The following is a 288,358-nucleotide window of genomic DNA, read 5'->3' as shown; positions in this document are numbered from 1 at the left end:
AAAACCGATGATTCAACAGGAATAATAATCATGAATCAAAGATGTGCTGTGTTTACATTACCGTCCCACGAAATCAACCACACTTTGTCTTTTATGCTGACTCTACATTCTTTACCCAGCATTCCTTTCTCCTCCTGCCGCCGTTCCCCATATTGTCTTTTAGTAGATACCATCAGTACCAGTGAAACGATGACGGCTTGTATCCACCTTGGTCAGTTTAGGTTATATACAAGTCTTTTATCTCTGTACCACAGGAAACATGCTTAGAAAATCAAAACCTGTGTATTACCTTTAAGTTTCCCAAGCGCTTGCTATCTGCAGCTCGTCCTTATCCAAGTTCTTTTTAAGTCTACAGAGGGAGCAAGTGTTGACAGAGGAGTCTAGTTTTGAATCTAGACTCTGCCTTTGTGTTGTCATTGTGCTTTTATTCAGTGGCAGTAGTGACACCATAGTTCCTTGGCCCCATCATGTTACTGCCCTGGACTCCCATATGAATAATGGATGACGTGTCTAAGAGTTATTATAGGAATACTCTACAGTTTGACCCACGCAGAGCCGGACCCCTACAGGCATGTTGACATAAATGGTTAAAAGTGTCCGAAACATGAATGTTAACTGTAATACTTTGACCTACAGACATAAAAGTATAGGGGAATCGTCAGCTTTTCTGTCTTAAAGTTGTGGATTTTCACTCTGGATAGATAGGACTCAGAGAGCCGCCATTTATCTAGTGGATTCGTGGCTACTAGCACTCTCGACTCACAGCAAGAAGGTTCCAGGTTGACTCCCAGGCTGAGCTTTTCTGACTTTCCAGGTCTTTTCCTGTGCCTGGGTAGGTTTCTTTGGGTAGGGCTCTCAGGTTTCTCCTGTCAACCTAAAGCATGCATCATATGTAATATCCTCCAGCTAAGGTAGTCCAGACCATCCATCTCAAAATCTGGAGATCTCTCCTGTTCCTGACAAGTTCCACCAACAGCATTGAAGGATGGGACAAATGCAAGGGACAAATGATCCTAGGGGGACAGCTTTTAGCCATGTTATAATGTTGTTACCTCATCAAAAACATGCCTGGAGTTGTGTTTTGTTTCATTCACACTAGTAACCCTTTATTATTAGTCTGTCTACATCCCCAAAGCTCAAAATGCTCTGTTCCTTCCTGTGATGTCTCCTTTTACCCTTCGCTCTGTAGAGATTAGAAATTGCAGGGCTGAAATTATCTAAATTATTCTAATGAAGGTATACGGTGTTTAAAAACACAACCTGTATTACCACATGATAGAATGTTTTCTGTCTGAGAGAAAAAAAATCATCCTAAATGTGCAGGGTTTGTGTGTGAATGAAACAAAACACAACTCCAGGTATGTATGTGATGAAGAAATAACAGTATAACATAGATCAGAGAACACTGCATATGGGCCCTTTAACGTTTTTTTCAGAAATTAAATTGCATATGTAAGAGTCAGTGCGGTTTGGATAAAGGCAAAGTTTGATGGCTGAATCTCTGGAAGGGAGAATCTCCAAAATGGCCGCTCTTGTGCAAGGCTATTGACCAGAATACACACATTGTCATTCCATTGGCCATATACGTTGTACTATATTTGATAAGTGGTCATAACAAATAACATTATGCTCACTGAAAATAGTCACTGATAATGCCCGAAAGACAATCTGTATTCAATTTGTATTCTTTTAATGGGATTTAGGACAGTGATATTTCCCATAGAGAGAACCAATAGTAACACAATAGACATGCATACTTGTCCTCGAGGAATCATAGTAGCAGCAGTTTCCACTCTAGCACCAGGCGCCCCTTATGTGTGAAATCGTTTTTGTAAAAGGATAGCACATTATGCAGTGGCTGTCAAGACAAATTCTGCCTGGTTTCATCTTTTTAGAAGCCTTTGTTCTGTTATCGCTCTGCTGTCTGTCAGAGCGTCATCGTCGACTGTGATATTTTGCTTAAACTCTATTGAATTATCCAGGGATTAGTGTGAGAGGAGGAGAAGAGGAGACTAAAACCAACTCATTTGTGCCTATTGATTACTGATGTTTTAATTAAAAGTTGTGTTCAAAATCAAATTGGAAGTATTAGTACGAATCTTTACTATGCTTGTGTTCAATGCAGATACCTTGATAAATGGCACAGGCTAACAAGGCTATAAAATGCTAGTTATATTTTTTCCTGATCTTGTCTCTCCTTATCCTAAAAGTTTTGTTGTTTGTAGCTGAATATCTTCCTGATAATCCTGATACGGGATAGATGGTTATCGGTCTAACTAAACAGTTGTCGTATGTAACAGTGAGCATATAGTCTGACTCGTTGCTGTTCCCTTCATCACTGTGGCTGGCAAAAAAACTGTTTACAATTGTAGTCCCAGATGGTCCTGCTTGACACCTGTTATCTAGAGTAAGCTAATGGATTATGTGTAATATCTCTGCACCTGTGTTGGTGATTAAAACAGTAAAGATAGGATCTTTTTGTTAGCCTTTCTGTGGTTTATCAAAGCCGTACAGGTGGAGAGGTTGTGTTGCTAGATTCAAATCTCAAACTAGTGGATGCTTATCTTGAAAATCTATACCAGGCCTTGTTGTATAATGAATGCTTTTTCACTGAGGACAGGAACTGGAAACATTTAAAACATTTCTATTGTGGTAATGGTATAAAGAATGCATGATATGGACTGTAGGTATGTAACTTTGGTAACTTTGAAGAATTTTGGTTACAAATATTTGCAACATGTCTCTATAATCAAATGTATGTATTGTAATTTAGCAAATTCACATATGTAATGCACTACTCCAATCGTCCCACCCCAGATAAAGAGGAACAGAATAGACATAACAGTTATGAACAATTCTTCAGATTGACCTTATTACATCCTGGGCAAAACATTGCGCTCTCCAGTAATAAAGCTATACTCAGTTGCATAATGACAACACGTCCTACACACAAATTTCCAAAATCAGAATTTTATTTTAGCGGGCAGAGGACTGCCAATGTCAGATCCATATCTTATCTGTCAGTTTGATGTTCAGTAGCCTCTCCCTCTCTCTCTCCTACTCTCTCTTTCACTCCCTCCCACTCTCCCTGTGTCTTTCTCTCTCTCCCCCTCTCTCTCGCTCTCCCTCACACATACATAGACATGGTGGTATGATTGACGCACTGCATGGCTGATTCAGTTACAGCTGTATGTAATGAAATGAGCATTAGACAAACACACATGTGCAGGTGCTCTTCTCTCTCTGCCACCCCCCTCCCCCCATCTCTGGTCTTCTCTCTCTCCCTCTCTCTCTCTACCTCTCTCTCCCCCCTCCTGTCTCTCTCTCCCTCTGTCACACATACGTAGACAGTGAAACAGTGAAATGAGCATTAGACAAACACACATGTGCAGGTGCTCTGTCTAATTCAGACACGTCACATGTTCCACGCTGCTTCGTCTCACACACACACATTGCTGAGATTGCTTTGCCTGACATGTTCCGCATGACATTAAACCTCTCTATCTCCACTGAGACGAGCAGGAAAGGCCACCAAAGTTACAGGTCATATCTGTGGAGTGGTGACCCTGTTCACAGTAAGAATGTATTAATAATGCCATATATATCCCCCCACTGGAAAAGTGAAATTATGTACTTTTGTGTGTATATATATTATAATATTGGGGATGAACAATATATCTGTTTTACGAAATATATATTTTTTTAATTTAAAATTGAAAAAAAATCCATCCGTCATTGGTGGTTTCTAAAGAAAGTAAATGAGCAACAATGTTACATATATTTACAAAATCATCACAAAATGTACAAAATGATTTTTATTGTATCTGAGAAAATATGTTTAATTTGTGCAAAAGTTAAATGTTAATTTGTGAACTTAACTTTTCAACTTGCTCCAGTTTCAGTGATTTGGCAAAACAAAAAGAAAATCTTGCAAGAAAGAAATTGAAACAGTTGCCTTTGTTTGCTCTTTCTACCAGAAACGTGTCTTTTGTTATTGTTGTGTTCTCAGACGTGTGAACCTTCACCCAGAGCAGATGCTGTTTGTTCCCAAATGAACTTCGATTTGACTTATCCCAGATGTGACTTGCATAAAAACAGATGCAACACAATTTCTCCTGCATTTGAGTGAAATCTTAATGGACAATAACTGTAGTTGAGTGAAGGAAAATTATAGTTCAAAAGTAGTCTATTGACAAAATGTAGCCTTTTGGAACATAAGGCTGCCATTTTGTGCAGTTAGCTCTTTTGAATGTGCTCTCATCAAATATCATTAGAGGCAAGATATAACTGTATGATAATAGTGTGCCCCAGAGAAGGACAAGTTGCTGAATTTTCTTGTACTTTTAGTTTAATATTAAAAATAAAATCATAGGCGTCCAAAGCAGTTTGTCAAACCACAGTTACCAAAGAAAGTTGACACTTAGATGGCACCTTTGAATGGAAAAGCTGTTTTAACAGCTTTATTTTGGGAACACTGACTGTCTGTGCTTTGAATTAGATTATAAATAACAACAATGGTGATTATGCATGGTCTGCTTTATATCAACAAAGACCCGCAAAGGTGTTTTTCACAATAAAGCTGTTACATTTGTGTCTTTTTTGACATCTAATGGTGCAGAAATGGTCCATCTCCTCACTGTCAGACCTGTTTTACTTGGCAACCTTTAACTCCCAATAGGAAGTGTGCATGGGCATGCTTCCGGCTCCATCAACTTTGGCTCCAATTCACTTTACATTAGAATATTGTGGCCCCTCTCTCTGCAACTGCTGCTGTGAAACTCATCATTTTGGTCTTATAATGTTTGTATTAACCCGCTCTATATGATCGTGTTGTTTTTATTTTATATGAGCATTAATAAGAGAAAAAAAATGCTGCCTTCTATTCTGTAACTTCAACCTTCTAGTTTTCCTCATATTACTTTAATTAATCCCAGCCTTAGTACTACTACTTACTAAGAGTGAAATCAAAGAGAAAATGCTATCATGAGCAGTCTGCATTTGAACAAGGGCAGTGAGGCTGTGTTGCGGAGGTCAGGTGGGAGCAGATCAGAGAGGTAAGGATGAGCAAGATTGTGAGTGGCCTTGAAAGCATAGAGGAGCCAGAGCAGTTGTTGAAGGACACGGCTGATGTGATGGGAAGACGGGGTTCTGTTATCAGAGTAGTAGAGTGTCATGGGTAATCTGATCTTTTTCTAATTCTTCACATCTGTGCTGGTTTTGGAAAATGCAAAAAGTGAAAACTGATGTTTTAAAGGACCTATATTACACAAAATGGATTCTAGTGAGCTTTAAGATGTGCTATGGTGTTGTTACCTCATTAAAAACATGCCTGTAGTTGTGTTTTGTTTCATTCATACATTTGAGTAACCTTTTATTATTAGTCTGTCTACATCTTCCACAAGACGGAAATGCTCTGTTCCACCCTGTGATATCATGTAGGGGTAGTTTTCAAGTTAACAGGTCCTTTTAGCTCTACTTCAGTAGCGATTGGCAATTCCAGGTCTGAAATTATCCAAATTATTCTAGTGAAGGTGTATGGAGTTTAAAAAACTCAGTGCACTTCCTGTATTACCATATGACATCACAAGCTGAAACAGTGCTTTCAGTTTGAGAGAAGAACTCAGCCTAAATATGCAGGATTTGTGTGTTAAATGTGTGAATGAAACAAAACACAACTCCAGGTCTGTTTTTGATGAGGAAATTACATTATAACATATATCAGAAAATAGTGTAATATGCACCCTTTAAAGACAGATATGAAAAACATGGGAAAACATCAAAGATTAAAATAGTTATTTTAAAATTCATTGTACTTTGTCAGTTCCTCTAAAAATCTATTGATTTATTGGCGTGACACATTTGAGCAGCTGTTTTAGATCAGACTTTCTCTTGGGCGTATAATCACACACCAACAATAACCCAAACAGATGTTATTGAGTTATCTGGAATGGTGGAAGGTAATGAAATACAAGTAGTAAAGTACTGTATGTCTTTAGGTATTTTAAAGTGAATTTTACAGTGGATACTTTTTACTTTCACTTCACTACATTTGAGAGCAGTATCTGTACTTCCTACTACTAAGAAGTAAAAAGTACTTTTCATATGATTGGAGGTGTTATTTTTTTCCATGTTTGTGGTAACATCCTGACCAAAAATTTCAAGTTCAAACTTCAGCTTTGAGCAAACAAAAATAAATACACAAAATTTATGAGAAACATTAAGAAATTAATTTGTATTGCTACTGTTATATGTATAAGTTGTGTGAAATACGTTTTGCTCTTAAAGTACATTTTTAAAGTTACTTTTTTAAAGTTACTTTTTACTTACATACTTTTACTTTTTTTTTCATGTGATTCTTTTACTTTTACTTGAGTAACTTTTTTACCTCTGTGTCTGTACTTTTGCTTAAGTAACAAAACTGAGTACTTCATAGACCACTGGTTATGTGTTTTTTGTAGTATCTGAGTTGTACTGCTGATGTAAATGTACCCAGTGTCTCCTTTCTCATTGCCAGTCTGGACCCTGGCCGATCTGGTGTGGACAGCTCATTGTTATGCTACTGTTATATTTGAGGCTGTGGTCCAGTGCTTCTCCGTAAACCCAGCCTAAAATCCCAGACAGGCAGCCCTCTGCACAACTTCGAAATTATCCGCTGGACTGTTGCCTTCTGGGTATCTTTGAACAGGGTGATGTGCTTAGACAGGCCTCTGTGTGTGTGGCTCCGTCGCTACGGGAGATGGGTCGAATAGTGAGGTAATTTTGTTTTTGACACATCAAAATTAAGGTGTCACTTCCCCTGCCTGGAGATGAAATTGCTACTGTAACATTGTACGATTTGAGGAAATGAATAGGATCAAGCGAGGGGTGAAAGGTGGGCTCTAGAAATGGTGGATCAAAGGAAGAAATGGCCAGTATTTCATGTCTTTCCAGTTGTTTAAATAAGATTAGAGATGAGTTCATCTTGTTAAAAGCCAAAATATCCAAACTTAAACTCTTATGTTTTTCAATATGCCTGTTTCCTATTTTTGGTTGTTTGTGCGTGCTGTTTGTATGTGTTGTAAACCAACTTACTAGAATAGCTGGAAATACATCTTTTTAGTGTAATATTTATTTTGTCTGTGTTTTTGGTTAAAAAGCAGCAGAACAAGCAGCCATCTCACCTCTCTCAACATGTTCCTTAACAAATAACCTTTTTTGTATGTGACATACAGTGGTCCCTCCCTATATCGCTTGTTTGTGGCTGATGTCTTTCTACTTTTTTCAGGTAATGACATTGCTTTGTCACTGGAGCGTAGTCTCTGATTGGTTGACACTGTGTGTCAAATGCCAAAAAGTTCAGCTTTTTCAACTTTTGGACTCGCGAACAGAGCTTCTGATGCCTGGACACTCAAGACGCGCCGCATCAACACCAGCTTGAAAACGCGTTGCAGAAACGTAGAGCGGCCAAGATGCGCATCCACTAGAAATTTTGCATGTAAACTCGACGCCTCAGTGTGAACGCACCATAAGGGACGTGCCGTGTCTCCTGTACAATACAGAATGCGTTCAGCCAAATTTACATCAATGTTCGATATTAGCAGTGTGATTCTGAAGTGCTGTGTGTTTGCAAGTTTTCTCCCTGACAAAACCCACAATGTTGATGAAACATTCTGCACTGACAAAGGCACTTGTACATGTGCCCAAAAGGCCGAGGAAGATGCTAACCATTGCAGAAAAAGTTGGACTTCTGGACATGCTGAGGGAAGGTAGAAGTTATGCAGTTTAGAGCGCCATTACGGAATAAATTAATCTTCGGTTCGTCAGATAAAGAAGGATTAAAATAACATAAGAACAACAGCAGCAATAAGTTTTAATAAGGATACATATGAAGTGTGTGGTGGGGGTTTTACAGCCTTAAAATATATATAATAATTAAAAAAAAAAAAAAACTTTCTGCTTCGTGGATTTTGCCTATTGCGGGTTATTTTTGGAACGTACCCCCCGCAATAAACGAGGGAACACTGCATTTTGTCAGTTGCTCAGTCAGTAGCTGTGACATTAGCTCGGTTGGTAGAGATCATTGGTCAGATCCAGTGACCCACAGGTTGGCGGTGCCATTCCAGCTCTCACAGATCAATGCTGTCGTTGTGTCCTTGGGCAAGACACTTAACCCACATTGCCCAAAGTGTCTGCTTACACTGGTGTATGAATGTGTGTGTGAATCTTTCTTCATGTTAAGAGCCTTGATTGTCTTGAAGGTGAAAAAGCGCTATATAAAAATGTGACCATTTACCTGATGAAATAATGTACTTGTGAAAAAAATTATGTAAGAGTAAGTATTTTTTGTTTGATAGCTGCATTCCGTTACCAGGCTGAAGCAGACCTTTTCCATCAGTTGCCTGTTCTCTCCCAGTATTTTGCTGTTCTCCTCCTCCTCCACCTCTTCCTCTCCTCTCAGCTCCTCCTCCACAGAGCTCCTTTCTTCCTTCTTCTGCCTTCATATGATCCATCCTCACCTCCAGCCTATAGTCATATTATCTTCCAAACTTGTGCTCTCTTTCTCCTTGTGCATCACCTGCTCTATAGTGCTACTATAGTGACTGCCTCCTTTTCTTGGACGACTTTCTTAAGTTCTTTGATAGTATTCATAAACATCATCCATTTGCATGTTTCTGATTATTTTTTCATCTTCCATCTTCTCTATATACAGTCTATGGTCCTGACTATGTGCTGTCATTCAGAATGCATAGCCGCTGTTTGTGTTGTTTGGACATATCAAGGTAACCACAAAAGAAAGGCCATGAGGGAGATAAAACCATCAGAATGAAGACTAATTATTTATTTTCTGTTTTGCAACGTGCGTGTGAACTTCATTAAAAATGTTTGTATACTTTAAAATGCAGCTTTCATTTATACCAGCCACAGATGCCACCAGGTTTTGTTACAAGTCCTCAGACAAGGCTTATGAACTCTTTCAGGTGAACCTCCTACATATTAATTTACATTCAAACAATACAGCCATATATTCACTGAAGGTCTTATGAAGGACACCAAACAAATGTTATTCAAGAAAAAAAAAATCTGAGAGTGCTTTACACGGCACATTAACTATAAAATCTAAATAATTCAGCAATTCAAAACTATTTATAAAAGATAATGATGCTTCACACAAGTTTGGAGGAGTTCAGTATAAACAAGATGAAGGTTTAGAGTTGTAGAAGTTCAACTTAGTTTTTTCCTTGTGTCAACTAAGATTTACTCAAAAAAATGAACGATAATTGTAAAATAAAGAAATAATAAAAATAAATAATAAAAAATTCTTAAGATACCCCACCTGCAGCTTTAAAGACACAACTTCCACACCAGCCAAATTGTATAGTGCATTAAGAAGCCTTTGATGTTTTCAGTGTCATTTTTGCGTTTTGTGCAATTTTAGTAAAAAAATTCTAAAACTGGCTCTGTGCATAACAGTAGCCAGCTACTTCCAATCAGAGGGACAATCTGTTCCCCGGCGTAATGTAATGTGAGGTTTTTGCCTAGTGGCACTAAAATCAATAAATCCAGATCAGACAGTGGACAGAGGGCTGAGGATGGATGTCACTGACAACCTGCTAAATGCTTTACAAATGTGAGGAAAACATCACCGGAGGACACTTCTGCTTTAGAAAGGTAAGTCTGTGTGTCAGGGCCAATGCTAATGCTGATTTCTACTGGAATGTTAAATGTAATATAACCACAAAAGTTTAGTTTGTTGCAAGAATGACCCGATTATTTTTATGCATAGATTATGTCAGTCAGCGGCGTTTAAATATTTACTAGCATTAGCTTTAGCACCAACACAAGTTTTCCTCACATTTGTAAGTGTTTAGTCAGTGGCATTCACCTGCAGATCCCTGTTCACTGACTGATCTGGATTTAATGATTTTAGTGCGACTCTACAAAACACTAATAAGGATTACATTACACCGGAAATGGTCACGCAGACTGTCCCTGTGAGTGGAACTGGCCGGCTACTGGTCTGCACAGAGCCAATTAAATTAATATAAATGAGTAAATGTGCCTGTCCAATGAGTTAAACTGTACCAAAACATCTTGGTAACTGCTTTTGTAACCGTTGTTTGATAATAATAATTCTGTATTGCATTATGTTATTTATTTCATTTGGAAACAGAACTCCAAATGTGGCCAGTTTTTGTACATATCACACTCTCTGTCCATTAATTGATGAAAAAATCTTGTAACGTGATACTGCATACCTTTGGCACCTTCAGATGCATTCAGTTGCTCTCAGTTGAAACAGTCAGCGTAAGGTTATGTCATCCTCTCCTCTGCTTGTTTACCACCAGTTGAGTCAGTGATCCCTAAAAGGTTTTTGGGCAGACCCTGAGCTGGATGTCCTGTTACAGGCAGGTTGACAGGGAGAGACAGACCATGGCTCACACTTGGAGCAGTGTTGCATACATTTCCACTGGACCAGAACACTAACAACAGCAAAAATGTCTTATTTTTTCAGCCAATTTAAGTTTTTTTTGTTTGTTTGTTTTTTATTATTATTATTCTGACAAAAATGAATTGATGGATTGATTGTGTGGGTGGCATCTTTTTTCTAAAATAAATAAATACAGGCTAACTGTTTTCAACTGAGCAAACTACCATACAAGTGATTTCATTATTATTAAGGTCACAATAATAAGAATGACAGTTTAGAAGTCTGTATAATCCTTCTGTCATCCAGATTGAATCCATAGTAAAAGCCAAAGTTAAATCTGTCAACTGAACAAAAAATTGTTGGACTGAAGAGATTTTGCTGCTCATCCAAGCCGCTTCTTCATTTCTGAGTAGATTGCTGGTGGACACTGCCTTATATCTATCTGCAGGGAGGAGCTAACTGCACAGAAAAGTGTGAACAGTTATGGTTTACAGTCTCAGCCTAAATGACCTTACATTCAGTCTGAATGGGCCTAATGGCTCACTCTATTGTTCTCTTTGTTTTCTTTGTCCACTTTGGGTCTGAGGATAGACTTATATATTGAGGACAGGTGATGTCAATCCTGTCAATGTCTTTCCTAACAAAAATAGCTTCTTTAAGCTATTTTTGTCAGGAAACACAATTTGCCTCATTAGAAGCTAAATTAAGTGCATCCAGTTCAATATTTATTCCAAAAAGTGGACCATAAAGTAAATGTTATTTATTTGTCTGTTTATGCCACAATCACAGGACTTATAAGTTTTGTACTGTGGCATTTGTACAACGTCCAGTCCAACAATAAAGACTATTGTGATTGCCATTATCTTACAGGAGTTGGTGGAAGCAAAATGTTAACAGCTCGGTTCATGAGCAGAGGAGCTCCAAACCCCCATGAGTTTGCTCAGAGTCACATCTCAGCAGCTCAGCACAGGCCTGTGTTTGGTACATGTCGTGCTGTCAATTGGATCTGCTGCTGTCAGAGGCTCCTGTGGCGATGCTCTGAGTGACATGGTACATTAACACTCCTCTCTCTCTTTATCTCTCTCAATCTCTCTCTCTCGTTCCATCTCCTTTGCTATCTTTTTTTTCTCTTTCTTGCCTTGGCCCTCCACTCCTCTCTCCTTCTCTCCCTCTCTCTTTTCTCGCTTTCCCTCTCCTTCTCTCTTTTTTCTTTTTCTCTCTCCCTCTCACCTTGTCTCTCCCCCTCTCTCTCCTTCTCTCTTTCTCTCCCTCTCTCTCACTCCCTCACTTCTTCTCTTTGTCCTCCCTTTCTGTTGCTCTCTGTGTGTCTCCTTCCCTCCTTCTCGCTCTCTCTGTCCCCCTCTCGCTCTCTCACCTTGTCTCATTCTCTCTCTCTCTCCCTCTCTCTCTCCCTCCCTCACTTCTTCTCTTTCTCCTTCTCTCTCTTTGTCCTCCCTTTCTGTCTCTCTCTGTTTGACTCTTTCTCTCTCTCTGTCTCTTTCTGTCTTCACCCGCTATCTCTCTATCTCTCACTGTCTCCTCTGTCTCGCTCCCCTTCTCTTTCTCTCTACACCCACTCTCCACCCCCCATGTGAAACCAGATGGATAGCTCCCTCTCGCTGGGATATGTCCTCTTCCATACACCATAGGACCGTAGCGCTGCAGGTGAGGACCACAACACAGTCGTAAAAGCGTTCCTCTCCTCCCCATCGCGTTGGTGTGTGTGATATGTCTCCGAGGTGCATTTTTCCCCGTAATGTTTGCGAGACAGTCATTGTAAATCATGATGCGAAGTGGAAAAGATTATAAAGTGACACTTGGGAGGTATTGATTAGCTGAATAGGCTCCTCTTTCCTCTTCTGCTCCTCCATTCTTTTTCCGTTGCCGACCTATCGCCAATTCTTCATCCAAACAGAGTCGGCACCACTGACCCTCTGCACTACATCTTCTTAAAATCTGCCAATAATCTTTCCATCTGAAATATGTTCAACAGGGTATAAGGGAATCTGTGGCATTTGTCAAACTGCTGCTCTGGCTGTTGGGAATTGCATCCTTTGCAGATCTCTCATTGGTGCTCACAACCATCATTTATACAGAGAGTCAAAGAGGCCCCGATTTACCTCGACCACATGACTTCAAATAAATGGGCTCCAATGTGCATTATTAATAGTGCAATGATTTACTATTCTGTCTGTGTCTCAGAATGTAGAAAAATAGCTTCCTAATAGTATCCACTGACCTGAACAAGAAATGTGCTGCTAAACTATGACGGCTGGCTATTAAGATATAATTGTGTAGCATAATATAGTTTAAATACTGTGTCACAAGTGAGTGTGTGTCACAAGCTCTTGTGTTTTTTATTGTTCTGCTTCATGACATTATTTTAGACATCCAAAATCTAATGCATTGATTATGGTTAAAGGTGCACTGTGTACTTTTTCTGGTGGAGGGATCAACACCTGCTTGTCATCACGGAGTGTAGTCGAGTGTGCAGTATGGTAAACTCTTTGATCTCCATGGAGACAAGAAGGGCAAGTTACACGTCTGATAGTACGCATGCGTGTGTTTCAGTGTATCGGGCAATAAAGAAACATCTGGAATTGAACAGATGTAAGATAAATCAGTCTATACTTGCAGGTAAAGCAATAACATCTTCATGGAGACAAACAAGCAGCAGATCCCCTGAAAGTAACATAGTGCACCTTTTTAAAAACATCTGTGAAAAAAAATGATTAGATTTTGCAGTGGGTCAGTTCTAACTTTATCCACAAGAGACAATAAATAATAAAGTTAACAATAGTACCTTTGAAAGTGAAAAACTAGGCTTTTGTCCAGAAATAATGAATCTCGGCGCAGGCTGTGCAATTAATAAAGTTTTAATCAGACTGAGATCCAATCGTTTCAAATTATCAGTGATAAAATAGTAGATGTTCAATGGACAAGTCTATCAGCATATCCTCACAATTCAGCATTTGAGGGAAGATATTGGGCTATTTTTTGTTAAATGGCACTGATAAAAGTTTGGCTTGTTTTTATTTAAGGAATCATCCATCCATTTTGTTCCACTTATCTGTGACTGGGTCGCGGGGCCAGCAGTCTAAGCAGGGACTACCAGACTTCTCTCACCCCAGACACGTTGTCCAGCTCCTCCAGTGGGACCCCAAGGTGTTCTGAGGCCAGCCGAGAGACATAGTCCCTCCAGCGTGTCCTGGGTCTTCCCCAGGGTCTCTTCCTGGTGGGACATGCCCAGAACACCTCCCTAGGAAGGCGTCCAGGAGGCATCCTGAGCAGATGCCCGAGCCACCTCAGCTGGCTCCTCTCAAAGTGTAGGGGCAGCGGCTCTACTCCAAGCTCCCCCTGTGTGACTGAGCTCCTCGCCCTATCTCTAAGGGTGCGCCCAGCCACCCTGCAGAGGAAACCCATTTCGGCCGCTTGTATCCACGACCTTGTCCTTTCGGTCATTACCCACAGCTCATGACCATAGGTGAAGGTAGGAACATAGATTGACTGGTAAATCGAGAGCTTCGCCTTCCAGCTCAGCTCCTTCTTCACCATAACGGACCGATACAGCGACCACATCACTGCAGACCACTGCTCAATGATTCACACTTTGATTCCAGGTTCGATGGATTTTTCATGTAGAGCCATTGTCTTTGCTTTGGCTTGAAAAGGTCAGAAATACCTTTACATTTTATGCAATTAACCAGCTCCTACCATACACGTATTAAGTGTTAAGACTCTCAAATGTCACTTATTCTTGTGTCACTCCCACTATAAATCTCATTATTAGAAAATAGACCCAGTATGTCTGCTTCACTCAGCTCTATGTGGGTGCACCACCAGGTTTGTGTGAAAATGAATGGCTGTAGGTCACAGTGTGTATGTAACAGTGAATGAGATAGTAGGTCCACATGGTTAGTTACTTTTTCCTCTGTAATTCCTCTCGTGATGGTGAAAGACTACATGTGGTCTATAGGTATTCACACACTTGTGCATGCATTCATGTAGCCACAGTGATGGATAAAAACAAGGCTTCCTTTGGGACATGCTCAGGCAAACAGAAGGCTCTAATCATTTGCCAAAGGTCATGTTAATTACACTCTCTGCACCCACACGCACTTCATCACATCAGGGCTCAACTTCTGAAGAGAACTTATGTGCAATGGTTTTCATACTTAAAACTTTGAAGTTCTACTCTGATCTGCAGGATACAGGACAAAAATAAAAGTTGATGCGATTGCTGAAAACACAAAAAATGTCCTTGTAAAATTGTTCTTATTTTGATTTGTTGCCATAATTTTCTAATATTTCTTTGAATTTTCTAATATTTCTTTGAATTTGCTTGTACTGAGACCCCAAGGTTTTGGTTTTTTTTTTGTTTTTTTTTGTTTTTTTGTAATTTGTGTTTTTTTGTTCACACAGATTCAAGGTGAAATTTGTCATCTCTGTTTTGGCCACTTTAAGGTTGCATACTGTTGAAACCAGAAGTTTACATACACTATATAAAAAATGCATGTGCTTTTTTTTTCACTGTCTGACATGAAATCAGACTAAACTTTTGCTGTTTTAGGTCAGTTGAATGTGGTCAATAAACCTATCAGAACTTTCCAACTTGGGTTTTCCCAAATTATCAGAATCAAAAGACTTTTATTGCCATCGTTTTTTAACAGAGTTCACAAACTAGGAACTTACTTCGCTGAAGTGCAACATAAAACACACTGAATAAATACAAATACAAATAAGGGCATGTGCAAAGTAAAAAAAAGATGTGGTTAAAATAAAATAAAATAAAATACTGAGAGGTAGAAAATATATACAACAACAGCATCAGAACAACAGTGCAAACATGACTTATTAAAGTGACCGGTATTATAAAGTGTCCAGTTTTGTGCAAATATTATAAAATGTTCATGAGACAAACAGCAGAGGGGAAGAAACTGTTCTTATGACGAGAGGTTCTGGTCCCAATGGACCGTAGCCTCCTGCCAGAGGGAAGTGGCTCAAATAGTCCATGTCCAGGATGAGAAGTGTCAGCTGCTATACGGCCTGCTCGCCCCCGAGTCCTGGAGACGTACAGGTCCTGTAGAGATGGAAGGCTGCAGCCAATCACCTTCTCAGCAGAGCGCACAATGTGCTGCAGTCTCTGTCTGTCCCTGGCAGTGGCCCCAGCGAACCACACAGTGATGGAGGAGATGAGGATGGACTCAATGATGGCCGTGTAAAACTGCACCATCATCTGGACCGGCAACTTGCCTTTCCTCAGCTGCCGCAGGTAGAACATCCTGTGCTGGGCTTTCTTGATGAGGGAGCTGATGGTCAGCTCCCACTTGAGATCCTCGGCTCTAGGACACCAGCCGGTCCACCTCCCTCCTGTAGGCAGACTCATCGCTGTCCGAGATGAGTCCAATGAGGGTGGTGTCATCCGCAAACTACACCGGTTTGACGGAGTCGTGGCTGGAGGTGCAGCCGTTGGTGTACAGGGAGAAGAGCAGGGGAGAAAGTACACAGCCCTATGGAGATCTTGTGCTGACAGTCCGAGTGTCCGAGATATTTTTCCCCAGCCGCACGCGCTGTCTCCTGTCCATCAGGAAGTCAGTGATCCACCTGCAGGTGGAGTCAGGCACGTTGAGTTGAGCGAGCTTGTCCTGGAGCAGAGCAGGGAGGATGGTGTTGAATGCAGAGCTGAAGTCCACAAACAGGATCCTGGCGTAGGTTCCCGGGGAGTCCAGATGCTGGAGGATGAAGTCAAGGGCCAGGTTATGAGGGTTTTGCTTCCTGAAAGTAGTCACGTCTTGCTCCAAAACTGTGAGGGCAGTGGGGGAGAAGGAGGGGTCTGAGGTGGGTTTAGCTGTAATGTCCATGGTAGTGAGGGAGGAGGGGGAGGGGTGTGAGACCTCAAACTACGCATTAAAGGTTTTTTACTTTTCTGATAGTTGTTTGTTGTCCATGGCTGGAGGGGCTTTGGGCATAGTAATCGTACTATATGTAATGAAAAGTTGTCAAAAAAGAAAAAAAAAATTCTCTCATTATTCTGGCATTTAGCAAATAGGAATAATTTTGGTAATCCTAATTGACCTAAAACAGGAAAAGTTTTGTCTAATTTCATCTTACACAGTGAGAAAAAAAAGCATATGTGTCTTTTTTTCATACTGTATGTATAGTCTGGTTTTCGACTCTACATTTCACTTTCCTTTGCATTTGACCCATCCTTAACCAGTGCCTCTGGGTAAAATGACATGGCATAAAAACACATTACCACCACAGATTGCCTTCTGCCTCATCTCTGAAACACCCGCCGGCAGGGATCAGGATTTGTGGACCGCACATTTCTACTTTAAGTTTGTATTAATCTCAAACTTAACCTGGAAATCCATGTGCATAACTTTTTGTAACCACTTTATAGATGAGATCCGAGATAGTCTCATGTTTGCTGGCTGTTGTATGGCAACAGCTTGGCCTTGTAGTTGTTGACTTTATTGTCCCAGAATATTTTGTTTTTTCCTTGTGACCCATCATTCATACTGCCTACACTGGGAACACCTCTTTATGATCTTTAGTCAGGAGTACCAACTGGAAAATTACTACTGTTCATGTTTTTATCCTCTCACATCCTGTCAGGTATGTACTAGGGATGGTTCACTAGTTCACTCTGGGCTAATGCATTTTCAGTATTGTATGACCTTCATCTTGTGTTCTTCTGTATATTATTTGAAGCTATTTTGTACTTGAACTCCTTGAATTTCTATTAAACTTATAGAGAAAGTTGTTGAAACTTATAGGCTGAGCTATAATATCCAGGACCTTGGACTAGTATCCCCAATGTCACCGCAGCACTTCTTATGCACATTTGTATGCCAGACTTTATTTAACTCTCTTCAGATAACACCCCAAAGGCTTATGTGTTTTTGATTGTGTTAAATCTGAAGGCCACAGCTAAAAAATGTTATTTCCCTGCTCCTCAGGCTGTGTTTTTATCCCTCCTCGTTCCTTAAATGTTCTCCGCTGAATCATCAATGTCATTAACAGAGTCTTTAAAAGTCTGAAATTGTGCCTTAAGTTTAGCTCTCACCCGCAGAGCTCAGTGAACAACAACTACATCGATGTAGAGTTTATTCAGCCGTGATCCTCACAACTGGAACTTCTGGCTTTTCACTGTGGAAAAGTGTTTCACATTTGGCATATGGACACCAGCCATTTATCAGTTTTATTTACTGTGTAGAACGTGCTGTGTAACTGGTGAAGGGTCAGCCACCTGCTCGCTCTGCTTGGAAAGTTCAACAGCACGGCATTAATGGCCGTAGTAGCTCAGTTGGTAGAGCGTTTGTTCATTGATCCAAAGGTTGGTGGTTCAAATCTCACTATCAACTGTTGATGATTTGGTTCCATACTGTGTAACGTTCTAGGCAAAACAGGTAGTAACATGCCCCCTCTATAAAAGTTAGTGCAGCTTTAACTGTATTTTGCACACTTTCCTAAAACTTTTGCCCTTTGCTTGTTATATAAACATTTTGGTTGGAGTAAGCCGGAGAGTCTTAAGCAGATGCAGACCTGGCGCACTGCCAGAAATAGACCTGGGAATATAAAGGCATCAGTCAGATTGATGTTTTCTGTACTGTATGATGGGCTCTTTTTGCATTACCTGTCTGAGAAAAATATAGTCCCATAGAGGCTAGAGGAATCATCCCAAACCTTTCTCCATCACTTTGTGGTTTAAAACAGCACAAAATTGGCATGTTAAATTCAGACTGGGAGACTGGCAGATGGATGAAAGCTACATTTTTTCATCATGTAGAAAGACGTATTTCTCATAGGCTCCATAGTGGTCAATTTGTTAGTTTGACATTAATTCATGTTTACAAATATTTTCATGGTATGGCTTTTTATAGTTACCCTTACGTACCCTTAAAGTTACCCTTACATAATGGATTTGCTATAAGCACATGTAATTTACTTACTGTTTGCAATGGGGTTCATACAGTGCCAAAGATTGAGAAGAAGATTCTCTCTTACTTCCTTATCTCACAGAAACTTCCTTGACAAGTCACATTTTTTTTCACTTAATATTTCATCCAAATCTTCTATTGCTAGCTTGTAAGCTAGCAGATCACCAAAAAAATGACAAAAATCACAACCAGAATGAATTTAAGGATTGCTTGGGCGGGCTAGTGATGAGACAAAAATACCTTGGAGCTGAGCAATGCCACGTTTTTTCTTTCCAAATAGCACCTTCTTGTGAAATTCTCTAAATCCATGTTCAACTTTTGCTTTCGAACTTTCGGCGACAGACTCTTTGCAAGCTGTTCCCTCTGAAAGCACATTTGGTAAACATGGGCGGCCTGTGTTTGGACAAGTGTAAGCCGTTTGTTACACAGCCCTGTTTTGGTTTGGGCTTGTTTGTCTTTGAGCACCCATTTTCCCCAGAGCCTCGGCTCTCCCCTCTCTCTCACTCACTCTGTACTCTTTGTTCAGTCTGATCCCGTGTTGTTTTTCTCAGTGGGAAATGCAATATTGTCAGTGTGCCTTAAGGCGGCGTGGAGCTAATGCAGTTACTATTGTCTTTTTGCTAACATCCACCCACATGCCCTATCTTTTCATCTCATTCCGTCCCCGTCCCCTCTTGTCTCCCAGGCTGCTCTCTCACCCTTTACACAATTAAAGGAGAAGGACTTGTAGCTTTATTTTACTTTGCCAACCTGTTCCTGGCATCTCATGTATTACGCCAATTTGTTATTTAAAAAATGTAGTGAGTCTGTTTGAGTCACCTGGTGGATTCATTTTAAAAGCAAAGCGGGCAACGTGAAATGATTTTTTGTGGTGCTAGGAGGTCATTTTCAGAGTGATGAAAGGTGAGAGGATGGGGAATGACAGGGAGAGGTACCATTTAAAATACTATTCCCACTTTACCTCACCATCAAACCAAGTGTCATGGTGACATATATGTCTAATTTATTCTTTTATTTAAAATGGTGCAATGTATTGAGCGGTACTGCATTAAAAGCACATGTGATGTCATTTATACAGTATAGAATGTAAACTTTTGTAGCCATCGGGTTAGTTTTCTTAATGGTGTTTTTATGACTCTGTTATATGATGGCTGTGACTTCTTCAGGGCTTCACTGGATCGTTTGAATGTCTGTTTTCTAATAGATGAGAATAGTAAAAAAAACCCATTATATTTGTACCAGGAAATGTGTGCAACCTTGTGCAAAATAAAACCCCTGAATACAATCCTAGCTTAATAATCATAGATTTCAGCTTCCATTATGAGTACTTTTGACCATTCAAAAATTCATGTCTTCTTTTTAGATAATTTAATGTGTCCTTGTTTAAAGACAAAAGGTTTTTACCTTTTATGTTTCGTTGAGCATCAGACTGCTGTGACATATCACTTATCAGCTGATCTTCAGGGTGTGGCCAGTCTGCCAGACTATTGTTGGAAATGGGATAGATTAATTTGTATGGGATAAAGTTTTTGTGCTAATGCTAACACAATAGACACGCCCAAGTGCTTCATGGGCCTGTCCGCTCATATTTGATTCTTTAACCTGAATATAGATCGGGACCGAAGTGATCTGTCAGGTTTTTGGGCCAAGACTATTTGAATTTGGTCGATTTTGGCAGCACAGTCGGAGTTCTCTGTGTATGTGAATGTAGTGAGTATCGAGAGCTACAACTTGAGAGTAAGGTTTATATTGTTTGTGACAATGGACGGAGCCTGTGGACCACAGGTTCAGTAATAACTTAAATGTACATTTTACTATGCATTTTATTGATTATAAATGTTGTATGTTTTAACTGTGTACTGGAAACTCCCTTGTAAAAGAAATGCAATCTCAATGGGACTTCCTGATAAAATGAAATAAAAAATAAATAAATAATGACCAGACTCCATGCTTGTAGCATTATTTGCATGACTGTAACTCCATTTGTCATGGTGGCTGTCTTGTCTTTCCAGTGAGCACATAAATCACACATTTAACCATGCTCGGACAGAAACAGAGGTCTGTGGGATGGGCTGCTTTCCTGCTCCGCCTGGACTCTGATTGATTCATTTATGGCCTGGGCTCACCTCAGCACCTCTCACTTCCTCCTCCTCATTACCATATCTGTCCTTGTAGTGCTCCAGCGTGGACCAGCGGAGCAAGTGATAACCCAGGAGGCAAGCCACACACACAGCACCCAAACGCAGATGGACTTTGGTGAATTTTGATGGGTTCCTTATCCGTGTGGGCATTATCAATGGGCATAGACCACCAGAGCATGTGATAGGAGGCAGAGTATAGGCTGGAGGAGGGGAAGCATTGACTGAAATAGAGACACTGCGTGTAGTGAAATGTGATTGCCATAAGGTCTTGAAGAGAAGAGTGAATTAAGAAAACATCAAAATGGCAGCAGTAGAACAAGCATACTCCTTTATATTACTGGAAGAGGAAGATTAGAGCGATGAAAAGAATATAATGGACAGAGCTTTAATAAAAAAAATAGTCATAAGAAAAGAGCAACAGGAAACCTCACAGGCTGTTTTTTTTTTTTTTTTTTATCACCTTGCATTAAAGGTGCACAATGTTACTTTTATGGGGGAGAGCCGATACTATGGAAATGTGATTACTTTGTCTGGAATGTTCGACAGTACAACAACTGCCAGAGCTGTTCCTACTCCTACTTCTGTAAAGCTGCAAACTGTGATTGGTGAGCGGTTCCCCATGGTCAGTGAGACTACAGTGAGTTCATGGGTGGAAAATAAGTCAGTTTGCTGTCCGGGCTGGGTCGCAGATTGTAGAAGACTGAATACTGTATACTGGGCCTCGATACCCTGAGGGCCCTGGGCTGCATAATTCACATCCACGCCATTCAAATGCCCAAAAAACTTCTCCAAACTAGTTGCCCCATGTATCAGTCAGTGCCTAAACTACAATGCATTGTTTGAGCCTGTTGTTGCCCACCCTTCTCCATCTCAAAGACACATAGACAGCCTCCACACCTTCACAAGGGGGAAGCGTTGGAGATGATGAGAGAGATCTAGCATAGGAACTATAATGGGCTGGATGAATCAGAACAAGAGCAGTTCCGGCAGTTGCTGTTTGAGTTTAAAGACAGCTTCTCCATATCAGAGGATGATGTGGGCCGGAATGACCTCATCAAGCACAGCATTAACACTGGGGACGCACCACCCATCCAAATGAGATCACGGTGGCTTCCGCTAACAAGACACACAGCTGCAGACAAGGCTCTGCAGGAAATGCAAAAGGCAGGACTTACTAAGCTCTCAAAAAGCTCCTGGGCTGCTCCTGTGATAATGGTCAGAAAGAAACAGAAAATCATGTGCCGCTTTTGTGTGGATTTTTGGCCTCTCAATAATGTGACCAAGAAGGATCCTTACCTACTTCCACATGTTGATGAGGCCCTGGATTCTGTGGCACGGCCTTCATGGCTTTCTTCTCCAGACCTATGCAACAGTTACTGGCAGGTCCTCCTTGCTCCAAATGCCTGTCCAAAGACCGCTTTCATCAACTCTCAAGGGACTATGGCAGTTTAATGTTCTCCCTTTTGGTCTTTGCAATGCAACCTTTGAGAGACTAATGGATAAAGTTCTGACTGGCATTTCCAGTCAGGAAAGCAGCACTGGGGTACATGAAGACTACTTTGCATCTGCATTGTGTTCCCTCAGGATGGTGGTGTCTTATTATCAGAAATTTATGAATTGCTTCTGCATCATGCCTTTTCCACCTTCTAAAAAAGGTGAGTCTTTTGTGTGGTCAGAGGAGTGGCACACTGCATTTGAGACATTGCAGAATACCCTTGTGAATGCCCCTGCCCTCTCACTTCCAGATCCTAACCTCCCCTTCATCCTCGACACTGAGGCCAGCAGTGTCGGATCAGGTGCTTTCCCAGTCAACTTCAGCCCTATAGTGGCTCATGTCTTTAAGTAGCCAGAGGGCCAGCTGGCACAACGGATTGAGGAGCTGCAGGCCTATGACTTCACAGTGGTGCATAGACCAGGGGCACACCAAGGTAACACAGATGGCTTTTCTCACTGACCCTGCTTCACTGTCATGACTTTCATTACTGTACAAAAAAGGATATTTAGAAAAACATGGAGCTACAGCGGGCAGATAAGTGTGCAACTGTTGGTTTGGATGGACCGGCTTATCATGGACTAGTGTACATGAATACAGCTGAGTGGGCCAGTCAACACGACTTGGATAGTGAGATCAGCCTGGTACTCACATGGATTGCAAACTGGCAACAGCCAAACTGAATTGATACCGCCGCCCTCTCCCAAGATACTAAGGGATTTTGGTCGATATGGGAGGCCTTGCCCCTATGTGACGGGGTGTTACAAAGATGGTGGAATGATGGATTACGTTGTGCTGTAATCGGCCCCTTATAAGAAAGGGTGTGAGAACCTCACAAGAACAGATCTCACACATTGTCTCTGACTTCACAACACCTAATGTTGTAAACACCTGTAGTTCCCCCAGTTACAACGTTGCTCCTCCCTCTGACAGTCCATGTTCCCCTGCTCAGGCCCCATCACCCTGTCCCCTGAGAGGTAAGGATGTTTTGTGTTCATTTCAGAGTTGACACCTTTTGTTGTTTTTGCAACTGTTTATGTGTTGTTGTTAATTTAACAGCTTTTGTATGTGACACTTGGTTGCTATGGCGATGTGAGGTTCTGTTCATCGGCTACTGCTTGATAGGCTGGCTCTGCTGAATTGAGACTGCTGTTGTTTTGCTCTTGTTTTGTCATGGGTTACGGATTATAGTAGCGCTTGTATTCAAAAAATAAATGACGTGTGTGGGTTTCCTCACACCAGAACGTTACAGTACTATTAAACTTATCCAACGTGCTCTTATTCAATTGCAGTTTTTTAATTTTTCCAAAATATCTATAAAACATACATTCTTATTATGAGTGGACTTGCCAATTCACAGAGCTGACTTGTAAGTTGGCCTTTTGGCGTCTTTCTCTAAGGAGATGAACAAGCAATGCCATACTGTGTAAAATCCAATGCAAATAAATAAAATCCCCTTGGAGACAATAGGTGGCAGGCCCCCCACCATAAAAGTTCCATAGTGCACCTTTAGTGTAACTGAAAAAAAGTAAAGTAATTGATTTTAAAATAAATATTATAAATATTAAGTATATGTAATATGGTATGGTATGCTTTGTCTGTATGTAGGCCTTTATAACACCAGTAAATTCCTGATTTGAATTCAAATCTGGAAATTATCACTAAAATACAGGCCCAGAGCATTCACAGTTGCATTTTACTCTTGACAGTCTATTTGCATATGTTAGATTTAGTCTGTGAAACTGGCTTTAAAATATCATATAGAGAAGTTCTTTTGCAAGTCATGAATAGCAATCAGATAGATTCTTGGGAGTGAATTACAAAAACATTGAGATTGCAGGAGCAGAAAGAGCATCCTTTTTCCTTTTATTACATCTCATGGGAGGCACAGTGGCAGGTGAGGAACAGAACAATCGAGCCGAGCACTTGTGTGAGTTGTGTAGGTCGGAAATGGACTGTAAAATCAGGTTATGTTGAGGCATAAACACCAGCCATATGCATAAAGTGGCAAGAGGGCCTATAGAGAGAAGCCCTTATCCTACACTCTCATTTTTACATTTGATAATGACACAGAGCAGACACATGGACACAGTTAAAGTGTATTCATTTCACTGAAACATATTTAACATTCTGGAACAAAAAAAAAACAACAAAAAATGTTGCCTTTTTTCTCCAGCTTTGGTAAATGGTCACATATTTATCTAGAGCTTTTCAAGCTTCAAGACATCAAGGAACCACTCACCCATTCACACACACATTCATACACCAGTGTACGTAGACACTGGGGACGAGGTGGATTAAGCGTCTTGCCCAAGGACACAATGACAGTATTCATATGTGGAAGCTAAAATTGAACCTGTGGATCAATAGATCGGACTGTTCTACCAATGATGTTTTATGTCAAGAGCAGGGCCTGAACTGCCAACCTTTGGATCACTGAACAAACACGTTACCAAATGAGCTACTGTCAGTTTTATAAGTTTATAATTGTATTTCCTGATTTGACAGGCAGCAGCAATACAAAGAGATTAAACTTTTATCAAGAAACCATTCTGTAAATAAGAACCAAATTGCATAATAGTTCTGATTAAACTATTAAAAATACATCACATTTTTATTTTGTTAAATTAAGTTTTAAATGCCTTTAAATGCCTTCCTTCCATCAAAATAGTCATTGCATATTAGATGGGATTTTCAATGATGATGACATAAGTATTTTGTTTTAGAACTCACCACTACTTCCTGTATTTTTGTACTTTTCTTCTCAACTTTTTTCCTCCAAATTGCCACTTAACTGATGTCAAACTATGATAAATATTTGCTGCCGGTACTATCCCACAAAACCAAGTAATAACCTGCCACATGCAGTTGAAATAACACTTTGTAGTTTTGGGCCTAAAAAGGCTTCTCATGAGGCAACTTTTCCACACTGCGCTGCTTTAGTTGTGGAGAAAATGTAGCCCCTGGTGCTCTCCATGGTGCTGAATCAGTAACAAAGGTGAAATAGGAGTGAAATCCCTCTTCTGTGTTCAATCTGAGGAGCGGCGAGTTTGATGGCACGCTATGAAAGGATCGTTTGAACACCGTAGGAGTAAATATTGTTTGAGAAAATATAATGTGTTTTGAGTTATTACCAGTGTGGGAAAGGAAATGAGCCTCAGTTGCCTGAGTTTGACAAAATGTCCAATATAAATCAAACTGGAAGAAATAAAATAGAGTAGGTCTATGGTCACTGATCTTGTCTCATATATATAGTTGAAATTAAGAATATGTATTTTGATTGGAGAAGTGTGGACTAGTTTAGATGCTTTTTCATTTTCATTTTCTGCAGCTGTCTGTGGAGTATTTTTCTACTTGGTGATTATCTCCCACCATGACTGTTTGCTGAATGCCTTTCTCCCCATTTTCCGCCACTGCTGTCTTGTTTAATAAAGCTTTCTTGCCCAGAAAATTCCATTTTAACTCTTGAAGTACCACAACTTCCTCTACACACATATCCTCTCCATTTTAAAATAAAAGCTATCCCTGTAATTTAGATCTGTACAAACATGTCCTGAAATGTGATTCTTGTATTAGTTTGTCAGCTCATATTTCAGTCTTTTTGTTGGTTTAAACATTTGGCCATGTTTAAAATCTTAAGAAAATGCCATTTTAACTCAAGGCTTTTTTTTCATCACAAAATACCCAAGATAAAAAATACACACATGCAAAAAAAGAAAAAAATACATTTACAAGCAGTTTTTGTATTAATATTTTTAATTGCATTTTAACATTTTACAACACACACAAATACACACATCTCCTGCCACGTACCCCTCCCACACAGATGGGCTTTGGGTAAGCACGTTTTTTACAGACGTTTCTATCTTTTGAATGGTCAGTGTAAAAGGCGTTCTTGTAAATTCAGTTTCTACTAACTGGTACCTCTGTCAGTATCCATGCTGTTAGGGCTGAACCGTATCGCTCCTGTTGACTTGCTTTATTTGCAGATCACAGTGCAAATGGCTGAATGAATAACCTCTAACATGAGCTCTTGATAGTGTAAGCTGATTTGGGTTGGAAAGCGCTGCTGTGCCACCCACCCACACAGTCAGACCAGGTTGTTGGTTGTAGTGTATGCAGCCTTCTGTTCACTCAGTGTGTTCCAGTGTTGTCCTGTAAGGGGCGGAGGGGGGAGGCATGTGTGGCTATAATATCTCAGGTACAGTGTAGAGAGTATTCATAAACAGGCACCGAGTTATTAATCAGAAAATGGTATATAACATTGTCTGGATTTTACTACTGGATATGAATTATTTTTGAGTTTTAGATGACGTCACAACATTCTATTGCCCTATAATGTTTAATAGAGATATTAAACCTTGGGTAAGTAACTTTATTCTCAAAGAAATTCTTTGGAAACCTTATGTTCTCTTCATAGATTATGCTGTAAAAGGAGCACTTTGTGACATTCAGACTAACGTGCGCTCTCTGCATGTACTTGTAAACCACTTTATAAATCTCAAAACTGTTATAAAGAGACTGATTCAGTGTCTAAGTTCGTTTTACTCATAAACTGTATAAAGAAGCGGACAAAAGGAGCATCACCCGTAGTGTTTGGCTCCATTGAAATGAAGCTCATCAAGGTTAGCAGTTGTAGGGGTGAATTTAGAGTCAAGTTGCAAGTATCATAGCAACCAAAGAGCCAATCCAGAGTGAGGCTGTTGAAGGTAACGCCCCTTCCCACCTGACCGCTCCCTGCTAAACCAGCACTTCGCAACACTGTCAATCAAACCTGCTGCTAATCCTGGTGGGAGCGATCTTGGAGAAAGAAGATATTTGATTTGTCTGTTATTAATGTTCATATCTTCAGGTACAGACACAATAGTGAAAAAAAACAAAAAAAAAACAGGATCATGTAGAGTGGGGTAATGCAAACATAACACCAAAATAACAAGCATGACAGCAGCATTTACGGAGAGATGGATGACAGTTTTCTTGCTGCTCTTGTGTTGTGCATTCGACCAATAATCAGTGCATGTCGATTATCAATGTGGCAAAGAGTTTTAGAGAGCTAGGCATGAGTAAGAGTTTAATTCCTACTTCCTCCTTCCGTGGTTTGAAAATTGGGTGAAGATGGTGGGGATCATTTGTGAATTTTCCTTTTTGATGTTGTCCCTCGTGTGACATCATGAATTTTGGATGTGCCTTTTAGAGCTGCGAGATTAATTACAATAAAACTGAAATCAAAATTTGAATGAATGCTATTAGCAAATCGCAAAGGCTGCAGTTTTTTAAGTACCAGAACTTCCTCCACAAACAAATTATCCTCCTAGTCTGAATAAAAAACTGCTTACCCTGTAGTTTCGATCTGCACAAACATGTTCTAAAATGTGATTCTTGTTTTAGTTTGTCAGCTCATATTTCAGGATTTTTGTCAGTTAAAAAAATCTGACCATGTTTCAAACAGATTCCTGTTATTAAAACATAAATTGCAAATCTAATCACAATCCTAATAAAAATAACCTTTTCACATGTCCCATCATTTCTCAGAATAGATTTGTTTTTAATCCTAGGTTAATAATAATAATAATTCAGATGAATGCCTTTTATACAGCAGCACACAGTTACTACTGCGAAATGTGCACTGACTTGAAAATTCTCTATAGAAGAACACAAGCCTATACCCCATTTACTACCAAATTAAATCGGTTTATTTTGTCATATCCCGCTGCACTGAAGCTGCTGTGCCTCTTGAATGACCCTATGCAAAGACGCTACAGATTAATTTCTCTCCTTGGCTAACTCGCTGACAGCTCTGTGACAAAGTAACTTAAGCAAAGCGGTGGCCCTGGACTCACACTGTTGGCAGCACTATTGTTGTGAGTTCAATACATCTTCACATAGAACGCAACCTCGATCCTTTCATGGCCCAAATATCATTATGTTTGGCTGCGCTCACATTGGATTAGCGAGCGTGTTCAGGGTAATGTATGCAGGCCTGTTTCGTAGAGGTGAACGGAACCATACAGTTTACAGTACAGAGGTTTTGAACAGTAAAACATTAAAATTACGATGACAAAAATATTTTAGTTGGCAAAATGGTATCGTCATGGTAACTGTAGTACTAACCCAACTTGATTAGGCAACTCCCTTTTCCATTCACAGTTCTCCAGAGCAAACTTTTTTTTAAATTTTTTTTATTTATTTTATTTTTTTTATAACAGATGCCCTTCCTGACTCACAAGCAGTTTGTACTTTCCATTTAAGAACCCTTTTTAAATAGAATTGTTGTACTGACATATTTGGTGTGTATTGGCTGTACATCTTTCCTTTGTCATGCAAAAATGTTGTTCTACTATAGCGCACAGTAGCAAAATGCATACAATAATTTAATCTATACGGGTAGGCTTGGCACAATGCAGGTCTTATAGGGACAGAACGTGGCGATATTTTTTTTTTTTTTTTTTTGCTGCGCTGGCTCCTTCAGTACCTTATAGTAGTGTGAAATATGCATTAGGTAGCTGTATAAAGCGCTTTTGAACACAAAGAAATGCACATAGTAACAATTTTGCACCATAGAGAGCTCTTCCACGCTCTGAATGCGGATGTCCCAGGACTGCCTCGAGGTGTGCTTCTCTGGGGGGGATCAGCTGCGGTCTTTGCCCAATTGCAAACGCTATATGAACTCCCTGTGGACCCCAGCCTTCACATGCTTAACGCAGTCACAAGAATCAAAAGCATTTCCATCTCTTTATCTGAGCTACATACCACCAAGAGACCATTTTAAAAGCTGGGTTTCAACTTTGTAAGATCAGTCAGGATACGCCACTGCAGTGTCAATTCCAATCCCTGATTCTGTTGTCATTATGATGTATTCCTTTGTTCTAGAACAAAATGTCACCGCACAAGGCAAGCGCATAGTGGGATGGTGAGATACTGGGGTGTGATTTTTCATTGGTGCGCCGGACTTTCTCAGCTGTCTTTAATATTAATAGGGTGGTACTCAAATAAACAGCTCTGATAATGCACTCAGATCAGATAGACAAATTTAGATGTGTAGATGATGTATGGTTGTGTACAGGCGCTTTGGTTAATCGTAAGTAGTGGGTATATCTCCAGCCCCTCTACTGGTGGTTTTCAGATCTATAATGCGATGGTGTCATACTCACAGATGGGGGCTGAAACTGATTTTCCTATTGATTACACTGAAATATCTAAAAGGTTAGTTCACAAATGCTGAAACTAAAGATTTCTATGAGTGACTAGACCAATTAACTTCCTATATTACAACAAAAAACAGCATTTCAACAATTATTCATCATCTTATTCTGCCTTAATAAAAATAAAATGGAACTAATGATTGCCCAAGGTGCCTCAGATGAAGATATGTAAGCAGTAAAATGCAGTGGAAGTAATGATGAAAGTAACAGTGTACTAATTAAAGGTCTCATATTACACAACATTGATTCTTGTGATCTTTAAGCCATGTTGAAATGCTGTTACCTCATCAAAAACATACCCGGAGTTGCGTTTTGTTTCATTCACACATGTTTGAGTAATCTTGGTTTATTAGTCTGTCTACATCTCCAAAGCTCAAAATGCTTCGTTCCAACTTGTGATGTCATGGAGTGGTAGTTTTCAAGTTAACAGCTACGTTTAGTGGAGGAGAGTGTTTTCTGTTTGATAGAAGGACTAAATATGCAGGGTTTGTGCGTTAAATGTATAAATGAAACAAAACACAACTCTAGGTGTGTTTGTGATGAGAAAACAACAGTAACATAGATCAGAAAATAGTGTAATATGGGCCCTTTAAAGTGTGTTGTGTCTGATTGAAGAGATGCTAAACAAAATAAAATTTGGTCCTTAATTTTCTTCTTATTTTTGTATGGAATAGTTGTTGTACATATGGCTCAGTTGGTATAGTGTTTGTCCACTGATCTGGAGGTGGCAATTCAAATCCCGCTCCCAACATAACCAAAGTGGGAAAAGCTCACCCACAATTCTCAGTTTGATAACAACTCCCACAGGTGCAGACTGTTGGTGTGTCCCTGGAGAAGACACTTAACCCACTGTGTCCCTAGTGTCTGTGTATACTGGTGTGTGAATCTGTGAGTGGTTACTTGGTGTAAAGTGCTTTGAGGTAAAAAGAGCTGGCTATTTAACATAAGAACTTAGTACAGAATATAAATATACATCTTGCAATATTAAAAATCCTAAAATTACCCCAAATAAAATCATAATCACAATACCTGGGCCCTATAGGCACTAAACCATTGACATTTTATATAATTTTAAAAGGGATCTGTAGAAAGTCATTGGGCTAGCTTGTTTTGTGGTTCTGTTTTATCCTCAAGTGCAAAACAGTTGTTGCTTTTAAGCTCTGATGTGTTCATGTGGAGTCATCATTTTGTTTCCTGCTGTTTTGATGGATACAGAATAGTCCAATATGAATTTGCTTCCTGGACCACAGTTCAGCCAACTCTATCCCCCAAATGCATCTTCATCCCACAACTTTGCCCTCCTCTCGGTGTCATTTTTCTATATGGCCTTTATCCAAAAACGCAGCTGGAGAAGCCAAAGCACAGATTGGGGTTTTGGGTAATTATAAATGTTGGCGAGGCTGCAGCCAACCAGGCGGACATGACAATGAGTCATTATGTTTTCTATATGAATCCTGGAAATGCTGTAGCAGTGAAGTCGAAATCTTTGCAACAATCTTGTGCTTCAAGGGCATTTGTTCCCAGTTGTGTTCTCCACTCTCCGACTCGATAATACATCTCTATCAGACAACAACTGCAGACTGCACTGCTACAAAAACATTTATTTACTGAAGAAATGCTTTTACATAGATGGACTTTGATATTTACAAAAAGAGCCCAGTTATGAGAAAGAACAAGACAGGGTGATCGTGGTGTAATTTTCTAAAATGGATCAAACTAAAATTCAAATTTGAAGCTGGATCATAAATAAGTAAATTTTCCTCCCAGCGTAGGTATTTTGTAAAAGCAGCACTTTGTTACAAGATTAGACCTCTCTGCTCTATCTGCATCAAATTAGAATACAACATTTTATCATTTGTAAAACTGGAAGAATGAATTTGGAATTTTGTTTAGGAATGAGAGCAGGATGGCTGTGTGAAGTCAACAGTTGAAATAGTTGGAAGACCTTAGGGTTTCTGGTTTGTGTTCCTCATCTGTGAGATCAGATATTGTTTTGTATAATGATATTTATTATTTTCTTTGTTGCCTGTTATTTGTATTGAAGAATTATAAGAAGAATTTATCAGTTCTTATGAATTTGTTGTCATTTCAAAGGGGCGCTATGTAAGATTTAGGCTGATGGTCCAAAACAATCTTCACTCCATGGAGATGTAGCTTTACCTGGAATGTTCCACGAAGTTGCACAAAACTCAGAAATCTCCATGGAGACAAGCATGTGACTCCAGCAGTGTGTTTTGCCCATAAAAACACTTGTAATTGAATAACATGAAAAATAAGTTTATAGCATACTGCAGCACATTTTAGTCAAATCAATAACATTTTCACAAGACAGATCATATCAGAAAAGTTACTTAGTGCAGCTTTAAAATGATGTTATGACGACTGAAATAGTTCAAAAAGAAGTGCTGGAGTGACCGTTGGCTGCTGTGGAGGTGGGCATGTGTTTCTATGGAGAATAGATTGTGTGGTCAGTGTCCTGCCTGCAGTGAGAGGGAGACAGATGAGGAGAGCTGAGGAGGAAGGACAGGAACATGAAGATATATTTTTATCACACATTCACGTCTGTGGGTAGAAGTGGTATGGAGTCTTCCATAGAGCCACAGCAGCCTGGGATCATTCAACCATAATGTGTTCTGTTAATGGTCAGGTGCATAAATGATGCAGGCATTACTCCGTCAAGTATCTCGTAAAAACATGGGTTAATAACTGCATAATGTTAAATACTAATTAGCTGTTTACAGTTTTATTCAAGTGGGGTTCTAATTAAAAGTAATGTATGCTTGTGTTGTGACACCCACATTTGGACATAAATATTACTGTAGTGGTAAACCTTGAGCAGTGAATTTAATAATGCAAAATGTCATGACAATGAAACTATAAAATGAAATAATGTTGTTGTCATTCATCTATCACATTTTGAATGTGTTAGTACTTTGTGAGCCAGGAGCACAAACTGTAGAATCTAATAGTAAGCAGCATACGAGCACTTGGAGAGCCATAACTGTTTTAAAGTTGGTGAATCGTAGTATTTTTTTTTGCTTGACATTGAAATATCTCCTTTACTAAGGGATGGAGGAGCAGTGGATGTTGTTGGTCTCAGGGAATGCCCAGCTTGTCACGCCTTGTCAAACACAGCGAGGAGGTCACCTGCCCAGAGGAGGCACATCTGAGTGTGGGGTCACTGCTGAAAGCCATCTGCTCCCGGCAGGACGCCAATGAATGTCAGAGGAGGAGGAGAAGTAAAACTATGAGTGCTTCACTGTTCTGTGCATCCTGCTGTTTTGAAACTACAGAGAGAAGAGAACTGTCCAACAGAGGAGAGGGGTCCTATAAAGGCACTGTGTGACGGGGGAGAGGGGTCCTATAAAAGCACTGTGTGACGGGGGAGAGGGGTCTTATAAAGGCACTGTCCAACAGGGGAGACGGGGCTTATAAACCCACTGTCCCAGGGCTATCAGACAGAGCCCTTTGATTCATGTTTGCTCCTGTTCCGCACCGAGTCATATTTTCACTGCTAAACAAGATCAGGTGAGGTTGTTTGATAATATGATAGAAAATGTATTTTATAAAGTAACTTAAAACTTAATTTATTATTGTGGCAAGTACACTCAAGCCTTAAAGATATCTCTAATGAAAGCCGAAACACAGCATTCAGATATATCATACAACACCTAAAATGCTGATAGGTCATTCTGACATTTTGAGGTGGGTTTCCAATAATTAAATCTGTTTTTTTGTTGTTGTTTTTTTATGAGTCAAATGATGAATTACAGTTTGTTTTTATTTTGACTTGTTGTTCCCATGTAAATACAAGGATTTTATGAGACATCTGAACCGGCGCATTTTACACGGCCTCAAATATTCGGCCTTGGGTTTCACTATAACCTGCTCCATAAACTGAGCCTGCGACAGTACATTTTATATTCCAGCCTGTACTATATTTAACCTTTCCAGTCATCTTTTTCCCACCTCTTTTCTCATCCCACTGAATACTCTGAGGTGAAGGGTTAAAATGAAAATCAGGACTCCCCGCTCAGCCACTGTCCCATCATTACAGGCTCAATCCAGCTCTTAACTTGCCAGTGCACACAGACAAATGGTGACTAGTGTTATACAGTGGTCAATATATTCTAGAGTCTGTTATGAATTTCTGAATTACAAATGAAATTGCTTTGTGTGTTGTCCATTACTGAATGTACCCTGTGCTTTCAGTAATAGCGAGGCCAGAGTGCAGCTTGTTTAATGCTGTTTACATCAGCCAGTGTACTTAAGAGGGCTAAATAGGCTTCACATGCAGAAAGGTTTTTTCTGTCTTTTAAATATAATGACTTACAGCCAGTTTGACATAGAACAAGTCAAATGCAATGTAACCATAATGTACAGATGGGAAATTGAACATCTAATTTTTATGTAAGATGTAATAGGCAGTAAGCAATGTTCTGTCCTGAGTGCTTGGATTTTAGCTGGAGTATTTTTGAAGTTCAGATCCAGTTGTGATGTGTTAGTGGCTGGGTCAGAAAAACACCAAAACTTGTGGTTTGTTTAGTCTGCAGTGAACAGTATCCATTAAATGTGAACCTGCAACATAATTTGGCTACGGAACAGTAAATAAGATCTTGGAGAAGTAAGAATAAGAATGTTAATGCAAAACCATGTATTTTTTTTTTTTTTTTGTTCCACAGGAAAATTATAGGGCCATAATACTCAAGACTTCCCCAACATGCATGTGTAAGCTCACAATTAGTACATACATAATTATAGGCTGTATAAAGAACTGGACTAAGTGAGTGTGACGTCACCCATAGTGTAGTGTCAAATGAAGCTCATCGAGGCTAGCAGTTATAAGGGCAAATATGAAGCCAAGTTATATACCGTGAGATCATAGCAACACTTAGCACTTACCAACGCTGTCATTTAAACCTGTTGAGGGGGATACTCTTGAGTCACATGACTTGCTGACAAGATGGCGGCTTAGCATTTTCGCTCATCTCCCTCGGTTCTCATTTTTGATTCAAAATACTTCCTAAAGTGAGAGTTTGACAGATTAAATTCAAGGTCTACTCTATCCAAAACAAACAATGCAAACAATCTGAGGAGGTTCCCAACAAACTACCTATGGTGAATCGGATAAACTTGCAAATCTGATTAAGGTATGGCAACTTCGGTATGGCAACTTTGAAGTCCATCTAGAGAAGATAGAAGCAGAAATGACAAATATCACAAAGGATATAAAAAAAAGACGGATCAAAAAGAACTCTCTACCAAAGTTGAAAATGTGTCCAAAAAAAACCTACAAATTGACAAGTACAACACCCTTGAAGAGGCAAGTCCTCTCCAAGAAGATAGGAGTAGGAGAGATTGTGTACAAATCCAAAAATCTACCGGAATCACAAGGAGGAACCAACCCAATGTCCTACATCTGTGCCACTTTGCCCAAATGGTTTTCTTCTCTTGCTGACGAGAGGATTGTGATAAAGCGGACCCACAGAAATGGTTCCAAACTTTCATCATGAAATTTCTTTGCTTCACAGACCGTGACAAGATCCTCAAAGCTGCACAAGAATCTCCAGTGATGATGAATGAGAAAAGCATCCACTTTACTGCAGACCACAGTAACTTTACTATGAAATCAAGGCGTGCATTCTCTGGAGTCATGGAAGAAGCCAAAAAACAAGGATTTAACCCATTCCTCCTTTATCCGGCAAAACTGAAACTATCTAAAAGATCCGAGTCCCTTTTCTTCACAAACACTAAATATGGGGAGAAATACTTGGCCCCTAACAACTACTACAGGGCAATGGAAGTGAATCAAACCTGTTGCTAATGCTAACGGGAATGACCTCAGGGAAAGAAGGCGCCTCATTTGTCTGTTAATAATGTTCCTATCTTGATTTACGGACACAATAGTGAAATAAAAATACCAGGATCATGTAGAGTGGGTTAATACAAACATTTAAAGACCAAAATGATGAGTCTGACAGCAGCAGTTAGAAAGAGAGCGACAACAGTTTTACAATAAAAAGTGAACTGGAGCCAGAGTCGATGGAGCCAAAAGCACGCCCATGCTTACTGATTATTCAGAATGTAGCGGCTAGCAGTTTAGCTATGTAGATTTATATATCCAGTCTATGTCCATAATACACAAAACATCAGATATTGCTTTGCCTGAAATATTCCACAAAGGCCATTAAACTTATCTTTCTCCACAGAGACAATCAACCTATAGTATTTAGTTTTTCAAGGTATTTGTTTAGATACACCTGTAACTGAGCCTATGAAAGACATATTACCATACTGTGGAACATTCCAGACAAAACAAAAACATATCCATGGAGACACCAGACAGCTTACACAGTGTCACTTTAAATATTAGCTCATCTGTAGTGCATTGTTGATTGTTGCGTAGAGGATTCCATATTAGTAATGTTGCTGCATGCCTATAATTCTTGCTTAAAGTCTGATTTTTACTGTCTTAAAAAAGTGCAAAACAGAACTGGTTCATTTTAAACGGTTTGCAGTGGTCCAAAGATGTTCCTCAGTTACCAGCTTTGCTCAAATACATGGGGAAAAATTGGATACAGGAGAAGTTGAGGGTTGAGTAAAGCGAGGACTTAGGTCACAAAAAGTGCGACAGTATCAGACAGATGGAGCGAAAAAGGGCAGAGAGGCAGAGAGTGTTTCTGATTATAGGAGAAGAAAGATGGCGGTGGTGACATATTAGTGTAATCAGGCTGCAGTGCTGTGTGGTGTAGGGGGAAAGGGGATCATTGGCCCAGGCTGTCGACACTCAGCACGATGGATGTCTGCTCTTCCTCATCTCGCCTCTTTCTCTCAGTCTGATACATTTTGATGGGCGCCAAAAAAAGAAAAGAGATAGATCCAAGTCACAAATTGCCAACATTTCGAGGATGCCCAAGTCTGTTATTGTCGGGAGAAACACGTGAAACTGTCTCTGCAGAAAGAGTGTGTGTTGATCATAGATGATCTTGTAGAGAATGATGACTGCAAAAAGCTTTCTCTTAAACAGCTGCACAGTACATATTAGTAAAAATGAATAGTGTAAGGTTTTAGTTTCTAGTTATGGATGCCATTTTGAGGATTTTTTTACTGTTTAAAAGATAAAATACTTTTATTTGAACATGGGGCAAGAATGCATGGCCATACCTGTGTGCTGATGAAAGACATTTACTGACTGTTGGTTGTACCTCTTAAAGTCATAGAGTTCTTTACATTAATAAATAATGAGTTTTTATGTTGTATGTGATGTGTCTGTTAATCCCTCAGTCGTCCAGGTTTGATCCATAGTAAACGCCTAAAGTAAAATCTGTGAACTGGACAAAAAGTTGTAGGAGTGAAGACATTTGGCAGCTCATCCAAGCCGCTTCTTCAGTTCTGGTCAGATTGCTGGTGGACACTGCCTTATAGCTATTGAAGGGAGGAGTTAACTACACTGAAACTGGAAACAACTGTCTACAGTTTCTGTATGTAGGCTAGGTGTATTGAGCTACACGAAGTGTGCACTGGGCCTGAGTCATAATTAGCATATTCATTCAACTCTTAATGGGTGCTTACACACCTATTGTAACACCTAACTGTAAACAATAGCTGTTTTCAGTGTCAGTGTAGTTAGATCCTCCTTTCAGATAGATATAAGGCAGTGTCCACCAGCAATCTAACCAGAACTGAAGAAGCGGCTTTGATGAGCAGTGAAACGTCTTCACTCCTACAACTTTTTTGTTGACAGATTTTACTTTTGACTTTTACTTTGTATGTGATTTGATATTTTGCATATAGATGCAAAATATCAAAGGCTATATGATTTTAAACTGCAGTTCAATAGCTTGCATCTCCCAACTCAAACACACAATTCATTATTGGTTATGTTCGTATAAGCATACATAGCAATGTATTTGTTGTATACTTTTGCCTGGTTGTGTAATTTTAGACATGGATTGCCACTACGTTTCTCCTAAGAACCTGTTTCTTCCGACAGCAGAGGTTGGAGTGTCTCGATAACTAGATAACTCCAATATTTTATGTGTAATTTGACAGTTCAGCTTAGTTCACGTGGGACTGTAGTCATAAATCACACTCTATCTCTGAGATGTCCCCACTTTGATAGAGCTGTACGTGTGTGTGTGTGTGTGTGTGTGTGTGCTCGCTCTTTACCAGAAGTGTACTGCAGCTGTGCACCACCTGGCCCTCTGATAGGACTAACCCAATAAAGAGCTGTGACAGTGACCGGCAGTGGGCGGCCCCGTCTGGCCCCAGCTCCCAACACTCCCACTGGTTTTGGGAGCTGTGTGGTCCTATCAGACAAGATGAAGAGCTATATATGAGACATCTGTTAAGTTTCAAAATATCCAAAACTAGGTTGGGAGAGAGCATGTACCCTGCCTGTACCAGAAGAAGTCATGTAATGGCTATGCTATAAACAGGTCCAGTTCTGTGAAGTAAAAACATGAAACACAGGAAGTGTGTGTTACATAATACATTCTAAACACCTGAGAGCTACTGGCAGACACCCGCCTACAGACGCACGCAAAAGATCCACCATTTCAAAGCATTGTGTGGGAAATAAGACAGTCACAAATGATGTTACCTGCTGCCTGTGCGTGTGTGTGAGTGTGTGCCTGTGTGTGCAATATATTAGATCTGTTTCCAGGACAAACAGAGAGATCAGGAGATATAGAGGAAAAGCCTGTGGCCATAGTTTTATCTGAGACCGGACTGCGCTACTCTGTCTCCTGCTGAGACCCTATGGACCCGTGTTTGTGCTCTGCTATATTTATATTCTTGTGAGGACTTGAGTAATATCCCAGTGGGTATGAAGAGTATAGGTCTTTAAAGTGATTTGGAGATTGATTCTGAGGATGAGGCATCCATCCACCCACTATAAATACTACATATTGATTTTGACACCATATGGACTGCTGTTGGAATTTAATTATAAGTTATTGCACATTGACACATGAATAAAGCCATTGCATTCTGTACAGATAAAACATTCTGTAAAGAATATTGTATAGATTAGAAAGCAGAGCTACAGTGTATGAAGGAGGTGTTTTTTTTTTTTTTTATTCATAAGACGCTTCTTGCTTTTGAAGTAAACCATAAACCTTCACAGATTTTTTTCTGATCATGTTTAACCTCAAACTACTTCCATTGTGAAGTCCATTACTTATTGCTATATCATAGCTTCAAACTACTTTGCTTTTCAATGTGCCCACAGATGCATTCTATGCATTCCCTCTCATGCCGATAAAGGCTTTGAGGTAATTCCAAGACCCATGCATTATATGAAGATAGGTTTACAGATAAAATAATTTTGTATTCTATTTATACCACCTGCTTCGTTCCTTCCCTTCCTACTTCTCATTCCTTCTGTCTTTCAGGTATGAGGAGGTCATCTCCTGAGAAGCCCCTAAATGGCCTTTGATTATCACTCTGTCTCTGCCATGATCATCATCTACTCCATAATCAGTCTATGTTTACACTGTGTTTTGAGGTCGTGGACCTTACTAGTGGACTGAAGATACACCACAGGAAAGATTAAATCTAAGGTGTCCAAAGTGTTTCAAAAATGCTTGAAATGTTTTCAGGACCTTTAACTTACTTCTTTGTGATGCTTAAAGTGGCTATATCCAATTTCATCTGTGTAATTGAGCAAAATGTGTTTTACCAGCACAGATATATTATATAAGCAGCTCTCAATTATAGTGTGTTTTATCCTTTGAGAATCAGGAAGTGTGTTGTTAGCATGATAGTTACTGTGACAGCAAAACTTCGATCTTGCATCTGAATGTTGTGGAATGGGCTTATAAACTCATCGTGGTGAATAATTAGGATGCTACAAATGCATAAAATGCATAAATGTATATTTGATAACTTTGCACCTTTACACACTGTCTTTGAAGACTGGTACACCACTTTTAATTTAAGCTTTAGATTTTTCTTATCCTTGCACAGAGCTGATGTTGTTATTAGATAAAATTGTAAATCCAAGAAGTGCTGCGCCTAATATTCTTGTGAGTTTAGTTTAAATAGCAACAAGCTGCTGGCACTATAGGAGCACTTTAATGCAACAGTAACTTTTTTCTGGCAATACAGTGACTTATTTATAAACAAATTTGAGACATGGCTCAGTACACATTGCATTATGCAGTAAGCTTTTAGCCTGGCACAGAATAAATGTGGTAATTAAACCCAAAGAAAACATCAGCCAATGTGGAATGAAAGTATGCAGTTGCATGTTCATTAGATTTAACTGACAGAATATGGTACATTAACATCCGTCACCGGCACCAGGCACAACAAATAATAATACATATAAACATTAGTAAAGGTGCACTATGTAACTTTTCTGTAGGGAGTCCATCACCATAGAGATGTCATTGCTTTGCCTGGAATGTTCCACGGCATTCAATTGCAGTTGTTTTTATTGCTCAGTATCATTGCTTCTTCACATATCTGACCTGTGACCTGACCTGCTAGAATCACCTTGGCGACAGATGTGTTAGACATACACTGGAACATTTTAGGCAAAGCAATAACATCTCCATGAAGGAAACAGATGGCAGACTCAAACCTTATAGCTGACTGTTGTAAGTGTATGCTTTACGTCAATACAGACTACACATAGAAAAATCTCCCAGCTGTAAGTCAATAGCAGAAAAGACATGTGCTGGATTGATGTGGTTCTGTGGACAGAGCATTGGAAAGCATTAATGAAGCTAAGAGTCCCCTCTCCTCTGTCCTCTGCTTGGCAATAAGTCTATGGCCCGAGCCGGCAGCATTACATAATCAAAAGTCATCTCATATTGATTGGGGTATTTCGGTGATTGGTTTAGACTAGGCTTAGTTCGATTTTTCGTGGTGTGTTTTACATGCTAGCACAAATAGAAGCACAGATCTAGCAGATAGTATTCATCAGTATAGAGAGCGCTTACAGCATCTCAAAGACAAGCAGCGTACTGAATTATAGATGTATTCGTTTTTATCATTTGTTGTGTAAGGAATGGTGGTAATCCCAGCTAGATACTACATGTGGAACACAGCCGATCTATGGAGTTTGACAAAATACTTTGTATACAAAGCAATTAATTAAAGTAAATTAATCTCCAGCAGTGCCAGTTTATTCGTTACTGTTATAAAAATACATATTAAGTAGGTCTACAATCAACTACACTAGAAGAACAAGCTTGAAGGGGCATAACTTTCCTGGTGGAGACTTGGCAGCTGCTTGTCGCTATGGAGATGTCGTATTTTTATTTATTTTTTATTGATAAGATTCAAGAAGATATGGACTGGTTACTAGAATAGTAGATCTAGATAGAATATATAGGGCTTTTTCTCATTTTAAGTCATCTTATTTCTAGACTTGTCAATGTAGTCAGTATAAGTACCACTTAATTCAAGCTATTTCAATGAATGTATCGCTTTCAGATTTGTGGAAGAAAATAACTAAAACTAATCTTAATACTTTTTGAGGTTTTATTCCCACCTCTGCCTTCTCATCCTTGCCCATGTAACTCCAGTCTAAGTATTTTGCAGCATGTAAAGAGACACTGGTGCATGACATAACTGGGATTTCTGCCACCATCAACACGAGGAACGTCGACATGGCAACCCGTTCTTATGGCAACCGGCTCAGTGCGTCTTTTCCATTTAATTACTCGTCCAAAAGCTTCAGTCATGGTCTATAGCATTTTCACACTGTTCTTTTTTGTGTGATTTACATTAAAAAAAATGGCTTACTGAAATAGCAATAACACGTCTCCCTCCTGCTGTGCCAGTCCATTGTACTGAAGCTCACAGATATACGTCCTGACTCCCTCCCCCTAACATACAGTATGCTAATCTTCAAAATTAAGATATTCCCCATTGTGCTGAATAATTCAACAATACACATGGGTAACTGGTAACCTTCTTAATTCTGCTGTACTATCAAGGATACTGCAATTCACCAACATGGAAGTAATGGGTGCTGTTGTGAGGCAATGAGGCTGGAGCTGTCCGTGGTTCTGAAAGGCTGCTCCGTTCACAAGTTAAATTATGCTGTTTAAATTAAATAGCATCTAAACATCATAGGTTGTAGTTCAAGGTACATTAAGAAGTACATCTGAAAGTGAAACAGATTTTGTAACTCATGGATATGCATTATATATCAGTATTACACAACTAAGCGTTTACAAATAACTGCCCATAGACCAAGTTAAATGCCCATAGACCAGGGGTACGGTTGGGTATATTGGCAGCTTTCTGTCATTCTAACCTGGGGCGGCTGTGAAAATGTAATATTGTTTACATTTTACAGTTTGATACAAGTAAAAAACGTTGTTATTGTATAGCTGCTAATTAATTCAAGAGTGCTTAATTTAGTCTAATACATTCAAAGCGTTGCTCTGTTCCCAAAGAAACAGCAGTGAAGGTCAGAGCAGGTGCAGAACATCAAAGTGGTTTTATTTGTATGAAAACACAATTAACAAAGGCCATTCGCACTCGGTACAGTAGCCTCTATTATAGTGCTACCATTTTTATATTTATATTTTTACCAACTGTGAAAAGAAATATTTTTGTAAAAGCTCCTTGTTTGTCTGTGGCATTTTCTGAAATGCTCCCTGAAGTATCATGGGTCTCAATTTCTGAGTCAAACAAACATGATCTTTCCTTATTCATTAAAAAAAAAAAAAAAGAAAGAGATAGGGGGCAGAATAGTGAAAGAAAGGGAAAGAGCATGGGGGAAGAGAGGGAAATGAGAGAAGAAAGAGGAGAGAAGAGTGAGAGGTTTGAGCATAAACGGTTGAGAAGCCTGTAGTACATACACATTTAATACAGTTTGTACATTACAGTTGAACATAAAATGGGCAGATATCTCTAATAAATGAAGTCTTTGGACAAACCAAGGCCCCTTCCCTTCTCCAAGTCCAATCAATATGTTACTGTAGATGCTCCATTGATTGCTGTGGCTATACTCAATCTTCAATCAGTCAATCTGAGAATACGTGAAACTAATTACTAAAGCTAAGTATGTGAAAGGCCCACCTCTGGATTGTGACTCTCACATGTGTATGGTCTGTGACTGCTTGTCTCTGGTTTATTCATGTAGTATGGTAATAGATATGTTACCAAGGCCCGATGAGGTTTTCAATAATTTAGGTAGTTCTAATTGCATGGGTCTGTATTGTAACTGTGTAAAAAAGCTCTTCTTTTTTTTTCCTTAGCTCTCAGTGAGTTTGTGGTGAATGAATAACGACCCGTGTGTGGTGCTGTGAGAGGCTTGTCAAGCTTCTGAGGCGCAATACAAATGTGTGCTATTATTATTTTCTGAAAGAACAACATTTCTCTGGTTCTTTAATTGTTTTTAAATAGAACTGGGAATTTAGTTTGGTCAAATGTACAAGCATATTAGCAGTCCACTATATCACAAACTTAAAGGTGCAATATTTAAGTTTACTAATAGAGAGTCCGCTACCTGCTTGTCTCCATGGAGATGTTATTGCTTTTCCATGTTGCACAGTACAGCATTAAACTTGTTTCCATGGAGATGAGGTGATGCCATCAGGCCATGTTACAGATGAGATCTGAGGAGAGATAAGGCCACTTTTTATTGACCAAAACAACCAGACTTTAATAAAAGCAAAATAGATAAGTGGTTTGCCCAACCACTCCACGTGTGTTTTGTGGCTCTGGAGAAGGTATCCGACCATGGCCCTCGTTGTGCCCTTTGGGGGGTGCTTCAGGTGCTTGCTAAGGGCCGTCTGGTCTCTGTATGACCAGAATAGGAGCTGTGTTCGCATTGCCGGCAGTAAGTCAGAGCTGTTCCGAGTGCATGTTGGACTGGGCTGCCCTTTTTCATCGGTTCAGTTCATCATATTTATGGACAGAATTTCTAGGTGCAACCAGAGGCTGGAGGGGGTCCGGTTCAGGAACCACAGGATCTCATCTTTGCTGTTTGCAGATGATGTTGTCCTGATGGCTTCATCGAGCCAGGACCTGCAGCAGACGCTGGGGCGGTTTGCAGCTGAGTTGGGATGAGAATCAGCTCTTCCAAATACAAGGCCAAGTGGACAAGTTTGAGTATCTCGGGGTCAGGGAAGGATGGAGTGTGAGATTGACAGGCGGATTGGTACAGTGTCTGCAGTGATGAGGTTGCTTTATTAGTCTGTTGTGGTAAAGAAGGAGCTGAGCCGAAAGCTCTCGATTTACCGATCAATCTACATTCCTACCCTCACCTTTGGTCATAAGTTTCCTTCGCAGGGTGGCTGGGCATGCCCTTACAGATAGGGTGAGGAGCTTGCAGTAGAGCCGCTGCTCCTCCATGTCGAGAGGATGCTCGGGCATCTGTTCAGGATGCCTCCTGGACACTTCCCTTATGTATATATGTGTATGTGTGTGTGTGAGGAATGTACATTCTACACTTAAGTAATTTTCTTCTGAGATTCATGATGTTTCCAAGAAGCAAACAAGAAAGTGTGATTTCTCATGTGAAACCCACATTTTTTTGCACCTTAAGAATGATGATTCTCCCTCAGCTGGTTTGTACCTGTGACACATGTGCACGGAGCTCTATTCATAAAGCCTGTGACTCCTGGACTGTGAAAAAATAAGTTTGACTTCCAGTCTGGCTCCTGAAATATATTCCAGTGAAAGAATATTATGCTTAACTTTTTATAAGACTATTTTCAAGACAAATGTCCCAAGGCCATCTGGTTCAGTTTACTGCAGGGAACCAGCCCATTACCTGGGCCAAAATGGTGGGCCTTTACTCATGAACTTAGTTTGGCAGTTAAGTAAGTAACCATTTATGACAAGCTACTGAATACTTAACTTTGTAATAGCAGGGATGAAAGGTGAAATACCCAACTTCATTCTTGTAAATGTGTAAATGTATTTATTTTTTTCCATACTGTAATTCATCTTGTGACAAAATTGGACCACTTTGTGTCCTCTGCAGTTAAGAAAGTGTTTTATTGATCACCAACCCAGAAGTAAGAGTCATAAGTGTCACAACTATTGACTGAGCATTGGCAGCCCACCCCCGCAACACTTCTACACATGAAGAAAGCTGAAAATTCATGCAATATTGACAATGTAACAAAGGGTTTGTGGAAGCTAGAAACTGGATAGATTGAAATGAAATACCTTCATCTTTTCACTGTTTGAAGTCGGGTAATGGTGGCAGCTCGATGGAGTTTCTCCCATTGTCTGGGTGGGTTTCCTCTAAGAGCTCAAACATGGAAACATGCACCCTATGTACAATCCTCCAACTAAGGTGGTCCTGACCAAGACTAGCTCAAGATGTGGAGATGAGTCTCCAGGCACTGCCCACGGCTCTGGACAGGTTGCCCCAGCTGCAGGTGTCTCAGTTGTTCCCTTTGGGGACGATAAAGTGTAACCTTTACCTTCATGCAGCTGTACATAATTGCACTCTTTAACAACTCTATGACTGTGATTTTCTCAGAAAAAGTCCTTACAGTTTAAATGTAATCGTGATCATTTGTCCTTCAAGAGCTTAAGAATAAAGTAGTACAAGAACTGAGAAAAGCACAAGCTTCATATTATACTAACCCTAGGCAACACAAAGGGCAACAATAATTTCCTCTGGAATCTAAATCATCTGACGAATGAAACAGCTAAGCCTGAAGGGAATATGAAAAAAGTACAAAAAACATGCCACTATGGCTGACGAATGTAAGACTTATTTTGTGTGATAAGCAACATTTTGAGACTACTGAATATGGGACTGGATCACCTCAGGTGCTGATTCTTTTATAAAACAGGTGAATGAGACACAAGTCACTCAAATTATTTCTAAATGGTCTAATTCCAATCAAATGATATGGATAATATGAATTGTTGTGTATTAATTAAACCTTTGACACACCTGGCAATTTATCTAGAGGAAAATGTAAACTTCCCCCTTGCTTGGACGAAACCAGTGACTGGCACAATCCAGCAGCCAATGTCACTTTTACCTGTACTTTCTAAAGTGACTGAAAAGCAGTTTGGTTTTAAATCAAGGTACTCAACTGAAATTGCAAATTGTGAATGAGTGAGGAGAATGAGTGAGGGGAATGAATGAGTGTTGAAAATCTATCATCTCTATAGATGAATAATGTTCCAGTGTACTTTGGACTGTGTCTTGCATTATGTATTGTAGTGTAGAAAAGCTCAGCCAGGAATGGGAGTTGAAAATACTTTTCTGCAAGTTCTGTTTTGTAACCATGTCTCATTGCTTTGTCCCGGCCAAATAAATAAATATATGGAGAAAATGCCTCTATATTTTGGTATTTATAAGCTTACAATGCTGTAAATACAAATAATGTATCTTTATTAACTATAGATAACTCATTACATCAGAGTAGACTTGTTGCTGTGAGCTTCTATTTGTGATTAAACTTTTCTTTAGTGAGAATTTTACCGTGATAAGCTGCAGTATTTGTAGTAATTGGATGTGTTGGTGATTATTGAGGTCGAGCAATTGTGCAAATAGCGTTTTTATGATCGCGCGTTCAAGTCAGTGTTTAAGGGATTTATTTTTAGTGTATCTAACCTTCATCGAGTTTAGAAGACATCTTCATTTTGACAAAGCACAAAAAATAATGCAAGATTGATCATACATATACACACACACACACACACACACACACACACACACACACACACATATATATATATATTTATTATTATTATTTTTTATTTTTTATTTTAGACCATTGCAGCAGCTCTTTGATGATAAAAGCTTAAGGTGCTGCAGGTCCAAGGGCTATTTGCCCTCCCATAAACCTGCTCAAAATGAGATGATATCAATAAGTTATGGGTTTGGACTTTCCTTTTTTGCAGAGTCATGGAGGACGTTGATCATTCGGACAAAGGGCAGTGTTTAAATCTTCCTCCTCTCCTCTTCCTCCCCTGACCTGACCTGTCTTTTCTCATGAGCTTGGAACCAGTTGCATCATCATCTGTCTACGCTCATGGGTGTGGCAAGAGGGAACAAGAGAAATGACTTCATGGTTTTGTTGGTGAATGTATATTTTGGTACATAAAGATGAACTATGTAACTTTTCTGCCATCTGTTTGTCTCAGTGAAGATCCTGGATTCTTGGAATGTTCCACAGTTTGGTATTAAATGTATCTTTCTTGCATTAATTCATTTTTTATTGGGAAAAAGAGTTTCTCATCTCTCAGTTTAATGCCATACTAAGGAGCATCCCAGACAAAGCAATTCCATTCTTAGAGACAAGCAGGTGACATACATGCCTCCACTAGAAAAGCTACACCTTTAACCTGAGTGGCGGAAGAACATTTTAACCTCCTGAGACCCGAGCTCTTGTATGACAGGCTTTATTAATTTCTCTTTGTTATTTGGGCTGACTGGGACCTGATGAGTCTAAATACAAAGAATTATCTTTTTACATTATGTAGTTTCTGAGAAAAAATTATGCAAATCAAATGTCCTCATATGTGGACATTTTACTTATTTTGATAAAACATTTAAATAATGATTTGCAAAAAGTATTTATTAAGACCCTGAAAACAGCAACATTTGTCCTGAATCTAAAAACAAAATGAGAAACAACAATTGTGCCTTGGAACAATGTGTCTCATGTGAAGAGCTGCTGACAGGAGCAGGAAGAAAAACAAAAAAAATTCAATAAAATATTCTAAAAATTCTAAACTGTTAAAAATGAATATATATAATATATTTACATTGTTGCTGTTATTGTATGCTGTTATTCATCATCTAATAATTTGCACTGTGGCCTAGACAAACCAAAAACGTGTTGTCCACATATGAGGATGCCAGTTATTTTTTTCTCCAGAGAAATTATATTTTTTTTAACATAAGCAAAAAAGATCAAACCTATTATGCAAAATCGACTTTTTAGAGGTTTTACAGTTGTTTCCCTTCACCATTTACTCACATGAACTTGTATTTGGAGTGATTTGTGCATGTTTGAGCAATCTTTAATTGATAATTAAGATAGACACTATATTGCAGATCCATCCCTGATTTCAATGCCACCTGCATACACTCACTTTTTTTTTTTTTTTTTAAATCAGTGATACACAGGATTTGGCAGGATTGTGTTTAATTTTGGTCAAATGAAGAAAAATGCACTGTTTTCTAGTGGGATCTCCAGCTACTCCATAGAAGACACAGACTCTCCAATGTGATGATGTTTACAGCACTGCAGTTTTCTGGTTGTTTTAGATTATATAGAATATTGCAATTTAAGTTGTTTAAATTATAGCATAATGATCCACACGTGTCATAGATTATATCTATATAGCACACACAAGCACAATAGGTCTTCTTTATAGCATGTGTCCAGCAACCCAAAGGTTAGAGGCTCAATCCCAGCTCTGACCAGTGTGTAATTTCTGTTATGTTCTTTAGCAAGACACGCGCCTCAACTTTGCATGACTGTGCTGTGTAAGTGATTTGGAGTGGCCATAAGTGCGGTTGAATAATGGTCAATTAATTTGTACAAATCTGATTATTTACTTTACTATAATACACAGAATAGATCCCTCACCAACCTTTATTAATTACAAGCTTACAGACTTGATATAGGTTGAAAATAGTGATAGAGATTTTTCATAAAAGTATTAGTTCCTGATGTGTTTTTAGTTGCAGCATATTCTTTGTACTTCGCTGATCAAGTCAATAGCCAGTACTTAGCTTGGTACTGTCTGCTGGTCATTTCTCCTCTTTTTAAAGGCTTGTTCATTGTCCAGTAAATCTGCAGACAAGATGTTTACTGTTATTAGCGCTAGTAAAGCTTTTATGAGGTTAATGGCCAGAGAGTCTACAAAATATGAAAAAGCAATAGTCTTATATGGGATCAATCTTCATAGTAGTTTACAGCCAATTGTATCGTTCGATCATCTCCTTCATTCGTCAGAGGTTATTGTTGAGTCTTCTCCACTCAATATGGTTTTATGAGGTTTAGCATCACAATTAGTACTGACATGAGTGTAATTATAATTAAACACAATTTCAATAGTATTGAATATAAATGACTATTTACTTCTCTCAACAACACACAGTAATATACATGTTTTGTTTATTTGCTGTTTATCAAATGGAGGCATTATTCTAGCAGGTTCAAAGCACTGGTCATCACATATAACATATTTGTTGCCTTACAAAAGTTGCCCAGGTAATGGTTGTATTGATACTGGATAAACAAAAACAGAAGACATTTTACTGAAAAACAAACTACAATGAATATTTATTGCTGTGGTGACTCCAACTTCTTTGATAGTTTATTTATTTAAATTCTATGGAAATAGAAAGTTAAAACCATACTTCAGAGCATTCTCATGGAAAACTAGATAAGTTTTATTAGGTGGTGGGCCAACAGCATCTATCTGCTTTTGTGAAACCATAGTAGAATATATTTTACTCAACACCCGCTTTGTCGATACTCAAGATTATTGCACATTTTCACAAAATTCACACTTTGATCTTTTACATTTTTCAGGCAAATGCTATGGCCATGAACCAGTAGTATCCCTGAGGTTTTGAGCGCGAACAGTGAGCATCACCACACAACTGTTCACTCATAAGACAAACAAACAGCAACTGGAAATCAACTTTATGAAAATAATTCCAGTGTTAGAAGACGGTGAACATTTGCAGACAACAAAGCCATAATCTTTTGCGTCAACATAACACCGCCACCACACAGCTGTATGTTTATAAATTAGTTTAAGATTTCCTAAAATCTTAAACTGATTTAACTAACTAATTAACTCAAATGACTACATCTACTCAAACACTCATTATTCTGTTGAACTTCTGTTGAACTAAAAAGAAGAAAACTTCTTTTGTGGAAGTTTTTGGTCTTGGTTAGTATGTTAGTAAAGTTGCTGTAAAAGCAGGTAGAGTGCAGAGATATTATAATAGACTCATGGTAGAGACAAGCAATGTTTTTTTGAGACAGTATGAGTCTCAAAAAACTGTGACTGCACCACTACAACTCCCCAGCTTTATAACTCACCCCACAGAGCACACTCATGGTTGGCAGCACGACAAAAGTTGAATAGTCGGCAGGCAAATATTTCCAGATGTGCTATTAGTTGATAGTAGAGGATACATTCACACACTGAGGTAGCTGTCCGCTATCTTTGCCTCAAAAAGTGTCAGAGAAAAGTTGCCTATTACCAAAAGATTTAGATTCCCTGATAAATGTAGATCATGTGTACAGAAAACACCTCCCTCAGTGGAGATCTATCCACTGCATGAAAAGACTGTTGGCCCACTGTGACTGTATGCCACAGTATGGAATATAGTAGGCAAAAGAGCAACATTTCCATGGAGACTAATGGAGGAGGCCCCCCTCCTGGCCCAATAAGTGAGGTTTGTGGAGACGCAAGCTCGATCAGAGTAAGGACACGTTTTATACGTTTTCTGTATAGAAAACATAATCAAAATGAAAAAAAACAACAACATGCTTTTATATTAGTCTATTTTATTGCCAAAAGGTTACATACTGTGGCTTTAAGTAACACATAAAATAACCTGTATTTGATGCAAATACGCCAATATCAGTTTAGTAAAGTTTATTTTGTAAAGTGCACTCATTGCAAACAACTAACTAATAAAGTGACTAATTGTGACCATAACATGATCATTTGCTCATGTTAGTGCAGTAATGAGAACGCCTGTTCTCTCAGATGTGGCTATTCATCACTACAAACTCAGCTCAGCTTTTAATTATGGTCATTTGTACTTGTACACCATTCATCACGAGTCTCTCTCAGCACAAAGCAGTCTGCTACTGCTGCATATTTCTGTATGCTCTTTGTAAAACGCTGTCGTTGACTTTTCAGTAGCTTTGGTTAATTCAAAGTGCTATTGTTATATACAAGAAATAAATACAATACTTACTTCAAACTTGCAGTATTTTATGAGATGAAGCATTCAGGATGCCACACTTACTCTTCTGGCTCGCCTGTACCAATCATGGCGCCATTTTGCGAGCAGAGGAGGACAGGAACATTTACAACAGCGTTTTACTGCTCTTCATCACTGAATCATGACTACAAGGTCCCACATACTCTGCAGCTGCTACCTGATATGCTGTTTGTCAATACACTGGCTATGATTTAAGGGTTGGAAAATGACCCTTAAAATATGAAAAATCTCTTTTCTTTTCTAAAAATAAAAATGACTAAACTGTGGCCATAAATGTAAGCAAAACATGTTTATATCTAATCTTTAGGGGAGACAGAGCAACATTTAAGCAAATACTGTGAAAAAATATTTACTAAACCTAAAGGGGTTCACAGTAAATTAGTAAATACTTCACTATGTATAATGTTTTAGAGTTACTTGTTGATATGTTGTTGATTGATCACTTGAAATGATGGAAGCCCTTGTGTTTGCAGGTATTCAACACCGAAAAATCTGAAATCTGTCTCTCTAATCATTAGCTCTGAACAGACACATGGTGTTCAGTACGTACAACACAACAGTTAGAGCAGTGTGTACTACACTGAAAGAAAGAACCATATACAATTTTTGAATAGACTTACTTCAAGGTCCATCTACATCCCAGGGTGACAGTAGCTCAGTTAGATCCACTGATTCTCAGGTGGGCGGTGTGATTCCAGCTCCCACAGATTAATGCTGTTGTTGACACTTAACCCCTCACCCAGTGTCTGCATAGACTGGTGTATAAATGGGTGAGTGGTTCCTTGATGTAAAGCACTTTGAGTGCCTTGAAAGTGGAAAAGTGCAATATGAAAATGTAACCATTTGCCAGCAACACTGCAATACCTTTTGCTCCTGTAACTGCCCTATGTACAGTTGAATTTTCCCTCCGTGGGTTTTGGGGTGAGAGTTCCTGAGGGAGGAGCTTCACTTTTCTTAGCGTTATTAAAACATGCAGATCTAACATCAGCCACAATTAACCGTTTGTAAGACTTGAACAAGCTTGACAGATAAATAAGTCATGTTATTGCTGTGAAATGTGTGTTCACAGCAGAGAGCATGAGTAAGTCTTTGTCAGAATCACACCATTTAACAATCGCTCACAAAGTCAAGTAACAAGTTTGTGTCTCAGAGGAGATGCACAAGACTCACTGGGTAATGAGTCCAATTTTCAGCTTTTGTACAAAGAGCTGCTACACATGCTCATGATGTAGCTATATGTGCCCTTGTGTACTAGATGTGTTTATTAATTATTTTGGATAAAGTGTTGGAGGGAACTAGAGAGAAGTGCCTAATATGTTTTAATGGAATGGGTTTGTCCACTCGCATTTAAAAATCAATATAGTCTAAAGGTCATAGCCTTTTCTTCATAAAGTGTGTATTAAATGCTCTAACATTACTGTCATAAGTCAGTCTTCTGCAGTTCTGACAGGTAGGTCACTTATATCTGTCTGAAGGAGCTAATTATTACTGAAATTAACATATCCGAGTTGTTTCATCTCATTTAGTTTTTACATGAGCTTATTGTTGCACAGTGTAACACAAGGAACACATTTTAAAATGAACACTAAGACAACCAAAAGCTTATTTAAGCCTGTTCCCTTTCACATGGAACAACTGGTAGAAAACAGCTGACTGTTGCATCCAATTCCATACAAAGCAAGAGAGCCACATTTAATACCCCCTTGGATACAAAAAAGAAAAAAAAAAAAAGTAAACAGATAAACCCATACCCAGTCCCATACACATAAGGTGTGCGTGTGCCTGTTTATAAGTGGAAGTATGATCAGTTAGTCAGTGAGACGCTTATAATCAAAATTACATCAGTCCGTTACCCTCCACTCAGGGCATAATACAGTACTGCAGTACTTTCTGTTTGTGCCTCCATTTAAAATGCTCAAGGGAGGTACTACTTTTAATTTCCTCATCAAGTCCGTTCCATTGGTCAACTCCTCATCTGGTAATAAACATTTTCTAAGTGGTTGTACGAAAACATTAAACTGATAATTTTACCGTGTAGATTACGTTTAATTTCTTTATTGCTCAACATTTGCTGAATTTTACAAGGGAGCCTTATACATGATTTGCAGTGGTTTCAATTTTTTAAAGTCTTCCAAGTTTTAATGCTTGTGTTTTCAGAGACCGTGGGTTTGTGTGGCCCCTATATCCTACATTATGTGTTATTCGTTTTGCTCTTTCCTACAGAATAAAGAGAGACAAGTATTTCCCAAGACTTTTTTATTGCCAAATTTACATTAATTTATTTACTTGTTTGTTTGTTTTGTTTTGTTTTGTGTTTTGTTTGTTTGTTTGTTTGTTTGCTTTCCATTGAACCAGTCCTTTAGTTTTCCAATTTTTGTGGTTACCTCACCAACTGGTGCACTTTATTTCCACTGCATAGGATAGTAGTATAATCGCGAAAATAGAACCAATTTAAGTTTTCCAGACAGATTACATAAATCCTTCATCTACAAGAGAAACAGTAATGGTCCCAACACTGATCCCTGAGGGACCCCACAGTTTATGTGTTTTGATGCAGATCTGTGCTCATCTAATTGGACAAACTGCTGTCTATCAGTGATGTAGTGGATTTCCTCTTATACCACAGATAATAATTTATTAATGAGTATATTATGTTGTATCAAAGACTTTTTTTATGTCAGTAAAAATTGCAATGGAATATTGTTTATTTTTTAGATTGTGGTAACTTCTTCTACCAAATGTATAAAGGCAACTGCAGTTGATGAGTTACTCCTTAATAATAAAATAATAATACTCCTTTTATTAGCTAAGTCTATTGAACTACTCAAAGTGTGAGTTGTCATGAGTCACATTTTACGTGACCGGGGAGCTTGAATGTTCTTCATTCACTCTTGTAAAAACAACAACTTTGGCCAGTTAACAGAATTCAATCTTCTTTTCCTGTTATTTCCTTCAATCCTCCACTGCTGCATTAAGCTTGAGAAATACACAGAACTACAAATATACTAGTAGGTTACTAAAGTTCCTTGGGCAATGATTAAAACAAGTGCTATTGTTGGTCACCTAGAGGCAATTTCCTTCATCTCAGTGACCACCCATTGGCTCATGGAGGGAAACACTTTGATTTTACTCTTAATTAGCCTGCAGAGTGGATATTGCCTCAGCTCAAGTGGGGCCTCTGTGAACCCCAATAAGCAATGGTCCAATAACAGCTGAAACACAGGGCTGATGGAGGACGGAGCTGCTGACACAGTGGAACTATGCAGTACAAAGCCACCGCCGTGGAAAGTAATTACTCTACTTTGACTGCATCAAAAGTCTAGCAGTTCCTCTAAGTTGTAATAATTCTAGATCAAGGTAGTCCCTAGAACATGCACAATAGACAAAGTCCACCAATTAAGTTCTGACCAAGCCTACCTCAGGAGCTGGAGATGGGTCCCACATGATGTCCTGATGCTCTTGAGGTTGCTCTTGAGGTTGAAGGATGGGTCAAATACAGAGGACAAATGCGGAGACAATCAAATTTAATCTTACTCAACTTCTGATAAATATGTTGTGGACAATGGTGTGTTCCTCACTATTGATTTTGTGTTGTCAGAAAAGTACAAATGTATTTCTACGACGTGCCAATTCCAACATTGAATGCATTATCACACATGTTTATGCTTGCATAACTGATTAGTGGTGATAAATGGTTTATATAGCTCTTTTCCACATTCAAGGAAACACTCACCTATTTACACACACATTCATACACTAGTGTACACAGACACGGGGGGCAAGTTAGGTTAAGTGTCTTGTTAAGTGTTCATCTGTGGGCGAGTGGAGCTGGCCTCTCTCCCAATGATGTTTGCGTCGAGAGCAGGATTCGAACCGCCAACCTTTGGATCAGTGAACAAACACTTTACCAACTGTTTGGAAAGAAAACATCTCTATTATTCATAGCTTGTATAGTTTTGCTGGCTAATGTCTATTCTGGTCTCTTCTGTTTGCAGTCTCTGCTCGTAGCTGTGTTGATCAGTCTTTAATCCACTCAGTAACCCCACATGTTCTTGCTGACTCCCTCTACACCTCCTGGATGCGATGGATGCACTTATTGCCCTTATTCATCATGAGCGATCACCCGTCCTCAGCTTCGTTTGTTTGTGCAAACTGCAGCGCTGGGACAAGAAGAGGATTTTAGAGCCACTATGGTGAGAGGAGCACACACCCGGGACAGTAATAGCAGTAATAGGGAACAGTCTGAGGGAGGAAAGATAGCGGGACATTGGCTCGCACTTGTATCTAACTTAGACAATTACCATTATTCTATTTCAAATTATGTTATGTCTTTTATTTTGTTTTCTCTTCTAATTAAACCAATGATTAGTTTAACTTTGAACTTTGGCTGAGACAAACATACTAACTTTGCCATTATTTACATGTTGCTACCCCCAAATACAGTACGTGTAGTGAGATATAATTTCTAACATGCATAAAATTGTGATTTTACTGTTGGGAGGTGCAGTAAACTCGGGAAGTTTGGCATAGATTTCAGAACTCCAAAATGGATTGAAAATGAGACCCAGAGGATTATAACCACACATTTTTTTTATTTATTTATTTTAACAAGAGCATTATTATTATTATTATTATTATTATTATTATTATTATTATTATTGTGCAACATTTTATTTGGATTTTCATAATTCCAAAGGGTAAACTCACTCCCACTCTCAGTTTGAACCATTTTAAACCTTGTTAATGTCTTTCTGTGATTAGGGATTGAGTTCTCACATTGTCATATAAATAAACAGTAAAAGAGCCAGTCTTTTGAACAGCTCTTTGAAGAGAATGGATCCGAAAGATTCAGATCCCACAAAGGACCCAAAAGTCCCATTACTAATCACAGCACAGCACCCCAATTCAAAAATGTATAAATGTGTGGGCCTCTAGTGCAAATTGTATGTATTCTTATGAAAATGAAACATGCATTTGTATATTTCTTAGTTTTCCTTTTGAGCTGATTTGACTTGAGTACAGCTTAAACAATGGATGTACATTGACTGATCAGATGGCTGAGTGTTTTATCCTCTTCGTGTGTGTACGCGCTCTGCTACACTCTCTTAGATTCTGTTAGAACAGAATGGTGCTGGAGGATGTAGTTCAGTGGGGGAGACTCACACATCTGCTGCGTCAGCTGCAACTTTCCATTAAGACTTCACTGTGGTCAGTGGAGTGAGCCAGCCCCGCCGCACAGCCAAAAATGGACAAGGCTATTTCAAAAAGGGCAGTTTATCTGTTTTCTGTCTTTTTAGTGCAAAAGTTCTACTCAATCTCATCTCTTTTGTCTTTTTAAAAACAAATCCATGTCTTTCAATACACAAGACAGACTTTTAATTTACAATTAACAAAAATGTCAAATTTCTTCCTCAAAATCTTCACTCTACTTGAAAACCGCATGCTTTTAGTGACAGAGACTCAATTTGAAATGAATGAAACTTGAGCTCCATTAGAGAAGTATGAAAAACATTTAATTATAGCTGTCTGTGTAATCTCTCAGTCGACCAGGTATGAGCCATAGTAATACAAAAAATTCAAATCTGTTGACTGGACAAAAAGTTGTTGAAGTGAAGACGTTTGGCTGCTCATCCAAGCCGCTTCTTCAGTTCTGGTTAGATTACAGGTGGACACTGCCTTATATCTGTCTGGAGGAGTTAACTACACTGAAACTAACACACCTATTGTTTACAATTTCTGTTTGTTGGTTAGGTCTGATGAGCTGCACTAAGTGTGAACTGTGCCTGAGTCATATTTTGCATAATCATTCATGCTCTCACACCTATTAGCATAGTTGCTAGCCCTATTATTTTCTTTGTTTAGATTAGGTCCATCAGCATTGAGAACTGAACTGAACCAGAATTGAAGGATGAGCAGCAAAAACATCTCACATCTACATTTTGTCCAGTTGACAGATTTGAAATTTTCTTTTACTATTTAATTATAGCATTGAACTGGCATAAACAGTAAAAAATATTAAATCTCACATGGGTACTAGTGATTTTATTTTTGAATACCCGTCCATTACTGTGATGGGTCTGTTACTACAGTGATAAACTACCATCTCCTTGGGCAAAATGCAAATGAGATCACCTAAAGCACTTTCTCTCTAATAATGCATTTGAAATTCAACTTAAATGTATTAGCCACATGTGAATTTATTTTATAGAATGTAAAATATTTGAGTGACAGGTGGATGTAGTGAGGAACGAGAGCCCGGAGGAGTCCATTGTTATGCTGGCGGTGAGGCTGATAAATCATTCAGACTGGCTTGAAAAAGTGACTGTTATGAGAGAATCCATTATAGAAAAGCCCCATTTCCACCACTGTCCCATTCCTCACATGGCAAATATAAAGTGTGCAGATAAGAACAACATTTATTAATAATGTTCACTGAAGAGTATGGCCTTGAGCATCAATACTAAAATGTAATTGAAAAGTAGCCATTGAAACTAAGCCCCTTTAAACTTCACTAATATTGATGTCCTGAGATTAGTTTTAGTGAGGCTTTTAAATTCACAAAATGACATTTATTTTTTTGAGGTTTATGTGAAAAATAAGATTCTAGTGACCTTGTCGCAAAGGATCTGTCGTTCGCTATTAGCATGATTGATGGTTTTAAAGTGGTTTTCCTGACATCATTCAGAGCGTACTTGTAGACCATACCGCCGTGCTGTCAATCAAATCCTAAACCCAAAAGGCCATTTAAGAAAGCTGCTTTTGCTTCTGAATGTTTTAAATCTTTTTTTGTTTCTGTGGCATTTCAGAGCAGAGCAAGTGGCTAGACTCATTTGTGAAACTCTAAATCATGAGGTCATTGAAAAACAGGATGAGACAATAATATATGATCAGATTGGATGTTTTGTATGTGCCTTGTGCTGGGAGTGTAGTGGTCCATAATGAAGGCAAGCAGGTTAGTTGTAAACAGTCCAGTGGTGATAGACCAGATGTGAGCTGATGAATGGATCTCCGAGGGCGTTAGTGAAGGACAGTCTGTCTCCACTTGTAACAATGGGCAGAGATTTAAAACCTGTCTGGATTAGGTATTTCTGCTAAGTCTTTACAGCATATGGGAGTTTCATCTACTTGAAGCCAACATATTAGGAGTCCAATATAATCATTTCTCAAGCCAATTTCTTAAACCAGGCCTTAAAGTTTTCAAAACATCATTAATCTTTTAGAAATCTGGAGTGTGCACAGAGCACAGTCGAATAGCTAATCAGATGTTTGTACTTGGACGCAAGGTGGGAGATATATGGAAAACTGGAGAATATGGCAATTATAGGTTTGGACATCTGTAAAATTTGAATATTGAGTATATCATGAACACATAAAACTACTGAAAATGACCTAAAAAAGAGACAGAAATGTCAAGTGTAATCTCCCAAATAAGTGTTTAAAGTGATATTTCTGCCCTTTTGTGGTTCAGTTTGTGGTCCATTTGTGTTTTGTGTTTGACTTGAATTTGGACAAGACATTTACAGGCACATTTTAGCACATTCCTGATGCATTGTGAGATATTCATTGTTGTCAGTATTGCCAGAGCCAGATGTAACCTTCAGGGGGCCCTAAGCAAAATTTGGCTTGAAGGTCCTCGCCACTTCAGTGCCACTCGGGCTATTGATTATTATTCCAAAACATGATGCACACAGCTGTCATTGTCTGCAATAAATGTGTCTGTAAAACACACATCAGCAGAAATCAAGTGAAGCACAAAGAGGCTGGGAACACCACTAGCCACAACCAATTGGCAATGGTACTTTGGATCCTTTTGATGAACCAGAGCCAGAACCAGAGAATTTGGAATATTATACATGTTTTCTGTATTCTAGTGAATTTTAATGTGCTCTAGCTGGCTCAAGTGTGATAACATGTGTGTTTATGTGGTAATGACACACTAGACTCATGCTCTGGGATGTTCTACAAATGAATACTTCAACATAGCACTTTGATTTGGTCATTTTAAATGCCATAGGCTCTTTATAATAGTGATTTGGACCTACTGTATACGCTGCCACTTTCACTTTAGTTTCACTTCATGATCATGTTATCTGTGTTCAATAAATGCAGGAAAACTTCAGATAAACACATAAATAATTAGCAGGTGATTAAACGTATTAATATGTTCAGCTCATTAATTGTGCACGGCTCATTCACGGCTCGTTCACGGCTCATTCACGGCTCATTCACTCATCCAGCAAAGGCAAAGAAGCTTCCTTTATTATCAGCAGTAACTCACTGCAGACTAAAGTAGCTGAATTCTTGACATGAGACAAAGACAACAAACAAATGTGTGGCAAACTTACATTATGCTGTCCTATCCTAGTGTATTTGTGGTCTTGGTGGAAGGGCGGGGTGTCAAAGCATGGCATACTGCGACGTATTGTACAAACACGTTAAGCCACACTGAAAAGCAAACCAGGGCCCATTTTGTCATAACTAAGTAAATGGAGATTGACAGACAGCCATGACTGATAAAACTATTGGGACTCAGGAGGCGGGGCCTTTCACAGCTGCAGGGCCCCATGCAACTTCCATAGTCCGCGTATAGGAAGATCCAACTCTGAATATTGCCAACCCCTGTGACCAATTTATTGTTACGATCAGTATAGTAGCTAGACCTAATCTGTCAGTTACGCCTTGTGTAATGTTTAGGCAAGGTGAGTGAGTCAAAGCTAGCTCTGACATGTGATGAAGGATTGAGCTGTGAAGATGGGGCTTCACTGAGAGCACACAGGAAGTGAGGAGAACAAGGGAGGAGAGTGTGAAGAGTGTGATCTTATAGGGTCTTTTGTTGTAGCAGCATTACAGTGCCACTCATAGGTCTGGCATATATAAATCTACAGTATAAGTCTTTTTTGTACCTTTTTGGAGGTCAGGTAAAAGTCTGAAACAGTGCAGCAGGATTTGGACAGGTGTTACTAACGAGAAGCTGTTAGTGCTCGTTAGTGTTCATTAGACTGCTCCTGTACACCTGCTGTTCTCTCTGTCAAACTCGGACTGGATGACACTCACTGTTTTACAGATTTTATTTTATTTTATGTTCAAACAAGATTTATACCTCATGTAGAAAGGTTGTAATAAACATACTATAAACACTATAAACACTATCTCGATACCAACAAGTTGCATTTATATTTCCCTATTTGGGAGGTGCCTTAGCCCCTCGTTCACTTTTTCTATGAAACTTCTGCTTTGTTTATTATGCACTGGCTAAGCTGTGGTGTGTCTTGAAGTTTCATTTGAAAGTTGAAAGCACTGGCAGGGTTAGTTTGGTTTGGAGAGACTTCTTCTGTCTAGATAAAGAGGATCTGTTTGACAAACTTTTCCACGTTTTTTTGGGGGGTTAATATGACCTGACATGGGGAGGCTGCATTGAGGTTGTGAGCCCGTTCCTCCTGTATATTTGATGCATTCTGATTCATTTTGGACAGACTAACCTGTTAAAACACTTTATATTTTTCTGGCACCCTACCTGGATTGCTATTTTGATGATGTATGTAAAGCCTATCAGTAGTATTTTCTTACTTTGTGTTGCAACCATAGACTGCACAAAGAAGTGGACTAAGTGAGAGTGACGTCACCCATAGCATTTGAGTCCAGTAAAAACAAAGCTCATCAAGGCTCACAGTTACAGGGGCCAATTTGGGGCCGAGTTCTGACCGCGAGCATTATAGCAACCAAAGAGCCAATCCAGAGCGAGGTTGTTGAAGGCAATGCCGCTTTACTGCCCACACCATTAGTTTAGCAAGGAGAGGAGGCTTAGCAACACTGTCAATCAAACCTGCTGCTAATACTAGCAGGAGCAACCTTAAGGAAATAAGGCACCTGATTTGTCTGTTATTAAAGTTCATATCTTGATTTATGGACAAAATAGCTAAATAAAAACACCAGGATCACACTGAGCAGGTTAATACAAACATTTTAAGACCAAAATGACATGTCTGACAGCAGCAGTTACAGAGAGAGGGGTGACAATTTTTCATAGTAAAGTGAATTGGAGCCAAAGTTGATGGAGCTGGAAGCATGCCCATGATCACTTCCTATTCCTGGAACGTGTCGACTAGCACGTTAGCTTTGTCCGTTTATATATACAGTTGATGGCTGTAAAATTGAACTTTTGCTATTGTGGGACGAATAAAGGTTATCTTATATTATCCTAATACAAGCTAAATTTTGTTACAATATCCAGCAGCTCTTTGGACTGACCAGACTATGTCCATCTGGCTCTATTAAACCCTTTATTTTATTTGCCTTCTGACTCTGTAGTAAACTCCACATGCATTCTCTGAATAGCTTGTCCTCCTTCAGTCTGTGCTGTCAGGAGCTCACACAGAGGAGCTGTCCTCTGAATGATAGCCAGGGTCTCACAGGAGCAGCCGACAGGAGCAGCTGACAGGTGCACCCGCCAGGTGCAGTCCAGGAACAGAGACAATAAGCTGCAATAAACTGCTCTGTCAAAATCACATCACGTCTATATAGACAGTCAAACTATATGTGACACCTCCCATCTAAACCAAAGAAGATAGCAGACTATTTTTATAAGATGCCATTAAAAGTGTTTTATTCTTTAAATTCCTTCATTTCCATATATCTTAGTGTATTTATTCATTCATATCCATCATAGGAGAATGTTGAATACGTTCTCATTTTGTCTCAGTGAAATCAAGATCTAGATGGCATTACCTGAGTATCTACTGCAGTGTTAAGTTTCACACATAAGAACATGTACATACACAATCTGGTAATATAACCTAATAATGTAGGTGTATTATTGTATATTTGTAAATTGGTACAGTATATAATAGTGCACTTTGTAACTATTCTGGTCAAGGATTTGCCACCTGTTTGTTTCCATGGAGATGTTATTTTGCCTGGAAAGTTCCAAAGTATGGCATGAAACTTCCCTATCTCCATTGAGACAAGCAAGTGACACAAGGGCAATTTACAGGTCAGATCTGTGGAGAGGTAAGCCCATTCACACTAAGAATGCATGTATTTCAATGCTAAGCAAAACATGTATATGGTGATTCTTTAAATGAATTAGTTATTATTGTTTTAAGGATAATTAAATTAAATTGGGGGCCTACCATTTTGCAGTAAAACATTGTATGTTTGGCCATTGTACTTTCTGCTCATGAACTGGAAACAACACTCATAATATCCAATACTAGAAGTAGATTCTACAAGCCCTAACCCTGAAGTCCAAGTTATTCTACCCTTTGGTCCTCTCTTCTGCCCCAGTAATTACTCTCATAGTGAAGCCTCCTGCAGTCAGTGCTGTGTTAACTTTTAGTGCACTCTAAAAGACACACGCACATACAAGCTGGTCCTTATATAACTGCCCATTCTTTTTGTTCTGGGTCAGAGTTAAGGTCATTTATTTGCAAGTTTTTGTTTTAGAAGTTATTTTGAAAGAAAGGAAGAAAGAAAGAAAGAAAGAAAGACTGGCCAGAATTGTATGAAAACATTTTTACAGGGGTTGTACCTTGATCTGAACAGAATACTAGTCCCATTTTGAAAACATGGTGACATTTTAGTCACACAGTCTATTAACACCAGCAGCCCTTCAATGTTCCAATGTTCTGTCAATGTTCGACTCAAACTTCAGTAAACTGGAACTGCCACTCTTCAGCAACTCTGACAACTCTGACTGAAACATAAAATAGAAATAAAAAATATATTCTATAAATGTTAATATTGTAGATGGGTTCCAAAAAGTCCAAGTAGTGAAAATATTTTAATGATTCTTTGCCATTTTACATCTCATCTATTCAAGTGATTTGCAGGTTTAGATTAAAGCTCCTTCAACCACCATAGCATTTAACAGCTAGCAGCTATCATAACAATGGCATTACTTATTCAACAAAATATCATAAGATGAAATTTAAATCTGCCAACTGGACAAATCATTGTAGGTGAAGAGGTTTCGCTGCTCATCCAAGCCGCTTCATAATTTCTGATCAGACCGCTGGTGGATACTGCCTTATTTAACAAAATGCAGATATCAGCAGTAACAGTAGCAGTAGTTCTCATATTGGTTAATAATTGTTTGTTAGGACATCTTTAAACTTTTACATTTGCTTATTTCCATAACTAGTTCCCTTCTATTGGGCTGTAAAAAAATGCTTTCTTCCTATATGCCTATAAAAAAGCCTTCACGGAACAGAACAGAAAGTGCAAACATTTGAGAGGACACGTTTGTTCATTTCCCCGAGCCCCTACAGCCGTCGCTATCATTATCCTGCTCCCTTTATCCTGCTGTTCGCAACCACCAAATTTAAAGAATAAATTGGCCATTTTTAGATAAAACTAGCACAGAGCTGAGCGCCCAAATGATGATGTGACTCGAGCTAAATATGTTTGCTCTTTGGTTAATGAGCCAATTTAACTGGAATGTAGCTTTTGTTTATTGACTTAAGAGAAAATGGCCAATATTATCCCATTATTTTATTAGTTTAGATGACAAGTTGCTACATGGTGAAAGTTGCATAGAGTGCCCTGATTTGTCCCCGTCATAATTATCTGCTTTGAACTTATACAAACAAATTTTTCCTGGTAGAGAACAGTAATTTTAGGTGCTATTAGATGCAGATGCAGTTGCCAGTAAGAACATTATCCATCCATTTTTACTGCAACTAATTGGAGGAGAAAATTACATGTTCTCTCTGACATTCTGTTGCCTGGTTTAGCAGCCAGTTCCCTATAGTAAGCCTGCTCCCAACAAAACAACAAAGTTAAAGTCTAACGAGGGCTTTTAAGGGTGTTTACCAAAGAAAGGTGCATTAGTGATTATCAAGCATGACATGAATGCTCTTTCCAAGTAAAAAAAAATATTCTTAAATCTACTAAAAGAAATAAATTGTTCTTTTGTTGACTAAAAGTTAGAATTGTGTCTATACACACAATTTCAAACAATCAGCTTTAGTGAAATTCCTTGCTGGCTATCTTGCCTTGTCTGGAATGTTTCACACTGTGGGTGAGAGTGGCTTACTTGACTGAGTGTTTGTTCACTGATCCAGAAGTTGGAGGTTCAATTCCCACTCTCGAGATGTTGAATGGTCAGATCCATTGACCCATAGGTTGGCAGAGCAATTCCAGGTCCCACAGATGAATGCTGTCGTTGTGTTCTTGGGCAAGACACTTAGCCCTCTTCGCCCCCTGTGTCTGCGTACACTGGTGTCTGAATGTGTGTGTGAATGGGTGAGTGGTTCCTTGATGTAAAGCGCTTTGAGCCTTGAAAGTGGAAAAATGCTGTAAAAAAAAAAATATGACCATCCATATGGCATTACACTCTTTTCTTGTTTTTATTGCTTTAAAAGAAAGAAAAAAAAACATTTATTCAGACTGCCTGCTTGTGTCCTTGGCGTTAGACACATTTAATGTCACACTGTGGAACATTCTTGGCAAAACACATCTCCATGGAGACAAGTAGATGAGAAAAGTTACATAATGCACTTTTAAACTTCTTAGATAATTTTTGCTTTGTTCGTGTTTGTGCCTTGAGGATATTCCTCTGAGCTGCATCTTTCTTTACTGAAGTACACACATATATCTGTCTCCTCATATCCTCTGTCTGTGCTGTGACAAACAATTAAGTAAATATGAAGTGGTAGGCCTGTGTTTTTCTAACTCAAACTCTGAGGAAAAGATGCTGCTCTTTGAAGCAGAAAGAGCTAGAGTCAATAACGCTCCATTGGAGTTGCTCGATCGCAAATGTGGCCTCGATGTTCATCATTCTGCCTTTAGACACTGATTTATCCCAAGTTTCATCCTCATTAATCTACCTCCTGTGGTCCTCATCAAACTGGTAATGTTACAATTATATTTAGGGCAACCAATTGCTTGTTTTGTGGGTCTTGGTTAGAATCTGGAATGCCTGTGAAAAAAAATGTATTGAGTTAATGTTTGTTTTCACTATATCAGATTATATGAATGTGTTTTTACTGTCTAATGGTCTCATCCATGTTTATTTTTATTTTTCTGGTGTTGCTCACTTCGGTAGATCACCATCCGCACTGTGAACTACAGGAAGCCAGATGTGACACTCCTCCTTTGAGCTTTGACAAAGATTGTGCCTAATGAGATTTTGAGTAAACAACAATAAAGCATCACCCAGAGACATGGCTCACACCAAAGCAGACGCGTAACAGCATGAAGAACAGATCAACCAGATGTCAGTTAGCATTATGCTACAGCAGGGGTTTCAAACTCATGGTAATCATGGAACCTCCGGAAAAATCCACACTGGTTTGGGATTTGTTTTTTTTCTCTAAACCATTTGGGGTATGCACTGATCATTTTTTATTTTTTTCTGAGCATGAGGATTCTCTTGGGGTAAATGAGCAGCATCTATGTGGGCACATTTGGTCTCAGTCCAAACTAGGGGTGGGCAAAATGCCAAAGAAACTAACACAAAAAAGCATCACAATTTTCTTCGAGTCGGATCACAATTTGGATTTGATTACAGTACAAGAGGTAAATAGTCATCTTTGTGTTCTGGGAGTTACTTACTTCACTCTGATTGGTTAATTCGACCTCAGGAAGGTTGATCAATAAGAGAAGTGGATTGGTAAAACTATTTAAGCATAGACTTGCCTTAAAACAGAGCTATTGAGCAAAATTGACTTTTGAGAGCTTTTACCATGTTATATTGTTTCCTTCTTATTTACCATCTCAAAGTTGTTTTCACCGACACTGCCATATGCCCACTGCTCAGTACTTGCTTTGTTCTTCAGTTTTATTTTCTTAATGATACGCATAGTATTCTGCAAGGTCGTGTAGTCATTTTGGTACATTTTGACTCGCTCGTGCGATGTGCAGCTATCGGCTATTTTTCATCTGTAGTCCCTCGACAGATGTTAGGTGTCACTTCTACATAACATAAAATCACATTACAAAGTTAAAATTCATCATTCTAAAAAGTACATTTTAGAAAGACAACTCAAGATATGAACATTAATAAGAGACAAATCAAGTGCCCGTTCCCTGCTAAACCAGTTGAAAGGATGTTACCTTCAACAGCCTTACTCCAGATTGGCTCTCTGGTTGCTATGATACTCACGGTCAGAATTCTTAATATGGAACTTGGACCAACGCTATGGGTGACGTCACACTCACTTAGTCCACTTCTATATACGATCTATGATGTAAACAAAATGGCTAATGTTTTAACCGTTGGCCAAAGTAATGTTGACCTTATGTTTGTTCACACCAGTTATGATTCATTCATTTTGTCCGTTCACGGAGTTTGTTGTGGTTGTGCTACAGTATGTTACTTCATACTCGAGCAATAGTATATCTAGTGACTGATTTAATGCGATTTTACGAGTCAAAATGTAAAAATGTGTGTGCATAAATAGGTGGCAGTTCATGGCTATAGATACAGTATGATTGGTCTTTTTTTCTCAGTGGAACACATATAGAAATTGTTGTCCATCAGGTATAAAAATCGTACTGAAGTCTTTGTAGACATGTTTGTGGAGCTTTGTCATTCTTTCTGCTCTGAGCCAGAGGAGCAGTGCTATTCATCTTGTTCTCGGGACGTCCTACATCAGCCCTCTGTCCCCATCCCCCTCACTCACACAAGGGCCCAGTCAGGTTAAGTGTTTTCACAAATGGACAGTCACAAACGGTGATCGATGACAGGCAGCGCAGTGTGAAAAGTGAAAGAATCCTCGGACGCTACCCAAAGACTTTCCTGAACTATAGTTTAAATACTTGAAAGTTTTCATTCAATTTCATTCATTTTATTGGATTTCTGGTTTTGTTTTGGGTGATAATGTTCCCATACTCATTACCCAGGAGATGGTTTGTTCTTGTTCAAGATGTCAGCATATTTATCAATGCCTTTCTCATTATTAATCATTTGCCAGCGTGGGTTTTGTACTAAAGGATACTAATTGGCTTTCTGGGCTGCAAGACTGAGCAGCGGAAATGAAAACATTTTTGTGATTCTCAAGTCTTCACAAAAAGCTGGCACTGACTGTACTTGCAATAGACATTTGTGGTGAAGTAGTAAACATATGCTTGAACTGAAGTGGATATACAAGTGCAAGTAAAACTCATTGGGATCTGATAAAGGCAGAGAATAGTGGGCATCAGTGTTGTCAGTATCCCTCCTCAGAGCAGTCATAGAGCACCAACCCTACCTCTCACAAACTTTTTGGCACATCGCTCGTATTCTCATCCATAAATTTTGGATATGTGCACCAATTTAGAACAGCTTTTTTCAGATGGCAAAGTGAAGAGTTGAGTTGCTAATGCTAGGATTTATTATGCACTTCTTTTACATTTACAAGACTATGTTCATGGTACCCAACCTTTAAGCTTTTTTTGTTTTGTTTTTTTAAATGTTTATTGAGATTTTTCATTTTCATTTAACAACATGAACAAAGAACAAATGAGGCACATAGAAATAATAACAGTAAAGGTGGTATGAAACAAAAACAAAGTTGTATTAGTAATTAAAATAGCAAAGAGGGGGCCAAACCAAAAAGTAATTAAATATAAATAAATAATACAAAATAATTAAACATTATCATTTACCCAGTCATCAACAGATATGTTGTTATTTGCAAGAAAATTGCAGAATATTGTCCATATTTCCTAAAACATGTTTTTTGTAGAATACCTTATCTTTTCCAATGCCAGATAAAAAAGTCATTCCTTTCAATGATTGAGTACAAGGAATATCTGCTTACCACGATGCAGCTATACAACATTTGGCTTCCAGAAAACAAATATTCAGGAAAGGTTTTTGCTTTTTAGACAAATCTACTGGATGAATATTCACCAGACACATTTCAGGATTAAAATTAATAGGGACCCACAATTTTACTAACATTGTTCAAAGAATTACCCCAAAATGACAATATGAGGGGACATTCCCACATACAATGAAACAGTGTGCCTTTGTGATCTTTACAGTTCAAGCACATGTCCAGTATACTGGGATTAAATTGGTTTAGTTTAACAGGCGTTATGTACCATCTACTTGTCCATTTATATTGCAACAGCTTTGAGTTTGTATTTATGGACTGAGTCTGAGCTAATTTGACATGCCTTTATCCATTCCTCATCTGTTATGTCCTCTTGGAAATCTGCTTTCCAAGCTCTTCAAAACTGCAGAGATGATTCTTTAGATTTAATCACAAAAAGAGTAAATAGCAATGAAATCTGTCCATTTGAAAAAATGTTTAAACATTTTAAAGTATATTCTTCAAGAGTGGATAGAGGGGGATTGTTTTTTGTTTAGAAAAAATGAAACTTCTAAGTTGTAAATATTTAAAGAAGAGTTTTTTTGGGAACGTTATATTTGGATTTTAGCTCTTCGAAAGGCATGAGCATCTTTTTGTCATCATATAAGCCTGCTATTTTACCTTTACCCTGCGCTGCCCAGATTTTAAACCCAGAGTCTGCTCTACTGGGAACAAATTTGTCATTACCAAAGATAGGAGAGAATTGAGAGAGTTCAGTACTTTCCTCCAAATATGCCGAAGAAGTGTGCCAAACCGACAATGTATTCCGAAGAAAAGGGTTTCTAGGGCTCTTATGTAATTTTCGGTTTATTTGCTGAGTACATATATAAATTTGGAGGAATATTAATCAAATGTGTTTCAATTGAAACCCAAGCCAGTGGGGCATTTTTTGAAAATAAAACATGCCTTCTCTTATTTTAGTTGCCCAATAATCCCACTCTAGATTTGGTCATTTCAAGCCAACTCTGTCATATGGTAAATACAGAAGGGAGAGTCCGAGCCTGGGATGTTTATTGTTCCACACAAAATTTGAAAACAGATTCCTAAGAGTATTAAAGAACGATGTGGCGAAGCAAGGGGGATAGATTGAAATAGATATAAATATTTTGGTAAAATTGACATTTTTAATATACATATTCAATTAATCATTGAGATTGCTAAATTGTTCTATCTGTTTATCAACTGAGTAACCCTTTCTGTTAGGTCATTGTAATTTTTTGGAACAATTTAATCAATGTCAGGTGTAATTTTAACCCCAAGATAAGTAAAACCATGAACCTATCGCCTATTGTAATACCTTTTAGTTTGGAGTGATTACGAATCGCCATTGCAAGTTGCTCGATTCCCAGAGTAAATAATAACAGAGAAAGGGGGTAACCCTGTCTTGTACCTCTATGCAACTTAAAAGGTGTGGATAATTGTCCATTTGTGAGTACCACAGCCTGAGGGTCAGCATACAGTAATTTAATCCAAGAGAGAAATGACTTTTTTAGGCCAAATCTTTGAAGAACTTCAAAAAGAAACTGCCATTCCACCTTATCAAAGGCCTTCTCATCCATCCAAGGATAGAATAATGTTATCTGTGCAGCCAGAACTCTCAAATATGATGTTAAGCGCTTGTCTAATATTGTGAAAGCCATGCCGCTCCTGAACAAACCCGTTCTGATCAGGATGTATCGGTTGAGGTAACAATTTGTCAAGACCCATAGTGGAGGTCTTGCCTGGCTTTAATAATAATGTAATCACCGCCGTATTCAGCGAAGGTGGAAGGGATCCATTAAGTAGAGACTCTATATACATTTCAACCAAACCTTTAAGTTGAGATAAGTTTGAAATTTGGTTAAAATAAACAACCGGAACCAAGTACAATTAAAGTACAATTAAAAGTCACATACCTAATTTTTATATATCTGAAAAACAAGTAGTTAATTTTAAACAGTTTGAAATGCAGTCAAAGTTATTCCTCACTTCGGCATTCTGAGCATCCTAATTATTCACCATAATGAGTTCATAAGCACTTTTCACAACTTTCAAGAGTAGAGTGGAGTTTTGTTGTCATGGTAAAGATAACAACCACTACCATCCAAACGCACACCTCTGATTGTGATTCTCCAACTATAACACACTTTATAAGTAGATGCAGACAGCAAACAGCAGACACATTTTGACCTTAAGGGTGGCTTATACAATATATCTGCACTGGGGCAAGACCCATTTTGCTCCAATACATGGGAACAAATTGGGTCAGGGCCTTTCCTCAACTGAATCCAAAGTCTGTGTTGTATTACTGAGATTTGCACTTTTTGTCCCTAAACACCAGCAACTCATCTAACCTAACCCAACACTTTATGTTTAAAGACTAAATTGTTGCACCTAGCATTATGTTGTTTAGCGCAGTTTGTTTCGATGCTCTGTGACCTCTTTACCAAAGTTGTAGATTTAGATCCCTCCAAGAGCCAAACCAATTTGCTCTTCTTTCACAACACAAACACTTCACATTCTCACAGAGCAGTAATCTTCATTAAGGGCAGCACAGGGACAGGATCCTCGTCTCTTTTCTCAACACAAACAGAACTTATTCATGGTCACATTTTAGTTACATTTTCTTTTTGGGTAGTGCTGCTAACTGCCTCTGTAGATATATTAATTATGTATTTTTTTCTTAAATGTTCCACAATATGGCTTATTCAGATCTATCTATTTATTCGTTTAGAGGCATTAAAATAAATAAATATTTATTTATTTATTTATTTTAATTACTTGGTTTTATGGGGTCAACTGCTTGTCTCCCTGGAGACTGATGTTGCTGATAGAAGTTTAATGCCATACTGTGGAACATTCCAAGCAGAGCAATAACATCTCAATGGAGGTAAGCAGACATGGTGGCCCCGCCTCTAGAAAAGTTACATAATGCACTTTTTTATTTTTAAGATTTTAGATTTTACTTCACAATACACATTGCAACAATTTATCTTTAATTTATGTCCAAACTGTAAAATATAATCTGCTTACAAATGCAGTAAACACTGCCCATTGTATATTTAGTCACTAACACTAATAGGTCTGTAAATCTAATTCATTGTTGACAAATAAGGTTTTATTGGGTTACAAGCCTTTTTCTGTCATAACCTTTTTTTCTTGTTCTTGTTCATAATGTTGTCAAGGTTATAAAGCAATTAAATGACTCCTTACCCAATAAAACAGCTGCGTCATTAGTGAAGAGGACAGCACCCCTGAGTCTTATTGAATTTACAGGGTTGTTCTTTCATTACAAGCTGTTACAGCCTCACTGGGAATTAACAGCGCTGTTCATGTCTTAATATCATACGCCCCATTCATTCTGTGTCTCTGCAATGTCTGGCAACAGCACTATATTTTATCACTCTCCAACCAGGAGGATTTCAGCCAACTGCTGATTTGACCTGTGACTGTATACATTCCCTCCCCTATTATCAGCTAATAGTTAATATGTGATCTTATTTAACTTATTTTAAACTATTCACAGATAAGGCATAGCATTTTTAACTTCCCAGTGCCATACAACAACCGAGACCCTTCTACTGAAGCATTTACAGCCATACAGAGCAGAGACTCTTCTTACTCATTGGTGGTGAGGTCCTCTGTAGCCACAGCTGCCCTGGGGTAGACTGATAAAAGTGAGGCTGCCAATATGTACCATCAGCCCCTAGACATAGTGTCTTGTCCAAGGACATAGTGGCAGTTTGATCCTCAATTGTTCCCTGTTTCTTTCCAGTTTCCATTCCTATTTACAAAATGTTAATTGATATGTTAACTAATACAGTGCAGCCTATTTCATATAATTACAAAGGCCATTGTAATGAAGGTTGGTCATAATGTATAATGCATTTTCGCAGTTAAGTCACTTGCCATGTTTTTCTCTTTGTTTACATTATAACCACACTTCACTTGCACTGTGCTTCTTGAGGAGAGAGGTGGGACACAAAACAAGAACACAACAAGTTACAGGAATAAGCCTATAAGCGCTCCCACCAGCAAACAATGTGTTTTTAGATGTCATAAGATGAACGATGTGCCTATAAGGGACGCAATGGCACACACAGGATACAAGAGTGTGGTGTGTGAGTGCGAGAGAGAGATATGAGGAGGTGGACAGTGATGGATGCATACACTTAACACGTGAGCAAAAATTACATGTTTACACAAGTGACAGGCAGCAGGATCTAGTGCTCAAACATCATTAATGGACTATGACATCAGCTGGAGATGATGGTCTCTACGATGTGTACGGGGTAATATACGATAATGTTTATGATAAGTGTGTGTGGAAAATTAACATATGTTGTGTTTTATGTAAATCACGGAACCTCCTGCCTATAGGCTTCATAAAAGTCTCATGTTCCCTAATGTGCTTAGATCATCCTATATAAACATGGGTGTGTGACTATAATATATTTTCATTTAGTCAATATCTGCCACTAAGATGCAAAGACTATTTAAGGTGAGAGAGGGACATGAATAGACAGGGAACACTGCCTCATAATAACAAGATCCTAGGTTCGATTGTTGTGGGGGGGTTAACATCTCATAACAGCTCAAGTGACTTATTGTAAATGGGAAAATGCACAGATAAGCCATTATATGATAACCTCTTTTTATTATTATGACACTGGTAATTATGTGAAATATAGCCTTACTTTATTACTGAATATTGGTTGGTACATTTTTATGAGGGACAAACTGCTATTGTGTTCTTGGGCAAGACACTTCACTCACCTTTCCTGTGTAAATGCTTATTTGTGGTGATGATGACTTCAAGTGCAGAATGGAAAAGATGCAATATTAACAGCAGTTTTTTAAAGAAATGTACTGTATGTAAGCACTCTTTATTCAGCCGCATGCCTGGATGTTGTGATCTTGGTTGTTTTCTGCTACAGCCTAAACGTTAATTAAAATCCTTCAAACAAAACAACATGCCACAAATTTCTATAATATAATTCTATAAAGTGAATTGTGGCCCTATAGATTCCTCTGTGAATGTGCCTCGCAGCTACACTTTAGAGACATGCCCATTCATCAGACACTGCATTACATCGCAGATATCCCTGTCATTGTAAAGTAATATTCTTTCGATATTGCCCTGGGCTGGATCTGTGTTCATTTACTCTTCTCCCAAAGCACAGAAATTGAAAATCACTGGCGCTTTCCACCTGAATTAAGTGAAAAACGGCTCCTTTTTGATCACAGAATAAATTATTAACAACACTGAAGTAAGAAAGAGCCTTCTCGGGGTATTTCTCAGTTTAACCACTGACAGATGATGCAATTCCCTGCAAATGTTGTTTTTATGACCTGCTTCAATCACACCTAGAACACTATATAAGACTATACACTGAACAGCAGAAAACATTTAACCATTTGGTCCAGTTGTGAACCTATTATGTATAGAGTTTGAATGTTGTATGACTAAAATGTTCTTTTCTGTGTTATTTTTTGTTTTGTTTTGTTTTGAAGTGCAAGTTATTATGTAACGAATAAAAAAAAATCTGCCCCTCACAGCTCTCAATTTACCAGACAAAATGTGTTTGATCGCAAGGGTTACAGCATTTTTTACATGCCCACTGCACAACCTTAAACTATCACCCTAGCTCCACTTGATAAGCACCAGTGCTTTAAAATATATTCATGACCTTAAAGCGCCATTACAGATCTCAATGTGGCCAGTCGCTCAGCCTCTGGACTCCCACACTAAATAAGTGTCATTTGTTGTGCTTTTCTCTGGTGTCAGCACTTTATGTAAGGACAAGGCATTGATCTTTATCCCCTAAGTTGTTACTTTAAACTTAACAATTCACACAATCTGACTGGTTTTGTTATAGGCTGCTTATATATCTATGCTCTACATCAGCAGTAACCAAACTTTGCTACCAGCCACATTATTATGTACTCAGAATTGCATTTTGTTTTGTCACTAATATTTCTGTAATGGTGCTTTATCTAATATATGTAGATCACTGTGTGTATAGGCCACATAAAGCTGAATATACTGCACTATCAATTACCTGTACACACTTGGGAATTGTGCTAAGTCTCCTCTGCTGATTCGTGAGCTAATAAATGCCCATCTGTGCCCATCACTCACAAACCATATTCATGCTTAGGCAAGGTAAAGTGTTTTGCTCAATGGCAAAAAGGCAGTATCACAGATTAAAGATTGTGTTTATGAGAGGACTGCTCTGCCACCTGTGCTCGAATCTATTAATTCAGTTCTTATGGTTTGTTTGAACTTTGGTTCAAATGGTTGGAAATAATTTATCTCTAGACCTCTATCCCTCTCCTTTGTAGTGTGCGTTCACTCTTCAAAATTCTTACTACACTGGGACTGAACTTGGACTTTACCAGGACTATATCAGGACTAGAATAGGACAAGCCACATCTCTATCAGGACTAAACTGGACTCAAAACAGGAGAAGTGTGAATGGCTGCAATTAATCAAATTTAAATTACAGTTATGATGATCAGTTACATAAATTGCGTGGTTCATGTGTGTTTCCTTGAGTGGAAATGCTGCTCATGGACTGAATCGGTTTCTGTGAGATCCTGTTTCATTTCATCTGTTTGTTCTGTACTAATGCTTGTTTGCTGCGGTTTGTAGTTTGTACTTAGGAGCCAAGTTTCTTCTACGGGGAGGCAGCCAAAGTCACATCACCTTCAATCAGACAAATTGTTCTTTTATGATTGTTCACGTACCGCATTTGGTCACTTCCAAATGTCCTCAATAAACTTGAGCAGAATGACATGGCATTATATCTGACCAATGACAAGTATCACTGACCAATAGAGTGGCTGACAGCTATAACTCGATTTCATTTGAATTATACGTCTTTGAGGAGGTCGTTACATGGGACAAAACATTTCTTAATATTTTATTGCAGCAATAAATCAAACAAGAAGATTATATTCTGATTTGGCAGGTGATATGTTTCCAGCTAAATCCAAAAATATGGATTGTAGTGTGTTGCATCAGGATGGCCATTTGCTCAAAATAATCAGTGAAATTGCATATAATTGATTGTCCCTCTACAACAATATTAAAACTAGACTGTTATCTTCAAATACTGCACATATTTTGCACAGAAATCATCCCCTTGGAATGATATTGTTTTGTTTTGATATTCTGGGTATGACCTTTCATATAGAGCAACATGGACTCTGGAAATGGGTTTTTGCTCATATAAAAATAAAACAAAACCACACCCTACAAAATCTTGATAATCTTAAACGTATAGTTGAGTTCAAATGACGTCACAACATTCTGTAATCGCTGTAGTTTCAAATTGAGCTGAATGAGTTTGTTGACCTGGTTGGTTGTTAATATCTCTGTAATCAACAAAAAACATCAAATAGAATCTTATAATTAGGGCATGAAACACTCGATATCTCTCTGAGTCATTTCGCAGCCCGCACTCTCTCCTCTCTCTGCCGTAGGATCTGTGTCAGCCCTCTGTAATGCATCAGTTGAACACATTGACCTTTTTTACTCAATCAAAGCTGTGCTCCTCTGCTCTTCTATGCTTCCTGCTCCTTTGCCTCTGCCTTCCTCTGCCACATTCAAAGCCAAAGTGCCACTTCAGAAAGCGCCCCGTACTCCAGGATTAATATTTTACACGGACTGGAGTTTCGCTGCCAGTTCTGTCTCTCTACACACAACAGCTATGGAGAGAGCTGCTGGAGAAAGTGGGTCAGAGGGGAGGCGGCTTGGGTTTCTCTTATAGATTGTAAAAGAGATGCTCAAAAGCTGTTTATATTTGGGGGGGTTTCCCGAACATAAACTATACAGATTTTTTGTAATTGCCACTTAAAGAGCCCATATTACACAATTTTCTGATTTACGTTATAATGTTGTTTCCTGGAGTTGGAGTTGTGTTTTGTTTCAGTCACATATTTAATATATAAACCCTGCAAATTTAGACTGAATACTCAAATTTGTTCCTCCATAGCGTAAGCTCCAAATGCTTTTACTGACAAAGGGTTGGTTATAGACCTCTCCATTAAAAAGACCCAAGCTGATCATAATTAAAAATGACTGAGTCTCCATCTCAATTAATTTATATTACACAAAGGGGAGTGAACATTGTCTGCCAATTACATACATAGACAGAAATGTAATTGGTGCAAAATGAAAAGTTCAGACTCTCAAAATTGTAAATGCAAAATAGACCTCTGATTCAGGGAGGCGCCATTACCAACTTGGAACTGGTACTGGCTCCAGTCCAAAAGTGCTGGATCCAGTATTGGTTCCAGGTTGTGTCTATAAATTGATGTAATGAGACTATTTACTGGCTGATGTTGGCACAGAATGTCCCATAGTGTTTTGTCAGTGCAGCTTGTTAAAGGAAGAATAAAAATCTGTTGTGATAAGGAAATAAAAACATTGTCACTATGCACTGGTAACAGTTGATGGTTGATATCAGTTGATGATTAAGGCCAAAGTATCTATATCAAAACTGCAATCTGATTTGCTGTGTATTGCAATATCCTGTGTAGCATGCATAGACTGTATGAAGAAGTGGACTAGTGTGGTGTCACCCACAGCATTTGGCTCCAGTCCAATGAAGCTCGTCGAGGCTAGCAGTTATAGGAGCGAGTTTGGAGCAGAGTTCCATATTTGGAATTCTGACCGTGAGTATCATAGCAACTAAGGAGCTAATCCGGAGCAAGACTGTTGAAGGTAACGGCCCTTCCCACCCACAGCACTGGTTTAGCAGAGAGGGGGGGTTAGCAATGCTGCCAATCAAACCTGTTGCTAACACTAAGGCTCCTCACTGGTCTGATATTAACGTTCATATCTTAAATTATGGACTAAATAGTCAAATAAAAACACCAGGATCATGCAGCATGGATTAATTAACATTTTAAAACCAAAATAACAAGCCTGACAGCAGTTACAGTGACAGGGTTTTTTTTCAATGGAAATAGAATTAGTTGATGGAGCCGGAAGTGCGGACATGATCACTTCCTATTGGGAACATGGCAGCTAGCAGGTTAGCTATGTTCATTTATATATACGGTCTATGGTTCCATGATTGATCACTTAATTTGATCCAAGAAAATGTGTAGTATTGACATGTTGTAGGCAGTTACAGAGTCACCAGAGATTGCACCTAGGTCAAATATAACAGAGGGCAAAATATACATCCTCCCTCAATATGCTGCTTCACAATGGAGAGCAGATGTCTTTTATTGCAGGACCATATGACGACAAACAGATGATCGCGTCACTTATAGATATATACTGTCCACAAGGTCCACCGAGATGCATTCACTGCACAAACACAGATAACCTCAGCAGATGCAAAGAGCATTACACAAATGGACAAAAGGCCACAAAGCCAGTGTGACCACGAGACACACCTTAAAGGAGTAAGACTTGCATAATGAAATACTATTGAAGTCAAGGTATCGTTGGCTGCAGCAGACAAGGTTGTTTGCTGTAATTGAAAGAGATTAAATTAAACTTGCATTCAGAACTAGAAATAGGTAAGACAGTGTGGTGGTGCTTCTGCTTGTTAGGGTTTGGTACTTTTGAACTTTATGGAAATGAAATCCATGTCATTTCGATGTTCAGTCTAAAAATCTGGTGTCACTTTATAATTATGCCTCAAAGGTGCTGTCGCTGATTAAAAACATGTAAAACTAGTTCATTTTAAATGGTTTGCAATGGTCCAAAGTTATTCTGCACTTTCTAAGCATCCTAATGATTCAACACAATTAATTTATAAGTGCTTTTTACAGCTTTCAGCGACCAGTGCAAAGTTTTTAGTAATTCTAATCACAACTAGCATGCAAATTGTGCACTTCCTGATTCTCGTACCAGAAAACGCTTTATAATTAGATGTAAGTAGTACACAGCAAATTTATTTTGACTTTGAAAGCTGCTTATACAATGTCACATTTTGCTCAAATATATGGGAAAAATCAAGTACAGGTCTTTTAATTAACTCATGAAGCATGAACAAAGACTTAATTCATTATGAACAAATAGTGTAAAAGCCTCTTAAGTGTCGCTCTTAAAAGGGCCAGTTGCTTTACTTTTTCTTAATGAAATCGTTTTTATCCACACTCTGTCAAGCTCTATCAAGGGGACTATCAAGCTCATGGAAATGTAAAACAGGAAGGAAAAGCTCTAACCCGTTTATTTTCAAATCAACTATTCTGCGAAGAATCAGGACCAGTTTGTACTCCAAACCCACAAATAATAACCCTAAAACACAACATTTTAATATGACTTTAATCTTATTTTATTCTGCCTTTAATAGTCCCTAAATCTCATTTTTAGTGATATATGCTTCAGCTTTGACACAGCAATTGTCAAAACCCAATAAATAATCAATCTAGTGTCTATATGGGACGATTCCTTCAGACACCAGCTGTGCCTAATCTTATATTTACCAAAAAAAAAAAAAAAAAATCTAGGCAGAATTTAAATCTGATTTTCCTCTGTGCATAGTTTGTTCCCACTTAACGAGAGCAGATCAGACATCAGAGTCTCAGCTTCACAAAGAGCCATTTCTCTGTACTCCAACTGGGGCATTTTAGTCAGGCGTTTTAAGAAAAATAGGCCAGCCCAGAACTGTAATGATTCGGGTTTGTTAACTACATATTTGAGGGGTTAGGAGAGGGTTAGGTGTTACTAAACCCGTTAATGCTAATATAAAGTGTAGTTAGCAAAACACCCAATATGTATATGACAAAGAAAAAAGTTTTCCAGTCCTTTTGGTACCTTCTTTTATTCCCACACCTCTTTTACATTTGAATCAGCATCTGTCTATTGTACTTTCCCCTATAGAGCTGCAGCCTGTACTATATCCTGCGCTGGCTCTGTGCCGTGGTCCATCTTGATCTGTCTCTATATCATCCATCATTCACATCCACAAACTGTATGACTGAAGCAGGTGAGCGTAAGGTGTGGACTCAGCACAAATAATATTGAAGACTACAATGCACAAAAGCAACTCTATCTCTGCTTGTAAGAGCCGATGACAGAATAGTTTTGGTCCCGTATATTGTTCAGAGCATTTTTGAATTCCACAGTACGAACAGTGTGTATTGAATGATGTACTGCATTTAAAAGAGTAGGAGATAGAGTAAGAGTGCTTTTGTCCTTTTGGGGTGCATTCACACTCGCACACATCAAAACTGGGACTAAACTGGGACTAAACACGGAACTAAAACTGGACTAGACCAGGACTAAACTAGGATTAGAAAAGGACCAACCCAAATCTATAATGACTTAAACTCAAACCAAGACTAAACAAGAACAAGTTCTTTATGTCTTTCTTCTGGAGAGGCTGATATCGCTCAATATATGAAAGCTTGAACAATATTTTTTAGGGTCAGTATTTATTCTGTGTACATTTTCTTTGCAGTTCTGGAATGTTTTTGGTTAAAGCTGACTAAATGATCAGATTTAAGCCATAAAAGTTTGAATGAATAACTTGTATGACTCATTACAGATGAAAACTAAGTACTAGAGTGTTTCATTCTGATGTTTATGTGTTGCAGCTCATGATTTAGTAACAATATTGCACATTTAGAATAGTTTTTGTGTTTTCAATTTGCTCTTGGGTTATCATTTACTTCAGCAATATATCACAATTCAAAATTTGTTATCGTGACAGGTCGACCTTTGACATGACTGAAAACAAGATGTCTACGTGCAAAGCCAAATCTGTCAATTTTCAACAACAACTAGCATGCTAACAGTGCACGTCCTGATTCTCAAACAGTAAAAGGCTTTATAGATACAGACAGCATACAGCAGTTTTATTTTGTCAAAACAAGCTGCTTTTACAACGTGTCTGTACTGGGACAAAATTTTGCTTAGTACATGGAAAAAACACAGCCACAATTGTATTAATAATTAGAATTACTGATACCATGAACAAACAAGAGAGAAATCTATAATTCACTTGTATTCATTCACATTGTGTAATAATAGTGTGTCTGCCTGTCTTTGTGAAATCAAATGGCTAGTCTCACTCTGACTATCTGACAAACTGAAAGATGGATGCACCACATAATTGTGACAACTCTTAATAGCTAGCTCAATAAACCTTGTTATTATTTTAGTATTTTAAGCAGTGGTTTTGTAGAGTAAAAAACAAAAACTGACAAGGATTTAGCATTCACAGGGGATAAAAAGCATAAATAGACAAACCACATAAATATGTTCAAGTGTGCAGATGTGTGTCAGTCAAAACCACTCAAATTCATCTGGCCCTTGGAGATCATAACACGGGGACTTTTTCATCCAACGCCAGTGCACCAGGCTGTCAACATGTTTATTTCAATCCCCACTGGTTCAAATACATTTTTAAATTTTACTGCGTACGTCTTCTCTTGGCAAAATACATCCAGAATAAACAACAGGCACTGCCAACCTTACATCTCCAAGGCTGGTTTATTGCTTTAGTTTTCAAAATCCATTATATTGTTTCATAAACTCCATGCATCTTCTTTGGCTATCACAGATAAGCTGGGTGCAGACTCCATCTCTATACCAAGTGTTGAAACTGGCCAGGCAGGACAGATGGCCTGTGGGAGTATCCATGGCTTGCATAGGGCCAGTGTAACAAGGAACAGAGTTAATTTAGTCCACAAATCCATGCTATGTAATTGCATTATAGAGCGAAGTACAGTGCGCTGCTAATCATAAAAATGCAAATGCTATTGTAATATAAAACTGCATAACTTAATGATGAGCAAGGGCAATTTTACACTCCTACAATGCACCAGTACTGTCAGTTTCCTCCTGTATTATAAGAAATATGCATGTTAATAAATGGCACTAGGCACTCAATAAGACATGAAGTGCTGAGTCACAGAAATCATGCTATTATAATGGGGAGTGGGTGTAGAGAGCGAGGGGCCCGTGGAGCGGATCACAGGAGGGCCTGCGCTGGTCTGAATGATTTAAAATACTTTTTATGGAAGAATCAAAGCTGGCAGCTCCATACTGGTTTTTATGCACTTGACTGGCAACATTAAATAGGTAATGAAGTTGTTAAATTTATGTATCTGGTCAGGGAGATAAAATTGTACTTGACTTGTAAAATGAGGAGTGGTATTTGTCATTTTTCAGATTTGTATGTAAAAAACTAAGGGATTTATCATGTATTTTGGTGTAAATCTGGATCAATGCTCATGTGATTATATCACACATTTGGCCCTGTACCACATTTTTTTTCGCAAAATGTGTCTTGCTCCAGTACAGATATATTGTATAAGCAGTTAGAGGTCAAAATAAGTTTGCTGTGTAGTGTCTGCATCTTTGTAAAGCGTTTTACCCTGTGATAATTAGGATAGTATGGTAGCTGTGAAATGTGCTCATAAACTCATTGCAGAGAATAATTATGTTGCTCTGAATACATAAAGTGAGGAGTAACCATTGCAAACCATTGAATATGGGCTAGGTCTTTTTTAATGTTTTAATGAAAGTAAAAATCAGGCACAGCGCCCTTAAGCAAATGAGTCTTGAAGGGGAAAAATATATCAACACTTTGGAAAAACATGGTTTACTAAGTTGTGCATAAAAAGATCAGCCAGTAGAAGTAATAATAGTAGCAGAAGTAGTAGCAGTAGTAGTAGTAGAACAACGTAACTAACAGTGGTTAATCCGAGGGAAAAAACTAGATATATTAATTATCTCCATTTACCACCAATTATAATGACCTCCATTTACCACCTGAACCTTTTTGGTAACTAATGATATATTCACCTGTATTTTCAGACTTCATAACTTACTCCCGTACCTTTTGTTCCTGCTCAATGATGAGGCAGCATCCAATCTCTCCCTTTTGTCCCCTTACCTTTGGCTCAACAAAACACTAGTAACAAGTGTGTCAAATGATGAAGCTGGGTCAAAGACTATAATTTTTATTTTGTAGATTTTTGTACATAAAAAAATACTCCATTATCAGCGCCCCCTAGTGTGAGATAATCCATTGTATCATCTGTAAGTATTGTGCAGAGTCATGTCTCAGCACATTGTTCATTCCTGTCAGAGCTTTTGTCTTGTGGCAGTTACACAGTTTAATCAGGGCATGTCCCTAAATGAATGATTCACTGTGACAACCCAAATCTGATGGGACAGGCCTGTGTGAGCAGCATTTGATCTTGTCCTGTTATTTAGCTGAGGGTAGATGTTAATAAAGGCTCCTGTTGTCCCATTTGAACATGTGCCGCTTTAATTTGCTTTCAGTCGCCCCATGAGCAGATAACTGAATTAGCTGCAGGTTGTGTCCTTCACCCACAGCATTACCTCCGCCCCATTTCCCCAATGACAAGGCAGAGAATTGTACATTTTTACTGAGGAACTAGCCATCACAAACCACACGTTAAAGGGGCCGTACAATGTAAAAATAAACTTTTTATTGTTGTTGTTGTACTTTGATTCATGCATGTTTGGGTAATACTACATCCAAACCTGGAGTTCTCAGAAAAATTGTGTTTTTACCTACCTTATCTCAAAAAGTAGGTTCAACAAAGTAACATAGTCCTGTGTAATTTTTTTAAAACATGTAAAGAAAAATCTGCTGAGTGAATGGACCTGTGTCTATTATTAAATCATTTTAGATCTATATTGGGTTTTACATTGAACAAAATGTAAAATGATATGTTGTAATTAATACTAAAAAGATTCACATTGTTCTAACAGCCTTATTTGACGTATAGCAATTACTATCAAGTGCATATGCAAATGGTTAACTGTTCTAGATTGAGAATATACATGCCTGGTGTGTGTTATGTATAGTGAAGGTCCCCTCCTGTTGGCCTCCGTCACTCTCTTAAACATTGTTTGGTTTGTTCCAGACATTCTTCTTCTTAAGCCTTGACCTTTGACCACAAACACAAACACAGAAACTTCTAATAAGTTCTATAACAGAACTATCCACATGAAGTCTTTCTCTGAGTCCAGTATATGTCATTTTGATGCAGCCCATGTTAGCTTATAGAGAGAATAAACTGCCCTGGAGTGTTGCAATTTCCCTGTTTTGGTTCAACAACTTTCTTGATTAGAACAAGCAGTGGTTTCCATTTGTGTAGCTGGAAAACGCAAAAAATAGACGACAAATATTAATCTGAAGGACAGCAGCTGTTTGGTCCACTTCTCTGAACAGGCAGGTTACAAGTCACGAAACAGATGTTGTTTGCCCAAGGACTGAATTAGACACAGGCAAAGTGAGTTAAAGTGAAGCAGTCAGATTCGGACTTTAATAAGGCGTGTTGGAGGTTTTACATAAAGATGAGACTGTATCCTGTTTGCTCGTCTCAGATAACTGTGCGTTTTGATTTTTGGATGTGCCAGTTCTGCACAGTCTGGACCTGACAGCTGTCAGACGGTGTGTCATATTTGATTTGGGATGTTGCCTCATAAATACTGCACAGCTTTTAAACTTGGTGCCCTAAACCTCACCAAAATCAAAATGTTTGCATCTTCATATTTTATATCAGTGACCCATGATCTTTGAGGCAGTAAATATTACTTTTTATTCACAAGTTTACCTAGATTATAATGCAAAGCCTGTCACCTTACAAAACATCACTGGAAATAGGCAAATGAAAAATCATTTACATATGTTTTGTTCAATCTGAATGCCATATGTGAGGTGCATTGTGGGTAGGTCCAATGGGGACACTGTGAAAGGTCATACTGGGATACGTTGTGTCATTGCATTGTGTAAGTTTAGCATGGCATTGTCTATATCCATGTAGACAGGCAGGTGTTACTGGTCAGATCTGTGGAGAGGTGAGCCTGCTCACAGTATGAATTGTTGGCATGTATGTATGACATGTTTTTCAAGGTATTTTTGAGCACATATGTTTTTTGTGTGTGTATATTTTGCCTTTGTGTGATGAAGATGGAATTTACCCACACATGGCTATATATATTTTACATATTTACATGCATAATGCTCATTAATGTGCTGTCCCTTTACAAACAAATGAAATAAGAATTTTTATTTTTACTTACAGTAGCTCATTAGTAAAAGTTGACACAGATTGTTAATGGAAACAGTGTTTGTACAGTCTGCAGTGCGGCTTTCAAAAATAAGCCCAATTAAACAGTATGACCTTTATCACCACAAAGTCTAGTTGACAAGTGCAATCATTAATTTTTCCATAATCAACTATTCAAGTATTTCAGTGTTTTTACAGAACAAACATGATACTAAAACAACAACTGTACAAATGCATATGTTTACTTGAATAGGATTGACCTCTTCATATTGTTTCCATTTTCTTGTTTTTCCCTCTTTGCCATAATGTGGATGTATAAATGAATGTAAACACGTTCTCCTCACAGTCTGCTGTCCACCCACTATGTGACATTTCAGAATATATATTTACTGCTGTGCATTAAATAAAAAATGCCATTTCCTCAGCAACCGGGCATCTAAATGATTATTTCCATTGGCGGCATCAAGGGAGGACTGATGGAGTTTTGAAAGACCTTTAAAAAGCCTGTGCATGCCAGTTCAGCAGAGGAGTAAAGATAGATGAATACTCTGGAGCTGGAACAGATTTGGGGCACTACAAGTTTCTGAGCAGCAGAACACAAGATTTATATCTTCTTTGAATTTACCATTGCTCTCTCCAGTTCTGATAAAATAAACTTTAAAGGACCTGTGCCTGATTTTGCCTCGATGTATTTTAGCAAGTACAGATATATTCAAAGTAAGTCTACAGTGTACTGTCTGCATCTAATTATATAGTGTTTCACTGTCTGATAATCAGGAAGTGCACTGTATGCTAGTTGTTATTAGCTTTTCTGTTACAGCTAAACTTTGTTCCGACCTGTGAAAGCTGCAAAAAACTGCCTAAACTCATCACTGTGAATAATTAAGGTAAATGTTGATGTAAATGTAAATGTTTAAAATTAATTAGTTCTGTTTTTCATGTTTTAAGACAGTAAAAATCAGCTCCGGCAACATGCAGTGCCAGAACATAAATTTAAAACTTTGTAAATCATAATTTTTGAAGTTCTCATTAGTTATTAATGTGTTGGATGTTTATATATAGTCACTTATATGACCCCAGACGCGTCCTCCAGCTCCTCCAGTGGGACCCCAAGGCCTTACCCAAAGCCCATGACTGCAGGTGAGAGCAGGAACATAGATTGACCGATAAATCGAGAGCTTTGCCTTTAGACTCAGTTCGTGAACCAAACCCTTACTTGAGTTACTTGAACTCCTCCACCTGAGGCAGGGACTATATTTATATAGTTCATTTTATAAGTGCACCGTTCCCAGAGAGCCGTAGTAACAATAAAAATGATAAAAGTAATAGAACGATTTAATCTTACTAGTCCTAAAACTACAATAAAATTAAATAAACCCCTTTAACACTCTAAATAATAATAATAAAAAAATAATACATATAATGAAACACAATTTACTCAGTGTTAAAAGCCAGAGAATAAAAGTCTGTGTAAAGATATACAATGTTTTTTAAACAGTGTTCAAGAATTAGCTTCCTTGTCCTACTGAGCCAGTGTTTGATAGTTTTGAATGATTATTTGTTTGTAAATCTGAAGCCATTTTTCATGTCATTATACTTTTTATAAATTGGTAAAACTCAGTTTAAACTTTTTGTCACCAAGTGAATTATATTAGTTTATTATATTCTATCTGCTTGAACATCTCCCAAATAATACTGAAATAAAGGCATTGTCTTTCATGGTAAACTTAGATTCACCCCCACACATCGTCCTCCTCTATGAACAAAAGCTCGTCATTTTCTCCAAACTGCACTCCCTCCATCTGAGCCCTGTCCTCCCAGTGTCGCCTCACTGATCCTGTCTTTGTTTATGAAGCACCTGCAGCTCATGACAACTCAACACACGCCTTTCATTTGGAGAGTTAAGTCACTGCCATGGAATGCTCAGATGAACAGAGATGTATGGCACTGCACACACGGGACATGGGCTATCATTAAAGCTGCAGATGTAGGTTTCCAAAGGACAATTGAGGTAAAACGTGCCAGTGGGGCCAAGTAAACTCCAGCAGTTTTCTGTAGCTATAATGGATCGTTTTAATATTGCACACATGGTTTTAAAAAAGATCTATTGTGCTTGTGTCTGCTATATAGTTATAATTTATAACACCCATCGATCATAATATTATAATTTGGATATTTTACATCACAATATTTATCTAAAGCTACTTAATAAATTAGAAAACCGTGGCGACTGACAACAAAGTAGCTGTCGGCCCATCTTATGGATAGCTGCAGATCAAGGTGATGTTTTTTTCCTTTGTACCAAAATGCATTTGTAGCACCATCGAATCCTATGTGTATCACCAATTACAAAAATCAAATTGGAGAAGGAAGAAAGTACAAAGCAGTGGCTGTATATCGTTGGTGGTTAAAACGAGGGTTGATCACAAAATGGCTTGAAAATAAGCAAGTAAAGATTGCTTAGACGTGCACAAATCACTCCCAATACAACTTGAGGAGAGTAAATGGTGAGGGGAAAATAACTATAACATGGTTAAAAGCTCTGAAAAACCCATTTTGCAGAATAAGTCCACTTTAAACAGAAATAAGTAAATATTGTGAAAGACTAGAGTTCTTTGATGTGTGTGTGGTTGTTGTGGTAATATCAGAATAGTCTGCTAAAGGAAAAGTTTAACCATTTCTGCAGGAGGTTAAAATATTTGCTTCAATGAAAGTCGTGCATGTTATAGTGCACATTCTATGAAAAGACACATGTGGTTGTAATCCCTCATTCAGGACTGGGCCATGGTGTCAAAGGTTTCAAAGGTCGCTCCCTGGACCTAACTGAAGATTGCTTTCGAAAGATGGCTGAAACATCTTGTCAAAATGATTTTTGATACCATCATATGAAAAGCATTAGTAGAAGAAGTGGAAGTAGCAAAAGTCTTTGTCTATGTATGAATCCAGTGTGTTGTGTGAGTGGTTGGTGGTGGTCAGAGGGACTGATGGCACAGATCGGCAGGCTCACTTCTATCACTCTGCCCCAGGGCAGCTGTGGCAACAAAAGTATTACAGGCATTAAGTATGGAGAGAGAGAACTTGGGAGAGATTTGTCAAACTGTAAAACACAATTCAAATCAAGTCTGTATTTAATGATTAGTAATACTATTAGTGTTAGTCATACAGCCCAACCTGCAGTCATAATATACAGCACCTGTAAGAATTACTATGAGTATGCTCATTAAAATACAACATATTTGTAAAACATGAGCGTGCCTGCTGGTTCTTTCTGGCCCATAGGTGAAAGGAATCATTTAAATAAGCAAAAACATCATTTCAGGTAAATCCCAAAAGGATGATGTAAATTAAAAATCACTCTGCTTAAATTAGATTCTATTACCTTGTGATTTCTCACTCACAGATCTAATCAGCATAAATAAAGTAGATATATATAAGGTAATTAAAACCATAACCGTACCTTATTATTTTTGATCCATTTCATCTTCCTCTTGAGAATACAAATCTATAAATCATTTACATAGTGGTAGTTAGAGCTCCATAATAGCAGTAACAGGCAACATCTCTTAAACCTGCTTGTCTCCCAATGCTAAAGAGCTACAAAAGCTACAAGATCACACTAAGCATTTGCTTCTGCACTGACCCCTTGTGGTTGGAAATAGATATTGTTTTTTGGACCGTATAGTGATTGTGTGACCGCACCTGATGCTCTGATCCACAACAGAGGAGGACATGGTGGATATAAACTCATATAACGGGGTTTAAGGGCTGCTTTGCCTTCTCCTGAACATCTCTCTCTATTACGCAGTTATTACACAGTGGATCATTATATTGATCTCATTTGGCCCCGCCCACTTTTGCACTTTCTTTGTGATGGCACCTCAGTTAAACGGGAATCACATTCATTTCAAAGGAAAATTTGAAAAAAGGTTTTGCCATTTAAATCTGATATAAAGTAGGTTGATTTCTGTAAAACGTTCTATGTTCATGTGACCAACAAGTCAACACTGAACCAATTCTCTGTGAGACTTTAAAACAGCTCGGTGGTCTCTAGATCTCATTTGCTGTCAAAATTGACAGCCGCACGCAAAATAATACAACCTGAACAATGATGGCGGATTGCACGGCAACTACCGGAATAAGGTGAATAGCAGGGTGGGACTGTTAAGTGTGACATTACAGGTCCAGCTATTCTGCGCTCCACAAATATCACATTGTCAATGATCATAATGAGATTTTATGATTTAATCGATATGTCTGCAGCCGAATATCTATTTTATTACACCGTGGGGAGACTAAAATCTGTCTGAACACTGACATCATGTGGACCATCCTCATGTATGGGGACACAAGTCAGGTCCCCATGGTGTAAATCCTTAGATCAACAACATGATTTTCAGATATGGATTTAAATAGGTTAAAGTTACGGTTTAGGTTAAGATTAAGGAAGGATGGTAGGTTAGAATCAGTCTCCAGGAAATGAATGCAAGTGGGTGTTATGTCCCAGAGCATGGAAACCCAGCATGTGTATGTGCACGTTAGTGCACTGGCACAAAATTTTGTTAATATTTGTTGAAAAATGTTGTTGTAGTTTCATGCCATTGTATTACTTAACAGCCTCACCGTGTATGTCACTTCATTTGAACTTGACATACAGCATGTATCTGTACAGAAACATATTGGAAAACTCCCAGCAGACCCTTCAAAAATAGGAGGGTCTGTATGCCATCTCTGGAGTGAACACCAAACAATCATATATATTCTGACAGATTTATCTTTGTGTGAATACTATGTGAACAAAAATGTGTTACAAATTGCCAATTACTTGAAGCACTCTGACACTGGCTGATCTCCTCATTATATGGCACACTCACCAGGACCACACACAAGCTGTCCAACACTATGGTGAAACTTGGGATATTTATATTTGACGTAATTTGTTATTTGTGTCAGTCTGGTTTAATATAGGATACTGGAGGGAGAATATAACTGGACACATTCTTTCTTGTAAAACAGTGTTGTCAAAAAAGTTCAAGTTTTTTATTTCAAAAGAAGGTTTGAATACTACTATTGAATCATATTTCTCTTGACCAACTTGAGTAACATCTATTGTTTTACTTGTAAAATGTATGATATCTCCCCGTATTTTTTATACAGATTGATATCAGTCCAGTCCCCACATCTTCCATTGCATCTGAAGCCCGGTCAAACGTGCAGTCAGAGCCATTTTTTTCAGTGACATATGTGAAACAAAGGAGCTCATTGGTCACCTATAAATGTATCTCACCTCGGATTAAAAGAGTTCAGTGTTTTTGATGTTTAATTAAAAAATCTGCAATGTTATTTTTTACCTTTATTCATCATGCCTGTCCTTGATTGGCTAATTCACCTGTCAATCACTCTGAAAACAGGGAGATTACCTGACCAGACTCTTTGTAAAGTATTGAAGAAGTGTGTATTCTAGATGACCATCAGTGCCATATGTACTATTACCCGTCCCTCTAAAGGTAATTTTAGTATAGTATTCAATTTTATACTGCTCTAATCTGTCCTATACACAATGTTCCATGCACTGCTTTACAATTACCAACACGTCTATATTATTTTCAAACTTTGATAGATATAATTACATTCTTTTCCCACTCGCACAAAACTGCCAACTTTATACTACACTCTCATCCGCCCAAAGTGATAATTAAACCTGCTTCTATCTCTGTCGATCATTCACCAAACCGCTCATTTCTATAGTCTTCTGTCTGTACATACAAAGACGTACCTCACGGGAATAAAAGTGTAAGACGAGTTTGCTTTGAAAATTAGCATCTCTTATTGAATGAAATGAAGCGAGGCTGGAGTTGGGAGAGAGGAGGAAAAGGTCAGCAGTCTGGGGATGTTTAATGAATATCGAATCTTCTCCGGCAACATCACTGAGTCTCAGCTCCCTGTGTGAGCAAACAAACACTAATATGAGAGTGTCCTATCAGGGGAGAGCAAACTTACTGCTGTTGTAGTACGGAAGATGCTTAAATTGTAATCTGTTTTATTTTTTGCCAATATTTCTTCACATAGGAAGGAAGACAGATCAACACTGTGCCATTTGATTCAAATTTGTGTCCAGTTGCCCATAGTAACATCTGGTTATATACTGTTACGTGTTTCTTATCCTTTCAAAATGTTTATTACAACTAAATATCTCCAACTTTACCTTTACCAATTTATTACAATTTGGCATTTTTACTTGCTTGTCCACATTATTGCCTTGCCTAGAATGTTCCACAGTATGGCATTAAACTTGGATACAATCAGGTGGTGCCACTAGTCCAAGTTACAAGCCAGATCTGTGGAGACAAGTTTAATGTCATACTGTGGAAATAGTTGATCCGATACTACAGAACATGCCAGGCAATAACCGGAGATGAACAAGAGGTGAACCCCACAACAGAAAAGTTACACAGTGTATCTTTAAACAAATCAGACTTAAGATCATTATGGTTATTGGGTTATTGCTGGTCTGTTAGGAATAAATTCCACCTTTAACAATAGTGGTCCAACAATAGTGGGTCAAGGGCTAAGGGTGATTTGATTTTTTTTTTTCTTTATTGTTCTTTTACCCTTATCACTCTCAAGAATATGCAAAAAATAACAATGTTTGTGCCATTGTTAAGCCTGGATAGATGGACGGGCATTTTGTTTTAAAATCTTTCTAAAACTAACACCAAATCTCAACAGTGAAGACAGTTATTTAAGGCTTATAAACATGGAGGAGGCTTGCATTCCTGCCAAGCTTAGTTGCTATTTTCAAAGTTTTGCTCATCTGTTCGACAACTGAGAAACATTTGCGTTGCCTGGATGCACAAGGCTGAGCATGATGTTAACGTTGGCCTTGGTCTTTTACGTCAAGAAGAAGCTAAATGTGTCAGCTTCTGTAATGATGCATGCGAGGGATGGTTATGTATGACTGCTAGTGTGAAGGAAGAATTAGGTTTGGCTAGGCTCAGTCACAGTGGGTGAATGGCACTACCTGAGCATCACATTCCTATTAAGATGCATTGCCTTTCCAAATAGGTTCACACATGGGTCCATACATGAGAAAGGTGACATGTGACAGTGAGTGTGTGTTATCGACATAAAAATGCAAAATAAGCCAACAGAAGTCATTAGTTATTAGGACAAATTGCCAGTAACTTGATATTTGAATACATTTGAAATATATATTTTTGTTGTAAATTTTAAATCCTTAAGAATGTTTTGGAGGATTTTGGACAAGAAAATATATTGGCTGAATGCGACTTTGGATTTCATTGCCTAAGTAGGGAGGTTGTCGGAGTGTGCGACAGAGCTTACGGGGTACTTGAGGCAAAAAAGTCAGGAATGATTGCACATTATGGCTGTATGGTGTGCAAACAATTTAGTAAACTTTACGAGTTAAAGAGGGTGTATTATGCAAAGTAGACTTTGAGCTTTCAAACATGCCTGAAGAGGTTTTACATGTCATCCATCCATGTTTTACTAATTTTATGATCTCTCCCCCATTCTAACCCTCCTGACAGTTAGCTGTAAGATTCTGTAAGATACAACATCCATGCTCCCACATGACGATTCTTTATAAATATACAAAAACATGATACAAATTGCACAAAACAACTTCACAAACCTGATGCTATGTGCAGTAGTTTCATTAGCGGGATGCATACTGATTGTGTTGTAATAGCATTATGAAGGGTGTCCAGCGGAGTTACAATGGTCCAGGGGAGGGCTAGAAGACATGAGGAGGTCCCTGGATGGAAGACTGTGTCCAGCGGAGCTGCAACGGTCCAGGAGAGGGAAAGAAGACACAAGGAGGTCCCCAGCGGAGCTGTAATGGTCCTCTGCGGTAAGGTGTGCTCAGTGTAGCGTTTGGTCTCACCCCAAGTCTGCTTGATCCATGTTGGCCAGATCGTTCTGTCGTAAAGAATGGTGGATCAAAGATACAGACACGGGGTACAGGTTTAACAGAATTTATTGCAAACAGGAGGATGAGCTGGTAGTAGGTAGCTGGATCGGAGGCGGAGGTGCACGGTGGGTTCAAGAAATGGGATGACAGAGGACACATTGATGAGAAAACTGGAGGATGACATGGAGGATGATGCGTAGAAACACAGGAAACTGTCACGACGACCTGGCCTCCTCTGTAACAATCTTCAGCCCCTTTATACTCCAGAGGTGGAGGCTTGATTGCAGATCAGTTGCAGGTGTGTAGTGGGTGGTGCCAGAGTCCAGTCTGCCCAGCTCCAGGTAAGGACAAAGAAGGGAGGGGGGAAAATCGCACAGAATACACACACACACAAAAAAAAAAAAAAAAATCCTGACAATATTATGTGTGGGCATTAGTTTATAGCCCATAGAAGTAAAATACCCCCTCTCTAATAAACCTGGAATTACGTTGTTTTTTTTTTGCCAGTAATAGAGAAAGAAGTGGGAAGCTGTTTCATTAAGAGCATATTTGATACCATTGAGGTACAAAGTAATAGTTCTTGCAAAGCACAACCATAAAATAAAATTGAAATCTGAACTGGAAAAAAGTTTTGAAGGAAAAAAAGACATCCCCTGAATCATAGAACATAAGTACACTTGTGGGTGTGAGCTGTCATTGCGGGACAGGCAGAACAGTCTTTGCAGTTTCAGTCTTTATTCTATATTTCTGTGAATAGTAAACCATATTGAATCTCTCAAAAATGTATAACTTACACTGAATACATCTGGTGAATGCACAAGATCTGATATTGCTGAGACTTGAAATAGAACCTCAAAACCCATTACAGTGAGGAAGAGAAATAAATTAAAAATAAACTATTGAACAAAGTTGTGAGTTATCATTAATAATGCATTACATTTTCTAAACAACTGCCAGTAAAACTTTTGGAAAACCGCTACACGATGACCTCATGAAACTTTTCCAGTCCTGACCAGTGATGCGATAAATAGGTGAGAGGAAAGTTATGTTTGAGCCCATATTTTAATGTGCGGTCTGCCCCTGTTGTTCCCTGCGGTTAAATTAGGCGAGTAATAAGATGATCGAAGCGGCTTTATTGCGATCACTTACTCTTAATGAGTGTGTTTGTTCAGCGGTCAGTGATTGAATACAGGCTTTATTTCATTAAAGGGCAGAGTGCCAGAGATACCCACAGGACGCCCAACCTGCAAACGCATCTCATACGTTCTCCATTGTGTGTCTCATTGTCTCTTGTCTAGTTTATGCTATTTGTGGTTTTCAGATACTAGAATGTGAGGTGATGGGCTACTCAGCTGGGAGAGTGTTAATCCACTGATCTGAAGGTTGTTGGTTCAAATCCCAATGTGGTTCCTTGATGTAAAGCTCCTTGAAGGTGGAAAAGCGCTGTATAAAAATGTGACCGTTTCCCATGATGCCATACTTCCAAATAGAGGACAAGAGACAGTTTTCCTTATTGACAACATTGTACTTTCATAGCAAATATTTTACCTAATTGTTTCTATCATAGACCACACCCTAGAAAATGCTATATTGCAGCAAAATTATCACCATTTTAACAATATTAGTACATTTTTAGCCTATAAAATGATGTGATCTGAAACCCGGCAATATCATTATTACTGCAACACATGAAGAAGTACTATATTTTGACTAGCATTTATGAACGTTCAGAAATCTGAGATCACATGTTGTTGGTTTGCCACCGTTTTGACCTTGGAAACAGAGACTATGGAGAAAAGAAAGTGACTCCACCTGGCTAAGTCACAGGTCAAATCTGTGGAAAGGCACTCAAAGTAAGAATGCATCTAATACCGTAAATTTCGGATTATAAGCCGCTACTTTTTTTCCACGCTTTGAACCCTGCGGCTTTTACAGCAGTGCGGCTTATATATGGAATTTTACTGGATAACGGCCCCTGGGGGGCGCTCTCTAGCTGTAAACGTAAAAGTGAGACAGACGTGGGGAAAGATTCTGCTCTGAAGAATTCACTAGTTTTGATTTTGAACGATCATTTTGCGCATCATGAAATGGATATGATGCAGTTTTTAAGATAAAGAAACAGAAAGGAAACAGAGCAGGGGTCGGCCTTTAACACGCAAAGAGCCATTTGGACCCACTTTCCACATAAAATAAAACACTGGGAGCCGCAAATACTTTTTGACATCTAAAATGAAGATAACACTGTATAATAACAATAATGTAACGGAATAATGTAGGTTTTACTTTCACGGACAAGCCTTCTACACGTGGCAGATAAATATGGCAAAAACAACTTAAGTGCATTAAAAAAATACAACTCACCAAACCGCTGCATCATGCATCGCGCTGATTATGTGATTATGTCTACTCTACTCCGCAGTTTCTTTAAAAAAACAACAACAAAAAAACTCGTAGCGTATCGTTTAATCCCAGGTGCTTATTCTCCATGTGCCTAAGCAGTTTTGAAGGTTTCATTGCCGTATTTGCTTTTCCCGTATGTTACGCAGAGCGGACTCTGTGCGTGAGAGTCACCTGTAGCGACAAACCCAGATTTTAAGTAGGCATTGTCTGTTAAATTTATCTTTCTTTTTCTTGGAGGTCGTAGTCTCCTCTTCTGGCTCCTCAGTTGTCCTTTTCCCCTTTGTTAAAAAGATCTCCAAAGACTTTTGTTTTGGCTCATTTTCACTCGCTTGTGGCTCTACTTTTGTGCGTCGTGTCTGATGTGTTATACGTGATACGTCACCGCGGAGACAAGAGCAGATAATATACTTGCTACTACATCAAATAGATTTCTGTGGCGATTTCCAGCAGGATTTTCATGATTCATCTACGGACGAGCTTATTAGTGTGTCATTAGGGACGGGCCAAAGTTACTCCTGACCCCTGTGCGCACAGCGTCTGAAAATCAGGGCTCTTTACGCAGGACTGTGAGCTGTGTCTGTGTTAGTTCCCAAGCCACGCAGAGCCGCAGTATAAGGCTGAAAGAGGCGCATACGGCTCCGGAGCCGCGAGTTGCCGACCCCTGAAATAGAGCCACTGCACGTGAGCTCGACATCAATGAATCCAACTTGGTCAATGTAAAAAGACGACAAAAGTTTTCAGAGGAAATAAAAGCAGATTTTCCGTGTTGGTGCAGCTTTATTTTCTAAACCTGCAGATGTGTTCATCCCGTGTTGTTGTCGTGTTGGTTCCAATTTTCAGGCACAGTTTAAAAAAAGCGTGTCGGTGCACCGTCTTTCTGTGTAAATATCTCATGTTACAATATGAAAACCTGCGGCTTTTATTCAGGTGCGGCTTATATATGTACAAAATTGATTTTCTCTTCAAATTTAGCTGGTGCGGCTTATATCAAGGTGCGCTCTGTAGTCCGAAATTTACGGTAATAGTAAATAAATAAATCCAAGTTAACTTTAAAGCTGACTGTGAAATATTAGAGGCAAAGCGACCATATCTATCTAAGAGACAAGCAGGTTGAGGAGAAAATTTACATAGTGTACCTTTAATACTTTGCCTATATATACATCTAAACCCAGGCTACAATAACGCTAAAAATAAAAAATGCCCTCATGTGAAATTAGAAACCGATGCCGCATCCACAGCTGCTTGGGGCCACGCCATGAAATCCAGCATCAGATTTAGTCTACTTTATTGTTTAGTTTCACATTCCCTTGGGCTTAAAATCCATCTTTACAACACATTCAGTTCATTTATGACCTTTGACACCTCAATAACACCTCATTGATTTTATCTGCAAACAAATTACCTAGTTTGGAACCGCAGTGCGTTTTCAGTCAGGCCATATTCACGCCACCTCCTGATATGTGCGTTATTGTAGCTACTTGTGACAGATGTGATTGGAAAATATTGGGAGCCCAAAATATTGCTGCCCTTTTAAAATGAAACACGTCTCCTGTCCTTTCAGATTGTTCAACAAGGCTTCATCTCACAATGTAATTTTTGCAAGTCATTTGTGCTTGTCCTAGAGCCTGAAAGAAAGTGAAAGAAAGCGAAAAAGAAGTTGGGCTTGACTTTGGCTACAACTCTGAATTAAAACATCAAGTGTGTAATAACTTCACATAAATGAGTGTCATTCAAATTTCCACAGATCTAATTTCACATCTACATCTTTATGATCATCAGTTGGAAACCCATCTGGAGTATTTCATTAATTTATATTTCTCTCTGATTATTTAAAATGTAATTAACAATGGAAGTGCTATACTCCAACTAAATCATGGATCTTTTATGCCATTCTGTGGAATATTATAGGCAAAGGAATTAAATCTCCATGGACACAGTTACCGTGACATGAACTCCACCAAGCCAAGTTACAGGTCAGATTTGTGGAGAGGCAAGCCTGCTGACAGTGAATGCAGTGAATTTTAAAGGTTTTAAGTGCATTAAAAGCACCCATAATAAAATAAATACTTTTTTTTTGTTTTGTTTCATTTATACATTTATTTTTGGCTGAAATCTTACACAGTGTGGCTTTGCATAGCTATTGATGTCTGTGTAATCCCTCAGTCATTCAGATCCATAGTAAAAGTCAAAGTTAAATCTGTCAACTGGACAAAGCGTGGTAGGAGTAAAGACGTTTCGCTGCTCATCCAAGCCGCTTCTTCAGTTCTGTTCAGAACTCCTCCTACAATATTTTGTCCAGTTGACAGATAGCTATTGATGCCAATTCATTTGTTTCATTGATGAAAAATTATGGTCATTGTCATAGAAATTAACTTTTCAAATCAACACATTTTCAATGCCAAAACAAAACCATGCCATGTGACTGAGATGAAAAAAAAAAGAAGTTGACCAAATAATGATCACAAAATAAAGGCAGACAAACGACAGATAATGCCAAGCAGCCATTCAGACATATTCTCCTTTTATTCACGGGGCTCTTTATTAGATTTGCATTGATACATAGGAGTAAAGGGTAATGTGCAGACTGGTTAACTGACCTTCCACTGTTCACGCTGATTGAACCCAGCTTCCCCTGAATAGGATTTATTGACAAATGTCACAGGACAAGAGTGCACTGTGCAGCTGCAGCTTAATGTTTTTTGTTTACTCGCCATCTGTCTCATTTCACTTTCTCTCACTTTTTAATTTGATAGAAAACAATTTATTTGAGTCAATTTTGGTCTATTGGCATGAGTGCTGTGTAAACAAATTCACCACAGCAGTCTGAATGATGGGTCACTAATAAAAAGTCCTTATTCTGTCTCCTGCCCAATTAAATTAGCTTGGCCGGCCGGATTTGTTTTGGATTATATTGATTTTAATAAATAGGAAGTTGGCTCAATATCACTCTCCAACTATCAAGAACCCATCGAAGTATAACAGCGTGCACTGTAAACTTTTAATATATAAAAGACTTTAAGCTTTGATCCTCAAAAATTACATTTTCACTCCTGAAAGGTTACTATTTTGTTTCTTGTTTTATAAAATGTCAATTCAGATAACAAGAAAGGTTTCTGTCCTATATGCTGCACAACAAGAATCTGTTAAAGAACATTTTTGTGTTTAATTTTATATAAAAATGAATAAAGGTACCAATACATAAAAGGTTTAACTTTTAAGTTTGTCATGCCAGCTGATTCATTCCAAATCTGACACATAGCTACCAAAACAAAGATCAAAGATTCTCTTTCATCCACTTTTTGGAGCTCATTGTTCACATTATATTACATATTCAACAACTAGATATGCATTTACACACATCAGTTAACCATCTGACTCAAAAGTGGGACACAGGTTTGTTAGGACATATACCACTCTCGCGATTTTGTCTGGAGTAGTGCGCCCTGCATCATCTCTTGACAGAAAACGAATGGGCAAAGAACCATGTAATACTGTATACTTGGAACGCACCTGCCCTACTACCCTCTTAACAGTTGTATGGACTGCTGCTAGGTGTGGTTTATGATCCAGTCCAATGGGACCCAGATGATGTTTGCTTCCAAGCTTCCCACAGTACATCCCAATGCAGTTCAGAACTGTGAAGCCCTGATCAGCAAAAATTAAGTCTTTGGGTAAAAGGTTATCCAAAAAGCCACAGTTTGCTGTAATGTGTTCATTTATGGTTCGTCCTCTCCAGCCATTAGAAATTAAAGAGATCACACCTTGTGGACCTATCAAGTATTTTATGCTGTGGTCGGATTTATATTGAGAATATCTCTGTGTCCCTGCTTTCACATTATTAGATTTATCCATCATTATCTCACAACATACAACTATTGACACCCAACATTCAAAGGATGTTCTCAGACACATAGCCATAGCAGTCTGAATATTCTCTATTTTGGGCCAGAACACACACAAGCACCAAGATATCATTCAGGATATCTATAACATTTATGAAACCTCTGGAAATAGTAGAACTATGATCATCACACAGATAAGATAAAAATGAAACTGGTAAGTTAACTCAGAGTCTCATTAATGTAATGATCATCTATTGGAGACATGTCAGATGTAACATGTCTTACCAAGTTCAAACACTGCCATAAGCACTTGACAGTGGTGTAGTCCTGTGTCTTGAGCTTGTCTTCATTTCCTAAGAGAATGGAGTTAAGGTTCTCTTTCATTTCAAGTGTGTCACTCTGGAGAATCTGACAGCCAGGTTTCAGTGATTGTACTGTATGTGTTCTTCTGAGATCAGGTCTGTTTGGCACATTGCTTCGAGATGTGATATGCCATTATCAAACAAACCATGCTTTCACCCTCAGTGGGCTGTGTCATCTGATAGATTCAGCAGCGCTGTGGTGGCCTCACTCATGACCGATATCTGCATCCGCTCCCTCTTCGCTCTCCAGGAAGTCTTGGTGATATGTACAAAAACAGAAGGCACATAATCAGGTGACGAGGGGTCATCACTCAGTCAACAACAGCCTTACAAATCAATTTATAACAAAGCAATCAGAGCAAATTCACGGCGGTAAAAATGTATATAAAATGGCGAAACCTTCTATTGTTGAGATGTATTTGCTTTTTTGTAATATAGATATTTTGGGGCTATATCTTGAGGCTCTCAGTCAATATATTTCTCCTCCCTGGCTCTTGTTTTTTGTTAGACACGTGACAAAAATGCCACCTCCTGCCATATTGAATCTAGTCTCCAATGTAAACAAATGTCAACTCCAAAGGAAATCTTTAATCACACAGCCTCTGTGTAACTATGAAAAGGTGTCTTTTGTTACACCTCTGGTTGGTATCCATCTAGTCAACAAAGCTATTATTTGACAGAAAGGGCTATGGCCAGAATGTGCCATGAAATATGCACATTTTTGCAAACCACATATCTATTTTATCTTACCATATAGCGAGTTTAACGTATGTTACAAAGCTTATTTATGTTTTAGAAGAAACCAATTTACAAGCCTTGCGTACTGGCGCGTGGATTGTTTCTATTTGTCCAGATTTGCTGCCCTTGTTGCCGGGTAACGGCGCACAAAGGCATGTTCGGATTTGTAGTTTTTTATGAACACGTAAACCGTTTGTAAAACCTCCTGAGCACTGAATTCACACTACAATCCCCAGAATGCAAGGCAAGAAAGTTTCCGCCCCTTTAATCACATGACTGCTACTTCCACTTCCACATACCGCTGCCAGACAAAACAACAGCTAACCTTGCTGCTGCACCTTTTTGTGTTACTTTTTGTACGTTTTATTCATCTTTTATTTCATTGTTGATGTATTAAAATGAAGCTGGGCTGTTTAGTTTCTCTTGTCTGCCTCGGTGTTGGCGCAATGGCGAGTAAATATTCCCGGGACATGAATGAGCCCAAACCGACTAACAGTGATGGGAAAACTGTGGAATTCAGGATAGCAAAGCTCAACCAGGTGTGGGAGAAAGCTCAGAGGGTACGTACAAAATTAAGAACAAAGTGAAATGCACCATTTCTACGGATTCTGCTTTGATGCCATCTTACACATAGCTACTGAATATTTTAATCACCTTCTTGGCCATAACTTTTCTAAAAGGGCACATTCGTTTCTCCCTTTCATTCATAAAGAGGACTACAATAAATGTGTGTGTGCATATGTCATATCAGCAAGCATCTCCTTGCAGTTGTGCCGTTCAAAGCCTAAAGAATATGTAGGAATTTTTTTTTTTTTGCATGCATGCATGCAAAAAATAAAAATAAAATGGATCAGGATACAACTGTATTTTGAGTTTGCATTCACCACTTAACATGTTGTTTTGCAGATGCAGTTGTCCCCAGGGCGACAGGCTGAGCTGCATAGTGACCTGAAGATCCAGGAGAAAGATGAGCTGCAGTGGAAGAAGCTCAAAGTTGAGGGAATGGATGAGAACGGAGAGAAGGAAGCACAGCTCCGGCGCAACTTTAACGGTAATGTTTTTCTCAAGGACAGTCATGAAAGAATAATTCAGACAAAGTGATAAAATCCTCCAGATAATCCAAAGAAGCAGGCGTCTTTTTGCCATTGATAAAAGCATGACAATACAGTTTTTATATGAACTTAATCATGAGCAATAATAAATAAAGAAGACAAGGAACAGCTATTTGCTGAAAATGTCTTGTCTATATTAAGTAAATTGTAGAATTATTAATCCAACTAGCAATTTGTGTTTAAAAACTATTTTTCAAAATGCATTTTATTAAATGTATTATTAATTGCTAAATTAATAAATATGTTGTGAAATTTTGTTTCATATGTACAATAAAATAAACACAAATATTAAATTTTTTAAAATTGCTTTAAATTTACAGTTTAGAAAATAAACTCATAAATTTTATGTTTGATACATCATTTAAATGTTCTTTTACTAATTGCTAGATAAAGCAGTGATCCTGAAAGTCTCTATAATAAAACGCTTAAGAAATCACATGAAATGCCACATGTACAGAGTGAATTAACACACTACCAAGTGCTGTTGATGTCTGGTAAATAATATCAAGTATCTCTCTGGGCTGTGTGCCCACCAGTTCTTAGAAATGGTGTATTTTTAAGCATACTCTTGTTCTCTATATAGGATGTATGCATTCCCATATGATGAGTTTGCATATTGATTACACAAAGGATACAAGAGTATGCTGTTTTTGCACTAATCGAATCCAAGGATGCTGGTTTGGTTTTAGTATAATAGTAATTTTTGTACTTATGTTAACCTACGTAACAAATCCACTGTGCTGCAGACACACTGTGCATACACTTTTAAATTGTACTTTCTGTGTCACTTAAGGTCAATACGATTGCCTTCACCTAATAATACTACACATATACAGAGAAAGACTTTAGCACAATAAGCTTCAAGTTACAAATCTTTTACATAGAAAAAGTCCTTCAGTCAGCGGGCCAAGGTTAATAAGTGACACAGAGGAGTTATTAACATTTAAATAGTGCTGAATCAGGTCCATAAAGAAAAGTTAGTCAGGCAGTTAGAAAGTCAGGAGGTTAAAACTCTTGAAAGTACTGTGTTTCTTTAAATAGTGGTGCCATTTAAATATGCATTGCCAACAATTTCTGATTATGTTTTTCCCCCATTTCTCTGTAGTAAACATTGCTAAAGCTCATTAAATGTGTCTTGTTTTTGTTTTTTCGTTGTGAGACTGTGGGTTGCTTTGGAGTTAATGGTCTGATGCTGTACTAGATTCTGTAGTTAATACGGTTGTGATGTCTCTTTTGCACAGTGATTCTGGCCAAGTATGGGATGGACGGGAAACGGGACGCTCGGACCATGGAGAGTAACTCCCTCAAGGACCACGACATCAAAGAGGGAGACCAATTTGACGATCCCAGACTCGACAAACTCTGGAATAAGGTGTGAGCTGTTTCATCCGAGTGAAGGGGAAAAGATTTGGGGTTTTTTTGGGTTATAGGCAAAAATATTAATGGATTTTGGATGTTATAGTTACATTTCTTTCAACTTTAAAGGTGCGTTATGTAACTTTTCTGGTGCTTGTCTCTATGGAAATTTAATATTGCTTTACCTGGAATGCTTAAAATTATTTATCTTGCAGTTATTCATGTACAACCTGATCTGACCTGTAACTATAGACTGTATATATAAATGGACATAGCTAATCTGCTACCGCCACAGTCCAAATAGGAAGTGATCATGGGCGCACTTCCGGTGGTATTTTTATTTTGCTTTTTTATGTAAATCAAGATATGAACCTTGGTTGCTATGATACTCGCGATCGGAATTCCTAACATGGAACTGGGCTCCAAATTGGCTCCTATAACTGCTCTAGCTTCAATGAGTTTCATTTGACTGGATCCGAACGCTCTGGGTGACGTCGCACTCACTTAGTCCACTTCTTTATACAGTTTATGTCTATAAATTGGCCTGGTGGCATCCCCTACTTCCCTCCGTGGAGCTAGATAATTTAAATGCCACACCTTGGAACATTCCAGGCAAAGCAATAACATCAACATAGAGACAGGCAGATGGTGGACCCTCCACCACAAAAGCTACATAGTACACATAGTGTTCTAAAGGCTTAAAGGCTTAAAGGCTTAAAAAGAATCTACATTTTCTTCCTGCATAAATGTTATCAAAACAATATATAAATATGCATTTATATTTGTTCATTTATATTTATTCATAGTTTTCATAATGATGAATAATGTGGACCGTTATCTGTGTAAACCCTGTCTTCCAGGTCTGATCCATAGCAAAAGATTAACTTTAAATCTGTCAACTGGACAAATCACTGTCGGAGTGAAGCCGCTTCACTGCTCATCCAAGCCGCTTCAGTTCTGGTCAGGATGCTGGTGGCCACTGCCTTATATCTATCTGAGGGGAGGGGCTAACCACACTGAAACTGTAAACAGCTATTGTCTCCAATTTCAGCTGAAACTACCCTATTCAGCCCTTAACGACCCTGCTATTGTTCTCATTGTTCTCATTGCTACCCAGAACAGCCCCCCTCCCCTCAGATAGATATAAGGCAGTGGTCACCAGCGTGCTGAGCAGAACTGAAGAAGCAGCTTGGATGAGCAGTGAAATGTCTTCACTCCTACAATGATTTGTCCAGTTGACAGATTTAAACTTCGTCTTTTACAGTGTGGACCGTTGCCATAGCAAAGTAGTATATTTTGTCAGTAAAAATTCCTTAAATTTACACCCATAACTGAAACCCATGAATTAAGAATGCAACTGACAAACGGCATTAATTTATTTAATTTACATCTTTTCGGCCACCAGAAGTACAATCACACCATACATTCTTTTGTCAGAGTACCCTTGATCTCTTACCACCTAAAACATAATGAGTGCAAATGAGTATTACATGTATTTATTGTTTGAAATAAATGTTATGTAATGCCAACATGTTTTTCATGACATATTGTTTCATAACTATATCTTCTTGAAAAATGTACTTTTGTCCAGGCCCAGAGCTCAGGGAAGTTTTCCAGTGAGGAGCTGCTGAGTCTAAAGAGAGAGTTTCAACATCACAAAGACAAAATCCACGAGTACAACATCCTTATGGACACTATGAGCCGGACCGAAGGTGAGCCCTGTAACTACTGCATTTAAACACATTATTATAGGCATATTTCTACTTCTGCTTTTTCATAGCTCCAATTTTGTCAGATACCAACCATTGACTATTTTTGCTCTAAAAGGAAATGTATTCATTTGAGACATTTCCCTTTCTTTTCTTGTGCTGCCACTCACACACCACAAACTGTTTAATTTAAATTATTCACTTAAATTGGTGGGACAGCTGAGAAATACAGGATTTAGTGTTTTTTACAGTGATGTCTTCTCTGTATTTCTGAAGTTTGTCATACTGTTTTCAGAGCATGACACAGGTGGCAGAATTAGACCGCTCGTCCTGCTTAGTGCTGTGTGAGTGGCAGGTCTTGTCACATCTCGCTGAGCTGTGAGTTTGCGGTCACGCTGACAGACACAAGTAGACGCTGGGCAGATGTTCGCTGCCGCAACCTTTTTTGTCATGTGATGTTTTTGCCTTCAGAAGCAGCCGGTATTTTTCTGGTTGTTGAGTGGATTTAAAATTTAAGCCAATCTCATGTCACCTCGAGGGGCAGAGTCCGTGCACTGCTCCATCTTCTTCATTTCTTCTTTTCGGCTCTTCGTCTTTGATCCAAATGTCAGCTGTTCTTTCATTCGCTGTGGCTGTGTCCGACTGGCTTTTATCTCACAGCCCACTCCGTACTTTCTCATGTAGCCTAGGAAAATCACTGTCATGTTGTTATCTCCCAGGAGCTGTTTTACTTCAATAATGGAAGCAGCAAAGCAAACAGCACTCCTTTGACATAGATACAGTAGCAGTATTGGAGCACAATACAAACATGTAATTACTGAATAATAGCAACGCACTCTGCGATAACTTTCTTTTTCTTCTAATTTTCATACTCAATGCTGGGGCAGGAATGTAATCTTTAGAGGCTGGGATACACATTATATTGTGCCTATTGTACATATTATACTAAACCCAGCTGTGGGACGAAGCCGAAGCACCCAGAGACCACCCAACAAAGTATCAAGTAACAAGTATCTTAAAGGTACACTCTGCAACTTTTCTGGGGGCTGCCACCTGCCACTGTGAAACAGAGTAATTGCTTTGGAACAGTGACAAGGCAATCTGCTGGGAGACCAATGAAGTGGAAGACCCTCCATCAGAAAAGTTACATAGTGCAGCTTTAAGTACAACTGCAGAGGTAATAATATACATCAGAAGGGCCCAGTAACAATAAAATAACAAGATTGCTCTATTCTCTTTACTTTTTCTTTATGATACATGCCTTAATTGAATTTTTTGGAAGGGACCATGTACAGTTGGAACATAAATATTGCTATTTGATGCATTGTACCAGAGTTGGCCTTAGGCTAATTTGCATCTGTAAATCCGACTTAGCTGAAGTCCTCCTTTTCTGCCTTTTTTTCCTCTCCTGTTAAATTATGCCCTCTGCCTCTCACTGTCTGGCCTTGTCTCATTTTTTATGTCCCATTGATCTCATGCAATCCCTATAACCTGCTGTGACTCCTCCCCCGCTGTCCTGACGTGAACCTTTTTATTTCTCCAGAGATTCATAAAAACGTGATCTCTCCACTTGAGGGCGACACCAAGGAGCATGTGCTGCATCAGAAACACACAGACCTGAAGAAGAAGATGAAGGACCTGAACCAGGGCTTTGAGAGGCTCCAAAAGATCAGCCATGAAGGCTTCACCGAGGACAGTGGTGAGGGCAAACACATGGGGACACCGCATACATCAGTACACTATTTATATCTGCTAATGTGTTGCATTCACATGATGTAACTTTTTCTAGAAAGCCTATAGTTTAAAATTTAGGTTAGGACAGGTTAGAATTCTATGGAGGAGTTTGCAGATGTTTTGAACTGGTTCATGGTCAGTCTCTCTATATTTACTTTCCATGAAACACAAAGTTCAATATTTTTTCTCTTGTCATAAGTTGAAATGACTTTTATCCTTGTCCTACCACTATTTGATTTCTTTTAAAAATTTAAAATTGTAAAAATGTAAATTTCTTTTACACTGGGTTATTATGCAAATAATATTTTTCTCTGATTTTGCCAAATTGTCAATATAAATGACAGTCATCATAAACAAAAGTCTTCAATTTGAATGTTACTGTACAAACCTCCCAATGATAACAGTATTTTTTCAAAAATAAAAAACATAAAATGCACTGTTCCAAATTATTATGCACAACAGAGTTTCAAACCATGTATGTATTTGTACCTTCCTCATTGTGCCTTCGTCTACACAAATTTGTGTAGTCTTTGAATCAGCTACAGATCTCAATAATACGATGATCACACTTAATTTTTTGAGAAATATCTAATGTTTTCATACCTTGCCCAAGGTATTCAACTATTTCACGCTTTTCGGCACCAGAGAGATCCTTTTTCTTTCCTATACATACATTCATACATTAGCATGTTAGATAATCTTTTTCTTTGTCTATATTCTCTTCTCTTCTGATGCTATCCCTGTCTCCTTTTCACCTGATTGCTGCAGAGTTTCGAGAGCCTCGTGTAATCGAACTGTGGGAGGCTGCCAAGAGATCCAACCTCACCCAGGACGAGCTGGACTCTCTCAAGGTAATGCTCCTGCCCCAGACACCTCCATTCACATTTTCTTTAAACAGGTTGGGAATGACTATAACCAATGTGCATAAGACTATGTAAAAGAAACTTGCTAGAATCTTGATATATAGTACTTAATTGAAACACTATGCTGTAAAGTGGTTATTTTATTACTCCCTTTTTGGTAGCATGCAATTACCTACTACAATTACATCATATATTTAAACCCATTCCTATACAGTCTTGTTATGTATTTACTCTTTAATCTGAGTGAACAGGCTGTACAAGTGAGGATCAGACGTAGTTGTAATTTATGCATTGCCACTTATAAAGAAGTAGGTATTCCCTTCTCTCAGGCTTCTTTCACCTTTTGTCCCATCAGTTGAGAATTGCAGTGAACAACTCCACTTAAAATGCAATTTCTGAGCTATATACTGTGAGTAGATAGAATCAGGTGTTAGATGAAAAACATCTAGTCCCACTCATTTTGACATTTTCCATCTTGTTACCTCTCAAAATGACAGTTATTGAAGCAAACTAAATCCATATCTTTTCACACTTTCTAATACACTTTTCCACGCTGTAAAAGGAGGAACTGCGGCATTTTGAGACGAAAGTGGAGAAGCACAACCATTACCAGGAGCAGCTGGAGTTGTCCCATCAGAAACTGCGACATGTGGAGAGTTTGGGAGACAAAGAGCACATCAAGAGGAACCAAGAAAAGTACAACACGCTCGCTGAGAAAACCAGAGAAATTGGCTACAAGGTGAGTGGAAACTATACAGTGTATGGTGGAAGCACAGCCCATGTACAAGGCTCAATAATGGGCTTTATACATCAGGGCTGGACAGTCATGTAATCTGTGTTTTACTGGGTTATACAACTACATTCTCTATATCCAATCAATTGAAATACTGCATGATCTTTACACGGTCAGGAAATGAACAAAGTAAGTTGATTAAGATACCGGTCACTCTTGTTCTGGTTTGGCCCTGCTTTGATCTCAGTTTAGTTCAGATGGACACTTGTTTTGGTCCTGATGTAGGATGTCCTGGTACAGTCTTGGTAAGGGTTCACTTTCCAGGTTTAAATTCAGATATAGTCCTGTTTTAGTTCTAGTTTTGATGTGTTGCGTGAGTTCAGCCTTAATTTCAGTTAGTGTCATGGATCATCTTTTGCATCTTTTGAAAAATCAACATCAAAATTGATAAACAAAACTAACTTTATTGATCCATAAGGGAAATGACTGAAAATAATTGTTAGTGAAACTTGAAAACGGATCATTTACAATATTGATCACAGGATACTGTTGTGTTTGTAAATCCCATTATTTTGTCTTTGGTTTCAGATGAAGAAACACATGCAGGACTTGACCAACAAAATCTCTCAGCAAGGACTCCAGCACAATGAGCTGTGAGAGGCTGGGCTTGTGCTAAAATAATAATACTGAAAAACTTTGACCAATCCACACGCTGCCTACAGTAGGTACTTCATTCCTCATTCAGCTGCTGTAAACTGTATGCACATCACATCAAATTTGTTTATACTTTTCTAGAATGATCCCAAGTATTATTGATCAGAACCATGAATAAATGTGATTGTTAAACAGACTTTATTAATGAAATTATATGGATGGATTTTCTAAGATTTTAGCGAAATAACATGTCCGGTTCTCATGATTTTTGCTAGTGGTGTGTCAGGTGAATATTATATGGTGAAAGAACAAAACTCTTTAATAGTTCAGTAAATTAAACTGTTTTCATAGCATTTACATTATGTTTAACTATATCTGGGTTTTAGACGACATCACAACATTTTATTGACCCCCTCTGTTATTACGACATCACCAATTAATGAAAGCCCATGGTTGTAAATGATTTCACTGTGTTTTTAAATACCACCAAATATTTTAATACTGTGCATGCATTTGTACATGATTAGTACACTAGCCCACAAATTGCCATCTTTCATTCCCAGTCCCACATTCCAATGTTTAAACCTTTGTATGGTCTTTGTTTATGGAGTGACAGTCTCTTGGTGAAGCCTTCAGAGAAATGAAGATGTAACAATTGTGCAGTGAATCGGTGTGGGAGGTCAATGATGGTGCGTCGGTGGTGAATGACGCACCAGGGCTGAAATAATAATACTTTTCCCAGATTATTACTGACACATTAACACTGGGGCTGCCTGTCCTGTCAGCCTAAAACAGACAGCTCTGTGTGACTATGGCAGAAGATACCACACCAGAAAGATATATCGCAAACAAATCAAAATGTACTGCAAATCACAAATACAATTATATGAATAACTTCCTCTGCAAACAACTAAATATCTTGTCTTTTTCCATAAAAAACCTGCTAAGCCAGTAGTTTAAACCTCATGAAATGCTTATCTTAATGTTCATTGATTTTTTGTTATTATATATATATATATATATATATATATTTATAGTTCAGCCTTGCTCAAAAGGAGTTACTGATATTAAATTAAAAGAGGAGCAGGAAAAGTGACACTATGAAACTGAAAAACCACAGCAGCTGTATTTTAATAAACAGTTTAAAAATATAGATAATTTATGTATTCATTTCAGTAATAAAAGCAAGCTTGGATTATATGTACAAACTAATACAGTCTCTGTCATTTCAACTCCAATACAGTAGCAGCTTTCAATATATTTGAGTTATACAAGCACATAGATAGGTCAATAGTTTAAACATATAATTTAACCTGAATAAACAATCATTCATATAAATAAAAACCAGGCTAGTATGTACACACATGGATATTACAGTTCTTGTATTAATTTCAACTTTCGACACACACACACACACACCCCACTGTGAACTGACTCCATAAAAATAAATAACCGTTGGATATTTATTGGCCTATTTGTCTGGATGATTTCAAAACGGTGTGAAAAATGAGTCCGTAGAGTTTTATTCTTCACTTCCTGCCCCCTCCAGTTCAGCCTCAGACATCGATTATAGTCATGACTGATGCTACTATGTTGGAAACTACTCTCTCATTTCCTCCTCTGACCGCACAGGTTTTGATAAATGGCGTTTTGCACCAAGGTATGACTCAACGTTTCTTATTTCAATCGAATGTTTTGAAGTGGAGTGATGGCCGAGTAAGCAGGGACTCTTAACATCAGTTGTAAGGTACTGGGAGCCGCCAAAGGGTCAGATTTGTGCCAACATTTGAGATGAATGATTAATGTTTATGATCTGAGGATGGTTATACTAGGTGAAAATTTCTCACAGCCAAGTAAAAGTAATATAGCCCAAAGGCTTGATGCAATATAAATGGATAGTTTGCATTGATCAGGAAAACATGACCACTGACAGGTGAAAAGGAAAATGTACAGTAGTATCTGCTATTATCAGTCAGGTATCAAAGCAAACTAAACCTTGGTCTGAAAAAAGAATTTAATAAAAGAAATTATCGAAGGACAGAATGAACCTCATTGGATCTGAGAAAAAAATGGTGTTAAAATCTGATATAAAGTAGGTTGATTTGTGTAAAATATTCATGAGACCAACAAGTCAACACTGCCCTGACGCTCTGGGAGGCTTTATAAGTGCTCTGTAGTCCGGAATAAGGTAAATAGGTTAATGGATTATTTTTTCAGGTAGTTTAGTTTGTTAGTTTAGTTTGTTTTCATACCTGGAAGTTTCGACTGCTCATTAGTGGTCTTCCTCAGAGTGGTCACGAGATGTTGCTGTTAAGTCTCCAGTCAGCTGATTTAGGTTTTGGCATTGTCTTCCTACATGAACACTCTGAGGAAGAGCGCTAGTGAACAGTCGAAACTGTCAGATGTTAAAACAAACTAAACTTTGGTTTGGAAAAAGAAACTGTTAAAATAAATTTGCAGAAGACCAGATGAACCTCACTGGACTGAATAGAATATAAGTGGTCATCTTTGGGAGTAATATTTAATGTTTTAGAAGCAGTACAAAAGGAGTTTAATAAGTTTGACTATGGCATCATGACTCAAAGAGTTTAATTTAACATTTTTGATTGATTATCTTAATTAAAAAAACTGACTGTTGGGACTTATGGCCAGCTCCCTTCTAATATGGATTATAAATCTGTAAGAATTTCTGGTTTAAAGAAAAGTAATTACAAAATTCATTGAAAGTCATTGATCAAGGAGGGTGGGAAGGCTGCGTTTGAGTCAATTGTACAATTATTGATACTGGACTTTTTCTTTCATTTTCGGCTAAAAAAATGCAAATGGTCATAATGTTTGGCCTGAGAGATGTTTGGTGAACTACCAGCAGCAAACATTTTATACAAGCTTAACCTAAGAGAATACAAAAGACTGAAAGAGCTTACCAAGACACGTCATAGTCAAGCAGCTACTGTTTTTCTATATTGAACAAACTGATAAGAATTGTGAGTGCTTTTGTTTTGAAGACACACTGAAGTTTAAGCTGCAGAGTGAGGATAGTATAAATAGGAATGGATGAGTCATGGAAGTCTCTGTGCCACTCAAACAAGTGGGGGTGAGGCAGGAGGGGTCACTGTGGGGTCCCAGGTTTTCTGCTCTGAGTCAGTCTGTCCCACGGTCTCCCCCCTCCACCCTGAACGGACTCTGCCCCTCTCTGAGCCGTCTCCATGGGACTGGGGTTGAGGTGGGCAGTAGCACTGGTGGAGCCCTCTAGAGGTGGAGGAACTAAATAAAGAAAATGAACATGGTGTCACCTCACAGCACTGATAATAAATGTCTGCTGTTGATCGTTATAAAATTAATTAAATGCTTGAATTCTGGTTAGAAGAAATTTTAAATCTGAAAATTCTAATGTGTTTCATTTTTGCATTGTAATTGACCTAATCTTTGTTGTTTATAAATAAATGGATACAATTATAATGGTCCCATTTTTATATAGCATTTCCACCTTCAAGACACTTATTTTAAAACGATAAAGAGTTCTGTGTTCAACGTGTGGCTGAAACTTTCTGATCATCGTGAACAAACCTAACGTGTACATTCGAGGCTAATTTACTGGATATATTAGCAAAATATGAATTTACCAATTAAAATAAATGATAATGGCCTCTCTAAAAGCAACAGTCTTCCATATTTGAATAACTTTGCAGACAGTGGCATTGTTGTGAAAATAAATGACAGTTTAAATACATTTTTGTAAAGTAAATAACTAAACAGATAAAATGTAATCTTACCTCTATGAGCGACTTGCAGATTGGGTATCGCAGCAGGACTGGAGCACAGGAGGTCTCTGTTGGCTAACATAGAGCTAAAGGGAAGGTTGACATAATGAACTGTGTTATGGAGGTACAGGCTGGGGTCCAGGAAGGTGGAGGCTTTACTGTCGGGTCGAAAAATACCTGAAAAAAAATACAATGCAAAAACATAAATGACATCAAATATGCTACAAATATATTAAGCAGAAGTTAGAGAGCACTTCAGGGATGCATTGGTTTATTATAAGTCAAACTGGCTTGGTGCTATTTGGAGATGGTGCAGGGAATTTAAATAAAAGTTACTATTTGCCAAAGGTGGAAAAATGAGCAGGGACTCCTAGACACTCCAATAACCTATAATATTTGAAAACAGCTAGGGAAAAAAATATATTAAATACTTTCCGCTGAAAAAAAATAATCAGTACATTTTGAAGCTTTATTGGATCTCAAAATCTACACAAAATACTTATACTTTTTATTCTTTAGGTACCTTTTTAAATGGGAACTTTAATACTTGACTTTTTTTTTTCTCTGGTATTTGTACTTTTTAGTAACAAAATTGAGTACTTTATCCACCACAGATTTGAACACACGAGATTCATCATCTGTATATATTACAGTATAATTTACTCATTTTACTTGTTACTGTAAATTCCTGAAGCCCCCAAACATCTCACAGCACTTTAGACCACACAATTTCCAACAAGCACATAGACTGAGAAAAGTCTGGTCTAACTAGTTCTCTGGAGAAATGAGATGATAAACAGGCAACGTCACAGTTCTGATGGTCGTAGAATGAGTTGTACTGAGTGAAAGACCCAAACCTGGAGGTAGTTTTGAAGTTACAGGAATGGAAAGGGCCATGAATAAGTAGATCATAGGAGCATGCTAGATTTTTTTTTTTAAGGGAGCGCTAATTCATTGACCTGGACAAGAGGGTATACATTGGAAGGAAAGTAAGAAAAGTAAAACCTAGAGGAGCACTATAATATAGATTTATGGCTGTAGGGAAGTTATTTGGTGGATCAGATGGTGTAGATAATTGTATACAGTCAAAAGTAAACAAAATGTATGCCCAAATGACAAAACTAATTTAAAAACGCTGCATACATACTTACCACAGGCTGTTACGGGCCGGGTGGGCACAGCGAGAGGAGCAGGTGGTGGAGAAGAGGGCATAGAAAGTTTGAGTCCTGCCAACATATTGCCTAGAGCCCCATAGTTCTGTTCATCTGTCAAATGTATAAATAGTCACAATTTGTACAAACATTGCAATGAATCATTAGGAAAACAAACCTGGTTTAGATATGTGTGTGGTTCGCTCTGGTGCTGACTTCTCAACCTGCAAAATTGTTCATAAAGTCAATTTTTATACCTATTTCATGCTTCTGTGCATTGGAAATACTACCCCCCCAGAGAGCTCAGAGGTGCAGACCACCTGCCCTTCATGAAGTAATACAGGCAGAAAACCCACCTTTCTCGAGGAAGTGATTCCGACCGCGCGCCACTGCTCCGAGGTGATGTAATTGTCCGAAGCGTGACCACACTGGTGAAGAGAGAGGAGAGGTCACAACAGGTTAAATACTCAGCACCTTAAGTGATGATATTCACATAATTACTCTTGTCTGAGTCATAAAACCTGTACACTCAACACATGGCATGTTTTGGACTGTTTGTATAGACCAGAAAACGAGTATTCATTTACTAAATTAGTTGACCATAATTTTAGAAAATCAGTCAATTAACTTGTTGCAGCGCTTTTGTTCACAATAACACCATATTTATTTTACTTGTTCTGCATTTTTTATTCTAGTTTTCACAGTTGTGCATCACTTTGGTCATCTTTTGTAGTTGTAAAGCGCTATAGAAATAAAATGTGATTGACTGTATCTTTATAACACTGCCAAATCCTTTATAAGTGGGTATTTCTAAACATCTAAACAAGCCAAAACAATGCAGGCTTAGAATTATGAACCTATTTTGTTTGTGTCTCTGGTTAATATAAGAACCTAACAGCCAGTTAGACCCAGCTTTCTCCACATTGTCTCAGTCGACGGGTGAATTTTAGGACACTGATCTGCTGACCCAGGGACTAGACTCGTGTTTTGACAAGAGACAAGAATTTCAGTCTGTTGCATCATTTTTTCTCATTAACACCGACTTGTACTTGTGGCCTCTACGACATTACAAATACTAGTAGTAGCAGTAGTAGCACTACTATAATGACAGTAATAGTAGTGAATCGAAAAAATAACAAAATACAAAAACAACTTATTGAACTGTTGAAACGATTAAAATCTGTGCCGCTCTTATGGCTATGCAATTAATCAAATTTTAATCTGATTTTAATCATTTCTAATGGTCAATGATCAACTTCAATTCAAATCAATTTATTTGTAGTCATTGTCACAGAAGAACAACGAAATTGCGTTTGGAGCATCCCAACTGGAGCGTCCCATAAACTTGAGCCTTTTTAATCAAGAGCTAAACCTAAAAACAGGTGGTCTGCAGCATTCAGACTCTGAAGGAAGAAACTTGAGTATTTTTTGTGTTAAATGCAATGAGTCTGCTTTGTTTATGTTTTGTAATAAGACAAAATAAAATTGAATTCAAAATTGTGTTTGCTCAGTCATGGATCATTTTTTGTACAATCGCCCTGCTCTATATTTATATTTTATTAGGACATTTATTGTGTATACATTTTCTTTGCCCTGTTGGGAAATTTTGAGTTGTATTTTGGCTATATGATGAGATTAATGCTGTATAAGGTTGAATAAATAACTTCTATGACTCATTATAGATACAAACGAAATACTTAAGTGTTTCATTTTGCTGTTTATTTATAACAGCTCATGATTTTTAACAATAATGTAGATTTAAAATAGTTTTTGTGGGTTAAATCTGCTGTCAATGGCATAAATTAGTTTCAGTATCATTGTTTATCATCTATATTTTCTTCATCAATATATCGTATATCAAAATTTGTTATTGTGAACATATAATAGATCCTTCACCAGCATTCACAATATATCAGAAACTCAATTAGAACCAGTTCAAACATGCAATTCCAAGGGTTTTGAGCATTAAAAACGTCAAAACAGCTATGACAACACATTAGTGCTCGGTGGCAACACAATACTTGGTGAAGACTTTGACTCATGTTAATAGCATTTCTTTTGTATCTGTGTTTTAGAGGCAGGTCACACACTGAGCTGAGAGCCAATCAGATTTCCTGTCAGCACTTTACTCTAAGTATCTGATTATGGCCAATGATCTGAAGATAATAGCTCATTTGAAGTTTTAAGTGTCTGTGACTTGCATTCCCTCTATTTGTACTTATTAAGAGCACTGCATGAAATTGTTCTGCCTCTTTAACTTTCAGTTTTCAAAAATAGTCTAAATTAGCATTTTGTAAGGCTCCACAGTTATAATGGCTAGTTATAATGATAAATAACACGGCACACTGTATTGTAAAAAGCTAGATAATTGTTGCTTTTGCCTATTAAAGAAAAACAAACTCTGCAGTAAAAATGATGGGGTAAACGTTACAGTTGCAAACACACAGAACGATCGTGCTACAATTATGTAAAATAACTCGGTATAAGACTGGGTGATATTATCTAACATAACAGGCTGCAGCTACACATTTTAGACTGGGTTTGAGCCCAGGTTAGTTCTGGTAGTTTTAGTCCTAGTTTAGTTCTGGTAGTTCTAGTTCTGGTTTAGTTCTGGTAGTTTTAGTCCTAGTTTAATTCTGGTAGTTCTAGTTCTGGTTTAGTTCTGGTAGTTCTAGTTCTGGTTTAGTTCTGGTAGTTTTAGTCCTAGTTTAGTTCTGGTAGTTCTAGTTCTGGTTTAGTTCTGGTAGTTTTAGTCCTAGTTTAGTTCTGGTAGTTCTAGTTCTGGTTTAGTTCTGGTAGTTTTAGTCCTAGTTTAATTCTGGTAGTTCTAGTTCTGGTTTAGTTCTGGTAGTTCTAGTTCTGGTTTAGTTCTGGTAGTTTTAGTCCTAGTTTAGTTCTGGTAGTTCTAGTTCTGGTTTAGTTCTGGTAGTTTTAGTCCTAGTTTAGTTCTGGTAGTTCTAGTCCTGGTTTAGTTCTGGTAGTTTTAGTCCTAGTTTAGTTCTGGTAGTTCTAGTCCTGGTTTAGTTCTGGTAGTTTTAGTCCTAGTTTAGTTCTGGTAGTTCTAGTTCTGGTTTAGTTCTTGTAGTTTTAGTCCTAGTTTAATTCTGGTAGTTTTAGTCCTCGTTTAGTTCTGGTAGTTTTAGTCCTAGTAGTTTTAGTCCTAGTTTAGTTCTGGTAGTTCTAGTCCTGGTTTAGTTCTGGTAGTTTTAGTCCTAGTTTAGTTCTGGTAGTTCTAGTTCTGGTTTAGTTCTTGTAGTTTTAGTCCTAGTTTAATTCTGGTAGTTTTAGTCCTCGTTTAGTTCTGGTAGTTTTAGTCCTAGTAGTTTTAGTCCTAGTTTAGTTCTGGTAGTTCTAGTCCTGGTTTAGTTCTGGTAGTTTTAGTCCTAGTTTAGTTCTGGTAGTTCTAGTTCTGGTTTAGTTCTGGTAGTTCTAGTCCTGGTTTAGTTCTGGTAGTTCTAGTCCTCGTTTAGTTCTGGTAGTTTTAGTCCTAGTTTAGTTCTGGTAGTTTTAGTCCTGATTTAGTTCTGGTAGTTGTTGTCCTGGTTTAGTTCTGGAAGTTCTAGTCCTGCTTTAGTCCCAGTTTAGTCCTAATTTTAATATGGACTACATACAAAAAAATCAAGTTTCAGTCAAGCTTTAGTCCAAAAAGTCTCTAGTCTCTTGTTACATGACCAAAAATGTCATAATAATTTAGAGGTGAACACACGGAATACTCAAATGAAATTGGTATTCTGTAAGAACTCTAACATTGCCAACATGGTAAGGGATTTTAATGTTTAATGTGAGCCCCTTGCCTGCCTGTGGACTTAAGCGAGCTTATTACAACAGATAAGTAGAGCTCATTTACTGGGGCAAAAAACTGTGAAAAGTTTAATAAGAGCAAGGACATTAGAGTCTTTGGGGTAAGGTTAAGGCTGGTGTGATTTGCTAATCATTTGCAAATACGCTTGCTCCACTGTTCCACTGTGAGCTGAATATTAAATGCAAATTGTAGTAAAAGTTCCTGGAAAGATAGAAAGTAATAGTTCAGCAATAAAAATATGAAAAAGTTAAGTGGGCTCCAATCATAGACTTTCTCAAATAGGACACTTATACCTCTCTTTGATCTGCTTTTGAGTTTTTTTTTGTTTTGTACTTATGCAACACTGTGTGAAAGTCGGGTCTCATGACATTCTATTGATGTGAACTGCCTTTTTCTCTGTAGCAATAAAAGTAAAAAAAAAGAAAAAGAAAATGTGCCTCTTAAGCTACTCTCTATAGGATGATATATTTGTTTTGCTTATTGAGAGTTTTACCTGTGTTTTTCCGTTGAATAAGCAAGCTGCAACTGACTGTGGTCTATTTGTAGATTGTCGCTCACTGACCCCTGAGTTGGAGCGCTGATTTATAACTTTTGGTGGGCCTCCACTCCACCAAAAATCCTCAGTATTCGAAGTGTCCCGGCCCAGTTCAGAGGGGGTGTTAGGGGTGTCCCGAAGAGATAACAAGCTTTTAGGGGTGTCATAGCGTAGTTTTAGCATGCTAGGTATATGGTATTCATCACTGTGTCTCTGTGATATACGAGTGCTACACCTGGAGGAGGGGCAGGTGGAAGGGGTGGAGTCTGGGACAGGTGTGACAGGGGTGGGTGCAGCCTCTGTGGGAGGAGGGGGTGGCGTGAGGGGTGCAGCAGCTAAAGGTTGAGGCAAAGCTAAACTGGGCTCAGATCCAAACTCTTCCCCTCCTTGGGCAACGGTGGCATCCAGACTTCCTGTATATGACGAGAAGCTGCCTGATAATTGGCTGCTCGCTGCGATGCCGATTCCACTGTCCAATGAGCTTTGCCGCCCGCTGTCATGGAGACCACGAGAGTGAAGCTGAGCCGAAGACGGGCGTGGCCCTGCATTTCCTGTTGCCGCAGCGTACAAGCGATCATCTGAAGCTGTCAGTGCTTTCAATGTAGAACTACTGGATGCTGTATCATTGGCGGAGTGAAGCCTGGATAGGGACTCGGGCCAAAGGGGAAGTCTTGGTCCGTAGCTGGCCTCTGATTGGCTGGAGGAGGAGCTGGAGATACTGCTGTGGTCATCTCCAGCAACAGATGTACTACAGCTAAAAGTGGAGGCTAAAAAAGATGTTGAAAATGTATTACCAGAGATTTATTACCAAAGAAGCAAGGATACATGAGCCAACAGTACAATAAAAACGCTGTAAACACAATGCTGGAGGACGAAAATGCAAATCACGTCGGTAATTTGCTTCAGGTGCAAAATACTACAACCTTTACAAAGTCATTTTCAATCAACGACTCTAATCTGTTATGGATCAAGTCTCGGGCAAATTTTACTACACAGGGCATAATTCATAGAAGATTTGGTGTCAGCAAGTTAAGCTTCCAAGACTCCTGATGTGGGACTACACTAACAAGCCTAAAATAAACAGCGCTGCCCCATCTAGTGTTCCAGCTGCCTTCTGCTGCAATGTTTTTCTGTAAAAGGTGCACTCTGTAACCTTTCTGAAAATCGCTCCACCACTTGCTTGTCTTCTTGGAGATGTTAATGCTTGCCTAGTTGTTAATGTTCCACACTATGGCATTAAACTTGTCTTCATCATTTATCATTTATGTAAATATAGGTGTTTTTAAAGCTGAAAAAACATTGAGAAACATGCAATCGTACTGTGAGCGGACTTGCCTCTCCCCAGATCTAACCTGTAACCTGTGTCAGATGGCATCTCCTGCTTGTCTCCAGGGAGACAGGTGAGTTTAATACCATACTGTGGAACATTCCAGACAAAGCAATCACATCTCTATGAATGCAAGCTGCTCCACAAAAGTTACACAGTGTACTTTTTAAAATTTGTCTGTGTACTGCTGTGTGATATGATACAAAAGCAGAGTTATTTACCTGTGCTGCTGGCCAGGCTGCAGTTGGACAACCTGCTGAGTCTCTTCTCCAGATCTGATGTTTCCTGGAGGATTCGTTCTTCTGCCGAAACTGGATTAGCATCAGCTTTATTACAAAAGAAGGAGCAAGCATGTTGTTTTCAATATAGTTTCTACAATTAGTTTTGCAACTTTTTACTGGCACAAGAGCATAATTTGTCTTAATCTTAACCCTGAAAATCACATTTATTTTGGAAATATAGCCCCTCGATTGCAGTGAACAGATGTAGAATTTGTAAGGCAGCAACATAAGTTAATCAGTGCTTTAAATGAAAAGTAATGGGCCTTTAGATGGAATGTATCATTTGAAATAGTGTTTATCATACACATTTTTAAAGTAAAATATATACTCATCAGTGTGACGGTTACATTGACAAATTAAATCTTTAGCCACAAGGGGTCAGAGCAGACGTTATTTTCTTTCTCCACACTGGACAGATAAAGAGGGTAGTATCAGGGAGGGCATATAACAAAGGCTACAGTTCACATATGTCCTGGTTTAGTCTGAGTTTAAGCCTGATTTTGTCCTGGTGAAGGCTTGGCTTGGTCCTGTTCTAGTCCTGGTTTAGTCCCAGTCCTAAATTTGATGTGAAGTGCATGTGTGAACAAAATCTTATTCCAAATTCCTTCTGGCAACTCTAAGGTACGAAGGTTTAGCTCTTGTCACCCAAAATGGAGAGGAAAATATGTGTATGTTTATCTTACAATGTTCAAATATCCTTGAACTAACTTGCAAATCTCTTTATGGGAATTTACAACTTCAAAGTTTATTAAAGCCAGAATTTGAAAAAAAAGCCAAACAAACAAAACAGCCCCAATTTTCAAATTTAGAGCAAACTATTAATACTCTTAGCAGGAGGAGTGTGAGGGGAGGGCAGTGGGTCGGTGTGTGTAAGTGTCAACAACCTGAGCCAGAATCTGGGCACCAACTAATGCTAACACGTGGTGCCAACTTTCTTCACTACGCTATGTGAACTGTCAGCTAACGTTGCTACTTGGCGCTAATTATAGTAGTTTCACAGCAGCAGTGTGTCGAGGGGTGACAAAGGGCCCCACAGTCTCCAGTTTAGGCTCTAGGACAGTGTTTACATGGATACTAACACAGATTTTAAAAGTTCATGCTGCAATATGTGAAATTGTTACATTATATACTTGCACATTAGAGATAGAGCGAGATATAGAGTCACCCTTAAATCTCCAGCAGAAGCCGATATTTTGTTTTGACTGTCCTGCTGCCAAAGGAATACAGAGAAAGTTTAATTTCAACACTTTTTTATTGCAAGGAATAACTGCACTGTAAGTGTTTGTGGTAAAAAAAAAAAAAAAAAAAGGGGTTGTGGATGGGTTTGTAGTAAAATTTGAGTGAATTTATACATAAATAAATACATAAATTTACCCAAAAATATCGGCAGAGCTTATCGGTTGCTTTGGCTTTAAAATAATCGGTATTGGCAAAGTAATATAAGAATCACACTTCATGTTTGTCCAAATCTAAACTACAGGTTAGTAGTCTTTATGCAGAATAAGAAGGCTATTTTGTTGTTTGGGAAGGAAATAGTACTTCAAAAACTGCAGCCTTTGCAATTTGCTACATCACGTCCATTCAAATTGGGGTTTCTGTTCTTGCAGCCTTATTTCATATTTATTACATTTTTTCCCCAGTTTTGATCAGTATTGATACAAGTTCAATTTGTGGGCATTTTTATTTATTTTTGACCCCAAGTACTAGTTACTTGTATTTCTCTTTGCCCCCTCTTATATATTTACCCCCACACAACAGTCCCATATAGTACAACACAATAGTAGACATTATGTAGGGAGCTGTCACTTCCTCCTGGTGATCTACACTAGTTTGCCTCACTTCACCTGTCCCTAGTCCTTCTGTCTACATGTTTATGCTTTTCAGATGCCAGTTAAATTAGTTTTATGTTACAACAGTCACAAGTCCCAGACAAAGCCCTGACCCCACAGTCCAGTGCTGACCCCTGGGCTGTTTCCGTGACACCAAACATGTTTCGCTATAGAAACATGCCACTTCTAGTCTTTAAGTCATTCAGTCACGCAACACAGCGTTCTTGGGCATGTTTAAGTTAATTTTAGACAGAAATATATACTTTCAAGGGGTGTAAAGGTCAAAGGTTGTTGATTTTGTGAGTGATTGTGATTTTACCTGGATTGGCAGGACGTAAACCTTGTGGGGTCCTATTCAGGCCGATGCCTCTCACGATACAGTCAACCAGGAGACTGATCTGCTCCCCTTCTGAGCACGACAAATAGAACACTCCGGACCCTAGGGAGAGACAAATTAAATATTAATAATAATTCATACTTCATTTGAAAAAAAAAAAAGTGTGTGTGTGTGTGTATATATATATATATATATATATATATATATATATATATATATATATATATATATATATATATACAAAAACCAGTCACTACATTACCACATGGTAATGTAGTGACTGTCTCTAAAAAAAGAGCATTTTTAAATCATTGTGACCAGGGTTCATGGCGCTTTTGCTTTCTCACAAACCAGTATTCTTTTATTCAACACCCATATCACTGCAAACGTAAATTTTTACCAGAAGCAATATTTGTGCAAAATTGTACGTTGCCCCACCCTACGTAAATAAATAAACGCAAGGTTAAAGCTTGAGGTTGAAATGTGTAATAGGTTTGAAAATGAAAAACATTCGCCTGAATAGTATTTTGAGGTCAAATGAGACACGGTCCACAAGGCTGTAAAAAGCTTTTGAGTGAAGAGTTAGCATTTCTGTATTAAGGTTACAAGCTTTCAGAGTATATTATGCTCACACCACAGAAAGCCATGATCATCAAGATACATCAAACCTGTGTATATTGAAAAGAAAACTGTTTAAATACTAAGAAGTAACTACTTATATTTACAACATGTCAATGAGATAAGCTCAAATTGTTCCAATCCGTGATCAACAAAGAGTCAGGAACAGAGGTGGGCCATTGAATTATCAAAATATTATTCATGTTAATGTTTATTATATTAATTTGCATATTGGGTATATTGTTTACAATCAGAAATGAAATAAACCTATAATCTGCAATAAGGGTAAGTGATATCTTAAAGGTAATTTTATAGTTCTTTCACATCTGTCTGGTAGTTACATTTAAATACACATTTCTGATTACCATTATTTGAATCGACACTGCAAAAATACGAAGATATACATTTTTTACTGGATACTGCAAAAAATATTTAGCCCCATCCCTACACAGAAAAAGCATCTGGTGTAAAATCCTATACCAAATCCAAAAAACATTTTATAATAATTGCTGTGAAGATGTAAAACTGACACTAGAAAAGCAAATCACTACACCAACACTGCAAATAAACCAATAAAAGCAGATAACTGGACTAATATGAAACTATACACTCATTTGAACATGCACACCTACTGGAATGAAATTTGACTTTTCTTGAATAGTTTTAGGATCTATATCAGGTTGTTATTTATCATTGTGCTAACCAGTCAGTATTGAATATAGACCCTTTTCTTTAGCATCAAAATGGAGGTTCACATTTTACTATCATGACACTGGCAGATACAGTATCATGTTGTTTGCTAGTTGCCTGACCTCATTACACTTTTACACTAATACTAATTTTAGTCACAACTAATCTCCCTTGAGCCAAATGTTGGCTACTGTCTTGGTGAAACTTCATCCTTATTTGGCAAAGATTTGTGAATTCCAATAGTGCACAAATTTGATCCAAAAGACTCTGGTCCGGTTTACTACAGCTGGCACAAACTGATATTCAGCTAACTCAAAAACATCAAGAGAATATTTCCTTTTTACAGCACATGGAAAGTTGCTGACGTATTCAAAATAGCGTTTAGGGAGATCAGAGGAGTTGACAGCCATCCAAACAGTTCAGTGGATCCTTATTACGGTGTCTGCACGTGTCCCTCTGTGTGGGGGCCTGATAATCCTCCAAATATCTGACCCACTACAGCACAGGCCTTGATCCAAACAGAATGTGACCCCATTTTTATAAACTGAATGAAAGCGAATGCACTGGCTTTGTATTGTTGCTCACAATTGCATATTGTTATTTTTCAAGGTTTTTTGGAAAATAGAAAAAGAATTGCCTTAATCGAGAAACTGACTTGAGTAGTTTATGTGTATTTTGTTAAAAAAATGTTAAAAAAAATCTTTCTGATTGGTCAGTGCACAGATGCTGCACAGTCTGGAAAGTAGTAGTAGTAGCGGCGATAGGCTTTTGAAAATCTCCCATGAACAAATAAGTGGCTATAGGATGTGGTCATGGGGCTTGTGCCAAAATTAACTGTATGGATAGTGTTAAAGGATTTGTAGGGTCACTTTGGATTAAGCTTGTTGTTACCGTATCATCCAATTGTTCACAGTGAAAAAAAGTGTACCACTCCAAAATGTATATTGTGCATAATGATGGGGTCACATACAGTGTGCTCTCTCTATCAGACCCAGGCCCAAATAAATGGAATAGTTTGCGCTGACAAAATCTGAACCAAATCATCGAAACAGATGATTTTCTATGGTGGCCTCTCAAGAGAATATTCAAGGGTTATGTTGTAAATAGTAATGTATATGCTTACAGAATGTCAGTCTGGGTAAATTAATCTGAATGCTCCACTTGTGTAAGAAGAGGAATGCGTTCCCATATTCTCAGAATACAAACAAACATGTACAAACGTAAACCTACACTCACAGTTCAGTCATGCAAGAAATGCAAGAAGACATCTTATTTGTGCATCTCCTCCCTCTAATGGAAGCTGAATGCTGAGAATCAATTTCATTACACGGCCATGAAGGAGGGTCTTTTTTACTGATCTCAAAATACAATAGAGGAAATATTCCCCTGGGGGACATTTGAATTGAACAAATAAAACACATCACATATAAGTGTGTGTCCCTTAAAATTATATGTTCAGTACATTTAACTGAATGACTGGAGCAAATGTGTCAGATTTATATTCGCAGTTTGGGATGTGGTCCCCTCTTCCTCACTCACTACAGTAAAAGTGGACATAACCTGGGCCGGCTGTACTGACAAAGGCCATGTGATGGGCTAAGTGAGCACTGAGGTTGGGGTATTAATAGTTGCTCATGAGAACAGTGAAATCAGAGCCTGAGGAGCTCCGTTTCTCCAGAGGGGCCTGAGGGCTGCACACACATCACTATATGTCTAACCAATAGGCATAGAAAGTATTGTAGTAACACAAACAACGTATACATCTTTTATTTTGCCCAACATGTCTCGAAAAGTGTCCATGACATCACTAAACAATATGGGGCGACTTTAGTTCAGTAGGTAGAGTGGGTCCAAAGGTTGGCGGTTCAAATCCTGCTCTCGGCATAAAACATCATTGCTGTTGTTGTGTCCTTGGGGAAGACACCTAACCCCTCTCACCCCCAGTGTCTGCGTACCCTGGTGTATGAATGTGTGTGTGTGAATGGGTGAGGGTTTCTTTGATGTAAAGAGCTTTGAATGCTTTGAAGATAGAAAAGCGCTATATATATATATTAAAAAAAAAATCATACTGCGCAAAGGACCTTACAATATACACAATATACGTGACATGATGTTTTTTCCAATGGGATATGCGATTTTTTTCTTTTCCTTTAGAGGATGGTAGTAGAAAGACAGGGCATGTTATAGTCTGTTGAATGCAGAGAGCAGCTGTGATGAACAATAATATGAAGATGAACTGACATTTTTAAGTTATATGTATATATGTTAAGTTATATGTATATACAGTAATAAGCTAATGCACATACACACTGTACTATAATAATGAAGGGGTCAGGAGGTCCAAAGCAGTATCTTATATCTAACTGCATGTGTTGTCTCCACACCCATCACCAGACTGCCTGCCATTCTTTACATAGAAAGCAACTTCAACTAGACTCGAACAAAAATGCATTAGAGTCATTTATAGACAGTAATCCAACAGCTGTGTAATAATGCCATGATACATAATCTACCAGCAGAGCACCAACTCATAACATCTATTAAAATGCTATAACGTTCAATGGACACTTATACGACCACTTTGGGCACTCAACAGGTAAAATAAAATCTGAATGCATAAAGTTAAAACAGCTGCTCCTCTTAATGCTCTGAATGGGTGGATGCTGAGAGGGTAGTGTTAGAGGGTGATAGGTTTATTAAATTAAATTGTTATATTTAGCGACTTTAACCAATATTTCTTTATAATCAGTGCAGTAGGTATTGTTACTCACAGTAGCCACAGCGAGTCCCCCCCTCAAACACAAATCCATTGGGTACGGCTCCATATCGTCTGAGGGCAGAGAGTTTCCAGTGTCCTGTGACCACGGGAGGTAGACCTGAAGTGAGGACCAGAAGGCTGTTGCACAGGTGAAGCGAGGCGGGCCCGGTCTCCAGTTTAGACCCCGGCTCCACACTCACACTAAACCTGTGGACTGGAGAGAAGGAGGGCAAGTTTATGTAACAATATGCAAGAGTAAACGGGGCAGTGTGTTACATTTTACAGAACATGCAATACATTCCATATTTGTTCTCCAACTTGGGGAATAATTTAAATGAATTATACTCCATAACTTCATTACTTTTTTAAGGGAGTAAAAAGTCTGTTACTTAGCCATAGTAATTAAATGGCAGATTGGTGTTAAAACCATGGTACACTATATTGTCCCTATAAGAAAATGTGTCCTTGCATTTGATAAATCTGACCCAATTCTTCTGCCTTGACATTTTATGGAGTAACATGTTAAGAAATTAGAATGTTTGAGGAGATAGAACATTATTTTTTATATTTTTTTATATATGCCAAATACATAAGATAGATAATGCCAGTTATTTGGTACGTGAGAAGTTATATGGATGTCTCCCTTTTACTTTAAGTTCAGTAATGTTATTTTTATGCAACCGTATTTTCAGTTGAACACAATATTTAGCTACTATCCTCTGAGTGTAATTAATATCCAGATCATAAATCACACATAAATAAAGTGACAGGGTGTGTGTAACATTTGGTCCATGTGAGAGTCACATAGGGACAGTTGGTGACGATGATGAAGCGTTTCTGAGCTGGAGCGGCTGCACTTTGTCATCTGTCACTGTGGCACATGCAGCAGCTGTGCATCAGTTCAACACTTAGATAATAAACACGGGACGTACAGGACCAGGACTCTACTGTACATGTGTTTATATGTGGTGTATGACTTGGTTTCTATAGGCCAGTCGTGTTTAATACAGATAAGGGAAGCTAAAATGTGTTAATTGTTAAAATGCAGATTTGTGGAATAGAGCAATAAGACAGTACTGTAATAAGTTCTTGAGTGTAGTCATAAAAACAATAATCAGGCTCAACATTTGCGAATTACCTTTGAGATATTTCTCGTGAGAATACCATGTAATCAGTTAATACTTGCTTCTGATGCCATCAACATTCCCTGGGGGTGTGATGCTAACTGTAGACACTGCTCCGTCTGAAGCTCTGTTATTCAAGTTAGACTTTAATCTGAGCTTCATTTTAACACAATCTGACCAGAAAGAACTAATTTAGCTGGAACTATAATAGGTGAGGTGAATTATGCTGTTAAACACGTCTCACACACATGAAAGTAGAGTCACAAGCTAGCATTAGCCAACAGTTTTTCAGTTAGTGACTCTTATCATTTTTCTTGAAACAAATGCATGAACGCTCAGATTGATCACAGGCTCCTGCTAATGTGTTGTTTAAATCCATTTTGTATTTTTTCTTGAGAATTGGAAAACTTTTTTGACAGTGTACACTAATACATGCCCTGTGTCTCCATGATAACCGCTGAACATTCCACCATAGAGATACATGTAGAACACCCCCAGTGTGATGTCACTACAAAGTATCAATAGGGAAATTAATTCTTACCCGACACATGGGAGCATCATATTCTGGAATCTAAAACTACCAATTATCGCTGTGAGCTGTCCCATTACCAAGAGTGGTATCTAAACTTTATTTTATACAGTTTTAAAGGTGGAGGGTCTAAGATGGCTTGTCTCCATGGAGATGTTGTTGGATTTTCTCCTGGAATGTTCCACAGTATGGCAAAAAACAAATCCATCAAAAGACATACAAGCAGGTGATGCCATGCTGAGGCAAAGCAAAAACTCTCTCCATTGTCGTGGACCCGCAACCAGAAAAATTACACAGTGCACCTTTACGAAATCTCCCAAATAGAGTCATTTGAATGTAAGTAAAGAAAACTTAATAATAGTGAAGCATAGTGTTGTAATATTTGAGTCAATTTTGTATTTTTGTTAAAGGTACACTACGTAACGCCACCTGCAGATGTTATTGCTTTGCCAAGATAAGATTGGTCTATCTCTATGGAGACAAGCGGGCGGTACCTTGATGCCCTGTAATTTAATAAATATGGCAAACAGTATAGCATTAAAAGTTTAATGCAATATTGTAAAAAATCCTACACAAAACATCTCTTTGGAGACAAGCAGATATCAGGCCCCCAGCAGAAAGTTACAGTGTGCCTTAAAATTTAGTCTTTTCAAGGTTTCTATGCGCAAAAAAATCATTCAAGCATAAAAAAACGAAAGCAAGTTTATAATCTTTTATGCAAATTTTAGGTTCTAATCTCAGAAACCATCATTTGTATTTATGTATGTAAGTTATTAGGAAAAACATTTACAATGCCATCATATGTTATAATGTCATTATGTGGATGCAGTGAAGATGAAGTGTTATAATAGTATAATCAGACCTTCTCCGAGGTGGAAGCATATGCGAGCGTCCCAGGCCAGCAGTGCTTCTCTGCTGCTGAAGCCCAGGACCAGAGTGTGGGACAGGCACAGGACAGACAGACTGTAGGACACGCCATCAAACCCAGGGCCTGGCTCTACTCCACAGATGCCCTGAGGAAACACAAGACACTGCCATGGTGACAAATGCCACAGTGAAGTGCAGATCAAGAAGTGATGGGCATCCGGTCACCCGTAATAACAAGGACACAAGTCAAGTGACAATGATTATGAAATATATGTCCAAGGAAAGCTTACAATGAGCTCCATCCACTCCCAAGACACTACAGAAAGGATTTAGTGTTCCCTGAGGAATGAGAACAGAACCATGAATTGCTGTGGATTATAGCGTCCCACCAATCAACAGGGGAGGCACCACTTTGCTTCACCAGTGGACTAAGTGTAAGCCTGATTACGTTTGTGTCCGTTTAGCCAAAGTAACTTATATGAAAATGAAAAAAAACCCAAAACAGGCATTTGTGTTGTTGTTAGGGATGGAACAAAACACAAAAACAAAAAACACAAATCCCACCAGATGAGACAAGATATGGTCCGTGGGAGAGACTGGATTTTGATTGATTATCAATAATAAATGCATAAATATTGTGGTCATATTTTTTTTTATTAAACATTTTTATACCCCACCATACCCCAATAATTAGTACAATTATTATTTCAGACGTTTAACATAATGTAACCTATAATGGTGACAGATTGGTGGCAAATTTGTTGAATTGTTGATAGGCCTGTCACGACAAATAGTTATAGTTCAATATAAGAAAGCTGGAACAATACTTTTTATGGTCAGTATTTCTTATGTGTACATTGTCATTGCACCACTGGGACATTTTTGGTTATTTTTTGCCTATACAATAATATTTAAGCCATAAAAGGTTGAATTAATAACTTTTAAAACTCATTACAAATGCAAACTATGTACTAAAGTGTTTGATTCAGCTGTTTATTGATGCAACTCATGATTTTTTAACATTACTGCAGATTTAGAATATTTTTTGTGGTTTAAATCTTGGGTTATTGTGTCAGTGGCATAGATTTGTGTTAATATTATCGTCTATTTTACATCAGACATATATCATCTATGTAAAATCTATTATTGTGACAAGCCTATTTATTGATTTTTATTTTTTTTTTTAATCACAAGATAGTTCAATCTTGGAATGAGAAATCTTGTTGCATTTTGATTTCAGGGGATCTCATCATATTCTTGCTCATCAATAATAATAATAATCACTAATTCATCTCCTTCAGTTCCAGCAATTATGAAATTTAGCAGTGACGTCCTCTGAGACATATTTTATACTTAACAAACAGCGATAAGCCAATGATTTATTTTAATACATCTTCATTATTGTTCTTGTGACTCATTAAACACAGCCCCACTCTATACAACAAACATACCTCTAGTGTTAAACTCTCCTTCTGACCAATCCCCTTCTTTCCTTTCTTCTTCTCCTTTTTATACGCCAACAGGAACAGACAATCTGCAGCAGAGACACACAACACAGACACAACAAGCTCAAAAAGTGTCAGGCTTAAAAGTCAATTACAGTGATTATTAATAGAACGCAAACTAACTGTAGTGTTGTAATCCCGACTGCGTGCCTACGAACGTTATCACACAGCTGTCAAAACAAACTTTAAAACAATGAGTTGATCCACTGCAGCAGCTGATCAAAATCCAATCGTAACAACAGACAGGTGATCAATTAGAGCCACAGCAAGTGTTTAAGACGAGGTTTGAACACGCCTACAGTGGAACAATTTGAAGCACAATCGTTTACATTAAGACAATTTCTTTGCAGTTTTATCTCAAACTTATATTTTATACTTTACATTTTTCCAGTCTAGCATTTTAAATTAATTGAGCAATACTGGACGAACAACGTTGAGGTTAGAGTTGCCATTCCTGTCTGGAGAAAGATCAAAATGCTTGTCACTTGTCAGCTGCAAATAGAAATCATCCATTCACCAAATGTTTAAAAGCTAAAGGTGTAACATGTTTATTGTCTATTCACTGGTCTCACCTTGTGCAAGATATTCAGGGATTGCCTACCTAATAACAGCCTAGTTAAGTAAGTTTTCATCTCAATTATCACAGTAAATTCTCAATTCTGATGAAGTGAGTGATGAAGTCAAAATGAGTACGTGCACATGACCCATAAGGCTTAAAAGCTGCTGTTGTTTAGAGACAAACTTACTTTTTCTTAGACTTCGGCAATGTCACTTGTTGGAAACTGTTCAAATAATTAAAACCTGTCACTGAGCTGGCAACAAAATCCTGTGTGAATTAATATCCTGACTATGGTTCAAGGAGGCGCGCGAGATTTTGCTAAACCAGTCCAATCCATCACTACTGCAAAACATCGCGAGGAGTGAGCATGGTACAGACTTAAGTTTCACAAGTTTGAAAACTGCTGATTCACATTTGGCAACACACAAGGTCAGTTAAGTATCCCTTTAATATTAGTGACACTGGAACTCAGCCTGAAACTTATTCCAAACTATACTGAAAAGAAATAAAATAAAATAGGCAGTGTGCAATCTGTCAAAGGATGGTACTTACCTGCAACTGGAGAGGGCTTTCGGAGCACAACCCAACGCGTCTTCCACTGTGAAAAAAGAGAAGAAACAGTAAACATGCTCGGTCTGAATTGCAGAATAAACTCGTGGGTAGGTATAAAACTGATAAACCCATAAACAAACCTTTTTTCCATCTCTAAACTTTACTTGTCCCTCCGCGACAACTGTATCCGTCATCTTCAGTCATGGTTCCGAGCAGCTGAGTGCACTGTCCCTGGTGAGCCGGACCCAAACCACAGACAGCGGGGAGAGGGAGGGGCCAGGGCCACGGTTCAAAATAGCCTCTTGCTGCCCCCCGGCCCCTCCGCCAGACTGCACTCTCTCCAGCCCCCTATCCAGCCCCCACTCATCATTACCAAGTTAGTGCAGTTGTCATCGTGTGTCAAGTGCGTATTGTTTACAACGTGGCCAATGTCAATTAAACAGCCCACGGATTCTTCCCGCTGCTGGCCTGCCTAACACTTGAAATTGGCACTAATCTGGTGTTAAACTGGGCTGGTTTATGTGGCTTTATGCTAATAAGACAGGTCTCAACTCTGATTGTAGAAAGCCCCTTTAAGCTGTTGACGTTTGCTCAAAAATAATCACTTCAGATGGAAAGAATTAGCAAATAATCTATTCTACAGTGACATAATTAGGTTTTGAACTTGCCGCCTTATATAAGAGATCTATTTCTACATGTTTAAATTGGTGACTAAAGAAAGTGGGATCTTAAATTTGGATTCGCTGAGCTCTTATAGGGAAGCTACACTGATGGATGCCAACAATGTGAGGTACACAAAAACACATTTTATTAGACTCTGTATATTAAAAACTTTACAAGGTGCATTACCATGTGTTTAGATATTTGTGCCTTGAAGCGTTTTAGTGACCTTAATACTGCATTCATTGTCCCAGGGTACACCTTACACTGTTACACTGATTTGCCTCTACTGCGTGTGTAACTATGCCACACACTTGAGTAGTACCGCTGCTCTGTCTTCCTAATAGCATCCTCTGAGGGTGCAAAGTAGAGCAGCTGCAGCAGTGAAAGACACATACCCTTAACTTTAAACAAATGTGGCTTTGAGTGTTGCCCGGTCTACATGCCCTTTGACCTCTTTGGGGTCTGGATGTCTCTTGGCTTGGACCATGGAGGGCATGTCTGAAGTCTGGTACACCGCTGACCTCATCCTGCTTCCACGCCCCCTTAGTTCCATAGCCACACCCTCCCACTTCCTATCCAGCTCGGAATCCCGCTGGTAGCATCGAAGGTCCCGGGACCCCCTTCGCGTTGGCTTGAGTTTGTCTTCAGGGTCAGATGAGTTCCCTATCCTGTCCAAATCCAAGGCCCTTTTTGAGGCATGAGATCTAGATGAGGGGGACTTGGACTTGCGACGAGAGCGGACAGGTGCACGGGACGGAGAGGGTGGAGCGGGTTTGTAGGATGCAGCTCTTCGGTCAGGAACCTCATAATCTCCACTGTCTCTGCTGCTTCCTTTCCAGCGGTCTCTGTCTTTGCCTAAATGAAAAAGTCCTGCTTATATATTGATATAACAAACCAGACAGAGAGAAAAGGAAAGTTGCACAGCAGTCAGTGGCACCTCAAACATGCAAAACAAAACAAAAAAGTAGGGCTCCAACATATTTCGAAAAAACTAACACCTTCAATACTGTAATGACTCTATAAGCGATTAATTTTAAATGTTATGTCTCAGGCAGTACATTTTTAACAAATTATGATAAAACTACTTCATAGAGAATGACTTGCCATGATGTAGTTTGTAATATATTGAAAAATCTTTTCCATTTTTATTGTTCTAGCCTCATCCTTACGTAGATATTCTGTTGCAAAAGAATCTACTGTTGGTGGTTTTTAGTGGAGACATTTGGATAATTAGCGGAGTGAGTTATCTCGACTGGCAGCTGGAGGTACCCTTACTGAGACCTGCTGGATCTAAACGGATAAGAGCTCAGACCAGGTCTGTGTCTCATTTCACTTTTTCTTGCCAAATACTCCTTCATTCCCCTCCCTGTTTCTGTAGGAAATGGGTAAGGAAGTCCCGGCCACAAAGGAGACACAATGGATGTTTTCCGAATTTCCAGGATTCTCAGCTTCAAAATCATTTTGGAGAGAACCATGTCATGAGTGTGGTGCTCCAATTGTCCCCAAAGCCCTCACATCCTCTGCGCTCGACTCCTCTGTTTGGCTCGTTTACCAAGGATGCACCTGTGGATCCTTGGCCACATCAGAGCACTTGAAATTGCCCACAATGCACTGCAACTTTCATTTTTGTGAACTTTAAAATTGATTTTAATAAAATGGCTGCCACATTGTAAAAAAAACAAAAACAAAAAAACCCTAAATATTGTAGTCACATCACTACAGATAACACTATTATCAGATCAATTTAATTCAGATCAGGACAAATGCAGCAAAGTGAGCAAAATGTTATTTCAGAAGGAGCTTCAGGATAAAATGAGCATCCGAAGATGTTTTAGGCTGTGCATCTACTTAATGATCAGCCTAAATAACTTGTTAATAGATTCACTTGGCCTTCAATAATAATGTTTTAATGACTGTTGACACAGTGAATACTTTTCATTTGTAGAAGCATTGATTTCTTATTAAAACTCGCGTTTTACCATGTTTGATGACACGACACAGGGCGTCCCTCTGGAGCATGTTCCACATGGGCCCCAAGCGGTGTGCTACAAAATGGTCTACTGACAGCTGAAAGAAATTCATAACTTTTTTGTTTCTAAATATTTTTATTTTATTTTTTCTGAACATTTAGAACTACCCTTCCGACATTAATATGAGCAAATTGTACAGTGGTACTTTGAGTCACATGGGTCAAATTCAGAAACCCAGCGGTGTTACTGTCGACATTTTAATACCAGAGATTCCCCCAGCATAAATGCCATTAAGTAATAAGACGTTTTCAAAGACGGGGCGGTTTGTGATCTCCTGACACCTGACTAGTCCTGATTTCTTCCTGTGGGGCTATCGTAAAGAAAAGGTGTTTGTGAATAAACCTCAGACAATAAACAACTTAAAACGTAATATCGAGGATCAAATAAGAGCCATAAACCTCGAAATACTTTCAAATGTTATGCAGAGTGTGTTGGATCAGGCTGTTCAGTGCGAAACCAAAAATGGTGAACACTTAAAAAACATTAAACATTTAAAAAATTTGGTAATTTTTATTTCCCCTTGTTTAAGCAGTGATAAGTTAAAGTGTAAGTGAACAATTATAACCGAATATATTGATGGAATAACATCCATTGATGGAATAACATTCAGTATATTCAGGTAGTCAGCGGACCTCATTCTTTGAGCACAGACTGTTGCTGAACCTGGAGTAATTATCCAGTAAGAGGCTTGTACCCATTTGCTTAGTTAAATCCAGGTGGCGACTTTTTTTTGGCCAGCCATTGTATGTATATGACGGTGAACCAACCGGACATTGTGGGGGTGGATAAACAACAGAGCAAAGCCGTTGTGGTGGACATTGCAGTACCAAGTGATGGGAACATCAGGAAAAAAGAACATGAGAAACTAGGCTCAAAGAAGACCTGGAGAAGGCCTGGAAAGTGAAGGCATCAGTGGTGCCCGTGGTCATCGGAGCACTCGGAGCAGTGATCCCCAAACTGGCGGATCCCAGGAAAAACATCAGACATCTCAGCCCAAAAAAAGTGCAGTACAAGGAACAGCAAAGATTTAGCACAGAACCCTCAAGCTCCCAGGCCTCTGGTAGAGGACCAGAGGATGAAAAAGGGATGAGATCACCCACAGAGGGTGAGTCCTTTGCTGCTGCCCCTGTACTTGTGCTGTTGCAACAATACAAACTCTTCACTGTGAGACAAATACAGTTTGATTATTTGATCTGATGTCTGCCTCCTGAATCCTCACTCATGTTTCCTCCGTGGTTTTCTTCTCTTGCCTCATTTGAGTTTTGGGACACTACTAATATGGCAAATTTCATTGGCAGCTGAAAATGGGAGGATCAAGCAAAGGAATCAAGGAGAAGGCAGTGAAAAAAGAGTTGAGACGCGGCCCGGCTGAGATTGTGCTCTAGTATCTCTGCCTCACTGAACCACAGCGCAGAGGCATGTGACCCATTCATGCAGGCTGCTGCCATCTACTGGCAATGACAAATATATCAGAAAAGGATATGCTTTAGTTTTGAAATTTTCCTTTCAAAGATATTATATAAGATAGTAAATTATAATTTTTTGCACCGTTTTATTTAGAACAGTCAAGACATTTTCATTATTGTGTTCTCTGTAACTGTATTATGAAACACTGTATGTTGATACTTGCAAGTGCCTTAAAAATGCAAGCACATTTTTTTGTATCAAAATGTTATCTACGTTGATGCTAGGTATTTCTTTGAATGCATAAATGTGTTCCTCATCAGCTCTCCCTTTGATACTTCCTCTCTTCATTTCACCACCAGCAGATGGTGCCATTTGAAATAAAAGAGTCTAATTGGACTGGAGCTCAAGGGAGCAATTACTGTTTGGCTCTAATGTGGATAGGCTCTGGGAAAAGGTCTATAGAGCTGAATTAATTTTATAGTTTATAGTAAGTGGATTTGCCTGGATTGATTGAAAAAGGTTAGGGTTTAATATAGTATTAATATACTTTTTGTGTAGAGCACTAAGACCTCTTTAAGACTTTATCTTTATTAGTTCGCTTGTGTTGGCACTCTCTTGCTGTCTGTTTTGGCACAAGCTTGTTCTGATTTTCTGATCTGGCTTTCAGACAGTCACTGTGGTTGTGATTCCTCTCTTAAGTCTATAATCTTCTCAAATAACAATATTTCCACACTCAAAGTTTCAGCAAAGTGATAGAGGACATCTGTCAGAGAGTCCCTGCATTTCCCAATAGAATTACTGTGTTGATGGGAAGAAGCGTGTTTTGTTTGAGCAGTTTTAAAGGGACCAGCATGACAAAGCTTGTCTAACAAGGCATGGAGCCGAGGGGAACCCATGCATAACTAATGCCCCAGGACCCCAAAAGCTTTTGTACCCTCAAACAAAAGTGTTGTCCTGCTGTATCTAGGGACACAAACAGGGAAAGATGGAGAAAGCAATGCAGTAACGTCAGATTATCCCAGGATGCACTTGTTTTTTATTCTATCTTGATGACTCCAGAATATTAATCTGCACGGATAGTCATATTTTCTGCCTGTTAGCAGAGAAGTGCTGCAGGCCACAGTGAGACATGTAAACACATGACAAACAGCCAGAGAACAGAACAAATCCGAGATTGTTTTTGTCTAAGAAAAGAAACGGAGGCCGCTCACATGAGGCTCCATGGAGAGTTCAACCTCTAACAACCATTTATTAGATCTATTTACAAACAGTACAGGAAACTCAACGGAGAAGAGGCATTTTGAAACACAGCTCAATGCAGTTCAACAATAACTACTCTTGTATGGTTGACTATATACAAATTTAATACTTTTATTTAACAGAAAGTAAAAGGTATAAATTACCACTTTACTTAAAATATAGAACATGATAAAAGATAAGATAAACCTTTACAAAGTGATGCAAGTCCCCTTTTCCAGCTAAGAGTGTTATTGAATCGAGTGAATGTATTGCATGATGTAGTGCAATAAAAATACCTATGAAACTAACTAGACTGATTTAAACATTCGCATTGGAGTGGCAAGTATGAGTTAGCACTAAATGTACACCGCATTTATGAACTATGACACGAGGTGATCGGACAGAAGATGCTCTGTGCTCTCATCTTTAAAGTAGGTCCAAGATGGCGTGTGCGCTGGAGCTGCAATTATTTATTACTTTAATGACTAGCCAAAAGATGATTTCAATTGGAGATGTTTTAATACATTTTTAACAGTTTAAATGAATTAGCCAACAAAGGATGTCTTGATAGTTCAAAATTATAGATAAAAAATATTTTTCATCAAATGTACTAAATTCTGTTCAATAATGGAGCAATCTTTGTGATAAAACTAGCTTTTCATGCAGGTGGCATAGTGATCCGATAAGTTGTTGCAGCCCTAATGTACAAATATGCACTAAAAAGAGTATATGGCCTATAATGTAGTGTTCCTATGACTTTGAATAATGTTTCGATTGTAAGGAAACATTCCTAAAAACATAGCCACTCACTAACAATAATAATAAACTCCAAGATTAAATACAAAAACGTGATGGACCAGTCAAGTGTAATATTTCACTCGTAGCTGACTAAAGTGCATTGTGAAAGATGTCCTCTGGTGAAAGGGCGGTTGGCACAAACTCGTCCTTGAGGTCTATATTACCACAAAGAAAATCCACAGCTCAGAAGTTCACACAGATGCACACCACACAGTAAAGTTCAGCCCAATGCATCCACTAGAAACTTGATTATTTTCACTGTTTTATGATAGAAAAACTTCCTTTACTCCTGTATTTAATTACAGTAGTTCTATAGTAAATTTGTTTGCAGAAATATGTGCACAAAGGGTTTTGGTAATCACACTGGTCAATAAAGGTTTTAAGCTCAGGATGCATACTGGGCAGTTCAGACCTTATTAGAGATCTGATTTGAAAGTGACATCTCAAAAAGACTTTAGGCCAGAGTCAGGAGGAGAACACAGAGGTGAAGAGCACTTCACAGGGTCACACAGCAGAAGTACCTGAGCTGGGCCTAGTGTCCTGTGCTTGGTGTGGAGGGCGCGAGGGGGGTTTGCACTTTAAGGCGGAGGGAGTGACATAGTTGAGGTTAGGGCTGTTTATGTCCCCTTCTCCCACTAAAGTCAGGTCAGACAGGGTGTCCTCCTCCAGCATCTGCACAGACTCCCCCCTGTGAGAGTCCATCAGCAGAGCTGAGTGCCTCTGATTGCCCTGGGGTTTGTGGATGGGCGAGATGTTGCCGGGGAACAGGGGAGGAGCTCTGCCTCTCCTCCCTCCCCCACTGTCGTTGCCCAGCGCAGAGTCAAGGCTCTGGGACTGATGGCTTGCATTGAGCAAGTGCGTTCCCCCTCCACCTTTGTCGCTGCCATTGGCCTTATTGCCCCGGCGGCCACTGCTGGGGAAGCTGCCGTTGTTGGGGTGATGGGAGTTAGGGGTGGAGCTACTGGGCTCCGTTGGCGACAGGCGCAGGAAGTCAGGGAGCTGCAAGTCGCTCTTGTTTAGCAGGCCTCGCTGGTCGTCTGCTCGGTTACTCTGAGCTTTGGATATGAGGTCGAAGAACTCTGGAGACGCACATGCACCAAAAAAAAACAAAAACAGTGTGCACACACAATATTTGGGTTAAATACTTGAAATGACATTATAACAGTATGGAGTCACTATTTGAGGAAACATGCAGAGAAAGTTAGTCAAGGCAAAGCTACATTCACTGTGAGTGTGCTACACGTAGCTAGCTTTGGAAGCAATTGCAGTATAGGGGTAAAGGTTAGTGAGTTACAGCAACACAGCTACAGAAACTACACAACACAATAGAATAGAGCTCGTTCAGTGGTTACCTTCAGCTTCATCTATATTAATCTTTTTCTGTTTTCTTTTCTCCGGAGCCTTAAGGAGAGAGACAGAGTGGTTGGGTAAAGGCTGGCTGCTTGTATCAGAGCTTGGCCGAGGTTTGCCGTTCTCCCCATGGGAATGGGCTGAACCGGCTTTCCCTGAAGGCCTGTCCTCCTCCTGAGGGCCACAAGGAGAGCGAAGGGGGCATTAGAGCCCTGGAAGTCACCAAGTTTCAAGTACGGCAAATGTGATGACAACATGGCCACAGCACATATGAGGCTTTGTTTTAGAACATATTCAAAACATAGTGGTATGACTTCAAAGACAGTGAGGATGTTCTATTGAGACAAATGTCCAATCAGCAACACACACTACACCACTAACAGATTAGACCAACTACCAGCTAGAACCAGTCATACTGGAAGATCACACAACTAAAGTACAATCTATAAACTACTGACTAACTCCTAACACCAGGTTCAGGTTCATGTTGAGTTTTAGAGGAGAATTTGTGATGAAAGATCAGGAGGACAAATGCAATCGGCCAATAGTGAGACAGACACAGAGTCATGTGGCATCACATACAGTGCACATACTGTTACAAACAGTTGCAGCATGACAGACGTTACACCTGAACAGGTTCAAACAAACATAAACGTGGTGGACTGAGGACAGCGGGAAAGACACTTAGTGGCGTGGCATCGTAAACAGGAAGTGGAGACATTTGTTGTTATGGAACATTCCAGTGCAAGACAATAACAAAAACAGAGTTGGAGGAGGTCTTACTGTTGTTGATTGATTTCTGCTTGTTGAGGCAGAGGCATGGCTCTTAGAAGGCCCTACTTTCTGCTTATCTGCAGAAAACATACAAGTGAAGAGAATGGACAAATGCAAAAATCCCTCACAGTTCTCTGATCAATATGGTTATTATATGTATTACCTTTCCCAAGAAATTGATCAGCTACATCTAATACCACCCGTAGTCCATCCAGGTTGGATATAGGAAGACCTAAATCTAACGGCTCTGACTCCCCACTCTGTATCACAGACAGAAACAGGTAAAATGTGGACTTTTCACAAAAGTACTGTTTTGTACACATTAATATGGAGATCCATACATACAATATGTGCAACTAAGTCTGAGAGGTGCAGGCCATATTTGGCTACCACAGGCCGGAGGACCTCAGTCACTGGTTTTGTGGGCTTTGCCTTTAATCCCACTGAACGGTTAATGGGGACTAAATCAAGTCTGTTGTTAAGAGCAAAACAATATTAATTTTTGGCAGCACAATATCAGTTGTTTTAATAGTTCAGCTCAACAGTCAGTCTGACATTACCTAAAAAGAGTGCGTTTCTCTAAGCGGAGGTCTCGAGAACACAGGGTCATACAATCTTGATCCAAAACCAGTGGCTGCAAGGAGAAAAACACAAGTTCTACAAATCGCTACAGTTGGCTGCATGTGTTTGAATGTAACTGTAATTGAATTAACTGTTCCCCATATTGCAATTTTACAAAAAGGGTGCACTTTTATTCACCTTTTCTCCTCCAACCAGAAAGAGGTCTATAGCTGCCAGGTTGATGCAGAGCTTTTCACAGAGTCCCAGCATCAGATCTCTGATGGACACTCCAGACCTCAGGGGCACAGAGCAACATGAGCCGTCGGGCAGGCTTATATTACACTGCCTCAAGGGGGCACTGCTGCCTCCTCGCTCTGCACCACGAGACACATCCACCTAACCATCACAACAGTGAAGGCAACAAGTAGAGCTTTTAGAACATGCTGTATCAATTACTATTGCAATTTCAGTCGATTCTATTATATACTGCTAAGATATGTTTTGAATTGTTTGGCCAAACCTCATTTTTTCCTGATCCAGATGTCCCAAGCTCTAAACTTGTTCCCGATGAAAGAGAGCCCTGAGATTCTCGACGTCCATTGCTACCAGAATAATCTGAAAGAGTAAAGTCAGTCGGCTGCACACATGACACAATAACAGTTATGTTTATGGCTATTAGACTCACTGTAGTTGAAATCGGCCAGCTCCCGTTTCTTTGGGCCTTTTCCAAAGCTCCTGTTGCGTGACCAGGAGAAGAACATGCCTTTCTTCCTGTCTGCTCCATCATCACGACTGTCCTCGTTCAGAGAGCGGCCTGACTTGCTCTTTTTATCCTCCTGTAACACCAGATAACCAAATTAGTATGTGCAAACCCAGATACACATACACACTAACAAACTGTGTTGCTAACTTAGTTACAGCTCAAACAGAAGCACATTATATTCAGTTATTAACCATAAAAATGTAATTTACTGAATCTAACTAACATACTCAGATTCCCACAGAGGGAAGGAAGTACCTTCTTGGGAGTGGAGAGATTGGAGCGGTCCGATCCTGTGGTGCTGTGCTTTGATGTCGGGCTGCTGGGGATGTGATAGGGGTCTGGTAAGGGCCTGCCCTCCACCTCCGCTAGCATACACTCCTGATAGAGCAAGGACTTCAGGAACCGGGTGTAGCTGTCAAACTTCATTAGATTAAATATCTAAAGGGGAGAAAACAAATTATATGAAGTCAAAAATATTGTCTATGGCAAAAAAATACACACATTATTGGTTTTAAAAATACTTGAAGTAAAGACCATGTGTAGTTTTGACCTAAGACATGAATGAGTGTTTTGTGAGCACAAGTCACAAGTAAATATGTTTAATATGAGACATACCAAGTCTGGTGGATATACTTGAGCCTTGTGACACTTATCAGAGTTTAAACATCTGAGCTCAGCAGACAAATCAATAGCCCTTTTAGAAACTTTCCCTCTTTGCAACAGACTAATCTACTCACTTCCGTGAAGCTAGACAGCTCGACAGCAGGCTGACCTGTGAGTGCTAAATCTTATTATAATTTAATGGCAGTGCTATTGATGCACTTTTATGTGCCCTAATAGTTTCCTGCTGGAAACAGTTCCTCACATGAGAGCTTGTCTTGCACATCCTCTGTTTATAGTTGTTGTTTGACAAAGGCTACAGATGATAGATGTATTATATGTAGAAGACCTGCAGTTGTTGCTCCTTGAACATATCGGGGCGCGGGGCGTTGAGAATATCATCAGCAAGCTGAGCCTGACTGTCTATGTTCACCGGAGTCGTGGCTTTACTCGACAGGAAGCTGTTGTAGATCTCCCGTGCACGCTGAGACAGCTGTAAGAAACACAGGGCTTGTGTTTGACCAAACAAGTGTTATGGACCAAACTAAGAGGAGCAGCTAGTGTTTATAGTGGTACCTGCTTCTTGTCATTCTCAGGGACATGACTGAAGAACTCACAGGCCTGCCAGAACAAGATGTTCTCCTCACTAAACTCCTTCTTGAGGAACTCCTGCAATCCGTGAGAGATCAAGGTTAGACAATAAACAGAGTTAATGTGCTGACAGGTGTACAGTGGCAGTACCGAAAAGTATCGCACTCCCACAGGGTCCTGCAGCAGTCTCTCAAAGCACACGGCCCAGCTTGCCACTCTGCGGTCGGTGTGGCGGCGGTGGCTCTGGACGCTGGGCAGACTGGCATTACTGTTCAGACTGTTGTCACTGCTGCAGCCCTGCAGCTCTACACTGTTCAGCTCTGCACACCAAACATAGTCATGGTTTAATCATTGATCTGTGCATTGTGTGAGTGACAGAGCATAAATCCACCCGTAATGAATAAAAAATATGGCTCATCTGTACCATCCAAATTAAAATGATGCATAATGACACCTCTGGCCCAGCTGAATTCATGTCCCTTCTCCTAACCAACTATTTTAAAAAACAGCAATAATGGTTGCACAAATTACAGGCAACGTTGCTTTTTGTGATGGTACATAATGAAATCTGATCATGACACTCATAATTGTAATTCGGGTCTTAATACAATTGAAGTGGTTCCACACAGAAATAAACCTCCATAGTAAGTGTCGGTATAAATTAGGAAGAGCAGTAACATTTTATAGTTAAAACGTTGATGAAACCCCAGGCATCTTTATAACTGTATATATAACTGTTTTCTGCAAAAATAGTCTTTCTGTGTGAAAGATCCCAGTATTCAAACTTGAACACTTTCAGAGCTACATGACCAGGCCTGGAGGAAAACTGAAAATAACTCCAATGATGAGGCTGGAGGACACTTGAACTAAAGTGGGCTGCTTAGAGGAGATAACGGTGAATACAAGGACATCCAGAGGCAGAGTGCTGATCAGGTGCCCTGCCACAGTATAATCCTGTAAATATACTGATCTGTCCTCAGCTACTGTCATAAGTGATTTCACACTGAAAACGTGATAACTAATGGGCATTTTCAGTTAGCTGGTCATGCATTCATATTTTTTTTTCAGTTATGGATCATTCAGCTCATAATGGCTCATAATGCAGTCTTTGTTATTAAGTAAACTTTAAGATTTTTTTTTTATTGAATGCACAATTTCAGTACTTTTACCTCCTTATCATTGCCCTATCTCAGACACTAAGAAGGGTTGGGGCTGGTTGGACGGGAGACCACTGGGAATACCAGGTGCCACTGAATAAGTAGTGGCATTATTGTCACAGTGTCCTTAAGCAAGACACTTGATCCACCTTGTCAGTATAAATATGGTGCACGTGAGTTTTGTTGGTGGTCGGTAGAGCCGATGGCGCAGGTCGGCAGCCTAACTTAACACCGTTCAGTGTGGCATGAATGAATAATGCACAAAACTGAAAAGTGACTTTTTGTGTCTGGAAAAGCACTAAGACTAAAGCATGATTATTATTCTAATAATAATTTGAAGAAGTACCTTGTGTAATGCAGGTTTTTAACATTTTAAAATATGAAATATAACGGGGAAACCAGTAAACACAATGAATATTTTTGGTGAGGACACAACATTATATGAAATGGTTAAAAAGCTTTGAAAATGTGGCACATATTTCTATTCACACTATCACTCTCACATTCCTCTGTTAAATAATGTATCACGTAATCCTGGCTAAACCTACTCATACATACAAACAAAGCAAACAAGCCTTCCTTTAGCTTAAAGGTGACAATACATCAAAGCTTTGTTAGCTTCCATAGCACTTAAATTCTCTAGCAACAACTGTCGGCCCATATACATTTTACAATATAAACCACACAAGCCAAAAATTTAAATATATATATTTTTAAAATCGTACATATATAGGGTGCACCCGAATATAAGCCGCATGTTACAAATATGTTGTAACATGACATATTTACACAGAAAGACACAGAGGGTTTTTTAAATTTAAGACACACTATTTTTTCAAACTGTGCCTGAAAATCAGTAATACGGCACGAGCACGCCATCAACACGGGATGAACATACCTGCATGTTTATAATAAAACAGCACCAACTCAGGCCATCAGTTTTTGTCGTCTTTTTACATTGATTAAGTTCTTCCCACTGCTGCCTCCAACGTCGATTCATTGATGCTAAACTTACATGCAGTGGCTCTATTTCCTTCTTTGATGCCAGATCCATTGCCTTTAACTTAAAAGCTGCATCATAGGCATTTCTTTGTGTATTTTCCATGTTCAGGGTGTTTGCATGATGCCCAAATTACAGTTCAAAATCAAAACTAGTGTATTCTGCTGCGCATAATCTTTCCCCATGTCTGTCTCACTTTTGCGTTTACTGCTAGAGAGTGCCCCCCAGTGGCCATTAGCCAGTAAAAATCTATGAATTAGCCACACCGTTGTATAGGCCGCGGGGAGCAAAGCATGGGAAAAATGTTGTGGCTTATAGTCCGAAATGTACGGTACATTAAAGTGATGAAATGACAATATATCAAAAATATACTCTATAAGATGTTTAAACGCCTTACACAGACCCAAGGCCACTGTAGTTCCCGAAAGCCATCAGCAGCCTTTCAACAAACCATAACTGGCCTTAACAAAGAATATAGTTGCACTATGTAGTGGCAAATTAATTCTTGTTTAGGTTATTCATTGATATATATAAACAAACAAACAACCAAAAAATTATATATATATATATATATATATGTATGTATGTGTGTGTGTGCGTGTGTGTGTGTGTGTGTGTGTGTGTGGGTGTGGGGGTGTGTGTGTATGTGTGTGGGGGTGTGTGCGTGTGTGTGTCTAAAACCAGGTCCTACAATAAACTTGGGAGAAAGGATAGGAACAATCATCAAAATTAAAGTCAGTCCATCATTTAAACTCACTTCTATCTCACCTGGGTAAAGCTGGTAAGAGCCCGAATGATGCCAGCGAGGCAGGTAACGCATCCTGAGGGCCCCAAGTCCCTCCATAATCCATACTCAAACTCCAGAAGCATCACATAGAAAACCATACAGACTAACAAGCATTAGAAAGACACACGACAAACACAGACAGACAAAGAGATTTGGAAGAATGCTGAACAAGAGCAGGGTCACAACATGCAGTAACAGAGAGGTAAGTGATCCACGCGCATAAGCCACGGGACAGTGAATAATTTAGAAGGAGAAGGAGGAGGTAGCTACACCAACATACACCTGTATACAAACTGCAGTATTCATGACAGAGGAAGGCCACTACTAATGAGATGCCAAGACCCCTGCGTCGTCAGAGAAACAAATCCATAACTGCTAACATAGATTGTAGAGCTGTTGTTTCACAAGCGCATTATGACCAGAATAGATGGTATAAATAGACAGTGCTATAGGGAGCAGTATATCGCTGTGTTGTTGGCAAATGTAATGTTGCTCCCTTTAAAGGCGTACTTCTGAAGAGGGTTTCGCTCTCTCTCAATAAAGGAGTTATTGCTTTGCACAAAATGTTTCACAGCATGGCATTTGACATATGTGGCTTATTTTATTCAAGTGTGTTTTGTTTTTTATCATAAAAAATGCCTTGAAAAGTGAGAGCAAGGTTTGCCTCTCCACTTGGCCTAGTAGCTTCATCTGCTTGTCTCCAAAGGAATACACACATAAGCTTAATGCCATGCCATAGAACATTCTAGCCAAAGTCATAACATCTGCATGGAGACAGTATACTCTCCAACAGAAAACATTACATAGTTCACCTTTAAAAGAAATTAAATTTAAAAATGTTTGTTGAGCAAAATAAATAATAATTTCAAATTCAAACATTAAAAAATCCTAGAGCCTTATGTTTATAACAATGCTTTCATATAAAGATACAGGGTTTTAAAAGGCAAACTAATTGTGACTTCTTTGGTCAATTTACCTGCAGATGAACACATGAGACAGCTCATATCCACAACTTGACATAAATGGTGTGAACCAGTGTGTTCTTACCCAATTCTAATTCTAATTCTCCCTTTGAGATCTGATACGGCTAAGCGTAACATACTGCAATAGAGAGAAGCTGGAGACATTGTAATTTCAAAACAATTCTATTTAAATGGCATAATAATCAACCTGGTGCATATACTCTAATGTATTTTGGGTTGTCTTCTATCAGAAATGTTACATGTATATGTCTGCGGCAGGTTCAGTTATGTCAGGACAGGACAAAAAGAGTGAATAGGTTTGGCCGCTCCTCTCAGTAGCTTCTTCAGTTCAATGTGCCTGTGTTTACAATAATGACTGTGGCCATTTAACAACTTGTGCTTTATGTTGTCTGGCCTGCGCTCACATCAACCGACAAGTTCCCTTTCTCTACAAGTATCCTTTGTCTGTTTAACGGTTTAATTTGAACTAAGCTAGCCAAGGAATAATCTTCTTCCTTTCTCCTCTACTGCTATTTCTCTACAGGTGCATTCACACGCACAATTTTTATTCTTTAGTTCAGACACGAATATTATTCGGTCACTAGTTGAAAAAGGAAAGAACAGGATACAATATATATATATATATATATATATATATATATATATAGCAACCAAATTAGTCCATAAAGTCCATTAAAGAGTGTGGAGCCTGTGTGTCCAGTGCTTTCTCAGAGCAGAGGTGTAACGCCATGAGCTCATTTGAGGCTTGGCCAGAGTCATAATGATGGCATTTTCACACACCTCCAGGCACTGAATAAATGTGTATGTTAAATGTCTAAGTCTACATCAGGACTAAACTGGGCTCAACCCAGGACAAAACCAGGTTAAGTATGAAAGCACCTTAAACTAGTAACACAATTGTAGTGCCATCACTAAATAACTTAACAGTAAATATACCAAAAACATATATTTACACAGCAGCCCCTGATATCTGTACTGGCTCACCAAATTTAGTCAAATTATGTCAACATTTAGACATTTTAGCATGCCTCTATTTTAAATAATCAAATGACTTTGCAAATATTTACAGTGCTACAGTTATTAGTTCATCTTACTTATATTTGCCTCTCAAAAACCTTTCGGTGTCATGGACCTGCTGTAGTGGGAACACAGTTTAGTGGAATTATATTTCATCCTCATTACAAAGTGATACTCTTTCAACCAGTCAATTATTTTAATTCTGTTACAAATGTTATTTAAGGTCAAATGCGTAAAGAAACAGACAAGGTAAATATGATCCCACAACTTCCTCCAATCAACAAAGTTACAAAGAGTCACAAACAAGGAGCTGTTGAAGTAGCGTTACTAATTAGCATTTCATGTTATCTCCAAATGATAAAGGAAAGCCCCCTTTTCCCAACTCAAATCACACAACTTTTCAGATGTAAATTCAATAACCTTCAGTAGCTTCTCATGGGCAGACTGTCACAACTCTTAAAAATAAACCAATGTGCCATACTGCAATCCCGTCCAACTCCGAGGCTCAGGGTGTGAAGGAGCTGAAAACATTGCATCTCTGATTACTTATACACCGCTATTTGCGCTTTTTCTCACCTCCTCTTCCACCTTGTACCTCCTGCCTGCTGTAAAATGTGCCTTTTATTTTCACTTAACGTGTCAAAGGGACTTTTCAAAACTGGGGAATGAGGGAATTGAGGTTTCTGCTATTGTGGGCTCAAGCTAATGACTAGACAAAATAAGTTTACCTTAATAAGTTAACAGCTAAAATAAAAATGACCTTAGTAAACATCTTGACTTTTAAAACATTGTGTAGATGACTTCTTCTAAAACCTTTGCTCATATGGACCACTCCTAAACGAATCACGGATTACAATTGGAGATTAAGTTGTGTCTTGGTATGTTTTAAACGGCAATACGTGAAGTTAAAACACACTTTGCTGTTACATACTTCCTGTTGAATATAAAATCAGGTGTTAGATATTTTGGTGTAATTCCTTTGTCAGTTTAACAGTTCACCAGTTTAAATTGAACTAAGCTAGCTAAAGAATACTCATTACCCGAAAGGTTGCTCAAATACCTACAAATGTATATACCACTGATTGTACAAATAGCTAGAAGATGTTATCTGAAAAACAGGGCAATGGGAGAGAAATCAAATGCTAATCAAAACAGAAGCTAATTAAATCTAAATAAATATTGTTAGATTTATGTATGACACTTTTTTGTTTGTTTTTCAGCAGAGCCAGAGGTGACGTGGGCATTGAGCCAACCAGGCAAGGCCATATTGTAAAGTGTATGTCATGATTGTTTTGCTGGGTGTAAAATGTATAGAGCAGCCAAAACAAACACATACAAAGTTGATATTTGTGAAATGGACTCACCTCCATCGGAGACTGCAGCAGACTGTAAGAAAGCACAGAGAGACATGGGTTAGCGTGGTCCCTCATCACCCGCTCATGGCACAGTGCACAGGCAGCTGTCTGGACTTGTGCATGTTTAACTAAGGCTCCATCAAAGCTGACAATTATGCGAGTGCACTTTCACATCAAGAGTCAGGAGAGCGCCCACACCATTGTCACGTGTGTGGGAGCAAGGAGGAAGAGCTGAACTGGCTGTGCTGGCTCTACAACTATACCTCCTCACTCACTCAATCACTCACAGACAGACACATGGGTGTGGTCTGTGTGAAAAGGGAACTCTGGGTCTGAACCTGCCCCCAATTATGAGTTAAGTGCAACGATTACCTGAAATCTCACATTCAGCAGCTATATATTTCCTAGACTATGGGAAAGACATGGAGACAATGCACTAGAAATATTTCATATCAAGTTGTTCATTTAATTTATTTATTTATTTGAATTAGGACAGGGCATATTAATCAAAATGTGTCAGCCAGCAGATTCAACATAAACAAGCACAGAGTTAGCACAATAGCTACATTTCATCCATTGTCCTAAGGTAGGTAAAACACTGCACACTCAATTAGACAACAACACACACATTATATAACAAGTCATTACACATTAAGCCAAAAAGACAACAGGCATACACATGACACACATCTGACACATTACAAAAAAACATTACTTTAAAGGCATCATTAAAAAGCATAAGATCATCCATGGATTACTTTTCAACCAATTATGAAGAACGTTTTGAAAGTCACAGTCACAGTTTCTTAAGTGGTTTGACAGTGTATTCCAAAATTATGTGCCTCTGATAGACACCGCCTTCATGGGTTTTGGCTAGGGGACATTTTAATAATAATAATAATAATACATTTTATTTATAACGCACTTAACATTTGAACAACAAATCTCAAAGTGCTACAGTGCAAAAAAGACAACAACTCACACATATTTTGAAGAATTTTCACCACTCAAAAGATGTAGAATTTTTGTTTTAAATTGTTAACTGCTATGGCGACAGTCCCAATTTTTCATCATTCTGAAACAGTTTGTTTTCATAATCAATCAGAAATACACAAGTTTAATACTGACTAGAAATGTGCACTGCTATTGTTGGGCAGCCTCTTTTTTAAGAGTAAAAGTGATGAAGATTCAAACTGTATAAAATACGATAAAAACATGATCAAAGTACTCGTCAGCCGATCAGGCTTCTACTATTTCCTCTAAACCAATCACCCCACAAGTGTTTCATTACAGCTGTGTGTTATGCCTGAAAAAACAAAAACAAAACTCATGTACATAAGACGAAGTTTTAAAATAAACCTCAACTCCCCACTCCAGTGCAATTTAACACACACACAAATTCCTCAAAAGTTCATACATTGCTCCAAACTAGACGCTTTAACGGACAATAGATCCGTATAGCTGTTTGCTCATACGGATTTGACAATTTGATTAACTGCACATCCCTTGTTTTCATATAAATGCTTTTTCCCTCGTTATCTTCATTCTACAGTCTCTGTTAAGTTCCATAACTCTCCTCTTTCTTTTTCCCATCAGCCATCTCTCCATCTCCTTCCCTTCATGAGCCATACTCTCCTTTCAATACATTTCTGCAATGGATCCTTTACTGTGGTCTAAGGGCCAAAGTTGATCTCTTGAGTCTCAAGGCTTATAAAATGGTTTTACTTTCAGTGTAAAGGTTATAACTCATTTTAAGAAAAAAAATAATGGTTAGAAATTATGAAAACATTCTTCAATTACATAAAATAATGTAAAAAAGTAATTTTAGACTTGGCAAAATGTTCTTGTGATTTCTGTGCAACTTCTTGTTAAACAGTTTCTCATAATTACTCAAACAAGGCTGTTTTGAGTGGTTAGATGAGTATATCTAATGAGGCGTCTGAAATGTCATTAATCTAAAATAGCTGTTGGTATCAGTTCAAAAAGACATTTGTAGATTATAAATGATACAGGAAAACATTTTGGTGATTCATTTAGCTCAAGGCTATTCAACTATGTGGTAACTAATAACCACAACACCTTTAATTTCATTTAAAACTTATGTGTGAAACTTTACAAAAAGCTATGCTATTAAACATTTAGCAAAAGTTTAAAATGTGTTTTTGGATTGAAAATACTTACCACATAGCTGGTAAGCCATGTTTTTAAATTTGTAATATTTGATTTAAGTCTATGGGATTTGTTGATTGTTAAGCTCCATAGCACTTTTACAATAAAAAGCAAGAAGAAAATGCATTCCGCAGCTGAAACAAATTACTCCAAAATATGATTATTATTAAGTATTGAACTTCTCATAATTTTACAAGTACTACATTAGGCACAAGCCTTTAGTTGAATGTAAAGATGGTTGTGGTCTGACTGAGAAAATGACTTTGGCTCTAACCTCAGCAGCGGAAGCTGGTTACCCGACTCTCTGTCTGATTAAAGCAGTACATAGTTCACACATTTACACTATAGACCTATGATGTTTCAGGGCATCTGGCTCACATCTGTTGGACATGTTTCTTGTCTTTTGTGGTGGCTGCATTCCTGCGCTTTTGTGAAAGTGTGTGTGTTTGTGTGTGTATATATGTGTGTGTGTGTAACCCCCATCCCATTAAGCTCAAATATGATGGCTTCCAGACATAGAGTGTGGTGTTGTGGTTTGGCCCCAGGTCCAATGCCTCCACCAAGTCCCCTCCCCAAGTCCCCCTCTCTTTTCTCTTCTCTTACACATATCGTATGATCATACGTGATCACATGTGATTCTTGATGTGGTTTGGTCTGTATGTTTACAAACCCAATGACATGAGTTGCTAACACATTTGATCCACTTATAAATATAAATATCAATAAATATCATGTAGACTGAAGAAAAGGGAAGACAATAATCATTTGTTTTACATTATATATTATTTCTATTACCTAACACTTTTTGTGTCTTTTAATCCTGTGTAAAGTGTCTTTGAGTTTCATGCGCTGTCATGTATTATTATTATTATTATTATTATTATTATTATTATTAACACGGCTAATAGCATTCAACCATCAGATTGTACAATAAAAGCTCCTTATCCATGCTGTTCTCTTTTAGATCATTGTTGTCTTCACTTCACAACAAAGTACAATTAGATTTGTTTAAACACACAACTAATTCATCATAAGAACTGAACCATTTAGTAATTTACGTATATTTCCATAACATTTTAATCATTATTGTAGTATTACTGTTAATTGCAATTATTTTGGTCATAATAATTGTCTACACACAATTTCAGTATCGTCTCATGCCTAAGTATATAATTGCAATTCTTTTCTAAAACAAACTTGCTCTTTTTTTCTTACTCATCCCTGACTGATGGAGACCCCTCCCACACCTACAGCCCCTTTGCTGGCACATCCACATCATTCCTGTCAGCCCACTGGGAACGACTGTGGTTTTCCGGATTTTCCCAACTCAAGAATCTTACCTCAGACCAATATCCACAAGGATCCATGTCACTGGAAAAGTAGGACACAAAACCCTGTTGGATGGATATGTAAATCTGATTTTCTTATTGCAGATAATAAAACGAAAATATTTCTTGAGGACAATTTGAACAGTTACAGAAAGGATAATCTGTAAGTAGATTAGAGGAGTAAAAAGGACAAAGCGCATGACTAATAACAGATAAGAGGTCCTGACCTTAGAGTTTGCAATACAAACTAATTAGTCACTGTGGATCATCATGTGAGTTCACATTGGCACTAGTCATCAATCACACCCAGACATATGGAAATACATCATCACTGACCACTAAACCAAACAAGGCCTTACAGCTGGAGATATGACAAAAAAATAAAAAAATAAAAATTTTAGATTACATTTTTTGAAGCAAATGGCTTTCATCAGTTTCCTGAACATAAACAGCATTTTTGATCACAACCATAAAAAAAAGAAAAAAAACTGAACTGACAGAGGCTTGGCTGTGGACCTCGTGACGAGAAAGACCCAGCCATATCATTGACAAACACAATTAACTGAATCTTGAATGTGATTAAAATTACAACCCTACTTTTGTGCTCCTATAACATGTCCAGCACTACATGGGTACATCACAACAATCTGATATTTAACTGAGGTGAGAGGCAGCATATAGAGTTCTATGACCTAGCTTTTGTGGGTTTACTTTTGGATTACTGGGACATCATCATTGTAGAATCTGAAAACCACCTGGTATTAAATAGAGATGGGTGGAATAAAAAAGTAGGGATAATTTCATTTTGCGGTGTGGACAAATACAATTGGAATCCAGGTAATAAGGCTAAAGTGTATTATGAATATACCAAATCAATGCAGGAATACTGACTAGTTAGTACATGCCCACCGGCCCTGATGCCATAACAAATCTCAAAACAAGTGACCCCATGCACAACATGTTTGTCTCTTCGGTTCAGTGTGAAATATTGTAGGTAACTTGACCTGTTTATGTCTGTTACTGGAGTACTGGAGGGAGGGGCTATAGTCACACTGTGCTCTGGTCCCTAGCGCTTTATTAGCTGTGACTAGTGGGAACGGGGGTGGCTTACATCATCTGTTATGAAGGTTTAAAATATGCCCAAACACATGGTATGACTTATGGCCCTGAGTTCAGACTGTTATCATAATATTGAAATTTTAACAACTGTAAAAGTTTAGCCAAGGGGTCCCTGTTGCACATGTACATGGACGTTTAAGGCAATGTTGTTTCCAGGAATTTGACATACTGTTTTATAAAACATAAAACAGAACAGGCAGTAACTGTAAGGGGCAAAGAGGAAAGATGTCATAGGAGGGGGTCAAACTAGAGACTATTTATACTACTCCTGTAGGTAAAATGTCAGAAATATTTTAATCTCAAATAAATCAGGTGTGAATGCACTCTTTTTGATGTTGTTTTAAGGCAGGTTCACTGAAAATACTTCATTTTGATGGGTCTGTTGAGTTGGTTGGGCTTCTGCCCTCAAGAGCATGCCTTGAAATCATTTTATTTTGACAAATGGTTGTTGTTCACATTCTATGTCACAATTTCAGATGGAGTACAGGGGCCTGTATAACTGTATGGAAGATTCACTGTTTTTGCAAGAATTATCCTTTAACTTATGATACACAGATGTTAAACCTTATCATTATTTGCCAGAGGTAGGGCCACAAACTTGTCATGTTCATTTTATTGTTTGAAGTCCTTTCAGCTCTGTAGGGTTGAACAATAGCACCACACTCTTTAAAAAAAAAAAAAAAAAAAAGTGGACCGGCCCAGTAATTACTGAAATACAGAGGTGGGTAGCTACATTTACTTGAACTTTCTAAAGAAATTGTACTTTTCAGAGTACTTTTCTAGCAACATACTTACTATATTACTTGAGTACTATTTTTTATTGAAGTAACAGTACTCTTACTTAAGTAAAGGTTGTGGTTACTCTTCCCACTGTGAGTCTACAAGTGACAAAAGCTTTATGTTGACAAAATGAAATTATTTAAACATTTGTGTTTCTTGCAGCTCTTTCAGATATGATTTAGTTTGTCTCATTTTTGTGTTCATCCTTTGAAAACACCATATTTTGTGCATTATTTAATGTTTCAAATTCCTTCAAATTCCATTAATGTCATTAATGTTTTTATTCTTACTTGAGTAATTTCTTGGACCACTACTTTGTACTTCTACTACAGTAATATTATATTGAAATAATGTTACTATTACTTGAATACAATTTTGGCTACTCTACCCACCTCTACAGAACTATTAACCATAAATCAGGATAATAAATTTGCAATTTGACAGTTATAAGGCACATTTTAAAATACAATTATGATTTACTTTGCAGCTGAACTGAGCTTTAACACAATCTGATCAGAAAGACTTAGTTGGAGCTACAACAAGCGAGATGATTTGTGATGTTAAACAAGACTCTCAAACAATTACAGTCACAAGCTAGCTAGCATTAGCCAACAGTTTTTCAGTTAGTCACGCTCATCTTTTTAGTTGAAAATCAAACTTCTAAAAAGGACCATGAATGTTTGTATTGATCACGGGCTCCTGAAAATGAGTTGTCTAAATCCATTTTGTATTTTTTTCTTGAGTTTTCATTTTTTGACAGTGTTTGCTAATGTGTGCATTGTGTCTCCATGGTAACTGCTGAACATTCTACCATAATGATACAGAACACCCCCAGCATGATGTCACTGCAAAGTATTTTAAAGTGATTATAAAAAGCTGTGATGCTGTGAACCCAATCTACTCATATCCATTCAACACAAATAGACTTGCAGTGAGTTTGAGTTTTGAATATAAGAAATCCCTTGCTACTTCCTCAACGGTCTCTTGAACTGTCATTTAAATGTATTACAAAATATTGGTTTTGGAGCCAGCATTTCCCAGGTGGAAATGCGGGAGCTGTAGTCACCGTGGAAACAACGTGTCATAAATATTTTCTGATGTTCATAGTTAACATCAACAGTAAAGACAGAGAAAAATGTATCATTTGTACAATTTCTTTGCAAAAGAGGGCATATTTTGAGTATTTTTGTTACAATTTAAGCAGTAAAAGCTTGAAAAAATACAGTAGTTTCGATATTATCACTTATTGCAGTATAACTCTGCAACAACATACCGTGCTTCAAAATTTGTTACTGTGACAGGCCTAGATTTCCTTAGTATACCACTAATAAAAAATGAAGTTCAACATTTGGAGATTCACCCATAGACATACTGGCTCTGCATCCTCCACCTAAAATTATAACATGTCCACACGGCATATATACATAGGTCTATGAGGTGTCTGTAAGTACTTGCCTCACTACAAGAGGGCCACACCTTTAACAGAACAACAAGTACACACACGCAGTCTTATAGCTGACTTGGCTCCAGCACATACATACTCCCCACAGAGGAGGAAGCTGCAGCGGCACAGGCACAGGCTCCGAGTGTGCCGACCTGTTTACTTTTGAATATGGGCCGAATAGTGATGCCTTTGAGGAGAGAGGGGAGTTAGGTCTGGCAAACCTTACCAGCGTCACGGTCTTATAGTTAGGCTTAACCCTGACAGAGCAGGACGTGGCCGGCAGGATCGTTAGATTCTAATGAATACAGGCCGCATGAGGTGATGCTAGAGTCACCACAGCATAGGGCTGGAAGATTAATCACAATCGAATTTAACTTGCAATTTGAATGCAATTAACAAATCGCAAAGGCTGCATTTTTTTGAAGTACCATCATTTCCTCCAAACAACAAAATATTTGGTCTTATTGTTATAAGACTACCGTTTAGATCTGTACCAACATGTTCCGATATGCTTTTATTTATATTTATTTTCCGGTTTTGAGTTTAAAATGTGAACTTTGAACAGAATCCTATTATTAAAACATAAATCGCAAATCTCATTCGAAAAAAATCATTATTCAATATTTTTTTCCCAAATCATTCAGCTTAACCACAACATTATTCTGAGGTTGGTGAAATGGGAGCACCAGTTCAATAGTATTGACTCAACTCTGTGGGACAGAAGACATGTATAATAGGACAATATAAGTGCTGTAATTTCACTGGATTTATGTTTTTAATAAGGCCACAAAAATGTCCAAAACTGCACAAGTCAGTCGTGTGTATAAACCAGTGTGACCATTCCAGTTACTCTTGGATAATGACTAAATCCCGACTAAGCGTTTGAAAATCAATATCCACTCTCTACGAAAGGAAAGAATGCAGATAGCGTTTGTTTTCCAACAATAGAGGCGCACGGGGAACTGACTCAGAGGCTAGGCAGCTGATAAATGTCCGTTTCACTTGGCCTGTAGCCCTGAAAACATCAGACTAAAACCAAAAAGGTGTCAACACAACACAACCTCATCGAAGCCCTTTGTCCGAGCTCCTAACAGTGGAAATGAAAAATGATACCAATTTTAAGAAGTGAGACAGCACAGTCCACTCATCTCTCAGCTGTGCAACATCATTCCCTCTTCCTCTTCTTCCACTCCTTTGACCTAAAATCTGACTTTTAATATGATGACAAAATTCTAGAAATGTCTAAGTCCATCTTCACTTCCACCAGCCTCTTTACTTTTATTTTGTAATGTAAATCCCTTTGTTTCTAGATGTGATTTATTTCTCCCGTCATCTGCTTTGATAATACGGGTTAGTTATGTCAAGAAGAGGCGGGTGTTTTGCTGTACTACTATAAAACACAATTATAGTATCACATTAACAAAAGTCCTATCCATGTCTTGATAATTAGAACAAGTAGCTGGATATAAGTTATAAATCTTGCCATTTCACTTCTCTCTTGTGTGTTCAAACAATATGTGTGTGTGTGTGTGTTCAAACAATATGCACACTTGACTATTTAAGTATCATTTCATTTTGTGTTCTACTTAGCTACTTTGACCATATAATGTGCTCTAATTAGTTTAGTTCAAGTTATATTTTAGACTCAGAGTACTTGACACAACTTTAATGATACTGTTACATACAAAATGAAGGCTAAACATAATGTAAACCTATGTAGTCCATTAAACAGACTGAATAAACCACTGTAATGTAATGAGAGCATCTTACTCACAGTGTTGAAGTTCCACACACGCTTGAAGGAGAGCCTTTTCCTCAGGCTCATCCTGTTCCCGACTTCTCAAACTACATATCTTCATCCAACACTCACTCCATATCTCCCAGCGCCTTAACAAAACTTCCACCTCCTCCCTCCTAATCTAACTTATCTTGACCTGTAGATAATGATAGTAGTTTCATACATGCCTTGACAACTGCTCAGCTACCCCTGGCCATGTTATGCCTCTCCTTTCTTTTGTCTCTTGACAGCCTGACGGTGAAGTTGAGACACACACGCTCACGCACGGCTCTGTTTCCATAGCCACACGCCCCCTCGAGGCTGCCGCTACTGAGAAGAGGAGGGGCTATGTCATAAACCGACCAATCAGACTGCAGTAAAATGTTCTTTACCACTCTCAAAGCGCTCCAACTTCAACAGTAAAGCTCGGGCCTAATCTAATACAATGTCAGCACAAAAAAATAGTCATTATATGATAACAATAGAAAAATTATATCTGAAACAGAAAAGTTGATCAAAACCTGCCATTTTTCAATGTGGGCCAGTTTACTCAAAGTTAAATAAAGACTAACACACAGAAAACAGAGGCCTACTTTAACTCTTGAATGTGTCCTTATGGCCTTAAGTCTACACCTAGCTCGCCCTAATTTCCTGTTTTGACCAAAAATAAAAACTAAATTCTTCCACCTTTCAGTTGCTGTTGATACCACTGTTCAAGACTGTGATGTCTGAGAAACTAGGTGGAAAGTATGAGCATAAGAACAGTTGGGTTTGTCTGAAAATGATCATGTGTGTCTAAATAGGGGGCCTGAGAATGACTTCATGAGCTTTATCTTCAACTATGAACTATGAAGACTAACACCTCATTGAGAGTATTCACTGTGCTAAAAACATGTACTTTTTCAAATGTTAATGTCCTAAAAAAATGGCAAAATGCAGCAACATTTGAAGTTGTTGAACCAATCCCATACAAGGAATAGTGTAGCCTACTCTTGGAAGAGCTGACTCCCACTATAAGGAGAAGGCCAGCCCAGATCACAAGAAGAAAGGCGAGGGAAAGAGGAACTCATAATAAAAGTTCAAAAATAATTTAATGATAATCACCGTTTTAATGCAATGCACTGCATAATACCATAAATAACCAACGTTAAACCATGTTGTTGGTTTAATGCATCTTTTTTGTGAATCTGAAAATATAATGCAACCCATTTCCACCGACATTGATTTTATGCCTTAAAATGGTGTTTTGTTATTCTTTGGTTTGAAACACAATAATTTCCAGCACTTGGGCAGTTTTGTATCGGTGCAAATAGTAATAAATTATTTTCTATTCATCAAAACCAATCAGACCACAAAGCCCAAAAAACGCAGCAATTTTCTTGTTCAAGTTGTCCATGCTGGTTCTGGTGCCATAGCAACCTCCGGGACAGCTCGAGCAATCCCAAACCAGCCCCAGTGCCCCACAGACACAGGCCAAGGGCGCTGCCAACGCACTAATTACCAACGCTCCACACACAGCACTCGGCACATATCTTTTCAGTCTCCTTGGTTCCTCTAGTTAATATGAAAAACACACAAGAGCAGAAGTTCTTAATTTAAAGTAAAAGTGCAGACAAGCAGGCAAACTACTGTAAGTATAAGTACGGTAAGTATTTGGAAGAGTAGTACACTTTCAAAAGAGAGCACAGTTTGGAATGGTTTCAGCTAGTGACGTACTGAATGATCATTAACGTGCTTTATCGATCCTGACCAAATAAACCAATAGGCCTACTAATAACAAAGAGTACATTTAAGGGATCTTGTTTACTATAGATCAAGTAAGATAATTGATGGCAACTCTCATTAACAGAATTAAGTTAAGTAACACTCTACCATGGATGCTTACAAAGATGGCAAAAGGCAAGCCAAAGTAGTGAAGTACTACATGTAAAATATAGCACATTGTCCAGTAAGTACTCTTCATTTGGTATGTTTCAACACTTTTCAAAACAAAACATGAATTATAATTGGGATACATCACTAAAGCATTGGATTTTGATTTGATACATTTAACTGAGAAGTCATAACAAATGTGAAGGGGGTCCAGACTGATGTGGCCTATATTCTTCACTAGACTAATTCTTCAGGTCTGTCAACTGTCTTTGTGTGTTCATTTTTGCATGTGAAAATGTGCAGGCCATGGTCTTTTCTAGGGCAATGCGACATGAAAGGGAAAAGCCTCCTTAGAAGATATCAGATGTCCGTAACACTATATGGTCACTTGTATTAACATTTATGTACAAGAGGGGTATCCTGACAAACCTGAGGGCAGAAGAAGAGTATGCTAACAAGCTTTTTGGGAACAACTGTATTTTGGGATATGGCTTACAGACTAGGCATCAAGTCAACAGTTTACTATTTATTATGAGGAGAATAGACCATACAGGAACACTTGAACACTTCAAAACTTCAACTTCAAAGCACTCTTAAGTGCTTCACATATTGGTACATTATACAATTAAAATCCTCACTGGGTCTCTATAACATTCGTACAAAGCTCTATATGCAATTAACAAAACTCAACACTGCCCTCTGCTGATGTAGCAGAGGTAAAGCACTTTGCAGTGGCCACAGTTTTAACACACTAAACAGTATTTCAGGATTATGTGTAAGGTCAATACAACAGTCACAAAATGAACTACACATTAAGTATGAACTACATTTAATATTTGATATACTTAAAAATGTATCCAAGTATTCATCCAGACTTAAGTTTATGTTTTCTATTTATGTCATATCCTTTGTCCAATGTATTTGGTTACACCGTGTACCAGTGAGATATATTTTAGCTTGAGAAGACACAGGAAGCTGGCATTCTCCTGAGGTGTCTACGTTGATCCTTTCTCATCATCTGATTTTCACAATCTGCTCCTGGGGGGATATCACGAGGAATGCACACGATGGAAAAGAAATGCACAGTGGACAAGTGTGTGCCAGTTTTTATCCCTGGGCACTTTTGGTTTCAGACATTATTTTGAAGAAGTGAATGAATTTTATCTGCATCTGCGTGTGTGGGATTGCTTAAGGGTCAGAAGACTTGTAGGCTGTACTCTTCTCACTGCAGTGCTGAGGAAAATAATGTATTTTTTCACTTCTCTGTCAAAATAGTTGGTAAAATACACAAATGTACAAATATATACAAGCTTAACAATCATACAGTTTAGAAGTAGCCTAAAACTTCACTGACAAAAGACAACTTGGTATCAGTCCAAGTACCAGCCAAAGTATGTCAACAGGTTTCCCTTTTAACTATTAAGAGACAAAAAGAGGTTGCTGATTGGCTCACGGCAAGTCACATGATCTGTCATTCCAGCAATAGGCCCCTACAAATAGTTTAAGGCATTCACTTGCTTTCACATTGACTATCTCTGGAGTTTTTTCTAACGTGAAAGTAATATTTTTGCAAGACCGCGGCAATACGTTTATAGATATTTAGCATTTGAATCTGCAGCAACAGTTGTCAGCCAAAGTGGAGACTCTAATTGGACTATTAATAGGGCCATAGCTTGCCATTGTAGAGCGATTTGTATGTGAATGGCATAGTTTAGTTCTTGGCAATACGTAAAGAGGAAAGACTGACTTAAAAACATTCAAACATCCGAAGATAAGATACTGCAGCAACAGTTGTCAACCACAAGCATTATCTAATTGTCTTGCTTGCTTCATGTCTAACAGTCATACGACTGCCCTGGTGCATATTCTGTGAGTGGCCTCGAGATCGACAAGATCATTCCTGCATTAAAACACACATAGACTCACATATACTCACTGGTTGAACAGCTGTATCTGAATCCACACTCAAAGTTTGCTGCTCCATGAACAAATGAGACACAAGTAATCCTTAACAGAGCACGTGATGGGTCTTCTCAGCAAGCATTGTCATCACCTTTAGTGTGGAAGTCTGCTCAAAAAGTCAGAAAATGCAACTATAAGCGGTAAAAAAGCTTGATGTCTTTTTGAATCGCCCAAGCGCATGAGAATGTCGCTGTCGTCGGATTCTCCCTCTCTCTCTCTCTCCTCCCCCTCCTCCTCCTTTACACCCACCCCTTGTATAATTTCTATTCCACCCACACCGCCGTGGCTCAGAGAAAGACGCAAATGCAGAGGCAGCCGTGGGAGACCCCTGCTATTAAGACATCCACCCACTCACCCGCCCACATGTATGTATGTTTGTGAGGTCTGCTAAGAAGAGGTGCTAAAGCTTTGGACTTGTGGTGTCATCTGCTTAGTATGCCCCACGTATATTAGCAAACTGACAGCTAGAGCAGAGGAGAACGAGAGAGAAAGGGGAGAGAGAGGGGGAGAGAAGGGGGGGCAATTGGGGTAAAACGGGAGCACTGTGACATGATGACACAAGTGAAAAAAAAAAACATTCAGCTGACATTTAAAATTGGTAACTACCTTCAACATGAGCAAAAGTGAAAATTCCTTAACATGCCGTGACATATAGTTATCTACTTGAACAAATTCTGCTCATTCCTTGGGGCTACTTGGGGTTATTTCTCTTAGAATCAACTCCACTAATAACATCATGATTCCCGATAATAGTGAGTGTCCACGAATATTTAGAAGATAGAAGATGATCTGTGTTGACCTTCACAAGCAGAGACATGTCTAAGGACAACAGACTGTTAGATTTGTGGAAAATGATCAGCGCTTTTAATAATATGATGTGGAATTTAAGATATCTAATGCATAACAATGATGTGCTTTAAGTGCGATAGGAGGCTATACTGTTCTGTTGTGATCAAAAAGGTCATGGGTCAAAGGTCTTAATGGAGACCCATCTGAACACACTATTATCAGCACATTTGAGCTTTAAACAGGAAAGTGAGGCTAAAATGTTCCTGATAGTTAATGAAGGACAGTGAAAAGTTGTTACCTAAAGCAACACAGCCTAACTTTTTGGTTTTAGCCATGGCACTTAACCTGCATAACTTCATGGAAACAGAAAGTTCAAACCAGACTCCGGAACATTCTCCATAGAGATAGACAGGTTTTAGGCCATATGGTGGAACATCTTATCCCAAGCAACAGAATTTCCATGGCAACAAGCAGATGGAGCCCCTTCTCAAGGCCACATTTTGAGCCAGGTTTGTGGAGATGCATGCTATCTGTCAGGATGCAAGTTTTTCATTTTTTTTTTTTTTTTTGCTGCAATAAAAACATCCATTATGAAAACATAGGATTTTATTTTATTCCATCTTTTGGCTAGAAGTTGCGTGGTGAGGCTTTAACCAGTCAACAAAATCAGAAGTACTTTGGCCACATGGTGAAATTAATATGTACCTAACATTTATCTGTGTTGATAAAGGAGTTCACTGTATAGGACTAGTACATCATTGTGGGCATCCAGTGTATTCATCATGGTATCGGCATTTGTAGCAAGTTTTTTCGTTAGTATCCAAATAAAGTTAGAAAGCTTTGTATTATGACAACACTAGCCTCAAATAAACAAAATAGAACCAACATACAAGTGTATGCAATCCCTTAGTAAGAATTAGTACACAACCCACTGCACAAAAATACCATATTTAACAATATCTACAGTTTTGATGCTTTTGATTCCTTAAGAAACAGCAGCAATCAGCGCTGTAATCAGTGTGTTGTGTCAATTCACTGGCTCTTGTGTCTGTGCGTTTAACCTCTGTCTGATTACCAGGGCTTGTTTTAGCTGAAATTCTCTCTCCCTCTGAACCACTCAGACACTTAAGACTGATTCCAGCTTCTATAACCAAGTCCTCGAGGAGTGCTCTTATGTCAGCATGTTTTTACCCAATCATACAGCTGAGCGGAATGAAAAAGGCCAAGGCAAAGCTGAAGCTATAAAGATGCACTGCATACAGTACTTCTAAAGGACTGGTATTGAAATGTGAAGTGAACATCTATTACAACTGTATTATATTGCCAATGAGATCCCCCATATGAGATTTTGTCCTATTAAAAACTAATTGTAAATTGCAATTAGTTTTAGCTCTTGTGTGTAAGCCATTGTTGTCGTAACAAACTAACAAATCAAATTCTTCATACTAGTATTTTCCCTTGCCATTAGGTGTGAACGATGTTGACAGATGTTTTTTTTCCCCTAACAATATTTTAACAACAGTCTATAATTTATCTAACAATAATCAGAAGTCCAACAGAAATGAGCGAAACATGTCTTTAAATATATTAGTTGAGGTTTATATCAGAGAAATGTGAAAGGACTGTAAAATGACCCACAAAAGTGCATATATGACATAATAAAATATAAGGTTATGCCCTTCTTTGAAAGATTACAATGTAATATGGGCTACATTTTAATCAATTCTTTCTGCATCATTTTTTAGTGATAGTAGTGATTTATTAGTATGATGTATCCAATATTATTAATGTTGAATGTATTCAAAACAACATTCACAGTACTATCAATACTGCCCACCTTTACTTGTCATATTTTTCTGCTCCTGTGCTCCCTGTGCTAATATGGTTATATTTGAACACAACCGTCTTTACATGATTTTTCCTTCAGCTTGCATACTATTGTTTCAGAGTTTTACCTTGAGATGAAATGATGGTGCTGATGACCTTGCAAACAAAACATTCACAATTAAAAGGTCTGTGCTCCTGCAATCATGATACAATAGGAACATGATGCACTTATATTTGTGGGTAACTGATTCAAGAATGTGATTTACGGACCTAGTGTAACTAGTGTGTGTGCAGAGTGTGTGAATTTTTTCTTTGTGCACAGGCTCTCCTAACGAGGGGACTGTCAGCCAGTGGGTCATCAGAGCTCATTAGAAGTGCAGCTTACACTTCAAACCCCTTTACCCCCCACAACCGTCACCACATGAACTCTCTCTCTCTCACACACACGCACACACACACCCCCACAGACAAGCACATATACACTCACACACCCACATTCACACACATCCACACATCCACACATCCACACATCCACACTCAGACACACACGTACACACAGACACATACATGCACACTTTATGCATCCTAAAGCCAATCGTGACTACTTAGCAAACTTTAAACTACACTCTAACCCTAACCTTTTTTAATCCATATCTGAATTTTAAACGATGTTGTTGATATAAAATTGGTATAGAATAACGAATTTATGTCATGGGAACCTAGTTTTGTCCCCATAAAGTGAGTGTGTCTACAGAGTTTAGCCCCCACATTCAGATAAATACCCACGCACACACACACGTCCCTCTTGCTCTCTTGATACAAAGCCCCCTCTGTTTATGGACATAACTGCATGAGAAGCAAAAAGGGTAAAAGGCCTAACGACCGGAAGAAAAGGTGGGCTGAGAGAGGGAGAGGGAGAGAGAGAGAGGGACAGATAGAGAGAGAGAGAGAGAGAGAGAGAGGGGGAGGGACAGATAGAGAGAGAGAGCGAGAGAGAGAGACAGAGACAGAGAGAGACACAGAGAGAGAGAGACAGAGACACAGAGAGAGACAGAGAGAGAGGGACAGATAGAGAGAGACAAAGAGAGAGAGAGAGAGAGAGAGACAGAGAGAGGGAGAGAAAGGGACAGACAGAGAGAGACAGACAGAGAGAGACACAGAGAGAGAGAGAGAGCTTGGTAATTGTTTCATGGCAAATTAATGGCTGACATAACGGGCGGGTTTGGGCATGCATTGTGTTGCATGATCAATGTCTTATCAGTGTTCAGAAGAAGCTGCAGCAGTAATAGAAAACTAATAATGAAAATCACAGCCTGAATAGTAATCAACAGGGTCCAAAGACTGCAACAATTTAGGCAATATAACACTGATATTGAAGTTTGGTGTCACAATCATCATGGCCAAAATAATTGCGATTAATGGTGATAACATGATAATTATTAAAGTTGCTGCTAAATGTTATGGATATGAATAATTACAATCTTAATATTATGAGTAAGTTCCATACTAATGTAACGTAAAATGTTATAGAATTGTACTTTGTTATAAGTGAAAATAACAATGCTCCAGAAGAGATCATCAGGAGAAGTAGCTTTTTTCCTGCACATTCTGGAGATATAAAGACGAGTATCACGATTATACAAAATGTTCCATGAATATTGTCTACCCCTCACTTTAAACAATATTATTGTTTATTGTCCCTATCTATTGCCAATACTATTGCGTGAAGATGGATATTTTACAGGTTACAGGTCATTTCTCTAACTATACTAACTAACACTAGTTTAAACCTCTATAAACTTACGTTAATTTATGTATGAATAAATCTAAACGCTAAAGGATATGTTTAAATTATGCACTGGGAACTTAATATTGATTTTAAAAGTAAATCATCACACTATCAGAGAACAGATATTTTGTTTCATGTGCACAAGCATATCAAAAACAATTCACATGTTTTATTTTCTTTTTTGAATGTCAGTTTCCCTGTGCATTCATTGCTATAGCCACATCTTAAGATCTGCTGAACTGATGCCAGTGATTCGATATACCCACAAAACTGCAGAAATGTTTGCCTTTCCTCAGATTGCTATCTCACAAAAAAGAGCGACTGTTTTGAATCATCCCGACAAAAAACAAAACATCTGAATCTGTCAATTTAGTCTTAAGAAGCTACAGTGGATAAAACAGATGCAAAAAATAAATATAAATCTAAGCTGTTCAAATCATAACCAAAAACCTGCAGCTTCTGTGGCCACTTAGGTCCAGTGCGGAACGTTCATTATGTCCTACGAATATAAAAAAAAAATATAGAGTCTATACTGTACCTACAAGTTGTGTATTTGAACAAATTGCTATCATGCAAAACTGGGAATTGCCTCAATGATTTCATTGTGTTTAACCATGATAGCAATCACTTGTACAGTTCTTTCTAAGAGTACTACAATGACCACAGCAGGCAAACTATTTATAGATGTTATTAAGTTTAACTAAATAGATACATTGTTAAGGAAAACTCATGTTTCTCAAGTGACTAGATACAGAGTTTGTACTTGCGGCAAAGCAACTATTCTTATAATGATGGACAATGAACGCAGTCAGCAGAAATACTGGTAAAAGAACCCAAATTGTAACAAATAGCTAAACTTTAAAGTAAAGAGTTTGTTTCTTGTATACTAAACATAATAGGTTAACATCAAGAGTAGGTTTGTCTAAATACTTCTAGCTACTAGGTTTAGATAAACAAAGTAGTATATGGAAAGTATAGTAGTTGCTTCAAAGATCTATTGTAGTTAGGACTGTGAAGTCTATTTTACTCGAGCTGGAGATTCAATCATTTCTAATTGTTTCCAATGATCAGCTAGGGTCTTTTTAAATGATAGACTTCTGCCAGTAAAGTAAAAGCACATCATTTTTTGTGTGTTAAGGCTGTCTTGTTTATGTACAGAAAATTTACAATGGAATGCAATTTTATTTGCTTTTGATAAGACAAAATAAAACAAAAAACATGATCAGTCAATACAAGGAAAAACATAGTGATTATTTAAATTATGTGTTTGTCGCCCAGTCCTAATGGAAGTCAGATCAATCCATGCAAAAGCTAAGTGCCAATAATAAATGGTATTGTGTAAATGTGAAATTATAACAAACTAAGAAAGGACATTTAGTTAAACTTTAAATACAAAAACGCAAAGTACTGGTTGTAGAGAGGTTCTACGATGACACCATTTTATTTGAAAAATACTCCTCAAAGTTCTGACTGAGTGGCAGAACTATGGGCAGCTTAACTGTGTTTCTTTGTTTTTTATTGGCTCATTTTTGTCCGTGGAGCTGTTGTTTTTACCCCACAGTAATTATTTCCTCAACACACAGACTCAGAAACTTGTCATTTAGGGAGAGAAAGATTCAGTTCAACTGTGTATGATGACAAGTCTGTATCAATGATGGTTGCGTTAGTTAGCCTGTGTCCCTGATGTTTCAGTTCACTATTTTTTACTACTGTTGACTTGATGTTCTTGTTTTAGAGTCAGAGACAGATTAAATATTTAGCAGAGTTGTAGACTTTAATATTTGTCATTAAACTGTAGCAGCTCTTTCACATTTTAGATGTGTTTTGAGGTTTTACAGAAGAAAATGCCATTACTCACCATTGACACTAATAAAGTTCCCAAGGTTGTGATGCCATCTGCATAACCTCTATTGCACAAGCTATGATTTTCTGTACGTTGCCACGGTGATGCTAGCGGAGGCCTTGACATGTCATATGAAACCCATGAGCCACTATATGGTGCATGGGAGGCTTGAATATGAGCACTGCAGTAAGTGTGTATGGATGGTGACTAGGGGTCTCGGTGTACAGCATGTGTACTCTAACCCTTACTGTTAAGTCTTACCTCCAGGTCGTCTAAGGAGCGGGTCAGGCTGAGGCGTTTGGAGCGGCCAAAGGAGCGGCGAGCGGAGGAGCGCTGGGGCAGAGGAGGAAAACCCATGGTCAGGCCACGAAACCGACTCCCCTGAAGCAGACAACAGCAAGAAATGTGATGTGGGTAGAAAAAACAATGAAACCATTTCCCTATTTCAATTGTTGGTTATTTATTTTTAATATGTTTCCAGAATGACTGGAGTAAATTGGCCATTAAGATCTGATGAAAAATAGCGATGTGTCTAAAAACGCATTTTTCTGTCTTGATCACAAGAATCCAATTTCTCAAGCACACACTTGTCATTGGCACTTGACCCTCGGTAAACTACCGTTTTTCAAGACTGACCCTTGGGTGCTGAGCTGCAACATAGATACCACATCTAAAGTACTGTCATCACATTGATGATGTATATTTTTGTTTTTATGATGAAAAAAATCTTAAGATTAAAGAGCTTCAGTCATTAATCTCTGGTGAGGACTAGCGATGACTCAACAAGTGTGAATCAATAAATCAATAAAAATATACATTTCTGTAGATCAATTCAAAGTAAAATGCATACACTATAGATTTAGAGACAATTAACATGTAATAGGTTATTTCATACTTGATAATACTAGATAATTTCTCAATTATTTTAAAAGTTCAGTAACTGATATTGATCTGAAATATACTTTCCCAGTACAATGCATACAACCTTTTGTGTAATAATATGAATGTTAAGCATCATTTATTATTATATATTATATTATACTAACAACAAAAACAAGGAACATCTGAAAAACATGTTTTGGTCCAAGCACATATGACTTTTACAACCATCTTATGTTTATTTTACTGACACAAATACATCTTTAGTCTCGATTCTGGCCTGAAGCCTGTCTCACACGCATGCCTCTTCAAGACTCTTCACCACTGCAATGATAAATTCCACATGTTACACACAGGCATGTACAGTCCTGTGATTTGCCCTACAGTGACGACTTTAACTTTCAGATTCCCATCTCCAAAATAGACTCTGACAATGGACACTTGGAACAATACTACTTGGACGTTTCATTTGTTTTCATAATGATAATGACTGACTTCTAAACTTGTGTTAACTTGATGTAATTCTCAGTGGTTGTGGAGATTAAAGTATCTGGTAGCTGTTACATGACACCATAAACCTGGGTCTGAAATTAATGCTCATTAGTCACTGCCTCATCAGGATTTATTGCCTGGTGCCACCTGAATGTGACGTAACCACAGAGAAGGATGCTGTAAACAGACAGAGCTACATTTTGTTATAACAATGTAGTAAACAGTTGGTATTAGTAATGATTAAAGATTTAAAGGAGATTCTATCATTAGGGGCACATTGCATGTTTTAAAAGTGTTGAAATTACTATTTTGTCAACTGAGTAACAGCAACTATTGACACTTCATGATGTCAAAGTAACACACTTATGAGATCACATTTGTTTAAAGTTTTTTGTCCTTTTGGCACTGGCTGTAGTGTGTTTTGGTGACAGACTTAAAATTCTCAACAGTATTTTTTTTATTTTTTTTATGCAGTACAAGCAAATATTTCAGGAATTACAGCCCCAAAAAGATCCAAATTATATGGGAAACTGGGTAATGTTATCCATTGTGATATCTATAGTCTGTTGAACATGAATGGAAAAGTTTTAACACTTTGGATAAGGCAAGAAAAATGTATGTATCTTCCAAAAAACTAAATCTCACTAATGTCAACTGGGTAATGTTAATTTTATAATGGGGTCTATGGGAATGTTACCCAGCTGGCGCATTACCCAGTTGACATTTTATAACATTTTAGGGTGTTGTTCTTTTCATAGAGCTCAAATTACTCCTACATTACTTAGAACATTTTCTTGGAATTAAGATCTTTCCATTCCTATGGGCAATTTTGAAAATCAGTGTAATTCTACACAATTACATGCATTATCCAGCTGATGTCTAAAATGTTTTGAGGCTTGCTACGGAGTAAAACAGGATGATTTTTTTCAAAGAACTGGGTTAAACCTGAGCAATCTCTTTTCAAATATGACTCCAGAGGCTGAGGCTTCACTGTGGTGTTGAGTTTGTGACTTTAGAGTGAACCATTGTAGAGCTACAAGGGATTATCCTAGCTGACAAATTTTTGACAAATTTTTGTCAATTTATCATTGCTTCAACAACACAGCTATACAGTTGATTAATACAGTCAGCAAACATGTGTGTACACTGGTGTATGAATGTGTGAGTAGTTCCTTGATGTAAAGCACCTTGAAGGTGGAAAAGCGCTATATGAAAATGTGACCATTACATGAAATGTAATTACCTACAAATCAAGTTCAGTTCAGTAACTTCTGGATATGTGTACAAAGGAACAGCAACTGAATCAAATAAAACAAATTCCAAAAGTTGTAATTTTTAGCTGATAGCATCATCGTGTACACAAAGCAAAATCCATCTCAATGGGTTGAGTTTGTGTAAGGGTGTAAATCACTGGTTTTGTCACAATACAATTTGTATAGGGTCATAGAACTCACAATACAGTGTTTGTATATGTATGTAATCAATATTTTATAAGTTATTTAACAACTTATAAAACTTTAGAGCCCAAGGAGGAAAGAATGTCCTTGACTTCCCACTAGCTTTCCTCCTATAATATGCATGACCCAGAAGTACTTATTTCTGGGCCAATACTTTAAATAATAAATTTGATTAATCAATGTAGATTGTAGTGCATCAATTGCTTCTACAATCTTAAAGCATCTTTCAGTAAAATTAAGAGAAGTAACAGTATGAGATGTAGATTTTGTTTTGGTGAAAAAGATAGAAAGTGATTTTTTTTTTTTTTTTTTTCAATGAAACTATTCTTCTGTTCTTCCAAACCATTCTTTATTGTTCTCACCAATGGCATGCACTGGCCTCACTAAAACAGGAAGTGTGAGTGGAGTCCAGCTGACTCGCGAGTAATTATGAGAGCAGCCGGGCTCCGACACGTGTTGAATGTGATGTGGGGCTGATTAGAGGCAGGTCTGGTTTCTTCAGGAGATGACCAGTGGTGTTGCCTAGATACTGACTCTGCATGTGCTGCTGATGTGTCTGAGTCTGATACTCGCGCTGACAAGGCCTTGCAAAAACAAGTGATAATTAAACAGAGTCCTACATGACCACTCTGTGACATTTTAATGAGTCAAGGTGAGAAAGTCTCTCTCTTTTTTTTTTCTTTTTTAAGATGATGGGTACAAGCAAACGAGTAAGGAAATGTTGAGTATGAGAAAAAAAAATCTGAATTTAAAAATGATCATTTGAATTATATATTATTAAAAAAGGTCAACAGATAACAATAACGTATTAGCCTTAAATATACACTCAAAGTAGCTTCTGTAATTTTTGTAGACACAGCTGCCTTGGGGTTGACTGGTGGAAGCAAGGCTGCAAATCTGCCCCTGCCAATCACTCAGTCATACACACACGTACCATATTCATACATTAGGCAGGTAAACTAGTTGAAGTCTCCCTGTGGTCTCTCATCCTAGTACTAACTAGGCCCAACCTGGCTGAGATCAAACGAGATCTTATTTGACAAAATTTTGAACAATTACGTAGTGGGAGCTGAAGACGATTGTTGAACAAAAGGACTTGGACCACAGATAGTAGTTGACTGGCTAAAATCTATACGCATCATTCCACCATAGAATCTTCTGATCATAACTAATCAAACTATAAAGAAGATAAAGGGCATCTCCAGTAGATTTTAATTATCTGAGTCCAAAAAAAGACTTGAAAAATGTGAGCTAATTTAAGAGCAATATTTGGGTAGTGAAATAGTGCCACCATATGGTAAAGATGGATATAGAGCCAATAGAAGTGAAAAAGGAAAAATGTTTTTTAAGTGCCAAAAACCAAGTGTTCAACTGCACGCTCTCATTTAAATGAGCTAAGATTGATATAATACTGCTCCATGTAATTAAAAAAACAATTAATTCTAACATATTTTGTACTCACACTCATGGTGTGTTTGTCCACACCATGACATTTGTGTGTCTTTGTCTTATTCACATTTTATGGGCAATGCTTCAGCCAAAATTGTAAAAGCCAAAAGTAAAATCTGTTAACTGGACTAAAAGTTGTAGACCTGAACAACAGAGGGATTACACAGACATCTTCAGCCAAAATTCAACACTTGAACATACACAAGGCATCTACATGGTCAATCTACATAGTGTTTTGATATGCATCTTAATTTTGTTTTATTATTGTATATATTTAGCAATAATGTATACTATTTTATAAAATTATGCAAGTTTATTCTAGGCATCTTGATACAAATTGTTTGTAAGAATCAGATGTCAGCATATTTCTTTGTGAGGGCATTGGATTTGAAATACCGGCGGCACGGTGGCTAGAGTGACAACACTCATGCCTCACAGCAAGAGGGTTTGGTTCGATCCCCGGGTCACCAGGCCTTTCTGTGTGGAGTTTTTCATGTTTCTCCCCGTGCCTGGATGGGTTTCCTCCGGGTACTCCGGTTTCCCCCATCAACCAAAACATGAACGCCCTTCGAGACAACTGTTGTTGTGATTTTGGGCGTTACAAAAATAAATGAATTGAATTGAAATACATGATTTGAGCTTCTCCAATATTTAGTATAAGGGTTGGCCGATACTTACAAAAACTAAAATCTCAATATATTTTGGGAGTATCTCGATCACGATATTCAGACTATATTATTATTAGTAGTATTCCTGTACATGTGTTGGTTAAGGTTTCAAATACTGCAAAAAAGTGTTAAATTAACCACAAAAGTGCAGAAATATCAACTCTTTTTGCAGCTGATTGCAAATTTTTAAACTGTATACTTGATATATTGTAATTTTCTCCTAAATATAATAAAAATACAGTTCAGAAGTAGTCCATCATCCTTTTACAAAGTTTCAAAACTGTGCTCCTCCACTGTCCCTGAGAGAGCAGGGGGAAACAGGTGGTTTTCAGGTGGTGGCAGATGCTGGCCCTGTGCATAATGCATGATCTGATACTGGAGCGGTGGGATAAATAAGTTATTCTAAGTCTGAGCCAGGCTGAATCTGCCATTATTTCATATTAGTGGCTTTCTCTTTCTCTAGGTGAGCGAGGTCGGAGGTGAGAGAGTGGGGACAAACACAGATAGATTTATAGCTTCAATAAAGTGTGGTCTCGGACAGAGAGGAGCCAGAGTAAATTTCCACAGCAGTGCTGTGTGATGGGGGACGCGCTCTACAGCTCAGTCTTCTCATCTTGGAGTCACTTTTAACACAACTCCACCAAAAACCCTCAGTCCACAAACTCACACACCATCTTCCATTTCACTATCATACAAATGTGGTGCTCCAAATACAAGAGATTACAAAAACAGAAAAGAAACAAGGGCAACGCAAAAATAAAATTGTTTTAAACAATGTATTTCAGTACTTGTGTAGTACCTCAGCCAAAACTTACCTTTTTCTCTCCTTCTTTGATGTTCCCTCGTTTCTTATCTCTATCCCCTCTGTCAGCCGCAGGTCTGTCCCTGTCACCAAACAGTTTCTTAGCCCACTCATCTTTCTGAGCAGCCAGCCGGTGGCTGTGGGGCTGTGGTGGAGGAGGCGGAGGTGGCAGGTGGTCCCCAGGGGCCAGTGGGGCTCTGTAGCGGTCAGCTGGGATCTTACTCATGGGTGGGGGCAGGGTGCTACAGTTGGCTGAAGACCATCCGTCTGTGGACTCCGCATAGGACTCCTGGTCGCTGCTCAGGCCGAGGTGGTGCTGCTGCCGCCAGTCTCTCAGCACATGGACTGGTAGCCATCGTTGAGGCTCCGCCCCTCCTCCCACAGCCCCTCCCACAGCTCCTCCCCGTATCCCTGTGGAGAAGTGATGTGGGTGGACCCCTCTTCGTGACATTTCATGGTGCGACAGGGGCAGCGGGTGAGGGAGGTCTGCCAGGTAGGAATCATGGCGATAGTGACCGTTCCTCAGAGCCACAGGAGGGGGTGGAGGGGGGTGTGCAGCTGTTCCAAGGGTGGGGCTCCAGGCCTGCTGAGAGGACGGGGGGCTATCCCAGTGACGGGGTCCCGGAACATAGTTGTTGGCAGGAGGCCCCCCAAGGTCGACTAACAGCACCCTGTTGCTCTTCTCCTCAGGTAGAAAGTTGCCGATGCCGCTGTCACTGTTGCTGCTTGTGCTGTGGTTTTGTTGGGCGTCATTGTCAGGATCATGAAAAGCTCTTGCCCTCACACCTTCAATATTGTCTCCCATGTCTCGATACAGGACAGAAACAAACTGCAGAAGAGGTTGAGAGCTGGGAGGAAACTCAAGGCAGCCTCCCGTGTCAGGGTCTGGGGTGCACTCGAAGCCAAACCTGCAGGCAACACTCAGGTGAACCTGCAGGGAAGGAGTAAGTACAAAAAAACTAAGTAAGAAAAACATTAAGAAATATACAATATACTAGTGATATAAACCAGAATGTAAATAGATATCTTACCTGGTGCTGGCAGAGCTCTGGATCCACAATAAAAACATGACAAGATGTCCTCAAACCACTCTCATCATCTCTGTTAGTGTTAAAGTATGTGTCATCCTGGTCGTCTGAGGCCTGCATTGTGACCAGCCCAAAGAATCTGCGATCGTCTGGACAACATGCACTGAAGGCCAGTTTTTCTGCGGGATACGTGGCCAAGACCTGTCCCCTGTCGCTGCACAGGCGGACACTGTCATGCATAACCTGGGAAAGCACAGGACAGATACATTATTGTACAAAACTTTTTAAAAATCTAACTAATTGACTGCTAGCATGCATTCAGAAGTGCTAGACTATGGCTATAGCGCAATAAGAACATTTTGCAGTGTACAAGTTGTATTATCATTGAGAATATTGAATGCGTTTTATGAAAAAAATACATGTAACCCAAACCCTCTAACCTTTCCTCAAACTGTGGTATACAGCCCTAATTTAAACCGGGTTCAGCTCTAGTTTAGACCTGAAATAGTTTTAGATATTAGTCGAAATGTTTTACACCTGGTTTGAATCTGGTGGTACTTGTTAGGCCAAATATTATTGTAGGTGGTAGTTGTGAAAGGTTTGAGAACACCTAACCTTAATTACAGTGGAATTAGATGTTATTATAAGGTGCAGAGTGAAGAGTAGCATTAACAAAGTCTGACAAAAAAATCTTTGATTAAGTAAATAAAGTATATATTGGTTGAAGTTGTTGAGTAGAAACAAGCTATTTTTTTTTTTTCATGGCCAATGCTGATACCAATTGTTTAGAATCCAGAAAAAAAAGGCTGATAAGATCTGCCTGTATTTTTGGACTGATATGTAGGGCCAATTTATGTATTTTAAATTAACCACAAATTTATTACAAATTCATCCATAACCCATTTTTTTTAACCAGAAAAATAGGAGAGCAGTGCAATCATGTTTCGTGCTCTTCACACTAAAGTGTTCAAATTGAGCATTATGCATATTCTTTAGGCGGCAGGTCAGCCAAAACAAAATATCATCCTCTGCAGGAGATTAAAGGCTGATAGACGAGACTCTGAAAAGTGCAAATAGTAGCCCCATATATCGCCGAAGTAATATACTGGTCTATCTCTACTGTAGATGTAGATGTAGATGTGGTGTGTGCTATAAACTTGAAAGCACAGTGAATAGTGAATTAGACATACCTTCATCATTACCAAAGAGTGAATCTTTTGCTCAGCCCGAAGTCGTCTCATGCTCCCTCTGATGGCCTGTAAACTGTCATTCTCTAAACTAGCCCCTGTAGATGCTAGTTCAATGGATCCAAGATATCCAACAATCATCCCTACATTTAGGATGCCCTCATTTGACTCTAGGCCTAAGTCCCCTCCGTCTCCCACATCCCCCTCTTGCTGATGGAGGTGAAGATGTCTGAAGTCTGCATCCAGGAAAAAGGCATCGTCATTGACAACCTGGGCCATCTCTTCCTCAGACAGTAGGTTTGGGTTGCTATGAGAACGTGGGCGATAAGGGGGATACTCGGGATCAGAGAGTGGATGTGGCTTGGATGCAGATGTGACCCTCTCTTTGTCTGAACTGCTAGATGAGTGGCTGGAATTTTCAAAAATCATGTTGAAAATCCCCCCAGATTGCAGCTCAGCTACTACCTTCTCTGCTCTGTTTATGCCCATGGTTTTTGCATCCACTTTGGGCTTGTACCAACCAGCTCTGGCCCCGGACCTGCTACTATTGTTATTGTTGTTTATGCTGTTATCATAGAAATAGTCCAACTCGTCATCACTGGAGCAGGAGTCCACAAAAGCTGCTGCCATATTACTGCTGCTGTGATGCCGGCTACCTGCATTGCGTTGGTGATGGTGTCTTTTTGGTCTTTCTCCCTCTGCAATGACCAACTTCAAAACACCAGAACAGCGGCCGATGAGTTTGACCACATCTTCATGGGAAGCTTTAGAAACATTGATGTCATTTACAGAAAGAATGTAGTCTCCTGATCGCAGTCCTACATAGTCTGCTGGGCTGCCCTTAAGGATACAGCTAAGGACACAGGGACTTTGACCTGACAGAGTAAAACCATACCCACTTCTTCCTCTGGCCACCTCTACAGCCCGGATACGCCCCTGTTGACACGGAGGAGGCAGGTTGAACCCACGCCTCTTAGATGATGTGTCCATTTGTCTAAACATTGTGCCAAATGTTGTGATATACTTCTGTCAAGACATGTCCTCACATTATCCTGGTCTTTGACTGAGTGCTGATGAAAACAGTAAAGCTCAGATGAAAAGCTCAGCCGTAATTCTTGCGTGGCTGGGATATCAGTAACATCACGGTGCTATCCAGCCTTACAAGCCAGCAGTGTGCCTGTCAACACAATGAAAATGATTAAAGCATTTATGTCATAACCCTGTTCATAAGCTATGAAATTGATTGGGGACTATTCTTTCCAAATATGAACTGAATTAAATTAAAAAGGGCAGAAGCAACACCATGTAGAAATAAATGTACAATATATATTTATATTTCAAGGCTGGTCCATAATCACACAATAGCATGCTGGTGATTAATATTAGCAATGTTAATTTTACTTGGCCTCCCATCTCAATTTAACATTATATGAATATTGTGATCTGCTTCGATTATCTATTAACCAGCAGTTCTATCTAACAAGTAGTTAGGCGTTTTACAAATACAGTAAAGATGGCAGATAGAGGTGTGATTGAAGTGGGATATGAAGAACACGAGGTAGATCAGTGGGCGGAGTCTTAAGGTGCGCACACCTGAGTTCTGTCATTCTGCGGTGACACGAGCCTACCGACCAAATCTGACAGCTGTTTGACAGGTTAATAGTCCTTTGTCTGTTACCGTTGTAGTTCGTTTGGTGCATTATTGTAAGCAAACGCAGCAAGTTACATGCAGTGCAGCCAGCCAATGCAACAGGAAATACGTTAGCAAAGATAATCGGCTAGCAAATTAGCTCAAAACAGCAAAATATGAACTCATCCTAAATGTTAAAGACTGGCGTCAAAGTATCGCTAAACGCCCGCGTGCTTCAAATGAATATATGCGCCTTAGCTTGTCCATAACTTCACTTTTAAAAACTTTTTGGTATAACTTACTTTACTACGTGCAACCAACCCTGCTAAAATCTTAGTCCCGCCCCTCGCATCCCGAAATCTGGAATGTCGGTCTGTTGCCACGGTAACGGAAATGTACACAGACTTTTTGAAGCTGCTATTGGCTAACCGCGCCGTCAATCAAACCCATGAACAGTTATGTGGATAAATTGAGAAAAGTTAGCTTGAGGTACCACAAATAAAAAAGTATCGCCTGTCACAAATTCAACAGGTGGAAAACTTAGATTTCACCATTTTAACAAGAATAGTACCAGCGATAGTAAATTCATTAGACCATGCATTGATTAGATTAGAGCAACATGACATGGACAAAAGACACCAAAGAATGGGGACAGCTGGCTGGAATAAAGAGTTGTACAAAGCTGTAACTAGGAGGAAGATGGGGTCTTCATGTTTTGTCAAAGATGTTTGGTGAAGCAAGTCAGCTAGCAACAGACTAAAACTTACTTTTCTGCATCCGGTCGTGATGTCGGTCGTGCCGTGTCCATAGTTTTGTAGCCAAGGTTAGTAAGGTAAACTCAGAGGCGATGGGTAAACAAAAGAAAAGGCTGCTTGCTGCACCATCTGGCGAAGTAGCCTTAAGAGGACGACTGGAGGAGAGGGAGGTGCTCAGAATCAGAGCTACTCTGGAGAGGAAGCGTCTCTGTTTAGGGGTAAATCAATTAGGGAGTCTATTACACACTGCTTACTCCAGCCAATAGTTTTCTCAGAGATGAATTTTGGACTAAAAAGAACAATCAGGCTGACTGGATAAATAATTTGTGTGAAAACACTTCTTTTAAACTCATAGCTATATAATGGTTAAAGTAATTAATTAAACTTAACCACAAATAGATTTACTTTTGGTTTCTAATTTCTTAGCATATAGTGGTCATGGTTTTAGCTCCATGCCACATGGCTCCAACTTTGTAATCCTATTAATACATTTAATCACTTAATGGGAGGGATTTGGGTAAACCAAGACAATTTCTACTACTTATTTATAGACTAAAAGGTCTATTTAAAATATATAAATCAAGACAGAAGCAAGGAAACATCTTTAAATAATTTATTAATTTCTACAAGACCATAAGCAGTGTTTAATCTTTGCAAAAATGTACATTAAAATGAAATACACAATCTCTTGTTCTATTTTTACAGGCAACTGTAACAAAAACGTGAGACTCTAGATCAAAAACAGACTATCCAGTCTGTGCTGTTTTTACAGCAGCGATGAGATGACTGTAGTGTTCCACATGTCTAGTGCAAACCAAGTCAAACCTTCAGGACAGAGCAAAATAATCCCAATCCTAATCTCAGAGGTGTTGTAGTATAGAGCAAGTGAACAATTTTCATTTTTAACAAGTGGACCGAGAGCTGTTGGGTGGGAGTGAGAGGGGCAAAGTCTTTAAGACATCATGAAATTAATTTGAGGAAAATGTTCACTGACCCTTCCTGCACCACCTCAGATTTATCGTAATCGTATTATGCTCCACAGGGGTCTTCAGTCTGCCTTTGTCTAAAAACAGAGCATATTACTCTGTGATTCTCAACACTGACAGTTTTACACAACCCATTAGGTTGTATTAATCTGCTTACAGCGCCTTATTCAAGCTGCGTATTTCCAGGTGTAGATAGATTTTACTGTACAAACTGAGATGTTAAAAGTCAAACATTGCATATTAAAGTTTGAAACACCAACATGAAAAACCTTCAGGTTTAAGTGCTAAATATGTGTAATACTCTCAGCACATAGACAATTATTGATGGAATATTTACCAATATTAAATCCAGACAAATATTTAAAGCTTAACAACAGAAGAGTCACATGGCACTCCTACGCTACACTGTCCTCGGTCTGATTTGTCAAAGCTGCTGTTGGTCGAGAAGGCTCCTTTTGGATTGAGTTGCATCAGTGATAGCAACTGTATCCATGGAAATCAGTCATAAGAATAATGTGTGAGAATAGCAATAATGCTAAGCATGCGTCAAGCTTTCAATGTACAAGACATACATTTTAAGTCTTTTCTAAGGCAAGTGTATGTACAGTGACACAGCACAGATCTTGTCTGGGCTACGAAGTCAAGTCATTGTTAAACGCATTGCTTTTTGCTTTCTGTGATCTTCTAACAAGTAGTGTGTTCTACAACAGAAATATGGCGTTGCATTGTCATAAAGTTAAGATCTTTCTTCACACATCATGCACCAAGGCTTTCATATACTTTACAAATATTTTTACACAACACTCCATATAGATTACTGTAAATAAGTCACATACATCCTGAGAAGTACAGAGATAGCCATTTATAATGTAGATAATCCAGTTTCTTTTGAGTTGTGTTAATCCACTTTGCAAGGGTTGAACTGCTAAAATGTATACATAGAGAAAACATACTTTAAAACATACGTCTCTGTATATAATCTTGTAATTTATAACTGTGGTGACTTCTTCCCCCACTTCATCAATATATTTTTTACATAAATTATCTCACTATAACAAAATATAAAAATGGTTTGAAATATAACTGAAAGCAGTTATATGCATTTTTGACCCAACAGAATATTTTTGTGGATTTCTATGAAGCTTTATCAAAGTGCAGGGTTAAGACACAATAAAGGTGCTGATGCTTGTATTGGAGATTAGTCATTGATGTTAAATGGACAGAAATGTCCCCTTAAATTTGAGGCCCTTTCTGAGAATTTTTGACTTTTTGCTTCAATTGACCAGATTGGTGAAATTGTGAAATAACACGCCTACAGTAGATAACGTTTACATACACATCCTGATCCATCTTCAAGCACAAGTGAGGTGCAAATGAGTTTTTTTTTCTTTTTGCCATTTTTACCCTCCAGCTCTCAGAGGGATGTGTCTTGATGGATGGACTGGAGACAGCCCAGCAGCTGGTGGTAGGGGCTGCCTGGGGCAGCCACAGTCTCAAACACAGACTGGAAAGCGCGGCGGTCCAGTTCTTCATCGATCTGGTGTCGATAGAAATCCATGGCAACGAGGCAGAAAAGGTTCACATCCACCACCTCACTGGAGCCCATTCTGCTGATCACATGGGGTAGACTGGTGAAGTAAAGTGGGTCAAGGAAAGCATTTCAAAACAATTTAATTGTAATGGTTAAATTAAATAATCATTACTGTATTTTATCGCTACTATACAGACTCTAAAACATATGCCAACATTTATAACAAATATGGTAACATTGTTAAATCAAAGCACTTTTTGAAGTCTTAGTTTAAAGTTTTAAGACTTCAAAGAGTCGACAAGTCAAACAATTATTTAAAGTACATTTTTAACAAGATAACGACTAAAATATGTTATGACTGATGTGTAAGGATACAGAGCAGAGATCCACTGTGAGGTGGAAGCAGAGACAAAGAAACAGGAAAGGCTCCACATGGCCATAGCCACCGGCGTCCTCTGTGTGAAGTTGGACAAGGACAGGAGCACCCAGTCCCGCACCATAGAGGATTGCCCTGTGGCATGGAGTGTCTGAAAAACCTACAACAGCAGGAAAAATTAAAGATATTATACATACATCTGCTCTACATCTATACTTAAAGAGGACTACTTATGCTTTTTCCGGGCATTTAGTAAAACTATATATGCCCCTTGTTTATCGTGGGGGTTATGTAGTAGTCAGCATTTTTTCCCCCGAAATTATTATGTATATGCTTTAAGGCTGTAAAACACCTCACCACACACTTTATACACTTTTCTCAGACAGGCATTAACATTTTCTCACGTTTCTCTTACTTAAACACTCTCAAAGTTCAAACCTTCGTATATTATATCCCCCTTCCTCGATGGTAGCTTTAAATTCACGTGCCTCTGCTCCAGCGAAATCCACAGAGCACAGCTAGCTGAATGCATTCTGTACTGTACAGGAGACACGGCATGGAGGAGACTGATTGACAATGGTCTACAGTCCCTTAGCAAATCAGGACACAGAATAGAACACAATGCACGTTCATGCACTGTAAAAGAAAAAAACAAAACAAAAACAAACAAAAAAGGCAAAAATACACCCCAAAAAAATAAAAAAAACATCCGCAAAACAGTGAGGCCACAAAAGGTGAACATCGATACAGCGAGGGACCACTGTAGATCATTACTTTACTCTTTATTTGTTGTAAACAATAATCTTGGTCTTAAACTGTTTAATAATAGAAATGGATCCACTGACTTCCTGTACAAAACTGCAGAAATAAACCTGGCCTCAGTGCCTTTTGGCATGTTAATGAGAAGGATGATCCAAATACATCAGACTCCAGGTAATACCTGTAGTGTTAAAAATGTCTCAACTATTTTTCAAGTGCAGGTCTCTGGGTACGTAGGTGGGTGAAAACAGACATTTTCAGAGCCCTCAAGCATTAAATGTAGGATAGCACAGGAGTACTCAAAAATGCAAGCATCAATCGAAATATAACTGAGTGAGTTGATGACAAGAGAACACAGTTATAATATTGTTAAAAGCTCATAAAAGTTGATTTGGCATAATAGACCCCCTTTTGCCTTCAACCAAACGAGTATTATCAGTCAATATGATCCACAAAGTAATAAAGCATTTAAATCATCAAAATGGCCAGAAGTGGACTCTTGAGAGGAGGAAAGTTAAGAATAATCCTGTACTGACCTTGTAAACTACAGTGGCCATGAATTGTGGGTAGGGCTGCTGATTGGACAGGAACTCGCCAATGACCTTGTTCATGACATCCTGTGGTGGAAAGAAGTCATCCAGAAACTGGGGCAAAATCCTAGACACCACCCGAGCCTCACTGGGTAAACCCTTTCTGATTCTGCAAAGAGGAAATGCAACCAGTGGATGTTTAGTGAAAATTGGGGACACTAGAAACTCATGAGCTGAGCTAAGGCAATTGCCTGAATCATGAGTAAAATTGAATCATGTGTAATCGTCGATGATATGGTTAGGTGATTTTAATCAAGCGGTCCACAGTCAATCCTGTGTCACTAAAAGGATGTGGATTGACGCAAAGTTCAGGCTTTGGAAGAAGACTTCTTGAGTTTAAACAAAACAGTTCAATTTAACACAAAACAGCCAAATTTCTATACTGGAAGCCCCTTTTTTATTTGAAAATCAAGATTATTTTTTGCCACATCACCCACCCTACTTATGGGTCAAAACTAATTATGTTTCTAAAATATTTTAATTTTAAAACTGATATGTTCAATAATTGCAGGATGTTTTTACCTGTCAAAGAGGACCGAGACTCTCTCCATAGCCACAATGATGGACTCGCTGTCTGGAGCCTGCGGGTCAGGGTGGGCGGGGCGAGTGGCAGGACTGCCCTTCTCCTTCCCTGAGGAGAAACCAACATGACCCGCCGTGACGCCCACCGCCTTCACTACGGCAGAGTCAACCTGACCTCTAACCCCTGTCACCTCTGAACCCGACGCAAGCACCGCTGAGAGGACGACCAGTGGGACACACATTAGAGTTTGAACAAAAAGCTGATCAAATTATAGGAATTTTGGTCAAAACAGAAGAGACTGATATTCTGGAAAATTCCCTATAAATGTTTGCAGGGACAGTACATTGGCAGTGCTAAGGACAGGGGCAGTCAATCAATCCTATTGTTACTCTCAAACAACTCAAAAACAAAAGGCATCATGCTTTAGACAATACAGTTAGTAAGGGTCATTGTAGGGGTTAGAGGTTAGGTTTCTACTATGTCCAATACTATGTCTTATACAGGTAACATGCAGGATGCAAACAAGCTCTAGCAAAAAGAAAAATGCAAACACTAAATGAATTATGTATTACCGGTAATCATTCTACGCACTAAAATATGTGCAGGAAAGATTGTGCTTCTGAAAAGGTCATAATGTCTTGTTCTTGAAAGTGTACAACATTTTGTACAGTAGGGAGTTGCATTTCAACAGGCAATAGTGAGCTTGGAAGTAGCAAATTCCACTTAAAAATATTAGACTTGTCCTAATTTTTCCAGTAAAAGCACCCATTGTTAGACATTCAGGCTTTCACAGGTTACTTGAGGGGATAACATCTATACTTCTCTGTGGGTTGGGTTTTCTAGCATAGAATACAAAGGTCATTGGTTAAGCTTGCATGCATAGTTCTCTAAGTGAGTGGCTGAATGTTATAAGCTATCCAAATATGGTGCTCACTAATTAGCCATCTGTTGCTAGGATGTGTGATTAGTCTGCGAAGTTAGAGCCTTCCTCACCTGTGTACATGCAGGTGAGCATGAGGCCGAGCGCTGCCATGGCTCTGTGGGGTGAGGGCATGTTCACTCGGTCCACACTGAGTTTGACCAGCGACTCAGCATCCACGCGAGATAATTGCTCGGACAGCAGGAGGCGCTCAAGGCCGCGTAGCACGCAGTGGTAGATCACAGATGGAGTACAGTCCTCATTGGCAGACACCATAACACCGCACAGCTGAAACAAAGATGCAAAGAGTACTAAGGGAAAGAGACAGGACAACTGCTGGGGTCAGGTAACATCACAGCATTTTACAGACCTATAATGTTAAATAGAAATCATTGGCAGAAAAAAATGTATATAACTGTCAAGATTTTGGTTAGACATAGTGAGATCATACTTACTCACTTCTATAAATAATTCATTTTATGATGGGATTTTTTTTTGTATTAAAATATAGTAAATCAATACAGAAAACACCCTCAAGACCCCGATCTGCAGCCAAGACACCCGGACATAACCACAACATTCTTAAAGCTTTACCTGTATTACCCCTGCCATGAACTCTGACCCTACATCCAGAGGGTAGTTTTCCATCATGTAGAAGGCCACTGCACACATGACCAACACGTGCTGCTGGTTGTGCAAGTGTACGCAGCTGTAGGGCACAAATATATACCATTAATGAGACTCAACTAAGTCAGTAGACACAGTAAAATTAAACAGGGCTGCAGTATAAGTATAAGTATCAAGTGAGGCTTCATTACTAAAGTCTATTATGTAATTACATAAGGTCAGTATTATTATTTCCACATTATACTTACTGTGCAATAGCCCTGAGATTGGACAACAGGTACTCAGAGACTGTGGGGATGAGCTGTTTGGCCGTATCATCAAGCAGGTCACACTCCAGAACGTACAAAACCCCATGAAGAGCCCCCATTCGACTGGGCAGATGAGTGCTTCGAAATGTCGCCTCTAGCAAGCGGCACACTGGCTCTGCTATGACTTTATCCTGGAAATGTACAGTATTTTAAATTACATATTATGCACTCTTTGTATTGTTACTGGTCTTCAAACATGCTTGAGTGCAAAAAATGAAATGTCAAATCTAAAGCAGTTTGAAGATAACACCTATAAATAGAAAATACACATGTTCCATCAAATGTGCTCCACTGCTATACTAGGATTTGGTGTTGGCATATTGTGCATGGCAGTGGGAATTACGATGAGAAAAACAAAAGCTAGGCATTTAAGTATTAGGTCCGGCATGTTCATTTAAGTATGCAGTTGTAATGAATGCAATCTGATAGCAGAAATGTTCAGAATGAGTCTGGCCATTATTTATGGACTTCAAAACTCTAGGATATCTACATGTGATGCAATGATTTGGGGAAATGTAAACTTATCCCTCCATCAAAAACATACCTGGAATTGTATTTGGCTTCAGTTTTACTCAAAGTTTTTTTTTTTCCATTTTATGTTGTATTTAAACCTTTAAGTAACCTTTATTTAACCAGTTAAAATGTTTGAGAACTAACTCCCATTTATAATCATATCCGGGGTATAATATTGTTAAAAGCTCACAAAAATTTTTTTTTTGTTTTTTTTAGTATTAATATGTCCTTTAACACATCTTTGTAAAATTCTGGTTTTAGTCTGGTTACAGTCCTTACCATGCCCAATACAGCAGCTGCTTTGCAGATGGCAGGAACCAGGTATTGGTTGAGGATCTCATCTTCTGGTGGGTGGAGCTTCTGTAGTTCCATTAGCGTTGAGAACATCATGTCGAATTGATTTCTCTCTGTGAAGAGATCTGAGACTGCCAGCAGCTGCAATAAAAGCAAACACGGTAATCTAAGTAATAGAGTAACATTAAAACATCCATGCATCTCCATGGAGATGCAGAAGACATTACCAGGCCAAGTTACATCACTGAGTTAGATCAATGATGAGGTGAACCTGCTCAATGTAAGAATACATGTTTTAAAGGTATTTTTGAGCAGTCAAACACCTAGAATGTGAGATAGATACATTTAATGCCATACTGTCATAACAGTCAGTGACAACTAATTAAAGCTCCATTGACATATACTGCCTGACCAAAAAAAAAGTCACCACCAAAAAAAAAAAAAAAAGGCCACACACTAATATTTCATTGGACCACTACCGCTGTAGCATTGTTTCGATAAATCTTGTGACATTGCCAAAGCTTATTTCCATTCAGTCTTGTATTAATTTTTCACCAAGATCTTGCATTGATGATGGTAGAGTCTGACCGCTGCACAAAGCCTTCTCTAGCACATCCCAAAGATTCTCATTAGGGTTAAGGTGTGGACTCTGTGTTGACCAATCCATGTGTGAAAATGATGTCTCATGCTCTCTGAACCCTTTCACAATTTGAGCCCGATGAATCCTGGCATTGTCATCTTGGAATATGCCTGTGCCATCAGGGAAGAAACCTGGTCATTCAGTATATTCAGTTAGTCATCATTGCTGAACCTAGACCTGACCAACTGGAGGAGGCTCGTGCCTATTTGCTTAGTTAATTCCAGGTGGTGACTTTTTTTTGGCCAGGCAGTGTATAACCAGAAAAGTTAAAGTGCACCTTTAGATAAGTATATTGTGCAACCTTACATCTTAGGAATGGACATGATGTAAACTAAATATTGAACACCAACATTATAATGGTAAAGCAGAAGTATTGATTGTAGTGGAGCACTCACCGATCGGACTACTTCACTGACTAGTATGGTAGGGATCCTCCTGTTGTTGGGTGAGCCTGGGATGAGCCACTGACTATAAAGCTCAAGCAGAAACTGGGAACATGAATGGATGTCCACCCCAGCTCTGTGCTTCCTAAAATTGCAACACAAATTACACACTGTACACGCTGTGCCGCCTATTTCAGCATGTACCCTTACCTGGAATTGATGGGAGACAGCGGTGGGGACGTGGGAGCTGGAGTGTCAGGCTCATCTTCTTCATCTTCTCCCCACTCCTCCTCTCTGAGCGGGGTGATGTTGTTGCCAAGCCAAACTGAATGGATTGAGACCTTAAAAAAGAAAAGTTAAGATGTTAAAAGATATTTTACAAAAAGTCTATTAAATTACTAACAAACCAATAGATGTTGTTACTTCTGACCTGTCCCAATTTGTAGTCCATGTTCCCCATTTCCCTCTCTGTGTTGATCTGCAGCAACAGTTTTTCATGGCTGATTAGGGTCCCTGCTGCAACATGAAAAAAGAGCATTTATGATTAGGTACAGTTATTCAAATATGAATAGGAACTTGGTGCTCCTGTTAGTTACCGGCTGAGGCTGCAGAGAGTGAGGGCACAGGGTCCCATGCGTGGTAGGGGTGATGTGTGTGAACATTGTCCCTCTTTGACACAAGTGCCTGAATCTCCCTCTCCACTTCACCTCTGATCACTGCAAGCTTTCTCCCAAATCTTTGATTGAAAAAAAAAAAAATGTGAAAAAAAATTGGTTGTTAAAATTTTGTGATCATTTTGAATATTTACCGTGTCTCTAAGGCCTTGAGGCTCTTGTTGCGCGGCTGCTGTTCCAGACAGCTAACTGCAGGGTTTCCAGCTGTAGGCAGGGTCATAGCACTCAGCACCAGGCTGGTGATGGCCTGAACAGCCAACACATTTAACTGGGTACGCTCCAAGTCCTCCTAAACAAGAAATGCAGGGACCAAATAACCATTTCATCTATACGCTATTATTATGGACCAAATCCCTTAATTTGCTTTGTGATTAACTTTTAAGAACTGCTTTGCCATACCAGCAGTTCTAAAAAAAGAGGACTTTTAATTTAGAATGCACCATTACCTCTTGTTGCGTCTCCTCGTCCTGGTCCATAGTAATGGGTTGTGTGACAAGCACCCCCAGCAAAGTGGCCCATGTCTCTTCAAACTGAGTCCGGCTGCTCCAACCTAAACATGGCATATTTATGAAGTACATAATATACCATAATATAGGCTACACATGTATTAGATGGACTTCTGTTCATACCCAGTGTGTTGATGCGGTACAGAAACTCTCTGAAGACATCCTTCTCCTGCAGGAAGTCCACTGGGATCTCTGGTAAACTTGTGCCAAACTCTCCACCCCGCTGTGGGGACCAGCCCAGTTTCCAAACCTAAAACCAGTTGATGGTTTTCAAATATTTTAATATAACATGATAATTCAGCATATTCTTCTTTTCTCTTACGGACCAGTGGAGGAACTCTTGTGTAACTGTTAACCAGAGGCAGTCGAGACAGACTGATCACAATGTTGCGCAGAGTCGGAGTAAGAAAGGTCGGAATTGCACTGTTTCTATGGTGACCCAATGTAAGGACGCTTCGGAGACCTTCGACCAGCTCTCCCATTATCTCACATGATTGCCATTCATGCAGGTCTGCAAACAATAGGAGTGCATTATTCACCTGCAAAATCTGAGATAAATGTGAACCCCTGAATAAACACATTTCCTGAATTGGCGCTTACGGTTTGCATGAGGGAAGTCTACTTCATCTCCATCATCCTCCACCTTGGGCCTTTTCTCAGAATACAGAAGCTGGTCACCAGGTTTCACTGCCACTAACCACACAAGCAAATCTTTAAACTCAGTAATAGTAATATAGAGAGAACATCAAAATATATTTTAATGATGACTACCCCCCTTTTACCTGCAACAATGATAAGGCGCAGACAGTGAATAAGAGAGCAGGTATGTGTGGTGTACTCAGGTGTAGAAAGCTTGTTCCAAACACAGGGCTGTTGTAATGCCAGACACAGACAAGCCAGAGCCCACTGAAAGTCCACACTGAGAGGCAGCTGGTCCTGCAGCAAACGCCAAACTATCACCTGAAGAAAACAACACAAAGTCAATTTAATATCAGGTGAACCCATTATACACATTCGTAGAAAAACATAGTCACTACCTCTGTAGCCGTACAGGTGAAAGCAGTGACAAGATGCTCCTTTTCAGCAGAAATGTGAAGTGAGGAAGGCAGCTGACTGACATTCAACAAGTACTGTGAGAGAGCCCTGCATAGCGACAAAACCTTTGGAAAGAAGCCAGGTTCATCTGGGAAAAAAAGGATATGGACACTTGATGAATTTTAAGATGTTCTGGGACATTTACTTTACTAAATTAATTACCATGTTCCTTACCAAAGATAGTGGCTAGAGTTTCCCAGTAGGGCTGTGACTGAGAGGGAGGCAGGAAAGACTGGTGTGGAACAGGAAGTGACTGCGTAACCTCAGCAAGTTGATCAATGGTGACCTGTAAAGCCGTCTCTAACAGAAGTGACCCTTGACCTCGTGTTAACCGGTGAATTCCCAAACTTATACTTGGGCACAACAGACTCAGATTGAACTCCTACAAGAAAGATATCAACCATTGTCAGATGAGCATTTATTAGGGACTTAAATAATGTTACGTAATTACCTTGCAGCTCATTATGTTCAGGAGATCAGGTGGAGGTAGTTTAGTGAGAAGTTCTGTTGTCTCCAACAAAGACACATCTCCACAGAGACAACACTGTGATTTCACCAAAGCTACATACCATTCCTAATAAAGCAGAGAGGGTTCATTTACTTTCTCACAATATGAACAAGTGCCTATTTTTTAATTACATTGGATTAGACCTGTTAGCTTACCTTATCTGCCATTACTAATTCTGGTGAAGGTGGAGGATCCCCATCTAAGGGGTGGGACGTCACAGGCGGGACTGGGCTGTTGCTGTCGGTAACAGTGGTCCTAAACCTGTCCAGCAGAGAGTAGAACCTCTGATGCCTGAAATTGAAAGAGGTGGGTTGGTCAAAGCTTCTGCTACCCAAAGATACAGCACACAATAACCAAATTGTGTCCAACAAACATCTTTACCTCTGAGCAAGCCCACTGCTTTGAAGATACTCCTGAATTCTATTGAGCTCTTCCACGGGGAGCTGAGCTACGCTGTTCTGCAGAGTCAAAAAAATGATGAATTAAATACATGTTTATAACCCAAGCCTCTCAGTATTGTCTCTGCTCCGTACTTGTAGTGTTTCTGCGAGCAGCATCTCTACCCTACGACAGGCCAGTGTGTCCACCATACGGGCCAGCACTCGATAGGGAGTACTGAGCAGCTTGTCCACATACAGCATCAACAGAGAGCCAGACTGACTCAAGTGGATCCCCTCCAAACACTGCAGAGTTTTCTTCAACATGGTGGGCTAAAAGAAATGACCCAGAGGTGGCGAATTTAAAATAAAATGGTAATTTCACATAAAACTGTCCCTCTTGGAAATCTTACAGTAGAGAGATTGTCGCAGCGTGACTGGATGGCCTGAATAAAGAGGCCACTGGCAGCAGAATTACGATGAACAGCACTGATAAAATCCTGCACTGGAGGCTCATGGGAAAGGCTGATCAGGTCTCGCACATGATTAACAATCAGCCAGGTCAGGTGCTCTGAATCATGGAGGTTTTGACACTGAAAGAGGAAATATAAAATGGAAAAATAGACCTAAATAGGGTAAAAGAACTACAAAGCAAAATCTAATCAACAGAATTGTCCTTACCACATAATCACAGAACAAGATGAGGGTTCCCCTTCGTACAATCTCTCTGTTGACCATTGCCAACCGTGATTCAGGCTTGTCCTCTTCACCTTCGCCTGAGCTGCGAGGACTCAGCAGCTTTGTGCAGGATAAACTTTGTCTCCTATGAGAGGATAAACTAATTAAGATCAATCAAAACATACACTTTATAGGTGTGACTATGATAAGCATGAGCATAATACTAAAAGGAGACCTATTATGCAAAAAAAATCAGTATATCATATAAATGGTGATACATGTAGGATTTAGCAGCATTACATAGGCATTTTGGCACAAATGAAAACAGTCAGCCTTTTAAATTGCAATATTGATTTAAAATGACAAATAAGTTGTCATTGTTATTCATCATTGGGTCTTTTCTCACCTGGGGGTCTGATGCACTTCTGACCACCAGGTGTAGTTTGTGTAATCGATGATGAGCAGAACTTGACACCACAGCAGTACAAGGGAGGGGTGGGTCGTGATGAGGCTTTGGACCATGCTGTTCAGTCCCTCCAGCTGGTAAAACCCACAGCTTTCAGACAATGCACCTCCGCCCTCACCCTTCAAGAGACGGCTGGCTGCAGCTGTGATCCTTCGAAACATTCCTTCAAATGTAAAATAAAGATCATTACAACTTGAAAAGATAAGGTAAAAGGTGTCAATTTCACCACAGACTCACCGCTTTTAAATATGTGTATAAGGCACATTAGGAGTGTGCCTAGCTGCTGGCAATAGAAGGTATGTTGCTGCTCCGTAATGTCCACTTTGATTTGACGGGTTGAAATGTCATCGAGTAAGACTCCAACCAACTGCAACAGAAACCTGTATAAACAATTCAAAGACGATGTCAACATTTTGAAATCTGATCATCGACATAAAATAAAATCAATCTCTTATGTGTCTCAAAAGAGCAACTGAGTTTGCAGCTCTCAGATCATGTAAAATAACTTCATAAAATCATGTACACACAGTCAAATACAACATCAAACCTGTTAGTCTATCAGGGTATTAAAAAAAAACCTTTACTAACCTGGCAAATGTTTCTTCTGGAAGAGTGTCACCATTAGGTTCCTGGGCAGCAGGTGTTTCAGATGATGGGTCATTTGGGGAGCTACTTTGCTGATGCAGGCGAGTGATGGTTTGGCAGGAGAGAAGATGAGGGGAGAGAGAGAGCTCATGGACCCGGGACAGTACAATGTCTTCTGTGGACTGAGATATTAGTACCCTCAGCACGGCCAGGATACCAGACACCCACAACTGGACTGTGGCTACCGACGTCTGCAGAGGCATAAGAGGTATTATTTAAAGTGGAACTAAACACTAAATCAACTTTTCTTCTGAACTAAATTGTGTATTTGGTGTTTTAATAGTTTACAGTGATTTTTTCAGTCAGCTTAGTGCAAAATAGGTACATTTGCAGCTTTGTGGTCAAAAATGGGTGTCTCCTTGCTCTGGTGGCCACTGCAATTCTAAGTGCTTAGTGACATCGCGCAAGACTCAGCTGATTACAGCCAGGTGTTTCTGACTGCAAACACTGATTATTTGAAGTGTGGATGCCAATCACCCCCATCCCTCCTCTCCCCTCACTCTTTTTAGTCTTCCAGGTACTGCCCAGTTTAGCAGCTTTATTAGAAATGTTGTTGTGGGTGAAGTTTAGGTGTTTAGTCCCACGTTAATGTGATTTCATAGAGGTGTGTGACAAAAAAAGCAAAATTGTTTATGTAATAGTGATGAGGTATTCACTGCTGATCAATAAGAATACTCCTAATAAACAGATGTCTAGGTAGCAGGTTCTAGCCTGCAGAATAGGGATGGGCAGACTGGAATTTTGGTAGGTATATGTTGAGGTATACATGCATTCATATTACATAGTGGGTTTGAATAGGTGAGCAAGAATATCATTTGGATGGCTAAAGCCAGCTTTGAAAGGTATAAATACAGTTGTAAAAATGTATTTATTTATGTATTAATAGTGTTATACTGAAGAACATCATGTGAACTATGCTATAATCAATACAATACAATATCATCACTATATTAGGATTCCATGTAGTATATTAAATCATGAGGGACCCTGTGAAATCCAGTTATAAGTAAATAGAAGTTGTATCGTAAAATTCTTACCATAGTAACTGGAGTGGTAAACATACTCTTCAACAGCATGTCCACTGGTCTCAGAGAAGAGGGAGCAACTGATTCAAAAAGAGTATTCAGGACACCCAGTGCCTCTGGGGAGTCCAAGTGCATCTGCGTGAACACAAAACAACAGTCTCGGTAACAAATGGAATATGTCAAGTGAGAAGATTCATTATCTTTTATATCACCACCTGCTGCTTTGCAATCATCGGAAGAATGACATCTGCAATCTGCCGTGACAGTCTTTTCCACTTGTCCTCATTTTCTTTGTGACATTGTTGGAGTACAAGGATAAACATTTCCAAAACCTATATAGTAAATGTATAAGAAATAATAGGTAACGTAACGCTTATATATAATAATAATAACTACATTTTAATTACCCTTACTGAAGCATGAAGCAATAATGAACAAAAAGTGCAAAGTCTAGACTTAATTCTCAATAAACTACTTAATGAATACCCTAAGACCAACAAAGTAGTTACTAACCCTGAATCATTCTTAATAAAATGAATTAAGCCTAATTACACAGTAGATAAAAAAGTAGCAAATATGAAGAAAATACACTAAGAAACTTGTGATATTGGACCTGGTGGTATTGAATGAGCCTGAGGAGCATGGACACAACCACTTCTTTCTGAATATCAAGCTCTTTTCCTGCATCAGCTTTGTTGGAGCCCCTCAAAACAAAAAGATCATGGACAATGGGTTGCAATGCAGGTATAGCTGTAGGGAGACAGTAAAGTAAGTCACATATGCAACATTTTGTTCATGTTGATTTTGTAGTTGATCTCACCGTGGGTCACAGCTTTTCTCCCACTAGCCATAATCCCATCACACAACTGGATTATTTTAGGAATGCTGATGATCTGCTTGGAGTGGTACCGCTCATACGACAACAGTACAAGAAAGAAGAATATGTTTGGGATGATGGCCTCTGAATCCCTATAGGAAAAATAAGAGTGCTCGGTACAAGATTGCTGAGTGTAAGTCAGTGCCAGTGTTGTTTACTAAAAAGCAGACCTACCGAAACTGTCCAACTTCAATGTACTCAAACTGCTTGAGGACAAATCCAATAAACACCTGAAACAAAAAAAATGGGGGAAAAGGGAAATAAGCAAAAAGTGAATGAACAGATAAATAGAAGATAAACAGAAGTCTTAAGTCATACTTGATCTGAATCCAGGAGGCAGTAGTTGACTCGGAGTTGTACCAGTTGGGCTAGCAGGTCCAGCACTTGTCTCTGCAGTGAAACAGAGGTGCTTGTAGTGTACTGCTTCAAAGCTTTAATCACCAGCGGCTCAAACAGCCGAATGTGACTGTGAATGGCACTCTGAAAGAAAAGGATCATTGTAAAATCTAATTTGTTTAAATGCATTCAATTAGAATAAGTCCATTTTCATTCATTTAAACTTCTGATTGAGTTAGGAAAACTCACCTTGTCTCCTCTGTGGCGTGTTGCATTAGCAATGTTGGACTTGAGTTGATTTGATGCCTTTTGCATGACATCAAACCATCTGAAACAAGGGATTACATTTTTAGTATGTCTGTCCACTTTTGTACTTCAAACATAGGGACACCTGTTTTTATAAATGTAAAATATATGTACCCGGATGTGTCCTGCTCTGTCTCAGCCTGCACCATGTTGCGCAGGCTAGCATCAGCCAGTGCCTGGGTGAAATGTGTATAGGGGGCCATAAAGCAGTAATGGTAGAGACCAGGACGAAGGCTGGAAGACCCCAAACGGAGAGCTTTCCCTTGAGCTCGACTGGGTCCACTCAGAATACCCTCATACTGAGAGGCCAGGTTGGTGCCAAAAAGAGTTTTCAGCAACTAAAATGGACATGCAAATTTTATAAATACACATTAAAGCATGACAATGAAAGATGTATGGAACCATCGCACAGGGAAGCCAATGTCTTTACAGTCCCTGTCGGCAGGAACCAGCCTCACTCTGTGTGGAGTTAAGACAGTTACAGCACACTGCTCAGTGCTGAAACCACAAAGGACTGCCACACAAAAAAAGAAAATAGTCTATAGTACTCATAGAATCACTAACCTGCTGTACACAAACAGTGGACATTGTTGGTTCTCTGGAGAAGCAGGATTTCAGGTAGCCCAAAATTTCTTCAACACACTGAACAGAACCACAGCAGGTTTAACTTAACATCAGCAAAGCAGATTTTTGATTCTTCATTTTAATTGCATACCTTGCCGATATCATGCAGAGTCGCCAGTTCTAAGAGCTGTGACAAAACATCCAAGGTAGACCGTAGAAAACAACCAAACTTCTCCTGGTTACTGTGTAGATCCAGTGTAACCTAACCAAATCCCCATATAAGACATTAGTACTATGCAGGTAGTTAAATGGTGATAACATTTTAAGGTAAAATTACTATCTAACCTTATAGTTTGTGTATGTGGCTTTCAGGACGTCATAAAGCTTGAGGTAGGTGGGCAGGTGGTAGAAATTACCAAGAGTTGTGGATTTACTGACTGCTGTTGATCCAGTGTTGTCTGCTGGTCGACCTACTCATTTAAAAGACACCATTTTTTATTGTACAATCAAGTTTATTTGGTCCAATGTTAGTGTAGGGTTCACTGTGTACCTGTGCTGGTTTCAGAACTTTTCTTTGGGCTCATGGGCGCCACACTGGGATCAGACACATCCTTCTCTTTCCCCTTCCTGCGAATGGGACTCAGGGATGGGGTGTTTGTTAAAGATGGGAGGGTGGCCTAAAAAGAAATTTGTGAATTCATTATTAATTCAAGCAAAAAAAATCAGAAACATCAGAACAACATGAAGTACCTTCACTGCTGGCCCAGGTGGTGTGTCGTCTAACACGTGTGCGCAGATGTTGAGTAGTTTCAGTAAATGAGCGAAAAGTTGTTCGACCATAACAACAATGGGACGCTCTGATAGTGCAGCCCAGGGTTCCTCCATCTTATTAGGGCCAGCACTAGTGTTTGAAGTACCTCCTTCCTCCTCACCTGACCAGGGGTTTCGCATACATTTAGGTGACACAGCTGGGGATTTAAACATGGAAGACATGAGGGTTATTTATGTATTGTAGACATTATCTAGAAAAGGGTCAAAGTGCTTCCATTACCCACCAGCAAGCAAATTGCCAGCAAGTAACAGTGCATCCTGGTGTGCCGAGAGATCTAAAGGAAACCAGGCCGAGGACAGCAAAGACAGCACCATGTTTGCCACTCCCATAATCAAAGTTTTCTTTTCTGTGTCTGGTGCAGATGATGACGTGGGTGTATGGCTGGAGTGTGACAAACTGGAATGACAAAACATTTTATTGTAATCACAACAAGAAATGAAATAATCTTTCTATCATGCAAGATATGTAACTGACCTATGCGCCCGGCCCCTGCTGCGGTTTAGACTGGCCCGAGAAGCAAGACTGGATCCAGAGCTCACATAGCCGCAGTGCCAGCCTGTGCTCCAGTTACAAACGGGATAGGTTGAAGCCATGAGACATAAAGCCTCACAACAACCAAACTACAAAGGAAAGAACACGTTCAGACATCGTGGAGAAAGTATCAAATTAAATGTGTCAAAACATCGAAGGAACAGAACAAAATCATACTGTAAGGGCTCTAGAGGTAGACGTGGTAAACGCGTGCGACACTGCAGTGATGACTCTGGACAAATTGTTCTCCAGGGTGACATCAGGAACTGTATTAGAGAGATTGTAGCCCCTGTATGTCCTGACAGAAGAAAGAAATGTATCATTACGTTACTGAAGATTAAAAAGATATAAACTAAGTCTTAGGGCTGCAACACTAACGATTATTTTAGTAGTCGACTAGTCAGCGATTCATTTGTTATATAGATTTTGAATAAAGTAAAGGCTGAAAACATGACTGACGACAGAATATTTGTGAATAAAAGTGACTTATCTGTGAATTATTGTATAACTTATTTTTTCATGTTTTAATAACTTAAAATGCATGACAAAAGACCTTTTTTAAATAAAGACAGACAGCTGCATTATTAAATCAAGTCTGTATAGTCCAAGTAACACTAGTTTTACAGCTTGTATCCATTTGTATGTGGTTACCTTGTGATTGTGCTGACAGTAAGTTGGGAGGGGGGCTGTGTTTCATGCATTAGTAGTTGTAGATACACTGAACTCTGATCTCGGGCAACAGCAACAACTGGATCAGCCTGTCCTTGGTCGCAGTCATGAAATAATCGTACAACAAGCCTAAAAACAAGCAAAAGGTGTCAATACAGTGTATACTGTGTATAATGTAAGAAAAGAAGGTATGCATAATGGAAAGTACCTGCTAACAATTGAAGCTGCCACATGTCGTACTCGGGGGTCATCATCTCCCAAAAGACAGATGACCACATCATGTAGGACCCTCTCCTGCAACACCAGTCTCTGCAATAAAGAATAGTAATGTTTTGCATGTAATATTAATGCACATTTATCAACCGTAAGATAGTAAGAAAATTACCCCAGTGTAATGATGATCTCCTTTATGCAGAGCTTCAGTTCTCCTCTCTAAGAAGTTAATTATTCTAACACACAAAAACACACAATAAAAGTTATAAAGGTTGCTGCATGATCTATAGTTTATTAGATTTACCTAAAATCAATATCAGCCATGGTCTCCAATAGTTCAGTTCGAACAAGCCAGTACGAAGAGTCCCTGAGACACAGCAAGTCGATCAGCAGCTGCAGTCCGAGCTCACTAAGGGTGCTCTTACATAGGGTCATTACACAGTGCTACAACAAACACAGAGATTAAATACACAAGTACAAACATCAGCACTTTTTTTTAAATTAACATCACTTTTAAAACCACAACATTAGGCACATAGCAGTAGAGCACAGCAGCATTTTATACCATTTTGTTCCATTTGTTAATAGTGAACTAGGTAGGCGTGCTTAAGGCAAGAGTGTAGTCCCGCTTTAACTATGCTTTTAGCTGTGTGTTTCTCCTATAATAATGCTTTTGTATTTGTTTATTTTTGTAAGGCGACCCTTGAGTGTCTAAGAAAGGCGCACAATAAATAATATCATTGCTAAAGCTTACTCAGTCTCAATCTGTAGAATACTTTAAATTACCAGTGTTTTATAGTATTTTATACACCGATGAATGCCTCATGATTATAATGCATTTTGTATGCATTTTTTTCCCATTGTTTATTATCATTGTCATTATAACTGTAAAAGACAAATAGACCCTCAATCAAATCAACTCCCTTTTTAAATAAAGGTTAATAAATAAATAAAACTTACCCGCACTGCAGAACAAGCCATCTTACAGGTGACAGATGATTCATCTTTTAACGTTTTTTGGATCAAAGGCACCAAGTCCACCAGGGACAGAGGATTACCTAAAGAAGAGCAAAAAATAAGTCTTGGAATAAAACTAATTTTATAATAAAAACTAGACAAATAAACAAACCTGTTACACTTTGTACACTGGCCAGCCAGCTGTGTATGTTGTAGCGGGTTTTGGTGAGAGCTGCGTGAATAATGGCTCCACACAGGATTGCAGTGGCCCCTCTGATCTGAGGGTCCCCATGATCAATGAGGCAGAGCACATCAGTGATGTACTGTTGCTCTGTCAGGAAGAAATAAATCACACAATTATGATAGAAAATGTCCTTTCCCCCTGATGTGTAAACAATGTCATTAACCAATCTTTAACCAGTGATTTTGTTTGTTGTTGTTTCTACAAACCCGAGTGAACATAGGTGGATATACTGTCTGATTAGATGTGAGATTAGTATAACGTGCTATTAAGCTAGTACTTAAGTTCTCCAGTCATACCAAACATTTCTTTTATTCAATGATGCTCGTTATGTAAGCTATGATGTATACACTATTGCACCTTTTAATACTGCACTTCTACCTTCTACAGGGATGCCGTCCAGCGGTTCCAAGTAGAGGGAGTTGAAGAAGGCGGCAGGATGCAGAGCAGCAGCCGCCCCCACACAGCTGATAGCCAGGGCCTTCACACTCACTCGCACCTCTTTGTCAGGTATAAGGCCTGAGAAAATGATGCAGTCATAATAATCCTTTTTTTCTAATTAAGTAAATCGTACAGTTAATAATGCAACTGCTGGTGTTACCTTTCTTTTGTCCATTTAACAAGAAGGAAGCGGCAAGAAGTCGCACACAGTGAACTAAAGGTTCCTTATCTTGGTCTGTATAATGTCCAATTGGACCCTTTATCCGTGATGGCTAAAAATAATGTATTAAAGTACATTTGTCACTTTGTTTTCAAAAATAAAATCAAGAAGTCACAATATTTATGTGCACAAGTTATATCTCTTTACCTTGTTGTCAGGTTCGGGTTCAGTTGGTTCCTCCTTTGGGATGAAGCGGTCCACGCTACTGTCTGAACCCTGGCGGTTGTGACCACGACCTTCAAACAGGTGAGGCTTACTCAGAGCTGCACACAGAGCAGAGTACCCATCGTTAAGATCCCAAATGTAAATATTTCATTATTCACCTGCTTCAGATGTCTACAGGACACATACCTAGTGCTGACTGCAGAAAGGGCTCCTGCTGCTGCTCTCCCTGGGAGGCTGCGGTTGCTCCTTCTTCCTCTTCGTCCTGTAGAGTTCCTATCTGCATCCCAGAGTACTGGCTCTCACTGCCATCCAACACCTTAAGCAATAAGCAAGCACACAAGCAAAATAAAGGCATCAAATACCACTGTATTTTTGGACTACATTATTCAAGTTATATTTTCTAACTCTGAGACCAAACATGGACACAACAACAGGACAAATTTGTAAAGATCAAGTGAGTCATGCTTGGGTTTAAACAACTAAGATCAAGCCAACAGTTTTGGCTTGAAAAATAACAACGCCACAATTTGAATATTTTAGAAGATTTTGATGAAATTTGCCCATTTGCTCTGTCTAGTTTCAACAGGAGCAAAAGCCTGTCACAGCCTCCTGAAAGTGAAAAAAAATCTAAAACAGAGATCATGCTTTTAGGTATTTACAGAAAGCTCATCAAATGATTTCCAAATAAGATATTGAAAACCATGTCGCTTTAACACGGAGGCAAACAACAAAGTTCAAGGCACAGCTGTAAGCAAGGTAAAAACAGGGAATTAATTTGAGAAACAAGCAATGGGATAAGAATGGAGAGGTCAACAGGCAAGCAAGCCCCTCCCACTCCAGATAATGTCCAACTGCAGCTGACCTTGTCACTAGTGCTAGAGGAGGAGGAGGTGGCATAGAAGGAGGAAGAGGACGAAATAGAGAAAGAAGACGATGTGGAGGATGTGGTGTAGACAGAAGAGTCGCTGTCTGCAGCATCAGGACCCTCTGTGGAGGTTGGAGAGGGGGAGCATGGCTCAATCACCTGCGGCAATGGAGTGCGCAACTGCAGTCCAAGTGAGGACAGGGTAAGAAGAGTGGGCAAGACCATAGAGGTAGAATTGTTAGAATGGACAGCATTGCAGATTCACAAAGAATGTTTTAACAATATATTTGAACTAAAATTGTGCATATGATCATAAAAGTAGAAAGAGGAACACCAATTTATTATTGTTTTATTAATAAAATTATTATTATGTGTTTAATGTCCATTCTACTAATCCTAATTCTATTATTGTTAAATCATAAACAGTTCAAACTAAGCCAATTTGAGATTTTTTAATGATGGAAGGTAATGATTTTTTGGTGCAGGTTAAGCAAAACAGCATTTTTGTAAGAGTTTTAGACTTACTAGTTCTGCTACATCTGAGGGAGTGACCGCAGAGTCTGGTCCCTCTGTGGTGGTCTGGGACGAGTCACTAGGAGGAAGCGACTGATCGTTGGTGCCTAAAATCGTTCCTCCATCCACTAATGGCCCCTCTGGCGTAGCATTCTCAGGGGTGGTGTAATCTGCAGTCTCTGGAGTAATGTTGGCCCCCCCACTGGAGCTTCTGCTGAGCATTTCCTCCTCATTGTCATTGGGAGATTCAGGGGTCCCGCCACTGCCGCCCTGTTCCGAGGATGCACTGAGGTCCACGGAGTCTCCAGGCTGGAGGGTATGCTGTGAGGAGCGGGGCTGTTCTGTGATGATGTCCACTTGACCTGTTGAGGAGCCATCTGCTGCTGAAGCTGGGACAGAGTTGGTTTTATGTTAACAGAAGTATTGGGAAAAAAGATGTATAGACCATCATGAGAATCTTGACTGAGTTGTGTCTTACTTGAAAAATTGCCGGTGGTGACGTCATTCTTCTCAGCTTCATCCTCTAACCCATCCTCTTCTCCGGAGACCATTTTTCCTAAGGGCAGGGAATTTTCCAGAAAGAAATAATGTCATTCGAAAGGCCACAATGGAACTATTTACATAGTGCTTTTCTACCTCTACATCAAGGACCCCCAAAAAAAACTCACTACCGAGAGAGTGGTGAATTAAAGAGATAAATAGGCCATTCACCTTTCTGTTTTCTGAGGAGGAGGGGACTGTTGGAAGACCCTCCCCCAGCTGAAACACCAGGGAACAGGAGGCAGAAAGAGAAAGTAAAAAGAAAAGAAGCAGGTCCAAAACAGACTCATTAGGATCAAGTTAGTTAGAAAAGGCACAAACAGAAACTGGACAGCAAGAATTAAACTGGTGGAATGTAGAAATGTTACAGGAAAAAGTAGCACTGGTTAATTAAAAAGGCTGAAAGTGAGTAATTACCTATGAGTTCGAGAATACTGCCAGATCGTGCACGACTTTCAGTGTCCTGGCGAAACACAGTGGCATGGGATATGCTGCCCGCAGTGATGAGCATGTGCAAAAGCTCTGGAGGAGGAGTCCGCAAGGTTTGCTGGAGGAGCTCCAAAGCTGCTGTGACCACATTGTGATCCCAGTGTTGAGTGTAGTGTAAGGTAAGTTCATACACCTTTGGACATAAGCAGAGACATAATCAACATAATGGAGAAATATTTAGAACATAGTCACACTGTAGGGAGCTTTTGCTTTTAGTTAGGGCTGAGCGAATTGTGATCTGATTCACGCAACAATATGCCATTTCGTCTCTATAAGATTAAGTGCTTCTTGTTTAATGCAGCTCTATGCTCCACCACAGACATTTATCCCCGCTTCCTATTGGCCTGCTTCCACCATGCTCTGAGTGACAGGCCCATTTAATCAAGTGCAGTGCAATATGAACTCTCAGAGGCATCAGGTGGCTTTACATATGCTTAATGGCATCTACAATATAAAAACGCTAAATGCACATATTATGATAAATTCTAAATCATCATGATAATACATATATCAACTTTTTTTTCTTGGCATATCACTTCTATAACCAATGTATTCAGTGTAACTTTAGTACCAGCTCCTTCCTCATCAAGTATTTGTAGATCCTACAGCACAAAAACTCTCTTGTACCTGTAACAGTTGTTCAGGTGTTGGCTGCACATCTGCTTCTTTCTTTGTGACTCCAAAGCTTCCCTTGATGCTTGATGTATTCACTTGCTGAAGCAAGAGAGGTATCAAGTATCGGAGAGTTAACAGAACACCCAGAATGAGGTGAGTCGGGTGCTCTTCATCCACAGGAACCACAAGACCTGAGGATGCAATGTTCAAATCTAATTTCCAGTGTACACACAACACGTGCATCTAAACTGTTGCAGTAAAACCTACCCAGCAGCACATTTAGGAGCCAGGTGTTAAAATAGGTAGTGCGTCTAGAGTGTTGGCAGACAGTGACTGCTGAGCTTGCTGCTGTCCGTCGAATAGTGGGTGAGTTTGACTTGAGGTTTGCCACAAATGACTTGAGCAACACCTGTAAAAAGCAAAATATATTTACTATGAACCATGATTCTACTCTGTATTTCCTATATTTTATTGAAAAACTTTATCCACAAATGTTTCTGGTTGCTTCTTAGACAAATTACAGAGAGCATCTGTGTTTTATTTTGCAACAAATTTACCTTTATTTCACTATCATTGGCAAAATGTCCCAATGCCAGCATAATCTTGGGCATGGCTGAAGCCAGAGTCTCTTGAACGGTCTCCTCTTGGCGCTTTGTAATTCTGGTGAGGCATGGCAGCAGGTTGACTAGGTAAGGTCTAAAAAGAGCAGATACATTTCAGTGGTACAATATATAATATTATCACATACTAGAGATAACTGTAAGAGATTTATTATAATTATTATTTTACAGGCTTGTTTAGTGTTCTCAAAGTTCTATACTGTAGTCATTATTCATTCACTTAGCACCCAGTGGCAGTAGTGGTTACAATAGACGGAAGTGAGGCTGCCGAACTGCGCCATCGGCCCCTTCAACCACCAGATAAAGATGGGCATATAAACATCATCATTTTGTTTAAACACTTGTCAAGATACTGCAGTGTATACCTGCACTTCTGTGGTTTAATGAGGTGGGCCAGCTCAGCAAACCTCCACAATGCTGCCCTCAGGCTTCGGGAGGCACCATTCTGATGACCAGCAGAAAAACAGTACTTAAACATGTGCCATGGCATTTGGCCACAACAGACACTGACCAGTCTAGTACATGAAGTACCTTTTTGATTTCTTTATATAGTTCCAGTTGCAACCTGGGCAAATTGGAGTCCATCAGTGCCTAATGATGAAGTTTTAGAAAGATGAATAAAAATAAATCTAGACATATTCATGAGTAAAATAGGACACATTAAAAGACACAAAAGTCAATAATCAATTATCTTACTTTGATAATTTTGTTTAGGCACTCATCAGCAACCATTCGCACATCTGATTCACAGTCATCACTGCAGAGTAGAAACATCTCCATGGCAATCCCCAAAAGTTTCTGAAACTCCGGAGATGTTCTGCTTTTCAAAACAAAAGGCAAAATGTACACACTTTGAAACAAAACTTCATAGAATTAACTTGTAAAAACTGGTTTTACATTCAATATTATGCACAAATACATTTTTACTTCATTATTTCAGGTTTCATAACAATCAGGCCATTACAATGATAAATAATGTAGTTATTACATTTCTATTATTCACAACTATTAATCATCAATACCTACCTTAGAGATTGAGCCACTATGTTTTCACATATTGTCAAACAGTGTGTTACTCTGTCCTTCTTGGTGGTGTGCTGTTCTTTTTTCCTTAAAGGGAGAGGCGTGAAAGTTAAAGAAAAAACAGAGATAGGTCGCATTTTAAAATACACTCATTGGTTAATTGAATATGAAGTATGTAAGACCTCAGCACATACTAAGACATCACATAAATAGGAGGATAATAAAACTGGTTCCTAGTGTTGTATCTACAGTACTGTCTCTTTTTTTAAATTACTTATTTACTACACAGTGTAATGTGTATAATTAATGAAAACAAACTATTACTTAGTGATTTGCAATAACAAATGTTAATATTCTCCGAGAACAATTTCCATTTGTTGCAACAATATCGAGTGCTTACAAGTGTTTACAAATTACAAGCACGTATGAACAGAAATGCTCTGTCTGCGAAATGTAGTGTTGTCTTATTCAATGCAAAGTGTGAAGATTATAATCCACTTGTACAGTATTTGATATAGCTTTTGTATTCACGTAATTAGCTTTGAGCTGTGCCTAATAAACCCCTAGCGTCTCATTGAGGGGCACAGTTGCAGCTAGCTCAAGCTAACACAAATGTGAAGCACTTACTGCCTCTGGACAAGCTCTTCTGCAGTCGGTGGTCCCTGATGTTGTTGGAATGACTTCAGAGACTCAAAGGCCTTCATCAGTTTCTCCATTGTAGCCATTTTATCAATCAAATGTACGGCTGCTAGCTCAGCTGGCTAATATTTACAATGTGAGCTAGTTAGCACAGGGGAGCCCAGTTAGCATAGGGAGAGCAAACGGTGCGTAGTGCGCCGAGAGTGACAACACTGCTCGCGACAACTACCACCAGCTCTCCAGCGACTCTCTGTGCAGATTATATATTGCCGCTTCACAATATTACTGAACGGGGTCCCTGATGATAAAAGACATCTTTGATGCGGCGTTGCGTTGCCCACAAGAAATCACACCAGGAAGTGGACTGTGACAGAAACGCAGGATGTCCATGGAAGAAAGGGGCACAGCGGATTTAGCCAATCAGCATCCAGGTTTGTTTTGATGGACAGCTCAGCAAACCAATAGCTGCCTTACATTTCCCATTGTTGTTTTCATTAAGAGTCACGGGACCACTAAAACCCAGATTGTTTTGTTACTCGGAGGAGAATCAATAGTTTACGTACTGTGCATAACGACAATATTATTTTATCTTCACTACATCTGAGAACTCAAAAATAACCAAACTTCAATGCACCATGTCTAATATAATCTGTATTTGGATTAATTATAGGCTTGTTCTGGGGATTACGTTCTACTAGTTAACACGTATTAGTTATTAGGAGTATGGTGTGATTATCACAATAGGAGAGCCTAGGGGTAAGGGAGCATCTGTGATGGAACATGGAGGTCACACTGTAAACTACCATCCCTTTTGGCCAGGTCTGAATTCAGCCTTGGCAAAACATCCCATCCCAACATCTTAAAACATCATCTCATTACTGTGAAGACATAAAATTGTTGTGTATTTCAGCTGATCAATGGAAAAAGGTAGTGGGAAGCTATGCCTAAACCGGTTCACCGGTTCACCATTTCAGTTAACATTAAATGTACTTAATAAAGACATACAGGAAAACATACTTATATTTTGATGTTGTCTTGTCTACAGCATAATACAAAGTAATGAGTCAAAAGCATTTTATACAAATGGCAGTGTATTATTTCATAATTACAAATGTCTGATATGGTACAACAACCAGTGATACAACATGTACAAGAATTAACAATGACTGCAGTGGTTGAAAGACATGACTGTACAGATATATATTTATTTATATATATTTATATATTTATAAAAAAAAAAAAAAAGAAAAGAAAAACAAGAGATCCCTGACCCTGTTTGAATACTGACGGCAATGCCCCCGGTCCATAGACTTGTTAATCTGTGTTGTACAACATCGTTTTGACATCCCCCAGTGAAGGATGCAGACATATATTCAAACAGGGTAAACAACTCAGCTGGTCACCTTGCCATTTATAAAGTCGTCTTCAGATACCAGTGAGATATGTTGGCACTAGAAGGTCATCATAACATATACAAGGAACCTGAAGTATTACAAACCAATACATGCTTCAGTACTAAAATGTATGTATTTAAAACAGGCATTACAATGCACTTAGTGCGACATTCAAAACTTTTCAAAAATCATTTATGTTAATGGATTTACTGAGTGGACGGAATTATGGAGAACTGAAAAACTCATGGTATCAAAACTTAACATGGTAATTGGCACATACAATGAAGGCTGTCTTTCTTTTAGACAAAACAAGTTTAATTAACTCAATGGTGCTTTTGGTATCATTGGAAAAAGTTAAAGACACTTCCTATCATCATTGTCCATACACACCATAGTGCAATAAAACAGATATTTACTGATGGATTGAGAATTGTTTCTCTGAACAGTGACAGGCATGGGTGGAAAACACGGTTAACTTTGAAGGCGATGAGTGTTACGGCTGTGTTAGAAATACATCATTTACAAGGTTTTGAGGCTAAAAGTTAATGCACTAAATCTACATTGTGAAGAAAAAAAGCATAAAATGTGCCAGAGCATGACAACAAATAACCAATCACCTAAAACATATTAATGACATGATGGTGACCGCTTAATGGAGAAAGTTAAGAGCCCCAGTTATGCCAATGGAATGTGTAATATGGGATAAAAATCTAGACCGAAAATCTGTACTCTATGGGCAACTAACACCGTACCTCAATGAATGCATCGTTATAAATAGCTTGTATAAATTTCTGCTCAGTTAAATTCCTTTATCATATTGACAACAAAATGCAGACAATGCGCATCTGTACAATCAAAGACTCTATCTGGTTAATTTTCATTCAGATAGCACATTAAAATAATTCAATGCACTGGACTTAACAAAAGCTGCATTTTATACAATTCATCTATACATACACAAAGCAAATGTATCCAAATCGGGTATTCACAGTATTGGTGTGGCGTAAACAGTGACTGCCTTTAAGCATGATTTAAAGCATAAATGCCTGTGTCAAAAGTCAAATAATGAAAATAAATCATGAAATTTGGCTAAAACTGACTAATAAAAATACATGAAAATGTTCTCCATGTTAAAAAAAACAAAAGTGCACAACATATAGGGATTTGAAGTGGTTGAGTATTCCTGTACACAGATGATGTTAACTCTACTCCCATTCTACACTTTGCCTAAGCCTCAAGTCAATTCTATAGAGAACAACGTTTAGGATCAAGGGTGTGATTACTTGAAAATATTTAAAATGAACACAGTTAAAGCCACAGGTAAAAACTGAATATAAACTAGAGGCATAAGGGGATAAATATCACATAATTTAAATCAGGCTGTGAATAGATTCATTTGTTAAAAAAAAAAAAAAAAAGATTTTCACAATCCAAATAATTCTCATTCTCACAGGAAAACTTTTCCCTAAGCTCGAGGTCAGGGGATGAGTATTCGCACATCTACAAGTCTGCCTTTGTGGAGAACATCAAAATCTAAATAGATTTATAATCACTGAAACCATCATTGGAGTCAAATATTCTGTTTTTAGAGAATTTGCATTTTATCCCTTTTCACCTGGGTCTACAAGCTTCATTTAACTCTATCTAGGTCTATAAGGGGATGAAATTAGCACTTTGTATATCCAATTTTCCCAAAACAAATTACACAGCCCAATGCAAATTAATGAGACAAAAGGCGCATACAAAAAAGCCGTATGCTACATTGGAAAAATAAAATGACTACTAGTACTGTGCTTTTAAAAAAATCCCAATACATATTGTCCATACTCATTCCAATAAAAAATAAAAAGAAAAAAAATAAAATGTATGCATTCAAGTGGTACTTTTATGGCTTTTTGTACAATACAACCTTTAGTGAAAATATACATCTAGACATAAATTCAAGTACAAATGTACAAAATCTTTAAACTCATACTTTTTTCTTTAATTATAATACACTTTTAATACAGCTCATAAATACAGGTCAACATTCACTGAGTTCCTAAAATCTGCGCTCGGTTGGAGTTTGATGTGATGTTCAGCGGTGTGAGGGGGATGAGGCAGGTGGAAGGAGTGGTTTAGAGTCGTGAGGGCTCCTCGGTTTCGTCTTCACTATAGCCCCCTTTAAAACAGACCTGGGGACCACATCAACACATGTCACTTAAAAAAGCTGTTAGTGACATCACTGTTTAGTACTGGGGCAGAATTTGAAAGGAAATAAGGAACCAAAAGAATATTTGTGCCAAAAGCAAAGTAAAAGCCGATTAGTAGCTGCGGCAAGTTGAACATTAGTTGCAAAGATGAAGTGGATTACAGCATACCACAAACCAGTATGATACCCCACAGAGCCAATGCAAAAAACAAGGAATATTTCAGAATTGCAGTTAAACAGAAAATTAAGTTAATTTAAATATAAGGTATAGGTTTATGTTAGATACATTTTGTTGATGCAGACAAGTTTGTGGTTAATTGTATACCTTTGAACTAGGCCTGGAGAGTGGTAAAGTGAAGAAGAGAGAAAGGTACCTTAGCCCCCACCCCCTCGCACAGTAGCCGGAGCACTAGCACTTGCCTCTCTTCTAAACAGGCGATAGAAGAAGCCTCTCTTTGGTGGAGGGTTGGGTCGATTCACATCCAAATCCGCACACAGCACCCCATCAGTCTCATAAACATTAATTTCTTTGAAGCACTCCATCTCTATCATCTAAACAGACAGGAGTTAAATGTTTTACAGTGCATTAGACGTGTTGTGTTTTGAAGACTAGTAATGTATGATGTAATCTGAGTGTGCAGTACCTCATTTTGCCAGGGGATGGAGACACTGCCTGTGACAAACTTGTGATAGAAATCATCGTCAGTGGGGTCAAGGTTCACACCTTTGACAGTAGAAAACTGTTCAATGTCCAGAACATCTTTACAATAAACGGCTCGTGGCTGGGGAAAAAGCAATCATAAATAAAAGTTGAGCAATATAAAACTCACATGTTTTATTGTTATTGTTTTGAAACTCTACTGACCTGCTTTGGCTAAAATTGAGAGGCAGATAACACTATCTAAGTTCAACAACAGAGTTAACCTCACTAGTGGGTCACTTTCCCTCTCAGTTTGTTTATATTAGGAAAAATGTAATGACATGCCCTAAAGTGCCCTGTACATAAAGAATGATTAGACTGCACATATTTCTAGGATCTGTTTTACCAGAAATGTCAAAGTTGGAGGTAGGAACACATGAATGTTTTTAGTCAGGTATGTGCTAGTGTGTCCTTGATAAGCAATCTGATATATAAAAGTTATTCATTTTTTCCTGTGAATTTCTAGGAACGATTCTCACATATTTCTGCTAGTGCTCTTGTAGCCACGATAGCACATTTATACTGGAAAAGTTTGTTTATATCTGACAATGGTATTTCCTGTGCTCTAATTTGCCGCTCCCCCTGGTTTCATGCTACAGCCAAGCGCGCTCTGTGTACGGTGTGTGTGTCTCTTACATCAGGAATGAAGGGAGGGTCCAGCATGTTGGCCTCCAGTCGTTTGAAGTTGATGTTCCTGAAGATGGGGTGCTGCTTGACCTCTGAGGCCCCTTGACCCTGACAGCCGAGCCGCTCCTTGGGGTCTTTAGCCAAGAGCTGACGATCACAGCAGCAGAGAGAGGAGGAGGAGGGGAAGAGAGGGAAACATTTTGGATAATGAAATCAACTTCACAATCAAATCTGATGTATTGTGATTATGAAAAGCTGCTGTCTCGATATTATAACATTATTTCTTCACCTAAACCAGACTTCATGTTGATGGATGCTTAACTAGGTATAAGTAAGAGGTATAGCAGTAACAGAACTCATCTCTCTAATTAATGTCTATACTAATACTCAGCTGGATCTAAACCAGGACTAAACCAGAACAGCTTTAAACCAAGATGGAATCAGGGTTATAAAAGAAGTGGTCAACAGTACATATTTCGACCACTTTAAGACAGAACATGTTTTAGGTTAAAACTAAGGGGCTATATATTAGCTTATAGCTTATTAAACTTTATATTTATAGTCTAATAATAATGAAATATTTGTCATTATTTTTTTATTTTTTTTACCATGAGAGGCCACAGTACCAGTTTGAGAAATGCTGCTCTTTGGCAGTTTTATTATGTACCAAATAATTTGAACTATTCTTGTCCCTAATTTGAGTCTACGCTGCTCTGTGTATGAACAGAGAGAGGGAGGGGACGTTTATTTGTGTGACGCGGTGGAACATTCTGACCCAGGGTTCGTCCGACTCAAAGCCTCCCTGGGGAGAGGAAGAGTGGGCTGGGAAGAAGACAGGTTTTACCAAGAAACAAGAGAGAAAGATAAGAAAAGAGGGAGTGATGTTAAAAGATAGAGGATTTTGGGGTGTGTTCATGAGACACAAAAGACCTGGCCATTACCAATGTCCAAAAATAGACAAGTGATCTTAGCTGTCAGGAGCAGAGTGAGAGTGCTTTGAACACAGGTGTAAATTGGGTAAGTGTTGTATAATGAGAAGAAAAAGCTTAAAAGAAGTGAGAAGGACAAAGCAGGAGTCATTTATGTGCTGATGTTGAGCTTGATGTGAAACCATATTCCTTAAAGTGGCATAACATTAGTGTAGTCCTGGTTTAGCTTCACTTTTGATCAGTTTTCACCAAATTTAACCCCAGTTCCAAGTCTGGTTTAGTTGTGGGGAAACTTTCTCAGCCAGGCTAATGTGGACTGAGCTCCCTGCATCAGTTTCCATTCTTTCTTTATGGAATGAGCCTCAGTCCAAGACAAATCTATGTCAAAAGTAATCATGTAGTACCTGTGGTGATATAAATAATATTGCAACATAATCTTGGCCGTTAAGCCTGCAGCTCTGTATGTGTTGGCTCTCATCCCAAAACACTGTTTAAGGTCAGATATTATAAAACACATGGATGGCCTTCAACACATTATTGTTTTAATAATAGATTTGCTTATTGCTGGAGGCAAAGAAATTGCTAATGTACACTCTTTTTAAAAACTGTTTCCTTATCCATATCCATATTATCTGCTCATGGTGGTCTTGAAATTCAAGTGAGAATTTATCAATGAACCCTGAATATCCACTTGGCATTTATAATGGTTGGATGAATTTCAGAAGTCCTCAAAGCAAACACCTGCTTTGTTTACAAAGCAATGTAAATCTGTGGACTTTTGAATGCATTTAGATTAGTTAATCGTAGTTGTTGTTGTCAAAGGGCCTGTATTGCCGCCCTTTCCTACCTGTCTGCAGATGTCCTTTGCTTCCTCAGAAAACTTATCGGAGTATTCCTCCTGGTCTTCGCGCACTCGTCGGTCCACTTCCTCCCTTTTCACACGTTCCTTACGCTTTCGAAAAGGCGACTGGCCCTGGATCATCTCAAAGATCAAACATCCCAGACCCCACCAGTCCGGACTGAAGGTGTAGCTCTCATTTTGAATCACCTCTGGAGCTGAGGACCACAGAGGAGATTCAATGTACTGCCATAATATTGGACTTCACAGAACACAGTATGCTGTAATATTATGACCTTGTAATATGGTTGCATGAATAATTGATTCAGTGATTAATAAAAAATAAACAGGTTCAACATTTTTATATTTTTCTTTTGAATATTTATTGATAACAGAAAGTGCAGGCAAAAGCTCACCCATGTATCCAACAGTGCCGACTCTCCCTCGTATCGTCTCCCCTTCTGGGATTTGAACTGCAAGCCCCAGGTCAGAGATACGAATATGACCTGTTAAATAAATATTCAAAAATTTACATGGTTTCTCTTCCAGGATGGTTTTATGGTTGTGGTATTTTTCCATGTATTTACTTTGTATTGTCCTAACAGGGAAACCAATGATTTAAGGATTTGCAGAAAAAGCTTTTGTTCATGTTTTGTTTAAACTTTATTTAAACAAGGATTAAACCCACAACCATTTTACTTGAGAAAAACCACCACACAGGGGATTTTTGTTCTAATTGTTGTAACTTTCTGCCCAGTATGCTCACTGTTCTTTCAGTTATACACAGACCATTTTGTTTCTTTGATTGTCTTGTTGTACAGTTTTGTAATCTGAGATACACTGATGTAGCCGTTTTAGTTTGGATATCAATATTGATACTTTCGCTTTAAGTGTACTCTGTAAATACCCAATATCAACACCAGTGCAGAGTCTGCCAATAAAACTTGTAACAAAAGTGATCAAAATAAATTATGGAACTGTTATTAATCCTTGTGCTAAAACCCAATCCAGCATTAGTGCATTCAAAAATTAGACACGGTACACCCAGGAAAGTCACCTTTATGTTAATTCACTACTAGATGCAATATAGAACCATTAATTTACCAACAGATGTGTAATGTTTGAACATGCAAAAGCACCAACTTGCCTTTAAATTTTACAATATTATACACTATAAAACTGAACTTACCGCGATCATCAAGAAGGATGTTTTCTGGTTTCAAATCCCTATAAACAGAAAAACAACAGACACAAACATTAGTGACTGGCTGATCTTATGCCCATAAAAAGAGATATAGGACATAATAATAAAATCCCAGACAAATATTGGGACTCTTTATTGACTTTACTGCCTGCATGAGTCGTACCATGCTGGGCTTTAATGTGGCTTAGCGGTAAGCTTATCTGTACACATCTTTGTTTGCTTAATTTGTTATCACACATTGAACCGGGATACATTATTGGTTTTTGCAAGGTTAAAAGTGTAAAGAGTCTAAAGACAAGGAGATTCAATCTGATACAAAATATGTTTTCAATGTACAGTGAAAAAGCAGGCATATATATATATATATATATATATATATATATATATATATATATATATATATATATATATATATATATATATATATATATATATATATAAAAATACATACATACATACACACACATATATACATTATATACATATATACACACACACATATTCATATTGTCAGAATAGGAAATGTGCCAATGACAAATGTTTAGTTTTAGTGTGAGTTGTGACTATTGGATGTTTGTTAACTTCCTACAAAGACATCCTGAGACCATCTACACTAACTGCACACTGTGACTCCATAAAAACAAATATTTTTTTAAAATTCAGATTCTTAACCAATGGGAGATTTTCAAGGTCAAAAGAAATACAATTATTTCCCCCATGCCTAAATCTTATAAATCATGGTGTTTTTATATATTCATAAACATTGCTCATCTGCGTCCCCAGATAAGATGTGAAAGAGTTCAAATGATGATTTTATTTATGAAAATAATATGTTTAATCATTTCCAATTGGGGTTTTCATGTGAAAGGACAATAACCCCAAACTTTGAGCTGTCAGATGCTATGGCTAAAACCTGTCCTAAAAGATATCTCTATCTAAATTCTCGCTAGGGCTGCAAGGTTAATCGTACTAGATGCAATGTGCAAATCACAGTACCATAATTTCCTTCCCAAAAAGATACAAAATGTCCTGTTTTATTCTGTGAGCAAAAGATTCTAACTCTGTAGCTTAGATCTATATAAACATAAATATGTTTTCAATGTGATTCTTGTATTGTATTATTGTATTCTTTTATGTCAGTTCATATATCTGTCTTTTTGTCAATTCTGCTGGACACAACATGTGAACTTTGAACAGAATCCTGTTATTAAAATGTAAATCTAATCGGCACTACAATGCTCAAATCCCAGCAACACCGCTCAATGGCATATTATGTAAATTGGGCTTTTCAAAACTGGTATTGAAAGTGTAAGTGTGTATTTTTCATAAAAACACCTTTTTCTTAGCCTAAAAAAACTTACACAACTACACATGTGAAGATAATCATGAGAATCAACACTGGCCATAACAATAGCAGTCATTGAGAGGTCTGGCCTGTGTTTGAATATATCTTGTAAGAATATCCTTCTTCATGTTGACATTCCCTGAAGCCTTGACTGATGGTGACAGGTGCATTTAGAGATGAATGCAGTCACACGTCAGCACTTGGAGTTATCTCTCAGACAAACAACTTAACTCAAGTTTGGTTAAGTCTAGAAGGATGTTTTGTACTGAGAAACTGGTCAAAATGTTTGGAAAAGAGAGAATGACGTGATAAAGGGAACAATGGCCAAGTATTAAACCTTGAATGTATCACATGTTTGGGATTTGTGTAATATAGTTTGAATACTGTAAGGAAAACAAGGTTAATTTTCAGTCTAAATATTATCATTTATAATTGTTTAGTTAGGTTTGGTAATTAGACTGCACCTGGACATCCTGGTACAGTACTGTTAAATCTGTCAAAAATAATTTAACTTAATTTATTTTTTAAAGGTAGCTTTGTTACTTTAGTATTATTAACTTTAATGGTGCTGCAAACTTTGACTTGAATTATATTAAACAATTTGCCAATTAAAAGTGCACTATGCAACGCGAACACACACTGTCACCTGGTTGTCTCCAAAAGAGATGTTATTGCTTTGTCTAAATTAAATTAAATGTATTTCCATGGGACCAATAAGGTGATGTCACCGAGTTAAGTTACAGATCAGAGATCAGCAGAGAAGAAAGAAAGCTATGTTCTTTAGGGTATTCTTGCCAATAAAGACACCTGTAATTGAATTAATTAAGTTAAGTGAGTTAAAAACCATACTGCAGAGCATGCTAGACAAAGCAAAACAGCATTGCCATGGAGACAAGCGGGGGCAGACCACTCATCAGAAAAGTATAGTACAACATTAGACCAGAAAAATGTGTCAGTAACCAATAATATTTACAATAACTACATGCAGTTTTGTGAAATAACTTCAATTTAAAAAGACCTAGTTTAGGACAATATCAACCTTAATCCTCGGCCTCACCTGTAAACTATCCGCTCACGGTGCAGGTCCTCGAGGCCACAGCAGATCTCAGCGGCATAAAAAATGGCTCGCTGCTCGTCAAACCCAGAGTTCCCCATGTTATAAATGTGAAACTTCAAGTCACCACCGTTCATTATTGTTAACACCAGGCACAACGCATCCTTGGTCTCATAGGCATAGGCTAGACTAACCTAGGAAAGACACAAGTGAAAAAAAGAGAAAATAAGTACATTCAAGAAAATTATTAACTGGCCTGTTAAATCCACCAAGACACAGGCTAGTACAATGCAGGTGATGTGGCATCTTTACATATTTTAACTTTTGGCATCGTTTGCAGTGACCTGTGGGGTCATTAAATTGAAAAGAAAAAAAAAAAATTAAAAAATAAATTTGTTCAGTCCCATCATGGCATGCGAGTATCAACTTGTAAATGAGGTGTGTTTACAACAGCTGATATATGATACGTCACAAGTAACAGTTTTGAGGATGGCTCACAGTTAGCTGAAATATGTCAAGGTAAATACATCTCACTTACAAGTTGTCTGATTAAAAGAAAATAAGAAGAACTATCATAGTTGAAACAGTTGAAACTTTTATAACATTCACCTTGTTTTCAAGTTTTGAAGCGCGATATATCATGGCTCTACATTTAAACTGCATCAAGACTAGGTGAGGCTAACATGACTAGTACTTGAGTTAAATTTGCGATGTCAGTAACTGTACAGTTTAATCTGCATGTTCCTCTTATGAAGTTGCTGTTTACTAGTACTTCTCTGTATGTATAGTTGCCAGCGGCGCCTCCTTTTAGCAAATTAATTGATGCACAAGCCAAGAATTTCTTTATAATAACTGCTGGGCTGTAGTCAAGTTAAGCGGTGCCAAAGTAGCTTATATCCCCCACATACTTCTCCCTTTGCACTTGCCCCTCTGTGGCTCCCTAGGGGTCAGTGACTTGTAGGGTGCACTGTGGCTGAGGATAAGCAGGATGTGGCTGCCATAAGAAGCTGTCCCATTTGCTCACCACTGTCAAGTCACGACCCACAACCAGAGGAGAGATGGGAAAATACTCTGGCCCCAGAGAACAGCAGACACAGTTCTGTGTGTATGTAAACATTCAAATGTACACACACATACAAGACATACATCTAAAAAGGTCATGTATGCAGACCAGTACACTGTCATGCAATCGTCAGTTGTAACTCGCATTATCACCTTCTTCCAACATCTTTTGTGTGGAACAAGAGGGCAAGCTTTTCATCAGCATCTACAGTCTGATCATACAGATAGTGATCATGGCAGACCAAAATCAAAACCACTCTAAAACTATTCACGAGAGGTCCAACTTTTTAATGCATTTTATTCAGTATTAATATTTCAAATAAGTATCTAGTTTAGTATCTGGGTACATTTTTTTTAGACAACCAAAGATGATATTGTTTATCTATTGTAATATTGTTTATCTTAAGCTTTAGAGCTGAGCTTTTTTTCTCACATTGATTAAATCTATTTAACTTTTTTTTTTTGTTTTTTTTGTCTTCAGTTAAATAGTTAAAAATCCTTTCAGTATTACTATTGAGAAAATAAACAGGACAGGCTTTTAATAATGGTCAGAAAAAAAGTCAAATTTCTTCTTAAGACTGATCATTGACACTTAGAAATGACTGAATCTCTGTCTTGATTAAAATTTGATTAATCGCACAGCTCTACATAAAATAGACAATGTTCGACAGGCCCTGTACAGCCTTGTATCACTGAAACAACATTAACTAACCTGACTAACAGTAGCCTATGCATGAACATAGAGAGATGAGGGTTTGAGAGAGCTCTTGACTCTTCTCCTGCAGCTGCTGTTTGGTCAGCGTTACCACGGAGACGGAAGTAGAGAGGAGGCTGAAGAGTCATCCATTCTGCCTCCAGCTCTCTCTCCCTCTCTCTCTCACAAACACACACACAAAAATACACAAAAAAATATACACACACGGACAATACAAAAGCATGTGCCAGTCCCAGGTGACGAGAGAGAGGAGGGGGGAAAACTTGCTGTATCGTAGTGTGTCAAATGCCTCTATATATTTACCTAACAAGACATGCAAAACAAGGACAAACAGCACGTAGAATCGCAATAAAAAGATGTGAATGTAGTTTTTTTCAAGTGACTATTTGACTTTTTCATACAGTGGTTCCCAAACTTTTCAGATCTATACCAGGTTTATGACAGAACAGGTCTAACCTAGGACTTCAGAGTCTATGTATATATATTAAAGTGTACCTTAACCTTAAACATTCTCCATCAAAGCTTAAACTAGCTACATTAAAAAAAAAAATCCAAGGTACGAAATAACTAGTTGACTCATCGGAAGTCAACTACTAAAATAATCATTAGTACATCCTTACCTAGACAAATTGTAACATGAATGCTCTGTCACATCACCCATGCTGAATTTTATATGAGAAAATAATGTTCAACAATACTGTAATTTGTTAAGGTGGGCTTCAGTGAATATGCTGGTGTTGCACAGTGAAATTACCGACTAAATACACAAATCTACTTCACATAACACACACAGCAAACATAAGAGACATTAAATAGCTTTTGCCTCCAACGTCACTCAATTAGCAGTTAGCCCTGGATCAACATTCCTTTTAAGAAAAACAACAGTCGGCCAAAACTAAGTTTTCTTTTCCTGCACCTGAGACAGACGAAATGAGGACTTTACAATGTTTGCTGTGGCATAGGCCTGTTCTGCAGCTTTCTACACATCATTAGACTTAAGTATATAGTATAGTATGAAGATAGTAGCACGGAGGATAAGGCAGTCAGATGCAGATGAGGTGGAGGTAGATGAGAATAAAATAAACTATGGCCATGCAATTAATTTCATTTTAATCATGTCCACGACAGGGATGTATTTTCCTTACTTGGGTTGGTCCTGCTTTAGTTTTTATTTTGTCTCAACTTCACTAGTAAGTGAAGGCATGCATATTTTTTGTTTTACTTTAACTGATCTTGTTGTGAAAAAAACAATAATAATAAATCAAGCCTGCTTTTTAGCACAATACAAAACATAGTTGTTGAATATCATGCAGCCCTTGTCCACAACCAAACCTTTGTCAGTAAAAGCATGAGGCTTAGAGCAGAGTTCATACTTTGCCATTTAAGACAAAAAATAGTTTTCTTCCTCCAGTTACTAAAAGTCTGCCTTTTTACTTGTTTTTATTAAGAGAACTTGTTTTCTGATTTCAGTGAAGAAACCTTTGTGAAGTGTGAATTATAGACAATAAATTGTAAACGGTGTTGGTAATAATAAATGAAATACAAAATATTGGTACTTACTACAAAACTACTGTTGACTTTTTCTAAAATGCGTTTTTCATTTAATGCCATTGCTTCCCCTTTTCTTTTCTTCACTCGTTTCTTCTCCAGCTTTTTGCAGGCGTACATCTTACCAGTGGCACGCACTTGGCAGGCACAAACCTGGAAAACAGGCAGCAAGGAAACTGGATCAAACACACACATCCAAATGAAAAACACCATAAAACCCAGAGTCAAACTAATGCAGAGGACCATGGCAGCCGCAAACCTCTTCAACTGTCACTAACTGGCTGTTAACTAACTGTTAAACGTCACTTGTACCGACTTCAGTCGTTAGCACAAACATCAACAGTCCAAGCATAACGTTAGCTCAGTGCTGCTCATAAAACGCTAAAAGCTACGGTTAATCATCGTGGTTATTTCAATTTGATGTGTGGACTGAAACATCACTCACCTCGCCAAAGCCACCTTTTCCTAGTACTCTATAATGTCTGAAGGTATTTTTGGTTACTGGTTGCCTGCGGGGGAAAAGTAGAGGAACAGAAAGAGAAAAAAAGACATAAGTGATTAGATTATGTCATGCCCTGAGTGTGACGCTGCAGACAGACTAATGCCCTTATACATTATTAATCCACACTGATGACGATCATTTTCAGCTGGCTACAGTCACCAGCAGCCCATTAGGCAAAGACACATCTATTATTGAACAATAATAGAACCACTGAATGGCAGAAGTAGTGTTGGCTTTTACGGAAAAAAGTCTAAATATATAATAATAATAATAATAATAATAATAATAATAATAATAATAATAATAATAATAATAATAATAATAATAATAATAATAATAATAATAATAATAATAATAATAATAATAATAATAATAATAATAATATATAAAGCAGAGGTGAAGATTAAAATAAAAACTGGATAGTATAGATATAAAATAAAGAACAATACAATAAAGAAATCTTTTAAGGGCATAAAGAAATACTACTACTGTTTCTATTTTTGTGATACCTTAACCTCAGCCATGACATTTACAAGCATGTTTGAGAATTTTGGATGGATTTTGAAAAATATAGACTGATTATTGTCTTGGGGATAATGCAAATGTGTTGATCTCACCCATCTTTTAATTAATAACTTGTGAGAAATGCCGTGTTTATGTATAGTACTGATTTTAGGAACCAGTGCTGCACTATTCAACCTTGAGGATGTTTTTTATGTCAGCTGCTAGTGGCAAATATGGTTTAAACTAATAGAAATAGACGAATAGGTCACATATAACATGTTTTTTCATTAGTGTAAGATGATGTTTGCATACTAAAATCAGTAAACAATTCTCCAGAATATTGATAATGACAATAAAGACAGATCAAGTAAAAATAATAATTGAATCCACAAGTGTATAATGTGCACTCACCTTTCCAACCATTTCCACTGCAGGAAGCGAGAGAAGTACATGGACTCCTGGTAAGAGGAAAATGGAGCTCCACTCAAATAATCACGAACTATTCTGGAGGGACCAAAAGGAGCAACAGTTAGAGTTTAAATTGAAACAGCAAAGACCAATATTGTAATCATTGTAATGTTATTCAGTTTATGAAGGGCTACGCAATTAATCACATTTTACTATGACTCTGACAATGTTAAAAAGCAATGATTGAAGTCTGTGGTTTATGCTCAGCAAAATTAAAATTGAAATCAATAAGACAAAATCAAACACAGAACAGAATAAAACCTGCATAGATCGATATAAGGAAAAAAGCCATACTTATTTGTTGTCATTTTGGCCAGTCCTAACTTTTGGGGTTGGGATAGGCAGAACGTATGCTGGCAACATGGGGCCTTAAGCCAGGACAAGATTATGCGCCCTGACAGAAAATTCATGGTTATATTAATTTAATAAAAAGTGAATTAAGATGCAAATTTTCATATATGGGTACACGATACCCGCCATCTACAAATACTAACATGCAAGTTTTCATAGCCCATCGCTAAATCACAACATAATTTATAGTTAATCACATTTTCCTCAAGTACATCTTCCACTATTAGTTCTTCTTTGTACTTTAAACCTTGCACGGATTAGCCTAGCACATGCACCCACACTGCCAAAACAAAGCAGACAGTTTCAAAAATCTGCTATGGCAAATCAGCAATGTCTTTGAACTGTTGACGAGAATAGACACTCACATTTTTTTCTTAACCTGAACAGATTAATCTCCAAAGTCCTAAGAGGTTAGTAAATAGAGCAAATTCATTCAAGACTTTACATGAAAAGGTTATTGAGGAGGGAGGAGTCAAAGGTGGTCACGGTATGCTCCACTATTATTCCTTCAGCACTTGTGAAACTGCCCTTATCTTTACACGGGTGACCTCTCCAACTGCTCTGCCCACATACAGTGTTTGACTTACACATCATATCATCTTTAACAAAGGGGTAACAGGCTACAATGAACTAACAGCAAAGGCAAGATCTGACCAACATTTAAAATGGGCTTATTGGGCTCTGGAACAGATCTGTTTGTGTTCAAACTTGGATTGATTGAAAGTTTTTTAGTAGTGAATATAATAATAATACAAATGAAAAATCCTGTTTATCAGTTCATATTCCAGTGCTCTCTCACATTATAATGCTCCTGGAATTGTTTACAATTTAGGATTCAAACAGAATCCTAAATGATGAATTGCCCCCCAAAATCACACAGCCCCATTTCTGAAAATCAAAGCAACTTAAACAGCTACGTAAAGCTCTTACCTTTACGTTTACTTTGTTGGAAACTAGACTGTATTGAAGTGACAAATTTGTATTTCTAAAACTGTCACAATTATTATTTTGTATTTTTCATTATTATATGATCATAATCTCCAAGTAAACAAATAATCTTGACATGAGCCTTTACTGCTCACGATGATACAGATGTATGGATAGATTTTAGCAAAAGATATATAATGATGAAATTGTACATAACCGTACAGGCCTAGCACTGAGTCATACGCCTGATTTGCAAAATATCACTATACTTCCTTACTCAGGTGCTGATGAGATCATAGTGTAAACTGCTAAACCACACACATAACTGTAAACCATCCTGCAGTGGATATCCTCTGCCACCCAAATGCTCGTAAGCTCATATTTGGAGAAGAGTTTTCCCTCAATGGTTTTAACATGACCTCATCAGCGCGAGTACGGGGAAAGCTGTCTGTGGTTAAAGAGAACCGTGCAGTGGCTGTTCTTGGCAAAAAATGTTGGAAGTTGAGTTTCCAGAAAAAGGGCACCTCAGCTGAATATGAAAAGACAATTATGACACAGTGGGTCTGGATAATACATTATAAACCAAATCCTCGTGACAGTCCAGTCCTGGTAGCATTGGGCCTTCTATCAGAGCATTCACGCGCACACCAATCTTTAGGTTGTTACAAAATGGTAATTACTTGTGTCAAGGATTACTATATTTTGCTTTACATTCACATTAGCTTAAGTTTACTATAGGTTAACACCCTTGTCCAACACAAACACAGCAACAATACAACATTTTAGAGATGACGACTGCAAGCAAAAATATACCAAAAGTACTAAATACAAAAATTCTGATATACAAACTAGGGCCACTGGTTACTTTATGACATAACTGGATGTTCCACTGCAGCAGGAGAAAAGTGAGTGAGCTAATATATTTGTGTGAGTGTGACTCTGAGCCAAAAACCAGAAGCAGCCCCATGCTTTCCTCAGGGCTGCCCCGTAGAAGAGGAAGAAACGATCATCAGGTCAAAATTATGTATTGGAATGGGTCATTTTTGCAGGAAATCTAAACACTGTACCACGGTATGAATGAACAGTGAGAACTGTGCAATAATCAAAGGACATAAGCCAATTTCTGTATTTTTGACATGAAGGTGGTCAAAGGGTTAAATTACCCAGCACAATACTGATCACTCAAATATTGTGAATAAATGGGATGGAAATCTAGCTTGAAATGAAGATTGGCACAATGTTACTTAAAATGTGTCAACATTTTAACTTTACACACAACATAGACCAAACCATAACCACAAACCCCAATTGGCTGTAATGTTTTGATATTTTGTCAACTCACTAAAATAAATAGCTATATTAACATCTATGTAGCCAATAAAAACACCTATTACTACCACACCACCACTACTACTCCTACTACAACACCTACTCCTACTACAACACCTACTCCTACTACAACACCTACTCCTACTACAACACCTACTCCTACTACAACACCTACTCCTATTACAACACCTACTCCTATCTCCATGCTCAACTGGTGATTTAAAAGAACAGTATATAGCTGTACCATTTTAAAAAAGGTACCACAGTTTTTTTTGTTTAGTTTTAGTTTGGCGTTTTACCAGAGTCAGATGTGAAATATTATAAAGCAGCCAAAATTAATTTATGATCAGTCAACCTGCTTGAGCCAAGCCTGAGTCTAATAGACACATTGTTATCGTTTCATAATTTCCTGTTAGATCAGCCTTCCATATAAAAACAGTCAAGTAGTCCGAGACATGTCTAAATTTGTTTCCAATAATTTTCCCACTTCTGCCGAATTCCTCACAGATTCCAGTTTTCTCGAAGGGAAACTCTGATGAATCAGGAGGATGATGCTACATTTACAGACAAAACCTCACCATGCATGGCTACAATTCCAGAAGATCAGAGCAGATCTGACAAAATCCACACAAGAGGGTTAAGCTGCACAGGTCGTAATGATCTCAGTGAAGTACAGACAAAGTAGCATGGTCCAAAGTGGCCCATGCGAGGTTCTCGAGGACATATTTGGCTAAGGATAAGTTACATGCCACAGATCAAGGTTTAGACAGGTGAAAAGAAAATCTCAGTGAAGTTAAATACATGTACAAAGAGAAGATGATAAACTGCAAGTAGTTTATGGTTTACTCTATACTTTACTCTCTACCCATGTAGTTCATAGTTCCACAAACTTGTAATTTCTAAATTGCTGATATCAGTCTACTTCTTATGAATAAAAAGTATAATTCAGGAACGATTTAATGTTGGCCTGGTGGTACCACCACCTAACCAGGATAGTCCTGCTGATATCTGTTTTTCAGGATAGTCCTGGCCCCAGAGAGGGACCCTATAGTATGTTTCTAGTGGTAGGTGAAACCAAAGCACCTGGAGGAGCACAGGAAGAACACGCAATCTCCACACAGAAAAGCCACACTGCCCCTGAATCGAACCCAGGACCTTCTTGCTGTGAGGCTATACTGTGAAACATTTCAGGCAAAACACTACTATTGCCATAGTATGTTACAGTTATGTGTTACAGTTATATAGTGCACCTTTAAGTTGATGGCTAATAGACATTTTTAGGAGAGACAGGTTTAGAAGAGCACATGCAGCCTGGTGACATCCCATTTATTTTAACAAGACAGTAAAATCAAATTTGAATATCAACTACAGATTAATAGTAATGAAACATTAAGTCCTACAGACTAAAGGTAAGGATATGTGTATAGTCCAAATTAAAATCATTATCTGGAGTTGCACTGAGGTGAGTGCTTATGGATGCTGTGCATGAGAAGAACATTTGGGGCAATAGTCCCTGGTCTGTTTGAGGCTCTGGCCCGCGGACAGGAAGCAGAAACACCTGCAGAAGTGTGAGTGTTGTAAAAGTGTGTGTCCGCGCCACACTGAGGTCCTGTTGTTCTGGTGCCAGTGCCCGGATGCTCCCTCTGCCCATGGCGCGTTTTCATTGGCCCCAAAGCCCAGGTGCCAGCTGCCGCCTCATCACCACTGACAGCCCCACAGTCACACAGTGTCTGTGCAGAACAGCAGTCCGCCTTTACCTCAAACTTACTCCAGTCCAAGCCAACAAGGGGCCGTACATGAGTACAATATGCATGCCCAAAAGCAACACACACACAGACACACACAGACACGCTATATAAAAAGGTACTGTAAACATACCTGCCAATGGGGTTTACAATGACAGTCAAGGAAGACTACGTTCAAATGCATTCAATCTTTAGTCCTAACACTGCTAATCAACCAGGGCTGTACCATGTTGATAATCCATATTACAATTCATTTTGCACAAGGTCCATGACTGTGTCAGGTTTCCCCTGTAATAGGTTCCCATCACTTTTAACCCCTTGGGTTTGATGAGATTATGAACAAATATTCTATATTCTATAGTAAAAATATATACAATTATTATGACAGAAGTCATGTATGACATCAGATTTAACACATCACTAAATAGTTTGACAGTGTCTTATGCTGTATTTAAAATACAGCATGTACAGTACAGAGCCATGCTGAGGAGAAGGTGGGACTTACTTGGTGCAGTCATTGAAGAGCTCCTTACACGGACTCTGCTCTAATCTTTCCCGGCACGCGGCTACCACGTCCTGCGGTATGTCGGGCAAATGGGCCGCTGACTGAACAGGAGGAAATAAACAAATATCATGATTCATTACAGCTACAACAATTTAACAAGATGTCTACCATTTCATTTAGTACTGTACAAGATAAAGGTGCGGTGCCAGTGTGTGTGGTTATGTTAATATAAAACCATATTTAAATTTCAACTTGAGAGAAACCATATTTCATTCATACATTTCTGCTACATTTGGAGATCACACCTTTGACCCAAATTTCACAAATGTATAAGAAATGACATATTGTGTGAACAAAAGCTAAAACCACTGAACAACTTTTAAACCACCAGTCTTTCTGTTAATTTTGCTTCAACCACAAAAATCTATTTCTCAGTTAGACTGAGTCAAGTAATTTTATGTACACCTCTATTAAATTATAGGCAATTAGGCATAGACACATACCTATAATGAGGGGTATAAAAGATAGAAAAAATGTAAAACTAGTATGTCAATCCAATCTCCAGCAATCTCATCTGTTTACTTTTTGAAACATTTTGATACAAACAAAGCACTGCTCAATGGAATCACATGAGGTCAAAATGTTCTTGTGCATCTCATTAGGTATTTCCAGGTAGCATCATAAAGTTTTCACTCGTCTCTGGTCATGATATTAACCCTCATGGAGAAAAACATACATTTTTCAACAATTTATATTATTTAGATTGTACAAATGATTTATGAAAAAAACTGTACAATGGGAATTGTTCTAAAGTTACATATCGCTTACCCCATTATTAAAGTATGTGTCTAAAACATTCAGTCCGCAGTCCCTCCTCTTCTCATCAGGGGCTAGTTGGTACATGGCCTATAGGAAAATAGGAGATATGAGCCAAAAGAATAAGCCAAAAGAGGACATTACAAAGATTATACTATACTGAAAAGCAAAAAAAAGAAACAAAAAGACAAGAACAAAGGGCAAGATGGAGAAGCATGCTGGCTTGGGATTTATCAAGAACTTGGTATCTTCTGCACTGTGTCAGGCCAAAAGGGTAACTTATTCCTCTAGATAATAAATGTTACTTTGTTAGAGAAAAGTAATGCTTCAAACCTTACCCATTCCTGACTCACTTTAAGATATATGACGTTTTCAGGAGTCAGCCAGTGCAAGTAAAAGCTGCTTGTCTGTCAGTGGACGACGTACCCCCTTCTGGCTTGTCTGCTTACCTTGAGAAAGACTAATGTTGCCATGTTCTCATTAAATAAGCATGATCCCCCTGTTTTCCTTTCTCGCATACCTCCAGGGGCCTCGACACAAGCCTGGGCCTGTGTTTGACTGCTCACCCAGGGGACCAGCCTCTGACGTGGGCTTGACCTCATGGAGACGCAAGGGAGGGGTACAGTCTTTTGACAGCTTGTCTAAGTTTCTAATCACCCCCAACAGTCACTCCACCCACTGCCCTGAGCCAGTGCCAAGACCAGGCACAAGTCCCAACTACACAACTCCGCAAATGTGCTGGACAGATTTTCAAGAAAAACTATGGACAAAGAAATGTGCAGCTTGTATGTGCAAAAATGCACGTTAGCAACATAGAACAAAAGACAGTATGGGCCGGCAATAAATGAATCACAGTTTTCTTGGAGCCAGATCATGATTTAAATTTCATCATGATTCATACACACACCTTGTCTTTCTAAGGCCATTAATAAGAGGTAAATAAAGTCATCTGCTACTTTTGAGAGTTCATACTTCATATGAGTGGTTAATGCCACCTGTCACTCACTCAGAGCCTCAGAAAGGCTGACCAATAGGAGGAGTAAGTAAAGAAAAGTATTTGTGTTTGATCATAGAGCTATGAAGTACAAAATAAAAGGTCGTCACATGGATGAGATCACAATTCGATTTTTTTATCTCCATATTGCCCAGTCCCAGAATGAGGCGTAACACATTAGAAGACAGTGACTGGTCCTAAAATATGAATGAATACAATCTATTCTTTATACATATAAGTATAGAAGACTTGTTATACTGGTTAAAGGTTTTGTTCATTAAATTGTGCACTAGATTCCAGGTGATCATTAGCTGTAAATGTGAGTCACACCAGAACAGATACCAGGAGTTACATGCAATTAGCAACAGTAAACATTCTTACCACAGCATCCATGAACTCAATGCAGCGTTTGAGTTCTGGCCTTGTGTCACAGTACTGACGAAACAACAGCCGGCCAATGGGCTGCTTCTCACATAAACTGGTGTAGTCCCTCTCTGAAAAACAGACACAGTATACACAAATAATAAGCAAAAATATTGAACAAATAGGACAGACAGACAAAATAGATATTTAACTCAAGCTAGCTGATTCCTAGCTCTCAAAAGCACTTGGGGCAGCGCTGGCATTAGCCTGCATACATTTTTGGGTGTGTGCACAGCTTATCCAAGAATACAGTCAGATATTCCAGCTTTATCATAACATGATGACTCCTATAAACATATTTCCTAACAATTGCATATATCATTTTCCTTTTAATAAGGCAAAGCTCTGCAAACATTTATTTATTTATTTATTTTCTTTTACTGATGGCATGGATAAAACTGATTTATGGTAGGACAAAATAATAAATTGACTTTTACAATAAAAAGCACTGAAGTTGCACTTCATGAGATTAAAAAAACAAACTTGATTTGTTGAAAACAGTTTTGCATGTGTTTTGCTTACACTACAACAAAGCCTGTGTTACTCTATTAGCCATTTTCTGTGCGTGTTTGCTGCAGCTGGCCCCAGTCTATTAGGACTAATGGCGTCCATTTGAGTCATATTTCCTTTGGTACCAAATGAGGAAGACGACCCAGGACGTTTTCCATCAAAGACTGACAGCAAAGCCACACAACATCCACAGACACACACACACAAACAAACAAGCCACACACAAGTGGGAAGAAGTGGACGGACGAGTGCTGACAGCTCCAGGACAGCCCCCCGACGCTAAATCAAATCTGCACAACATCCTTCCAGCTGCACTGTTGTTATTACACTATTGGCCCTGTTCAGAGAAGCTCTGTGCACTTCTCATTCAAACTAAAACAACCTCAACACTACAGATTTAACTACTTCCTCTTTCAGAATGTAAATCTATAAAACACAATACTCAGGAGATCAAAAATAGAATTTCTTTGAATTTGTCCTGGCTGGGAAATACCTTTGTCCACAGAGAAAACAATCAATTTCTAGAAGCCCCCAAAATGTCCTGTATCTAAACGTTGGTCTAGGCAAGTGAAAGGTCACTTCTAGGTCTTCTAGGGCTGCTTGGATATTGAAAGAAAAAGTTATGAGTGATCTGGGTTATTTTAGCTGATAAAAACAATTTATGTACAGTCAAAAGTTACCCTGCCATTTACTACTAATGTTTGTGATTCATGTTTTCAAGGTCAGTCAATTAATTGCACAGACCAGATGCATTTAAATGCCTTTAAACTTCTACAACTTCTATATGAGGGGCTGCACTAGTCCAAACTTTTTCTCCTTTGCCACCAAAAAATGCTAAAACTAAAGAAACTACATAACTTATCAGGAGAAGACTGAAAGACAGATAAAATAATTACAGCTTTCATATTTTTTTTTTTTTTGTTTTTGTAATTTTTATAATTTGACCAGTGACTGAAATGATTTTAGCTTTCTTGAATTTTCAAAAAAAAAAAAAACTTGCACACACTTGCCCCACTTGAAAGACACTCAAAGTTGTCATCAATCATATTTGATTCTTGTATAAAACTTGCTCCATTCCTGACACATACCAAACACATAAACTTTGAGGACAAAACTTGATGTTGTTTATACTTTCATCAAAATCCCCAAACAATGACTCAATGTGATACTAACATACACCAATAGACTAAGCCACCAGTGTTTACATGGAGCGTTCATGCAAATTTGTTTATGAGCATGGTTTCTAGTGAACTAGAGCACAGCAGGTTTTTCCATGATGCATCAAATAGAGGAACAAGTTAGTGGCACTATCTGCAGAGACAGATGAGCTGAGGAAGCAACTACTCCAGATACCGGCACATCAAATACAATTGACGTTAGTTAGTTAGCATTCTTAACTCTCATTATTAAAGCATTTTTATATTAAGTGATGTATGAATAAAGAGTCCATTCATGTGTTCTGAGGAATAGAGAATAGGAATAGGTGATTTTATTTTAATTCCAAGTTTTATTGCCATCCCAGTGGCTGGAGTTAGCTGCTGGACAGTTGAGGTGACAAACCTCAAATAAGTAGTAAAAAGTTACTTAAAACACTAATAATAATAAAAAAAAAAAAATTGTTTTGTTTGAGCAACAAGTTAAATGTGCAGAGGGACATTATGCAGAAACAAGCAGAGGACAGGTACAGAACACATATTCATACTAGAAATGTTGTATGTATACTTTGCCTTGCATTAGCTCAGATCATACCGTGTCTAAACAATATTTGATAATATGCTTTTTTGCATATACTTATTTGCATATATGTAGGTGGTAACTGAATTTGAAACTGTATTTGAAACTGAGGACAAGTGAAGCGGCCATGAAGTGGATGGGAGTGGTTCTGGTTATGATGCAGGTGACTCCAGTTCTTGTAGCTTGTGACTCATTTTTTTTGGGGGGAGGGGGGACAAATAGTTGTAAGTAAGCAGTAAGTCTCAAGTCTTAACGTGAAGTGATCAAACTACTGACAAGGATAGCAGCAGTGTGAGGTAGGGGAGGTAGTTGATCGTTAAAATGAAAGTTTTCTTGCAAGAAACACTGATATGAAAGGCCCTCCAGGGCCCTGAATAGAGTATTTAAAAAGTGAGAATCCGAACAGCCAGGGGCAGTGAGTAGTCTGTCCCTCAGACACATCGGCTGCTGCACACATAATGTAATCTTGGCTCCTTAGAACTGCACTGCACTTGTCAAGGCTAAGGTCAAATGCTTGACATTATCAAGACACAACAAAGACAGTGCTATCAGCTTTACTCTGAGCCTGAGTCTCTACATGTGTGTGCACACGCACACCAGCGCTTGTTTAAGGACACACCAGGGATTATTTTGATCCAGCGCTCAGTGTGATAGGGAAATTATGCAATACCCTCTATGTCACAACAGCTGCTGCATGCTTACACACACACGCGCGCACACACACACACACACACACATAAACATATAGCACTGTACTTCAGGGGCATAGATGCATATACAAGTTAAATCCTTAGTTTTAAACATTACATGAAAATATGAATAGTAGATTTCATAGGTTCACTAAAGGAGCGTTTGTGATGGCGTCATGTGTCCTCTTGATTTTTATCGGATCACAATCAACTGTAGGTACACTGTGTATTCAGTCTTAGCACTGGGCCTCCTCCGCGCGTGGCCATTCTCTCCCACTTTATCCTGATTAGAGCAGAACCTCCTCTCACTGTACAAACCTCAGTCTTTTTTCCTGCTCCGCTGTTGCTCTGAAGTGAAGCAGGAGGAGAGATATGAGAGAGAAGGGGAGTGTGTGGGGGAGGGGAGCGCTGCAATCTCTGGCAGAGATAGCTGTGACGCACTCTGTTACACACAAACCAATCCACACACACACACAGTGCTGTGGCATTCAGAAAAGCAGAGCTGCAGAGCCAGCATACAACTGCCAGGACACTGCATTAGGAGGGAGCAGGGGAACCACAACCATTCAGGAATTGACAATAGGCCAATAGACCCATAACCCATTAGATAGAAAGATATTTAGCAAGGGCATATATGGGTACAGGTTATGGTTTTAAAGTTTCATAATTGTTTTTACATTGACTTCACTTAACTTTTTACCAACACGTGATCTTAATGAAATTAAAATGGTTACATATGTAGCCTTACACTAACTTGGTACTGAAAAAGAAATAATTAAAACCGTTAATATCATTAATCTGCAGCAAAATGCCAAGACACTTTAACCTCCAATAAGAACACTAATTTTCCCAAAGAAAAACAATAAATGTGGATATCAAAGTACTCACATCATACTACAAAATTTGGGAAGAATTATTTCATGGATTTTTTTTCCTCTAAAATTGCCAAGATAATGATTCAGTGCTACCATGTTACACTCCAAATCACATAGACTTGTCCTGTGCTTCATTTCAGTACATGTAATTAAACTTTTCAAGAGTGTATATTTCTCTCTACTTACCGTGCTGCTGCGACAAAATATAAGACTTGCAAATTTGTATAAACATTATTATTTATAGCCATATCACAATATCTTATTTATAGTGAGAGCTTTTTAGAATTCTCCTTCTGTATTAAATTGTTGTCGTATTAAGCAGTGAATATATTTACATATTTTTATATTTTATACATTTTTTTTAGTCTTCCCTTTTGTGCTATATACCTTACTTACTATCAAATGTTGTATGAGTAAGACAACACATTTTAGAGATAGAAATAGTAAATGGAATAAACACATAATATGACAGAACTTTTTACCAGATCTGTTTCACTAACAATTTGATTTCCAAAAAAAGTTTGAACTACAGCTCAATATAACTAAAAGAAACATAATTTCAAAGAAAATAATATTAGTAAACCACCTCCATCTGTGATACAGGCAGACACGCACAGTTTCCTGTCCGCTGACTGTAACAGCGGGTGGGGACGGGTAAGAAGAGGAAGGAAGTCCAATCTGCACTTCCTACAGAGGTCAGACCCACCCCAACAGCAGCATGGCACGTTATATCCAGACCTCAACCCTCTCTGCCACAGTCTCTGTCACTGCAGCTGATCCGACTCACAGTACTTGCGGCTGATCAGGTCCACAGTGCCTACAGCTGTAATTATGACGTTTTAATAGAATTCTATTATTAAAAAATAAATTAATTAAATCGCAATGCTCATCCCAAATATCTAATCGCAATTGTGATTAGATATTTTTCACAAATAATGCAGCCCTGATCATGTCCACAGTCCCTACAGCTGATTTGTTTGGGATGCTTAAAGAATATGGATAACATTTTATTTGAACAATTTAGCGCAAAGGAGACATCGCTGAAAACATCTGAAAAATCACAATTATTTTGTCTTTGCGAACTTGGTAGTAATCAAGAACTGGCTATAAAATAATTATGTAAACTATCCATCCATTCATTTTCTTCCGCTTATCCGGGGCCAAGTCGCGGGGACAGCAGTCTAAGCAGGGACCCCCAGACTTCCCTCACCCTGTATGTAAACTACTGGGTGTTAAAATGTTGTCCAGGTCCAGCACTTCTACTGTTATTATCCCTCAGTTCTAACAACATCACAGGGAAGTTAAATGCCCAGAAATCTAATAATTGGAGTAATAATTAGTTATATCTGATGACTGTCATGTGTATACTTTAGGGTTGAAGAAATTCTTGGTCAACTAAATCATGCATTGTTCATTAATTAAAGTTAAATTTTCCATTTCAATAATCTAAGTACTCAGATGATGACCACATTTTTGGAGTGCATGCAAACATTGTCCCTACAGTTTATCAGTTCTTACCAATAGTGCGACGTAGCTCCTCACACTGGCTGATGTGAGGAAGTTTGAGCATCTCCTTCCACTTCTTACTCCGGCCATTCCTCTTCCCTCCGCCACCTGAAAAGTTGAACAAGTTATTTATTTCATTTTATTTATTTCATTTACAGCTTGTATGTTTTACCACCATTTTATACTGAATTCTCTTTGTGACATGTCATCCGTGTGTTACCTCAGCAAAGAAAAAAACACTCAAGAGGTCATAAGAATCGCAGGCATAACTTAGCCAAAGATTTCTGATATGCAAACTACAAATACTGAGGACTGCCAATATGTCCTGCATAAACCGTTCTATATGTGTACTCTCTACCCTCTACTTACCAGTCATTCCCCTTAGTTTCAAATTTTTAAAACTCCTTCCTTTAACCTATATAGTATTCAGGCACATTTCCACCAGGTTGTGACAGAGCTCAAACAGCTCCCATGTATAAATATTTACTCAATCAAGGGCTCAACAATTTAGGAAAAAATATCCAATTCTGATAGATAGTTCCAATTTGTAACTTACTTCTAAAATCTAATTACAATTCACAGTGTGAATGCAGTTATAAGGTTATATACATAATAAAAATCCTTGCACCCCCATGGGAGACTTGTACTACCCAAATATCGTCAGTCTTTACACTGAAAAAGTTAGGCTATATTATAAGGTAGACTTTCAATGCATTGAATGACTAAGCCTAGCAAAGACACATTAGCCAGCATATTAACGTTGAGCCACTTTATTTAATGTAGCATACTAAATGAGCATACTTTAACATAATGTTCTAGGGCTTTCCCAGCACACAGGAGTACATTGGAGCTACGCGATCATCCGTGACCTGAACATGAGGGGTGAAGCAGCTCCAGGCACAACAGCGCCTCTTCACAGAGCAGAGGTCATGCCGTATATTACACTAAAGGGCTCACACCAACCACATGTGTGTGTGCTTATGCGGGTTGATACTTGTCACATTGTGGGGAGTAAAATATGTACACATTATGGGGCCCTGCCTTCCTTATGGGGACAGAAAACAGGTCCCCATGACGTAAATCCTTATTCCTAATTATTATTAGATTAACAACATGATTAAAAGTTCTGATAGAGGTTAAATAGGTTTAAATTGGGGTTTAGGTTAAGGTTAGGCAAATAGTAACCATGGTTAAGGGTTGGGCTCAGACTCCAGGAAATGAATGGAAGTCAATGTAATGTCCTCAGAAAGCATGGAAACCTAACGTGCGCATGTGTGTGTGTGTGCGTGCGTGTGGTGGGGGTCCGCAGAGAGCAGTCACTACAGGGGTGAGTCGAGGTATTTGGTCCTTCAGGCAGAGGGTGCCTGAGTCAAACATGTTGATTAAGACACAGTGCTTTGGCTCACAGATGAGAGGAGTCTGTAGATGTGTGTAAAGGTATGTGAGAGCGCTGACAATGATAAATGAAGTGCAAGTGAAAGTTGTTTTGTGACAGAGAAAAAAAAAAAGAATGGAATTTAATGGGAACTGTTAAGCAATACTCAATAGTCCACTTTTAACTTATTAACTACAAATTGTGAATGTCTGATTAGTATTGGAGATTCTTTCAATATCACACTTACACTGTGCGTCTTTAAACCAAATAATAATTCAACTTTTTGTTGGAGGCTCCACTACCGGATCGGCTCCTTGTGGATGTTATTGCGTTGTCTGAAATGTTCCAGAACTTGGCATTAAACTTATCGTGCACTTTCTCAATTATAGTTAGAAAGTGCACCTTTAATATTACAATCAGCAACATTTTAATTAGATTGTCATGCTTCTTGCTTCAAACGATTGTATGTGTGCTTTTTTCCAAAGTTCAATCATGGTTAATGGAATGCACACGTCAATTATACAAAGCAGTGGTAGCAGAGGAGAGTTTGTAAGTCAAATTTGTTCTACATTCATTTCTGGAGTATTTTGTAACACTGAAAAACATGTCCAGATGTCTTTGGATTCAACTCTGAATCACTGTTGACATTGGCCAAGAAATACTATTGGGGAAAAACGTAAAAATTGGGCCAGAGTGAGTGAACAAACGTCTTCAAAAGAACATTCTTACATTCTTCCTGCATTTACAATGTACAGCAATGGATGTACTTGATGAGAAATGCTTTTCCTGCCTCAGATAATGGATCCATAATGGGAAAATTGCAGTTATTAATTAGACAATTATGAAAACAAATATGCTTTTGAATCAAAAGATAAATACAGTTCATTTAAAAGGCAACAAATTGCAACTCTCAATGTAAAACTATCTTCTCTTGCAGTTCATCAAAATAACTACACAATAGTTTTACACATTTTATGCATTAAACATTTGATTTGTTCTTGTTTGCTTGGTATGAACTTATGTTCATTAGAATGTTCATTGGATTCTACCAATTTCTTTTTAAAACAATCAAATCATGCAAAACCCTCATATAGGGCTAGGTACCGTTTGTTTTTGTTTTTTTCTATATCAGTACCTTGACAATACCTGCTTTTTGATACTGGTTAAAAGCTTAAGTTTCACTTTTTTCTTCATACTATGGCATTTTATACTTTCACGGCAGAGCACATTCTTTTTGTTTTGATAAATAACTATACGTTTTTACGTGTGCAGTTACCTGGACAGAGCAGGAGGAAGATTATAGCGAGCTTTACGCACACTCATTTGGATGACTGGATGTGGATAAATCATTAAGCACTTTGACACTGAGACACTGTAAAGGCCCCGCAGTAGAGACTTTGTGTGTTTGAATCTCTGGACACGCAGTTTCTTCAGCTCTTTTGTTTTACCAGTAGGATGACACACTGCTTTGTTTGGGAACATGTAGGTCTATGTTAAACTTAAGTGTTGTTTGTGGCATTCATGCAGACTGCAGTCAACACGTGATCACCTGCACTGCTGTTGAATCAGAGTTGCATGTATTGGCTCAATGACACAAGCATGTAAAGCCAAGGAACCCAAAGTTCCCAAAGTTGGCTGGAACTTTACCAAACCTTTTCGGACGGTTCCTACTTGGAAATATATGAGGGTAGGGTTGAGCACTGAAACTCTGTTGCAATAGCCTAAAAGGGACATGGCATTATGTTATAAAGCCAATCAGCTTGCAAATTTGAGCTGAAAGTCAATAGACCCTTTTCTTTTACGGAAATGTTTTAGATCAATATTGAGGTTTGCAATATGAAATACTATGATCTACACATGTTATAGCTTCATACTAAATATTCAAAATGCATAATATGTCTTTGTTAAGCTCCACTCAGAAGAGCTAGTGGTGTAATAAGCAGATCCTGGTTGGTTTTGTCAGTTCCTGCGATCGCACCGCTCTCATGCTGTAGATGTTGACAGGAATGTTGACAGACCAGTTCAGAGGCTGCAGGGCACACAGAGCCAGGCTCCAAACAACGCTCATCAAAGGACAATACAAGCACTGAGCACTGCCATCGCCAAACACAACCCAGATACTAAAGAGGGCTCAGCACAACTCACTCAAATGTCATAAAATCATCTTTTATTGACACTTTAAACTATGAAGTATTGGAACCAAAGTTACTATTACTTATGAGTTTCCAATATCACAAAAATAGATTAAAATAATAAACATAATAATAAATTGAGTAAACTGACTCCAGTCCCTCACTTGAGTGTATGGCATCATCTGATTCTAGAAACAAATAATCTCAGGATTTCATTAGAAAGCCAGAAGTGTTCTGTGGTAGGCGAAGGTCTGACTGTCAATCTACCCCAAGTCAGTCTCCGACCACCACCAATCACACCACATTTATACAAAAGGCTGAGGCCGGCTGCACATTAGAAGATTATAAGCCAGAGGTGCCTCTCCAAAGTTGCACTTCTTGTAAGCAACTGTTTGTCAAGGCACTCTTGGTGGGGTCAATGCGATACAGTGTGATACAGTGTGATACTGTCTGTGTAATCCCTCAGTCGTCCAGGTCTGATCCATAGTAAAAGCCAAAAGTAAAACTTTACCATTCAGTGTAGTGAAGAGTGCAGTGAGCATTACAATGGAGAACCTAAACAGCCATTCCATAAGAGAATGTACCAACACAGTCACGAGAGCTCCTCTGGACCCCAGTCCTCTCTACATCACCATTTCAAAGCTACAATCCATTCCTTTGAAGATAGTGAGGTACAGCTCTTAGCCAGAGAAAATAAATAATTTGAGAGGGGAGTTAAAGAAGCAATTTTTGTTAGGAAAGATAATCCTTCCTTGAACAGGACTGAGGGCCTTAGACATCATCTTTCCCCCTATATATAACTCCATCCTCAGACCCAAAACAAAGAAACCAAATAGAACAATAGAGCTAGCCAGGATGCCAATAGGTGTGGAAGCACCACCCATTAAGAGTTGAATGAATATGCTAATTATGACTCACCCAGTGCACACTGTACTGTGTAGTTCAATAGACTTAGCTTACTTGCAGAAACTGTAAACAATGGCTTTTTCCAGTTTCAGTGTAGCTCCTCCCTTCAGATAGATATAAGACAGTGTTCACCAGCAATTTGACCAGAACTAAAGAAGTGGCTTGGATGAGCAGAGAAAAGTCTTCACTCCTCCAACTTTTTTGTCCAGCTGACAGATTTTACTTTTGGCTTTTACTATAGTGTGATACTGTACAGCAAATCAATAAATTTCCAACTTCTAACATGTTATACTTACGACCGTCACTTGTGATCAACAGCCAATCAGAACAGCCAGACTGCACCAGGCGCCCGCTGCCTAGTGACCCGGGCTTAATTTGATCCGGCGTTTGCCGGAACAGTTTCTGGTTTCTCTAAATTTTCACCCATCCCAAATCCAGGAAATGTAATTGTTTGGTCCGAACTGTAACTCTGCAACAGAATGCTCAATCATCACAGTTCAAACAGCTTATGAATGCTGACCTGACACTTTCTAATGCTACTACATGTATTATGGTAATGACTGAAGTGCACATGTCAGGGGAGGGATGAGAGCACGCAAACACCTCCAACAACAAAGCTTGTGTTTATGTTGTGTTTATATTTTCAGACTATTTTGAAAATCTTCTGTAGAGGCAGAAGTAGTTTGGGAGCAGAGTTGGAGACAAGTAGCTGTTGATGCTGCTGGTGATGTCCTCATAACTTCTAATGTCATCTCAAGTGCCCTGGTCAGACCTCACCACGAGTAACCCCAACTACCCACCAGACCGTCCCAAAGTTAACTCACTGTGTCCAGCCCTCATCCGTCACACACAAACCCCAGGGACATGTCACACATGACCTGCAGATCATTCATGAAGAGCCATGAAAGTCATGAAAGTTCATGAAAGTCCCTCAGCACCACAATCACAGCTACTTTCAGGATCCAAGACTCCAATGGGACACTTTGTTTCAGACTTATCCAGTTAAATTAAAACAACTAAACAACTAAAAAAAGACCCATATAAAGCACTGAAGGCTCTGGGAAAACACCCATTTTACATCAACTCAAACTATTGTGAAGTTTGATTTTTTGTATTCTCCATATTTTTGCTATGAATTTTGGATCTATAAAAAGAAAATGACAAATCTGTTTTTGGTTCTTATAGGCTTTACAATTACTTAAACCAATATATAACAACCTAGATTCTCAAAACTACAGTACTTGTAGTAAGTGTGTGCTCTTTACCTTCAGATCATACTATGGTGTGAATAAACCACTACTGTGGACTTTACAAGCAAAATTTAATGCACATGCGTTTCTTCTTTTTGTTTCATTTTTGCTTTAAATGAAGAGTGCAACTTTTGGGTCACTACAGCCCCAATGAACTTCTGTGGCATTTTAATTGCCACTGCCTAAGCTGAGTCTTTGTGATTTAATACAGATAGATGTGCATAATCCTTTAAACTGAGAAGTTGTTGGAGTCAAAAACTATAAGAATAATCGGTATGACACGTTATTGCAGAAAAGCCTGCCCACGTGACATCTGTGTGAAATGGATACAAGTGGAGACAGGGGTTTTAAAGGGAAATGTGTGCGCTCCTGTCAGTGGTGTCGGACCGCTCCACCCTGTTTAATGTCACTCTGACGTCAAAGCCATGTGTGCAGGCCCTTAATGCAGACAGGATGGAGCGACTATTTATTTAACTTTGGTTCTCCCCTCAGAGAGAACGGGGCCTCCATAAACAGCGGTGTTAAAGCAGTTTGCTCATTCATAGAGGACATGAGGCCAGTGCTGAGATCATCGCCCAAGATCACGAGACGGGGCCATAGCGCATGTGCCGGGACAATTCTTCTAGTTAGCTTGCACTCTTCAGGGACTGTGTGAGATCATGAGAAAATGCTGCAACAGTTTTGGGCTGCAGCAGGGTTTACGCTGAGAACAATACTTGTTAAATTATATGAGCACTATGTCTGCCTGCTAGACACCTTTATATTGCAGGCGGGTGGAGCCTATCCCAGGCAGCAGCTTACGCCTTAGGTGGGTACACAATATATTGGAGAGTGGCCATGTAGTTGTAGGGCTGACGAACAGAACAGACACCGTTTACCATATTAATTTTACAGGAATTATTTTTTAAAAAGATGCACAATGCAACATTCCTGGAGGAGGATACAGTACCTGCTTGCCTGAGAGGTTATGCGTTTCTTGGCATGTTGCCCAGTATTGCATTAAACATTATCTTACTCGGTGGAGACAAACAGGTGATCATCATCAAGCCAAGTTAAATGTCAAATCTTTGGAGAGGTCATTCACGTTAAGACTAGGTATATTTTGCATTTGACCAAAACCCTCTACAAAGAAAAAAAATTACAAAGTATATCTTTGAATGAATAAAATAACTCTTTACGAGCCAATCAATACATATCAGGAATGTGTTTCATTCATTCTGCAAATCATTCTGGGTCAGATGGCGGAAGAGTAAATGGGATATAGAGCTGCAAACAACTCGAGTTAGCAATCACAAATGCTAATGTTGAATAATTATAATCATGTAATTAAAGAAATATAGGGAACAAACCCAATATTACTCTGCACATTTATGTTTTTGTTGTAATGTTGAACCAGTTCTGTCAGTGATTTGATGCACAACCTTATGATTTATGCCCTGCTTCTTACTTTACAATTGAATAATGACATAATTTATCATCATAAAAGGTTTCTTGGTTTATATGCACTGAAAGAAAAGATATGAAACATTTGTTGATGTAGTTCAGTTCCTTTTGCCAGGAGCACTGAGTATTGTCAGGCAGATTATTTCATTAATCCTGCATGAATCCATAGATTTTACTAGTTTTGTTTACAACATCCATGGATACTCAAACATCAATAGCTGTGGCATTTACTCACCGTCTAGTTTTTAGGCATTACTTAAGTTTTATCCACTGGTTGGACAGGTTAATTGTTTGCATAGAGGGCTGATAAAAATATGTTAAGCAAATTTACCTAAAACAAATCTTTGCACTGGATATAGCTGTAGTTTTCGTGGGAATCTCCTAAAGGCTGCTAAACATGGTACAATTTCAAATATGCTCCTCTCCCTTTCTCCTGCTTTTATCTCAAGTGGGAGTTGGAGCCTTGGGTCACAGACGGACTAGGCCAGAATCAGGGCAAGACCACCCCACCCTGGCAATATCTCCAACTTCTACCCACCTGTTTTAAGAGCAAGAGAAATGGGATACTTCCGTAATGTTAAAAATGAAAAAAATGCTGATTTTTAAAGAACAAATTCCTGAGTGAACGGCAGACTTATAACTCAGAGTTTTATGTGAACAAACATCTGCAGAACTGATTTAGGACACAAGTAAAATCGGTCAAAGCCAGGGATATGTTTTTTTTGTTGTTTTTTTTCATACTGGGGCTGCAAGAGCGTTCAGATTTGGAGTTTGGTTCGAGTCACTATAGTGTAATAATATTAATTCAGCTGTCATTGTCAGTGTTTCAAATGCTACAAAGCCAGAAATATACTGATTAAATAAAACAGAAAAGAATGAATACACATTTGGATTAAATTGTTCCTTTTTTGAAGACTGATTGTTATAAATTCATGAATCATTCATATACTGTGTACTTGCGTGCAAAATGTAAACTTTGGCACTACAGAATTATTTAATTTAAAAGGTGCACTGTTAAAGTTTATGACATTACACCATCTCGACAGATGCTACTAGGCTGAGTTGCCTCGCTCATGGTTAAAATGCATCTTTTGTATTGTATGTTGTATTCATACAAAAATCTAAATTGTGGTTGAAATTTCAGTTTCAGGACCTCATCCACTATATGCACCAACCTCTACTTGCATTTTGAAAGCTACTGATCGCTGCAGACTGGGAGCACCCCGCAATACGAGAGGCAGAGGTACAATGGCCCACATGAAGATGGCTAAAAATCACCATTTTTAAGCCAACATCAACAAAATATGAGAAATTAAAGATTTCAGCATTGCCTGGTCATGGAGTAAAAATGTGAATAATTAATAATTGTTCAATTAAAAATCATAACATCAACATCCCAACTAATGTTTCAGTTTCCAGTTTGTTCACATGTACGGAGACGGGCTGCTAATGCCTTCATTCACACTCGCTTCAGTTTTGCTCTACCATGTGTGAGAGACCAGGCCACTCTCCATCTGATCAACACATGTCATACACTGGCAGCCATAACAGGGGACACCACACCAAACCCACAGCACCAGTGTATTAAGGTCTGCAGTAACTCATGGCAACCAATGAATGTCTTTATGGTGATGAGAAAAAGCACATTTAGTAATAAAATAACAAAAAATACACATTTGTCAGTTGAGGATATTGACAGAAATTCCTGCAGTCAGATATCTCTGCAATCCATCAACAATGCATTGAAATGTGAATGTCTTGGGCCATGGTTCAAGTATCATAAATTAACTAACATTAATCTGAATATTATCATTATACAGTACTTTGAAAGACTATATAGCAAGTTCATCTATATTTATTTGTATTAGCCTTTTGTAGTGTTTTAATAGTGTTATTGTAAATTTTTACATATCTTAAAGACAGTAGTTTGATAGACCTATTATCTGATATATGGCTAATTTTAGCTGTGATTTTCATGGTCATATGCATCATTATTAGCATGACATTTTACCATTGACTATATGACTACTATATGTATATGTGCGCAAACAATTCCCATGGTGGTGGTAACTAAGTGAGTAATAGTGTGGTCACAATTCTAATATTTAAACCTCCATTTCGATACCACAATGATAACAAAATACTCTTTATTTAGATAATAGAATGTAATTTTCAGCATTAAATCGTAGAACTTTCTTTTATATTCCCATGTGGCCTTATAACTGTGTAATCCCTCCGTCGTCCAGGTAGGTTCCATAGTGGTCCATGGGCATATACTCGTCTGTGTGGTCTTATACTTGTTCTGATACAGTTCAAGATCATTCTAAAGCTATTCAGAACAGGTTTATTGTGTTCTTTTAATATCAATACCTGTTCAAATGAGGAACTAGTTTCAATACCAATTTTACTATTGATTAGTATCTGATTTTCAATACTTCTGACAACCCTAGTGAGTAAAGCAATTTATTTTCAGCTACACACTGACAGTATAGAAGAAACTTCAATACATGCGTTTGACTCTTGACTACTCTTTTGCTTCCAGGGACAGCCCAAGCAAATCATCTAAAAAGCAGCAAAAAGGCATTGGTCTGTAGATGTCCTTCCTGTCCGAACACACACTGGGAACTGAAGCCTCCGACTTCCGCATCTAAAGCAGGAAAACTACACACATAACTAATGACAAGCCACTTTGTAGAACTCCTTGTTAAAATCAATGGTCTATAAAATGGTTTAACAGTTTTGCATGGAGGATCGTCTACAAATCACATCATACATTGGTGCTGGCATTTTCTTACTCCAGCTACATTCCAAAAAAACACTACTTTTTGCCTGAATATTTCTGTACAAACACTGATAACGCTGTTTACTGAGATATTTTTGGCTGAGGGAATCGCAGCCTAAATATTTGGTACCAGTCCATGCCTCTCTGGACGTGACCCCCACCCAGCAGCAGTGCCTGTGCACGCTCGGACAACCACCGCTGTGCACTCCCAAAAACATGACTTAAATGGTAGGAAATGAGAAAGGGTCATGCATAGTTTAGACCCATTGTAATACAAGTATGCACACGCACTCAAGCACAATAGCAGAGCATGTCTATGATAAATGAATGCTGTAGACTTGCCTCTCTCTGGCCTATAGTGTGAGATTGGCTGGAGTAGCCCCTGATAAGGAAAACATTAGCTGTAAGTATCTGTGTTGCCTATTCAAAGCAAATGGGCAGTGTTTGCACAAGGTAATCCATGTGTATACTCCGCGGTTAAATACACATATCAGCTGAGAGAGAGAGGTCCGCTCACATCACATGCACCACCATATAAACACTAGTACTCTGCTTCTCCTTTGTTTAATCTGTTGGTGGGCTTTTTCAAACTTTGTTTTGCATTATGGCTATAGCTGTATTGTGTATAAAGATAGAGAGGACACTGGCCTTTGCTGGAGCTTTAAGGACAATATTTAGTTTGAGCTGACTACATGACTAAAAAGATACATGATGAACATTTCAGTGCAACAAAGATTTATATAGTGCTTTTCAAGAAGCCCAAAGCACTTATTCATTCACTCCATACTCCGTGGTGGTGAGATACTACTGTAGTCACAGCTGACCTGAGGTGGACAGATCAAAGAGAGGCTGCCAATCTGCGCCATTCACCACTCTGAGTAACACCACACACATCACAGTCATACAGCAAGCTGTGAAGTGTCTTGCCTAAGGACACAATGAAAGTATGCGCTATAGCAACTGCTGCCCCACTAAATGAATCAATCAATGATTAAAACCAGTTGAACATATCAGCCTCAAAATATTAGTGCATCTGCTAACTGATCAGCCATAAGAAAACAAACAAAACAAAAACATACTGGTCAATCTCTAGAGTCTAATGTACGTAATGTAAACCCAATGCAGTGATCTTTTTTTCAGTTCAACCAACAATATTTATTCCTTTTACAACACCTGTCTTTACCCCCTTATACTGGACCATTATTCCATACCATTTTGAATGATGCCATTGAGGACAGTCAGAGAACAATATAAACCAGACGATTGGGCACAGAAGATGTTAAAGTTACAAACTTAATGGTCAATCATGCTAATCATGTTATTAACCGTGTCTGATAAAGAACTGGCTCGATGATTTCACGGCCGAGTTGAAAAAACAGGAAGATATTGAGGCGGTTATCTCCAGATTTAAGCCCTTGACAGAGGAACACATGGCACCTAGAGCACCTCATGGCACATAGAGCACCTCGAAGATAATGTTAGATAGTACAACATCTCTGCTGATTGATGGAGAACATGCATGCAAAGAAAAATGACCCAGGAATGTTTTAAACGTTTACGGCTTAAAATAACAGTTTGTGTAAGGGCTAGAAAAACAGCGTACCACAAAACAGTTGACCATAGACCATGACTGTTCCATTTCAATTCATGCAGGCAGACAAACTTGTAGTGTAAATCCATATTGTGTAGCTTAGATTTGTTGCAGTCAATGATAACAATGATTCTCCAAATGTACATCAAGAACTGCATTGAGAATTTAGAGGATAGAGCCTGAAGCAACTAAAACCCTAGCCAACCCAAACCTGGATTACAATGATAATGTAGTTTTACCAGGGTTAACCAACAGAAGCAGCAAGTGCACCAAAAGCTTTCACAAGAGCAAATTGTAAACTGACAATATTACAATTATATTTTTCCAGACAATATTACAATGAACAACAACACTATCGACCACATTTTGCAACGTGACAATTCTAGTAAACTGGTTTTTCAAACCCTCCACAGCTCACAATAATATGTTAAAAGTAGGCGTACATAATATCTGTCATTTATTGAATGTAACTACAGTTTGGAAATCAATGCAAGGAGCACATTGTAACTTTTTTGGAGGAAGACACACCACCTGCTTGTCCCCATGGAGATGTTATTGCTTTGCCTGGAACACCCCACAGAATGGCATGACACATATCTAGCATTTTTGTCATTACATTACTTTTTATTACTCTGGAACACAAGTATTCTTACTGTGAGCAGAGTCACACATCTACAGATCTGACCAGTAACTTAGTCTGCTAGTGTCATTTGCTTGTGGGTTACAAGTTCTTTTTGGCATACCAGAACATTCTATGCAAAGCAGTAACATCTGGAGACAAGCAGGTGGTGTTCCCCAAACAGAAATGTTACACAGGGAACCTTTAATATTGGCCAACACTGTTAAAGATGACAGGTGTTCTCTCAAACTCCCTTTTCCCTTTTTATTTATAGTCTGCAGTAACGGCTGTGCGATGTTGACAAAGTGGTTTAAAAAAGCCTCTTTCTGCTTAGTAAGCTTGGCCCAGAAATTGCGTTAATGAACACCCTGAAGCCGGCAAGCTAAGCATTTGTGGAAGCCGAAGTGCGTACACATGAGCGCACTGCATCTCCTGCTGTTTGTGGCTTTAATAACCGTAAAGAGAGCACCACATCAAGGCCCAGTCACAAAGCAGCGGGTTTTAAGAGGCTAAGCTGCAGGAAACACCCCAGAGTGATGACAACAAGTGTTAGCCCGGCGACAACCACAGGCTAATAAAGCTACGCCAGCTAACGTCACTGCTACAACCTCAGAAGTGGTGACTCTGCACAGGGAGGAGTGCTAAAGACTGGGAGATGGGAGACCGTGAGAGTAAGAGGTGTAAAATAAATTTTTGTGCGGAAAAGATAAGTAAGGTTGCACAATATATCACAATCATATAAATATCATAATCTCAATTAAAGTGAAATAATCAAACTCAAAGACAGCAATTATTTCAAAATATCCTGTTACTGAAAAAAATGCAGTTTTTTGATCTCTCCAAACATGAAATGCATGGAATTCCTGAATTAGTTTGGCAGTTCATATTTCATTTTTCTCAAATGCTAATACTCCTGGAGCTGTACCATGTGCAGCCGGAACAGAAACCAATTCAAATATATAAAGACACAAATCTAAATGTAATCACAATACTTGTCAGTAGAACTGCAACTGAAGTGTTTTATTTGTTTGTTTGTTTGTTTGTTTCTAAAATGGAGCAGCCCCAAAAGAAGAAAGAGGTTTAGGTGATTTTTGTTTGGCTTGATATGATCACTGGAATGACAACAGTTTTCAATATTTTGGTGCTGCAAAAAACAAAAATCATAAAGAAAAAAAGTTATTAATTAAGAGTCAAAATCCAAACTAGTCCCAACCCATAATGGGCCTTAAGAGTGCATATTATAATATTGACATCCTAATTAGGCACCAATGAGGAAAAATGGCTACAAAAAATACAAACTCAAGACGCAAATAAATTTACAGCCCAATAGTGTAGATAATTATCTTCCTAACAAATGTGAGAAACAGGGCTGAAAAAGGAACACTGGTTCTCATCACCAAAGCAGCACTTCCCCCAGCTAAAAGGTGGACCCAGCAGACTACGTCACACTTTTGCACTATATTTATGAAGAAAGCTGAGCAAAAGTATTGAACATGTTTTATTTTTTGCAATGTTGCTGTGAGACCTCTGAAGTTATATAACGTCTTTGTTGCACACTGAAGTCACAGTGCCACAGAAGTCACTGTGTTTTGCACATCCTCACAAGGAGGTGGACAACACAGTAATAGAAAATCATGAGGACCTGCAAGTTTACACATATTGTTATATTGTTAAGTAATGCTTTTCTGTCTGATTCATTTACTATAAAATCAAAGTTGTAATCTCTTGGCACCAACACATAGTAATATTTTTGGCATCTCATCCTAGCTTAACCTACACAAATATAGGCCTATTTTTTATTGTGTAAAGATCATAGTGTGTCAAAAGAAGGCCATCAAGATTTTTGAAGATATCAAATCAATATAAATGACCAGTTTCAGCTGATTGTTTATCATTAAAAGATGCAAGGAAAGATGCAAAATAGTATATACTATGACACTTAATTGCTGACTCAAAACCTGACTTTTGCAGAACTGTTTACTGCAAAAAGTAATTTCCTTATTACACCTGCTAACCACATCTAACAGACTTCATCATTAATATAATCAAATAGTGAGCTGCAATTCAACAGCATGGACAGCATTTATGCAATTCATATGCTTGACAATGTGAATAAATAAACACATTTTTTGTAATTGCCATGTTTTTAAAACTTTATAAACAAGTCAATTAGTGGGACTTTCCTGGTTAAATTAAGTAAATAAACTGTTCTAAAGTAATTGCGACACAGACTTCAATAGCATATGTGTGTGTGTGTGTGTGGGGGGGGGGGGGGGGGGGGGGTGTTACCAATAGTGTCTGTATATGTTATTGGTAGTATATGTGCATGTGTTACCATATGCACATATACCATACACCAATAGACACTATTGGTGTATATGCCATACACCAATAGTGTCTGTATATGTTACTTGTAGTATATGTGTATGTGTTACTAATATTGTCTGTATATGTTACTAATGGTATATGTGCATGTGTTACCATATGCACATATACCATTAGTAACATATACAGACACCAATAGTGTCTGTACATGTTATTGGTTGTAGTTGTATATGTGCATGTGTTACCAATAGTGTCTGTATGTGTTACTAATAGTATATGTGCATGTGTTACTAATAGTATATGTGCATGTGTTACTAATAGTGTCTGTATGTGTTACCATTAGTATATGTACATGTGTTACCATTAGTATATGTACATGTGTTACCATTAGTATATGTGCATGTGTTACCAATAGTCTCTGTATGTGTTACGAATAGTGTCTGTATGTGTTACTAATAGTGTCTGTATGTGTTACTAATAGTGTCTGTGTGTGTTACTAATAGTGTCTGTGTGTGTTACTAATAGTATATGTGCATGTGTTACCAATATTGTCTGTATGTGTTACTATTAGTATATGTGCATGTGTTACCAATAGTATCTGTATGTGTTACTAATAGTGTCTGTGTGTGTTACCATTAGTATATGTACATGTGTTACCATTAGTATATGTACATGTGTTACCATTAGTATATGTGCATGTGTTACGAATAGTCTCTGTATGTGTTACGAATAGTGTCTGTATGTGTTACTAATAGTGTCTGTATGTGTTACTAATAGTGTCTGTATGTGTTACTAATAGTGTCTGTGTGTGTTACTAATAGTATATGTGCATGTGTTACCAATAGTGTCTGTATGTGTTACTAATAGTATATGTGCATGTGTTACCAATAGTTTCTGTATGTGTTACTATTAGTATATATGTGTGTGTTACATGTAATGGACTGCATCAAATCTTTTTTTTTTTTTTATTGGGTGGATGTATCAAATTAATCTTTCTAAATCTGTAATGCATTTTGTTACTTGTAGTAGGGTATAGTTTAAAACACTTGTTTGTCATTTTAGTAAGGTTAAAAGGCAGGTGTACACAACTCAGAGTACAGGATCTGGGTAGAGAGCATAAGGCAAGCCTGGTACCATTTAAAACAGGTACAAAAGCAACAGCCATAAAATGCACTCACTGTTGCTGTGAATAATCCATTTCTGCGTTGGCGTTTCATCTTGAACAGAAACACGGCCTGACTATAATGCAAATCACAGGCACGGGAGTCCTTGGCACACTCTAAACCAAGCAATAGCAATGAATGGAGAGAGGGGAAACAACTTAGACAACACCTGTGCAAGAAAACAGTAAAAATGGTTAACTGTTCTCTCATCACACCTTTCCTCAAGCCTGGCTGATACAATGCTTTACGCCTGCTCTGCGCCCACACACTGATACAAAGTAGACTCTCAGCTCTGCCATCTCATGGAAACGATGAAGGCTCGCCTCCTCCTCCTCCTCCAGGTGAGCACAGTCAGGGGTACTCGGGTCCCTCTGCCGCGGGGTGAACGCAGGGGCCGCTGGGGCACAGTTTTAGGCCTCTCTCTCGTCTGCCAGCGCTCTGCTTCCAGACTCCTCTCCATAAAAGTTTAACACAAACCAAACACACATACGCCAATGCAGTGCCATGTTTTAGCGTCACGCAATGCACACGTTCACGCTTGTCTCCTAATTAGGCTCGAAACATGGTAAACCTCAAATGACAGGTAAGAGGCAATGTGTAGCTGGGGCAGGGTCTCCAATAGACAAGGTTATTCAATTTCCAGAGAAAAAAACGCGCAACATGAAAACCACAAAACAGGAATGTCACCGATAATAATGCATATTCGCAAACCACTGGTGTTTGTGAGTGAAAATATTTTGCTCGACAGCTCTAAGTGCAACGCTGCATTAGGCGCGATGCTGCAAACACTCCCTGCGTTCATCCTCCTTCTCGGTACAGCCGGGGCCTATGTTAACCTGCCCGCTGAAGACGTGCGCTGTGCGGATCCAAACAGCGGATTTCTGCGGAATATGTTTGGTGTTTGCCTGGAGACAATGTGCTGCGCAAGGATGGGGCACAGAGAAGCATAAATCCAAAGGACCGCCGAGAGCGCGAGCTCCACCATAGCCATGTCCTAAGGTGGGAGGAAATATTGCTTTAATTATGCTGTTGTGTGGAGCTTACCTTCTCTTGCCTTCAGGAGAACCGTGTTGGCCACGATATTTTCAATCTCCATTGTCAGAATGTGAATCCCAAGCAGTCGCGATACATTTCACTCAGTGGAAAAGACGGTTTTCACATCAAACGCACCGACGACGGCGGCTGCTGCACGCGCACAGAGGAGACGCGGCCTGGCGCATAGTAGGTCTTCAATAGTGGTCGTCGTTCATCTCCATTGCAATATGTATTATCAAAGCCTACCTACGGAGCAGTATTACCACGGGCTTGTTAGCATTCACAGCCTGCTGTCTTCCTTCCTGCTTCGGTTCCCTCCTCCTCGCCCCTCCTCTGCACAGGGACCAGCGAGTGGGAGGGATCAATTTACAACCAGCAGCGGCCCTGCACACTCACGCACATACGCGCACACTCACGCACTCTCACGCACATACACGCACACTCACGCACTCTCACGCACACTCACGCACTCTCACGCACACTCACGCACACACACGCACACTCACGCACCAGTGCCCCGGGGTGTACTGAACATTTTTAGGTTTTATTTTGAAGGTTAAAGTACAGTTATAGATTTGGCCATATTTTACAGTGTTTCATCTGTACAAACACCTTTGATTTAATAACAGTCCTCATCCAATTATGCATTTTCCTGAAGTAAACAAATACCACGAAGATTTTAAGTCAAATTACATCAAGTTTATGTTAAAATACCAGTATCAGCCGCTGCTTGTGTATCACAGCTCAACAGTCTGTATCATCCAGGGCTTGAATAAATCGTTCGAGGCAAATAAAAATACTACAAGTGAGACACCATCACGTTTAAGGTTGGATAAATAAAGGCATTAGCCTATAGACATTTCTTCTCAGATCAAGGTGGTCAGAAGAAAATCAGATCAGACTAGCATCCCTAGTAAGCCATTTGTGACCATGTGCGTTTGCATCTAGCACGTGTAAAACAACCAAGAGGCAATTGTTTATAATAAAGTTCATTGTTATTTTTTTCATTGTTTTGCTCTTCTTGTCCTTGATTACAAAAAATCTGAAAGAAATATGTTGCGGTTGCAATAAGATTCCCGAATATATTTACGAGTCAAAAAAAAAATCCCTCTTTGTCCCATTCTCATTTATCTCATTTGTGCGCAGCTCCCTTTCACTCTGGAGATGCGACGTTCACGAGCTCGTCCATAGCCTAATTACATAGACCAATATAGAGTCTGTGCCGCCACCTTGAGGCTATGGCTAAAAAATACAAAAATAAAATTTCGGGGAGATCTGCATCTGCTTCATGTCTGGCCTTAGTTCTTTAGTCAAAGGAAATGTGCTGCTATGTGCAGGTAAAATTTGTGTGAAATTCAGCTACCAGTGGCTTAGTGGCTGGGACAAAACCATTCAAACTAGGGCAGATGTTGTCTTTGGGCAAGACTCTTCATCTCTCTTGCTCATGTGTGGATGCGGTGTGTGAGTGATAGGTGATTGGTGATTGGAGGGACGGATGGTGCAGACTGGCAGCCTTGCTTCTGTCAATTTAGACCAGGACAGCTGTGGAAGCTGAAGGAGCTTTTCACTACTGAGAGTGGAGTGAATTTCAGTTTTAATTGTTATCGTGACAGGATGATCACAATCCATTATGTCTCAATGTACCAACTTTTGCATGTTGATGCTTTGTACATGTTCAGTGTTGTGAGGATACCTTGAGTGTCTAGAAAGGTGCCTAATTAAAAAAAAAAGTATTACTATTCTTAATCTAAAGTGTGTGTGTTTGACCTAGTTGTAAGGCATCCAAAGTGGCTTATACCTTTCCAAATTTCTTCTTAAACATGACTGTCATTTATAATCTGAAAGGCTCAGATTAAAGTCTACATTTGCAAAATGACTAGTGACTATGATAATGGTAGTGTACAGTTTATGGATAATAATACTGTAAATCATAATAAGTTTTATTGCATTTGTCAGTGAACAAAAGTTTCAAACAAAGAACTTGCTTTCTATTTTAAAATTGTGAAAAACTAAAAATATTGTAAACTAAAGGTTCTTCTTTTTTGGTTCAAAGTCGTGTTTTCCACACTGAGAGGGTTTGGACCCACATCAGAGGCGAGTGGTGCAGAGGACCTCCGGAACAGGAGCGACAGTGGTGACTTTTTCATTGGATGAAGAGCAGCATCCGAACATCAATCTGAAACAGTCAGACAAACATGACATAATCCAATGCCAGGGCTCTGCCCCTGAATCCCAGGACGTCATAACATTTGTATTAAATCACAGATTGAGCAGCTAACCTTTGTGGCTTGGCCATCTGTTCAATAGCATCAGGCAGTGGTTCTTGGAAAGTCTCTGGGAGGAAGGAGAGCAGCAGCACAGTCAGCAAAGGCAGCAAAGCCAACACCAGCCAGGGCAGTGAGGGCGCTACCACGGCTGCATAGGAACACAAGTGTACGGACAAAGGGTTAGGGTGAGGACAAAACTGAAAGAAGAGGGATTTGTGTTTTTAACTGACCCAGGTGCTGGAGGTACGGTGATAAGCATGCACCCAGACGCCCAAACATGGCACAGGAGGACATAGCTGTGTTACGGATGATTGTGGGGAACAGCTCTCCGGTGTGGATATACATGCAGCTGATTACAACCAGGACCCCAAATTTACACACCAGCACAAGACACAGGGTAACAGTCGGGCAAACTGCACACAGAGCTGCAGAGGCTGCACTCAGAGACCATTTCATTATTTAACTACTAGTACAACTAGTTTTAATAAAAATAATTAGTAAAATACATAACTACAGTCTTTGTCCTGGTTTCTAAAGTTTAGTAAATAGGAGGAGTAAACTAGAAAGGAGCTCTCTGGTTGGTTCAAGCCATTAGAGCCCAAAACTGAATTGTCTCTGCAGATGTTTAAACAATAATAGAATAACAGCATTTACACAGTATTTAAGCTTTTACATTCTGAGTAGTTAATAAAGCTTTTTTTTAAATCCTATATTATTTGATGTGTTACATTTCTTCACTTTCTATTGTTCTTCATGTTCTGTTGCAGTGTCTGATAGTAATATGTTTGTAGGTAGGATGTTTTACATTTTTAAGAGTTATTTTTAAAACTGAATCAAGACAAAGTTAAAAAAATGTGTTGTTATCTAGGTGAAAACAGATTTGACTCACTATCTGTGGTGAGAAAGATGGGGAGCACACCTACGATGGCCACTGCACCAAATATGATGAAGGCCATTCTGCGACGACAGTATGCCGCTGCAAGCAAGCTGAACAGGTATGAAGGAAGTTCAATAGCCGAGACAAGGATGTAGGTCAAGAAAGGGCTCTCACGCAAACCAGTTGCGCTGAATGACAGGCCGTAGTTGCTAACATAAATAGAAAGCCTGCAGCAAACAATTGATCAAAAGTCAAAATATGAGAGACGCTTCAGTCTAAACCACTACATCACAGGTGTCTACTACAAGTCCACTAATTTTGTCCCAGACGTTTAGCTGTATTGAAACTCCTGAATTGCAAATGTTTTAGTGCAATAAAAACCTCTGTTATAAATAAACAATAAAATTAGCATGTGCATATTGCAGTTAGAAATGATAAGTTGAGATTTGTAGACAAAGATACACCCAAACCCTTCCTTTATCTGAATATGGAACCTCACCAGCTGATCCAGAGTATTACAGTGATGTGCCGGATGTTTCTGGTTTTCAGCAGGTCTAAGAAGGTACATGACTCCATACTAAATGCCTACAACAACAAAAAAAACAAACCAAGTTTAGTCTCACCTATTATGAGAACACTTTATATAACACATCATAAGAAACATTTACACATTTACGGTAAATACAGCATATACATTTGAGTCTGAAATTAGCACTGAAAATGAGTTAATCTAAGCAAATGTTAATGTGTGATGTGTGTGAAGTTGAACAGTTAGTAGAACCTCCTCTGGGGGGAAAATACTGGCAGGAGCTTCGACCTGAGTCTCTAAAGCGGCCATCTGGAGGATCCTTTCAGCGTCCTCTTTGTGCCCTAGAGAGAGCAGCCAGCGAGGAGACTCTGGGACCACCCTGTGCCACAGGATATTCACAGAAATACTATAAAATGTACACAAATTTACACAGTTGTTTGTTTTATAATGTAATCTTTGATGTCAAGTAACCCATTTGGCACATCATTGACACATTATAAAACATTGATAATGGCTGGATAATTGCAAAATTATTATTAGGAATCTTTGCTTCCTATCTTACAGTTTGTATATCATCCCACCTCAACTCCCAGACTTTACATTGTCTTACCACCCGAATGGTAGGCAGGCAATACTAGAGGCTGCAATAGCCCAAGTCAGATGTCTCCAGCTTGTGAGCACATATGCAGTGCAAGGTAGGAGCATGGAGCCAAAGGCGAAGAAGACAGGCAAAGCAAGGCCAGAGAAGACCACCCTCGTCTTCCCAGTCAGCACCTCTGATCCTACAGAGACAAGAGCAATACTCCTGAACAGACAGGACTCCAAAACCTTATGATAGTAAGTATAAGTAAGTATCTTTTTTAAAAAATATATTGTTATTCTAGTAGAGTAACCTGAAAGTAAACTTTGGGTCAGGTTATGGTCAGCTTTAATTATGTTATCATAAAATATAGTAGAATGACAAATGTGTCATGTTCCCCTGAATAATTGCCATGATTCTATGTTCTAAAGTAGAAGTATTTTTGTTAAGGGAAGTGTTACCAAGTATTGACTTCCTATTGAAGTCTTAAATATTAAAGTTTAAAGTTTCTTAAAGTGTTTGTGTATGCTAAATAATAGGCCTACAATATTTGATACAAAAGCATAGCAAATAGTTAATAGTTAAGTGATTTACCAAGTACAAAGATAACAACATAGATGGTACCCTGCTCCAAACCAAGCATAAAGAAGAGGGCCATAAACACAGGCCATGATGGTGCTAGGGCCAAGCCACCACCAAAGACACCAAGCAGCAGCAATGAGCTAAACAGCACTGGCTTCCGACCCACTCTGCACACAACATCAGTATTTCAGAAACAGTTTTACTCTTGAAGTTTGAGTTGTCTCAGCGTTACCGGTCGGAGAGCTGTCCACACACAAAGCACCCACACAATCCTCCTAGGAAGAAAATGAGAGAGGAGAGAGGCTGCTTCCACTGGTCTCCACACACTAGGTTGAACTGAAACAGAGCAGAAGAGACGAACACTGGTTTATCTGGGTAAAATCCTGCAAATGTGGCATTGTATATTCATGTTATCAGATTCCTGTTGGAAGTCATTCTGAGGACTTTTTACCATTCAGAATCATTCAGAATTACTTGCATTTATATCTAAGGGGAAATTATTTTTGTTACACACATGTACATGTAAAAACAAAGTTAGGGAAATTAAATAGCAGTATCAAACAAAAAAATAGTGTGTATTCTGGGATCCAGAATATTTTTTACAAATGCCTGTATTTTTTTTTTTATCAACCAAACTAAAAAGAATAAATAAACTTACACTATCAACAAATCAAAATTAGCAAATAACGAAAATCCTCCTACCATATGCCTGTGTAAAGAATAATTATGTGAATTGTCAGTTACCATGACAATGGTCCAAATTTTTAACTTTGAAAACCATAGATATCCTCGAAGGACACAATTTATTTCTTTGCATAAGTAATTAATGATGGTAATGTCTACTTACCTCAGTCACCACTGTGGAAGTGAAGTACTGTTGGCTGAAGCTCCATCCATCACCACACTCCTCCAATGGGAGGGTCTGTAGCATGACCTCTGACTCTGTAGCGTTGCCCTGTCCGGGTCTGAGGCCATTAAGAGAAGCATTCATCACTATGTCCAGAGCATAGCGACTGCAACTCCTCTGCTCTTCCTGCAAAAACATGTGTTCCTTATTCACTTAGTGGGTGAGCTAACAAAAACACATGACACATTTTTGGGCAATTTAAAAAAGTGTAAATAAAGATAAATAGATATTTATCAGATGTTTGATGGTTAGCTTAAACTTTCTGTTGCGGAAACACCCATCTAACCTGGTCTGGAACATTTAAACCTGAGTTCGTTCTATAGTCTTCTTATTATTGTGATGTCATGTGATAATACAGAAAGTCCTTCACTGTGTTTTTAATTCACCATCACAGTTCAGCATGCATGCTGATTTCCTATGCCTTTCTCATGCCTTAAAGCCAGTATTTCAGACAAACTAACCCAAAAGAAACATGTCAACGCTGCTGTCTACTTGGAACATCAAAGCGGAGGATCTTTAAAGGAAGAAAAAGATGGCGGAGATTGAGAAAAGGGAACAGGTGAAAGGAGCATACGCTTCTCCCATCTCCACATATGCAGAACTTTTTCAACTACTACCTGCTTCGACTACTCACACACCCAGACTGAAAAGTGGTAAAACCAACAAACTTTCCCTTGATGAGGTACAAACATTTAAACAAACATTTTGAAAAAAAAACAATGTAGTAAAAAATAAGTCAAAAGCAAAACATCCATCCATCCATTTTCTTCCGCTTTGCGGGGCTGGGTCGAGGGGGCAGCAGTCTAAGCAGGGACTCCCAGACTTCTCTCACCCCAGACACGTCCTCCAGCTCCTCTGGTGGGACCCCAAGGCATTCCCAGGCCAGCTGAGAGACATAGTCCCTCCAGCGTGTCTTGGGTCTTCCCCGGGGCCTCCTCCTGGTGGGACATGCCCCAAACACCTCCCTGGGGAGGCGTCCGGGAGACATCCTGAGTAGATGCCCGAGCCACCTCAACTAGCTCCTCTTGACGTGTAGGAGCAACAGCTCTACTCCGAGCTCCTCCTGTGTGGCTGAGCTTCTCACTGTCTCCTCAACCTATCCCTAAGGGTGCGCCCAGCCACCCTGCAAAGGAAACCCATTTTGGCCGCTTGTATCCGCAATCTTGTCCTTTTGGTCATTGCCCAGAGCTCACGACCATAGGTGAGGATAGTAACGTAGACTGACCGGTAAATAAAGAGCTTTGCCTTTCAACTCAGCTCCTTCTTTACCACAACAGTCTGATATAGCGACCACATCACTGCAGATGCTGCACCGATCCGCCTGTCAATCTCATGCTCCATCCTTCCCTCACTCGTGAACAAGACCTCGAGATACTTGAACTCCTCCACTTGAGGCAGAGACTCACCACCCACCCGGAGAGGGCAAGCCGCCTTTTTCTGGTCGAGAACCATGGCCTTAGATTTGGAGGAGCTGATTCTCATCCCAGCCACTTCACACTCCGCTGCAAACTGCCCCAGTGCCTGCTGCAGGTCCTGGCGCGAAGAAGGTCAGGACAACATCTGCAAACAGCAGAGATGAGGTCCTGTGGTTCCCGAACCAAACCCCCTCCGGCCCCTGGCTGCGCCTAGAAATTCTGTCCGTAAATATAATGAACAGAACCGGTGACAAAGGGCAGCCCTGGCAGAGTCCAACATGCACTGGGAACAAGTCTGACTTAGTTCCAGCAATGGGGACCGGAAAGCCCTTAGCAAAGAGCCCCGGATCCCATACTCCTGGAGCACCCCCCAAAGGACACCACAAGGGACATGGTCGAATGCCTTCTCCAGGTCCACAAAACACGGAAGACATGACTAGGATTGAGGAGATCCTCAAAGTATTCCTTCCACCGCCTGACAACATCCCCAGTTAAGGTCAGCAGCTCTCCACCCGCACTGTAAACAGTGTTGGTGAAGCACTGCTTCACCCTCCTGAGGCATCGGTCGGTTTCCCAGAATTTCTTTGGCCATCCGATAGTCCTCCTCCATGGCCTCCCCGAACTCCTCCCAACCCTGAGTTTTTGCCTCTGGGACTACACGAGCCACGGCACGCTTGGCCGGCCGGTACTCATCGGCTGCCTCAGGAGTCCCATGAGCCAACAAAGCTCTATAGGACTCCTTCTTCAGCTTGACGACATCCCTTACTTCCGGTGTCCACCACCGGGTTCGGGGATTGCTGCCGCAACAAGCACCGCAGACCTTACGACCACAGCTACGAGTGGCGGCATCGACAATACAGGTGGAGAACATGGCCCACTTGGAGTCCATGTCCCCAGCCGCCCCCGGGATCAGGGAGAAGTTCTCCCAGAGGTGTGAGTTGAAGACCCCCTGACAGAAGGCTCTGCCAACAGACCCTTACGATACGCTTGGGCCTGCCAGGTCTGTCCGGCTTCCTCCTCTGCTAGCAGATCCAACTCACCACCAGGTGGTGATCGGTTGACAGCTCAGCCCCTCTCTTCACCCGAGTGTCCAAGAAGAAGTCCTTGAAGTCCCTCAGGAGAACAATGGGGTCCCGGGTCAGTGCACTGTCTAGTACCCCTCCCAGGGACTCCAAGAAGGTCGGGTACTCTGCACTGTTGTTTGGCCCATAGGCCGCCACAACAGTGATAGACCTGTCCCCAACCCGAAGGCGTAGGGACGCGACTTTCTCGTTCATTGGGGTGAACCCCAATACGAGGCGACTGAGCTGTGGGGCAATGAGCAAGCCTGCACCACCTCGCCGCCTCTCCCCGCGGGCAATGACAGAGAAATGGAGAGTCCAGCCTCTCTCAAGGAGTTGTGTTCTAGAGCCCAAGCTGTGCGTGGAGGTGAGGCCGACTATATCTAGTGAGTATCGCTCAACCTCCTGCACAAGCTCTGTCTCCTTCCCCCCCAGCGAGATGACATTCCATGTCCCCAGAGCTAGTCTCCATGTCCGGAGATCCGGTTGTCGAGGCCCCCGTCTTGGTCTGCCGCCCCGGGTGGTGGGTCCACGTGAGGACGGCCCCACGTCACTCCTTCGAGCTGAGCCCGGCCAGGCCGCGTGGGGAAAGGCTGGTAGCACGATGTAACTAGCCTTGATTGATCTCTCATCATAAGGGGCTTCTGAACCGCTCTTAGTCAAAACAATATTACCCATTTAAAGCTAGAAGACAGTGTCCTGTGTCCAAATGAAATAAAGACTTTTACAGTAATATTTACACCTCTACCTGAAGTATGTGATCCATTTATTCAATCCATCCACTCTATTCCCTCTGTACCTGATACGTTTCAATGTCAAAGTGACTCACCGATCACAAAAACAGAAGTGGAGATTGCTGTTAAATCACTGAAAAAGTGAAGGCATCTGGGAATGATGGACTCCCAGCTGAGTTCCAGGATATCATTGAACAGCCACTTTTTGGAAACATTGAAGCAATAAACTGAACCAACAAAATGATACACACAATGAAACAAAGAGTTATCTGTTTAATACCCAAACTTAAACAACTAGAATTGAAAATTAGAGACCCATTACTTTGCTAAACACTGATTACAAGAAGGGTCTCAATGATATCATTAGTGAACCGCAAACTCTATATACAAACGACACATTAGTTCAAACATAAGACTCATTTTGACTTGCTAGATTACTCTGAACATTATATTTATTGATTTTTATAAAGCACACAACACAGTTGAACATCACTATTTGTTTAAGTTATAACGTTACACAAGCATTCGGTTTCAGGCCAAATTTTAGCTCAGTCATTCATTACATTGTACATTGCTGTACAAGAACTTTAACAGCTACTTCTACATTTCCAGTAACAAGTTCGATAAGACGAGGGTCAACAGTTCCATTTCTGTTTTTATTGTCTTGAAATATTATCCATTTATATACAAGAGATCAAAGATTTAGAAACATTTGAAAGGATTGGTAGATGATACATTTACTTTCCTACAAGAGAAATTTCAGGTTAGTCAGCCTTTAACAATGGTTCACAATTTTTCTGATGTATCAGGCCTGAAACTCAAGTTGTCTAAATGTGAAATATTGTGTTTGTACAAATGTAATGATACAGTTATATGTAATCTGGAGGTAAAAGATAGATATCCAGATACAGTTTGTGCTATTTACATTTTCGTCCCTCTTTCCTCTCTCCCTCTTTCTTTTTTGTTCTTTTCCCTCCCTCTACCTGTCCTGCTACCAGGTGCTGCCAGCTGATCCAGCTGTAATTGCAATCAGCTGTCCATAAAAGCTGCCACCACAGCTAAGTGCCATGGACTTCAGTTTATTTATTTGCCAGTTATTTTTGTTAGACTAATTTTTACTTATATTTTGTTAAACTGCATATTCTATATTTCTTTAAAATAAATATTCTATTTTTGTGTACACACATTCTCCTCATTTTCTGCCCCCTTCATCCTATAGTTTGTACCTAAATCTCCCTAGACCAGCCTTGATACATAACAAGTTTCCAGGTTTGTTTACATTGCTTTATCTTTAAATGTGGGTGATTAAGTCTGTACTAATATTAATGTCAATCAGAGACTTTGTTTGGAAGAAGAAACATCACTGCAAAAAAGAACAGTATGAAACAACCCAAAAGAAACTGGACGTCTGGAGCTTTTAGTCTTGACAGAATTAAATGACATATTCAAGTAGATGAAAAAGCAATGCCTTAAAAATACAGGTTCCTTGTGGTATTTTATCTCTATATTTTTAAAGATGAGGTCTCAACTTTCTATTGAGATGTAACTACGGTGTTACCAGTAAAACAATGCGCCTTTTATCAACAAGCCGTCTTAGCATGAAAACTTTGTTATAAACATATGTTCTCTCCACATAAATGTATTATTTAGGATAATAAATATATTTTTAAAAGAAACAAATCAATCTTATTAACCAAATGTTTGACAAGCAAATAATATAAGACCTTATAGACGACAATGGACGACTACATTCTCATGATATTTGTATTAGAATGAAAGATTTTACAATTACTTCCAAAGAATGTAATTTCATTATTTCATCACTAAGCATCCCCAATCGTTTGATGAAAGTGCATAAAAAACTGAAACAGTTGTAATTATTGGTCCATTACTTATTGATGGTATTGATGTTAGCAGCAATAAATGTCCCAATAAACATATCCAAAACTGCCTTCAACCCTTAAATAAAACCATACTAACTTGTAAATCATAGTGGACTTCCCTATTCACAAACATCAACCGGTGCAAAAAACAGTTAAACCCCTTCAGTTTCTGTATAAATAATAAGATCAGAGAACTGAACTAGAAGGATAGAATGTATCCAACAAATCTGCTCATATTCAAATTTAAAGCAGTTGAAACTAAGTGCATCTTTTGTAATGACGAAGAGGAAATATATAATCTATTCTACAAATACAAATTTTCCAAAGCAATCTGGACAAATATTGAAATAATCAAACACAAAAATCTAAAGCTTAAAGCTATAACAGTCAATTTTACGTAATATAGGAACTTTAAATTAACACAGTGTAACTTTATGATGATTCCATGATTCCATGGAAATAGAAAGCCATACTTTGTAATATTCTGCATGAAGATCATACTATTGAACATTATAGCCAAGGAACAACATTTCCATGGAGACAAGCAAGAAAAAGGCCTTCCTCCAGACGAAATAGTTTTGTGGAGATGCAAGCATGCTCACAGTAATGACATATGATTTTGTTTGTTTTTTCTCATTTACCTGTGCAGGAATGATGGCTTGAATCCATTCGTGACTAAGATTGGAGTTTGATGGGATGTAGCACTGATGAGGTGGTGTGGCCAGTAAAAAGATCACTGATAAAATTGTGAATCCTGGAGGAATAGAACACAAGCATAGCACAATAAACAGTCGTCTCTGAAACGGGCCCCAATTTCCCAGAAACGCAACTCTTTCCTCATAATTCATTCTCTTACTGTCCAAAAAAATAAGGATTTAGTTTAGCTTGCTGAAATTTTGAAGCCTACATGTAAACTGACATATTGAACTAGCTAGACCAGAGTGACTCCTTTTATCTTTCCCTGTTCTAAAATGAATACTGTTGCTTTCATTTGACTATTTTTACTCACATTCCCAGTTGAAACAATGTCTTTAACTAGGTCAGGTTCCTGTGTTATCTAGTGACCTATAGCTACTGTTACTGAAAGGTGGATCTGGACATTCTGTTTTTTTGTTTTTTTGTTTTTCAGTGTAATGTGTAAGAGGCCTCAGATATCCCACACCAGGACATGGCGTGGCACTGTCAGAAACTACCAGAGAAAACTGTCAGAAGCCCTGCCCTTAGCTTAATGAATCTGAAACCCTCACTGTAAATGGAAATATTAAAAATATGATGTAGCTAGTGCAGGTAGAGACATGTGCAATATCCTGTGGCCCCTCACACTCTGGAAATGCTCATGGAAATAAATATGGTCTGTTTGCCATCTCACGTTCATCAGATATTGGAAAATGCATGCCCCTTACCATTTTTAATGAAGCTCAACAGTGAACGCCTGCTCAACCGGTTCCTGAAATAGGCTCAGGTTTGAAAGCTTGCTCAGGATTAATCGAGCTATGTAGTAACTAATGACCACAAAACATATAATTTTATCAAAAATCTGTTTTTGAAACTTAATAAACCACTAAGTTATTAAAGTATTTCGGCGTTTCATGCTTTTAAAATTTGATTTTTAAAAGACCTACATGTAGCACAGTTTGAGAATCACTGCACTGGAGGGCCTTTTTATTCATCTCAGCGTCCTTCAGGTATAGTTTTACATTGCACAGTTTTAGTTTTGTGCATGAGGAATATTTTAGATTCCGTATCACATTCCCACTGATAGATTTTTGAGTAGGTTTTATGCTGCTACTGGGCTGGAAAACAACTTTCTGATCTGGCAACCGCGGCCCAGTGTACACAGACAAGATGGCGGCATCTATGGAAGACGAGTTTGAAGATGCACCTGACGTGGAGCCGCTTGAACCAACACTAAAAAATATAATTGAACAAAAATCCCTAAAATGGATATTTGTGGGGGGCAAAGGCGGTGTCGGTAAAACTACGTGTAGGTAAGTTAAAACACAGAAACCACGTACAGGCCATGGTGGAGTGGTGACTCACCGCTAGCTTAGCCACTTAGCCGTTAGCATGTTGACGTTTCATTCAGTTTAGATTTATTATCTAAATATTACATGAAAGTAATATATTTGTTCTTTGTTGCTAGGCCATGAAGCAAACATGTATTTTTATATATTGTTCAGATGCATTAGCCGGTTACATGGATGTTGTAAATATTTTAGGTCTGATATAATCGGTCTGTCAGATGGTTTGCTTTGGTGGCTTCACATTTTCTATTAGTTGGACCGATTTTAACAATAAAACGTCGTAATCTGATTTTAGTATTTTTTTAAAGTAGTAAATTTGGTGAACGTTTTATTTCTCATCCAAGAGACCTTAAAGTTTAAACTCTGAAGTTGAACTTAAGGAAAGATGCTCACATATTTGTCATTTGTCATATGTCAGCTTTTAAAAGGCATATATCCTGTAATATCGACACTAGATATTTTATCCAACACCAGTGCGAGTCAGTTTGTATTGTTCTTCCATACTGTAGGTGCCCCTTAAATGTACTACTATATAATAATTTGAAATATGTGAATGAATTGTTAATATGTGTCTTCATTTCATGTGTTTTTCAGCTGTAGTTTGGCAGTCCAGCTAGCTGCAGTGAGGGAAAGTGTCCTCATCATCTCCACAGATCCAGCCCACAACATTTCTGATGCTTTTGACCAGAAGTTCTCTAAGGTGCCCACCAAAGTCAAGGGCTATGACAACCTTTTTGCAATGGTAAGTGTACCCTTAATGCAGTTACAGATGTGACTGCTCTTTAATTGACAGATTTTTGGTAGACATTAATGGCAATATTTTGTATTGTTTGTCAATGCAGGAGATAGACCCGAGCCTGGGAGTGGCGGAGTTGCCCGATGAGTTCTTTGAGGAGGACAATATGCTCAGTATGGGCAAGAAGATGATGCAGGAGGCAATGAGTGCTTTTCCAGGCATCGACGAAGCTATGAGTTATGCAGAGGTCATGAGGTGAAGCAGCCCCATCTTGAGAGCAAAACAAAACCTTTCTATTTTAGAGAAAGTCAATCTTGCATACTATAACAAACTTTTTAAACTTAAATCTTTTTCCCTCTTTCATTAGCCTTCTCAGAGTTGTATTTTGATTGATTGATGCATGTTTTGAGTAATTCTGTCTTGTCCTGCTTTTAAGGTGTGTAATTTTAGATCATTACTGAGGTTTATGAGGAACAAAATCTAAATGTATCATCTTTAACAACCTGTTACATGTTTTTCTAATGCAGTTTCTGTTGCCTTCTTCATGTGTCTTAGATTAGTGAAAGGAATGAATTTTTCTGTGGTTGTCTTTGACACTGCCCCGACTGGCCACACACTTCGGCTTCTTAACTTTCCCACCATTGTAGAACGAGGTTTGGGCCGCCTCATGCAGATCAAAAATCAGATCAGCCCTTTCATCTCTCAGGTAAAACTCAATCAGAAGATATTATCTACAGGTTTAGCTTGGGTTAATTAAGTTTCTTTCAATTCCTTGTTCTGTTCTCAGATGTGTAACATGCTCGGTTTGGGTGACATGAATGCAGATCAGTTAGCATCAAAGCTGGAAGAAACACTCCCAGTTATTCGCTCTGTCAGTGAGCAGTTTAAGGACCCTGTAAGTAATCTGTAATAATGTGTTTCAATCACTTTTTCTTTGTTTACTAAGGCCCGGTACAGTTTTTATTATTTAAATAACAGTATTTGAAATTTATCCAAAATGGATAAAGATCCATCAATCTTTTTTTTGTTTGATTTTCATCTGTTTCTCGCACTGCCTAATAACTTGTTTTAGAGCTTCCTCAGGACTCGTCCAGCAATTTACCTTTTATAATTTTAAATTGTCATTCTTTAGCATTATTCTCTCATTGGCCTAAAGTGGTCTTCAATTTAAATATTTATTGTAATATTTACTGTGAAGTTGCCTTTGTCCTCCAGGAGCAGACCACCTTCATCTGTGTGTGCATTGCTGAGTTTCTGTCCCTCTATGAGACTGAGCGGCTGATTCAGGAGCTGGCTAAATGCCGCATTGACACACACAACATCATCGTCAACCAACTCGTTTTCCCTGACATGGAGAGGCCGTGTAAAATGTGTGAAGCTCGGCATAAAATCCAGTCCAAGTACTTAGATCAGGTTGGTTGTCCTATTCAAAAAATATTTTATTTATAATTTCTTATAGATAAAAAACAAGATGCATGGTATATTGTCTAGTCTAGTTGGAAAAACATGTATTTACACAGTGGTGGAAGAAGTACTTAATGTTGTACTGAAGTAAAAGTACAGATACCGGAAAAGAATCTACTCAAGTAAAAATATTAGAGTACCTGTTTAAAAATGCACCCTAAAGAGCAAAAATTAAAAGTATATCATGCAGATTTTGAGATCAGTCATAAAAAATACTTTTCAGTCCATTTAAAAATTGCAGTGGAATAGAAAGCGCAGATACCTGCTCTCAAATGTGGTGAAATAAAAGTCAAATGTATCCACTTCAAAATGTACTTAAGTACACATTTTAGACATCTGTACTTTACTTAAGTACAGCACTTTATTACTTGTACTTTACTTTGCAACGCCGCATTTACATAATATAAGTCAAACTTTCCAAATTGTCAGTTTATCATTCAAAATAGATATTATGTTAACTGTAATTACATCTAGTCATATGTAAATAAAAATAAAAATCTCATAGCAATAATTAAGAAAAAGAGAGATGATGGGAAATTGGAATTGATTATAATCACAGGTACGGATGCTCGTTTCTGGTGCAAACCATGGACTATGAATCTGAAATGTAAAGACAGGAGGATTTATTGAGCCTCACATAGGTAAAGCTAAAGCGTAGTTAGACAAAAGTGAACAGAGTAGCTACAGGCCCTCCAGAAAGAATAGAGGGAGAGCCCTGAGAAGGGTGTGTTTATATTTACAGTTTGTATTAGTGTGTATCAGTGTATGTATGTGAAGGAGGATATTCTTGTCAGCACAGCGTGATCTCCCATGCAATGGCAGGGCCACAGAAACCTTGAGTCCGAGCAACAATGTATTGTATTTTGTGAGTGTACAACTTGTTGGTATTCACACACATGGTGTGAAACAACCAGCAAAAAGAAAAACTATATCAAACAACAAAAAATTAAACATGAAAAGCATAACTCATAACCCTAGACCATCTAAAAACAAACCCATAATCCAATAATAAAATGTTAAAGCAAAAACATCAATGGACTATGATTAAACTAAGTAAACCATGTACACATTATCTGTTGTAATCTGGAGCCAGTATAACTCTTACACCATGAACTACTCATACATGGCTGCAACAGGCAAACACAAAAAATGTACTTATAATTTTTTAAAACTTAAGTATGTACTGGCCTTCTTTTACCTTCTGCCTTAAATGGGAAAAGATCTCATGGCTCTGCTCCCAGGAACTGTCAGACACCTCATAGATCCACAGCACTGTACATGGTCAGCCTATAACTAAAACAACCTGAGACCCTAAAACATGAAATGTCCCTGAAAAAATTTAATCTGAGCTATTTCAACTTTCCAACCTCAACCCGGCCCCAGATAAGCGGAAGAAAGTGGATGGATATTTCAATTTTTACTTTTGCACTGTTGTCATCCTCTTACTCAGACAAAACTCAGAGGAGGAATATTGGAAATAGCTCAAAGCAGTGTAAGTTGTTTTTGAGAAAGCCACACTTAGAATTCAACCATATAAGCAAAAGGAATAAGGGATATGGTGACAACCACAGAAAGCTAGAAAGGGTCAGAATGGTAGAAAGGTGGACAGGGAGTTACCACTAGGGTCATTAGTGGCTCATGTCAAATTGGCCTGCCACCGGAAGTATTTTTAGTGTACCACCAACAAATTGCAGCAGTGAAAATAAACTTACATACATCACCATTACAGAGCAGTATTTCTTATTGTGTTCTGTGTTTTCACTGCAGATGGAGGATCTCTATGAGGACTTCCACATAGTCAAGTTACCTCTGCTGCCCCACGAGGTCCGAGGTGCAGATAAGGTCAACACTTTCTCTAAGCAACTTCTGGAGCCGTACAAGCCACCAAACAAGTGATTTTCTTCAGTCAGGAAGAAAGAAGAACTCTCTGCAACTCTCCCTCTCTCCCCCCCCCCCCCCGTTTCAGCCTCTCCCTCCACTGCCGCAAAAAAAACACCTACAGATTTAACACACGTCTTCTCCCTATCAAGCCTCAAACAAATGTCCTTTAGTTACAGAGTGAGTGTACAGAGATGTCATCCTTTCGGGGGAAGGAGAGCCATGACTCAAAGCGTTCATTACTAGGGTGGCAATATGTCTTTTCAGATACAAAGCATTTAACTCATCATTTTACTTTCCCCCAAGACTTGAGTTTGGAATGGATTCATGAACTTGCAGATTGTAAATGTTTTACACGTGTTTATCATTAAGTTGCATTCCGAATTAACTAGCGTGTAATTTGGTGAAAAGTAATTACCAAAGTTTATGTAAATTGAGACCATTGCAACAAAATGTTTTTTCAACGTACTAGACGGTAAAAATTAACTTTTGTGTGCTAACTTAAAGCAATCCAATTATAACTTTGAGAAGTGTCATGCAATATCCCCTTTAGCTTCTATATATTTAGCTAAAGCTGCTAAGCTGCTGCTTTGACCCATAGTAAGTCAAAGATAAGACTGGAGAATTCACTGACGATGCTGGACAGTTACCCACATTTCAGCGTCAACAAAAACACTAAATGGACTCTCGCCTTATCTGATGTTGAATGTCTGCGGTCAGGTCTAAAGGAAGGATGCAACAGAGTAGAGGCACATTTGTGGTAAAGCGACTTGCTTGTTCAACTAGTAATACCTGAAAGAATCATCCACAGTTACATTTAATTTTCTCTTTATGTGACTGAATGCTTTTGAGTCGGAAACTGTTTTCTAGAGATTATCTTTTAAATTAAGTTGATGGTAAAAATATTAAACAAACTTTGTTTCTGCTATCTATATTGTGTACTCATAATTTGATATGCAATGTCCCACTTAAGGCTTAAGCATAAGCTCCCACATTTCATTTACACCATATTAATAACTGTATGAAGTAAAGATAAATAAATTACTGTAGTATTCATCTAGTCTTACAATACTAACATGATTACATCAAGTAGTAGTAAGTACAAGTAGCAAACATACTATGCTAAACCATAAAACTGTTTACATGCCAAAGTTAGCCATGCTCCATTGGAGACTCTTTCATGCCTCTACTGTACAGAACATGTGCCCCATTGCTTTGGCGTGTCACTTGTAGTCCATCAGCAGATCCAATTGTCCCGGTCGGGGGCTGCACTAATGAGCTTCTCCTCCTCATTTTGGGGATTTGTCCCGGGGTGCACCAGCCTGTGGACAGAGTGCCAGTGCTGCTGACGGCTGTAGATACCAGTAAATACAGCCTTATTTGTGAACGCAAAGGGAGATGCTAAAATGTATTGAGCAAGTGGAATCAACATTCAGCTCTTCAAGTTCAGGTATGTTTTATTTGGCCTTTTGATTAAACTTAAAATATGCACAATGGGCAAAATCCACCAGGTAGCTCCAAAATTAACCAAACCTAGCTCATAAAAATTCAACTCTGTCAACTGGACAAAAAGTTGGACGAAAAGTAGCAATCTGACCAGAACTGAAGAAGAGGCTTGGATGAGCAGCAAAATGTCTTCACTCCACAAGTTTTTGTACAGTTGACAGATTTGAATTTTTCTCTTACTATGGATCATACTTGGTTGACTGAGAGATTACACAGACAAACCTAGCTCAATATCTGGAGTGCTGCACTGCAGTCACCCACTGCTCAATTGTTGCCCCAGTGGCATTGAAGGATGTGTCAAATGCAGACGATCCTTAAGGGGACAACAAAGTGTAGTGCAGAATATACCAGAAACTAATCACAAATGTTTGCATGTTTGAACAGGAATCATGTGATGTGCATTAAATTATACATACATTCCACAGGCTGCAGTGTTTCTAGTACAGTTTGAGTTTGTCCACAATGACTGTCACCTACACAGCCAGAGTTGCAAACGCTCGCTTCTGTGGATTCTCCAAGCTCCTTTTGGCCTGGAAAGGAAGCATCTACAAAGTTTTATACAAGGAGTTTGTGGCTTTCTTTGCCATGTACACGGCAATCAGCATTACCTACAGGTGAGTACTTCTATTTCAATCATACAGTGTACAGTGCACTGCTTAAAAAGAAGAGCCACATTTTTACAGATGTACTCCGTAATGAATTTAACCACTGTCACTGTAATCTTGCAATGACCATAATCCCAGATACTTCAGGTCATTAAGTAATAGAGTAATTTGAAACTATAGCTTCTAAATAATCTTTAACACAAAACAAGATGTGTTGGGTTTAGCATGACCAAAAGACTTGTGCGCACTGTCACAAATAATATTTCTAAAATGTTTGCACCTGTTGTTTTTCACCAGATTCTTACTGTATGACGATCAGAAGAGATATTTTGAAAAGCTCGCCATTTACTGTAACCACTATGCCAGTCTGATCCCTATGTCTTTTGTATTAGGTAATGTTTAATATTATATTTAATATTATATATTATATTTATCAAAATTATAGACATTTTTCAGGGCTAATTACATTTTTTTTATGTACAATATATTTTCAAACTATGAGACCTATATACGGAACCTATATATGATCCTTTTTTATATGGTCTCCCTTAAAATTTCAGCTACTTTTTTTTTTTTTTACTTCCCACATAATAAACTCTAGTTCCGTCTTACCCATCACCATATTATTATCATAATTGTATACAAATTATATAATGCATTTTTCCCCAAGGTAATAGTAGTAGGTAATAGTAAGTATACTTCTGATAAAGATGATTCTAAAGCTAGGTCAAATGTGTTTATTGCTTCAGTATCAATATCAGTAGTTTTAGGACAATCCTGAGCTAAACATTAGGTATGTTTGTACTTTTCCAGGTTTTATTCCAAATATTTTCTATGTGTTATATTTTTACTTTCTTCTCTAAACAGGTTTTTATGTGACTCTTGTGGTGAATCGTTGGTGGAGCCAGTATACATGCATCCCGCTCCCTGACCAGCTGATGTGCATTCTCTCTGGTGGCCTGCAGGGCAGTGACGAGCGGGGCCGTTTACTCAGAAGAACCATGATGCGTTACGCAAGTCTGTCCGCCCTCCTCATCCTGCGCTCTGTCAGCACTGCAGTGTTCAAGCGCTTTCCCACCATTGACCATGTGGTAGAGGCAGGTACAGAATCCATTCAAAAACAACTTGTATGTAACTCATAATCATAATCACTAGTTTATAGTATATACATGGGTTTCAGAATGATGAAAAGTGAGGATCGTTGACATAGCAATAAACAAATTTAAGCTAAATATATCTTTTGAGTGGTAAAAAGTCCTCAAAATGTCAACTAAAACAGGAAGATGAAACCCATAAATACATGTGTATAAAGACAAGTACAAGCCTTGATTTCTGAATTGCCTTTTGCTGCAGTGGCAGTAAGTGAAGCAATGTAAATAGGGCTAAAAACAATAACTGCAATGCTCATCAAAATTTGAAAAATACAATGACCAAACTCAGTCTAATTATGGTATATTGGCTTAAAAACAAAAGAGCAGTTCCTGGACTACCACCTAATGATACCTCAAGGAGGACTGTTTCATCCATGAATATATTTTTTTCTTTTTAAATCAAGAAACAATTCTATAACATGTGTGAATGTTTTGATTACATGCCAAATGTTTATGTAACTTGAAGGTGGTTTCTTATTTACATCACTGTTGTACAGGTTTCATGACAAGAGAGGAGAGGAAGAAATTTGAAATTCTCCATTCTCCCTATAACAAATACTGGATCCCCTGTGTTTGGTTCACTAACTTGGCTGCTGTGGCTCGCTGTGAGGGCCGGATCAAAGATGACAACACACTCAAACTTCTGCTGGAGGTACACTGCATGCAATTGTACTTATATGCAGGTATATGCTTTCCTTAACTAATAATTAAAATGTGCATAGTGTAATTTCTCTGATCGAAGGTTCTCTTCATGGAGATATTGTTACTTTGGAATGTTTCATAGTATGGGATTAAAGTTATTCATCTTGCATTTATTAAATTACAGTTGTTTTATTGCTAAAAATATCTTGAAAAACGTCCATTCTTATGTTTAGCCGGGGTTGCACCAGCATAGATCTAACCTGCTTGTTGGAACCTTCCAGAATAAACATCTCTATGGTGACAAGCAGGTAGTGGACCCTGCACCTGAAAAGTTACATAGTACACCTTTAATGGCTACTCTAGGCTATACTGGACTAGAACTATTAATTGTTGCTTGACTTCTGTCGTTTTTTAAATATAGAAATGTGCAGTATTTTCAGTCAATCAGATTTTGGCTGTGGTTCAGGACTGTGATCTGCAGAGATGATGTAACAGGCTCATTAGGCCCTCTGTTGTGTCCCAAACAGGAGCTAAACGCGTTTCGGGGGAAGTGTAGCCTTCTGTTTCATTACGATATGATCAGTGTGCCACTGGTCTACACACAGGTAAGCTACCGAACAATTAGAAATCACATCAATAATCGCGGAGCCATTTCCTGCTTGTTTTACAATAAATTATTGTCAAGTTTATCTCTAATGTACTTACTTATACTAATTTGATAATGCACTGAACTGTTGCCAATGCAGTTTGGTAATTGGCTTTCAGATTTTAGAATGTATTGATGATATGCTCCTAGATGGGGGGGTATGTAACTTTTCTGCTGGAGGATACAGCACCTGTTTGTATCCATGGAGATGTTGTTTTTAAGGTTAAGTGACATTTGATTGTTCCTATAGGGAAATTTGCCCTCTGTATTTGACCCATTCCTCAATGTCGCCGGGGAAACCTGTCAGAAACAATGGGCGCTGCAGTGCCACGCCCAGAGACCCATCTCTGTGATCGTGAGCTAGGCTTGGTCAGGACTACCTTAGCTGGAGGATTTCACCTAGAATGTTCCACCAAATGGCATTGAAGTTATCTATCGCTATGGAGACAAATGATGATGCTACATATATATCTTTTGTAAAGCTAGGGCTACAGGCTCACTCTGTTTCATGTACTTTTTGGTGGATTACTTACTTGTTTGGATGTAAACTCAGGGAAAAGACGAGATGCTTCAGGCCTGTGCTGAGAAATGGTCACTTGACACTACAGTGAAGGAGCAGATGTAACAAAGACATTGAACTGTTGGCTGCTAGCATGAGGCCACACCATCTCACACATGTTATTGTGATAACAGTGTCTGTGCCCCACTCTCCTAAGGCTGACAATGTTTATGATGTGCTACTCTCCAGCACCAGTGAGATAAAGAACAAACACCCACCTCTTCCTCACCACTGGCAACTTTAAGTACGCTTCTCCCTGTTCTGAAAACATACACCCAACAATTTGAATTCTTACCTTCTAAGATTTGATTAATCATCCGCTCCCCACCCCGCATAGCTGCATGCCCTGACCTCTACCCGTGGACAGAGGCTTGCACGACCATCTCTTCACACCTCTGCCTCAGCCCATCAGCTCACCACTTCACAGCTCCATAGACCCATCCATTCCCCCAGCACCCAGCCCCCTTGTCCTCTGTCCTTCACAACAGCTCAAGTGAGGAGAGAACTAAAGAGGATGAAGACCAGAAAAGCAGCTGGACTGGATGGCATCAGCTCCAAGCCCCTTAAGTCCTGCACAGATCTTCGATCTGAGCCTAAAGCTGAGGGTGGTGCCACAGCTGTGGACGAGCTCCTCCATGGTACCAGTGCCCAAGACATCGCATGCCAGAGACCCATCTGATGAAGACACTGGAGAGATTCATTCTTGGTCACCTTTGCTCCACGGTGAGCTCAGCGATGAATCTGCTGCAGGTTCCATAACAGCATCGGAGTGGAGGACACCCAACAACACGGGAAGACCAAGGAGATGGTGGTGGACTTTCATAGAACGACAAAGTGGACAGAACTCACAACACAGATGTGCTGTACAGGAAGGGCCAGAGCAGGCTGTACCTCCTGTGGAGACTGTGGTCTTTTGGAATGAGGGGGGCACTCCTGAAGACCTTCTATGACTGTGGTGGCATCAGCCATCCTCTACAATGTGATCTGCTGGAGTGGCACATCACGGAGAGGAAGAAGCTGGACAAGGTCATCAAGTAGTCCAGTCTCTTGTGTCACCTCCTGCTCTGGAGAGTAGCTTCTAGAGACAGATTGATCTATCCCTCTCAGTGTGAAGGAGAGGTTCCGCAGGTCTTTCCATCCTGTTGCTGTCAGACAAACAATGAACAATGTTGTACATGTGTCATTCACTTGTTGTAATCATGTGCAATATTGTAACATAATGCAAATCTTTACTGGTAGAATTCACCAAAGTCACTTATTAGTCACCTCCGTACTATTTATTTAACCTGTCCATATGCTGCACTGTAGATAACCATAGTTATAGCCACTTACAAATACTGTCATATACTGAAGTCACTTTTACATATACATATATGGCACTATATATATACAGTCACAGCCACTTATTGCAAAGTGTAAAGTTTTGCAGCCTTATAAACTGACCCCATGTTGTGTTTTTGCCAGTTGTAAAACTGTATAGTATAATTGATCTTGATTTTAATTGCATTTTCCTGCTGTTCTTGACTTTTGCATTGCAACACTGTAATTTCTCCATTGTGGGACAAATAAAGGTTTATCTTACCTTATCTAAAAGGAACAGAATACAGCTGTACTTGTCTTCACAGGTTGTGACTTTGGCTGTCTACAGTTTCTTTCTGGTTTGTTTAATCGGTCGACAGTTTTTGGATCCCGCACAGGGCTATCCTGGCCATGACCTCGACCTCTATGTGCCCATCTTCACACTGTTGCAGTTTTTCTTCTACGCTGGATGGCTCAAGGTAAATGCTAACTTATGTTACTGCAATATACAACCTAAGAGTTTTATATGGGTGTTGAGATTTCGTCTTTGACCCACAGGTGGCAGAACAACTTATAAACCCTTTTGGTGAAGATGATGATGACTTTGAGACCAACTGGCTGATAGACAGGAATTTTCAGGTTCAAATATCTATTCCTCACAGTAATTGGCATAAACTTGTTTATTAAATTAACTGGTAAACTAACTTTTATGAGTATGAAATCCCACCAATAGTTTACACTGACTCCCTCAAGATTATAGTGTCAAATAACATTTTATTCTGTAAAAGCTCAAAAAACATCTAAAATGTAAAAGAGCTTCTACAGTTTAATAAATATAACAGTCTACAACTTTCTAGCACTCTGAGTGACATTATTTGCCAGGTTATCAAGCTTTGGATTTAGCTGATTTCTAAACTCAAGGGAACCAATTGGAATGACTTCTGTTTTTATTTATTTTTTATTTGATTAAAACAACTGCAGAAGATTGGTGAACAAAAAGGTTTATTTTTTCTCCAGGTTTCCATGATGGCGGTGGATGAGATGTATGGGGACCTGCCGCTGATGCAGAGGGACAGATACTGGAACAACTCAAACCCTCGGCCACCGTACACCGCTGCCACTGTCTTTGTCCTACGCAAACCCTCTTTCCAGGGGTCCACCTTCGACATGGCGTGAGTGTCATTTATCTTTGTCACTTTCTCTATGACTGAACATTACTGACACTGACTGACTGATTTAATGGCACTAATAAGTATTGCAATAATTAGCCTCACTCACCCAGGCCAATTGAATATTGACAAATCAAAATCTGTTAAAGATGCGCAATGTAACTTTTCTGGTGGATGTCTCCCAGTTTGTCTCCATTGGGTTGTTGATATTTTTTCTATAATCCTCCACAGCAAGACATTCAATGCATTTATTCAGTCAAAACCCTTGAAAAACATGCCTTCTTACCGTGAATGGGATTACCTCCACAGATCAAACCTGTAACTTTACCTGCTTGTCTCCATGGAGATATTACATGTTAAGGCCCTACTGTTGACCCTTTTAGGTAAAGCAAAAATATCCTCCTGGAGAGAAGCAGGTGACAAACCTTCCGTCCTCCTTCTTGACATTGGTAGACTAATAGTAATAATAATAATGTTAATAATATAATCTGTCTTTATCTGACAGGTTGCCTAAAGATGAGATGCACTTCCAGCCTTTGGAGAATATTGCTGAAAACCTGGAGGAGTCAAGCAGTCGTCAGTCCAACATGGCGCTGTTAAATCGGCTCCTGAACGTTGCCCCCAGCTCCAGTGGTCTCATGGGAGGGGCGCTGCGCCGCACCTCAGCCCAGCTACAGAGGCTGCGCCAGTATCCCAATGTGGACCCCAGCACCAGCGATGAAGAGGCGGAGAGCCCTACAGTAAGTAAGGAGACTCTACAATCCAGACAGAGACAGGACAGCCAGAGCACAGTGTGTAGTTTTAAGGAGAGGTGTGTTGGGGCCCCTCTTCTGGACAAGCACTTTGGATCAGACCCTCTGGAGCTGAGGATCGAGGAGGACGGAGACTCACTCAGACAGGTAGAGAATGTCCCATCTACTGTGTCTCTGCTCCCTCCGCCACCTCAGCTCAAAAAGACCAGACCTGTCTCTGCCATCACCCCACGGCCGTGCAACCTGCTCCAGCCTATTGACCACCTGGAGCACAGCAGCTCTCAGCCAGTCATCAACCAGAACCACCCCACACTCTCCGCCATCAGCCCCCCCTCTGAAGTACCCAGGACACCCTGTGTCCAACCACTGAGAGCCCGCAGTGTAAGTGTGGGCCTAGAAATCACTGGGGCACAACATCATGATGACTTTAATCGATCCTAGATCTCCAAGTCAGACTTGATCAAACAGTCTATTAGCTGCCCTGGGACAGACAATCAATGTATAACCTTGAAACCAAAAATTGTCCACAAGTGCTTCTTCAAAGTTAGTGAGGGATATTATTGCTATACTGTACTGTAATATTTGTTTAATCTGCAAATACCAATACCATGTCTAGTGTTGTATTGCTTTAGCTAAAGATACTTTTTCTGAAATGCACTTATTCAAGATTGAGCAATTTATCAATGTGTTCACTGTAGTCCTTAATACACTGTGTTTGATTCTATTGCATACATAAAACGCTAGTATTGTAAAACACACTGTCTACTTATTTATTTATTATGCAGTGAATTAAAACTACAATCAAAATAACATATTGGACAGTATTTCACATTTAAATAAGTTACCAGAAATGGCCACCAGGTGGCAACGGTTTCAAGCTAAAGTCAACTCTTTGTTGAGGTCAAAATAAAACGATTAACTCCCATCTATCAGGCTGTGGGCACGTGATCAGGTTTTGTACTTGGGCCTCAGAGTGGACAGCCTTTGTCTGGCCAAAAAGGACTGGGCTGGACCTGGTAATCGAGGCTCCTCAGTGAAACCATGCTTGTGCAGAACTGTAGACTGAGAAGAAATCAACATGTTACTATACCTTAGAAACTGTATAATATGTAGAAATGAGGGCAAAAATACGTTTATAGTGTCTAACTTGCTGCTGATTTTGAATAACTGTGAACGCCCAGCAGCTTATGTTTTTAAAGCTTTGATGTCAGCCCAAAACTACGACCGACTTTGGCCAAAATGACATAATTACCACACTAGTTATTACATCACATTTAGGTAATTAGATATTGTAATTATTATTTCTGTATTATGGTGTGAAAACTTTGCAACTAGAAGTGAGAAGTACTTAACATCTATAGCCTAACCACTCACTAACAATATTATTCGGGCTAAATAACTAAAATAAGAGTAGTACTCATTACACTACTAAATTGTAATGAAATGAAATTAGTCCAGCCTCAGTTAATACTATTAAGTCCCAGCTTACATAAAACTAAAAATGTATTTATGACGACTTATATGTACTTATATTGACTTATTGTGGCTGCAATTGTGCACCCATTTTATAAATAAAGCATTCAGTGTGCTTAACCCTTTTACTTTTTTTTTATTTTTATAAAAAGTGTGCTACCCACCAGCCACCTTACCATGTGTCGCCATGCTGTAAGTATCAGTTCCTCCTCTTGATCTTGCATGGTCCTCCTTTCACCAGAACTTGAGCCCTGTATGTTCACATAAATGTCTAGTATTTGTCATATCCTGAACATGAAGAATGAATGACATACATACTCACCTGTGGAGCAGCATTTGCATCAAAAGGCCTAACATTGATACTCATTATTTAGTAACTATATCTACTGTTTCACTGGCCGTTAAGTTTGTCCTGTTTGGTGCAGAGAGGGGCCCTGGTTTGGAGTTTAGCCGGTGCAGAGGGTACACTGTAGAGGTGCTGCGGCTTAAGCACTGGGCTCCTGGTTTAGTGAGAGTTGACATCCTGCTGACTGTGGCACATTCGCTGTGGTCAGTAATGGGACAGGGGATTTGAAGGTAAGAACCACAATACAATTAGATGAAACCGATAAGCTGCAACAGCAAGTTTGATAGTAATTGTGAAAGGAATTGTAAATGATCAAATTTATATAGCACTGTTCACATCCAACAGGGAATTATAGTACTTTATATCAAGGAACCACACACCCATTCATGCAGACATTCATACACCAGTGTACACAGTCACTGGGCTGAGGGAGGTTAAGTGTCTTGCCCTTGGACACAATGACAGTCTGCACCTAACCGCCAACCTTTGGGCCAGTGATTTTGACCAATCTACCAACTATTTTATATTTGGATTTGAATTTGAACCCCCAACCTTCGAATCAGTGGACAAACACCAACTGAGCTTCAAGTGTGGACACACCCTTATAAATACAATGTATGTTTTGGGGTTCTTTGAGTTAGTCCTTATTTGGAACTTACTTATTTTGTGCTTTAGGCTTGGGTTTTAGACATGGGTTAGATATAGTCACACTTGGGGTGACAAATATTTTTATATTTATTATGTGTGAATCACTCTGATAAGGTGAATATAGAGAAAAATCTGATAATTGTAAATGTTTAGAAGTTTGTGTATGACCCAGACATTTATACATTATTTAGTGTTTGGGAAAATAATACAACATTGAATAAGGTCAAATACTGTATAAATCTTGTGTAAATAAAAAAAAACTGTTGATTGTATATTTTATGTTTGCAATAGACATAATAAAACACATTCAAACAATGCATTCACATTTGAACACCACAGGCCTAAACTTGAACTTCTGGACTATGACTGGAACTAGACTAAACAAAGTCTGCATTATGACTGATCCTAGATCAAGCCAGGATCAATGCACAATATTTCCTTTGTCATGTGAAAAGCATTTTGTTTTGTTTTGGTTTATCAGCTGAGTATGTACCGTCACAGACACAGAAACATTGTAAATCCCCTCACCATCAGACATCAGTGGGCCAGACATACACTTTAAAGTATATCAGTAACTTCCAGTCCTTTGTTTAACTGACTAATAACTTGATTATGATGTAAAATCGTCACATCACAGTAGCTACCGTATGCATGTTTTTGTCATTAAGTGTGAGAACATAAGTGTGGGTGAGGATTTTCAAAGAGCTGTGTGCATTTCTCTAGAACCACAAGTATTGAGGTCAGCCAGAAACCCACAACCTGGACTCTAAACTGACACTTTACCTGTAAACTGGTTATTACTTGGTATTAAGGATTTGAGGCTAAGGGCATATTTTTCTACATTATGATTCATGTTTCATTTTTTCTTTTACTTATTTATTTGTATATGTTTGTAAAATAGTATATTTTTTGCCTGACCAAACCAGTCCCTCCCACATAATGTCAAAGTGTGGTTTTGGTTTTATCTCAGCCATGAATAGCCTTTCAACTTAATGTGAAAAACTATTATACTCAATGTTAAAATGTGACTTGTTACATGTAGAAATGTTGTACATTTCGCTATTTTGGAAATCTTTAATACTATGACACTAAATTAAATTTAGTTACATAAAGTAAGTTAATCAGACAAGTTTACTCTTGATCTCACTCCAAATCCATAAAATTCTTCATTCTCAACTCTGGAAGTAGACGAAGCCTAGAGTGCCCTCCTGCGGTTGTCGGCATGACAATAATGAAGATGTGAAATTATATATTTTAATAATTTCACATCTAAGTCACATCTGAGTATAAGTCACACCTCTGGCCAAACTATAAAAAAGTGTGACTTATAGTCCAGAAAATACAGTTATTTGGACAATACTCTACTGCTTCCCACACTCTATTGACACCTACACCTCCACACAGTTAGTGAGTTTGGTCAATGACAAACAGCTCAGATTTCCTGCAGTTATATGAGTCTAAAAAATAAAAAATACTTAGTTCACTTGTAATGACAATAAAGTTGTCTTTGATTCTATTTGTCACTATTACCTACTACGCACTATGTTTTCTTTCTTTGATTAAAATTTCATTACGTCTTCAACCCACACAGGTAATCCACAAAATAAGATTGTTTAAGTCACTCATTACTGCAAATAAAAAACATGTGTACGTGTTTAACTACCTGCCACCACTAGGGGAAGTTGTGAGCTCGTGCTGCTCTAACTTCAGAAGTGCAACTGTGAAAAAAAATGTTTTAGGGAGAGAAGACATTTTTAATATTTAACTAGTTAAAGATGCAGTAAAAGTGTGAATGTAGGGTCAGACCTGCTTGCTCTTATGAGATGCTATTACTTTGTCTACTCATAGAGACAAGAAGGTGAGACCACCGGGCCAAATTACATGTCAGATCTGTGGAGAGGGAAGCCAACTCACAGTAAGAATGAATGTTTTGGCATTTTTGACTAAACACCATACTTGATGCCATACTTCCTGGCAAAGCAGTAACATCTCCATGGTCCAAGTTACGTAGTACAGCTTTAAAATAGTTGGATAAATATATTTTCAATTTCCTAAGACACACAGCCAGTTTCTAATTGCAATAATCTAATATAGCTACAGGCCCGTAGAGGAAAAGAATCACCTGTCCCATTGCTGCATTTTCTCTCTTTTTTCTGTGTACAGTTGGATTACTCATTAACTAAATGGGGTCACGTGACCGTAGAGTATGCTCTAAGCTGTACTTTGAGGGCAGTGTGCTTGGGATACACCCTGTTCCTCTCCGAAGGTGTGTCCAGTCTGGTTCTCGGTCTGCAGTCTTTGTCCGCTCTGCATGTGTCTATGTCCCAGTGTGTCTCCACCAGGCTCTTATCAGACGACTGTCAATCAGGTATTTGGTAATGGTCTGGAGATAGATAGAGGAAATACTGCAGGTTAGATCCTGTTGATGAAGCCATTATCCCACTAATATTCTATGGTAAAAAAAAAAGACTTGTTTTTTCCATATTGTAAAAGAATGATAAGAACATTCTTTTATTACTGATGGGGTGTGAAAAGTTGTGGTGTTTAGTTTGATGATGCCACAAACAAAGCAGCTGTTTCACTTAAACATTTTTACAGTTAACTACAGGCAGACTTTTTATGGCAAAATGCTCACTGGCATATTCACAGAATGTACTAGCGCTCTACAATACAGCTTAAACTTGCAGCACATTTTGGATAAATTTAATGTTTTTATGCTTTTCACACACACGTCTATTTGCTTCATTAATCCCTGTCACACATTTGCCTACATCTGGTGTTTAGCTGCGATTATTAGCAAATGGGCCCTTGATTAAAATGGTGTATATTTACCCCAGGCAAATTTGAACCCTGTCTAAACTATTTTTCTTCACTGGATTGGCATAAACACGTTGTTATATAATTTAGTGGAGGGTTATATTTAACATGAATTTCTCTCAGATGCCTCTCCAAATGAAAATCTAATTAAATGTGTTGCACGGTTTAATGCAGGCTCTTGGCAGGTGGCAAAGCTGGAGGATTTCAAAATACTTGGAACCATCTCATCTTTGTTTTTTCCATTTAGTGGCAACAGAGCTAACGATATAACAATAGTAATAGAAATGGAAGTAGAAGTGGTAGTGTTTGTATTAATGGTATTAAGGTAGCAGACACTACAATGACCAGGACTACTGTTTGTAACAGTGGAAAGATTAACTTAAAGGTGCAGTATAAATAACAGTAAACTGTATCACTAGTTTCTGCAGTATCAGTAGTAGTGGGAGTAGTAACAGTAGAATTATACAAAGAATAATTTAATTTAAGAGTAGTACCACTTAAACCTACTTTCTACTTATGTGCACTTGTATTTTTGTATATACAACTGAAACCAGAAGTTTACATATGCTGTATAAAAATACACATATGCTTTTTTTTCTCACTGCCTTACATGAAATCAGACTAAACTTTTCCTGTTTTAGATCAATTAGGATTACCAAAATGATTTCTATTTGCTAAATGCCAGAATAATGACAGAATTTTTTTTAGACACATTTTTTTAGTCAGAGGTTTACATACAGTAAGATTACTATGCATTTAATAATTTGGGAAAACCCAGATGATAATGGCATGTCTTTGGAAGCTTTTGATTTTTACTATTTTTATTGAACATATTTGAGTGAATCAGAGACTCACCTGTGGATATATTTGAAGGCACACCTGAAACACACTGCTTTGTGTAATATCATGTGAAAGTTAAAAGAAATCAGCCAAGATATCAGGATACTGGAGGGAAAATCCGACCGATAGTCAAACCTTGGATTCAGGAGGAGCAGTGTGGTTTTCGTCCTGGTCGCGGAAAACTTGACCAGCTCTATACTCTCCATTGGGTGCTCAGGGGTTCATGGGAGTTTGCCCAACCAGTCCACATGTGTTTTGTGGATCTGGAGAAGGCATTCGACTGTGTCCCTTGTGGTGTCCTGTGGCATGGGGTCCGGGGCCCTTCACTAAGGGCTGTACGGTCCCTGTATGACCGGAGCAGGAGCTGTGTTTGCATTGCTGGCAGTAAGTCAGACCTGTTCCCAGTGAATGGACTCCACCAGGGCTGCCCTTTGTCACCAGTTCTGTTCATTGTATTAATGGACAGAATTTCTAGGTGCAACCAGGGGTCCAGTTTGGGGACCACAGGATCTCATCTCTGCTGTTTGCAGATGATGTTGTCCTGATGGCTTCATCGAGCCAGGACCTGCAGCAGGCACTGGGGCAGTTTGCAGCCTAGGGCGAAGCGACTGGGATGAGAATCAGCTCCTCCAAATCCAAGGCCATGGTTCTCAACTGGAAAAAGGTGGAAAAGCTTTCCATTTACCGGTCAATCTACGTTCTTATCCTCACCTATGGTCATGAGCTTTGGGTAATGACCTAAAGGACAAGATCATGGATACAAGAATGGGTTTCCTCCATAGGGTGCCTGGAAACTCCCTTAGAGCTTGGTCACATGGGAGGAGCTCAGAGTAGAGCCGCTGCTCCTCCATGTCAACAGGAGCCAGCTGAGGTGTCTCGGGAATCTGTTTAGGATGCCTCCTGGACGCCTCCCTAGGAGGTGTTCCAGGCATGTCCCGAGGAGGTCCCGGGGAAGACCCAGGACACGCTGGAGGGCCTATGTCTCTTGGGTGGCCTGGAAACGCCTTGGGGTCCCGCCAGAGGAGCTGGAGGACGTGTCTAGAATGGCTGTAGCTGGTTATCTACAGTGAAATGAGTACTGCACCGACATGGCCTGAAAGGCCACTCTGCCATGAAGAAGCCATTAATCCAAAAGAAAGATAAAAATGCTAGATTACAGTTTGTAAATGGAGTCGCCATCACAAAGTCCTGATCTCAATCCTATTGAACATTTGTGGGTAGATCTGAAAAGGCATGAGCGAGCAAGGTGGCCTACAAACTTGGCTCAGTTACACCAGTTCTGTCATAAGGAATAGGTCATAATTCCTGCCAACTATTGTGAGAAGCTTGCGGAAAAACATTTGACCCAAGTTTAAAGACAACGATACGAAATACTAATGAAATGTATGTAAACTTCAACTTCTCACTGAAGAAAGTCATGAAAATATGTCTAAAAATCCATCTCTCATTATTCTGGCATTTTGCAAATAGAAACAATTTTGGTGTCCAAATGGACTTAAAACAGGGAAAGTTTAGTCTGATTTCATGTCAGACAGTGAGAAAACACATATGTATCTTTTTATATAGTGTATGTAAACTTCTGGACTGTTAGTTAACATTTACTAGCATTGTTTTATTCTGACCATGTACCTTCACTGGAGCACACATTGGCAAAGTGCTTTCACCAGTGTCATTTTCACTGAAGTGTTTGACTTGACTGGTACAGTGGCCTTTCCTACACTGAACCAGCTTCTGCTACAAAACATGTTTTTTACTTTACATCACTGAAGAAGAGAAGTCTTGGTTGATTTTGTAGACTGGCTTCTTCTGATCTCATTGTCACTTATATTATTATTTATTTATTTATGTTTCTTTTGTGAATGACATAAATTGCAGTTTCACACTGAAAATAGACACAAGAGGACAAGGCCAGTTCAACAAAAAACAACACATGGTAGAATGGAAAACATCTATAACCACTGCTAATACAAGGCCCACATGAGCACGTGTTAAGTCCACTGTCACTGCCGGGGGGCGCCACATCTGCACACGCACAGATGTTTTGGACCAGAGCACTGCAGGCTAAGGGCCGACTCCCCACTGCCCTTACCCCCTGTATCCCCTCCGTCCTCCGTCTCCCGCCCTGCTACATGTCACCCCTGGGCTCTCTAATAGGGACTGACATTAACGGCTGTCCCATCTCCCCCTTCAGTCCATCCTCCGCGGCCCCCCTGCTCTGAGTTGGGATCCTGCTCCAAACATAGTCATCTCTCCTGGGGTAAACATGGACCGGGTGTCTCTGGAGGGTCTCTTGGAGACTGTCAAAAGCACAAGCAGGATGAGCTCTGTCGCCTCATAGGGACTGTTAATGTGCCAGTGACAGGAGAGATGAATGGTGTGAAAAGGGTGGTTTACACATAATAAACACACTGGTATAGCACTGAATACATAATAAAATAATAATAATAATAATAATAATAATAATAATAATAATAATAATAATAATAATAATAATAATAATAATAATAATAATAATAATAATAATAATAATAAAGAAATGTTTTTGAGTTTTCAAAAAGCACTGCATAAATCAAATCCATTATTATTAGTAGCAGTATAATAAGCTATGATGCTGTATTTATCTCTTATTTTATTTATTTATTTATTTTTATAACTAGGGAAGTTCATGTTTAACTTGATAAATAAATGGGCTCAATCAAACACAAATACTAAGGTTAATGTCCTACGTAATCAGAAGACGTCATTTGTAGGCCTATAAAATAAACTAGTTAACCCAATTTTACCTATTTACAATTGTATTTTTGATTAATATGTAGGGCTACTTTCCCTATTTTATCTTAAAAGTAATCCATTTCTGAATAACATTAACATACATGGGTATTATTATTGTAAAACTACTAGGTGTGTCCATTTTGTATTTATTAAATACAAAATACTGTGATCTCTCTTAAAAGTGTAAATAAGTTTAAGTGAGGTTAAAGGTGCACTGTGTAGCTTGAAAAGCATTTCACATTTTGCTGGGAAAGGAGTCGTCTCACCACAGATCTGACTAGTAACTTGCTTGTCACCATGGAGATATGACAGTTAAACCGTACTGTGGAATATTCCAGGCTAAGCAATACGATCTTAATGGAAACTATAGTTTATTTTATAGGTCCACAGATGTTGTGTTAACTTTATCTTGCACAATCCTGTAATACTTCATCAACTCACTCACTCATTACTCATGGTCGTTTAGACACCTGTGATAAGACCAGAGTTACACAATACATCACCTCATGTGCCAATCAAATCACCTTTTATCAGGGGGAGTGTCCACGGCACACACGCACGCTCTTCACCTTCTGTAGAGAAAAAACATGCTTTAGTTTAGAGGCTGAGCTGTAAACAAGATGCAGGTAGAGCATTGTTTTTCAAGGAAAGAAACAACAACAACAACGCATAAATATCAGTTATCAGTGTACCACCTTTAGCTAGCCTACATTGTTATAATAATCCCTACAATAGAAGCAAAGGCAGGCATGAATGAACAACACTATCACAATACATGTTGAGTGTTTATATATATGGGTCCTGTAACATCTTGAGCTACTATTCTACAACAATCAGACAAATTAAAAATGAAAAAACACACCTGCAATTAGATAAATACAAGACAGATCATTTGCATTCTAAAATAACATTTTTATAGAGACAAGCAGGTGGCGGAACCTCCACCAGGAAATCCAGTACTTACTTTAAAACGGCAAAACTACTGCTAATACATGTTTTGAACTCATTTATTGCATAAATAAAATGTACTTCAGTATAGAGTAATTGTGTCTAAATATTTGTTTTATGATTATCGACCAACTCACTGTAAATTATATTTTAAGTATTTGTTTGTTTAGGCCTGTATATGTTATGTTCAAAGCATGTAATAAGGAGACTAGAGCCATATCTGAACTGTCTCTTCCAGCTATTGTTTTCCTTTCACTTGACTTCTCATTGGTCAGTAATGATGAAAGAAAGTTTGTAAAGCAGCACAGAAAGAGAAAGGAAGGGGTGGGTGGGGGGGGGGGGTCTGTCATGTTTGGGTACAGATGTGAATTATTCATGCAGTCCGGCCGCGCACTGGTGAAGTCACAGTAGTGTAAGTAATGGCGTGTGTCACACAAATCAACAGCCATGATGACCTCATTTCACCACATAACTACTGCTCGCCCACTCCCTGTTTAAGGAGTCCAGACAGGCGCGAACCAGACACACGTGAGAGGATGTGTCCCAGCATATCATCAACCGGACTACAAGCCTGTACTTATGTATTAGTACTTAAATATATTATTAAAAGTACAAGACAACCACTGCTTAGCCCAGTGTTTCTCTAATTACTGCTAGTGCAATTATATTATTGCAGTGGCGATCACTTTTATTACTAAGACTACTTCAACTTACAACAAACCATTACAACGTTGGCATAATATGGTAAAATGGTAAATGGTCACACTTTTATATAGCAGTTTTCCACCTTCAACGCACTCAAAGCACTTTACATCAAGGAACCACTCACCCATTCACACACACATTCATACACCAGTGTACTCAGACAGTGGGGGCAAGGTGGGTTAAGTGTCTTGCCCGTGACACAATGACAACATACATCTGTGAGAGCTAGAATCGCACCGCCAACCTCTGGGACAGTGGCTCTGATTGCTCTATCAGTGATGTTTATGTCGAGAGCAGGATTTGAACCGCCATCCTTCGTATCAGTGGAAATGACACTTTACTAACTGAGCCACGGTTGTCCATATAACAAATATTGTACAGATTTCAACAATAAAGTGTGACATTTATAGAAAAAAAAATCATAAAAACAAGACTGCCACAAATACTACTAAATAAATATGTATTACCATTACTAGCACTGCAAATACTGACATTATTGTATATCTTCACCCACTATTACTATTACTATTACTGCCACTCTCATTAATAACAGGCTACTTGCTATTTACATTTGGAAGTTGTCATTTTTTCCAACTTTTTCACCTCTAAATGACACCACGGTCCTTTGGTTCAGAGTTTTCCACATCCACATGCCTGTCTGTAGTGCAGGTGTTGAAGCTGGCACCCCGAGGACTCTAGCCACACCTGTGCGCGCAGACGACTCACGGCCGATCACCAGATAAATACTACAGCTATTGTGAGAAGTCAGACAACAACAACCTGCGCAGACAGACACACACTCAGCAGGACAAGAATGGCACAAGAAATGTTTCCTTTACACATCGCTATGGTTACACCTAAACTAAACAAACACAGACAAGCTTGTTTTGTTGTTTACTTTTATCAACAGGGATGGGGAGACCTGTGGTGGAACAATTATGATCTGGAAATTGTAAAAATATCAAACTTAGTTAAGAATACAAAACGTCTAAGCTTATGGAGACTAGTGCAGCACAATACACTGAAATGTAATTTAAAAAAAACAAACAAACATTGCAAATGCTGTAGTTATTTAGATAATAGACTATCATCTGCGAACAACAAAAATATTCATGCTTTTTATCAAAATATCTTATTGTATCTATAGTTTAGACCTTTACAAACATCTTCTGAAATTCATGTGATTCTTGCATTAGTTCATCTGTTCATATTTCAGTCTTCTCTTAAATGCTAATGCCCCTGAAGTTGTTTACCGTACAATGCGCACTCTGAATAAAATCATACTTTTAAACCATACTATAAATCTAATCATAATCTCAATACTTCACAGGCAAATCACAATGAGATTGTTTATATAAATTGTGCAGCCCTAAAGGAAAAACATACAGCCAAGCCAAGCCACAAACACTTATTAAAGAGTTGGTATTATACTAAATCATTTTTTACTTAGGTTTTTAACTTACCTTTCCCAGGCCCTACTCAAACCCTCCTTATGGTTAGCTGGATGATTCTGTGCAATGCTCTGCCCACAAGCTTACGTCAACCATGCCCCCACATGACAATTCTCCATAAATATACAAAAACATGATACAAGCAGTAGTTTCATTAGTGGAAGGCGCGCTCATTGTGTTGTGATAACAGTCAAAATGATAAAAAGGTCATGATGATTTACTATGTTATGCGTTAGCAGTTAATACCCCATAGAACTAAAACACCTCCTCTTTAAAAACTACTTAGAACTACTTAGCATGGGGTCATATTTTGCTGTTATGAAATATTTATCTAACAAATGACAACCTGAATATAATGCACAAGACAGCTGCTATGATTTGCCATAGTAAAATATGACTTTTACAACACTGCAACTGCCTGACCATAAATCTAATTTGACAACTAATTAATTAAGTAAATATAAGTTTAAAAACACACAAATTATAAGTATGAGTTGCACCCGCTTTATTTATACAAAGAGAGCACATAACTAATTAGCCTAATAACAAATGTAGTTTTTGTTTTAGTGTTTTGGGTTGACTAATTAACCTGTCAAAGCAAAAATGGACAATAGATAAAATACTTCAGTTAAGGTGATCCTGAAAAACTCTAGCTGAACATCTGGAGATGAGTCCCTGCACAATGCTTTGATTCCAGCGGCACTGGGGCCAAATGCTCAAAATTTCATACTGCTTTTATCTACTGCTTTTGAGGTACCAAATTTGATATAAAAATCTACAGTGCAATCCTCAAACTCCGAACTGACAACATAAATGAAAGAACTCTGCTTGTCTGTGTTTTAAAACTCTGCAGTACCTGAGATCCATCTTTTATTTGACCCCATTCATACGTGCCGTGTTCACTATACTCCTTGCCCAAGGCACAAACTGAACCAGAAACTCAATGTCAATAATTTCCTCATATATTTTGCAGCTCCCGCAGGATCTTGTCTCGTCTTGCTGCTGTCTGTTGTTTTTGCCTTTTCTTGTGCTTCGACTGTGAGGTGATCTCATCTGTGCCTCCTCCAGCCCCCACCCCTGTACTCCGAACACACAACATTGTATTTATCGGACCAAAATAGCCACCTCAAGCTGGAAAAACCCTAGTCAAGACAAACTCAAACAGGCCAAGACTTTCCAAGGAAGCCAGTCTGGGCCGGAGGTGAAGGTTTTGACTGACCGGCCAAATAAGAGGCATTTAGGGTTGCAAGTCTAGTCGGTTCAAGGCTGATGTATAAAAGCTGACTAGATATGAAAAACATGATTTGGGAGATGAGACAGCTGGTTTACTATAGAAAAAATATTTGTTGTAAAAGGGCTTCGTCAACTTGTGGTTACACTTTTTTATGTTTTAGTGCCGTCTTCCCAGAAGTAAACTTTTGAATAGCTCTGAACTATCAGTAACATTTTTATTAAGATGTGTAAGCAACAGTAGTCCTTCTGTTGCAACAAACATGAAGAATGCAAATTAAATGTAAACTTTCCTTTCTGTAAAGAAGGGTGGTAGATGTAGTAGACTACTTTCATTAAATTTAACTAATACAAACAAAAACTGGGTATGCTCTTGGAGAGGTATGCTACTTCCAATCTGTATGTCTACTAGAGTAAGTATTTTAACTATAATGTAACGTATCAAATAGTAGATAAAACACCTTCTATCCATAGCTCTATGTTCCTACAGCCCTGATTTCTCACATTTAAAATATATTTTTGAAAATAAACCCATGAACCCACCCTCACCCGGCCCCTAACCTTAACTATTACCCTACAACCCAACAAATGTGGGAACAAAGAAGTGTGGAAGCCCAGAGCAGTGAGAACATGGAGCTGGCCCCCTGCTGGAGTAGATGCATACACAAGTTTAAAATAGACATACAAATTTACTTCTAGTCATTATTTGACTTAACATCCAGAAGGTTACTTGAGGTATGCCTTATTATATTTCTATGGCTGCACAGAGTGCAATCGACAAAAACAGAACAATTTGAGGTTAGCATAGGTAGCATTTAAACTAATTTATAGGGCTGTCTCCCGTATCACATCAATTACCTGTAATGTTATGCTTTTAGGGAAATTTGTGACAACTCATCTAGCCTGTATTTGCACTGTAAAAATAAAGAACATGAGGCTGAGTCAATCCACTGCTGTAAAATGTGTGTGATGTTTTCTCATTTTGAGTCACATCAAAGTTTATGAGCAACTTCACAAAAGCAGGTGTTTTTGAAGGTCGAAATTTGAACAAAATGATGAAATAATCCAGTAAGAGACTGATATTATGCATAACAGTATCATGCATGATACAGCAGTGAATGCAATAGTTTGGGTTTGAGGGGTTTTGAGCCAAACACTGGTACATAAATGACCTAAATGAGCTCTGTTTTATCTAAGTTATTCACACACACTACTGCATAAGAATAGACTGTACAACCAATACAACTGCTCACCTACTGCTACTACGACTACCTTCAACCTGTATCTCTGTCGTCTAGGTCTGATCTATCACAAAAGATTTTGTTTTTCTTTTGCGGTACTATCTTCAACATTACAATCTAACTGAACTCTCAGTACCAGTATCAATTCTTGCTAACTTCATGCATCTCCGCATTATCTGGGCTGCTGCAGACATGATGAGCCCAGCTGTCTATGTCGTGCAGTGAAACCTATAATATTCTTGTGTAAGAGAGGTGATGTTTACCATGTACGACAGCATAATGAGCAGTTACTCGCAAAACTATTGTAGCAAACGTCCACAAATAAAACCAGTGATCAGCACCATTACTCTTCCTCTTCCTTTGAAGGGGGTTGCACAACACTTTGACAGATAGTAAAGCATATTACACCTTGCAATGAGGCCCTCATCTGGGTATACTCAATTGATGATGAATGCATTTAGATTAGCAAGCTCCTACTGTTCCTACACTGGACCAATATTAATGGAAGACATTCAGTAGAATAGAGCTCCTGCAGTTCTCATCACGCAATCCTGGCACACACCTCCAAACCCCATACTGACAGTCTGCGCAGAGTGGTAGCAACTACGAATTCCCATAGAAACTAACAGTGTTGGCCGTAATTGATAGACTTTATCAGAGATTGTGGATTATTGTTGTGCACCGGGATGTACACATTATCAAGTTATCAAGTGTAGAATACTATGAATGTATTTTTACTATGTTGTGTATATATATATATATATATATATATATATATATATATATATACACATACATACATACATACATACATACATACACACACACACATATATAAACGTGTATAGGGCTTTATAATAAAGTAAACCTGTTGTCCAGATGTTGCCGAGTTAAGGCAAATCTAAGAAATCTACAAAAATGTCATTAAAATAACACCTGTACCAGGTAAGGTCACTAATGTTTAATCTGATTAGTTTTAAGATAAATCACTGTCTACGATTTCTTTTAATGACACTAAAACTCCAAAAGCGACTCTGTGCCATTCATTACCGCTAATTCACCACTGCTAGTATGGCACTCCTGTCAAATGTATTCGTGTTGGTGCAGGAGCTCTATTACAGGTGTTGTATTGCTTCACAGATCTGACCTGTAGCCTGGCCTAGTGGTGTCACGTGCTTATCTCCATGGAGCTAGAGAAGTTCAATGTCATACAAATACATACATGCCTATAATATATTGCAACTAATGAAATTCCATTTATTTCATACTCTATTGACAAGAGCCTATTAATTGCGTTCCCATTTGTTTTTATTTAGATTGGGCTGGTTTGAATCTGGTTTGTACATTTCTGATGTAGACCCAACCAACTTGGTAGACTGAGTTTGGTCCTGCTCTAGTCCAAGTTTAGTTACGAGTTTAGTCCTAGTTTAGTCCCAATCCTGAAATGGCTTGTGTAAACACAGATATATTTTATATATCTCTATAATTCTTTTCCCTGACTTTGAAACCCATGGAAAGGTCAAGGCTAATAACAAGTTCTCCCACACTGATCATTTTCAGACAGACAGTATTTTGAGCTGCTTTCACTGTGAGACGTGATGAGCTCACTGTATCCTCTGCTCCAGACCAGGACTCACCACGTTTACATAGACAAACATTAGCAGCAGACCAAACCTCCTCCTGTCTTGTCTCAGAGGAAAGAGGAAGAAGAAACTACAAAAATAAAAAAAACACATGCTATAGTAAGACAAGTACATCAGCTACTACTAAGTATAAATACTTATCATCTACTACATGGACTACTACTACATGAGCAACACACCAACCTTCCTCTTGCCCTGTTTCACAGGGAAGAAGAAACCAACTACTGCAGTGCGGCAGTACAGTACAGCATGTACATCGACAACAACCACTACTAGTACATAAACTACTGATACAAACAACAACACCAAACCGGCCCTCTTCCTGTCTCAGAGGGATAAGGAAGAAGAAACTGGAAAATTAACGCATACTGTACAACAAAAAGTACATCTACTAATATTACAAGTACATAAATTACTACTACTATTACTCCTACTACTCCTCTCACTGACATCAGACAGACCCTCCTCCTGCCCTGTCTCAGAGGGAAGAGGAAGAACAAACCGAAAAATCAAAAACACATTCCAGTTCCCGTAAGGCCCGCAGAGGAGCCGTGAGTCACATTTTCAAACAGGCCTGGTTTAGTCCCAGACAAGTGTTTTTGTAAACGTCTCCCCCGGAGCCCTTAACGGGACCAGACCAAAGTTTAGACGTGGAAATGGTCAGCTTGTTTTATCCCTTCGACTGTTTGTTGAGCGGCTACTACAATGTCGTGGTGTGAGGCGACTCATTGGAAACTGATCATCACTCAGTCCAGATGCAGCTACAAACACAGATGCTGCTATTGAGCAATCACAGGCTGTGGACGTGATAGCTTATTCAAGAAGCCCTATTACTACTATGACTATTCCTACTACTACCACTGCTACTGCCATTACCAGTACTACTACCACTACTACTACTACTACAAGTATAGGCTTCAGTCATCCACAACAATATTATCTTCACCTAAATTACCATTACTTTGTGTATGTGTAACAAGCAACAAACTTCGAGTCAGGTGATTATTTGCCACCAGTTCATTGATATCTGATTCATAATAAAGAATATGACCGTATGACAGTTAAAGAGCAGTAAAATACTTACGCCAAAAGGTACTAACTTAGTGGACATTGATTTACTTTAATCAATTTACTGTCCATTGAAATGATTCCACTTATAATACAAAGGTTGGGGGGAGGGGCATTCATAAACACATCTCAGCAACAGCACAAAGACACTAGGACAGCATGATGATTACTACATGTTTGTCTGTTGTCTTGACTTTGCCTTATGCCAAGAATGCAGCCACTTCAGTCTACAGTGAGTTACTGTTGATAACGGGAGAAGCTTCTTTGCCTTTACTGGATGAGTGAATGAGATATGGATGTGCATAATTAATGAGTTGTGCTAATTTATTCAAAGTTTATTTGAAGTTTCCCTGTATTTACTGAACACAAATAATGTGATCATGAAGTGAAACTAAATTGAAAGTGCCAGTGTATAGGTCCTTATAATGACCAAATTAAAGTGTTATGTTGAAGACTATCCTAGAGCATGTTTAGGAGCCTAATGTGATACTACCACATGATTTATCGTACAGAATTCACACATGTTATCACACTATACCCAACTGGAACACATTAAAATGCGCTAGAAAACAGGATGTCTATAATATTCAACATTTTACACCCCCTCTGGTTGATCATCAGAAAAGTATTCAAACTTACTTATTTGTAAGTGACGTGTTTTCATCGTCTGTAAATGCCTTTGTACTTCACTGTCTGATGTGAGTATTACAGATATATTTGGTGCAGATGATGACAGCTGGGCTTCATATAGTGGTGTGTGAATCAATAGTTTATCCCCGAGTGGCACTGAAGTGGTAAGGGCCTCCAAGATAGAATTTGCTAAGGGCCCCCTGAAGCTTACGTCTGGCTCTGTGTCTAAGTCAAAGTGCTGACCGTTGTAAATACAGTTTTATATATTGGAGGACTATACTTTACCACTACTACTACACTACTTACTATATTACATGTTTTAAAGCAGAGCAGCTGGGCTTGTCCTGAATATATTTAGTAAAAATTAGATTAGGACACCTGTTTCTGTGTATATCAGGTG

The 288,358-nt window shown here is 38.8% G+C and overlaps 9 protein-coding genes and 1 non-coding gene across 19 annotated transcripts; 3 read left to right on the top strand and 7 right to left on the bottom strand.

The window, feature by feature from the left end:
• The first annotated feature begins 98,473 nt into the window (after positions 1 to 98,473).
• lrpap1 (low density lipoprotein receptor-related protein associated protein 1) lies at positions 98,474 to 106,537 on the top strand. The gene is made up of 8 exons (XM_033972767.2): positions 98,474 to 98,748; positions 99,095 to 99,239; positions 100,542 to 100,672; positions 102,248 to 102,368; positions 103,909 to 104,064; positions 104,868 to 104,950; positions 105,525 to 105,701; positions 106,284 to 106,537. Exons 1-8 carry the CDS (start codon positions 98,587 to 98,589, stop codon positions 106,350 to 106,352), a joined length of 1,044 nt encoding a protein of 347 aa, XP_033828658.1. The 5' UTR covers positions 98,474 to 98,586; the 3' UTR covers positions 106,353 to 106,537.
• A 2,436-nt stretch (positions 106,538 to 108,973) lies between these two features.
• LOC117393890 (protein Dok-7) lies at positions 108,974 to 128,824 on the bottom strand. The gene is made up of 13 exons (XM_055225365.1): positions 128,715 to 128,824; positions 128,575 to 128,620; positions 127,410 to 127,492; positions 125,954 to 126,104; positions 123,452 to 123,652; positions 119,355 to 119,474; positions 117,147 to 117,251; positions 115,557 to 116,365; positions 111,618 to 111,689; positions 111,440 to 111,485; positions 111,262 to 111,375; positions 110,123 to 110,287; positions 108,974 to 109,613 (listed from the first exon to the last, which is right to left on the bottom strand). Exons 1-13 carry the CDS (start codon positions 128,766 to 128,768, stop codon positions 109,459 to 109,461), a joined length of 2,121 nt encoding a protein of 706 aa, XP_055081340.1. The 5' UTR covers positions 128,769 to 128,824; the 3' UTR covers positions 108,974 to 109,458.
• Positions 128,825 to 133,881: 5,057 nt separating this feature from the next.
• On the bottom strand, positions 133,882 to 174,832 carry rgs12b (regulator of G protein signaling 12b). Of its 3 annotated transcripts, none has more exons than XM_033972579.2 (19): positions 174,708 to 174,831; positions 172,314 to 173,487; positions 171,127 to 171,366; positions 170,109 to 171,026; positions 164,610 to 164,729; positions 145,659 to 145,680; positions 139,501 to 139,670; positions 139,336 to 139,428; positions 139,109 to 139,252; positions 138,415 to 138,597; positions 138,082 to 138,232; positions 137,917 to 138,011; positions 137,595 to 137,792; positions 137,396 to 137,469; positions 137,181 to 137,307; positions 136,999 to 137,095; positions 136,845 to 136,912; positions 136,064 to 136,235; positions 133,882 to 135,790 (listed from the first exon to the last, which is right to left on the bottom strand). In XM_033972579.2, the coding sequence occupies exons 2-19, from the start codon at positions 173,310 to 173,312 to the stop codon at positions 135,216 to 135,218; spliced, it is 4,446 nt and encodes a 1,481-aa protein (XP_033828470.1). In that variant the 5' UTR covers positions 173,313 to 173,487; positions 174,708 to 174,831; the 3' UTR covers positions 133,882 to 135,215. The 3 variants fall into 3 exon arrangements, with proteins under 3 accessions (XP_033828470.1, XP_055077309.1, XP_033828536.1); XM_055221334.1 differs by lacking the exon at positions 174,708 to 174,831 and adding an exon at positions 174,243 to 174,277; XM_033972645.2 differs by lacking the exon at positions 136,064 to 136,235 and having other exon boundaries at positions 135,584 to 135,790; positions 174,708 to 174,832.
• Positions 174,833 to 175,294: 462 nt separating this feature from the next.
• Positions 175,295 to 201,149, bottom strand: htt (huntingtin). Of its 7 annotated transcripts, none has more exons than XM_055225619.1 (66): positions 200,763 to 201,149; positions 200,139 to 200,222; positions 199,809 to 199,932; positions 199,644 to 199,703; positions 199,478 to 199,557; positions 199,050 to 199,188; positions 198,760 to 198,901; positions 198,505 to 198,683; positions 197,806 to 198,010; positions 197,327 to 197,404; positions 196,861 to 197,237; positions 195,657 to 195,786; positions 195,453 to 195,568; positions 195,246 to 195,357; positions 195,026 to 195,163; positions 194,576 to 194,734; positions 194,407 to 194,504; positions 193,751 to 193,890; positions 193,619 to 193,682; positions 193,442 to 193,542; positions 193,216 to 193,362; positions 192,742 to 192,862; positions 192,508 to 192,653; positions 192,257 to 192,429; positions 191,952 to 192,169; positions 191,752 to 191,878; positions 191,547 to 191,671; positions 191,353 to 191,463; positions 191,202 to 191,279; positions 190,752 to 190,975; positions 190,581 to 190,659; positions 190,314 to 190,475; positions 190,170 to 190,225; positions 189,939 to 190,087; positions 189,732 to 189,868; positions 189,334 to 189,450; positions 189,131 to 189,253; positions 188,037 to 188,284; positions 187,686 to 187,828; positions 187,389 to 187,611; positions 186,986 to 187,127; positions 186,718 to 186,897; positions 186,461 to 186,637; positions 186,309 to 186,385; positions 186,083 to 186,218; positions 185,871 to 185,993; positions 185,594 to 185,801; positions 185,362 to 185,507; positions 185,107 to 185,284; positions 184,925 to 185,017; positions 184,651 to 184,835; positions 184,448 to 184,574; positions 184,265 to 184,368; positions 183,953 to 184,107; positions 183,741 to 183,880; positions 183,575 to 183,660; positions 183,355 to 183,485; positions 183,157 to 183,289; positions 182,107 to 182,262; positions 181,255 to 181,445; positions 180,974 to 181,088; positions 180,454 to 180,667; positions 179,460 to 179,673; positions 178,884 to 179,046; positions 177,588 to 177,748; positions 175,295 to 177,309 (listed from the first exon to the last, which is right to left on the bottom strand). In XM_055225619.1, exons 1-66 carry the CDS (start codon positions 200,858 to 200,860, stop codon positions 177,096 to 177,098), a joined length of 9,480 nt encoding a protein of 3,159 aa, XP_055081594.1. In that variant the 5' UTR covers positions 200,861 to 201,149; the 3' UTR covers positions 175,295 to 177,095. The 7 variants fall into 7 exon arrangements, with proteins under 7 accessions (XP_055081594.1, XP_055081601.1, XP_055081598.1 ...); XM_055225626.1 differs by having other exon boundaries at positions 179,460 to 179,568; XM_055225623.1 differs by having other exon boundaries at positions 183,575 to 183,657.
• On the bottom strand, positions 191,028 to 191,158 carry LOC117379518 (small Cajal body-specific RNA 14). Its single transcript, XR_004542087.1, has one exon. It is a non-coding gene; the product is annotated as a small Cajal body-specific RNA 14 (non-coding RNA).
• Positions 201,150 to 201,847: 698 nt separating the features above from the next.
• Positions 201,848 to 245,219, bottom strand: grk4 (G protein-coupled receptor kinase 4). 2 transcript variants are annotated; one of them, XM_033990916.2, is made up of 16 exons: positions 244,890 to 245,219; positions 228,272 to 228,367; positions 222,904 to 223,016; positions 221,541 to 221,618; positions 220,713 to 220,813; positions 215,799 to 215,891; positions 214,827 to 214,890; positions 214,394 to 214,534; positions 211,060 to 211,250; positions 208,643 to 208,680; positions 207,870 to 207,959; positions 207,463 to 207,671; positions 205,696 to 205,833; positions 205,004 to 205,141; positions 204,780 to 204,911; positions 201,848 to 204,342 (listed from the first exon to the last, which is right to left on the bottom strand). In XM_033990916.2, the coding sequence occupies exons 1-16, from the start codon at positions 244,939 to 244,941 to the stop codon at positions 204,286 to 204,288; spliced, it is 1,731 nt and encodes a 576-aa protein (XP_033846807.1). In that variant the 5' UTR covers positions 244,942 to 245,219; the 3' UTR covers positions 201,848 to 204,285. The 2 variants fall into 2 exon arrangements, with proteins under 2 accessions (XP_033846807.1, XP_033846888.1); XM_033990997.2 differs by having other exon boundaries at positions 204,734 to 204,911; positions 244,890 to 245,201.
• Positions 245,220 to 246,968: 1,749 nt separating this feature from the next.
• On the bottom strand, positions 246,969 to 256,563 carry LOC117393879 (organic cation/carnitine transporter 2-like). Its single transcript, XM_055221497.1, has 11 exons — positions 256,357 to 256,563; positions 250,563 to 250,748; positions 249,948 to 250,051; positions 249,728 to 249,882; positions 249,164 to 249,335; positions 248,806 to 248,932; positions 248,524 to 248,609; positions 248,037 to 248,251; positions 247,378 to 247,560; positions 247,160 to 247,295; positions 246,969 to 247,056 (listed from the first exon to the last, which is right to left on the bottom strand). The coding sequence occupies exons 1-11, from the start codon at positions 256,561 to 256,563 to the stop codon at positions 246,969 to 246,971; spliced, it is 1,659 nt and encodes a 552-aa protein (XP_055077472.1).
• Positions 256,564 to 257,511: 948 nt separating this feature from the next.
• On the top strand, positions 257,512 to 262,745 carry get3 (guided entry of tail-anchored proteins factor 3, ATPase). The gene is made up of 7 exons (XM_033971188.2): positions 257,512 to 257,703; positions 258,334 to 258,481; positions 258,582 to 258,730; positions 259,031 to 259,181; positions 259,263 to 259,370; positions 259,691 to 259,888; positions 261,707 to 262,745. The coding sequence occupies exons 1-7, from the start codon at positions 257,561 to 257,563 to the stop codon at positions 261,833 to 261,835; spliced, it is 1,026 nt and encodes a 341-aa protein (XP_033827079.1). The 5' UTR covers positions 257,512 to 257,560; the 3' UTR covers positions 261,836 to 262,745.
• A 978-nt stretch (positions 262,746 to 263,723) lies between these two features.
• On the top strand, positions 263,724 to 270,655 carry LOC117382701 (bestrophin-2-like). The gene is made up of 9 exons (XM_033979968.2): positions 263,724 to 263,937; positions 264,226 to 264,320; positions 264,796 to 265,029; positions 265,577 to 265,731; positions 266,249 to 266,326; positions 268,552 to 268,704; positions 268,784 to 268,864; positions 269,243 to 269,397; positions 269,900 to 270,655. The coding sequence occupies exons 1-9, from the start codon at positions 263,786 to 263,788 to the stop codon at positions 270,585 to 270,587; spliced, it is 1,791 nt and encodes a 596-aa protein (XP_033835859.1). The 5' UTR covers positions 263,724 to 263,785; the 3' UTR covers positions 270,588 to 270,655.
• A 423-nt stretch (positions 270,656 to 271,078) lies between these two features.
• Positions 271,079 to 272,025, bottom strand: LOC129456588 (protein Hook homolog 2-like). The gene is made up of 3 exons (XM_055224830.1): positions 271,942 to 272,025; positions 271,796 to 271,870; positions 271,079 to 271,208 (listed from the first exon to the last, which is right to left on the bottom strand). The coding sequence occupies exons 1-3, from the start codon at positions 271,984 to 271,986 to the stop codon at positions 271,095 to 271,097; spliced, it is 234 nt and encodes a 77-aa protein (XP_055080805.1). The 5' UTR covers positions 271,987 to 272,025; the 3' UTR covers positions 271,079 to 271,094.
• Positions 272,026 to 288,358: the final 16,333 nt, after the last annotated feature.

This window comes from Periophthalmus magnuspinnatus, chromosome 1, assembly GCF_009829125.3.
Source record: "Periophthalmus magnuspinnatus isolate fPerMag1 chromosome 1, fPerMag1.2.pri, whole genome shotgun sequence".
Taxonomy (NCBI): Eukaryota; Metazoa; Chordata; class Actinopteri; order Gobiiformes; family Gobiidae; genus Periophthalmus; species Periophthalmus magnuspinnatus.
The sequence above is the reverse complement of the archived record's forward strand: the minus strand, read 5'-3'. Positions and strand labels throughout refer to the sequence as shown.

Excerpts from the sequence above, each read along its gene's own strand:
- LOC117393890 (XM_055225365.1), bottom strand. The coding sequence starts at position 128,768 with ATGACGGATACAGTTGTCGCGGAGGGACAAGTAAAGTTTAGAGATGGA. Across the intron at positions 116,366-117,146 it reads CAGCCTGGCCAGCAGCACAG|CCTCCACTTTTAGCTGTAGT; the intron begins GTAAATAACTCT and ends CATCTTTTTTAG. Across the intron at positions 111,376-111,439 it reads CACACACATATCTAAACCAG|ATGAACAGAACTATGGGGCT; the intron begins GTTTGTTTTCCT and ends TACATTTGACAG.
- grk4 (XM_033990916.2), bottom strand. The coding sequence starts at position 244,941 with ATGGAGATTGAAAATATCGTGGCCAACACGGTTCTCCTGAAGGCAAGA. Across the intron at positions 214,535-214,826 it reads GAAAAGGTGGCTTTGGCGAG|GTTTGTGCCTGCCAAGTGCG; the intron begins GTGAGTGATGTT and ends CCTGTTTTCCAG. Across the intron at positions 204,343-204,779 it reads ATCGCCTGTTTAGAAGAGAG|GTCTGTTTTAAAGGGGGCTA; the intron begins GCAAGTGCTAGT and ends TGTGGTCCCCAG.
- lrpap1 (XM_033972767.2), top strand. The coding sequence starts at position 98,587 with ATGAAGCTGGGCTGTTTAGTTTCTCTTGTCTGCCTCGGTGTTGGCGCA. Across the intron at positions 99,240-100,541 it reads GCTCCGGCGCAACTTTAACG|TGATTCTGGCCAAGTATGGG; the intron begins GTAATGTTTTTC and ends TCTTTTGCACAG. Across the intron at positions 104,951-105,524 it reads ACGAGCTGGACTCTCTCAAG|GAGGAACTGCGGCATTTTGA; the intron begins GTAATGCTCCTG and ends ACGCTGTAAAAG.
- LOC117382701 (XM_033979968.2), top strand. The coding sequence starts at position 263,786 with ATGACTGTCACCTACACAGCCAGAGTTGCAAACGCTCGCTTCTGTGGA. Across the intron at positions 264,321-264,795 it reads CCCTATGTCTTTTGTATTAG|GTTTTTATGTGACTCTTGTG; the intron begins GTAATGTTTAAT and ends TTCTCTAAACAG. Across the intron at positions 266,327-268,551 it reads TGCCACTGGTCTACACACAG|GTTGTGACTTTGGCTGTCTA; the intron begins GTAAGCTACCGA and ends TTGTCTTCACAG.
- rgs12b (XM_033972579.2), bottom strand. The coding sequence starts at position 173,312 with ATGTTTAGACAAATGGACACATCATCTAAGAGGCGTGGGTTCAACCTG. Across the intron at positions 138,012-138,081 it reads GCTGGCCGATTTCAACTACA|ATTATTCTGGTAGCAATGGA; the intron begins GTGAGTCTAATA and ends TTACTCTTTCAG. Across the intron at positions 137,308-137,395 it reads GAGAAACGCACTCTTTTTAG|ACTTGATTTAGTCCCCATTA; the intron begins GTAATGTCAGAC and ends TCTTAACAACAG.
- htt (XM_055225619.1), bottom strand. The coding sequence starts at position 200,860 with ATGGCTACAATGGAGAAACTGATGAAGGCCTTTGAGTCTCTGAAGTCA. Across the intron at positions 198,011-198,504 it reads CACCTGAACAACTGTTACAG|GTGTATGAACTTACCTTACA; the intron begins GTACAAGAGAGT and ends TTATGTCCAAAG. Across the intron at positions 189,869-189,938 it reads GAGAAAAGCTGTGACCCACG|CTATACCTGCATTGCAACCC; the intron begins GTGAGATCAACT and ends GTCTCCCTACAG.
- LOC117393879 (XM_055221497.1), bottom strand. The coding sequence starts at position 256,563 with ATGAATTATGAGGAAAGAGTTGCGTTTCTGGGAAATTGGGGCCCGTTT. Across the intron at positions 248,933-249,163 it reads GCCTGCCTACCATTCGGGTG|GGTGGTCCCAGAGTCTCCTC; the intron begins GTAAGACAATGT and ends CCTGTGGCACAG. Across the intron at positions 247,296-247,377 it reads ACCGTACCTCCAGCACCTGG|CCGTGGTAGCGCCCTCACTG; the intron begins GTCAGTTAAAAA and ends GTTCCTATGCAG.
- get3 (XM_033971188.2), top strand. The coding sequence starts at position 257,561 with ATGGCGGCATCTATGGAAGACGAGTTTGAAGATGCACCTGACGTGGAG. Across the intron at positions 259,182-259,262 it reads TCAGCCCTTTCATCTCTCAG|ATGTGTAACATGCTCGGTTT; the intron begins GTAAAACTCAAT and ends TTCTGTTCTCAG. Across the intron at positions 259,889-261,706 it reads AGTCCAAGTACTTAGATCAG|ATGGAGGATCTCTATGAGGA; the intron begins GTTGGTTGTCCT and ends TTTTCACTGCAG.
- LOC129456588 (XM_055224830.1), bottom strand. The coding sequence starts at position 271,986 with ATGAGTATCAATGTTAGGCCTTTTGATGCAAATGCTGCTCCACAG. Across the intron at positions 271,871-271,941 it reads ATGCAAATGCTGCTCCACAG|GGCTCAAGTTCTGGTGAAAG; the intron begins GTGAGTATGTAT and ends GTGAACATACAG. Across the intron at positions 271,209-271,795 it reads TTACAGCATGGCGACACATG|TCTACAGTTCTGCACAAGCA; the intron begins GTAAGGTGGCTG and ends ATTTCTTCTCAG.